At 39.4% G+C, this 223,739-nt stretch overlaps 2 protein-coding genes and 1 pseudogene across 102 annotated transcripts, besides 17 other annotated features; 1 reads left to right on the plus strand and 2 right to left on the minus strand.

Annotated features, from left to right (window-relative positions):
* On the minus strand, positions 15,494-16,313 carry RPL7P5 (ribosomal protein L7 pseudogene 5; annotated as a pseudogene).
* Positions 29,340-29,779: a silencer, noted in NCBI's record as "silent region_6870". NCBI's record gives its function as "represses an Ori minimal core promoter by ATAC-STARR-seq in GM12878 lymphoblastoid cells {active_cell/tissue: GM12878}" and the evidence as "EXISTENCE:reporter gene assay evidence [ECO:0000049][PMID:35858748]".
* Positions 29,340-30,466: a biological region, named in NCBI's record as "H3K27ac hESC enhancer GRCh37_chr15:100105511-100106486".
* Positions 29,491-30,466: an enhancer, noted in NCBI's record as "H3K27ac hESC enhancer chr15:100105511-100106486 (GRCh37/hg19 assembly coordinates)". NCBI's record gives its function as "activates a minimal SCP1, AML or CMV promoter by ChIP-STARR-seq in primed H9 embryonic stem cells {active_cell/tissue: H9 hESC(primed)}" and the evidence as "EXISTENCE:reporter gene assay evidence [ECO:0000049][PMID:30033119]".
* On the plus strand, positions 29,602-180,673 carry MEF2A (myocyte enhancer factor 2A). Of its 82 annotated transcripts, none has more exons than NM_001400031.1 (13): positions 30,169-30,289; positions 33,126-33,164; positions 62,615-62,696; positions 97,163-97,358; positions 109,746-109,949; positions 135,508-135,639; positions 138,578-138,797; positions 139,584-139,643; positions 154,426-154,613; positions 167,547-167,570; positions 170,914-171,040; positions 174,819-174,945; positions 176,575-180,673. In NM_001400031.1, exons 4-13 carry the CDS (start codon positions 97,305-97,307, stop codon positions 176,954-176,956), a joined length of 1,518 nt encoding a protein of 505 aa, NP_001386960.1. In that variant the 5' UTR covers positions 30,169-30,289; positions 33,126-33,164; positions 62,615-62,696; positions 97,163-97,304; the 3' UTR covers positions 176,957-180,673. The 82 variants fall into 82 exon arrangements, with proteins under 82 accessions (NP_001386978.1, NP_001386986.1, NP_001386993.1 ...); NM_001352615.4 differs by lacking the exons at positions 33,126-33,164; positions 167,547-167,570 and adding exons at positions 66,126-66,294; positions 85,058-85,265; NM_001400063.1 differs by lacking the exons at positions 33,126-33,164; positions 167,547-167,570 and adding exons at positions 66,126-66,294; positions 85,076-85,265.
* Positions 30,467-31,440: an enhancer, noted in NCBI's record as "H3K27ac hESC enhancer chr15:100106487-100107460 (GRCh37/hg19 assembly coordinates)". NCBI's record gives its function as "activates a minimal SCP1, AML or CMV promoter by ChIP-STARR-seq in naive H9 embryonic stem cells {active_cell/tissue: H9 hESC(naive)}" and the evidence as "EXISTENCE:reporter gene assay evidence [ECO:0000049][PMID:30033119]".
* Positions 30,620-30,669: a silencer, noted in NCBI's record as "silent region_6871". NCBI's record gives its function as "represses an Ori minimal core promoter by ATAC-STARR-seq in GM12878 lymphoblastoid cells {active_cell/tissue: GM12878}" and the evidence as "EXISTENCE:reporter gene assay evidence [ECO:0000049][PMID:35858748]".
* Positions 43,312-43,812: an enhancer, noted in NCBI's record as "H3K27ac hESC enhancer chr15:100119332-100119832 (GRCh37/hg19 assembly coordinates)". NCBI's record gives its function as "activates a minimal SCP1, AML or CMV promoter by ChIP-STARR-seq in naive H9 embryonic stem cells {active_cell/tissue: H9 hESC(naive)}" and the evidence as "EXISTENCE:reporter gene assay evidence [ECO:0000049][PMID:30033119]".
* Positions 43,813-44,313: an enhancer, noted in NCBI's record as "H3K27ac hESC enhancer chr15:100119833-100120333 (GRCh37/hg19 assembly coordinates)". NCBI's record gives its function as "activates a minimal SCP1, AML or CMV promoter by ChIP-STARR-seq in naive H9 embryonic stem cells {active_cell/tissue: H9 hESC(naive)}" and the evidence as "EXISTENCE:reporter gene assay evidence [ECO:0000049][PMID:30033119]".
* Positions 79,339-79,388: an enhancer, noted in NCBI's record as "active region_10161". NCBI's record gives its function as "activates an Ori minimal core promoter by ATAC-STARR-seq in GM12878 lymphoblastoid cells {active_cell/tissue: GM12878}" and the evidence as "EXISTENCE:reporter gene assay evidence [ECO:0000049][PMID:35858748]".
* Positions 93,216-93,866: an enhancer, noted in NCBI's record as "OCT4-NANOG-H3K27ac hESC enhancer chr15:100169236-100169886 (GRCh37/hg19 assembly coordinates)". NCBI's record gives its function as "activates a minimal SCP1, AML or CMV promoter by ChIP-STARR-seq in naive H9 embryonic stem cells {active_cell/tissue: H9 hESC(naive)}" and the evidence as "EXISTENCE:reporter gene assay evidence [ECO:0000049][PMID:30033119]".
* Positions 115,475-115,675: a silencer, noted in NCBI's record as "peak2449 fragment used in MPRA reporter construct". NCBI's record gives its function as "represses an SCP1 promoter by STARR-seq MPRAs in K562 erythroleukemia cells {active_cell/tissue: K562}" and the evidence as "EXISTENCE:reporter gene assay evidence [ECO:0000049][PMID:32103011]".
* LYSMD4 (LysM domain containing 4) lies at positions 179,882-197,629 on the minus strand. Of its 20 annotated transcripts, NM_152449.4 has the most exons (6): positions 197,530-197,622; positions 197,114-197,213; positions 195,903-196,192; positions 195,543-195,607; positions 195,358-195,383; positions 191,590-193,916 (listed from the first exon to the last, which is right to left on the minus strand). In NM_152449.4, exons 3-6 carry the CDS (start codon positions 196,094-196,096, stop codon positions 193,308-193,310), a joined length of 894 nt encoding a protein of 297 aa, NP_689662.2. In that variant the 5' UTR covers positions 196,097-196,192; positions 197,114-197,213; positions 197,530-197,622; the 3' UTR covers positions 191,590-193,307. The 20 variants fall into 20 exon arrangements, 17 of the variants coding, with proteins under 17 accessions (XP_011519547.1, XP_011519544.1, XP_047288123.1 ...); NM_001284419.2 differs by lacking the exon at positions 197,114-197,213 and having other exon boundaries at positions 195,543-195,592; NM_001284422.2 differs by lacking the exon at positions 195,543-195,607.
* Positions 181,994-182,103: a silencer, noted in NCBI's record as "silent region_6872". NCBI's record gives its function as "represses an Ori minimal core promoter by ATAC-STARR-seq in GM12878 lymphoblastoid cells {active_cell/tissue: GM12878}" and the evidence as "EXISTENCE:reporter gene assay evidence [ECO:0000049][PMID:35858748]".
* Positions 183,715-183,764: an enhancer, noted in NCBI's record as "active region_10162". NCBI's record gives its function as "activates an Ori minimal core promoter by ATAC-STARR-seq in GM12878 lymphoblastoid cells {active_cell/tissue: GM12878}" and the evidence as "EXISTENCE:reporter gene assay evidence [ECO:0000049][PMID:35858748]".
* Positions 183,785-183,834: an enhancer, noted in NCBI's record as "active region_10163". NCBI's record gives its function as "activates an Ori minimal core promoter by ATAC-STARR-seq in GM12878 lymphoblastoid cells {active_cell/tissue: GM12878}" and the evidence as "EXISTENCE:reporter gene assay evidence [ECO:0000049][PMID:35858748]".
* Positions 190,114-190,614: an enhancer, noted in NCBI's record as "H3K4me1 hESC enhancer chr15:100266134-100266634 (GRCh37/hg19 assembly coordinates)". NCBI's record gives its function as "activates a minimal SCP1, AML or CMV promoter by ChIP-STARR-seq in naive and primed H9 embryonic stem cells {active_cell/tissue: H9 hESC(naive and primed)}" and the evidence as "EXISTENCE:reporter gene assay evidence [ECO:0000049][PMID:30033119]".
* Positions 190,615-191,115: an enhancer, noted in NCBI's record as "H3K4me1 hESC enhancer chr15:100266635-100267135 (GRCh37/hg19 assembly coordinates)". NCBI's record gives its function as "activates a minimal SCP1, AML or CMV promoter by ChIP-STARR-seq in primed H9 embryonic stem cells {active_cell/tissue: H9 hESC(primed)}" and the evidence as "EXISTENCE:reporter gene assay evidence [ECO:0000049][PMID:30033119]".
* Positions 197,072-197,181: a silencer, noted in NCBI's record as "silent region_6873". NCBI's record gives its function as "represses an Ori minimal core promoter by ATAC-STARR-seq in GM12878 lymphoblastoid cells {active_cell/tissue: GM12878}" and the evidence as "EXISTENCE:reporter gene assay evidence [ECO:0000049][PMID:35858748]".
* Positions 197,222-197,951: a silencer, noted in NCBI's record as "silent region_6874". NCBI's record gives its function as "represses an Ori minimal core promoter by ATAC-STARR-seq in GM12878 lymphoblastoid cells {active_cell/tissue: GM12878}" and the evidence as "EXISTENCE:reporter gene assay evidence [ECO:0000049][PMID:35858748]".

Raw genomic sequence — 223,739 nt, forward strand, 5'->3', positions numbered from 1 at the left:
ATGTTTTTATGCTGCAGATCCTCTGGCCATCTTGTGAAACCTATGGATTACTTTTGAGAATGTTTGGAAATGCACAAGGTAAAATACAGAGGACTACAGTGGAAATCATTATAGTGGATGTAGTTATTAGAATATTTTTCTAAGTGAATTTGTGCCATAGTAATAGATGTGTTTCTTAATTAATGCATTGAATAACAAGACCTAATAGTGGGTCTAATGAGTTCTGTAATTTTCAAGCAGTAATAAGCATAAGCATTATTTTGAGATATTTACAACAAGGTAATGTAATTTAAATATATCACTACTTCCCATTGCTGACAACGTCAGGGTACTATTGATGTTACTGTGGTTTGTTGCCAACATACATTACAGAAGGCAATGCTAAATTTCAGTCATAGGTTAATAAAAATAAACATCCAATTGCTCTTTCACCCAAGATCAAAGACCCCTGAATTCTGTCCACAGACCCCTGAGAAGTCCGTGGGTCCAGGATAAGAACCCCTATTAATGAATGGAAACTGGAGTGCCTGGGAGTTGTGAGTCTTACACAATTGGCTAAGCTTGTGAACTGACAATGATTTTGTCTGAATCTACCTTGGGAATGTGAGATGCCATGAGGATAATTTTGGCGTGGGTTGGGGGGATAGCATTTACAAGACAACTGGGAGTGTCCTTCATGCCAAGATGGGTCTCCCTACTGTGGTTCCCCACCAAGCAAGTTTGCCCCCACTGCTGAGGAGTCCACCTGTCAAATGGCTTCTTGCCCAACTCCCAGCCTGAAGCTCAAGATTCATCACTCAAAACTGACAAATTGGGCAGGTCTGATGTTTATTTTTGCCTCTGGTCCTTTGGCCAGGCCACACACTCTTGGATTTCTGAATATGCAGTTCTGTTCCTAACCAGTGTGTCCCAACCAGAAAGTCACTGTAATTTTTGGTTTTGTTCCCAATCTCCCTCCAAATGTCATTAGTCATATCCTCCTTCCCATTTCTGCCTTGAATAGGCAGTCATTATGATGAAGCCAGGCTTGTTTCAGAATTCCATGAGAACCACAGTGTCAGGCTGTGACAACTCTGGGGCTGGAAATGGAAAAGGCTGTGATCTGGGGTTGGCTGGCACCGTCCCCGTGAGTCATTATGGAAACACTGTCCCCGGATTCTGCTGAGAGGACTGGGTTGCTGGTGAGTCCATCTGTCAGATGAGATCCTGACCCCCTGACACCTTAAAACGTTCCATAATATGTGGGATGTTGGGCCTTCTGTCTGGTATCCTGGCTACATTAAAATTTGGGTTGTTTTATTCTATTTTTGGTTCCCTTGCAGTTTCCAATGTGTTAAAAAACAAAATACAATTTTTTTCAGATTACAAAAATAATACATATTCATTGTACAGAAATTGAAAAAGGCAGAAAAACATACAGAAGGAAATTCTACCACCCAGAGATAAGGATTTTTTAAAATGTTGCATTTGCTTTCAGATGCTATTTAGATTATAGTTTATAAAATACTTTTGTAAGCTGTGTGCTTTTTAAAACTCTAACAGTATAGCTCACACAGTCTGCCTTATAAAAAGCACAAATTCTATCATTTTTTTCTCTGGAGGAGGCCTTATATAAGACCATCTAGTCTAACACACTCTTTGTAAAAATGAGGCAACTGTGATCCCAAGAGGGTAAGTAACTTGCTCAGGGCTCCCCAGCGTATGAGCCACAGAGTCAGGAATGGGAGTATGGATCTTGTCTCAGCATCCTGCTGCCTCGTGACCTGCCCATGTGCTGTCAGTGTACATCTTCAGACAAGAGCTGAAAGCACTCCGGCCTCTCTGCCTCTTGACCCGGAGGAAATGTAGATGAGTTCCCAGGCTTACTGAATAGGACATTTGCCCCTGCTTTAGACCTTGAGTTAGGGAACTATTTAACATCTTTGAAATTTTCATTCCCTAGGGGAAAGCTTAAAATTTGAGGAAAAACAAAAGGCTCTTTCCCATGCAAAAATTATTTTTGGTTATCATTTGGAAAAGAAAAATAGGCATTACTAACAACTTAATGACTTCACTAATATACCTGCCTTTAAACTTAAGAATAGTTATTTAATAAAGTTTATAAACTCTACTAAAGTACGTACACAATAGTATGTATATTTTATAATATGTGTATTTCCAGGAAATGTGAATTCACCCCAGAAAGTAAGGAGGCTGCCTGTATGGTATGGGATGGGATGGGATGGGATGGGATGGGATGGGATGGTATTAGTATGGGATGGTATGGTATGGGATGGGATGGGATGGGATAGTATTAGTATGGGATGGGATGGTATGGTATGGGATGGGATGGCATTAGTATGGGATGGTATGGTATGGTATGGGATGGCCTAGTAACCGTATGGTATGGCCTGGCATAGTATGGCATGGCATGTTAAGGTAATGGCATGCTATGGTATGATAATGGTATGGTGTGGTGTGGTATGGCATGGGATGGTATGGGATGGTAATGGTATGGTATGGTATAGTGTATAGTATAGTCTGGTGTATAGTGTAGTGTTGTTATATTGATAGTATAGCATAGTATAATATAGTAAAATGACTGTAATTCAGATTTAGGTGGTCTTGGATTTAAATCCTATCTCAGCACCTACCTGGTTGTGTAATCTTGGAAACTGAGCCTCTTTGAGCTTTATTTCATTATCTGTAAAATGAAAATAGTAATAGCAGTTATCCCAAGATATAGATACAATAAATAAAACAATGCATTCCCATTTCCTTTTTAGAAGAAAGTAAAGAAAAGGTAAGAAACGAATTTATGAACTGGTGATTGTAATATTTCTGAATTGTTGATTATGACAATTGCCTACTGCTCATCAGTATTACTGTGCCAAACAGCTGTGATGAGAGGAGCAGGGATAAGGCCTCCCCCTAAGTATGGGTGCCAATTCCAAAAGAAGGAACTGCTGAGAGCCACACTGCCACCCCAACTGGTGAATATTTCACTCTTTACGATCGTCTCCTTCTATAATTTTTAATAAAATAAAAATCAAATCTATAAAAATTACAAAATCAAATATTTCAATTAAATTGAAATATTGGGTAACAGATAATAATCAATTTTTCAGAATACACAAGGACATGAACAACAGGATGTGTTAACTTCAAGGACAAATAATAGGGTCAGACTTCAAGTAGAACATGGTTGAGTAAATCAACATCTTTCACCTTGTCCTCCAGAGAATCCTACAAAAGCAGCAAGGAGAATGAAAAACACCCTACATACTCCACTTTCAGTGAAATCAAGATAGCTAGATATTATATGCAGACTCTAAAATTTGTGCAAGGAATGTCAAGGCGGCTGATATTAAGCAAAAGCTATAAGAAGAATATAAAGAAAAAGGTTCAGAGAGCAGCTAGATGGCCCAGGGTGGGGGTGGGGGTAGCAGAGTTGAAAGTGCCAATAAAAATAGGTAAGAGGCTCTACTCGACGTGTACATATGTGTCTCCTGTTTTCAGTTAAAAAAAAGCAAGAAGTATAGTAAGCAAAGCTGGGCAGCAGAAACACTCTTGGATGGGTCATATGATACAAAAAAGCAAAAAAGGTGGAGCTGCTCAAAGAATCACAAAGATGCGCCTTATCTGCAAGAAACAGTCTGTCTCTGTGGCAGAGCAGAGAAGAAGAAATTCTGTGAGTTGTAAAATTTAGAAGGTTATATTGTCTCCAGTCCACCTCTCCATACCACTCCCCTGCCGGAAACCTTTTGATCCGGGGAAACCCAAGTCATTCAAGATGAATAATTTTTAAAATGAACTACCCAAACACAAATTTAAAGATACCTGCTTTTATATCTTGCTGAAAAAATCAGCAAGATTTGCCAAGAAATAAAGAATACTTATCAGAAAAATGTTGTCATCATGAAACCAGTAAAATGTTGCTTAATATGTTGCCATGAAATTTAAAGATTATTGAAGAAATTTCCTCTAAAAGTAAAACTACAAGGCAAAAATTAATATTAAAAAGCAAAAATATCGGCCGGGGCACGGTGGCTCACACTGTAATCCTAGCAATTTGGGAGGCCGACGCAGGTGGATCACCTGAGGTCAGGAGTTTGAGACCAGCCTGACCAACATGGTGAAACCCCATCTACTAAAAATACGAAAAAAAAAAAATTAGCCGGGCATAGTGATGGGCACCTGTAATCCCAGCTACCTGGGAGGCTGAGGCAGGGGAATCGATTGAACCTGGGAGGCGGAGGTTGCAGTGAGCAGAGATCATGCCATTGCACTCCAGCCTGGAAGCGAAACTCCATCTCAAAAAAAAAAAATCTATCTATCTATCTATCTATCTATCTATCTATCTATCTATCATCTATCTATCTATCATCTATCTATCATCTATCTATCATCTATCTATCTATCTATCTATCATCTATCCATCATCTATCTATCATCTATCTATCTATCATCTGTCTATCATCTATCTATCGTCTATCTATCTATCATCTATCTAATCTATCATCTATCTATCTATCATCTATCTATCATCTATCTATCTATCTGTCTATCATCTATCTATCTATCATCTATCTATCATCTATCTATCTATACACATATATCAGGGAAGAGATGATAGAATAATAGGAAGAAACAAATCACGTGCTTGAAGAACTTGGGAAAGAAATAGAATAACATAGCAAAAGGACCATAGAATTAAGACAAAATTGACAAGAACATAAAAGAGAAGACACAGTATTGACAAAAAAGAGTAAAAGTGAAAACAATGAACAGATGAAATGGAAGTAAAGAAAGTTTTTCAAAAGATGAAAGAGAAAATGTTAGATGTAGAAGACAGGCAAAGGATATCTAACACATACAGACAAACTTCAGAAAACCAAGAGATGGTTGAACATAGCATATACCTAACTATAGTTCCAAGGCTTAAACAAATGTGGGGATTAGCATGACAGATCAGAAAATGTGTCCCATAATCTGCTGAGATGTTAGAAATGATACAATTCCAGAATAGAAAAGAGAAGGGAGGTAAAGGTGGAAGGTAGAATATGCTCACTAATTGACCCCTTTGTAGTTGCAGAAATCAAAGGATATCACTTAAGGTTGAACATCAAGTAAAAGATTTATGGGCATATTAAATTGTACAAAGATAAACATAAGAAAGATAACACTGACTAAAATTAGATGATGAAGGAAAGGAAAAGGTAGGGAAGGAGGAGGAAATATGCTAATTTCATTATTGCTCATAATAGGGACCTGACAGATATAGTCCAAAGTAGAGAACTAAGAGCATGATAGGAAGTTATCATTACAAAGGTAAACATCAAACATGCAAACCTGCCTAATTTGCAGAAGAAACTTGCACAAAAATAAAATGAGAGAATAAGGTAAGTAGTGAATGACTTTAATAGATAAAGTAAGCATAATATAAAATAATATGACAGTAGTGAGATCACACATATCTGTTATATCGATCACTGTAAAGCAGCTTAGCTTACCTATAAAAAAAGAGTTTCAGGTTGAATTACAAAACTAAACCCAATTCTATTTTTTTTTTTTTTTTTGAGACAGAGTCTCACTCTGTTGCCCAGGCTGGAGTGCAGTGGCACGATCTAGGCTCACTGCAACCTCCGCCTCCTGGGTTCAAGCGATTCTCATGCCTCAGCCTCTTGAGTAGCTGGGATTACGGGCACGCACCACCACAGCCGGATAATTTTTTGTATTTTTAGTAGAGACGGGGTTTTGCCATATTGCCCAGGCTGGTTTTGAACTCCTGAGCTCAGGCAGTCCACCCGCTTCAGCCTCCCAAAGTGCTGGGATTACAGGTGTGAGCCACCGAGCCCAGCCCAACTCTATTTTTGTGTACAGAAAGAGTGAGAGCAAAAGTTAAAAAGAGAAGTTTTCCTGCTGGCCTCTGATGGAGTAGCAGGCACAGACATAATGTCCCACCATCAACAATTAGAAAACTGGACCAAATATTTCAAACAATGGTTTTCTAACATCAGACACTGGACAGCACAGGACTGTGATCTCTCGGAGAAGGAAAATAAACGAGGTGAGCCCGACGATTGTCCCAGTCTGTCTGGAGACAGTTTCTAGACCACTGGGGCAAACGGAGGACACAGACTGAGCCCAGTGGCGTCGCTGAGCTAACGAGATGGAGTTTTCAGTTAAGGACATTCTTAGGAGAAATCTGGGAAAACAGCCACTCATACATTTCCAGTAGGAGTGTAAATTGGTACAAATCTTTATGGTGGCCAATTTGCCAATACCTGGCAAACTGATTTTTGAGTTAGTAATCTCATGTCTGGGAATTTATCTTACAGATATACATGCACAGGTGCAAGATGACATATATACAAAGTTACAGCAGCATTGTAATTTGTATTTGTATGAGAAAATTTTTGGAAGAATGTGAATGTCTGTTAATACGAAGCTGGCTAAACATGTAACACATTGATACAATGGAATAGTAGGTATCAAAAAGTGCCAATATATACAACAATCCTAATAAAATGTTAGCACCTCAAATCCATCAGTTAATTAAAAGCAATATATTACCCTAACTAAGGATAGGATTTGTTCCAATTAAAGGAGGAAAAAAAATGATTCTCCTGAGAGACACAGAGAACTCAGTTGACAAAATTCATGTTCATTCCAGCTCAAATCAGAAGGAAATTTTTCCTTCTAAAATCAGATGGAAAGTTTTATTAACTTGGTTAAAGGTATGTGATATTTAGTAGTGCTTTTCTCCAATGTTTCTAGTTTTCATCTTCCCAAGCACAATGTGTGGTATTAGAAAGATTGACCATCCATTGCGGAAAAAAAAAAAAAATTGAATTAGGCCCCTGTTTTGTGCTACAATTAAAAACTAGTTCTAGATAAAGAACAGAACTAGTCAATAATCGGGAGAAGGTGCAGGAAAATATGCTTATAACTTCTGATGGTATTACAAGCAAGATTCACACTCAACAATCCATGCCAAAAATGATGAATATAGTTGCCTGCATAAAAATGTATTCCTCTGTACCATAAGAGAATGTATTCAAAAGTTAAAATATAAGGATAAGACTGTGGAGAGGGGAGGAGTGGGGAGAGAATGGGGGGAGTGGGAAGAGAATGGGGGGAGTGGGGAGATTGTTGGTCAAAGATTACAAGGTTTCAGTTGCACAGGATAAATACTTTTTGGAGTTCTATCACAGAGCAGGGTGACTGTAGTTAATAAGAATGTCTTGCATGTTCCCAAATTGCTCAATTTCAAATGTCTCATCACAAAAAATGATAAGTAAGTGAGGTGATATGTTTATTTGCTTGATTTAATCATTCCACATTGTATACCTATATCAAAACATTACATTATACCCCATACATATATATAATTATGATCCATCAATTAAAAATAATATTAAAAATAGGAATAGCCTGAGTGAGAATATTTCAACAGAAATATTTTTGACCCTGTCTCAAAAAAAAAGGAAAATTGATACTTTGTTAATATGCAGGATTGGTGAAGGTGAGGGGAAATAGTTACTCTTTTTCACTGTTGGTAGAAAAAGGATTGCCGTCTAGACCAACCCTATCTGACAGGACTTTCTTTGATAATGGAAATGTCCTCTCTGCGCTCCTGAACAGGACAGCCACTAGCAATGCGGCTAGTGAGTACTTGAAATAGGGCCAGTGTGACTGAGGAACTGAATTTTAAATTTCACTTCATTAATTCAAATTTAGATAGACAGGCTGGGCACAGTGGCTCACCCCTATACTCCCAGCACTTTGGGAGGCCAGGGCCAGTGGATCACCTGAGGTCAGGAGTTCGGGACTAGCCTGGCCAACACGGTAAACCTCGTCTCTACTAAAGACAGAAAAATTAGCCAGGCATGGTGGTATGCGCCTGTAATCCCAGTTACTTGGGGGGCTGAGGCAGGAGAACCACTTGAACCCGGGAGGCAGAGGTTGCGGTGAGCTGAGGTCATGCCACTGTACTCCAGCCTGGGTGATAAGGCATGACTGTCTAAAAACAAACAAACAAAAAAAGCCACTTTTTTTTGATAGACAAATAGGGCAAGTGGCGAACCATCTTGACACTGCAGCTCTAGCGTTTATAAAGAACTCTTCTTAAAGATAAAAATAGTAAAAAGATAAATAGCAGACAAACTAGCCATGAATGTGAACATGCAAATCACAGAAAACATGCAAATGGCCAATAAAAGAGTAACAAATATTGAACCCCCTCCTTTTTAATGAGGCAAATTTTAACACAATAAGATACCTTTTTTTGGTAAAAATTTGTGAGTTTGGCCTGGCACCGTGGCTCACACCTGTAATTACAGCATTTTGAGAGGCCAAGGCAGGAAGATTGCTTGAGGCCAGGGGTTCGAGACCAGCCTGGACAACACAGCGAGATCCCCATCTCTACAAAAAATTACCAGAATTAGCTGGGTGTGGTGGCACATGCCTGTGGTCCCAGCTACTTGGGAGGCAGAGGCAGGAGGATCACTTGAGTACAGGAGGTTGAGGCCTCAGTGAGCTAGGATCATGCCACTGCACTCCAGCCTAGGCAACAGAGTAAGACCCTCTCTCAAAAAAATTGAGAGTTTGTTAATATGCAGGGTTGGTTAAGGAGAGAGGAAACAGTTACTCTCTTTCACTCTTGGTAGAACTATATATTGACATGACCTTTTTGATGGGCAGTTTTGCAGTATCTATTAAAACTTTAAATGTGTGTAGCCTTAATCTAGCAATTACCATTTTTATGGATCTCAATAAATTCATTATAAAATTCACCTAGAATAGAAAAAAATGAGAGAAAACAAGAAATTTTTTCAAAAAGAAAAATAATGTGAGAAGTAGGCTTTTGCCTCACCAGAAATCTCTTCCCTAGAGAAATATTAAATACAAGCACAGAGGCATAGATTAGATGTTAATTTTTTAAAAAACAGGTAAGTTCAGGTTTTGATGATGTGATGATATTATAGGGCAACCAGAACACTCACACACCACTGGAGAGAATGTTTATTGGTACAACTACCTTGGAAAACTATTTGGCAGTATCTACAAAAACTGAACATATGTGCATGCTAACGATATGTTAAAAAGAAATGCATAGCTATTTGCACCAAAAGACACACAAGGCCAGGCGCAGTGGTTCACACCTGTAATCCCAACGCTTTGGGAGGCTGAGGCAGATGGATCACTTGAGCCCAGGAGTTCAAGACCAGCCTGGGCAACGTGACAAAACCCCGTTTCTACAAAAAAATACAGAAATCTAGCCAGGTGGCACAGGTCTGTAGTCCCAGCTACTTGGGAGGCTGAGCTGGGAGGATTGGTTGAGCCCTGGGAGGTCGAGGGTTGAGGCTACAGTGAGCCATGATCACACCACTGCACTCCAGCCTGGGCAACAGAGCAAGACCCTGTCTCAAAACAACAAAAAAGTCATACACAAGAACATTGACAGCAGCACCATAGCAACATTCAGAATGGCCTCAACTGGAAATGCCCCAATTGTCCATCAGTAGTGTTATGGGTTTATAAATTATAATCTGTTCATGCACCAGAAAGCTCTACAATAATGACAGAGTGAACTGTTGCTACATGCAATCATATAAATAAATTTCACAAATGTTATGTTGAGTACAAAAGCAAGACAGAAGAGTACATTTCAAATTATTGCAATTACATACATGTTATAAACAAGCAAAGGTAATGTATGGTGGTAGTAGTCAGGATAATGGTAAACTTGAAGGGAAGGGAGAGTGACTGTGAGTGATGGGCATCCTGGCAGGGGTTAGTCCCCTTAGTGTCTGGTCCCTGGTTCCTTCATGGAAGTGGGGCCTGTTTTTCACTGGTCCATCTCACACAGGATGCTACATCAGCAGTCAAGATTTATTTCTCCCTGCTTCCCTTACTCCTGAGACCCATGCATTGAGAAATAGGAGCTTAATCTTTTCTGGCTGGAGGCTTCCTTGCTTAATTTTAGTAAGTGAGGCTGAATTGGAAACCCTAGCAACTGAAACCATTTGTTGTCTGGTAAGCAGGTCCTTGAATGGAGATTTTAGCTGGTACTTGAATCAATGTGTTAATCATTAAAGGGTTCAGAACTGTGCCTGGCACATTTTAAGCACATATATGTTTGCTTTGATTTGTATTATGCCTTTTTACATATCCAAGCTTAACATGTATCTCCCTTTTCTCATCTCCAAGGCAAAAAATCATATGCAGAAATTTTAGAAATCCCTATACACACCTAGGTTCCATAACATTTACTTTCTCCATCCCATCATTTTTTTAAAAGTTTATTTTGATTACGAAGTTTCAAAGGTACAAAAAAGTACAGAAAATAATATGACATATAACTACAGAGCCTCTACTTCCCAGATGTGACAGATGTTGATCTTCTGCTGTTTCTTTCAGATCTTTGTGTGTGTGTTTTCAAGTAAGCAGAAATAGCTGAGTCCTCCCCTCTGTTCCTCTTTCCTCTCAGGGAATTTCTCTCTCTTGAAGTTAATATTTGCCATCTGACTTTTACTCTAAATGCATCTATTAAGCGATATAGAGTCCCAATTTAATTATTTAAACTATTAATTAAAAGTTGAAATAATATACAATCCTGATGATCAGTTTTTTAAACATGTCTTTAGCAAGCAAAGAAAAAAGCTTCTTGAAACAAAGAAATGTCCATTCAAGGGGGATTTGGTGGGGTAAAGGAGTCCTATTCACACTCAGTAAAGTTTCTGCCTTGTACATAAACCCACTTTCTGTAGAAATAACTACTGGACCATAGCCCATCTACCAACTCATCTCAAAATTTTAAGCACTGGCATCATCTACCACACAACCCACAACATATGCTGCATGGAATGTCCGACAGCTGAATGATCAAGGTATCCACTTCTGGTCTACAGCATTTATGGGTGGCACCTGCTAGTGGCTGCTGGCCTGCTTGCCTGAGGCCAGGGACAGCTGTGACCTATAGGTGAGGCCCCTGTGGTTATCCAAATCCTTTCTTGCCCTTTGGATAGCTGGCCCTGGGTTCTTTTTTGTGACTTACCCAGGAGTTTGTAGCGGCTATGCTGACAGGTGCTCTAGCACCTGTTGGACCAAAGACTGGGCTGTTGCATGTCACCTGACATTAGACGTGATGAGTTGCCCAGGTCCTAAAGCTTCTTCTGCAACAAGGATTTCTGTCTCCCTGGAGTGGCTCTTCTGATTCAGCCATTACCTCCAGCCCCTATAGAGACACCTCTAGGGCTTGTGAATGCCCTGGCAGCCGCACAAGATCTGATCATTGCCTTGATAAGCATTTCTTGGGGAGCTCCCTGTGCAAGGCCTGCAGTAGTTTCATGAGAATTGCATGAACCCTGCTGCCTGAAACGACAGAAACATGTATCTCCAGCACATAGGTATCTGGGAGTACTAAGGAAATTCAAACAAGGGGAGATTTATGCTAGCACTTTCACAACTGCCACCTTGGAAGTGGCCCTTGATGAGCTGGTCCTATTGTCCCCCATCTCCCATCAGCCACAGCTGCCAAGATAACAAAATATGAGTTCTGCTCCAACATCTCTGGGGTGTGAGCCCTTCAGGGGACTCACACCAATTGCCTTGCAGATGATCTTTCTGTCTCAGCCGAGCCGTGCATTAGGTAATTTGGGGGTGGGCGGCTGTCTCCTGGCCTGGAACCTGGCTCCAAGGCGTCCACTCAGGCATTCCTAGATTGCTTTAGGAGCTCACACCTTCCAAGGTGGTTTTTGGATTCTCTGGGGTCTCATTTGGGTGTGTCTTTCTCCAGCTGTTTTTTGAAGGCAATAGCCTATTCTCCTGGTATTTCCTGCTTCTTTTCATTATCCCATAAAAAATTACCTTTCCTGGATGCCGTCTTATTAAGGCTTTATTGTTTTCTTTATTGGTACTTTTATTGGTAGCAGAATAGTTGATATGTGATACCATAAGAATTTTAGGGCAGGGCGTGGTGGCTCGTGCCTGAACTCTCAGCATTTTGGGAGGCTGAGGCAAGCAGATCACTTGAGGTCAGGAGTTTGAGACCAGCCTGACCAACATGGTGAAACCCTGTCTGTACTAAAAATACAAAAATTAGCCATGTGTAGTGGTGTATGCCTGTAATCCCAGCTACTCAGGAGGCTGAGGCAGGAGAAACGCTTGAACCCAGGAGAGGGAGGTTGCAATGAGCTAAGATCACACTACTGCACTCCAGCCTGGGTGACAGAGCAAGATTCTGTCTCAAAATAAATAAATAAATAAAAGAATTTTAGAGCTAAAAGTACTATTTAGTTCCAGAATTATTAATCTAATTTCAGAGCGAATGGGATTCTGGAGGCCCAGAGATAATGTGAAACTAAATGCAGTGTTTTCTGTGCATTTCAGTGGAAAAGGTCCGAAGGCCTTTCATCAGGTTCTTAGGAGTTCCTTGAGATAGATGATAGATAGACAGATGGATAGATGGATGCTAGGAACCATTGACCTATCGTATTCATTCACTGCATTGCATTCACGAACCTATATTGCATTCAACCAATATCAGACACTGGAGCCAGCCACTAACAAAGCAGACACAGCTCTACCCTCGTGTAGCTAAGAATCTGGTGGGGTGAAACAACAAACAAACAAGCACACACGACTAATGAATTGCAGGTAGTAATGAGTGCTGCAAAGGAAGCAGAGTGAAAGGATAAGGGATGGGGAGGACCTGTTTGGAAGTGTGAACAGGGGAAGTCCTGTCCACACTGAGACCTGAAAGATGTTTAGGAGTGGCCCCGAAAAGCCAGGAGAAAAGCATTCTAGTCAAAGAGAACAGCAAACGCACAGGCCTTGAGAAAGGAATGAAACTCGAGGATTGGAGAGGTAGAGGGGCCCGATGGCAAAGGGAGGGAGAGTGGGGCTGGATGGGACGGGAGGGGCGGGACCATGCAGCGGGTACCATGTAGGAAGCCACCATCAGCAGCCTGGGGTTTTTACAAAATGCAGTGAAAGCCATGTTAGGGGATTGGGCGGGGGAGTGAGGTGATGGTGCTCGTGTTTCAGCAATATCCCATGGCTATCGATGGGGAATAGGAATAAGGGACACGGGCCAAGAGTAAGCAGTCCAGGCGAGAGACAGTGGTGACCTGGCCTAGAGCAGTGGAAGAGAAGACGGGAAAAAGAAGGTAGAATCTGGATGTATTTCAGAGGTGAAACTGATGAGACTTGCCCACGGGTTAGACGTAGGGAAGAGAAAGGGAAGAATCAGGATAATGGCTGCGTTTGCAGATTGAACAACTGGCTGAATAGTGTGCTGCTTCCTGAGATGTGGAAACCTGGGGAGGAGAGTCACGGTTGGTTTAAGAGGTAAAGTCAAGTTCAGATTTGAACATATTAAGACTGAGAAGAGGCTGAGGTATAAAATGGTCACACTGAGCAAGAGGGGAGCAAGCTTATCAAGGAAATGTAGTCAGATTGCCTCAGGCATTGGGTGCCCATTTAAGATTTTTTTTCCTTTCCTTTTTTTTTTTTTTTTTTTGAGACAGAGACTTGATCTGTCGCCCAGGCTGGATTGCAGTGGTGCAATCTCAGCTCACTGCAACCTCCGCCTCCTGGGTTCAAGCAATTCTCTCACCTCAGCCTCCTGAGTAGCTGAAATTACAGGTGTTCACCACCACACTGGCTAATTCTTGTATTTTTAGTAGAGATGGGGTTTCACCATGTTTGCCAAGGTGGTCTCGAACTCCTGACCTCAAGTGATCTGCCTGCTTTGGCCTCCCAAAGTGCTGGGATTACAGATTACAGGCATGAGCCACTGTATCTGGCCCCACTTAAGGTTTAAAATCATGAATTAAACGCCGAACTGTGTCCAGCCATGTTCAGCTACTTAGGTGCAGTCCTCAAGAGGGCAGGTGAAGAGTTCATCACAATGTTGCAGTGTTACCAGCTCATGATTTTGAAGGCAGAGAGAGGGCCAAGAGAATTGAGGCTACTCGTCAGGTGCAACTACAGCGATTGTGGTGGAGACGGCAATGCATTCATCCAAATCCATTTTCCTCTCCTTCCTTCCTACATTTCCCTGATTTTCTTGCAGGCAGGTGTGGCCCTGGGACTGGTTCTAACCAGTGGAATGGGAACAGAAGTCTTGAGGGCCGCTCCTAAGCTTGGCCCATTAAAACCTTCCAGATGTGTCTTTCCATGCTCTTGTCCCCGTTGAGCTGTTTTGGTGACCTCTGGGGGAACCATAGAAGCTGCTGTTGAAGACGGCACAGTTGCAGTCAGTTTGTGTTGCTGGGGCCTGTGTGAGACCACTCCACCACCACACTCATATTCAACTTACCCTGACACCTGTGAGCTAGATTATGTGAGCTAGAAATTAATTCCTCTTATCTTGCGCCATTACACATTTTGGTACATTTGTTACTAAAGCCATGTCTGCCCCAACTAGTACAGTGACAGGTCATGTCAGAGGGTGAAGAAGGAGTGGAAACTGATGAGTCAGAGGGCCACATGGGGGCCCATATCTTCCACTGAAACCTCAGAGAGCTGAGTGGCTCACCTAGAGAAACTAGGGCAGTGGTTCGCAACCATGGCTGCACGTTAAATCACCTGAGGACCCTTAGAAAACCCTGAGGCCCAGACCGCCCAGAAGACCAATCAAATCCGAAGACCAGGGGAAAGAGTGAGGCCCAGACATTTTTTAAAGCTCCCCAGTTGATTCCAATGCGCAAAGTGGAGAACTACAAAACTAGGATGAATACCAACGGAACCAGATTCAAGGATCTTTGTCCAGTGGGGTTTCACAGCCATTTTATGATGAATAGGGCACTTATAGGAGCCTTATAGCTGAGTAAGGGAACACTGCATCCAAGCCATAGCAGACACCAACAAGGAAGTGGCTGTGCTTAAGATCCAGAGCGGACTGGAGATCTCAGGGGATGCCAATTGGTTACAGAGAATGACCGTGAACCAGCACCTCCCTCCCTCCACTCCAGTACAGCTCAGGAGCAGACTAAAAAGGCAGAGAGTCTTTTTGTTTTCTTTTGTTTTGTTTTTCTTGGAGAAAGAGTCTCACTCTGTCCCCAGGCTAAAGTGCAGTGGCATGATCTTGGCTCACTGCAACCTCTGCCTCCCAGGATTCGAGCGATTCACATGCCTCAACCCCCTGAGTAGCTGGGATTACAGGCACCCGCCACCATGCCCAGCTAATTTTTGTATTTTTACTGGAGACGGCGTTTCACCATGTTGGCCAGGCTGGTCTTGAACTCCTGACCTCAAGTGATCTGCCCGCCTTGGCCTCCCAAAGTGCAGGGATTACAGGTATGAGCCACCACATCCAGCCAGATTCTTGAATTAGATGGGATTCAATTTGAAATAACCCACTTTGCCGCCAGTTGGCTGAGATTTACATTATCTGCTTCTATCAGGAGGAATAAAAGTGTCACATTGAGACATTGGGTTGTATGGCTTCAGAAATAAGTACCTGCTCACCTGCATTTTAATCATGAGCATTTTGTTTTATTTTATTTTTTTCAATTTAAAAGCAGGCACTGTTTATTAATTGACCAGATTAGAAAAAATCCTGGTAGACACCTTAGTTCATTCTCCTAAGAAGCCTATTGATCCGGTCTTCCCTGTTGCCAGCATCTCCACCTTCTACAAAATAGGTGGTCTTTTTCTTCATTTTACCTCATGGAGAGGATAATTTGAAGAGCCGCAGGAAGTTATTAGCTTCTTTTAAGTGTTTTCCAACAGTATAGATCTCATGAATCAGATCCTCCATGCAGGCGATGCCATATTTACCAAGAGATCGAGCAATCAACGTGTTATCTGCCAAGGCAATTCGCTTCTTACTGATTTTGCCATAACCAGGCTTGTAGATTTTTACTGACTTCAGGCTTGGTTACCCCCATGCAATATGTGGTTCTACGATCCTCAACATGTTAATTGAAGTCTTGTTGTGCTTAACAAAGATTCCACTGAAGATTTGACAAAGGCAAAGAAGCTACAACACCTTTCAGACCTTTGGGCTCACATCATTGATACCTCTGTTCCTGATGACAAACGCCAATTTGGGTTCTGCAGGTACTTAGAAGTTGTCAGCTTTTCTTGCCATCCAAGCCATTTGAATTTCAGTTCTGTATATATGTCTGTATTTCCTGTGACAATGCTTCGTTTTTTCGTAGATAAGCTTCCTCCTTGCCTTTCAAAGCATCTTTTAGGCAAAATTCTTTCTCAGGTGCTCGATGTTCAGCTCTGCAAAATTCCTTTGCTTTTTCTTAAGGGTTTGGGCACAGCAGGAACCTTCTTCTCTTTGATACCTCCAGGGTTCCAGTGGACAAGAGTGCATTTTGTTTTAAAACAGCCTCTGTTGTCATCTCTAGGACTCACTGTAATGGTGGAGATTTCAGGCCCTGGTCCATCCACATGAAAGAGATTTTTTGTGGCAATCGGTACTCAAAGCACTGGTCCAGTTCATGCCCTGATCCTTTCTTGGATGTTACCCAAGTTTTTGGCCCTGGTTAGCTAGCTTACAGGCAGAATTCAGTGCAAACTCATCCCCTCAGCTGGCAGGTACCTCAAGGAGTCTATACCTGTGTCCATGTCTGAATCATCTTTATTTCCTTCATCAAATTAACCGCAAATGTTTTTTGCTTATTGTAGACATTCAAAAATACTAACAGATTAAAGGATAATAGTAACCATAATAATAATAATAATGATGATAATAACAAGACATGTTCCACTCATACTTTTTTTTTTTTTTTTTTTTTTTTGAGATGGAGTCTCGCTCTGTTGTCCAGGCTGGAGTGCAGTGGTACAATCTCGGCTCAATGCAACCTCTGCTTCCCGGGTTCAAGTGATTCTCCTGCCTCAGCCTCCCGAGTAGCTGGGATTACAGGTGTGCACCACCATGACCGACTAATTTTTGTATTTTTAGTGGGGACAGGGTTTCACCATGTTGGTCAGGCTGATCTCGAATTCCTGACCTCATGATCCACCCACCTCAGCCTCACAAAGTGCTGGGATTACAGGTGTGAGCCACCATTCCCTGGCCCCGATTATACTTATTCAATGGCATTGCTCATACTTGAGGGCTCCTCCATGTGCCATTTTTACTGTAAATAAATTTCGCTATAACTTTAAAGAAAAGTGTTTAATTGTCTCTTTAATTCCTTCGTCTTTTACATAGCCTTTTTTACATTCTGATGTTTTCTAAATTTTCTTTTATAACATTCATATGTTTGCATTTGTATAAGTAAAAAGGAATATAAAGAAAAATATTTCAAATAATCCATACTCTTACCACCCTGATGACATCTGTCAAAAATTTTTTAAAGTGCATGCATATGTACATGGTTAGAATGTTTGAACAGCACATGAGAGTATGAAATGCTAGGAGAAAGCTGCCTGGGACACTCACATTTACCCTGCCCTCAGCTCCTTTCCCCATAGCAATGATGTAAGTGACTATTATTCCTTTCAGAAAGTGAAATGTCTATGTGAAGATGCAATTTAATATATATATATGTACATAGACTGACAGATACAGACAAAGACATATACAGATAGATAATTGTAATTTACATAGAAAGAAGCCTATCATTCTTAGTGTTCTCCAACTTGCTTTTTTCAAGGAATGTGTCTTAGAGATTATTCCATATCAACACATATGGACTCACCTCGTTTTTTAACAGCAGCAGAATATTCTATAGCGTGACTATGATGTAGTTTATATGACAGTTTTCTCCTGGACTTTTAAAAGTTTTCAGATTCTTGCCATTATGAACAATGCTGCAACCAATATCCTTGCAGCCCTATCTCGGCAAATTTTTGTGGGTAAATTTTTATATGCTAAATTTGAGTTGGTGTTTAAAATATCTCAAGAACTAATATATATGATTTGAATAGTAAAAACTGCACATTCTGGCCATCAGAGAGCTGTAGCCCTGAGGTTAACTATCCTGAGAGGAAGAGAAAGAGTGATTTGCCTTTTTCTACATCTCCGAGTTCTAGAGTCAACGTGAGCAGAGGCAAACAGTCAAAGAAAGCTACCCACTTTTCTTTACTTTTAAAGTCAACACCCAACCTATCAGTGATGTTTCTGTCCCTGGGTGACCAGAAATGGCCCAGGAACTTGTGAATTCCAAGCAGTTTGTCTCAACCTCAAGCTCACTCACTGCATCTGCCATTTTGTCTAAGCAAGGAGGGGATCAAGGCAAAAGAAGATGAAGGAATGGCTGTTGTGAAACCTGCTGCTGTCTCATACCCAGCCTGAGACAGCCTGAGAATGCACATTGGAAAACTGGTTAGCATTTACTCTTTAACAGAAAATGTGGAATATAAACACGTGCCCACCAAGCCAAAAGGGTCTTCCAGTTTCCCTTCTTGGAGGAAGAGATTTGTCTAGAAGAAGGATTTTTCATCCTTGGCACTGTTGACATGTTGTGCTGGATGGTTCTTTGTTGTCCATGGGGAAGTGCTGTTCTGTGCATTGGAGGATGCTTAGCAGTGTCTCTGGCCTCTACCGACTAGATGCCTGTAGCACCCACTCCCCACCTCACCCACAGTTGTCTCCAAACGTTATCAGATGTCTCTCTTGTTAAAAACCACTGGTCTAGGAGCACACGCACACATATGCACATGTATTTGTGTCATATATTTATAGTAGGTAAATAGTATTCTCTTATATGGTTGTACTATAAATTATTTACCCAGTCTCACTTTGATAGGTATTTATTCCTTTTTTGAATTATTTTGTACTATAAACAATTCCGCAAGGAATATATTCTGCAAAGGACAATTCTTAGATGTGGAATTGCTGGGTCAAGGCTAAGCACATTTGACATTGTGATAGATATTAACTAAATTGCTTTCCGAGGAGAATGCACCAATATTCACTCTTGCTAACAATGTATGAGAATGCCTGTTTCTATACGCCCTTGCCAACTCAGCATGTTAACAAACCTTTTCATGTTTTTTAATCTGAAAGGTGAAAAATGGGGTTTTTCTGTCACAGCTCTGCCTCTGTGTTCAGTTCTAGAACAGGTAGTCTAAAGGGAAGTTGCTCAAAAATGTACCCTCATAGAGATCCAAAGCCCAGGACAGAGAATTCTGGAGAAGAATTCTGATAAAGCACTTCAGTTTCTTTTTTCTTTTTCTAGGTTAGGCCAAATCCAACTTATCTAAGCTGCTGGAAATTGCAAATGATTCTCAACGAGAGACCCAGCCCCTTGAAACTGTGTGCTTAATTCACACGACATGCCAGAGCGTGATTTCTGGAAAGGCTTTTTGCATTCCTGTAGATCCATATGTGATAAATACTTTTATCATTTTCTGTGGCGTTCACCATCATGGTGCTGAGAGGTGCTGTCTGCTTTCATCTACGTGCTGAATTACAGATATACATGATCAAATAAAGTCAAGACAAGAATCAAACCTCATAAAAATCTTGCCTACAGCATGTACCCAAAAAAATCAGTCATGCCAAGGCTATGCAGGCCAAGTGAAGCCAGAAGTTGTGCAATTACCCAGAAGAGGTTGAAATTTCTGACAAAAACAGGGACCTTATTGAAAATGTAAGCATAAAATGAATCCTCATTAAAAGAGAAAAAAAAGCTGCTTCAATACTTTGCTAATGTGAACACTGAAAGTCATAATTTCTGACCTCCAGTATGTACTTCATCTGTGAAGCCCACAGTGAAATAGATTTTCCATTCCCCAATTTTCTGGGTTGGTCACTTTGGCTCTTAACTTAAAACAAGTTTTTGAATCAGACCAGAGTGTTCCACACTTTGCAGTTGCCTGATTGAAGACAAAGATCTATTCTTTCACTCAGGACTCATATATTGGAAGCCTACTATGTGTCAGGTCCTTAGCTAGACTCTGGGGAAGGTACTAACGAGGAAGACACCACGGCTGCTGGCCTGACCTCACAACAGAGAAGATCTGAGAAGAGAGGCTGGGGACTAGCAGAATAGAGGAGTTTGCTGGTGTGTGCAGTGGCCCCCACGCCTACCAGTAGGAGCTCTTGGGGTTTATCATAGTCCAGTCCAGTCTGAAATCAAGTGACCAGTGCAAAGGGCTCTTGGCTACTGTCAGGAAAGTAATTAGAGTGTAGTTCTGATCACCTCCTGTTTACTCTCTTGGTGAAGGAGGGATCCCTTGCTCTAATTAATATGAGATGGCCAAATACAAGACACTTGACACTGGGTAGGTGAGGTTGGCACCAGTCTATTAGTCACATATCCTCACAGCCTTGGGGAGGAGGATACCGCGCACCATGTGGAGCCACATTGGGGTTACACTCGGGGCAGAGGGAAACAGCAGGGGCCGTGGGAATCAGGCCTTGTAGTAACAAGAGGGTGAGGTGTCCCCAGGTTCCTGCAGGAGGATGTCATTGGCTTGTTTTGATAATTTTACAGGCTGGCAGTGACATGGAACCTATTAGGTTTAGGTCCAGATGGTGTGCAGCTGGTCTGGCTGATAGGGGAACTAGCTGGGTGAAGAATCTTTCCTGCTGGGTGGGGGCCATATCTGGTGAGAGAAAGCAGGGGGACTCAGGGTGAGACCTTTTGGATCTCATGAGGGTCAAAGACGGTCAAGGCAGCAGCACATGATATTTCAGGCCTTACAAGATAGTCTGTTACATTTCTTACTGACAATTTTCCTTCTCTATCTCTATCTCTTCAATAGTAGCCCAGGATTATCTTTGAGGATATGGACCAAATTTCTGCCAACTACAGCCTGAATACAAGCATACAATCAACACTTGCTGAACAACTGTTGTGATACTGATTTTCTTTTTGTCTGTCTGACGTACAGGCTCCCTTCTTCTGGTAATAGCATCCCAATTTGGGGAAAATAGCTCCCCTCACTTTCAGTCCATGTGCCCCTGAGGTTTTGATGAGTCTGAATCCCCTTCCAGGACTCCAGGGGTGGGAGAGCCACTCAGACATGCCCAATCAGAGTACTCCATCACCCTGGCCATGGTGATTGGTTAAGAGAGACATGTGACCTGGGCCAGGCTCAACTCTGGGACTTTGCTAATAAGAATGTAAAATAAAGCTCTTTTTTGATGGAGATCGTTAAGCTGGAAACTATAAGACCAGAGTTGAGGCCGGGAGTGGTGGCTCACACCTGTAATCCCAGCTCTTTGGGAGGCCGAGGTGGGCAGATCATGAGGGTCAAGAGATCAAGACGATCCTGGCCAACATGGTGAAACCCCGGCTCTACTAAAAATACAAAAATTAGCTGGGTGTGGTGGCACATGCCTCTAGTCCCAGCTACTCGGGAGGCTGAGGCAGGAGAATCACTGGAACCTGGGAGTTGGAGGTTGCAGTAAGCTGAGATCGCACCACTGCACTCCAGCCTGGTGACAGAGCGAGACTCCGACAAAAAATAACAACAACAACAACAAAAAAAAAACCCAGAGTTGTTGCAGGACCAGCTGTAAAGAGGGCCTGCATGGGAGTGAAGGTGACACAGAGGGGCACCGAATGTGGTGGTGGTGTTGGGGGACAGGATCTGAATGGATGATGTCATTTCAGCTTCTAATCCAGCAATGCTGGGATTGTAAATATCCCTGAACCTTTCAGTCAAACAAATGAATACATTCTTTCTCTTTTACTTTTTGGCTTAAGTTGGTTTGACTTGGGTTCCTGTTACTTGCAGCTGAAAAGCTAACAGACAGCCAGGGCCAGGTGCAGTGGCTCATGCCCATAATCCCAGTACTTTGGGAGGCCGAGGTGGGGGGATCACTTGAGGTCAGGAGTTCGAGACCAGCCTGGCCAACATGGTGAAACACTGTCTCTATTAAAAATACAAAAATTTGGGTGTGGTGGCGCACGCCTAATCCCAGCTACTCAGGAGGCTGAGGCAGGAGAATTGCTTGAACCCAGGGGGCGGAGGATGCAGTGAGCCAAGATGGAGCCACTGCACTCCAGCCTAGGGGACAGAGCGAGACTTTGTCTCAAAAAACAAAACAAAACAAAACAAACAAACAAAGACCTACTAGACAGCCAGAAGTAGAGTCACTTGTCCCTTTTGAACAGGAAGGGAGCAGTTTGTACTAACCCTGCTAACGATTTAATCTACTACTTATTCCTGATTACCCTCCTTAGGTAACAACAATGCAACAACCTTCCAGTGGTTTAAAAACCACCCCCTGCCCCCTAACCTTGCTCCAGCCGCACGTGTGCTCTTTCTGTTCTTTCAACAAAATAACCTCTGTCCCACCTGGGGAACTTTGCTATTTCCTCTGCCTGAGATACTCTTCTCCAGGTCTTAATCTGGCCACTCGGCTTAAATGTCATTGCCTCAGAGAAGCCTTTCCTGAACTCATAGCTAAGGCATTGGCCCAATTACTCTATCTCATGATTATTTTCATCATAGCTCTTATTACCATCTGACATTTTCTTGTTGGTGCATTTTTTATTGTCTGTCTACCCCCAAGACTACAAGCTTCATGAGAACATCGATCTTCCAGGGAAGATCGATGGAATTACTTCCTGGAAATACCAGGGCCTGAATAGTGCCTGGCTCACAGCAGGGGCTCAGAAGTTTGTGGAAGAAATCAATGAACCACATATGTAACTATTATTTATGTTGGTACATGTAGCTTATGGAAGCACTTTAAATAACCTTGAGTAAGATAATCTTACTCAAGATTATCATCTTTTATGATAACCTTTTATCATCATCTTTTATATGGAGGAAAATTGAGGTTTGGAGAGGTTGAGCAACGTGCCCAACATAACACATGTAGGAAATGGTGGAGATGTGATTTAAACAAAGGAACTTTTGACTCGAAAATATGTGGTCTTGCCATTTCAGTCACTCCCAGATTTGTCTCCAATCTCAACATTCGAAAATTCTTACAGATATAAATCCTTGCTAGATCATGAGTTGCAATCTGGAACTGATTTGTGTTCTCTCTGTAGCCATCACAGAGAACTGACCGTTCTCTCTGTACAAGATCTTTGGGGACATCCAGACCCAGAATTGGTCTAAATGGACATCTTAATAGGCATGGTAGAGTCTGATAATGCCTGGAATGCATTTCAAAAGAGATTACTGAGGGGTGACTAAAGGGTTCTTGGTAGGAGAGGTCAAGCCTTTAAAAGAAATGTTGAGACAAAAATACACAGGCAAAGAGGACAGTAGAGAGAGATCATGATGGTTATATATGCAAGGGTCGAAGTGGGTGGGATATCGGGAGATGTGTGAAATGCAGTCTGTCTTTGGATAGAATATAAAACATGAAAAGAAAATAAACTCAAGGTTTGAAATTCCTGTAATTGACATGTGAATATATTGTTGGTTGTGGAGAGAATCACAAAGTCTGAATAAACTCTGTACAGGAGAAAAAATACAATATAACAAAATGACAACATATAATAGAAATTGAAAGACTTATTTGAAGTTCAATTGTGTAAAACATCCAGCTGTCAAAGATTCAATTTCTTATATTTTAAAAGTTTGTTTAATCTTTAGGTGGACTTCTACATGCAAGAATATAAACTGAGCAAAGAAAAGCTCTTTTATCTGCTTCTTTGAGAACCTGAATTCATCCTTTTCATCATCAGCCATTCAAGAATAAAAGCCCATGTGATATTAAAATAAGAAAAGTGAAAACGCCCCTTTCAATACCTGAAAAGGGTGTAATGGGCCACATTATACATGTGTATGTGTCAGTTTCTGGTGTTTCGGAATAGCCACATGGTGGACATGGAACCCTACGGCTTTGTGTAATAATTGCAAACATTTTATTATTTTCTGTGATTTTCCCCCTCAATTCAGAGCACTGATCACCTTAACACATTCATACTTATAAACATTTTCCAATGGTCTTAATATTGCCCAAACTGAAGTTGAATTTACCATTGTAAAGCATCGTAAAAATACTTTATACTGGATATATTAACTCCATATGACGGTTAAAATTGGGGAATTGAGTAAAGCATAGAATAACTAAAATATTTTATCACTTAATTTTTTATCCTGAAATAATGTTAGACTTACCAAAAGTTTTAAAAATGCTGCAGAAAATTCATTGAATTCTTCCATAAGGATAGTATGATTATCAAAATCAGGAAACTAACATTGATATAACACTATTATATATACTCATAGAATACAGACCTTACTCAAATTTCACCAGTTTTCCCATTTCTGTCTCTTTTCTGCACCAGGATCCAATCCAGAATCCCATTTTGCCTTTAGTAATCAGGTCTCCTTGATTTCCTCCAGTTTGCAACAGGTCCTCAGTCTTTTCTTGTCTTTCATAGTCTGGACACTTTTAACGAGCATTGGTCAGTTATTTTGTAAAATATCTCCGCAATTGCAGTTTGTCTGATGTTTTCTTATGGTTAAATTCAGGTTATACATTTTTAGCAAGAATACCAAAGAAGTGAGATGCCCGTCTCATTGCTTCATATGGTGGGGTACATGACGTTGATATACTTTGTTACTGATGATGCTAGCCTTGTTCACTTGCTTAAGGTGGTGTCTGCTGGGTTTCTCTACTATAAAGTTACTATTTTTCTCCTTGTAATTAATAAATATCTTGTAGGAGACTACTTTGAGACTATGTAAATGTCCTGTTTCTCATCATCCTTTCACCCACTGTGACAATTATTAACAGTGGTGTCTGCCTAATGATGGCTTTGCATTGTCCTTATTCCTTGTACATTTTTTAGTTGGAATTCTTTGGTCAGGAAGATCTGTACCATCTCTCCCATTTATTTATTCACTTAATTATTTATTTGTATCAGTACGGGCTCATGGATATTTATTTTATTCCTTTGACATGCCCCCATCATTTTTTGAGCACTTCCTTGTTTTCTGGTACCATAAGTTCATCTTGCTTTTTTCTTGCCCCAGTCCTGAAATCAACCATTTCTCTAAGGAGCCACAGTTCCTTAGCCATAGTTTATTGTAAAACGGCACTTATTACAGATCTGGGTGTTTATCGTAGAACTTGCAATAGAAAACGAGTGTACAATTTTCTCTCTCTGGCACACAGACATTAGGGATCTTAAAGCTGAAGAACTTTCCATGAACAGAACAAAGCAGATTCTGTTTTTATCTCTAGGTTTAATTAATAGTGTAGAATTTTGATTTTCTGAAATAGTTACAAGTCACTAGATCCTCGATGTAACAAGTAAGACATAGTTCTCTTATATGTGGCATTTCTCAGCAAGATACAAGTCTTTATAGAAAGTTAAATTTGGAGGGAGAATTTACTACTAATTTGGGGTAACAGATTAAAAACCTTCAATTTTTAATTATTTATACTCATACAAGATCGATATATAGAAATACGTATTAGATTTTTTTTTTAGATACTTTGCTTGGGTCACACCATACTTAAAAAGTATCAACTTTGTGTACAAGTATTGGAGACAGAAGATTGAACATGGCATAGTCCCTGTCTTCAAGTGGCTCACAAAACTCCTTCGAGGCTCATTTTACCCCAATCACTTATTTGCTCTAGTTTTCCCTGGTTCGGGTAAACTGACTTTTTTCCTCTGTGAATCCATTCTTTTCCCTGACCACCTCCCTCTGGTCATTCTTCTACTCCATAAGTCATTTCCGTTTTTCTTCAGCCCATATACCTCAACTTCAAAAATCTGCTTAGATTTTTCCTGCTGGCCGGGCACGGTGGCTCACGCCTGTAATCCCAGCACTCTGGGAGGCCGAGGCAGACGTATCACCTGATGTCAGGAGTTCGAGACCAGCCTGGCCAACATGGCGAAACACTGTCTCTAATAAAAATATAAAAATTAGCTGGGCGTGGTGGCGGGTGCCTGTAATCCCAGCTACTCTGGAGGCTGAGGCAGGAGAATTGCTTGAACCCCGGAGGCAGGGGTTGCAGTGAGCCAAGATCACGTGATGCACTCCAGCCTGGGGACAGAGTGAGACTCCATCTCAAAAAAAAAAAATTTTTTTTTTCCTCCTCCAAGAAGTCCCCTGCTAACATGTCCAGTCTCATCTAGTTGTATCTTTCTCCAGCTCCTGAGGCTAAGGAGATATTGTCCCACAGGCATCTCAAATTCAACACAAGCATAACGGAACTCATCCTATTTCTTTCTGTCCAGCCCCAGCTCCTTCCATCTTGTCTTCCTCCAGGGTTCCCCACTTAAATAATGCTGCTACTGTCCACCCAGGAGCCTGAACAACAAACCTGGTGGGGACAACTGGGATTTCTTGACCCCCCCTAAGCCCTGGTTCAAAGGTCAGCAAGCCAGTGAGTTGTGACTTCTAAACAGCTTTCTATTTTGCCCCTGCTTTCTCATTTGTATCAGGAAACTGCCTTCATTCAGGTCCTCTTTCTTATCTCAGGTAGCATCGGCATCAAATAGGTCCCCTGAGAAGTAGACTCCCAAAGATTCTGGTGAAGGTAGAGTGTTTGGAAGGTGATCCCAGGAAGTGAGAGAGGGGAAAGGAGAAGAGGTAACAGAAGTGTGCAAATGGGTAGGTCACCACTGCTGTCAATGGGTGCCCAATCTACTGGGACATCCCATCCCTCCACAAGAGACTTGGGGGAGCATGCCTCAGAAATGTCTTCCTGAGTTTTGAGGAAGCTGGGATATTTATCTACGAAGACCAGCCCTCTAAGCTAGAGCATGCTCTCAAACACAGACACACAGGAAGTCATCAGCATGTGTGGGAACTTTGTGAAGATCTTTGGAGATGAGGGCGGGAGGGGGTCTGACAACATCAGTACCTCCTAACTGGTTGTTTTGCCTCCAGGCTTGCTCTCCCCACCAACCACTACTCCCTAAGTAGTCTTTCTAAAATGCCAAATAGCTCAAGCTCCTCACCTGCTTAAAATCTGTCAGGGGTTCAGAATAAAATCCAAATGGCTTGATCTTGACATGTTAATGATCTGCGCCATCTCATTCCCAGCTACTCTTTTAGCTGCTTCCCAGTACTCAATGCAGACTCCAGGCACACTGTGCTAGCTGTCGGGTCTCAGAGCCACACTCGAGGTCCCCGCACACAGCGCTCCCTCTGCCTAAGGTCTGCTCATAAATATTTAAGAAACATTTATTTGATTTTCTAGGACATTCCAGGCATTGTGCTAGACACAGTGAATACAATAAAGAATAAGTTACAGTTTTAGTCTTCAAGGAGCTCACTCTCTAAAGGGAGGAAACAGACATACAAAAAGAAATACACTATTCGTTGAGTAAAACCCCATATTAGAGAAAATGATGCCTAAGTGGAGACTTGATGGATTGACTTGATGCAGAGTTTACCCTGCAGACAGGAGGAAACGGGCTGGTGTGTACAGAGAAGCTTCTCAAATTTCTGAATGGAGAAAGTGGGGTGTCAGGAAGAAGAGGTGAGGGAGAAGCTGGCCAAGTCGTCAGGGGTTCCTTTGGCTTCTAGGCAGCTTGAGCATTATTCTTCTCATCAAGACACAGTGAGGGCCCTTTTTTCATCCTACCAGGAGGTTTTCCAGATTCACTGTGGGCATTATGTCCTCTAAGAAGCCTACCCTAATTCTTGTCCCTCCTTAGACACTCATCATCTGTGCTCTTCCTGCACTCTAGGAAACCCCTCATGATGGGTTGTGTTTTAAGGTGTATCCTCCCCACGGCCTGCCAGCCCCTTTGAAGAAAGGGCTGCTCTTTCTCACCTCTGTATCTCAGTGCCTGGCCCAGTGCACAGTCCCTGCAGCTCAGAAACATCTGGACCCCTGAGTGCCTTTAAGGAGGCCAGAGGGGAAAGACTGACAGATGCTGCTCCTCAGTTCCCTCCAAGCCAGTGGCACACGTAAGTGCTCGGCACAGGGTCTTTCTGAGCGCTCGAAGTTGCTAGAGACGCTAGACTTCAGGTATAGGTTTTCAACAGCTGAAACAGAGGCTGTGGCAATTTCCTAAAATTGGTTGCTTTTACTACAAATAACAGTGATTGTGCTCTGCTAATAGCTGTGCTCCACAATTCTTAAACTTAGCCTTCCACTTTTCCTTCTCTCCTTCCTTTCCTTCCTTCCTTCTTACCACTGCCTGCAATTCTCAGACAAGGGCTTTGACATGCAGAGTGGTGGGGAGAGAGGTGCTCTTTAAGGTGATGCAAACACTCTTTTCATTTCTGCTGTGGCTGGACTCATAGTTGAGTTCTCTGCTTGACATTTTGAGGGTAACAATAGCATTGGAATGGGTAAGGGCTGGGCAGTCTGAGCTGAGTCTTCTGTGCCTCAGGAGGCTCAATTTCTGGAAGGGTGGGAGCCGGAGTGGAGCAATAAGGGTGAAAACATCTTTTGGAACAGTCTGTTTTCATTGCCTCTTCTTCCAGGGTGACAGCAGGTGGCAAGGAGAGGGCCACTGATCACTGTGCCCCCACTCCAGACCCTAAGTTTTAAAGGATAAGTATTAAACTCTTCTCGTCCTCTTGGAGCAGAAGAGCCAAATCCAGCCGGCTCTGCAGCTTCTGGCAGGTTAAAAAGCATGCATTTCCACATGACTTGCTGATTTACACCACATTTTGACATGTTTTAAAAACCTCCCTGCAGTTCCTTTTGCTGGCTCCCCTGAACACTGGTGTTGTGGAGCTCTGAGCAGAGCTCCAGGTTTATTTTCTGGCGTCTGCTGTCTATGTGCCGCCTTTGTTTTGGGCTCTCCCCAGCACATTGCCCCGTTGTCCTTGAGGGAGGAAGCCAGCCAGTCTCTGGCTTCCTTTGTAACTTCCCAGTTCCTCCACTCACAGCCTCTGCTCATCTGCTCACCCACCCCAACCACTTTGTTTTAAGTGCTGCGGGATTGAATTTCTCATCTTCAAATGCAAACAACCATTTGGCTTCGTGTCCATTACACAGGCACCTCTGGGGGCACATGCAGGCACTGTGGCCCCGAAAAACTCTTCAGAGGTGAGCGGCTTTCAGGATGAGAGGGCCAACAATGGCTCATCTCCTAAAGACCTCGATAAACATAATCAGTAGCCCCAGAAAACACAACAGCTGTCCCAAGCCTATCCCCTTTGCACCTATCTCAGAAAAGGCAACATGCAGAGTGGTCAGGAGTTCAAGTCCTCAGGGCCCTACTCTGAAGCTGTGACCCTGACAGGTCACTTTAGCGCTCAGCTTCCCTTTCCTCATCTGTAAAATGGGAATAGAAACTGAATCTGCTTCATGGGGCCTTGTAAGTATTACATAAGCTGTCATATGCAAAATGTCCATCACATAGTTCACCGCCCCAGGCATCCTAGAAACTATTAAGTCACGATAAGGAGGTTGCTACTGTCCTGGGACCTGGGGAGCTCGGCTGTCCAGTCCGAAAGGGCCTTCTCGCCCTCGAGACCCCTTCAAGTCCCTTTCTCTCCGGGCCCGGGTCCCAGAGTCCCCTTGTGCTTGCTCCTGAGGGTGACCTGCCCGTGCCCCGGGGCGAGCACAGGTGCGGCCCTGGCCACAATGCGGGCGTGGCGAGCCGACACCCGGGGAGGCCAAGGGCGCCTCGAGGGAGGGAGGGAGGAGGCTGACCCGGGCGTCCCGAAGGACCCGCCCGGCCCCGGACTCCGGGCGGCAGCCGGCCTCGCGCCCCGCCCCCGCCCCGGGAGCCCCGCCCAGTCCCGTCGCGCCGCGCCGCCCCACCGCCCGGGTTGGCTGCCCTGGAGGCCACGCGCGGCGATTTGCCACGCGCCGCGTCACCGGGCCGCTCCCGGCCTGGGCTCCCGGGGGCTGGTCAGGGAGGTGGCGGCGGCTGAGCGGCGGAGCGGGGGCGGCAGGGCGCGACGCCGCCGGGCCGCCCCGCCCTGGGAGGCGCCCGGGCCCTCATCAAGTGACCAGTATCCCTTCCAGGGGAACACGGTCCTTCAGAGGAAAGCGAGCTCCAACCCGCGGCCCCGGCGCCAAGCCGCCGTCATCTTCTTCCTGTGCCAGGTGATCGTCTCCTCACCCACCCGGAAAAACATAGTCCGCCCCCACGTCCTTGTGGAATAGCGCCCGCTTCCAAGCACCGTGACTCTCTTTGCCCTACCCTTGTCTTTCCCATTCCAATTACTCTAGAACCCACCGAGAGGATAATTCAGTCCTGAAAAGAAACTGATGGGGAGAAGCGAGGAAGGGAACCCAGGAGGGAGGGGAGGCAGGGCTGCGGAGGGACACCGAGGCGGCGGAGGTAGTGCGCACGCGCAGCACAGAACGAGTTCCGGTCTGGCCGAGGCTTGTCTCCTAAAAATAGCCCCGGTGTGGGGATCCGTGCGCGGATGTCCCGGCGAGTCCCGGGCTGAAAGAGGCGGCTCCGGGCGGCGCGAAGCGCTGGTGGCGGGCCCGGGCTGCGGCGTGTGCGCGCCCGCCAGCTGCTCCGGAGATACGGTGAGGGCCGCGGGCAGCGGGGCTCAGTCCGCGACGCCGGTAGTGCTGGAGGGGGGCGGCGTCTCGCTTAGGGGACCGAGTAGGGGTTGGGGTGGAGGTGCTGGGGCGGGGGACGGCGCGGCCGAGAGGGTCGCCCGGGGGGCTCCGGGGACCCCTGGACGAGGCCGTGTCCGGCTTGGAGGGGGCCAGGGTCGCGTTCGCGCATTGGCGGGGCGGGTAGGGTGCTGGGAGGCGGGTAGGGTGCTGGGAGGCGGCGAGGGGTGGTCGGGTCGGGGTCGGCGCTGAGGAGCTAGGCGCCCGGGGAGGTGGGGGCGGGGTGCCCTGAGGGCGGGCCGGTGGGGCTGGATGGGGCTCGGCTGGGCGGGCCGAGGGGAGCTCAGTCGCGCGGGCTGGTGGCGAGCAGCCTCCCCGGGCGCGCACCCCTTGGGGCCGGGGGGCGGTGGTGGACGTCGCCTCCTTGAAAGTTGAAGGAGTTCTCGGGAGACCCCGGAGAAGGTGCGCTCTGAGGGCCCTTTCCTTCCCCTTTTCCCTCCAAGCCCGGGGGTCTCCCCGAAGGGATTAGCCCCAAGTGCGGGGGGCCTTCTGCCCTGTTGGACTTGAAGAAGTTCCCCCACTTCTGCTTTGGGAGAAGATTGGTCTAACGGGGTGGAACGCTTAGGTACGAATTCTGTGAGTGTGTAGATGTCAGTGGCGGGGTCGGTGTTTGGGGCGGACACCTGCGGTTGCGGACGCCCGATCGTGCGGGGAGACGTCGCGGGGACAGAGGGGCTGCACAGGGAACCGCTGGCTGAACCCCTGCCATCCGGCTAGATCCCAGCTCGCAGAAAATATTTTTTGTGTTAGAAACTTTGCTTTTTGGCTCGATTTCATGCCTTTGAGCTGTGAGGGTTAAAGTAAGTGAGATAGTGCAAACAAGTTTGGAAAAGGTGAGCAATCCTGAATAAGAAAACAGTTTTTCTTTAAAAGTGTAACTATAGAATTGTTGCTCACATCCGAAATAGATTCCGGAGCTGTGAAGCGAGCCTCCTGTTATGGTCCAGCAGGGAACCGTGTGTAGCTTGAATATAACATAGTGTTAACCTGCGTTTTAGTTTACAGTGAGATTGGGATTCCAATAAATGCCCTATTAGAAAGGCCTGCTGTGATGTGTTAACAATAGCATATGTATTTTTAAACAAACATTGTCTTAACATTTTTTCGGGTTTTTAGCACAGTATGTTTCCCATGTGTCTTGTATCATCTATTACTATATGAAGAGGAGGTTCTCTAAAGCTGTAATTAGGTGTACATTACCCAAGAGTACTTTCCCTTTAAGAATCCAGCTGTGTTGTTTTGGCAACTGCTAAGTACTCTAGTTGTCAGTTTTAGAATCTGTGTTACCTTGGCAGTTCTTGAACAGTCTGTGGAAAAGGTAAACAAAATAGTTCTTTTTTAAACATACAAAAATGACATTTCTTTTAATATGAATTTAGGAAGTGAGGATAAAAATGACTGCATTGTGCCTTTATGGCTTTTGTATGTACTGTGTGTGTGTGTGTGTGTGTGTGTGTGTGTGTGTGTATTTTTGGAGAGCTCAGTCTCCATTTCTTTTTCTGTAAATTACAACTTTTGTTTTAGGGAATCAAGAGTTTTCACTAAAGCAGATGCTGATTTAGATTAGTTTATATTAAATGTCATAAACACACACCTGTATATCATAAAACATTAAGATCAGTATTTGTTATATATGGTGACACATTGACAATAGAATCACCTTTATTTTAATTCTCAGTGAGCATTGTTGCAAAAAGTTGTGATAATGGTGTTACAATAATCAAAAGTACTCTGAAGAGCTAAAACTGGTGATTTGAATGTTTGTAGACTCTAGATTAACAGTTTTGTTGAAGAGTGTGGTTCCAGTAGCTACTTAGTGAAAACAGTGACTGTGAAGTAATGGTGACCTCTCTAAACGCAATTATTTGCTTACCTATTTCCTTTAATTCACACTATGGTTATATATAAAATTGTGGTTTGATTTCATATTAGAACAAAAGTGTTAAAATTACACTTTACTTGCCTTCAAAAGTTTTTTAAAAAATTAAATTCTGGGGGGTGTTCAGTGGAAGGAAAATAGCTTATTGACACCCAGAAATAATTGTAATGTCACCATGTTGAATTATGGTTTGAGAATAATTTCCTTCTGTATTCTTAGAGTTTGTTTTCATATGGGTATGTGTGACAAGGATTTTTTTTTGTAAATGCAGTTGGAAATAATCTCTTAAAAAGGTTGAGTTGTTTCAAATGGTGATGTTATGTTTTTCAAAGCAATTTCGTTACAATTTGCCTTTTCCATCATGCATTGTGGGTTAATATTAATTTTATTAATATTCCAGCAATAGCAGTGTCATCCATTAATTGGCTACCAAAAAGAGGAATATTGAATTATATTCTGAGGGTGGTTAAGAAATTATGGAAATGTTTATTAGAATATGATTTTGGAGTTTGAAATAGTCTAGCTAAATCTTTTCAGTAGATTTGTGTTCTGATTTAGGAGGAAGAAGCCATGAACAAATTTGTTACTGAAAAATAGCATGCTTGTCAGTTTGGAAAACCATCTTTTTTCCTCCCTTTGCTGCTTTTAGTCTGGCAAGAAGAATGTAGTGTAATATACGATGATGATGGGCCTGGATTTGGGGGCATTTCTAATTTCACATATTCTGTGTTGTCATCAGACCATACCCCGGTTACTCATGGTACATATGAATGTTTCAAAGTCTAGCTGAAGTTTTCTTTTATGCGATGACACTATGAGAAAACCATTTGTGGACCAAAAATGATCACTATTTCTTTTTTCTAGATAAGAAAGAAAATCTGTGGATTCTTAGTAAATGGAGAAGTGAGTGCCTTCTCTCCTAATGTTTAAATAATAAGTGTAAATATGGAAATCAGATCACCCTTTAAGCTGGATAACCTCGTGCAAGAGAATGCTTTTAACATATGCTGATTTGCAAGCCCCAGTAAAGGAAGGCTGCTTGACTCTGTAGTCAGATCTTGATTCAGATCCAGCTCCACTGCTGACAGAGTTGAGATATCTCCTGTAAAATGAGATAGAATTACACTACCTGCCCCGTGTTGGAATTAAATGAGATAGCGAGTGTAAAAGTTCTAACACACTGCGTGAAGCTTCATGTGCGAAAATGCGTATTGCCTGATCTCCCTGCATCCCTTCTGGCTTTTGTTTCTTCTTTCCTCTGAAGATTATGTAGGTACCCTGCCCAGTACCCATACGTTTAGTGTTTGTGACCAAAAGGATTTCGTATAATGTATCAATAGAGAATGCTTAATGTGTTTGTTTTGGATAAAATATCCCAGCATCTTAAATTCATTGTCAGATTATACATAAAACGCTTAATTGGCTGTTTTAAAACATTAGAATTTTGATCTTCAACCATAGTTTGTTTCTAATCTCCATAATCTCCCCAAATATTTTTCTAAAGATTCAAGTTAAATATAAATAGTTTCCCAATCTTCAGTGAATTCTGTCTTTTAGGGATTGACTGTGGGAGTGGTCTCTAAGATATAGTATTTGAAATTTAAAGTTAGAAGAATACTTCTGTAATCTACCTTGAATAGGTATTTTAAAATAGCTTAATTTCTGAAGAAAAGTTTTTAAATATTTTAATATTGAAGGTTATTTTAATATTTTAAAGTAACTTTAGTTAATCTGTAATTTTTAAAATACTTTGATTTGGTGTGAAATTAATGATTTTCTCGTGTATAGTTTATCTGTGTGCCTTATAATAAATGGACCTTGTGTCCAGTTTATTATAATTAAGAGTGTAAATCCATTTGTTAATTAGTAAATCTTACACATAGCACACGATATAGGTTGGTACTTATTTAATAAGTACTAAATTTTTATATAGATGCTTTATACTTTAATAATATTTATATTTACAGAATTTAATTGATATTTACTGAATTTAATATTTTAATTATTAATTATCTTAGTCGAGATGAAATCATAAGCATATGAGTTAAAAATATTAGCTCCTTTGTGAGGTGGAATACCATATTTAAACATTGGTGTATGAAGGCAGGTAATTTACTTCATCATTATTTTAACAAGTGATGTTGATAAAAGCCAGAGGAACAAACATGGGTGAAAAACATATTAATTAATCAAACTTCTAGTAAATACCAACCCGGGCATGTCTTTTTATGGTTGTCTTGAATTAATACTAATTTTACTTCCTTACACAAAAATACAAACTTCAAAAACAAAATAAACAAGAAAACATGAAAACATAAAAAGGAAACAAAGCAAAAACAAAACAAAAACCTTTAATATATGGACTTAAAAAAATTCTCACCATTATTAAAATTATATGCTTGAGAAAGGTTTTCAGTAGTGGTCAGTAAGTTTATACTGCATGAGCTGGACATTTTTACTTTGTTACTTGCGTGACCAGCAGCATGCATGTGCAGGTTGACGTGGATTCATTTGAGGCATGATTTGTGACACTTGGAACAAAGGGCTGCTTCCCATTCGACCTGGTAAAAGAAATTGTAACTTTTGGGCTTAATAAAACAAGCGGCTCTTGCATTGACTAATACTATATTTGCCTGTTTCACCTCTCGTCCTCATCCTTAGCTGTCCATCTTCTACATAGAAATTGGAATTATATTTCTAAAATTCAGATCTATATGTCATTTCTTCTTAAAGAAAAAAAAAAAAACAACTTTTGAAGGCGTATGAGATCAATAGAGTGGCAGTAATGTAAGGGATAGAAGATTGGCCTGTAAAATCAGACTTCCTGGCTGGGCGCGGTGGCTCATGCCTGTAATTCCAGAACTTTGGGAGGTGGAGGCGGGCAGATCACCTGAGGTCGGGAGTTTGAGACCAACCTGGCCAACGTGGTGAAACCCCGTTTCCACTAAAAATACAAAAATTAGCCGGGCATAGTGGCTCACACCTGTTATCCCGCCACTCTGGAGGCTTAGGCACGAGAATCGCTTGAACCCAGGAGGCAGAGGTTGCAGTGAGCCGAGATCGTGCCACTGCACTCCAGCCTGGGTGATAGAATGAGACTCCATCTCCAAAAAAAAAAAAACAACAACAACAACAACAGACTTCCCATCCTAAGTTAAAATACCCACTGTTCTTACTGTGTTCTTATTTAGTTACTTGCACTTTGTGTTCTTCAGCAAGTTCTTATGATTTTTGAGGCTTAGTGTATAAAATAGTAATTATAACATTATTTCATACAGTTTTTGAGAGGATTAAATGAGGTGTGTATTATAAAGTGCAGTGCCTGGTATATAACCTGCATTAATTTTCCTCCTACCATTACTATCGTTACTACTACTGCTATTGCTGTTAGTCATGGCTCACTTTATAATATGATTCCATCGTGTCTTTTGAGGCTCATTTTCAGCCATCACCTTTCAGTTTCTATGCCCTAGTCAAAGCCAGCTATTAGCGCTAATCTGAAAAGGCCATATGTTTTCATACTGATGACTACTACTTTTATTTTCCCAGCCCAGACTTCTCTTGAGTTTGATATTCACTTGGAAGTCTAGTTGGAATCTCAAGTATAATATAAATGATGTGGGTAAAATATAGCTATTTTTCCCTCTTCCCCCAACCTTCTTCCTACCCCTAAACCCTGGTGTCTCTGCTGGCATTCCCCATATCCATAAATGGCAGTACCCAAGCCAAAAACTTAAGATATTATTCTTGATTCTTTCCATTTCTCTTAAGTCCAATCCATCCCCACGTCCTGTTGCACCTTCACAATTTGCCTTGAGCAGTCCACTGCTCTTAGTCTTCGTTGCCACCTCTTTATTTGAAGCCATCATTCTCTTGCATGAAGTACTGCAGTAATTTTCTAAGTGGGCTGCTTCTTTTTCTTCTTGCTCCATAGAAGTTTTTTTTTTTTTTTTTTTCTTCACACAGCAGCCTGAGAATTATTTTAAGAGCCTATATTGGATCATATCATTTCTCTGCTTAAAATCTTCTGGTGACTTCCCATTCCTCTCAAAATCAAGTCCTCCATTCTGTGGCCTAAATGGCCCTGAATGAGCTTTCTCCTTCTCATCATTCTTCCCCTCATTCATCACATGTCAGCCACGAAGGCCTCTCAGTGTTTCTTAAACCCTCTGCACCCTTTTTTCTTCTAGGGCCTTTTGCACTTTCTGTACTCCCTCCTTGGGATATTCTTCAAATGTCTGGCTTGGCTAAACACTTTGGAGTTTGGCCCAAATCTCACTTCTCACTCAGAGGCCTAATCTGACCATCCTATTTAATATTGCAGTCTGTCATTTTACTCTCTTACACAGATTATTTCCTTCAAGACAATTGTAATTTGTGTATACCTGGTTTGTTTAGTTATTGCTTATTTATGGTATTTGTCCATTACCTGAATGTAAACTCCATAAAGGCAGAGGCCTTGTTCATCTTACTCTTAGCTGTATCCCCAGGCATTAGCATGCCGCCTGGCATTTGGAAGATAGTAAATATTTGATGCTTCTGTATCTTTGTTCCTGTTTTTTGCCAATGATTGGAATGCTGTCTTGCACACATAGTTATAGTTATTGAACTACTTATCCTTTAAGTCTTAGCTCAGATGTCATCTGTGATACCAGTTTTAATCTCCTAGACAAAAGTTTTTTGCTCTTGCTCTTGTGTGCTTCTAAAGCCCATGATACATGCACTATTTGTAGAGTAAATCCCATGTTAGGTATTTAGAATATTATTTGATTATTTGAATATAATTGATGTCACTGTCTTCTATTAGGCTGAATTGCTATGTCAAGGACCAGCTGGCTCTTTTGTGTGCTCAGTATCTACCAACCAACCTATTATAGTAGATATAGTGAATTCTCAGTAAATGTTGAATTGAGTAGAAGTTGTCCTAATCGGCCGGGCGCGGTGGCTCACGCCTGTAATCCCAGCACTTTGGGAGGCCGAGGCGGGCGATTCACGAGGTCAGGAGATCGAGACCATCCTGGCTAACACAGTGAAACCCCATCTCTACTAAAAATACAAAAAATTAGCCGGGCGTGGTGGTGGGCACCAGTAGTCCCAGCTATGCGGGAGGCTGAGGCAGGAGAATGGCGTGAACCCTGGGAGGCGGAGCCTGCAGTGAGCCAAGATCGCGCCACTGCACTCCAGCCTGGGCAACAGCGAGACTCCGTCTCAAAAAAAAAAAAAAAAAAAAAGAAGTTGTCCTAATCAACGGAAATAACCAACCACAGACCAGTTTTCCCAAATCACACTTTAAAAATCATAAAGGTACTTTCCAAATTATAATCTTACTTTATGTGTTTTCTATTAACATACGGTCATTATTCTAAGGGCAGGAATTTGAGAGCTGTGGAGCACAAGGGGCATTTCCTCAGATTCTATTTTGCTTTCTTGCTGGGCACTGAGTAGCCATCTTGTCTGAGGGAAGTATTTCCAGTTTGAAATGCATATCTCTGTTGTTCATTACTAACCAACATCCCTTCTGGCCCTATTACTTCCCTCTAGCTTATCCAACTAATTTCATATGTTTATAGAAAAGCTCCAAGTTGAGGGGGGAACCTTATGGAAATTAACACAGTATACATGAAATACATTACTAATTCAGCTGTATTGCTAATGAAAATACATCAAAGAACTTTTGTAGCCAACATTAGGAACCCAGTCACCATTTGTAATAGTGAAAGTCATTCCCCATTCTAAATAGCTGACTTACAAATAGGCTTTTGGAACATATCCCATTTGTAAATTGGGGATTCCTTTGGCAAAATGTTTATTTTGATACTGAAAACCTTTTTATTAATGGTGTTAAACCTAATTGATGGTATGGATTACGAAGAGAAAGGGAGAGAAGAATCTAGGAGTTAAGGTTTTGTTTTTGTTTTCTTTCAGAAATGGCTTAATTTCCACAAAGTACAGTTTTAGGGTTGACAGATTTTTTTTTTTAAATTTATTTCGGAAAAAAATCAAACCTAGAGAAAAGTTACAAGAATAGTACAATGAACTCCCATTTATATCTGCCGCAGATTCACCAGTTGTTACCATGTACCACATTTGCTTTGTCGTTCTTGCTCTCTTTTTATATTTGCAGAGTGGGTACAAAGTCTGGAAACAGAGATTATTATTTTATTTACAGATTGAAACTCCTTGATTACATCTTCTGCCTAGAGCAGCTATTACCAGCCTTTTTGGCACCAGGGACCAGTTTCGTGGAAGACAATTTTTCCATGAATGGTGGGGGGAGGGGATGGTTTCAAAATGATTCAAGCACATTACATTTATTGTACACTTTATTTTCCATTATTATTACATTGTAATATGTGATGAAATACTTATACAACTCACCATAATGTAGAATCAGTGGGAGCCCAGAGCTTGTTTTCCTGCTACTAGAGGGTCCCATCTTGGGGTGATGGGAGACAGTGACTGATGATCTCATCAGGCATTAGATTCTCATAAGGAGTGCACAACCTAGATCCTTTGCATGTGTGGTTCACAGTGGGGTTTGTGCTTCTGTGATAATTAAGTGTTGCCGTTGATCTGACAGGAGGTGGAGCTCAGGTGGTAATGCAAGCGACGGGGAGCGGCTGTAAATACAGATGAAGGTTCACTCACTGGCATGCCGCTCATCTCTTGCTGTGTGGCCCCATTCCTAACAGGCCATGGACTGGTACTGATCTATGGCCCCGGGGTGGGGACCTCTGGTCTAGAATATGTCAAAGATGCAAGTTTATTTAGTTAAAGTCAGTGGCAAAACATCACAGGTATGATTAAATTCAGGTTATATACAGGGATAGATGGAAATGCTATGTTAATGCACTGTGTACATTTCTAACAAGGAAACCTGACATGTTATTATCATTAACATATCAGGCATTGTTATATAATATCAAGAATCCACTGTGTAGATCTTTTTCCTCATCTCCTTTTTTTCTCTTTTTTGTTCTCTTCCTATTAAAATTATTTTTATTGTTGAACCATTTGAGAGGAGGTTGCACACATCAAGTTCCCTTACCCCTAAATACTTCAACTGATATCTCCTAATAAGGGCATATTCTTACATTAGTATGGGGGATTCAAGAAATTTAATATTGATCTTATTGTTTAATGTACAGTTCATGTTGAAATTTTTCCCATAGTGTCAATAATATCCTTTAATATTTTTCCCATTCCAATATTATACAATGCATTTTAATTATATCCCTTGTATTGTTTAATCTGAAACAGTTCTTCAGCCTTTTTAATTTTTGGGTTTTGTAGAGTACAGACCCTTTGTTTTGTAGGATGTCCATCAGTTTGGATTTGTCCAGGTGCTTCTTTGTAATTAGATTCAGGTTTTGCATTTTTGGCAAAAATCCCATGTAAGTGATGGTATATCCTCAGTGCATCACATCATGAGGCAGTACGGTGTCATTTTGACCATGTTGTTGATGTTTATTTGGACCACTTAGTTAAGGTTTTACCTGCTAGTTTTCTCTATTACAAAAGGTATCATAGTCCCCTTTGTTATTACTGAATAATCTGTTGGAGACACTTGGAGACTGAAAATTTCCTCCTCCAAACGCTTACAGAATGGTTTTAGCATTCATTGATTACTCTTGCCTGAATCACTTACTACACAGAATTGCAAAATAGTGTTTTTCTAACCATCGTTCCCTCTCCATTTATTAGTGGGCATTCTAGTCTGTTTTAAAGAAGACCTTGTCCTATTCATTTTGATATCAATATGATATAATGGATTCTTTTTTATTAAGTAGGTTGTTTTCTATTACCTGCCAGTATTCATTTTGATGTTCCAAATTAACCCACATTTGGTTAGTGGAAACTTCTTCACATTAACTCATTGGTTGTTTTAACATGCCCCCATCATTTGTTGAGCACTTTCTTGCATTCGGGACCAGTAAGATATTCCAGGCTCATCTTATGGTCATCTCCTGCTGTTGTCCTGGAATCAGTCATTACATTATTTCAAGTTTTCCTTTATTGGGTAAGAGTATTTAGAAACCAGAAACCAGGCAGCAGGTATGCTATTGATATTGGAGTTTCATTGTTTTAGAGCCTTTTGGCTTATTAACCTGAGAAATTTTGAATTTATGCTGATTCCTCGGGCAGTAGTTTGTAATTTATCTTTATAGTCCCAAAACTCCTAGGAGAAACTGTTTTCTTTGAAAGTGTTAACAATTTAAATAACTACTTTCACCGAATTCTTAATAATTCTACAGTGGTTGGGTCTTGTTTTCCAAAACATTTTAAAACAGGAGTGTGAATCCTGTTTTATATCTTTTACTTACTCAGTGAGTATGTTCATAGTGTCTTGAGCGTGGTTGATTTGTCTCGAACAAGGTTGTTGTTTATAATTATAATAATGACCCAACATTATTTTTATTACTTTCATATGATAATGAACTATTCCTGTATTTGTTATAATATTTTAGTTAATTTTGTGGAAACCTTTCTTTTAAGTGAAGTGTTGATTTTATATATTTTGTTTTTAATAACTGTTATTCTAGAAGAAACATAAACTTTAGTTTTTTTGTTTTTTTTTTTTTGAGACGGAATCTTACTCTGTCACCCAGGCTGGAGTACAGTGGCGCAATCTTGGCTCACTGCAAGCTCCGCCTCCCAGGTTCACGCCATTCTCCTGCCTCAGCCTCCTGAGTAGCTGGGACTACAGGCGCCTGCCACCGCGCCCGGCTAATTTTTTTTCTTTGTATTTTTTAGTAGAGACGGGGTTTCACCCTGTTAGCTAGGATGGTCTTGATCTCCTGACCTCATGATCCACCCACCTCGGCCTCCCAAAGTGCTGGGATTACAGGCGTGAGCCACCACGCCTGGCCATAAACTTTAGTTTTTAACTTAAAAATTTTAAAAGCCTAATTCCTGAAATTAAAGTATATAATTAATGAACATCAAAATGCCTAATGTTGGCGTTGCTGTTATACTGTTTCGTTCATTAGCAAGTAAAATAACCTTTCTGGGCATCACTTTAATTATACAATGATATGATAGCTAGATCCTTTTTAACTCTGTGTTACACACTGTATATGTAATTAATGTTAAATTGTTTATGAAAGTGAAATTAAGTGCTATAAAGCATAGTGGAAGGAATATTATGCTTCTGATCCAGGAGTTATTGAGTTCAAATTCTTTGTAACTATTGTGTTACTTTGGCTTATATATTTTGTTTTTAATAACTATTATTCTAGAAGAAACATAAAGATTTATTTCACAGTTTGAAATAACTGGTAACAACTGGTAACTTCATTACTTTATTCAGTCCACTGGGCTAGGTGCTGCAAGGCTTGGCTTTCACGGTCAGGGGGGAGTATGGACATAGACGATTTGTGCTTGATTTTGATGTGTAATAGATGTGTACGATGCAGAGTACACATCTGCAAGGGTAATTAACCTAGTTTCAGGAATGCCAGGAAAATAAGCTTTAATGTTGGACAGCTATATAACCATAATGTAAATGCCAAAACCAGGAAAGTAATACTGGTATGATACTGTTTACCTTTTCACTATGAAAACCTTCTTTTGAATTTAATCAGTTTTTCTTCTAATGGTGTTTATCTGTTCTAAGTTCTAAGTTTCAATCCATAATCCCACATTGCATTTATTTGTTGTGTTTCTTTAGTCTCCTGAAATCTGTGATATTAACTCATTTTTTTTGTTGTCTTTATGATCTTGATGCTTTTTTGAAGAGTACTGGTCGTTACTTTGTAGAATGTCTTTCAATTTGGGTTTCTCTGATGCTTTCTTATGATTAATGTGGGATTATACATTTTTGGCAATATACCGAAGTAATGGTATCATATCAGGAGGTATGTTTATATCAGGGGCTACAGGATGTCACTGTCTTATTACTAATGACGTTAATCTTGTTCACTTAATTAAGGTAATATCTGCTGATCTCTCCTCTGTAAAGTCATAGTGTAGTTGATAAATATTTTGGGGGAGATACTTTGAGATTATGCTAATTTCTGTTTTTTCTTCCAACTTTCATCCATTCACTTCAGCATTCATTGCTGGAACTTATCTGTGATACCTACTACTGTAGTATTAACCTCATGGTGATTTTGTGATTTCCTTGTTCCTTTCTCATTTATTAAAATTCTTCAGTGAAGAAGTGTCCCTTCTCCCTCGTTTATTTATTCATTCATTTATATCAGTATGGACTTAGAGGTTTTTATTTTCTAGGTTGCAATCTGATGCTGTTGCTTATGTTACTGCTCAGATCGTTCTGCTTTGGCATTGAGAGCTCTGTCCGGTTGGTTCCTTGTCCTTTTTACATTCTCCCTTCAGCTTGAAAGCTCTTCTTCACTTTCTGGTACTGAAAAGTTTCTGAGAAACTTCAGGCTCATCTTGCATTTTACCAGCTCCAACCCTGTAATCATCTTCTTTCCCACAAAGCCCTGGCTCCTTGTTTTGGGGGATAGCATTTAGAAACCGAGATCTGGGTACTAGGACTGCCGCTCATTGCTACTGGGGAGTCTTTTTCCTTCTCAGCAGACAGAGCTAAGAAATACGTGTGTATACGAACCCACACATTTACTCACATCCACAGTCAATTCTGCTATAACGCAGCATATTTATTCCCCAAAATCACTATGTATGCATAATCATGCAATGAAAGCCACAGGGTTCGTGTGATCAATGAAGTTAGAGAAATAGCATTCAAAAACTTTATCACTGACACAGTAAAAGAAAGGATTGGAACTTAAACCTGATTAAAACAGTGGCATGGTTTTAGACATGTTAAATCATTAAGGAATATATAAGTACATGATAAATGTGTTACTTTACCATGAAAAAGGCATGAAGTTTGCTTATGTGAGTGTCCTAAGGTGTGTGGCTTTTGAGTTACTGTGAAATGGTGGAAGGAGAGTTGTCAGATGAAACCTAACACCAGATGTGGATAGATGGGGCTCATAACACATGACCTGTGGTAGCTCATTTTCATTTGAATCACTTCTTTCTTGGGTGCCTTGCAATTTAGTCTTCATTTCTGTACTAATGTTGTATTTTTTCCCATTTCTTGTCTGAATTTAGCCACCTTTTAAATTGCTCTTTGTATTTTGTCCATTTAGTTTTTAGATTTCTGATTCACGGTAGTTTTCATATCATCAAATGCTTGTTTGAATGTATTTAATTCTGTTTAGAGTATTGGCTTATAGTTTTTTTTTCTGCTTTAGGGTTTTTTTTTTCGGTCAGTGGAGGGTGGGGCAGGGTTCCTTGCTGGATATGTACCACATTCTCTTTCTTAATTTTCTGGACTTTATTTTTCTTTTGTCCTTTTTTTTGAGACAGAGTCTCACTCTGTCACCCAGGCTGGAATGCAGTGGCGTGATCTCAGCTCAGTGCAACCTCTGCCTCCCAGTTTCAAGCGATTCTTGTGCTTCAGCCTCCCAAGTAGCTGGGATTACAGGCACGTGCCACCATGCCTGGCTAATTTTTTGTATTTTTAGTAGAGACGGGGTTTTGCCATGTTGGCCAGCCTGGTCTCGGACTCCCGGCCTCAAGTGATCCACTTGCCTCAACCTCCCAAAGTGCTGGGATTACAGGCGTGAGTCACTGTGCCCAGCCTTGTTCATTTTTATAGTATTGAGTGTTTTATAGTATTCCTAGTTTATTGATTCCCTCTTTTGTCAGTATAGAGTAGTCCTGTTACTTCAGTGATTTTCATTTGTTTCAATGGTTGGAGAAGAGTTGTGGGACTTGCAATTTTATGAGTCTTTTAAGGTCTTGTAGGACCTTAACTATTCCCTTTTCTTTTTCCTTTTACCTTACAGTTACTGAAGAACAGTTTCCTCTCCCTTTTGCCCATTTTTGCCTGCTGCCAGAAGCTGTGTGTTTCGGTGCGCCTCTTTATGTGGCCCTTTAAATCAAGAGAATTTTGAAATTCCTTCCCTGTAGTCTGTGTTCTAATCTCTCCAGACACTTCTCCACTATTTTCAGATTTTAGGGTGGGTTTAATATTTCTGATGATCTTTCCAGATGATCCTTAGGTCCCATTGCTAGCCTCTTGCCACAAAGCTTTGGGGTTTCGGATGGATGAGAGTTTGGGGGATCAGTCAAAGAGTTGGGGTGAATGACAGTTTGAGGGATCAATGGCTGGGATTTGGTGACTTCCCCCGCCCCCCTCACAGTTTTGCATTGTCAACATTCTTTGTCTTCAGGCTGTGCTGTGTGGTTTGGAATAGAATTTCCTTTTCCTTTCTTGTTTTTTCACATGGTTTAGGGATAGTATTTGAGTGCATAGATACACTTGCACCACTGTGGCAAGTCTTTACTTTGAGAGGGGTGAGGAAAACCCATTGACTTATCCTGCCCGTGCTAATAAAGCTTTTAGTTATGAAAAGACATAGGCAGTCAACTTCCACTGGTAAGCTAGAGTCTCCGGAAGGTATTGTGGAGGAGGAGAAATAAACTACATTTAAATGCCCTTACTTCATTCTGATAACTTGCAAATACTGGTTCTGGGTTATTGCAAGTCTTACTGCTTTTTCTGAAAAGCAAGGTTATTCAGAGGTTTGTGTCTATAATATAAATAGGAAATGGCTTGGTTTTATTATATGAAGGAGTTATAGGCCTGTATTTGACCAAGGGCCTCCTTTGGTACTTTTTATTCCAATGTCAATCTAACATAAGATGTTTTCTGAAAAGGTAACTTCTAAACTTGTGAATTGGTTTGGTAGATGTTAGCTTTTTGAAAATTAAACTTCATTACCTCTTTATATATTTATTCTACTTTTGGTTTTCTTGGTTTTATTTTATGGTTTTGACAGTTGTTCCTTTCTTCCAATAAATGGTAGGTATGATGTTATTCCTTGACTCTACACTTGTTATTGTGTTTAGTAAGATGGCACTAAATCTGTTAGGTAGCTTAATTAGTTCTCTTTTATGCCTTTTATCTATTTTTTTAACATGAGAGATTTAACATAAAGTTGGAATTGTGTAGAAGTTCTTTATGCTTGGTTTTCCTCTATAAATTAGTTGCTTAAAATATTTATTACTTGTGAACATTTCTTTCCTTAGAGTTAGTAAGTAGTCTGTCAGTATTTTCTGTTGGAGTAAGAAATAGACTTAACTTCATTAGTCATTATACATTTCTTTTTGTAAAAATATCAACCAGAATTAAAGGGCATATTGGCTTTTAACATCAGAATTCCATCATAATATAAATTAAAATCTTTTGCTATTAATGACACAGCTTTGGAGTTATCCACATGGCTTTCAAATGTTTAGAGGCAGTCGGTCTCTATGCCCATGTGTCTGTCATTGGGACTTCATTTATGAGCTTTCTTTTTTTTTTTTCATAGTTTCCACAAGTCTTAATGACTTCTCAGACTCATTATACCTTCATTTCCTCATTTGAGTGATCATTTGCCAAAACTCTTTCTTTTTATTGACCTCCCGTGTTTTTCTTTCAACTGGTGAATATGGATCATCCCCATACAATGGCCTAGGTTCTGCTTCCCCCAAACCCTTCCTCTTTTGGACTCTGTCCCTTATCTGTTTCTCACTGTTTTAGTGATTATTTCTATATTGTTGATTCTGAAATGGAAACATATATAAGATATAGCTCTTTGCTTCTAGGAGGTAATGGTTTAGGCAGGGTAAAATCCCATTAATTACTAAGTGATGTGTAAATCTTACACATGATAATGGATTAGGGAGTTCAGGAGAGGAAGAGTTTGGAGGTGTTCAGGGAATGCTTCACGGAAGGATTGACATTTGAACTGGATATCAAGTTTTATTGTCAGAGTTGTGGAAAAAATACACCACATAGAACAGTTTGAGCAAAAGAGCCAAAACAGAAAAAGAAGAGCTGCTTGTTGGACACAGTTTGGCTAGATTGGAGGGTTTTTCAGAAAAAGAGATGGTAAAGTGGGAAAGAGAGCTCGAGACCAGTTTTTAATGCCGCTGGAATGTTCAACAGTTTAAATTTTGTTCTTCAGGTAAAAGAAAAAAAAGAGCCATTGACAGTTTGTAATCGTGGAAGTGACCAAAGCCTTCTTTAATATGCCCATATAAGATAATGAAGATAATGTATATGTCCTTTCTTATTATTAACATTAATAATGATTAATAAAGCTTGGTGCCTTAAAGAATAATGCTGAAGATACTTTTTTAGAAAGCATAGTGATAGGCTCATTCTTTGATTGTTTGAAGGGAATTGGTAGGAATACACAGCTTTCGAGTGGAAGATGGGGGTAAAGATTGTCCTTTCGTCATTCTTCCTTGTATCCCGCTTTCTTCTTGATTTCCTTTCCCAGGCCAGACTGTGCTGTCCTTGAAAACTGGATTCCTTCTCATTAGTAGTTTTTCTCTTTTAAAATCCGATAGTATTTTTTCTGCCTTACTGTATTTTTCATATTTGACCTTATACTAAGGTAATAGATGTATACACACTGCATTGAAGGCTTTTCTGCTTGTCTTATTTCTTCTTGTATTCTCTTGATGTAGCATCTCAGTGAAAATGTGGTATGTAAATGAATCCTTTACATTGCTGTCTTACAAATGACTCAGGATTTTACGCTTTGCAAAGTCGCTATTCATCTAGCATTTGGACTGAGCTGAGCTTTCGACATATGGCTTTAAAGTCATCTCTGTAGCTCTGCTGGTCTAGATAAGTAGTTGTCAGCCTTTTTCTTCTGTGAGATACAGTAGGTAAAATTTTGACATGCATGATGCACTCCCTTGACTTTTATAGCAGAGAGGTCTAGTATTACAGTAATTTATAATTGCCACAACTATCCTGGGATATGTTGTAGATAGAACAGTTACTAGGTAATGTGCAATTCTTAGGGCAGTAGCTATAAATCACCCCAGTTCTCTTCCACGGAAGAAGGGATATCATAGTGTAAGCAAAGGGGATGTTATGAGGATAGTCTGAAATAAACTCATTTTTCTTTTAAGATTCAAACTAATACTTTAGGAGTGTCACGTTACTTGTAAGAGAACTCCCAAGTTGTTATGTTCATCTGTCAAGTTAGCTTTAAGACCTTTTGGAATTTTTATTTTCCGTTAGTTCAGGTGCTTTTTGTTCGTTTTAAATAGATAGAACCCTATTTCGATATAGATTAGATTGGTAGTTGGTATTATACTGCTGGATTCTATTTCATTTCTCTGAGCTTTAGAGTTTGCATTCCTCAAATGTCCTCTGAGGCTTCTTCCAGTTCAGAACTTTAGGAAGTTGGTGAATATCATGAATAGAGCATCCAAACTTTTTCTACATTCTGGTTAAAAGCCTTATTAATATGGAAACCTGTTTGATAGACTTCGACACTTTACTAGATTGTTTAACCAAAGTCATGCATATTTGGCCATTATGTGAAGTACAAAAGATTACATTTTAAAGTGTTCCTATTTTTAAAGTTTGTGTTTGTGTGTGCTTCTTGTTACAGGTGTTTGGGTGGTTGAGGACTGTAAAAGTGATGGATTCCAGTCACCATATGCCTGAGAAGGAATACTGGGAATATTAGCTTGTACCATGATACTGAAGAGTAGGGCAAATAGAAACTTAGCATTTGGGAAGTCACATCCTCAATCTGAAGAATTAAAATTCTAATGAATTTGTAATTGATAATATGTATTAATAAATATTAGCCTTAATATTTATTACAGGCTAATATTAAGTTTAATGTGGAAACTTTCAGTATGGTTACTGATTATAGATTTGAGGTGGTAGTAGTGATAACTTATTTGGGAAAATACAATAGGTACAGTCATGAGTCACTTAATGACAGGGATATGTTCTGAGAAATGCATCATTAGCCAATTTTGTTACTTTGTGAACATCATAGAGTGCACAGTATTTACACAAACTTAGATGGCACAGTCTACTACACACCTAGGCTATATTTGGTATAGCCTATTGCTCCTAGTCTACAAACCTTTACAGCATGTTACTCTGCTGAATAGTGTAGGCATTTGTAACATAGTAGTGCGTATTCGTGTATCTAAACATATCTAAACGTGGAAAGGGTACAGTAAAAATATGGTATAAAAGATAAAAAATGGTAGACTTAATATAGCACAGCTCCATTATAATCTTATGTGACCACCGTCATTTATGTGGTTCATTACTGACTGAAATGTTGCTATGCAATGACTGGGGAATGTCAGCCAATATGTGGATCACTATGGAGAAGATGTTAGATACCCCAAGGCAGTGATACAGAAAATCTGAAGACACTCTTAGGTTTTTTATTGTAAGAACAGAAGCTAGAAATGAACACATAGATTCATGTGAAAACTTGTGTACAAATGCTCATAGCAGCATTAGTCATAATAGGTAAAAAGTTGAAATCACCCAAATGACCATCAGTTGATGAAAGAATACATAATAGGTTGTATTTCCACACAAGGGAATATTATTCAGCAATAAAAAGGAATGAAGTGTAGATATGTGCTGCAACAGGGATGAATCTTGAAAACATGTTAAGTGAAAGAAGCCAGCCACAAAAGACCACATATTGTGTAATTCCATTTGTATGAAATTTCTGGAATAGGCAAATGTATAGAGACAGAAAGTAGGTGTCCCACTGCCTGAGACTGAGCCATAGGGGGCTGGGGTAGGCATAGGGAATGGGGAGTGAGTCCTAATTAGTACTGGGGTTCTTTTAAAGGGTGATGAAAATGTTATGGAATTAGATAGTGGTGAGGGTTGCACATACCTGAGGGTATCAAAACATTCAAGTGTATGCTTTAAATGGGTGAATTGTATGTAAATTATATCTCAATAAAGCTACTTTCTTTTTTATTTTTTCAGAAAAGAACGGAAGCTGTTTGAACAGATGTTTTGGGCCTTTGGGTAGTTGAGTGGATGTAGATGGAGGTGGAAGGGCATGGGGGGGATAATGGGTATTTCTTGGCATTACTGTGTTATCACATTGTCACACAAATGCTACCTTCTCCATCCACTAGCTAAGAATGTAATAAGTTGTGTTTTAGTGGAGATTGTATAAAAACCTATCTTTTTAACCTACCTAGCACTTGGGCTGGAATTGTGCTTTATTCTAGTTGACAGGATTAATCTTACCATTCTCTTATCTGTATTTTTTAATATTAAATTCAGATGCTTTCCTATTTTCAGGGTTAAGGTTATACAAAATTGTGTTCTGCCCATCTGTCTATCCTACACCCTCCTTTGCTGTTTGTTCATCCCTATTCAAGTTTGTGTCATTTTTCTTTTTTACCTCCTGTAATTGGAACAATCTCGTTTCGTGAGTGTGTATAATCACTTTCTTCCTTAAATGCTTGCTTGTGTGAAATTTTACTGACTTAAAGATATTGTTTCCTGTGAATTAGTATCTATTTATATGTTTTGAAATAAATCTGTTCTTTTAAGACCTTATTAGTTTTTTTAAAAAATTATAGTATTCAGCTATTTAATGATTCTAAATATATTCCAAAACTTCTAATTTGGCTTTTACTGTAATATTTGCCTTTCTGATGTCTTGGACGCAGTGACGACTTTTCAATAAGAATGTCATTAAGAAATTAGTCGTGTGTACCACAGTAAATACTTGGTACTTAAGGAGTTTTTAGTGTATGCCAGTCACTGTGCTGAGCACATTACATGCTTACTTAATTCTCACAACTGAACTTACGAGGTATAGATATTACACCATTTATAGATGAGGAAACAGACTCAAACAGTAATGCTGATTGTTCTTGGTGTTAACTTTGTGAAATCACAAAAATCTTTTAAATTATAGCTTTCCAGTGTTGAGGAGTGGCTTTCATAATGTATGAATTGTGGATCTTTTTGTGTTCTTCGGTGGTATCTTAAAAATTTGTAGGTTTTTTTCCTAAATGGAATCATGCAATAGGTATTCTCTAGTGTCTGGCTTTTGTCCCTCAGCAAAATGTTTTCGTGATTCATCTGTGTTTGTATCTGTCAGTAGTTTGTTCCATTTTTCTGTTGACTAGTGTTCCTTTTATGTTTAAACTACAATTTTGCTGTTTGCCTTTCATGGACTTTTGGTAGTATTATGAATAAAGTTGCTATGAAGATTTGAGTACATGCCTTTGTATGGACATATGCTTTCATTTTTCTTGGGTGAATATTATACCAAAGAGTGGGATTTCTGGGTCACATGGTATATGTATCTTTTATTTCATAAGAAACTGTGCAACTGTTTTCCAAAGTAGTTGTATGATTTTACAGTCCCATCAGTAGTAAATGAGAGTTCCAGTTTCTCCATATCTTCACCAACACTTTGCATTGTGAGCCTTTTTAAGTTGAGACATTTTAGTGGATATTTACTTGTATATCCATATCGTTTTAATCTCCACTTCTTTGATGACTAATGATTCTAAATGCTTTTCATTTACTGAGTGGCTCTTCATACATCTTTTTAAGTTTAATGTTCACATCTTTTGCCCATTTTTAATAGGGTTATTTGCCTTCTTATTACTCAGCTGTAAGACATCTTTATATATTCTACATAGAAGTCTTTTTTTCATTTTCTCCATTATGTTGTGAATATTTTTATCCCTTAATGGTATCTTTCAAAGAGCAGAAGGTTTCAATTTTGATGAAGTGCTGTTTGTCAGTTTTCTCCCTTATGGATACCTGCTTTTTTGGTGTCCTGTCTGATAAATGTTTGCCTTACATGGGGCAGTGGGATTTTTGTCTCAAACTATAAAACTTTGAGAAGTTTTATAGTTTAGCTTTTATTTATAAGTCTACAGTTCATTTTGAGTTAACTTCTGTGAATGTTATGAGGTAATGTCAAGGTTCAAGTATCATTTGTTGATAAGGTTTTTCTTTTCCCCTTGAATTACCTTGACATCTTTGTTGAAGATCAAATGACCGTATTTGTGTAGATTTATTTCTGGATTCTCTGTTATGTTCCATTGATGTATGTATTTTGTTATTACAAGAGCACACTGTATTAAATAGTCTTAAAATCAGGTAGTGTAAATCCTTCAACTTTTTTTTTTTTAAATTATACTTTAAGTTCTGGGGTACATGTGCAGAACGTGGTGGTTTGTTACATAGGTATACATATGCCATGGTGGTTTGCTGCACCCATCAACCCATCATCTGCATTAGGTATTTCTCATAATGCTATCCCTCCCCTTGTCCCCCACCCCATGACAGGCCCCGGTGTGTGATGTTCCCCTCCCTGTGTCCATGTGTTCTTACTGTTCAGCTCCCACTTATGAGTGAGAACATGTGGTGTTTGGTTTTCTGCTCTTGTGTTAGTTTGCTGAGAATGATGGTTTCCAGCTTCATCCATGTCCCTGCAAAGGACATGAACTCATCCTTTTTTTATGGCTGCCTTTGTTTCTTTTAAAAATTGTTCTGGCTGTATTATAAATTTTTAGTTTTTTTGTCAATCTTTACAAAAATGCTTTCTGAGATTTTGACTTAGATTGTGTTGAATCTATAGATCATTTTAGGGAGAATCAGTATCACAACAGTATTAACTGAGTGTTCAGCTCCATGAACATGGTATATAATTATTTTTGTATGCCTTCCTTAATTTCTTTCAGCAGTATTTTCTAGTATTCAGAATGTTAGTCTTGCACATGTTGTTAAATTTGTCTTTAAATATTTTCTGCTTTTGAAACTAATATAACATATTTTTACAAAACTTAATTTTACATTTTCATTACAAATATGTAGAAATACAGTTGATGTTTAATAGTGATCTTGTATCCTATACCCTTGCAAACTCCACTTCTTAGTTCCAGTTACTTTATTGTAGTTTTTTTTTGTTTTTTACTGTGTGTGATGTTTGTGAATAGAACCTGTTTTAATTCTTCCTTTCCAATCTGGATGCCTTTTCTTTTTCTTACATTATTCCACTGCTTAGGACCTTCAGTAAAATAGCAATTAAAAATGGTGAGAGTGGACATTCTTGTTTTGTTCCAGTCTTAGAGGGGGCAATTAGTCTTTTACCATTAAGTATGATCTTAGCTGTAGGTTTTCTGTGGATGCTCTTTATAGGTTGAGGAAGTTGCCTTCTTTTTTAGTTTGCTGAGGTGTTTTGTTTTGTTTTGTTTTGAGACAGGGTCTCCTCTGTTGCCCAGGCTGTTGTACAGTGGCACCGTCATGGCTCACTGCAGCCTCGACTGCCTGGGCTCAAGCAATCCTCCTGCCTCAGCCTCCTAAGTATTTGGGACCACAGGCGTGTGCCACCACACTCAGCTAATTTTTTTTTGTTGTTTTTTTCTTTTCTTTTCTTTTTTTGAGAAGGAGTCTCACTGTTGCCCAGGCTGGAGTGCAGTGGCACGATCTTGGCTCACTGCAACCTCTGCTTCCTGGGTTCAAGCAATTCTCCTTCCTCAGCCTCCCGAGTAGCTGGGACTACAGGCACACACCACCATGCCCAGCTAATTTTTGTTTCATATTTTAGCAGACTCAAGGTTTCACCCTGTTGCCCAGGCTGGTCTCGAACTCCTGAGCTCAGGCAATCTGGCCATCTCACCCTCCCAAAGTGCTAGGATTACAGGTGTGAGCCACTGCACCTGGCCTTAATTTTTGTATTTTTTTGTAGAGATGGGGTTTCTCTATGTTGCCCAGGCTGTTCTCAAACCCTGGCCTCAGGCAGTTTTCTTGCCTCAGCCTCCCAAAGTGCTGGAGTTATAGCCGTGAGCCACTGCACCTGGCCAGTTTGCTGAGTTTTTGTTTTTGTTTTTTTTTTTAAATTTTTTCCTGAATGGGTGTTTTGTTATTTCTCTATGTCTATTGGAATTAATCACATGGGTTTTTTTGGCATGTTAATGTAGTGAATTACATTGATTTTTGAATACTGAACCAACCTTGTATTCCTGAGACAAACCCCATCTGTACTGATATTTTCTTTACATATTTTGCTGGATTTGACCTGCTAATATTTTGTTAAGAATGTTTGCCTCTATACCCAAGTGACACTGGTATGAAGTTTCTTTTACTTGTGGTCCTCTTGCCTCATTTTGGTATCAGGGTTATTTATACTGGCCTCCTTAAATGTGTTAGAAAGTGTGTCCTCTCCTTCTGTTTCCTGAAGAGATTGTGTACAGCTGATATTAAATCTTTAGATGATTGAAGAATTCACTAGTGAAACCATCTTGGTTTGGAGTTTTCTTTGTGGAAAGCTTTTAAATTACGAATTTAGTTTATTCGATACAGAATTATTTAGACTTTTCTTTCTGTGTCAGTTTTGATAGTCTGCATGTTCTAAGAAATTTTGTCTACTTAAGTTGTCAGTTTTATTGGCATAAAATCACCCTTAGTATACTTTTAATGTTTGCAGCATTTGTGGTGATGTCCTTTCTTTTATTTCTGATGTTGGTAATTTGTGTCTTTTTTCTTGACCAGCCTAACTAGAAGTTCTTTTCAAATAACCAACTTTAATTGATTTTATCTAGTTTGTCCCACATCTCTGTTACCATTTTCTACTTTTGTTATTCCCTTACCTCTACTTTTAGTTTAATATGCTCCTTTTTTCTAGTGTCTTAGGGTGGAAGTTTGGAACGCTGTTAAACCATTATTTTTTCTTCTAAAATACGCACTTAAAAGCTGTAAATTTCCAAGTACGTATCTTTAGCTTTACCCTATATAATCTAATCATGTTTTTGCCATTTAGTTCAATGTATTTTTAAAATTTTAAATGATTTATTTGATCCATGAGTTATTTAGAAATCTTAATTTCCAAATGTTTGGAAAATGTCCCAAAATAGAAATGTCCCCCCCCAAAAAAGTGTCCTTTTTGTAACTGATCTTTAATTCTTTTGTGGTCAGAAAACAGTTTCTATGTCATTTCAGTTCTTATAAATTCATGTGTCTTGTTTTATGGTCCAGCATATGTTCTTTGTTGTTGATTGTACCAAGACACATGTACATTTTCATGTTTGTTCTTATGTGGTTGGTTGTAGTATTCAGTTAAACCAAGGTGGTTTATAGTGTTGTTCAGGTCTTATACATCTTCACTGATTTTCCATCTACTCATTTTACCAGTTAGTGTGAAGGAAGTATTTAAATCTCCAGCTGTAATTGTAGATATCTATTTCTCCTTTTAGTTCTGTCAGTGTTTGCTTTATGTGTTTTGGAACTTTATCATTGGCTGCATAAATGTTTAGAATTATTTTGTAGTTTTGATAATTTGAGACTGTAAGCATTATGAAACGTATTCCTTCTCCTAAAATCTTCTTTGTCTGATATTAATATAGGCACTGCTGCTTTTAGGATTAATGTTTATATGATATATCCTTTTCTATTTTATGTTTCCTATCTGTGTTAATTTAAAGTGATATCTTATAGACAACATATATATAGTTGGGTCTTGTTTTTTTACTTAATCTGACAATCTCTACTTTTAATCTAGTATGACAGTCTCTACTGTTTAATTGAGGTTTGTAGATAATATATATTTACTGTAATTATTGATATAGTTAGATTTAAGTGTACCATCTTGCCATCTTTGTTTTCTACTTGTCCTATTTTGTGTTTTATTTTCCTCTTTTTATACCTTTTTTGGATTACATATTTTAAAAATATGCATTCCATTTAATCTACTTTCTTGGTTGATTAGTTTTATTTTATGTATTTGGTAGTTGCCGTAGGGTTTTACAACATGAATCTTGAACTTATCGCAATCCACCTTCATCACTTTAGAAATAATGTAAGATCCTTACTGTAGTGCACTTCCAGTTTCCTTCCCTTCATTCTTTTTGCTATTGTCATTGATTTTATTCTACATGTTATTACCATACATTATTACTACTTTTGCTTTAGATAATCAAATATCTTCTTAAAACTTAAATGTCTTATAATTTGTCACGTTTACCATTTGTTACTCTTTCCTTGTGTAGAGCTAGGTTTCTATCTGCTCTTTTAAAAAATTTCATAGACTATATCTTAGAGCAGTTTTAGCTTTACAGAAAAATTGAACAGAAAGTACAGAGTTCATATATACTACCCCAATCCCACCCTTTGCAGGTTCCCTCTTGTATTGGTGTGGTACATTTGTTACAACTGAGGGCTGATACATTATTCTTAGCTGAGTCCATAGTTCACATTAGGGCTCACTCTGTGATGTACAGTTCTACCATTTTTCTGCTTCTTAAAACTCTTCCTTCAGTGTTTCTTGGATTGCAGGCCTCCTGGTAACAGATTGTCTCAGCTTTTGTTTGTTTGAAATGTCTTTATTTCCCCTTTATCGGTGAAGAATATTTCTGCTTTATATAGATTTTAGCTTACAGAGTTTTTTTTTGTCCTTTCTAGCACTTTACAGATGTAATTCCTTTGTTGTAAACTTGTTGCATTACTCTTGACAAGGAGTCTGGTAATTATTATCTTTGTTCCTCTGTGTGTAATGTGTCTTTCCACTTCTTTGGCTTCTTGTAAGATTTTCTCTATATGACTGGATTTCTATTATGTGCCTTGGTGTGGTTTCTTTGTGCTTAATCTGCTTTATGTATGTTGAGTTTCTTGAATATGTGTGTTCAGTTTTCCTCAAATTTGGACCTTTTTCTGGCCCTATTTCGTCATGTATTTTTTGTTTCTCCTTCCTTCTGCAGTTCCAATTACATTATGTTTAGGTTGCCCTTGATCTTCTCACAGGTTCTTCATAATCTGTTTTTGTTTTGTTTTGCTCTTTTTGATGTTTTTACATCTTCAATTTTGTCATCTTCTTTTCTGCAGTTTGATCTACTGTTAATTCCATCCAGTTACTTTTTTGAGATACTGCACTTTTTATGTTTAGAAAATGCATTTTATTCTTTTAAAAATCATTTTCTTTTTTGTTCCTTTAAAAAAATCGTTTAATATATTTATAATATTTTGAAGTTTATGCCTTTAAAGACACCCTGTCTTGCTTCTGGGCTTCTTTCTTTTATCGGATTTCCCCCCTGGTGGTGTGGGTCACACATTTCTTCATTTTCTTACATTTAGTAAGTTTTGATTGACTCCTGGACATTCATCACACTGTTGTCTGGATTTTGTTGATTTCCTCTGAAGAGATTTTAATTTTGTTTTGGCAGACTGATAAATTTCTTGCAGACGTGTATGAACCTTTTGAGCTTGCTTTTACACTTTGTTCTGGCAGATCTAGTGTAGCCTTTACTGTAGGACTAGGTTAGCACGCGGCGGTGCTGCTGCTGCATTTTCTACTGATTGCCCAGGTTTCTCTGGGTGGAACTTGAACATTCTGCAGTCTTATGTAATCTTTGGGAACTTTTTTTTTATTATACTGCTTCCTGATCATTGTTCTTTGCCTGGCCTTGTGAATTTCACTTTATTCATGCACACATTCAATGAAAAACTATAGAGCTGTGTTGTTACATGTGGTATCCATTAGCCATATGTGGCTCTTGAGTGTTTGAATTATGGTTATTCTGAATTTAAATGTGCTGTATGTGCAAAACACACTGTGTTAGTCTGTTTGCATTGCTGTAAGGGAATAACTTAGACTGGATAATTTATAAAGAAAAGAGGCTTATTTTGACTCATAGTTCTGCAGACGTACAAGAAGCATACTGCTGGCATCTGCTTCCAGATGAGTGTGTCAGGAATGTTACAGTCATGGTGAAAGGGAAAAGGGGAGCAAGCTTGTCACATGGTAAGAGGAGAAGCAGGAGAGAGTGGGTGGGGGGAGGTACTACACTCTTGAACAACCAGATCTTGCGTGAACTCAGAGTGAGAACTCACTACCAAGAGGAGGGCACCAAGTCGTTCATGAGACATCTGCTCCCATGACCCAAACACCTCTCACCAAGTCCCACCTCCAACATTAGGGGTTACATTTCAACATGAGATATGGGTGGGGACAGATATCCAAATCATATCACACACACTGAATGTTAGGGATGTAGGTTGGAAAAACATATATGAAAATCTCACTTTTTAAATATCAGTTACATCCTGAAGTGATAATATTATGAGTGTATTGGGTGGTATACAATATTGTATTAAAATTAATTTCACCTTCTTTTTCCTTTACAGTGTAGTTACTAGAAAATTAAAACTTACATTTTAGGTTCATAATATGTTTCTTTTGGGCAGTGCTGCTCTAGAATCCCTCTGCAGATTTCAGGAGCACTTTCTCTCCTGAGTACCATCCTTTTTGCTAATCTGTCGCACAAATTCCCATTACCTCAGACTTCCTGAATTTTTATCTGTCTCTTGTACTCCGTGAGTCTCCGTATTCTTCTTGGCTTCCCTTTTCTGCACTGTCGTCCTGACTGTGCATCCAAGCATTTGTAGAGACACTTTCCCTTTTTCCAGGCCTCACAGTGCGGGGCTGTTCATTGTCTGATGTTTTAAAATTGTAGTTTTATATATTTTATCAGTTTTCTAGTTTAGTTCAATGGGAGAGCATGTCCGATACCAGTTACTACATCATGCCTGGTAGCAAATATCTTAAGGCATGAGGAGTTGGGTGCCCATATGAGTTCACCCTTATTTGGAATTAAAAATACCCGTTGCAACTAATCCTAAATTTTGATTACAAGTGAAATTCATAATTTTGTGAGTTTCATTTTGGATTGACTTTGGAACTGTTTTCATGTAGAAACTTTTGTTTTCTTTGACACTGCATTATGCTCAGTACAGAAGCATCCAGTGAAATTTTGATAGTTTTTGAATGTAAGGTAGTTCAAATAGTTTGAACACTGATTGAAGTCATTTCATTTAACCATTCCTACTAGTATGGAAAATTGGAAGCTGAGTTAAGTTGTACCGTGGTATAAAACATGATATTCAACATTTAAATGTCCTTGATAATGCTTCAAAGGTCTTGTTTCTTTCAGGAGTACCTTCTATTAAAAAAGATGTTTTGTTTTGTTTTTAATCACCTATTTGAGATAGGTAAAAAACAAATTATTTTTTTTTTGTACTCTTTCACACACCACTCACCACAGGATACGTTGCCTTCGGTCACCAAAACGTGTGTGAGGGTTTCCCACTTACCAAGTAGTTCTCCAGTGGACACCAGCTGGATTTCCTATAATTCAGTTCAATTCTGATACTATCTACCTGGAGATGGCATCATATCCTACAGGTTGAGGGCTCAGCCTGACAAGACTGACCCACTTCAGATGCCAACTACAAGTCCCTGGTTGTGATCAGTACTTCTGATCAATTGGCTGTAAATCAGGGGTTCTCACTACCCCTTCTTCTGGTTTGATTAATTTGCTAGAGCAGCTCACAGAACTCAGGGAAACACTTTACTTATGTTTACCCATTTATCATGAAGGATATAGATGAATGACCAGATGGAAGAGATGCATAGGGCAAGGTGTATAGAAAGGGGCACAGAGCTTCCATCCTCTATCTGGTTGTGCTACCGTCTAGGAACCTCCACGTGTTCAGCAATCTGGAAGCACTCCAAACCCTGTCCTTTCTTTCTTTTTTTTTTTTTTTTTTTTTGAAGGGTTTGTTACCTAGGCATGATTGATTACATACATCATTGACCGTTGGTAATCAACTCAACCTTCAGTCTCTCTCCCCTCCCCAGAGGTTGGGAGTTGGGGCTGAAAACATCAACCCTCTGTTCATGCCTAGGTCTTTCTGATGACCAGCACACGTATTGAAGCTACCTAGGGCCCCCTAGTCACTAGTCATTTCACTGGCATGCAAGAGACACTTGCCACTCCAGCAGAAACCAAATATGTATTTCTTATTACATCACATTATTTCTATCTGTGTGATTTGTGTGATATTGTATAATTTTTAGTTCTGGTAATTGTCATATAGAAACTCTAAATATATTTTAAAGGGTGTTATGAAATTATCAGTAATTGTAAATACTTCAAAGCAGGTGTCTGTCTACATGTTCATGGTCTCTATCATATATAGGTATTGATGTACAACGTATATCTGAACCTGCTCAAATGTACTGGTCCTCTGAGACTGAATTTGCTTTGCTGTCTTGAATCTATTGCTATAGTAGGCATTCATTTTTTTTCCACCTCTTTATTCACCAAAAGCATTTACTGAATTGTGGTTATGTATAGCAGTTAAAAGCATTCCTGGATTCTAATCCTGGCTTCACCACTTTACTAGCTGAATACCTTGGGAAGTTGCTTCTTTAGTATTTGCGTTCCCTCTTGAGAATAGTAATGGGGTAATAATGAGGTTGTTGTTGGCATTACATCAGGTAATGACATGTAAAGCAATTAGTATGCTGATTAGCATATGATAAATACTCAAGTATTACTGCTGCTCTTGTAGTTGTTGTTATTATGTTAGGCTTTCCCTGGATGCATTGTCTATAGTTTTAATCTCCTTCCTCTGGCAGTACTTCCTTCCCTGCTTAATTTTTTTTTCTCATTAAGGACTTTTCCACCAACCTACCACCTATATTATATATTCCTTATTCACCTTGTACTATAGGTCTCCCCACTAGAATGTAAGCTCTATGAAGTCAGGAATAGGGATAGGGATTGATTCCTAGCACCTAGAAAAGTGCCTGGAATATGTTGGATGCTTAGTAAAAATTTTCCAAATGAATTATATTGAATCCTGGGCCAGATATTGAGTAGATATTGGGGATATAAAAAGAACAAAGTACAAAGTTCCTTCTTTTAAAAAAGCATATGGTATAATAGAGGAGACTCATACTTGTACAACTAACTACAATAATTTTACCCCCTGGGAGTGATGGTGATAGTTAAGGTGTACTGAAGATGGCGTCACAGAACGCGTCATTGAAGTGTACGTTTGATCTATATAAGAGACACAGGGGAAAGTTATTTCCAGGTGGAGGTAAAAACAAAGTTAAAGAGCTTAACAGTCTCAGCAATGGCTTGTTGTCTAGGTTAACAGTGTGTGTCAACGGGTAGTCGAGGGAGATAGGGATAGCAATTAGAGGACCAGGCTGTCTCCCTTTTAGGTGGGTGGAAGCAACGGGATTTGAAGGCTCAGTGTATGAAATTTGATGATAACTGACTCAGCACTAACATTCTAGTTTAGTTTTTTTTTTTAAAGAGCGTGTCTCATTACAGATTATTGTAAAATAACTATAAAAACTTGATTTTTTACAGTATTGTCTTTTAGAAACTACTTGAAAACTAGGTACAACATACATCATCAGTAACAGTACATTTATATAATTGAGGAATGCATTTTGAGATGAGAATATGTACTGTGATGTGTAACTATCAAATTTGTGTTTAATCACTTGTTTGCCATGGGCCAAATAGCTAAATTTTGGCTTTACTTTGAATGATTGTATTTTAGAAGTTGGTAATGCAACTAAATTTGAGGAATTTTTTTCTGCATTTTAGTACCATTAGATTAAAAGCTGAAATTGGTGTTTTAAAGTAAGCTCCTTTTACCTTTGCAAAAAAAAAAAACTTGTTTATGTGTTTTTATGTCTTTTACAGTTTGGGTTTTTAATACTTAATTTGTTAGTATAAAAAGAATACTTGGCAGTTTGTGTTTTTCCCGCCCCCAGAGGAGGTGTCCGTTTCCAAATAGAAACAAAATCAGGGTCATAATAATTAATACTGCTGAATCAGATTCAAAAGATTGGTGTTTCTGTGGATAAATTACCATTTTCATTTGATGAAATGGATTTACTTGGGGATTGGTTGAATCACCGGATCATGCAATTCTAAATTATTGTGTTAGCATTATAATTGATCCTGGCCAATAGGAGCGAGGAGAGAGATAGCTTTCCTTTTTCTACCTGAATGTCCTGCTCTATCTTCAAGCAAGAATGTAGCAGGGCTGGATTATTGTTTGTGCACCTAATCCATTGAGCAGTGTTCACTAGTTGTTGCGAGAAGTCAGGGACCCCAAACGGAGGGACTGGCTGAAGCCATGGCAGAAGAACGTGGATTGTGAAGATTTCATGGACATTTGTTAGTTCCCCAAATTAATACTTTTGTAATTTCTTATGCCTGTCTTTACTTCAGTCTCTTAATCCTGTCAGCTGAGGAGGATTATATCATCTCAGGACCCTGTAATAATTGCATTAACTGCACAAATTATACAGCATGTGTGTTTGAGCAGTATGAAATGTGGGCACCTTGAAAAAAAGAACAGGATAACAGCAATGTTTAGGCAGCAAGAGAGATAACCTTAAACTCTGACTGCCGGTGAGCCGGGTGGAACAGAGCCATATTTCTCTTCTTTCAAAAGCAAATGGGAGAAATATCGCTGAATTCTTTTTCTCAGCATGGAACATCCCTGAGAAAGAGAATGCGCACCTGGGGGTGGGTCTCTGAACTGGCCCCCCGGGTGTGGTCGTCTCTTATGGTCAAGACTGCAGAGGTGAAATAGACTCCAGTCTCCCATAGCGCTCCCAGGCTCATTAGGAAGAGGAAATTCCCGCCTAATAAATTTTGGTCAGAGACCAGTTGATCTCAAAACCCTGTCTCCTGATAAGATGTTATCAGTGACAATGGTGCCCGAAACTTCATTAGCAATTTTAATTTCACCTCGGTCCTGTGGTCCTGTGGTCCTGTGATCTCGTGATCTCGCCCTGCCTCCACTTGCCTTGTCATATTCTATTACCTTGTAAAGTACTTGATGTCTGTGACCCACACCTATTCGCACACTCCCTCCCCTTTTGAAACTCCCTAATAAAAACTTGCTGGTTTTTGTGGCTTGGGGGGCATCACGGAACCTACCGACATGTGATGTCTCCCCTGGACGCCCAGCTTTAAAATTTCTCTCTTTTGTACTCTGTCCCTTTATTTCTCAAGCTGGCCGACGCTTAAGGAAAATAGAAAAGAACCTACATGAATATTGGGGCAGATTCCCCGATAACTAGTGTTCCTTTATTAATGTGAATCATAGACAGCCATCAGTCTTCTATTCATTTTTGTAGTTTTGTGTTAATTTCATTGTTCCCTTTAAAATATAGCTAGCTAGTGAAAATTACAAATATACACATTGTATTGAAATACAGGTATATTTTATGGTGATAACAATTATTTCACAATTTTCTTGATGAAAACAATATGGTGAACATTTTAAACTATTTAAAACAAGTTTAGTTTATTGAAACTAGTAAGTTCAATAGGCTATACGCACAGTACAGATAAATATAAAGCATAACATGATACAGAGGATAGGAAAATGGGACCTAGGAAACCAATTTTTGAATCTCGCGATGCAAAGAATATTACTGAACATTTGAGTAATACTTCCTGAAGAAAAAGGATTCGTAATAGTAGAGATACTCAGTTGGCTGACGTTTTGTTTTATTCCAAATAAATGACTTTTTAAAATTTAATTTTCATTTAACAGTATTTGTGGAGCTTTCTGCTAGGAATGGTGTTGAGTGCTAGAATTTTGTATAATGTATATTTAATTCAGCTTTGGAGTCAAGAACAATAATGCATCTCAAATTTTTTTCTTTTTTAAGGAATTGCATTTTGTGAAAAAAGAACAAGAATTTTCTGCAAGGATCATATCTAAGTGCACTTTTTGCTGATACTTCATTTCTAGTAAGACATTTTTTCTTTTCTATGTTAAGTAGATACAATGGAAATGTATTTTAAAAATCAGGCTGTTCTTGTGAGATTGAATGGCAGTTATTTTAGAGGTTTTCTTGGGGGCGAGGGGGGCTTAATTTAGACCCAGTTGAGGAAATTTGTAAAATTCGGTTGAAATGCGTAATATTGTGTAGTGGCAGTTTCTCTTATATTTTGTCTGACGCTGCTGAAATCATCTCATATTTTTTCATCTTTCACACTTCTTCCATATTCTCTATCAGTTAACCTCTATTTGAAGAAAGAAGAAAAAAAATTAAGTAGGTAGTTGGTAGTTACTGAGACAGTTAATAGGATGAAGGGAGAGTTGGGGGACATGAGTTACATGAGCTGAGGAAAGATTTTCAAGTGAAAGATGACATGCATGTCTAGCCATATCTCATGAAGCATGGGAAAGGTCAAATAGAAAAAGCAAATTTTAGGGGATCTTTTAAAAATGTGGACATTTTTAATGACTTGGAATTTACTGCCTTAAATTAATGGGTTCATATTTGCAAAGCTCAGGAGGAGACTATTTTGATTAAAAAACTTACATTGGCCTAGGTTAACATTCACAGTATCTCAGTAAGATGTGTAGTCCTCAAAAGTTTTCATATGTGTAGTCCTCAAAAGTTTTCATGAGTGAAACCTTACCTGAATTCCACCTTCTACTTAAAATGGAAAAGAAGTGAATTATATTAATGCTAGAATATTTTAAAATAAGTAATTTTGAAAAATGTTAGGGGATATTCTGCAGTGTGTTATAATAAGTTAACATTAGCATTTTAAATATTAGATATCATTGATCCAGGCTGATGATTATGTCAGTAAAAATCTTGGAAAAGGTATCTTAAAAATTTTTATTTTGCCCATTTCAGGAATACTTTTGCTACTTAACATAGGTCTAAATTTTTTTTCTTGAATGATTAAATAGTAGAAAGAAATCACATTTTACAAACTTAGAAAAATGAGTTCTTTGTTGAAGTATGATATTCTGACATCAGTTTCATATGGTTATATATTTTTCTTGTTATAACTTGACTGAAGAACAGCCCATTTAATGATTGATAATCTTTAGTTTAGGAGACTAGGAGAAAAAGGCCTGTTTATCCAACTGATGCAAAGTACCTTCAGTTTAAAACTTGTGTATGTGTAGGTGGGATGGGAACAGTGGAGTTTAATTCTCATTTTAAAATATAAACCTTGGTTAGTCTTCTGTAAATCTTTTTCTTTTCTCATCATTACAGTTGGCCCTCTCTACCCATAGGTTCCTCATCTGTGGATCAACCAACTGTGGATTAAAAAATACCCTATACTTCAAAACAATAAAAAATAATACACCAATAAAAAATTTTACATTGCATTAGATATTATAAATATTCTAGAGATGATTCAAAATATAGGAGGATTTATGTAGGTTGTATGCAAATACTGCACCATTTTTATATAAGAGACTTGAGTGTCCTAGGATTTTGGTATCCATGGAGGATCCTGGAACCAATTTCCCACTCCACAGATACTAAGCAAGGATTTTACTTAAATTTCTCACCTGTTTGTTTTGTTCATTAACTGCTGGAAACTGAGTGATATGAGCTAAAGCACTCATGCCCTTAGCTGAGAACTCTGTACTTTCTCTGAACCTCAGTGATGGCTGTGGGTATAACTTCAGATGTTATATTTTGAGTCATGTTTAGATTTTAGGGAATTCTCTATGCTGCTTCCTCTACTAGTCTCTAAGGATGTAGACAGTGTCTTATCCTTCATGACGGGCCTTCTATGGTTCTATGGGTTGTGCCTGAGTTAATAACTACTTGTTTAGGAGTTACTCTTGAGTGTTTAGATTGGAAATGTCCTTTCTTTTTGAATAGATTCGTATGTTAACTGGCGAAGCTCAGATTAGAGATTTTCTTTACAATTCTGCTGCAGTAGAAATTGAAGGTTTGTCATAGGGATTAGACAGAATTTCTCCTGGCTTTCCTTCATGTCTTGGAACTTCTTTGGACTACTACATTGAGGTCAGTGATCCATTTTGAATTAATTTTTGTATATGGTGTGAGGTAAGGGTTGAAGTTTATTTCTTTGAATATAGATATCATATTGTTCCAGCAGTTTTTTTGAAAACATTATATTTTCCCCTGTTGAATTATCATGGCACCATTGTTGAACATTAATTGGCCATTATGTGTGGGTCTGTTTCAGGACTCTGTTCTGCTGATCTATATATCCTTATGACAGTGCTTCACTGTCTTGATTACTGAAGCTTTTATAGTAAATCTTAAAATCTGGTAATGTAAATCCTCTAAGTTTGTTCTTCTGTTTCAAAGTTGTTTCTTCTATTCTGGATCCTTTTTATTTCTTTCTATGTAGTTTAGAATCAGCTTCTTAATTTCTACAAAAAAAGCCTAACAGGATCTTGATTATGAATGTTTTTACCCTAGAGATCAATTTGGGAGAATTGACCTCTTAAGGATATTGAATCTTATTAATGCGTGAGCTTGGTACCTCTATTCATTTAAGTCATCTTTACTTTTTCTCAGCAGTGTCTTGTAGTTTTCAGTGCAGTGGTCTGACACATAGTTTGTTAAATTCATCTCTAATTATTTTAACTTTGTTATTATAAATGGGAATTTAAAAGAATATCAGTTTCCAATTGATTGATGCTAGTCTACAGAGATAGAATTGATTTTTATATAAAACTTTATAATTTGTAATATTGCTAAATTAATTATTAGTGCTAGTGGCTTTTTTGTAGATTTCTTCAAATCATCTGTGTAGATCATTATCTTCTCTGTGAATAAAGACTATCTTATTTCCTCCATTTAAATTTATGCACCTTTTATTACTTTTGCTTGCTCTATTAGACTGGTTAGTAGTCCCAGTGCAATGTTGAATAGAAGTGGTGAGAACTAACATCCTTGCCTTGCTTCTGATCTTAGGTGGAAAACTTTGAGTTTTTCACCAGGTCTTGGTCAGAGTTTTTTTTTTTTTTTTTTTCGTTTTCACGAGTAGGTGTTGAATTTTGGCCAAATGTTTTTTCTGCATCTATTAATATGGTCACCTACCTCCCCTCCTGTTTGTCTGTGCATATGGTCAGTTACATTGATTGATTTTAAATATTGAACCAACCATTCATGTATTCTTAGGATAATTATCACTTGGTCATGATGTGTTATACTTTTTGTGTATTGCTGGATTCACTTGCTAAAATTGCGTTGACTCTTTTAAAAAGTCTACATTCATAGAAGGCATTGGATTGTAGTTTTTGTCTGTTTTGTGTGTGTGTGTGTGTGTGTGTGTGTGTGTGTGTGTGTGTGTGTGTGTGTCAGGGTAATGCTGGTCTCAGAATGAGTTAAAATTTCTTGTTCTTGAAGAATTTGCATAGAATTGATGTTATTTCTTCTTTAGGTGTTTGGTAGAATTCACCAATGAAGACCTCTGGACCTGGAGGTTCTTTGTGGGAAGGTTTTAAACTGTTACCAGCGGTGAATCTGCATGGGTCTACGGCAACCTCAGTTCTTGCCCTCTCAGAAGAAAGAATTCAACTGAGGGGTATAAGGCAGAAGGAGAGACCGAGGCAAGTTTTAGAGCAGGAGTGAAAGTTTATTAAAAAGCTTTAGAGCAGGAATGAAAGGAAGTAAAGAACACTTGGAAGAGGGCCAAGTGGGCAGCGTGAGAGATCAGTGCGTGGTTTGACCTTTGACTCAGGGTTTTATATGTTGGCATACTTCTGGGGTCTTGTGTCCCTTCTGCCCTGATTCTTCCCTTGGGGTGGGCTGTCTGCATTCACAGTGGCCTAGCACTTGGGAGGGGAGCCTGTGCAGTGTGTTTACTGAAGTCGTATGTATGCTTCCTTGAGGTATTCTTCCCTTAACAGTCCAATGTCCCTAGGAAGTCATATACCAGTTAAACGCTACCATTTTGCCTCTTAATGCGCATGCTGGAGCCCATATGTCCAACTCCTGAGATGTTATAGGGAAGCGGCTGATCACCAGCTTCAGGTGTTTTCTATCTGTTGGGAGACTGCCTTTCACTGGCTTGGGCCGCGACCAATTATCATTTTAGAGAGACAGTTTAACAACTGCCTGACCGTCACCTGGTGGTTGCCTGACATTCCTGGGGTGTGTGTGTGTGTGTGTGTGTGTGTGTGTGTGTGTGTGTGTGTGTAGGGGTGGGGAGCTTTTTGTGTGTGTGTGTGGGGGGGTGGGGGTGGGGAGCTTTTCGTGTGTGTGTGTGTGTGTGTGTGTGTGTGTGTGTGTGTGTGTGTAGGGGTGGGGAGCTTTTCCTGCCCTGCTCATGTCTGACTAGCTACCTACTGTAACAAAACTATGAATTTGGTTTCCTTAACTGATACAGGGCTATTTGGATTTATGTTAATTCTTGTTAAATAAGCTTTAGTTGTTTGTTTTTCAAGGAATTTGTCTATTTTATGTAAGTTGTCTAATTTATTGGCACGAAGTTGTATTTTAGAATCCCTATTCTTTTACATTTGAAGAATCTGTAGTGATATTCCCTCTTTCGTTGCTGATATTTGCAAACTTCCTTCTTTTTCTAAAAGAGTATTTAATCTTTTAATTTTCCTTTGTTTGCATCCTACAATGTTAGTAATGTTGTGTGTTCATTTACATGGAGTTCAGAGTATTTTAAAATTTCCATTGTGATTTTTTTTCCTTGACCCACGTCATTTTCAAATATTTGGTTAATTTTCCAGATTTCTTTCTCTTACAGGTTTCTAATTTAATTCTACTGTTGTCCAAGAACATACTTTGTGTGATGTAAGTTCTTGTCAACTTGTGGAGATTTATTATAAGACACAGTTGTGGTGGTCTGTGTTAGTAAAATTTTTTTTTTTTTTTTTCAAAGACAGTCTCACTCTGTTACCAAGGCTGGAGTGCAGTGGCGTGATCTTGCCTCACTACAACCTCCACCTCCTGGCTACAAGCAATCCTGTGACCTCAGCCTCCTGATTAGCTGGGACTGTAGGCATGCAGCCATCACACCTGGCTGATTTTGTGTGTGTGTGTGTGTGTGTGTGTGTGTGTGTGTTTGGTAGAGATGGGGTTTTGCCATGTTGGCCAGGCTGGTCTCGAACTGCTGACCTCAAGTGATCTGTCTGCCTTAGCCTCCCAAAGTGCTGGGATTACAGGTGTGAGCCACCATGCCCAGCCAGTGTTAGTAAATGTTTTGTGTGTACTTAAGAAGAATGTGTTGAGTGGAGTTTTCTAAAAATGTTAACTAGGTCACATTGGTTGATAGTGTTCTTTTAAGACTTCTGTGTCCCTTTTGATTTTCTGTTTGTTTCAATAATTTCTGAAAGAGAAGTGTTCAATATTCAACTTCAATTGTGGATTTATTTTTCCTTTTACTGGTTCATGTGTTTGGAGGCTCTGTTACTAGGTGCATGCGTAATAAGGGTTTTTATGTTTTCTTGATGAATTAGGTCTTTGTCACTATTAAATTTTGTGAAATAGTTTGTGAAATAGTTTGCATAGTTTCTGACAAAAAGTCTGCTGTTCTTACCTTTTGTTCCCAGTATGTAAGTTTTCTATTTTCTTTGGCTACTCTTAAGACTTTATTACTAGGTTTTAGTCATTTGATTATGATGGGCCTTGTATGGTTTTCTTTGCAATAATGCTGCCTAGATTTTTTAGTTTATTGTTTAAAACCAAATTTGGAAATGTTTCACCACTATTTCTTCAAATATCCCACTTACTCCAGGTTTTTGTTTTTGTTTCCCCTGTAATTTTAGTTATATATTTGAAATATTGTCTCTCTTGGCACTGATACTGCTTTTGTTTTTCATTCTTTTCTTTCTGTCTGTGCTTTATTGGTTGGTTAACAGTACCATGCCTTCAAGTTCACTGATCTTTTCTTCTGCATTGAATAATCCCATCCAGGGTGTTTTTAATTTCTGAAAATCATTTTTCATTTCTGGAAGTTTTATTTCTTCCATTATTCTCTTCATGTTCTTATTTTTCTTTGTCTTCTGTAACATACTAAGTTTATTTATAATCTTTTTTTAATGCCCTTGTCAGTTCTGTTAACTTTATCATTTTTGAATCTCTTCATATTGATTGACTTTTATTATATGGGCCACATTTTTTTGCCTCTTCTCATTCCCTATAATGTTTGGATGCTGGATGTTGTGGTTTGACATTGTTGGGCTTAGGGGTTTTGTTTTTTTTTTTTGGTATCTTCTATATAGTGTTGGACTTTGTTTTTGTACGTGTATAAGTTAGTATCAGCTGAATCTTTTTGTTTAAGCTTGTCAGTGTTGGTCCAGAGAAGCCTTTTCCGTGGGGTTAATTTACTGCCCATTAAGGTTATATCCTTTTGAGGGCTATACTCCATGCTCTTCTGAGGATTATTCTCAATTCAAAGTAATCCCAAACAATATTCCAAAAATTTTGTTAGTTTATCTGCTTTTGTTGGAGACAGAGTCTTGCTCTGTCGCTCATCCTGGAGTACAGTGGTGTGAGCTCTGCTCACTGCAACCTCCACCTCCCAGGTTCAAGCTGTTCTCTTGCCTCATCCTCCCAAGCAGCTGGGACTACAGTCACGCATCACCACACCCAGCTATTTTTTTTGTATTTTTAGTAGCGACGGGGTTTTGCCATGCTGGCCAGGCTGGTCTCGAACTCCTGGCCTCAAGTGATCTGGCTGCTTCAGTCTCCCAAAGTGCTGGAATTATAGGTGTGAGCTGCTGCGTCCTGCCTCTCTTCCACTTTTAAAGATGTGTTCACTTTGAGCCAACCCAGATAATCCAAATTAATTTACCTATTTTAAGGACAAATGATTACCAACTTTAATTCCATCTGCAACCTTAATTCTCCTTTTCCATGTAATGTAACATATTCACAGGTTCTGGCAATTTAGGATGTGGTTTTCTTTCCTGCATAATTATTCTGCCTATCACAACTTCCAAAGTTGAACTATATTGTGCAAGGTGGACATCCAAGCTACCAACAATGTTGAAAGCTTAGATTTGTTCAACACATTTACAGACGTTACATTCTTCTTTATGCCTGAAAGGTAGACCTTATACATAAAGCATGAACAAGTAAATTGGTATGCTTTTTTGTAGGATTCTTGGCTCAGGGCCCAAGGAGCTTTACAGTACTTTTTAGATTTTAGATTTAAAAAAAAAAAAAAAGGGGCTGGGTGCAGTGGCTCGTGTCTGTAATGCCAGCACCTTGGGAGGCCAAAGGTGGGTGGATCACCTGAGCCTAGGAGTTCAAGACCAGCTTGGGCAACACAGCAAAACCCTGTCTCTACAAAAAATACAAAATTAGCCAGGCATGGTGACGCATGCCTGTAGTCGCAGCCACTCAGCAGGCTTAGGCAGGAGGATCACTTGAGACCGGGAGGCAGAGGTTGCAGTGAGCCGAGATCATGCCCTGTGTTGGATTTTAAAGGAAATTTTGTGGCCCAAGAATAGCTAAAGTAGTCTTGAAAGAAGATCAGAGTGGAAGAACTTTCTCTATTAAAAACTTATATAAATCTACAGTCACTGATTTCATGAAATAAAGCCACAAGGATAAACAAAAGAAATTAAATGCCTGGAAAAGGGTTCACATGTACACGGACACTTGCTTTATGACAAAACGCACACTTTAGTAGGGAAAGAATTAGTCAATAAATCGTCCTGGAACAAGTGATAATCTGTATGGAAAGAAATGACTTATGTTCCATACCATATGCAAACATCAGTTTAAGAATGATTCGTATATTTCAACATGAAAGACAAAACTGAAACTTTTGGAAGCTAATATAGATGAACAGGTTCATGCTCTTTGGCCAGGAAAATATTTCTTAAAAAAAAAATCAAAACGGCAAGTATTAAAAAATTGATAATTTTGACTACCTTAAAATTAAGAAATTTTGTTCTTGCAAAGTCACCATTAAGAAAAGAGAGGCAAGTCAGAGTAGAGAAGATATCTGCAGTACCTTTAACAGACAAAAGACATGTATCAGAATATTCAAAGCGCTTCTACAAATCAATGTGACAGAGACAATCCAATAGAAAAATGGGCAAGAGACATGAAAAATACTTCACAAAAGAAATTCAGATATTTAAGAAACGTGGAAAAAAAAGTGCTTAACCTTATTAATAATCTGGGAAATGCGAATTAAAAAAAACTAGGCTCCACCATATGCCCACTAGAATGGCTGAAATTTTAAAAAGGGATTTATAGTACAAGTTTTTGAGAGGATGTTAGGTTATGGGAACTCAGCCACTTTAAGAAACATCTTGACATTTACATACCCTGTGATGCATTAATTTCTTTTCATGGGTATACACTTGAGTAATACATGTACATGTGTGTGGAGGGATGTGTTAAAGAACGTTGGTAGCTGTTTGTAATAGCCTCACACTCAATATGATGTTCATCATAGTTGGCTACATAAATAAACTCATGATACATTCATACAGTGGAGTACTTTACAGCTGTAAAAATGGAATAACTATAGCTATGGATAAATATCACAAGATGTTTCTCAAATGAAGCCAGAAATCACACATTATGTGTGATTCCACGTATATAAAGTAAAAACAAAACATGCAAAAATAAAACAGGTAAAATAAGCTATGATGATTAGGGATATGTGCTTATGCCATGAAACGGAAAATGAATAACAGCAACAACAACCACAAAAGAGAGTTGCTACCACAATAATCAGGAAAATTGTTGACTTCTAGGTGTGGTGGAGGAGGGATTTAATGATTGTTGAATAGTGGGTGATTTTAGGAGTGCTCATATTCTCTTAGATCTGAATTGTAACTTGAGTTTGTAATCAGTCCTTGAATTGTGAATTTTTGTTTTATGTATTTTTACATCTCTGATATATACTCAAAATCATATTTGACTGAATAAATATTGATAAGGTTAGACTTAGAGCACATTTATCAGGTTTGATTCAGATGATATGAGGTTAAAAGGTTTTAATATATTTGATATTTGAATCATGATGTAGAGAACCGAGATTATTTCTAGTAATGATAATTCATCTTTTTGTATGATTTAATTATTTGTAAAACATTTTTTCCCCCAGTAGTTATGACATCCTGAGAAGTATTTGAGATAGGCATAAGTATCTGCATTTTACAAATGAGGGAGCATTAATTATGAGAGTGAGTTGTTGGTGGTAGAGGATTAGAATCTCATTTTCATTTCTATGCCTTGCCTTGCTGTATCCTTTATTTCTCTTTTGTGTCCCATGTGAAGACAGGACGTTGTTCTTTATGTTGGTGTAATTAATCTGAGGATGAAAGAGCATGGATGGAGGGGCTCTCCTCTTAACAGGGCAGTTTACAAAGTCTCCTTTCTAATGATTTTCGTAATACTATGCTTATCTCTAAGGAGTTCAAGGTGCCCTGTGATTATATCATCAGTTCTTATAATTTCCTGTAGGAGTTTTGAGCCATAGTCTTGCTGTGCTTTGTAGAAATGAATTGAGGTAGTAGAAGACATGAATCACCGAAAATCAAATTATAATTCATTGATACATTTGATATTTTATAGACTGGTCATCCAGATAAAAATTTTGAAGTTAGTAGTTTGGATGATTTACCATGATCAACTAATGGTTTATGTAGTTTTAAAATAATCATATGTCCTGTTTAAGGAAGCCCAACTTAAAAAAACTTTGAACTTCAGCAGTTAAGTGAAGGGAGTGATTATTGACATTACAAAAAAAAATTACTTACAGCTTTAATCAAATTTAGTTAATTTCACTGTGAATGTAAGGTACTTGCACTATATTTGCTATTCATTGTATAAAACATGTTGCATATTTCACTAATAGTAACAGGCTGTAAACAGTTTACCCTTAAGCTTCTTTTATTTTTCAACATTCAGCTTTGAATGTCTCTAATCTAAAAACACTGTGTGGAAGCATACAAAAATATATAACTTGTTATTAATCAGAGAAATCCAAATTAAAATAGAAAGATGCCATCTTTCAAACCATGTTTTAGATTTTTAGATGATTTCTCCCCTCCTCCCATCCTGTTTTTGTTTTGGTGTATTGACTATTTTACCTAAAACATAAGAAGTAAACACATGATAAAAAGTAATACTTTGGGCGAGCGTGGTGGCTCACGCCTGTAATGTCAGCATTTTGGGAGGCCGAGGTGGGTGGATCACCTGAGGTCAGGAGTTTGAGACCCAGCCTGGCCAACATGGTGAAACCCCATCTCTACTAAAAATACAAAAAGTTAGCTGGGCGTGATGGCAGGCGTCTGTAATCCCAGCTACATGGGAGGCTGAGGCAGGGTAATCACTTGAACCCGAGATGTGGAGGTTGCAGTGAGTTGAGATCGTGCCATTGGACTCCAGCCTGGGTAATAAGAGTGAAACTCCGTCTCAAAAAAAAAAAAGAAGGTGCTATTTTGTTGTTCTGATTTTAGGCAAAGGTACCAGTATTCAGTATTTCAGTTGTCTTAACTTTTCTAACAAGTAGATAGTTTAGAGGTATCATAGCTAGACCACAGCTAGTCTTTGCAAAGTTGGAAAAGGCCCCTCTGATTTTAAGTAAATAGTGGCTTCTGCTACAGTTAAGGTGCTAGACAGTGGAAGACAAGTTGGCTTTCAGACCCCACCTGCTCACTCTTGGCCCCAGGCCCATGTGCATGGCATGACATTGTTCATAATGGCTTTGGGTCATAGTGATTTCTTGCTCTCTTCTAGTTAGTAAGGGATTATTTTTCTCAATGCTGTGTGTATTTTTGTATGTTTATTGATCTTATTTCTTGAATCAGATGTTAGTATTTTTGAATTTTACCTAAAAATGTATAATAACCTAATTTAATTCAGAACTTCATAAAATTAGTGTGAGTATTTGTAGGGTATGTTCTGCCTTTATGAAAGTTACATAAAGCCAAACTGCACTTTCAGGTAATGACCATAAGTCTATGAGATTTATATTCAAAGTACAGTTTATGTTTTTGTTATCGAATCCTTTCTTTATGGCTGTGATTGTGTTTGTACGACATAATGTTGTATTTTAAAAACATATGATAATATAGCATGTACAATTGAGGCTCAAATGGAATACCTTAGTCATTTTCCATAAAATAATAGCTTATGATAGTCTCAGGCTAATTTAGAATTTGAATTTTGCCTGGATTTAATTGTAAACATTAATTAAAACATCTTAGTTTAGTGGGAACAAAGAAAAATTATCTTATATTAAAAGTAATTAGAAAATAATTCCATAAGGGTAAAGAATCTGCCATTGTGTTACAAATTATAGAATAATTCTCCTCAAGCTTGACAAAGAGAGTATACAGTATGAGTGGGTTTTTATTTATATATTTTATAAGAAAATATATGGCATCATTTTTGTGTGTGGAATGTAGTTGCCTTGTCTTATATTAAAACTGGGATTAAAATTAATTGGCATTTCTTGATTCTGGTTTTTCACCATCTTTTAGCAAAGTAGACAGCCACTTGGGTTTCTTACTTAGATCAATTTTTTTTCATTCTAGTGGATACTATTTAGAGGACCCAGGGTATCATATTTAAATACAGTAAAAATTTTAAATTAACCATCTTTTATATTACTGGAAGCATTTGAAATCAAGAATCGTATAGAGCACTGGCAGTGAACAATCCAAAAATGAAATTATGAAAATTATATTTATAGTATTATCAAAATAATACAGTTCTTAGGAATAAATTTCACAAAAGACACAGAGCACCTGTACACTGAAAACTACAAAGTATCATTGACAGAAATTAAAGAAGACCTAAATAAATGCAAAGACGGTACCATCTTTATTGATTGGCAGATTTAATCTTGTTAAGATTATAGTCATCCCAAATTAATCAACATATTTAACACAATTCCTATCAAAGTCCAGCTGGTCTCCCCCGCCCCCCCCCCCCCCCACCCCCCCCCGAAATTGACAAACTGATCCTAAAACTCATACGGAAATTGAAGATACTTAGAATAGCCAAAACAATCTTTAAAAAGGATAAAGTTGGAGGCCTCCCACTTTTGAATTTGAGAATTTACTACAAAGCTACTGTAACCTAGACAGTATGTTACTGGCATAAGGATAAACAGATCAATGGGACAGAATTAAGAGTCTAGAAATAAACCCATGCATTTATGGCCAATTGATTTTTTTTAATTATTATTTTTTTTCACAATGATGCCAAGACAGTTCAATGGAGGGAAATAGCCTTTTTAACAAATGGTGTTCAGACCTCTAACACTATATACAAGAATTGGCTCAAAGTGGATCAAGTACTTAATGTAAGAGCTAAAACTATATAGGCTAAGTCTTCATGATCCTGAATTTGGCAATGGTTTCTTAGAAATAACATCAGAAGTAGAAATAACCAAAGAGGAAATAGGTAAATTGGACTTCAGCAAAATTAAAAACATTTTGCTTCTAGGGACACTATCAAGGAAATGAGGCCGGGTGCGTTGGCTCATGCCTATAATCCCAGCACTTCGGGAGGCCGAGGTGGGTGGATCACTTGAGGTCAGGAGTTCGAGACCAACTTGGCCAACATGGTGAAACCCCATCCCTACTAAAAATACAGAAATTAGCCAGGCGTGATGGCAGGGACTTGTAATCCCAGCTACTCAGGAGGCTGAGACAGGAGCATCACTTGAACCTGGGAGGTGGAGGTTGCAGTGAGCTGAGAATGTGCCACTGGACTCCAGCCTGGATGACAGAACGAGACTCTGTCTCAAAAACAAAACAAAACAAAACTTGATGAGTGGGAGAAGGTATTTACAGATCATATATTTGTAAGTGTTAGTATCCAGAATATATGAACTCTTACATCGCAACAATGAAAAGACAGTAACCCAACTTCAAAAAGGATTTTCTCCGAAGAAGATAAATAAATGACCAATAGGCACATGAAAAGATGCTTAATGTTATAGTTGTTAGGGAAATGCAGAATTAAAACCACAGCAAGATACCACTTCACACCCACCATGATGGCATAATAAAAAAAGACAGAAAATAAGTGTTGGAGAGAATGTGGAGAAATTAGTATCCTCATACTTTGCTGGTGGTAATGTGAAATGCTTCAGACTCCTTAGAGAGTAGTCTGGCAGTTCCTCCAAAAGTTAAATGTTGTTACCATATGACCCAGCAGTTCTGCTCCTAGCGATATATCTGGTAGAATTGAAAGTATATGTCTGCACAAAAACTTGTACACCGTTATTCATAGCAGCATTATTTATAATAGTCAAAGTGGAATCAACTCAGATGTCTATCACCTGATGAATGGGTAAATGAAATGTGGTGTATCCATACAGTACAATATTATTCAGCCAAAAAAGGATGAAGTACTGATTAATGTTATAACCCAGATGAACCTTGAAAACATCATGTTAAGTGAGAGAAGCCAGACACAGAAAGCTACAGATTGTATAATTGTATATTTCCAGAATAGGCAAATTCCATAGAGACAGAAAGTAGATGAGTATTTGCTGGGGACTAGGGAGAGGAAGGAGTGGGGAATGCCTGCTAATGAGTATCAAATTTCTTTTTGGGATGATAAAAATGTTCTATAATTAGATAGTGGTAATAGTTGCACTGCTTTGTGAATACGATTTTTAGAAAAACACCGGGCCGGGGGCAGTGGCTCACACCTGTAATCCTAGCACTTTGGGAGGCCGAGATGGGTGGATCATGAGGTCAGGAGATCGAGACTATCCTGGCTAACAGGGTGAAACCCTGTTTCTACTAAAAACTACAAAAAAATTAGCTGGGCGCGGTGGTGGGCGTCTGTAGACCCAGCTACTTGAGAGGCTGAGGCAGGAGAATGGCATGAACCCGGGAGGCGGAGCTTGCAGTAAGCCGAGATCACACCACTCACTCCAGTCTGGATGACAGAGTGAGACTCTGTCTCAAAAAAACAAACAAAACACTGAATTATTCACTTTTAAAAGGTGAGTTTTGCGGTATATGAATACCATTCACATACCATATTTAAACTCAATTTAAAAATCATATAGAATTGAAGACACCACCCTGAACAACACAGTGAGACCCCATTTCTTCAAAAAACTTTTTTTAAAAATTAGCAGAGTCAGGGCAAAGGAGAGGAGCTGAGATGAGAGGGTTCCTTGAGCCTAGGAGGTTGAACTATGATTGTGCTACTGCGTTCCAATCTGGGTAACTGAGTGGAAACCCTGTCTTTAAAAAATAAATAAAGGAAAACAGTGGTGTACTTCTAATAAACTGCTATCAAACCTGGATACTTTTGACAGTGAGGGGTCTTACTTAATAGTTACACCTGTCTCAGGTAAACCAGAATGTATGTTCTCCCTACTTTGGTGTGTTGAAACTATTTTTCCTTCAGAAATGTGAAGAATATAAAATTCTTCTCATATTCTTCTTTAGCAAGTGAAAAAAAAAAAAGGAAAAGACCAAGAAAGCCATGTAATTCAAGGAAACGGGAGAGAGAGATTTCTCTATGGAAATGAAGGCCATAAATGTGTGTATAAATTGCAGTGCGTAGATATAATGCAATCAGGACTTGATTCATTTGTATGATTTTGCTACTTCACTCTTGTACATAGCCAATCAGTGTTTGAATAAAGAGTGTAATATTGTAATATAATAAAACAGAGGCTGTGAACTAAAGACGTACATCATCGTAATCTGTGGAGCTTTTAAAAAGTACTCTTGCTTGGATATTAGTCTCAATTATGATTTGCTGGTTTTATTGTGGGGCTAGGGCAAGTTTGTGCATGCAGAGTATATGTTTTAGTTCCTCAGTTGAATCCGGTGTTCTTTTAAATTGAGAACCACTGCATTAGATCAGTGAGTTTTATTGATCCATTTATTGAACTATCTAGTTATTATTGTTTTATGCAACAATAGTAAACGGCAGTAGGAACTGAGAGAACCTCAATCTAAACAATACACACTTTAACAGTCCCCGCACCCACCCCTCCTAGGGCCATCCCTGTGGGTAATCTAGCAATTGTGATTCCTCTAAGTCTTTAATAATTGAGATTGAGAGGAGTCATTTATTTCTCTTTTTTTAAAGGTACCTTGAAGCAGGAGTAGTAGTGGGAAGTAAGAAGCTCAAGTTCCTTTGCAAATGCTTGCAACTACAGTATATCCCTGGAAGGCAGGGAAAGGTTATCAGCGTTGATAGCAGAGCAGGAGGGATTGGGAAATGGAGACCTTTGAGGAGGTCAGAACTCTTAAATTAGCTGATAAGTGCTCAAGGCATTTGTATTTTGACAGCCCATGGTAGCATCAGATAAATTGCCTTTTAACGGGGAACGTATTGACATGTAGTGGTCCTTCCACATGCTCTAGTTTCCCTTGTGCAGCCATACACAACTTAGTAGAAATTGTTTTAATATTCTACTACTGAAAAGTACCATAAACTCATGAAATTGGGGTTAGATGGCTCCTTGAAGGTTTTATCACATCAGTGGCATTTTTAACCACTATTTAAATAGTTCCGGTGGTGATAATGTACTGTTATGGAAAAAGACATGATATTAGGGCCAAAATTTCAACTCTGCCTCCTAGTGTGACTTTGGGTGAGTACTGATTGTTTTTACTCGCAGTTGCTTCATTTAGAAAGTGGAACAGATGCCATCTACCTCACAGGGTTATTGTTACTGTTACATGAGATAATATATATTAAGGTCTAACACAGCTACTGATAAATGTAGAAGATATTTAATAAATATTAAGTTACCTTCCCTTCTGCAGTTCAGTGAAGAATAACTTCTTTTTTTTTGGAGATGAGGTCTCACTATGTTGCTCAGGCTGGTCTTGAACTTCTGAGCTCAAGTGATCCCTCACCTCACCGTCCCAAAGTGCTGGGATCACAGGCGTGAGTCACCGCGCCAAGCCCAACAATAACTTATAACTCCAAAAAATTGGTTCTTAGAGAATGTCCAATAGCCTGGGATTGTGAAATCTCATACTTTGACTTTTGCTTTCATTTGTTAAGCAACTATGGTAGCAGCTGAGGTTATAGGAGTAAATACAACAGACTTGATCTTCTCCCTTGGTTACAGTTTGGTTGGGGGAAAAGAAATCAAACATTTAATTGTATAAGGAAGTAATTACAGTTGAGGTAAATGCCATAAGAGAGAAGTACAGTCTGTTAGGAAAGTGCATTAGAAATCCTAACATAGTTTGGATGTTAGGGAACATTTCCTTGAGGAAATAATGGTAATACTGAGACACAAAGGATGGGTAGGACTGTCAGTAAGGAGAAGGGCTTGGGATAAGAGCTACTGAGAGAGAGCAAGGTGGTAGTATGTATGAAAGCCCTGAAACAGAAAGGAGTTAGGAGCTTTCTAAGTACATAACAGCTTGTGTCAAGAAGCTTGCTGGGCAAGAGGAAGTGTGGCATGGAATGAGGAGTTCCATGAGTAGAGGAGTGACAGGATAAGGCAGAGCCTTACAGGCCATGTTAAAGGCTTGGGCTTTTAAGAACAGTGATAAGTGACATGATTATATTGGCACGTTAAAAGGTTGCTGTAATGAAAATGAGGAAATTGCACTGGAGGGAAATAAAAGTGCCTGCTGAGACCAGTTAGGGGGCTGTTGCAATGCTTAGGGTAAAGGTGAACAGTGGCTGGTACAGAAAAGGAACAGGCTTGGTGTGTTTGGTTTAAGAAAATGTTGGGTTTTGAGATACCTGTAGGGTATCTTAAGTTGAGTAGTTGAGAATGTGGTTGGATATAGCCAGTTAGGCTAGTGAGGTAGCTCTGGCTGAGGCCTTTGCAGTAGGCTGATAAGCTGAGTTTCTGGTATTTGTCTTTTATGCAGACTTAACAGCAACTTGAGTGCATGTGTTGTGAGTATTTTTATACTCATTATTTTACAGTTTTTAATATTAAGTAATGATTATCACTTAAGTAATGGGTATTGCATTATTTTACAGTTTTTAATATTAAGTAACGGTAATAATAATGGCCAACATTGAGCACATGTGCAGATTACTAGGCCAAATACTTCATATGTGTTATCTCTTAATCTTTACAAGTTTATGAGCTTTATTATTAGTCCAGTATTTTAAAGATTTGGCATCTGAAGCTTAGAGAAATTGAGTAACTTCTCAAGGCAACCCATGTAGTAAGAGGTGGAGCTGAGGTTTGAATGCAGGCGGGCATGCTGCAGACCCTGTCCTGTTAACCATGTTAACCACTACCGTATGCCACTTCTCTGTGAAATTTGAACCAACCAGACAAACCAAACAGAATGACTGAGGGACCATTTATTAGTGAACTTTTATGGAAGACCTGTGTATACTACACGTTGTACTATAGGTGATTTGATACAGTCTCTTATTTACATCAACATTCACATGGCCTGTGAAGTATGGTTTTTGCCTCATTTTAAAAATGAAGAAACTGTGGCTGAGCAAGTAAGTGACTTGGTCAAGATCACTAATAGCTATTTAGTGGAACTTGGATTCAAAATGGACTCTTCTGTGTTATACTACTTAAAAATAAAAACTGTGTTGACTTAAAAATAAGAAAATTTCGCTGGGGAACACAATTAGATTTAGTGGTTCCCATATATCAAGCCACAGTCAGACTAGTTCTTAAAAAAAAATTAGATCTCAATGTTTAAAATTATAGATTGAATTTAGAGAACAAACAGCTGAGAAAATTGAGATACTTAAAAATAAATAATAGGTATTTTACGTGTATACAAAGTAAAGACTTTATTAAAATTATTTTAGAAAAGATAAAATGAGAAAATATTTTCTAGGAAATGTGTATCCATTTTATAATATCTGCGAATAGGTTAGACAAAATTACAATATTGATGACTGGGTTTTTTTTGTCAATAGTTAATTGTTAGCATTTGTATAGGACTGCATCTTGATCTTGCTGTAATCACTCTGTCCTTTAAAATTTCTTCTGTTTCTTCCTTAGTTTTGAGAAGACAAATGGAAATTAAGTCAATGAGGTAACATATTATAATGCATCTTAAATATTGGCTTCTTTTAGCATCAGAGTTAAGACTCATCTTACCAGTACTTTCTACTGCCTACTAAAAATTAATAAGAGGCAATTAAGCATAGTATTAACAGTGTAGCTCCTTTGGGATCTGGTTTTTGGAATACTCTGTTTTCAGTAAGCCCTTTGCAGAGAGATTTAGTCTTAGGTATATACTAAAATAAATATATATATATATACACCCATCATGTGCCTTCCACTTTTTTACTGACAGTTGATGATGAGGGACATCTTTTGGGTACCGGATATCTGTAAAGTAATGTTATATTTGGTTTTCTTTCGGTCGATGGGTACACCATTGAGAGCTGTGGCCATGGGGCTTGTTATTACAGTAAGAAAAAGCCTATCTCCTGAGGCTAGCAGAACCTGTCTGAAACAGATAATTGGATTTTGATTGGTTGGCTGGATGTGAGAGCCTTTTTGAAGCAGTCTTATAAGGTGCTTTTGATTTTAGGAAGCCAAATCAACAAGTTACTCTTCCACTGTCTCCTGCCTTGTCTTTGTTACAGTCATTTATTTGTCTTTTTTCATGTGATTATGATCTGTGTATCTTACGAGAATTGCTTGCTCTTCTTTGAATGCTGTCTTCTGTCACCCAGCACTGCTGTTCAGCAGTTTTTGAGGACTTAACTCACACATCATCATTTCTTATAAAGACTGCCATACTGAGTTACCTATAGGATATCAGAAACAGTCAACTTCAGAACTGTATGAGAAGTTTCATTTTTAAGGCCATATATGTGTTTGGTTTTTTTTTTTTTGTATGGTCTGTATTTATTTGTAAGGTATCTTTGCTTTCTATTTCTAGCTTTCTGTATCATCTGGCATTTTGACTTAGATGATTTTGGTCTTCTTGACACTTTAGATATGTTATTAGTACAGTTTTTATGGCTAGAATAGAAAATATAAGATGAAATGACAGAGCAGAGAAAGAATATTTATGATTTGACATGAAAATGACCTACCTAAAACATTTTTGAATGATGTATAATCTCCTTGTCCTTTTGGGAACAGATTATAATCAGCTCTTAAATTATCAGCATGTATGTATCAGGATACTTTCTGCTGCAAGTAACAGAGGCTAATCAAAACAGGAAAGATTTTACCATCTCATATAATGAGAAGTACAGTAGGGTGGTTCCAGGGTTGGTTAACTCCAGTCACTCTTTCATCTTTTCTTTGTTATTTTCATTTTCTTCCACTCTTTCATTCTAAATTTTTTTTTGTTAAATTGCCCATAACTATTAGCATAGTCTCTAAGCAGTGTGTGGTTGACATAAACTGTGTTTATGCCTGTGGGGGAGAAGAAGCAGTAGTCATAGGCTTCTTTGCTCTGAATTGTTTCTAATGATTCTAGTGTATTTTCTGTTTCATCTTTTATTCTCGTAGTTGAACCCAAAGGAATATGAATTGTTGTCTAGATACCTAACAGTGTTTATTTGTAAATTACATGTAAACATTTAATGAAACAAACTTTAAAAAAGCACAGAAAATCAGTGTTTCTCTCTGTAGTCAGAAGCCCCACAGACAATAAAGCATCCTGTCAGTAAATCCATTGCACTTACTGTGATGTCCCTTGAGTTGTAAAACATACTAATCTTTGCTTAGCAGAAATTATAATCTTCAATTAATATTACATATTACATTTTTAGAAGTGCTTTATAGATATTAGAACCATGGAATGTTAGAGCTATGTTACCCTAAGAAGGATCGAGAATCACTTGTGTAGTATTTTGGCTGGAACAATCCTAAACTGAGGAATATTCTGTATAATGACTGGCTTATATTCTTGAAAATGTCAGTGTCACAAAAGAGAGAGGCCAAGAAACTGCTCTAGATTACAGGAGACTAAAGAGACTGACAACTAAATGTGATATATAATCCTGAATTGATCCTGTTACTGAAGAGGGTAAAAAATGCCCTAAAGAACATTATTGGGATAAGTTACAAAATTGCAATTATGGCCTGCGCTTTAAAGTACTGCGGCAATGTTATATTTATTGAATTTGATAACTGTGCAGTGGTTATCTTTATATTAGAGAATATTCTTCTTAGGAAATTTCGACTTTAAATATTGAGGTGTAAAGGGCGTGATATATGCAACTTACCCACAAGCGGTTCAGAATAATACATTTATTTATCTATGTTTATATAGATGTGTAGTACATATACACATAAACATATCCATGAGAGTGAGAAGAGAGAGAATGAAAGTTAATGAAAAATGTTAAAAATTGATGAATCTAGGTAATAGGCAGGCATTCTCTATACTGTTCTTGTAACTTTTCACTAAGTTTGAAATTATTTTTAAAATGCAAAGTTAAAGTTGTAAGTTAAAAAGTAAAATAAAAACAGTTTTTCTAAATGGTTGCAAATATGAGTATACTTGCTAAAGACAAGCTTTATGTTTTAAGGCATGTGTGAAATTTAAATTGTGAAAGGATAGGTATACTGGATCTAGGAAGATCTACATTCCAAAGTATGAGCAAATAGGAGGTGGCAGCACTTGAAGCTTGAAAGATTGTAACACCTCTGGCATGGCTATTGAGGATGGAAGGGGGAAGGAGGGAAAGAACCAGGCTGTGAGAGCGGTGGTGGATTTCTTTATGTCTCTAGGGTTTATAGTCAACGCTCCTTTGGCAGCAGTGAGATGAGGATTTCTGTGGTAGGGCTGGGCAAGTAGCAGCCAGACTCCTTACCTTGGGGAGAGCCCTGGATCTACAGTCCCTGGGCAAGGCTGCTGCATTGCGCCTCAGACTAGCTGCTCCGAAAACCAAGGCAGGGCTTTAGCTTCTCACCCCCTCATGAAGGCAGCAGAATACAGCGGTTGGAGTGCTGTTCTGGAATACCACAGACCTGAGTTGTCTTGGCTCCAGTATTTAGCATCTGCGACCTTGGCGGGGTGATATTTACTGCCTAGTCTTCAGTTATTTTTCAGATTTAAAATGGGGATAATAATAATGCCTGTCTTATAAAGAGGTTGTAAGAATTTAAAAAGTTATGTGTGAAGTGTATTGCTGTTGTTACTATGCAGCAGGGCCCTAGAAAACCTTTCTTTCTCCATTCAGCCAACTGATTACTCATTTTGTTTTCAGATCATAAATATTCACATCATAAATGTTAATGTGTTCTATACCATGATTGAAAATGTGTGTGTTAGTATTGTAGTAATACTGTCTTTTGGACCCCTTTCTTCAAAATATTTGCAAATGTGTGGTATTTTATTCTGGCCTCATGTGGTACATATAATGCATATAATTGGATTTTCCTGTTATAAAAAGTCACTTTTACTTAGAAATTGTCAGGTGCCAAAGGTTATACAGCTAGTTTAGTGACAGGTTTGGGGCTGGGATGTAGGTTTTCTCACTTGGCTTGCAGTAAACCTTCTCAGTCAGGTTGTGAAGAAAGAGTAACTGGAAATTGCACAAGATAGTAAAGTAGAAGCAACATTTCAGTAATGTTTAAAGTTTTCTGGCATTCAGGATGTTTTTCTTCTTAACCTTAAAAGCATCCATTAGTTCTTGTTTTGTAGTAACTTTTTTTCGTACCACGACAGTGGTGTGTATTTTAGAAAAAAGGAAAATAATTTTTTAAATTGCCTTTAAGTTATTATTTTAAATAACTTGAGTATATGCTGCTAGTCTTTTATCTGTGAACACAATATCTACAGAATTTTTTTCTTTGACTTTTATTTTTGGTTCAGGGGTATGTGTGTATGTTTGTTACATGAGTAAATTGCGTGTCACTGGGGTTTTGTGTGTGAATATTCATGTCACCCAAATAATAAGCACAGTAGGTGATAGTTTTTCAATCTTTACCCACCTCTTACGCTCCTCCCTCTAGTAGTCTCCAGTGTTTGTTGTTCTCAACTTTGTGTCTATATACACTCAATGTTTAGCTCTCACTGATAAACGAGAACAGTGGGATTTGGTTTCTGTTCCTGTGTTAATTCGCTTAGAATGATGGCCTCCAGCTGCCTCCGTGTTGCTGCAAAGGACATGATTTTGTTCTTTTTATGACTGTGTAGTGTTCCATGGTGTATATGCATCACGTTTTCTTTATCCATTCCACTGTTGTTGGATATCTAGGTTGATTCTGTGTCTTTGCTATCATGACTAGTGTTATGATAAAACGTACATGTGTCTTTTTGGTAGATTAGTTTATTTTCCTTTGGGTATATACCCAATAATGGAATTGCTGGGTCAAATGGTAGTTCTGTTTTAAGTTCTTTGAGAAATCTCCAAACTGCTGTGCACAGTGGCTAAACTAATTTACATTCTCAGCAACAATGTGTAAATATTCCCCTTGCTCTGTAACCTCACAAACATCTTTTTTTTTTTTTTTTTTGGGACATTGAGTCTCACTCTACCCCCCAGGCTGAAGTGCAGTGGTGTGATCTCGGTTCACTGCAACCTCCGCCTCCAGGTTCAAGTGATTCTCGTACCTCAGCCTCCCGAGTAGCTGGGATTACAGGCGCCTGCCACCATGCCTGGCTGATATTTATATTTTTAGTAGAGATGGAGTTTCACCATGTTGGCCAGGCTGGTCTCGAACTCTGGACCTCAGGTAATCTACCCTCCTCGGCCTCCCAAAGCGCTGGGATTACAGGCGTGAGCCACTGCGCCTGGCCAGCCTCACCGATGTCTATCTACAGAATATTTAATAACAAAACTAGAACTACATTTTTCCTACCCACAACAATACATTGTGAACATTTATTGTACAGTGTTCCACCTTTTTAATGGCTACAGTATTGTAGGGACAGGCCACCTCTGTAGGCTTCTATATTATTCCCCTGCCATATATTCACTCTTTTGATTGTGTTGGGATGAACATCCTTATTTGTATATTTTTCTCATTTTTTTTTTCTTAGACTAAATTCTTGAAAGTAGAATGGATTTTTCAGGGGAAGCTGAAATTCATTTCTTTTTGAAATACTAAATTTTTAAATGTTGCCCAAATTGTTTAAAAACTTTATATCTACAGGATGATTTGGGGGCCATTCATTTGCAACAGTAGTAAGTGTTTCTGTTCCTTGGGGCTGAGTTTGCTGTTTTCATTTTACATTTTGTCCCTTTACTATTGTCTATATGCCCAAGACTCCCAATGCTTATTTTTAGCCCTGATGTATGAGTCTTATGTCTAGTTTCCTATTTGACATTTTCACTTGTCCATGACCATCTCAAGTTTCGTATGTCCAAAATTAAATCCTTAAGTTCCATTCTTTTAAAAAAGTAATAGATCCTTAAAGATTTTCTTTTGATAGAGATGCCTGTTTATTTCTTAAAGGAGTTCAGTTGTTGATTGTACATAATCATTTTTATTCCAAAAATCATTTGCTAGTTTAAAAAAAATTTTAATGTGTAGTTGATTGGCCAGAGTCATCAAAATGGGGTGTTCTGATGAACTCAGTGATTGGTGTTAATAAGGACTCAGTTTAAAAAGTAAAGTTTACCCCCTGTTTAAAGTCCATGCTCTTAAAATATTTATTTACTTAAGCAACAAGTTTCTTTAAAACAGTAAACAAAATTGAGTTTAAAAGACTGTGAACATTTGTAATCAGTATTAGTATTAAATTGGTCTGAATATGAGTGCTAGATTCTATGATATCTTTTAAATTAAGACAGTAGAGCCCATATTGGGAATGTTTTTAAAAATCTGGTTCCTGATTTTTTAAAAACATGACACATTTTTTTCAGTTACCTGAGTATTCAGTTTAAAGTAATTTTTTCCTGCATTCCTGTTGCCTGAATAACAGATATAGGACTTGGGATTTAATTGGAGAGATTCTTTTTTCCCTCCTAGGAAAAGATAACATTAGTTTATGGGAGAAATGCCCATCTGTTTTCTAAAGGTAGATTTTAAATGTTGCCATTTTGAGTAAAACTCCTTTAGCTTTACCATATTGAAAAATCAGTACTTGCATGATTTAAAAAGTTAGTGGTTAGCTTGAATTAATAAAATCTGACTCCTGGAATTATTTGAAAGATATATGCATTTTTTTCAGTATTTGAATATTTTGAAATTGTACATAAATTTTTTGAAATTGTTTGAAATTTGTAAAACATACTTAACATAGAATTTACCACTTTAACCCTTTTAAAGTATATAGGTTAGTGGCATTAAATAAATAGACATTATTGCTGTACAGCCATCACCACCATCCTTCTTTAGGATGTTTTCTTTTCTTTTTTTTTTTCTTTTTTGAGATGGAGTCTCGCTCTGTCACCCAGGCTGGAGTGCAGTGGCGTGATCTTGGCTCACTGCAAGCTCCGCCTCCCGGGTTCATGCCATTCTCCTGCCTCAGCCTCCCTAGTAGCTGGGACTACAGGCGCCGCCACCATGCCCGGCTAATTTTTTTTTGTATTTTTAGTAGAGACGGGGTTTCACCGTGTTAGGATGGTCTCGATCTCCTGACCTCATGATCCACCCGCCTCGGCCTCCCAAAGTGTTGGGATTACAGGCGTGAGCCACCACGCCCGGCCCGGATGTTTTCATCTTCTCAAACTGAAACTCTGTACTCATTACACAGTGACACCCTCCTCTTGACCCTCCCTGCAACCCCTAGCAACTAACTACCATTCTACTCTATGTCTCTGAATTTGACTACTTTACGTACTTCATACCAATGGACTCATTAGTAGATTGGTCCTTTTGTGATTGGTTTATTTCCCTTACCTAATGTCTTCAAGGTTCATCTCTGTTGTAGCATGTGACAGGATTTCCTTCTTTTTTAATGCTGAATAATATTCTATTGTATGTATGTACCACCTTTTAGTTTATTCTCCCACAGGTGGACATTCAGGTTGCTTCCACCTTTTGACTATTGTGAATAATGCTTCTATGAACATTGGTGTACGGATATCTGAGTTCCTGCTTTAAGTTTTTTTGATTATATGTCTAAAAGTGGAATTCTTGGATCAGATGGCAATTCTATATTTAATTTTCTGAGCAAACGCCATACTGTTTTCCATAGCAGCTGTACTATTTTACATTCCCAAGAACAGTGCACAAGTGTTCCAGTTTTCCACACCCATGCTAGTGCTTGCTGTTCTGTTTCTTAATAGCCATTTGAATGGATGTGAAATGGCATCTCATTGTGGTTTTGACTTGCATTTCCTAATGATTAGTGATGTTGAGCATCTTTTCATAGGCTTATTGAACATTGGTTTATCTTCTTTGGTGCAATGTCTATTCAAGTCCTTTGCCCATTTTTAAATTGGGTTATGTTTTTGTTGAGTTTTTAAATATATTCTGGATATTAATCTTGTATCAAATATATGATCTGCCGTTTTTTTTTTTTTTTAATTGAGACGGGGTTTCGCCCTTGTTGCCCAGGCTGGAGTGCAATGGTGCGATCATGGCTCACTGCAATCTCCGCTTCCCGGGTTCAAGTGATTCTACTGCCTCAGCCTCCCAAGTAGCTGGGATTACAGGCATGCACCACCAACCCGGCTAATTTTTTGTATATAATAGAGATTGGGTTTCACTATGTTGGTCAGTCTGATCTTGAACTCCTGACCTCAGGTAATCCACCCACCTCGACCTCCCAAAGCGTTGGGATTACAGGCATGAGCATGGCGCCCGGCCGTGATCTGCAGTTATTATCTTTCATTTGGGGTTGCTGTTTTACTCTGTTGATAGTGCCGTTTGATGCACAGAAGTTTTTAATTTTGATAAAATGTAGTTTTTTTTGTTGTTGTTGTTGATGGTGCTTTTGGTGTTGTGACTAAGAAATTATTGCCAAATCCAACATCTTGAAGCTTTTGCTGTATGTTTTCTAAGAGTTTATAGTTTTAGCAGTTGGGTTTAAATCTTTGATCTATTGTGATTTAATTTTTGTATATGGTGTTAGATAAACATCCAACTTTATTCTTTTCCAGGTAGATATACCATTTTACCAGCATCATTTGTTGAAAAGACTGTCCCGCATTGAATGGTCTTAGCATCCTTTTTGAAAATCATTTGACCATATGTGAGGGTTTATTTGCGGGTTCTCTATTCTATTCCACTGGTCTTTATGTCTGTCTTTATGCCAGTACCACACTGTTTTGATTACTGTAGCATTATAGTAAATTTTGAAATCAGGTGTGAGTCCTTCAACTTTGTTCTTTTTCAAGATTATTTTGGCTATTTGGAGTCCCTTGAGATTTCATACGAGTTTTAGGGTGACCTTTTCTATTTCTGCAAAAATACCATTGGGATTTAGTAGAGATTGCATTGAGTTTGTAGATCCCTTTGTGCAGTATTGATATCTTAATAACATGATCTTGAATCTATTAATATAAAACATCTTTCCATTTGTTTATGTCTTTATTCTTTCATCAGTGTTTTTTAGTTTTTAGTGTGCAAGCTTTTCACCTTCACCTCCTTGTTTCATTTTCTAAGTTCAGACGATACCCAACTTACAGTGGTTTGACTTACGATTTTTCGACTTTACAGTGTTGTGAAAGTGTTGAATTAATTACATGAGGTAGTCAACACTTTATTTTAAAATAGCTTTGTATTAGATGGTTTTGCTGAACTAGACTAATGTAAGTGTTCTGAGCACGTTTAAGATAGGATAGGCTAAGCTGTGATGTTTGGTACGTTAGGTGTATTAAGTGCATTTTTGACTTAGGATATTTTCAATTTATGGTGGGTTTATAGGGATTTAACCCCATCGTAAGTCAAGTAGCATCTGTATTCTCTTTGATTCCATTGTAAATTGAATTTTCTTGTTTCATATTGTTCATTGTTAATGTATAGAATTGCAGCTGGTTTGTGTGTTGATTTTGTATTTTGCTACTTTACTAAATTTATTAGTTCTACCATTTCTTTTGTAGAATCTTTAAGAGTTTTCTACGTGTAAGATCATGCTTGCTCATGAAAGGATTCTAGGGGACAAAAGACATCATGTCATCTTAAAACAGATATTTATACTCCTTTTTTTCTAATTTGGATGCCTTTATTTCTTTTTCTTGTCTAATTGCTCTAGCTAGAGCTTCCATTACAGTGTTGAATAGAAGTGGTGAAAGTGGTCATCCGTATCTCATCCCTGATCTTAGTGGAAAGGCTTTCAGTCTTTGATCATTGAATATGAAGTTAGCTGTGGAATTTTTATATATAGTATTTATTATGATGAAGTAGTTTCCTTCTTTTCCTAGTTTGGTTGAGTGTTTTTATCATAAAGGGTGTTGTATTTTGTCAAATCCTTTTTCAGTACTAATTTAGATGATCATGTTTTTTTTCCCTCTTTATTCTCTTATGTGGTGTGTCACATTGATTTTAGTATGTTGAAACATCCTTGCGTTGCAGGAATAAATCCCACTTGATCACCATTATAATCCTTTTAATATTCGGTAGAATTCAGTTTGCTAGTATTTTATTGAGGGTTTTCGTGTCTATTCATAGGGTATATTGGTCTATAGTTTTCTTGTTGTATCTTTGATTTTGGTATTAGGGCAATAGGACCTCATAGAATGAGTTAGAAGATGTTCCTCTTCAGTTTTTTGGAAGAGTTTGAGGAGGATTGGTGTTAGTTCTTTAATTGTTTGGTAGAATTCATCAATGAAGCCATTGAGTCTAAAGCTTTTCTTTGTCAGGAGGTTTTTAATTACCAATTCAATCTCCTTACTAGTTATTGCTCTATTCAGCTCTTTTTTGTTTCTTTGCAATTCAGTCTTGGTAGTTCTAGAAGCCTTTTGTGTTTCTAGGAATTTGTCCATTTTATCTAGGTTATCCCAGTTGTTGGTATATAGCTGTTTATAAGTACCCTCTTACAGTCTCATTTATTTCTATAGAGTAAGTTGTAATGCCCCCACTTTCATTTCTGATTTTAGTAATTTTGAGTCTTCTCTTTTTCTTCCTAGTCAGTCTAGCTAAAGGTTTGTCAATTTTGTTAATCGTTTTGAAGAATCAACTTTTGGCTTCGTTGATTTTTTTTTTCCGTTGTTTTTCTGTTATCTATTTCATTTATCTCTGCTCTCAAATTTGTTATTTCCTGCTTTCTGCTAGCTTTGAGTTTTCCTTTGGGGGAAAATCACAGCATCTTAATTTTTATGGCTTTATATAGTATGTGTGTCTTTTAGCTTTATCATTCAAGGTTTTCTTGGCTATTCTTTAACCTTTGTATTTCCAAATGAATTTTAGAATCAGCTTATCAATTTCCACATACAATAAGAGAGAACCCGCTGATATGTTGATAGGGTTTGCATTCAGTCTGTACATGAATTTGGGGAGAATTAACATCTTTATAAAGTTGAAATTTCTGAAATTCTGCAAATATAGATTTGCTTATTATTTTCTACATTTTAAATTTCTCTCAGGATCAAGACAAGCAAAGTCATCTAACCGAAAGCGAAGATGACTGATGCATGTTGGAGATGTAAGCAGAGAGAATATGGCATAAAATAATCAACAAGGAATTGGGAAATGGAAGGTTTCTGGAAATGGAAGATTGTAATATGAAGGGAATATTTGAGGTTTAAGGTTCATGACCTTCATGAACTTAAAGTGAGATTAATTGGCTTGATTGGCATGCTAATTTTTTTTCACCTAGCCATATTTAGCTACATGGAAGCTGGTCTTCAGGGGTCAGATTTTGCAACAAAATGGAGGCAAGGGGTTGGAGCCAAAAGGAGGTGAGGGTGTGAATATGTAACTGGATAAGGAAGATAGTAAGGAACACGAAGTGGGTTAGGGCCAGTGAAAAAGTGGGAGTTTGAGATCAGCCTGGCCAACATGGTGAACCCCGCCTCTACTAAAAATACAAAAATTAGCTGAACATGATGATGGATGCCTATAGTCCCAGGTACTCGGGAGGCTGAGGCAGGAGAATCACTTGAACCCAGGAGGTAGAGGTTTCAGTGAGCCGAGATCACGCCACTGCACTCCAGCCTGGGCGACAGAGTGAGACTTTATCTCAAAAAAAAAAAAAAAAAAAAAAAAAAAAAAAGACTTGCTATAATTGTAGACTTGACTTAGTTTTTTTGGTGTTGGCTTTATATATAGGCATACCCTGTTTCTTAGCTGAAGTTTATTTAGGAAAAGTGTATTTTTACATCACAAAACTCAGTAGTCTAACAAACTGGTATATGTGAAAAGTCACAAATTATATTCCAAGTATAGTTTGTAGAATATTAGAATTACATTTAGGCATTTTGAAGCATGTAAAGGGAATGTGCATCTCTGATGTTGCTGGCAATAAGCTAGACATTACAATATTAGAAGCCTTTGAGCCATTGTCTTCCATGTGTGTTTGTGCTAAACATTTTTCTAATTGCCTTTCATATTTAGCCCTTATTTTTGCTTAGATTTGTAGAATGCACAAAAAAGTTGAGGAAGTGTTAAATTGTGGAGAAGGAAAAAAAGCCAGTGAGAAAGTAACTGCATATGAAGTCATGTAGTAAGCATTTTACATCCCTTAGCCATGGTAATTTACTATAAAAGGGGATTTTTTTGTGTGCTGAATTTTAAAAGAGAAATGATTGGGGATTATGGTTGATGTGTAACGTATTATAATTTTTCCCTACTTGAAATAATGGGAAATAAATTTCTGGTTATGGTTTTTGCACAGAATATCTGATTTTCAGGAGCAGATTCCTAACTGTAAGTGTTGTTAGGTACACTCAGATTTAGAACTGATATGTCTTCCTGGTGAATTGAACTTTTATTGTTTTGAAGTATCCTTCTATATCTATCCATGCAATCCATGTATATGTATCTAGTGTCTGCCTCCTGCATTCAAGTTTACTATGATAGCCACACAACTTTCTTTTGGTTTGTGTTTTACATGGTGTGTCTTTCACTATGCTTTTACTTTTTTTCTGTATCCCCATATTTAAGATGTGTCCTCTGTAATCATCATATAATTGGGATTTTTAAAAATCCACTTCTATTATCTTCTTTTAAAAATTGAGGTTTAGTTTAATCCTATTTAATGTAATTACTTACATATTTGGATTAAATCTGTCATCTCTGTTTGCTTTCTATTTGTCTTTCCTTTCTTGCCTTCTTTTGGGTTATTTATTAATCCATTTTTCCCCCTCTTAGCTGTTTGTGCTTTTACTGTTCTTGCCATAGTTACCCAAGAGATTACCACATGCATCCCTGACTTTAAGGTCTAAAGTAAATGAGCATTTTTTCTACTTCCTAATCAATGAAAGGATTTTAGGACACTTTTATTTCATTTTGCTATCCTCCCCTATTATGTACTATTACTGTTATGTATTGTAACATTTGAAATCCCACAAAGTATTATTGTTTAGTCAGTATTCCTTTATTCCTTTGGAGTTACTCAGTGAACCCTCTCAACCCTGTTCATTGCACTTCATCTTTTGTGCATATCCAAGCTGTATATAGGGTTCTTTTTTCTTTATACTTGAAAAGTCCCTTCAATATTTCCTGATAACAGACTCTGTTTGTTTGCCTTAAAGTTGCCTCTCTATTTTGCCTTCATTTCAGAAGGATTTTTTTTTTTTTTTTTGTCAGATACAAAATTTTGGTTTGGCATTTCCCCACCAGCATTTTGAAGATACCATTTCACTGTCTTCTGGCTTTTATTATTTGGGAAAAGTCAGCTAGCTATAACTCTTATTGTTGCTTCTTGAAGTTAATCTTTTTAAATTTTTCTGGCTGCTTTTAAGATCTCTCTGGCTGGCTGAACGCGGTGGCTCATGCCTGTAATCCCAACACTTTGGGAGGCCGAGGCGGGTGGATCATGAGGTCAGGAGATCGAGACCGTCCTGGTGTTAGGAATAACACTCAAAATCCTAAGGAAATTGAACACTCGAACAAAGGATTCTTAGCAAAGCAATTTACTTCTGCACAGAGGGGTGCCTCATTGGCCAGTCGCCATGAGAGCACACCTGAACAAAGGGGCACGAGAGCCTTTATTCCTGACGCAAGTCCTGCCCCTGTACCTTTTTCCCATTGTCTGGGGTCGGGTCGTACAATCTAAACTAATCCCGGTTGGCTAAACATTTGATTTTTTTTTAGATAAGGTGGGCATGTAAAAGAAAGCGGAGAGGAAAGGGGAAGGGGTGTCTGTAATGAGCTAGAAAGTTAGTCCTCTTTCCAAATAAGGAAAGGAATGTGAGCTGGTACTGATAACGCCTGGTACTGTGGCGTGCCTGGGCATCTAACAAAGGCAAAAGGAGAAAAAGGGAAAAAGGCCGGGGTGGGGGTACTATGAGTTAAAGAATAAAAGATTGATCATGTTATTTGAAGAGAAACTTCATTGTATCCCATCCTGGCTAACACAGTGAAACCCTGTCTCTACTAAAAATACAAAAAATTAGCCGGGCGTGGTGGCACGTGCCTGTAGCCCCAGCTACTTGGGAGGCTGAGGCAGGAGAATCGCTTGAACCGTGGAAGCGGAAGTTGCAGTGAGCCGAGATCACGCCACTGCACTCCAGCCTGGGTGACAGAGCAAGTCTCTGTCTCAAAAAAAAAAAATCTCTCTTTGGGGGTGGGGGACCTCCTTCTCCCTCCCCCACTCTTGCCCCCGTCCCTCTCTTCTCCCTCCCCTCTTTCTTTCCTTCTCCCCCTCTCTCCCCTTTGATGTTCCTAAGTGTGGTTTTCTTTGTATTTATTTTGCTTGAGGATTGATAGAGCTTCTTGAATCTGTGGCTCGATGTCTCATTGGTCAGTTTTGAAAGTTCTTAGCTATTATGTCTTCAGATATTTTTTTCTTGCCTATATGTTTTCTCCTCCCCTCTGAGACTCCAGTTACATGTACTTTGTATCCGTTTTCCATGTGCTGTAATTTCTCATTCTTTTCTATATTTCTCATTCTCTTTTTGTGCTTCAGTCTAGGTGTTTTATTGTTTCCTGTCTTCTGGGTTGATTCTTTCTTCAGCTGTGTCTAAAGTATTATTAAAACCATCCATCACTTCTTTTTCAAAATTGTATTTTTTGATTTCATGTTTTCCACTTTTTGTTTATGAAAATTCTTCATTTTACTTTTTAATTCCTTGAACATTTAACTTGTTTTAAACTTTTTTCTGATAACACCATTATCTGGATCTACTGTGAATCTGTTTCTATTGCCATTTTAAAAATCTTGGTTTCAGTTGGGTTTTGACCGGTTATATTTTGATTTCCAGACATTTATATGAAACGTGAAAAAATGTGAATTTCTAGATGATGTTATCTTTCTGCTGAGAATTACTTTTGCTACTGGTATGCAGCTAGGCCAATAAGAGTAGTTGGCCCGGATTGCCTTAATCGAATGAGGGATTGAGATGATTTAAAGCTGTGCTTCTCTTCCTGCGTGGGCTAGTCTGTTGCTAGTTCACCTTTATACCTAGAGTATAGTTCTTTGGAGTCTGTCCCTATGCCTGATGTGTTTGCCAGGGCTGCTCCTCCTTGGCAGACCCTAAATCCAAGTTTTGTATGTCCGCCCACAGGTCTCTTGAAAGCTCTGTTAACTTTCTCAGTCTCTCGGGCAGTAGTTTTGGAATCTACAGGCAGATGAGTCCAGAGACTGGTCTCACCTATTTCTTCCAGATCTCCGCCCTGCAGATTCTCTAGTTTTGAAAGTTCTCTAGTGTATAAAACAGATTATCTTGTGTTTTTCTTTTCTAGTTGTTCTCAAAGGAAGGTTGGTTTGAAGCAAACTACTCCACCATTGTCAAAAGCAAAAAATGCCCAAATATGTTCTGGAATTAAGAATTTTTTAGGTGATATAAGGTAGTACACTGTATCCATCTTACAGCCATTAAAATATCTTGCATGCCTTAGCGATACTGTCTCTGTAGTAAAATGTATTAATATTTCTCTTGCCTACTACAGTACAAGTGTTTATATTGGGAATTGGATACAATGTGATCTGTTAAAAGAAATATTCTACAACACAGCCTGTTTGATTGGGCCCCACGAGTGACTAGCCATCTTTCAGTTCCTCTAATGTTTCCTGTTCCCTTTTGTCATGGGGCTTTTGTACATGTTGTTCTCCCTGCCTAATATGTATATCTCATACTCGAGTTTGAGTATGAGACACATCCTCAGGGGAGCCTTTCCTGAACCATAAATTTAATTCAGATAAATGAACTTTCTAGTTTGGAATTATGCAAACTCATTTGCATTATGGTTTGATTAATGTCTTTTTCTTCTACTAGACTCTGAACTCTGCTAGATTAGGAATCATATCCTTTTTTTTTTTTCTGACCATGTTATCCTCTGTGCATAGTTCAGTGTTTGGAAGTACATTTATTAGAAGTAGGTGAACAATTAATAGGTTATCAGTTAATAGATGATCAACTACTGTTTGTATCAATGAAGAAATAAAATAATGAGGGAAGATAAATAAGAAATGCTGTGCTGATGTTAGTGCTGGAAATGATAAGAAACGAAAGGCTTATAGCTTTTGAGCAAAAGCCAGATTTAATCACACACTGGATTTGCACAGTACAATTGAAGTTTTATTGATACACATGTACAGTATTGAAAATACTTGCATAAAATTCCCATGGGAATGTATTATTATGACTGTTGTATTATAGCATTCATGCCCCCATCTCCTCGTATTTTTATTATGTAAGTCTGAAAGCACTAGGTTTTTAAAATGACACAGCCATCATTCAGAACATGACAAACTATATCATTTCCAGTCATCCTACTACACAGAATAAATGGAATAAAAAACGCTTGAAAGATTTTTTAAGTCTTGAAGGAAAGCAGACTTAAAATTTATACACACACACACGAAGGTGCTGTGGTTTATTCTACCAAGGGAAATTGATTTTCACTTCATCTGGAAGTGCAAACTGAATCTTGACTGATAAGGAGGTGTTCATTAAATGGCCAAAGGAATGTTTCATTTAAATGCATATTTTTACGAAAGTATATAGTGGCTTTGTGAATTGACAAATAGTGATTTGGCTGGAGGCTAGGGCAATTTGCAAGAATTTGAAAAGACAGATTGGGGCTATCCAGATTAGTTCATTGTTTGGTATGGAGGTCATCAGAAGTTTTTAAGGATATTCTGTGTTGTGAAGAACAGAAGTGCTGGAACCAGATTCCCTGAGTTTATAACCCCAAGCTCTGCCCCTTACTACGTGACCTTGGGCGTATTGCTTAATTTTTCTGTGTCTCAGTGTCTCTATTTATAAAATGGAGGTAATAATTATAGATTGCTATTAGGATTGAATGAGTTAAGACATGTCCATGCTTAGGAAAATGTCTAGTACATAGAAGAATCTCAGTAAGGCTTGGCTCTTGTTGCTATTATTGTATACATTGAGAAAACCTCAAACATTATTGTTGCATTAGTTTAACCAGAACTAGAGACACAAAGAGATTCAAGAGGTATTTTAGGGGTAAAGTTAACAAGACTTCAACTTATTTACTAATTTTGTATAACCAGAAATTTCAACTAATAATGCTGTGTGCAGTGTAAAAGCAAATTTGAAATTTGTATAACACTTACATGATTTGTAAACTTACAGATTTTAAATCTTCTAATTTGTGTTTTCTTTTAGATCTTGTAGAAAATTTCAGCTGTAGCCCTTGGACTAGAAGCTGAAATAACAGAAGCTGTGTACGATGCATTAGGGTATTGAAGAAAATTAACTTTTGAATTAAATATTTGGAATATAAGGAAATAAGGAAAGTTGACTGAAAATGGGGCGGAAGAAAATACAAATCACACGCATAATGGATGAAAGGAACCGACAGGTAAATGAAAATTTTAATTTATTTAATTGATATGAATATTCTTTTAAAAAAAGAACATAGGACAGAATGGTTGGGTTTTTCTTAAACTTAATTTTAAGTCTAAATATTTTTAGTTACAGACTAAATGAAAAATTCTAACAATCATAAAATTGTATCTTTTCATCATCTGCTTTAAAGAGACTTCCTTATTATAGATATATGTCACCAAAAATATAGATACTCAAAAGTAAAATCACCACAATCCCCACCATTACCAATCCATTGTATAGATTTCTCATAAGATATTTAGTCTTCTATGTATTTGATTATATATTTGACTGTTAGTCTTTTTTATATTGATTATTTTTAAGTTATCACATCTGTTTTTATAATTAGCTAAGTTAACTATAATTATCAGTGAATGTGTTCTAGTCAGTTAAATTTTCTGGTTAACCAATATGTAATGAGAATTTTTTATACTTATTGCAAATATTTTTAAATTTATATATGTACCTCAGTTTTAATTGATAAAATATATTGAAGTTATTTTATGGTACCAGTGTGGGTAAATCCTTACAGATTCAAGGTAATTATAATGATGCTGGTATATGAAGAGGCCAGAAGTTTTAAGTGTCTAATGTTGGCTTAACAAACTATGGTCCATGGGCTGGCCATCTGTTATTGTAAATAAAGTTTTATTAGAGCACTGTCATGCTCATTCATTTACATATTGTCTATGGCTGCTTTCGCATTATAACAACAGAATTGAGTAGTTGCCCCAGAAACTATATGGTCCATAAGCGTAAAATGTTTACTCTCTGACACTTTTAGAAAAAGTTTACCAACTCCTTAGTTCAGAAGAAAGAAGGAAAAATAATTTCATAGCATATTATAAAGGAACTACTGGAGAGATGCTATCTCTGGGAAAGTTGCGTATCAGGAGAAGTTTCAAGAACAAGTGGTTTCAGAAAGTTTACCAGGAACAGAACGAAACTGAAGATGTGTTCTGCAAATCTGAGTAGTAATTCACTGGAATATAGATATAATTGGAGATAAAACTCAACTGAGCAGCCTGTAAGGAAGTTGGTGGGAGAGATGAGGGTTGCCCATAGACTGAATTAAAGAGGAGGCCCTGGTTTCAACTCATGAAGATTGTTCAACAAAGACATAAGGCCCACACAGTATGATTCATTATGAAGGTTGGTACAATAGGGAAGATTGGTAAACTATCCATGCTATTATTCCAAAGGAATCATTCCAAGCAAGGCTGCAAATTATCTTCCCTTCACAATCTGAGGATTATGAAGTGTAGAGGAGGCATAGGGACCTGCTTCATGGATATATGCAGTATAAATATAAAATAGGGTTTATTGGGGAATAACATACAAGCAAAGAACTGGAGGACACATAAAATTTTCGAGCCCTTATTATTCCATAGATAGTCGTGTTTAAATTGGACATAGCTAAACTGGACCTACCTATGGAAGGGATTCACATTTGTAGAGAGAAAGAGCAGCTAGGAATGTGTAGGTGACGGTAATGGAACTTTCTGAGTTGAGGAAATGACCTTGTTGAAAAGATAGATACTGCCACTAAGCAACTAGAATGAGGCTGTTCTTACGTTGGACTTAGCTGCTGTGTCAGCTTCTTGCCTAGCTGCCAAATGGGGCAAGGACTATCTGAATTTCTGTCTCAGATAATTTTGGCAAAGATTGGAGAAAAGACATAAAAGAAATAATTGGACAGTTTATTTTTCAGGTTAAATTAGACACAGAAACAATTTGTCACAAACTAAAAGAGTATCTTTATTGATTTTAGAATTTGATTCTGATTTAAAAGTTTCATGTTTCTTCATGAAAGGGAGAAAAACTGTATCTTTGCAGAAGAAAAGAGATGTCATTTATTTGTCCAGATTCAGATATATACTATATCCCAAGAGACTGTGTTAGGTCCTGGAAACTCACTAAAAATATATAGCCTACATAGGAGATCTAAATATGTGGCAAATAGAAATAATATCAGATACTGGGAGAGTTTATAGAAGAAACCGCTAACTTCTGATGGAGTGGTTTAGGGACTATTGGTTGGAGGAGGTAGTAGCAAATAAGAGTTTTGAATTACAGGTGTGAACTAGCAAGATAAAAATCACACTTCATTATTGGAACAGTACACAAATAATCTTGCAGGTGGTGGAGGGGTGACAGTATCATAGACTTAAAGAGCTGCTTCACTTTACTTCCACTTAGAAGCCTCTGGTGAAACCTTATGTTTGTTCTTCCTTATCTAGAACACTTTTAAAAAAGTAAACCGTATTAAAGTATAAGATTAAGAAAAATTCAGAAATCCTAAGAGTGTGGTTCAGTGAATTTTTGCACAAAGAAGAAGACCGTGTAGCCAGCATATCCCAGAGCACCACCCGAGAGGCACTCTATCCTGTCTCCCAGTTGTTTCCCCCTGCCCCAAGGAAGGTCATTATCCTGACTTCTAACACTATAGATTAATTACACCTGTTGTTGAGTTTATATGAACAGTGTGTCTTCTTTCGCACAATATTACATTTGTGAAATTTATCAGTGGTATTGTTGCATGTAGATATATGTAAGTATATCTTGTACATTTTCATTGATGTATAATCTATTGTGTCAGTAGAATACAATTTATGTATTTACTTTTTTCTATTGTAAATGGACATTTGGATTGTTTTCTACTTTGGTACTATTATGAAGACTGTAATTTTGAATATTCTCGATAGTATACGTGAACACTTGGGTAAATAGGAGTGCGGTTGCTGAGTCATAAGGGTATGCATTTGGTTAGTAGTTGACGGAAGTTTTCTAAAGTAGTTCTACTGGTTTACACTCTGCTGGCAGAGTGTAAGAGTTCTAGCTGCTCCGGTCTTGAGCAATACTGGGTACTGTCCTTTTCATTTTAGTCATTCTGGTAGGTGAACAATAGTAATTTAATGTTAAGTTTCCATGATGTCTAATGAAGGTGCTCACTTTTTCATATTTTTATTGGCCATTTAGATATATATCTTCTGTGACTAGTCTGTTCACTTCATTTTGTTTTCTTCTAATGGGCTGCCTGCTTTTTTCTTATTAATATGCATTCTATATAATCAGGTGAGTGTTTTGTCCATGATATGCATTATAAATATTAGCTCTAAAACTATGGCTTGCCTTTTCACTTTCTTTTTTAAAAATTTTATTTTAGAGACAGGGTCTTGCTGTGATGCCCAGGCTGGAGTGCAGTGGTGCGATCATAGGTCACTGTAACTCAAACTTTTGGGCTCAAGTGATCCTCTCATCTTCACCTCTTGAGTAGGTTGGACTACGGGCATGTACCACTAGGGCCGACCCATTCTTTTATTTTTTTGTAGAGATGGTGTCTCGCCTAGACTGGTCAGGAACTCCTGGCCTTAAGTGATCCTCCTGCCTTGGCTTCCCAAAGCACTAGGATTACAGGCATGAGCCACCACACCAGGCCTACACTTTCTTAATGTTTTAAAAAATCAATAATATTTTAATGGTTTCCCATTTACCTTTTTTTCCCTTTCCTTTATGAGTAGTGCCTTTTGTGTCACGTTTAAGAAATCTTTACTTACCATAAGGCCATAAAGATATTCTTCTATGCTTTCTTCTGTAAGGACTCTTTTTTTTTAACCTTTCATGTTTTAGACCTGTTATCCATTTGGTGTTTATTTTTGTGTTTGGTTTGAGGTGTAGGGGTCAGGATTTGTTATTTTCCAGATGGATATTTAGTTGTCCCAGTACAATTTATTGCATAAAACCATCCTTTCCTCACTATATGACAGGGTTGCCTTTATCATGAGTCGAGTAACCATATGTGTGTGAAACTGTTTCTAAATTCTCTGTTTTGTTCCATTTGATTATTTGTATATCCTTGCTTAATTCTGCACTGTTTTAATTACTATAATTTGATATCTGGTGGTGTAGTTCTGCACCTTTTTTTTTTTTTTCTCAGAACCAGCTGACTATTCTTGCCCTTTTTCAGAATATCCAAATGAAACCAAGTGTCATTGTTCACTTAAGAAAACAAAAAACCTACTGGAATTTAGATATTTTTTTTCCACTGGATGTAGGGATCTATTTAGGGAGAATTGAAATCTTTACAGTGTCAAGTCTTGTAATCTATGAACATGTTTGTATTTCATTTGGTTTTCATTAATTCTCTCCATAATGGCTGATAGTTTTCAAAATAAGTCTTCTACATTTTTGTTATATTTATTAGTAGATATTTGATTTTCTAAAGCATTATTAACATTTCTTCTCAAATTTTATTTTCTGCATATTTGCTGCTAAGTATATAAAAGTATACTTAAGAATTGCTAGATGACATGGTAACTCTTAAGTTTAACATTTTGGGAAATGCCAGACTGCCAAAGTGGCTGCACCATTTTGCTTTCTGCCTGCCATGTGTCAGCATTCTAAGTTTTCCACATCCCAGCCAACACTTGTTATTGTCTGTCTTTTTTTTTTTTTCTGTGTAAGACGGAGTCTCGCTCTGTCGCCCAGGATGGAGTGCAGTGGCACGCTGTCGGCTCACTGCAAGCTCCGCCTCCCGGGTTCGTGCCATTCTTCTGCCTCAGCCTCCTGAGTAGCTGGGATTACAGGCGCCTGCCACCACGCCCGGCTAATTTTTTTGTATTTTTAGTAGAGACGGGGTTTCATGGTGTCAGCCAGGATGGTCTTGATCTCCTGACCTCGTGATCTGCCCGCCTCGGCCTCCCAAAGTGTTGGAATCACAGGCGTGAGCCACCGCCCCCAGCCCTGTCTTTTTTATTGTAGCCATCCTGATGGGTATAAACTGGTATCTTGTGGTTTTAGTTTGCATTTCTCTGATGGCTAATGATGTTGAACATCTTTTCATGTGCTTATTGGACATTTGTATATCTTCCTTGGAAAAATGTCTATTCAAATCCTTTGCATAATTTTTAATTGTTTTTTAGTTGTATGATCATTTTGAAAGCTGTTTTTATTGGTTGTAGAATTCTAGATTGGCAGTTTTATTCTCTTAGTACTTTGAAGCAGTTGTCTTCCAACTTCCATTCATTTCTGTTAAGAGGCCAGCTTTTGATCTTAAAAAAAATTTTTTTTTTAAAGATAATGTGTCTTTCTTTTCTTTTGTTGCTTTAAAGCCTTTTGCTTTTCCTTTGTTAATATACATTTTTACTGTGATGGACCCACAAGGGGCATGTGTCTTCAGATATTGCTTGTGTCCCATTTTTTTCCTTCTCTGGGATTCTAGTTACATATAACGGTTTTGTATCCCATACATTTCTTATGTATTTTGTCCTCCTGTATTTTTTACTCTTTTTTTCTCTGTACTTCAGTTTGAATGTTTTCTAGTTATTTTCTAGCAATCTATTTTCTAGTAAGCCTTTCTCCTGCTTTTTAAAATTAACTGATAAAACAGCCTAGTACGTTCTTAATTTCTGATAATATAGTTTCAATTCTAGAATTTTTTGATTTTTCATTTTTATGGAAATGGCCCATCTTGTCATCCATTTTCTCCATTTTTAAGCTTTTTTTTAAATATTAGCCATAGTTATCTTTAAGTTCATGTCTGTGAATAGCTATATCTGGATTACCTGTAAGTCCATATCTGATCCCTTTTTCTCTTTGTTCTCAATTATACGATGCAGTCTTTTGACATGTCTAGTGGTTTTTAATGAGCCTTCAGACCTTGTATGTGAAAGAGATTATAGAATCTTAGCATCTCCAGTCTTCCTGCTTTAGCAGCTTTCTGATGTCTTTAAAGAGGTATTTGTTGTATTTCATCCTGTTTTACTAGTTGATTTCAGTGGGTTCTTTGGTCTTCCAACAACTACTCCCTCTAACCTAAAAGCAGACATCCTCATATACTTAAAAAAAAGAAAGAAAGCAGTTTAAAAATAAAAGTTTTTTCCAAAGGTTCCAAAGGTAGAGTACAGAGAACGATACTTCAAGGTTTGCTATATTCATTATCCAGAAGTAACATATGTCAGTGCTGACACATTTGTTATATGTATTTTTATTTTTATTCATAAAGTGAAAAAAATTAGAGATTTACTGTCCTCTTTATAATTTTTCCTGGTCTCTTCCTACTTTCCTTCTCATAACCACTATCATGAATTTACATTGTGTTTTCTTTATATTTTTTAACAGGTATTATTTAATATTGTTTCAACATGGGTTTAAAGTTTTACATAGTGACGTTTTCATTTGCACTTGCTTTTTCACTCAGTGTAGTGTTTTGAGATCCATCTGCTCTCATTCAATACAGCTAGTTTTAGGAATAAATATTCTTAATTCATCAATACTTCTATCAAAGAACAACTATGTTGTTTCTAATTTTTTACTGTTATAAATGGTGTTGCAGTATACATCTGTTGACCTGTCTCATTATACATGGGTAAAAGTTGCTCTGTGATAGTTTCAGAAGGAATTGCTAGGCTGAGTATGTCCATCATCAGCTTTACCATGTTTTCAAGTTGCTTTCCAAAGTGATTGTACTAGCTACACTGCAGTAAGTTTGTATGATAATTCCTATTTGCCCATATACTTTGCCTTTCCTTCTTTCTGTCTTGTCTGCCTTTCTTTTCTATTTTTTCTGTCTTTGTCCCTTTTTAAATTTTATTTTATTCTTTTTTCTGGTCTTAGGAAAGTGAAATGCAACCTGTTTTTGTGGTTTGCTTATTTTGTGCTGGGTTGTTGGTTTTGGTTTTTTTCTCTTAGAAGTTCTTTACATATTCTGGATATTAATTCTGTATGTATTGTCTCTGTTTCAGATAGTATCTTTCAGTCTTTACCAAAACACTTTGTAAACACTTTTATGACGGGACTTACCATAGTGTTGTATATTGCCCTTATTTCAGTAGATTGTGAGCCTTTTTAAGTGTGTTAAGACTTGCTTTATTTCCTAAATCAAGATTGGTTTTTTTAAATGTTCCGAATGGAGTTGGGTAAATATGTATTCTTTGATTGTTGGATGCATGCATCTCCATATATCTTTCAGATAACTCTCATTGTTGTGTTCTAACCTTCCGTATTCTTTGTGACTTTTTGTTTTTTGTTCATTGAGACTTATCAATAATTGTATGTACCACAATGGTGGATTTGTCAATTTCTCTGTATATTTTATTGATTTAATAATACTGTTTTATACATTTTGGGACTATTTCGTTAGGCTTGCACATATTTAGAGGTGATGTACCTTCTTGGCAAATTTTGCAATACATATTGACCATCTTTATCCTCAGTAAGGCATGTTTGTCTTAAATCTACCTTACCTCACCTTGATATAGCTACATATTTCTTCCTTTCCTTTTCTTTTTTTCTTTTCCTTCCTTCCTCCCTCTCTCCCTCCTTCACTCCCTTTCTCCCCTCCCCTCTTTTCTTTCTTTTCTTTTTTTTTTTTTTTGAGACAGGGTCTTGCTCTGTCACCCAGGCCAGAGTGCATTGGCATGATCATGGCTCACTGCAGCCTTGACCTCCTGTGCTCAAGCAATCCTCCTGCTTCAGCCTCCAGAGTAACATGGGTATGCGCACCATGCCTGGCTAATTTTTGTACTTTTTGCAGAGGTGAGGTCTCACCATGTTGCCCAGACTGGTCTTGAACTCCTGAGCTCAAGTGATCCTCCCACCTGGCCCTCCCAAAGTGCTGGGATTATAGTGTGAGCCACGGCGCCCAGCCAGTGTTTTCTTGGAGGTCTGAAACTCTGTGTTATCTTTCAACCTTACTGTTTCCTTATGTTTTAGGTATGTCTTTTATAGATAGTATGAGAGGCTGCATATTGGTTTTTTATCTAGTTTGATCCATCTCTTAACCCACCAGTCTAGTTGATGTTTATTCCCTGTGATCTCGCACGTATTTGCACTAGTTTGCGTGATCCCAGTCGATCATATAAATGGGTTAGCGGGTCCCAGCCGTCGAAAAAGCCATAGTGTCCGCAAAGAACTCTGATTGCAGCTCCACACAGAGCCCCCCAGGGAAGAGGACATCGGAAGAAGATATTTCATCTACCTGGCAATCCACCAAACGTGGAGGTTCTGAGTAAGAATGGTTGAGAAGTCACCCTGCCAGAGGTTAGTCAGTTTCTACCTGATGTCTTCAACTCCTATCTCCAGCAGAGCTTTTGTACTGCCCAGGTTTCATTCTGGAGGGCGTCTGTCTGCATCAGCATGGCTGCCAGTTCTCTTGTGATGTAGCAGGCATTGAGTGTTCCAGGCAGCGGAGGTGAGAAGCACAAGCTGAACCCAAACTGCTGTTTTAAAAATTTGTCTTCTCGGCCGGGCGCGTTGGCTCACACCTGTAATCCCAGCACTTTGGGAGGCCGAGGCGGGCGGATCACGAGGTCAGGAGATCGAGACCATCCTGGCTAACACGGTGAAACCTGTCTCTACTAAAAAATACAAAAAATTAGCCAGGCGTGGTGGCAGGTGCCTGTAGTCCCAGCTACTCGGGAGGCTGAGGCAGGAGAACGGCATGAACTCGGGAGGCGGAGCTTGCAGTGAGTCGAGATCGTGCCACTTGCACTCCAGCCTGGGCGACAGAGTGAGACTCTGTCTTAAAAAATTTGTCTTCTCATAATCCCACTGGCCGATTTCTTCTCCAGGCTACAAGCCTCCACATCCCTGACCCCGTACATTTTCCAGCATACCCTCTGGGGTTTCTCACTTTTTCTTCATTATTCCTTTACAGATTTATTCAACAAATTTGTTTAGCACCGCCTCACTGCCACACAGTAGCTTTGTTTTAGAAGCTGAGCGTGCAGCATTGAACTTTTTTCAACTTATGTTCTACTCAGATGACTGGTTTTTTTTGTTTGTTTGTTTTTGTTTTTTCAGCAAGTAATGCTTGTTGGTTTTTTTGCCCCTAACAAGGGCTTGTAGGTGTTATACTTCCTGAGTTTTTTTATGTTTGAAAATGTTTATTGTCTTTATACTTGAAGTCTGACTTGGCTAGGTCTAACGTTCTAGGTATAGGCCCTATTTCTTTTCCCCAGAACATCGTAGAGATTTGGTCTTCTGACTTTGAATGTTGCCAGAATTCTAACACCAGACTGAGTTTTTTCCCTTCTTAAAAGTCACTCACTTCCTTCCTTGGTGTACATGGTATTCTTTCTTTGACCTTGACATTCAGTAACTTAATCTGAATATGCCATGAATTTGATTATTCCTTATCACTTTTTTGAGAGATTGTATGCCTTTCTGTATTTTATTTTTTAATAAATATTTTTCCTTTGCTAAATGCTCTGGGCTTTTTTGGTATCTTCATTATCTGTCAACAATACAAACAACTTTTTTCTATTCATTTTAGTTTTCTGTTTTGATTCTTTGATTTTCATTATTGTGCTAAAAATCTCTGTTATGATTTGATTTTTTTTCTCTTCTCATTCATTTCCGAGCCATACCAGCTCACATTTTAGATCTGTTATCTCTGACAGTTTTTGGCAATTATATTAAGTATGAGTTAACAGAAATAGCTTTCCTATAAAATTATTTTCTTTATTTATTTTGGTTTCACCTTCCCTGGCATTCTACATTTAGAACAAGATTCTTCACTTATTTCATGGGCTTCTGATACTTGTGAATCTTGTAGCACTAATCAGAGGATCCTCTCAGAGGACACTGCCACTTTTGTGAAGAACTCAGTGTGAATTCTCTGAATCCACTTTCATTTTCTTCTAAATTTCACCAAATCTGGCAGATGAAAATTTGTAGTTAGGGATTCTTACTTTCCTTGAAGAAAACCCAGTCTCTTTTTTAGTATTATGTATGTGTATGTATGTATGTGTCCATGTTTTTAGAGGAGTAGAGAGGAGTAAACATGACTTTATTCCATTTTGAATTTAAAACTAACTTTTGTGATTTCTTTTGAAGTTAATATAAAGAATTTACATCATTTTAATGTAATTGAAATCAGTTTAAAAATATTGTCTTAGAATAATAAAGTTGAGTCTTGAGTTTTAATTATGTAGTTAGTATTCTGTAGCCTAATTTTAGATTACGTTACCTCTTTCATGTCAAATTTATGAACTGAAACGTGGCTGTATTGTAAAATACTAATTAACACTCTACTAATTAGTTGGCTTTTACTGATTTTTCACTTTTAGATGTCTTAGAAAGCTAGTATGTAGAAGGAAAATCTCTGTATGACAACCAAAAACTTACTTTGAACTGAAAACACTAAAATCAAGGGAAAATGTACTCTTAACAGCTTGTTTTCTTGCTTTGTGACTTGTTATATTTTGTTATAATCTAATCTTCTAGGCATATACTCATGTCATAAGTGATAGTATTTTTCATTCCTTTCCTTATTGCTTTCCTCCATTGTATTCTATTTTGTTTTTGTTTGTTCCCAAATGTATTTGTAAAAACAAGTACATCAACAGATGCGGAGGTTTTTCTACTTGTAATTTCTGTTTTATATTGAGAATTTTTTTTTTTTTTTTTGAGATGGAGTCTCGCTCTGTCGCCCAGGCTGGAGTGCAGTGGTGCGATCTCGGCTCACTGCAAGCTCTGCCTCCAGTGTTCATGCCATTCTCCTGCCTCAGCCTGCCGAGTAGGTGGGACTACAGGCGCCCACCACCACGCCCGGCTAATTTTTTGTGTTTTTAGTAGAGACGGGGTTTCGTAGTGTTAGCCAAGATGGTCTCCATCTCCTGAGCTCGTGATTCGCCTGCCTCAGCCTCCCAAAGTGCTGGGATTACGGGCGTGAGCCACCGTGCCCTGCTGAGAATTTTAAAGTATCAAATATAGACCAGTATTCAAAGATGATTCATAAAAGGTGATTTGGGTATATGACACAATTTACATGTAAATATGTATCATGAACAGACTAGATGGTATTGGCTAGTTAAATTTTCTTGTTAAATGAATATTTAAAGAACCTTCTCAACTCTATTTTCATTCAGTTTACTAGCTAACAGAATATTTGAGCGGTCATATAATACGTGGAGTATTGTGCTTTGTGCACTTGACAAATACAGAGAAAACATAAGGTTTTGAGACTGTTAAAGAGATTAGATCTACATAAAATTAAGAGGGATTAAGGTGATTAAATGCTAAGATGAGTAGATGTTAAATGCATTTGGTGTTACTATAGGGAGAAAACAGATACTCTGCTTAAATTTAGTGAAAACCATTGAACTACTATACCACTGTTTAATTTTATCATGCTACATAGGAAATAGACTGAAAAAATACAGAAACATCATTGAATTGTACATGTGAAATGAATTTTGTTGTTGTTTTGCTTTTACATGTACGTATTGTATCTGTAATGAAAGAGGATATTAAAGTCATGCCCGTGAAAAAAATTTCTAGTGGTAGTAATTGCTTTTCATGATACTGGAGATCCTCTACTTCTTTAATAGCTACTGCAATAACTGATTTTAAGTCTAGGCCAGTAGTTAAAGTTTATAGGAAGAAAATCGTATGATAGGTATCCATGGGGAAAATTGCTGAACTTTATGTTGTTGCACAATTCCAAAGATTATTCAAAAGTATATTCTTACTGACCTTTCAAAAACTGTTTTTTAAACAGACTTTATGTTTTAGAGAAGTTTTAGGTTCACAACAGCATTGAGCAGAAAGTAAAGAGAGTTCCCTTGCATTCCTTTCCCATCCCGTATTAGAAGAAGAGGGATCAAGGGTAACTCTTGCTCACCCCAAGGAGGGTTGTTGGGTGGTATAATTTTTGTATGGCATGAGCTTCAGAGTATTTGAAGTTTTTGAAGGGGAGGGAAAGAAAAGTAGTGTCGAAGAGAGAATACAGAGCATAAAAAGACATCTCTTTTAGGGCCTTCAGTCAATATAAAGGGTGTAAATAAAAAAATTTTTTGGGGGGGTCTCTGTTAGAGAGGATTTCAGGTAACAGGTTTCAGTTAAAGAAAGAAACAGTTAAAGAAGAATTTGAGGACTTTGGGGAATTTGCTGATCCCAGACTGTGAATTTCAGTGGGTACAATAGAGAAGGGCTTGAGAGGGAGGAGAAATACTTCAGATTAGTGGATGTATTTAGTTGTTTAGGGATCAAAGTCTGGCTGATGCTACATTACCTGGCTGGGATTTGGGGTTTCTGATGGTAACAATTTTAACTGAATGATAAGGGAACACTGATCAACTGTTCCTTCTGTGGTGCTTCACCCTCTGTAGTGGAGTGGCAGCCAAGGATAAGGAAATACTTCCCCAGGAGACAGCTCTGTCGGAGAACTTGGCATATACAAAACAAATGTAGGACTGTAGCACAACAGGAGAGGGAAGGCTCATATGGAGGACAAAGCTGGGAACCTTTTCCATCTTTGAAATCTGGCTCAGTATTAAGAAGAAGATTCATCTTCAGATAGCCCATATTCAAGTACTACTAATGCTTTTAATAAAAATATACCTTTTTTATTGTTTAGGTCACTTTTACAAAGAGAAAGTTTGGATTAATGAAGAAAGCCTATGAACTTAGTGTGCTCTGTGACTGTGAAATAGCACTCATCATTTTCAACAGCTCTAACAAACTGTTTCAATATGCTAGCACTGATATGGACAAAGTTCTTCTCAAGTATACAGAATATAATGAACCTCATGAAAGCAGAACCAACTCGGATATTGTTGAGGTAACACATATCTAGTAATACGTGAATTGCAAGTAATACTGAAATATTTTGTTTAATAGCATTAACTGTCAGAATGACTTGTACATCTAAAACATAAATTAGGTGTATATGTATCTTTTCTCTAAATCATTTCTTAGAAGAGTGATTGCTGTATGGCGACTCACTTGTGTTATAAACATACTCTATTCATTCAGACAAAGTAAACTATGTTGTTTTACCATGTATACCAGCATAATCTTAACATTTCATCTATGATTACTTATTTTGTATGAGTTTTAAAATTAATATTGTAAGAGACTATCATTTTTGGACAGTATGAAGTTACAGTTTTGGTATGTCTTAATCATTTCATTATGTCATTGACAGCTCACAACTTTAAACACTTAAGAAAACAATGACAATTATGTAAATAATATTTGCTTTGTTAATAGTGTTTTAGTTGGGCAACAGGAGAAAGTCCTCATTTTCTTTGTTTATCTGCTGCCTATTTGATAGCTCTCATAGTTCTCCCAACCTAATTAAGTGAAAAAGAAAAGGATTTATTATTAGAATGATCTTCTCAGAAATAGTGTTTTACAATAAAACCTTCAAAATGGAAACCAGTATGCTTCCCCCTTTTTATCTTCTCTCTTTCAAGATCTTCCATAAGATAACTTTTCCATGTGTATTTCTAATCACATTTTAAATTAGCTTCATAGTTACTTTTGTCTCTTTTGTTTATATTTGGAGGTTTTATATTTATTCAGTGGAGGAATTTTTTATTACTTGAAAGATGCATATTTTGGCTTAGTTTGTAATAGAAAAGTATTAGGCATTTCTTTGGTGAAAGTACTGAAACCATGTGAGGATTATGTAGAACAATTGAAAAAGAACAAATGGAGTCCTAATCTAGATGGTATTTCTAATATTTAAAATTAAAGATAATTTAGCTGTTTTGTTGTATAGGAATCTAATTTATTTGCCTCCTCAAGTTGTTATTGTTCCGAAAATGCATTTTAAATTTCCCCTATACTTCTTTGCCTTAACTGTCCCTCTTCAGGCAGTGATTGATACCATTACTACACACATAAAAACTATTACTTGTATTTTAAAAACAGCTTTTGTTACTTTTTAGTCATTTTTTCAAATGAGAAGTAAAGGTATAGCATAATTACAGCTAGGACTCATCTCTGTTGCTTGACTTATCCATAGTTTTATTTATGGGGCTCACTGCTGTTAACCTCCCCTGAATTGTATATGAAATTTTTTATTTTGCTTTTGTTGATAACTTTGATTAAACTACATGGTTATATCTTTAGCTAAACCCCTTAATGCAGTTATATTTATGTCATTTATAAATTATATTATTTAGCAGTTATGTTATATGTTATCATTTATTTATAATACTGTATAGTAGACCTTTCCCCTATTACATGTCATGAATACATTTTGTATTGTAATATTGTAAATTAGGGTATCATTCAGGTAAGCTTTGTTAAGAGACTTCATAACTGGATTTCCTTGAAATGGAGAGTAACCCTGTTGTGTTTAAAATAGCTTCTTATCTTATAAATCTATATGTCTCATCAAAAGTTACACTGCCTCAACTCAAACCAATGGAGCTGACTTTGATAATGTCAGCAAATAAGTATTCTAGCTAATTTCATTATAGAGGCAACCACCTCCTTAACCCTAACTACACTGCTCTTTCATTGCAGCAGTTGTTATTCTTGGTCCGTGGAGGTTGAGGGTACTTCACACTGCCTAAAGCTTACTTCCCTAGAGAATACGGAGAATGTAGTCTGATTTAATCCTCATAGAATTTTCAGACTACCTCAATCTTCATCTCTGTTGTGGACAGCAAAGTGTAAGAGAGCAGATCCCAAACATTTTTTTAAGCAGTCTCCTATATTACAGTCTGTTTCAATATGAAGGAAAACTTTTGCGGCTCAATTACATATTGGGATTTTGATGTTTTCTTTTTAATTGCATTTCCTCAAAATAAGTTAAAATGAATCGTGTTAATAGTTCCTTGTGAAGTTCTAAATTATATAAATACAGTAGATAGAAGACACATTAGATTATTAGGGATTAATTTATTGTGGTAGGATAAATTACAAGGCTTAATTCACACTTCTTGTATATTAATGTCTTACTGAGTCAACTTTTATTAAGAGAGTGGTTGTTAAGCTTGTGAGATAGGCCTTTTTTCACATATGAAGATGATGCAGCCTACATCTTCACTAGTAGTGCAATTCACATACGAGTTCTTTTTGCCAGTAGTGTAATGGCTTACGCTAATGCATCTATACAGTTTGCTATGGTTCAAATTAAATTTACAGGATAACAGTAATGAAGTTACTTACATAGAGCTTCCTATGGGTCTTAGTTTTTACAAAGTACTTTACAGTTGCCTCATTGAAGGATATTTTTGGAATACCATTTTTTCCTTTTCACAGTTTCCTTTCAGGCAGTTGTATTGATGGGAAGCAGGCTTTTTGATGCCCATTTACTCATTTGACAAAGATTTGAGGGGGTTCTATGTGCTTTGCAAGTTGATCTTATTTAGAGATTCCTAATTCAGGCCAGAAGAATATTCTTCCTACCCATATTTTTATAAACCATTGAGGTATACTTTTACCAACTGAAGATTTTATGTATATTTATAAGAACTTTGAACAAGTTGGTGATAAGCTTCTGGACTCCTTAGCCATCTCATGTGGTTGAAAACATCAGGATAAAATAGAGGCATGAACAGTTATAAGTGATCTACTTTAGAGTGATTTCTAAAGTATATGACCAATATACTTAAGAGTTTGTGTCATTATGTAAGCAATAATGACACAAACTCTGAAAACAACAACTTCCATAAGGCCTATAACCTGACTCCACATATTTCCGTTTGCATATATGTTAGTCTTTAAAAAATCAGCAGGATTTTACTTTCCCTATATTACTGAAATATGCTTTGACAGAGTCTTGAGTATATTAACATGGCGTCTTCATTAGATGTGTTCCTCTTCTGTTGCATCCAATACACAAGCCCTTTGAGGATGTGCTGTGAGGATGTGCTGTCAGCCTCACCTGTGTAGTCTGTAGTACAGGACGCACGTGTATTAGGTCTGCGGAGTTAGATATAGTGTGTTTTGTGGGAGTACTGTAAGATTAATATAATGTATTAAAAGTAGTTGGTATTTGAATATTGTTGATTATAAATAGGTAGAAATGGTGCTCTTATTTTTCTGTGTTTCAATTTTATGTATAAACTTAAATCCATCTATCTTTGTTCTGCCTCATTTTATATTAATTATGTTTTTAAACTAGTTCTTAAATTTAAAATTTTAATCAATTTTTTAAACTTTGGTTAGAGTTGATAAAATTTAAAAAATTCTATACAGGTTTATTTTTTTAATTTGTACTTACATATTTTAAATTGCATTTAGGTATTTTAAATTAAGGTCTGCAGTGTCTTGAGGATGTATATATCCCCTACATTAAGAAAGCTGAATATATGATAAAGCAGACTTACACATTAGTAAATTAAGAGATTGCCATTAGGGTAAGATTCATAAGAGACTTCATAACTCAATTTCTCTGAAATGAAGAATATCATTGCTGTGTTTAAAATGTTTCCACACTGCTTTTCAGTAGTATATTTCTTACAAAACATGAGTTTTATAACTTTATTTCCCATATTTCATTAGGTGACATTCCACAAAGAATGTTGTCAAAAACACACATTTTATCTTTTCAAGTTATTAAGCATTGATACAAAAATAGGTGGCAGACTTTTGTTTGGTCCTATAAAATGTAGTAATTTAATTTAAATGTATGAAGAAAATGTTATAACTCCTTAGTTTTTCTTTTCAGTAAAATTAAGATTAAAAATTATGAACTATATTATATAATTTTACAGGAATACTAGGTATGTCCTAGAGTGTAGGAAACTACAGATGGAAATTACCAACACAAGCAGTTGCCATTGTTCATACACATGCATATGTGTGTAATTTGAATTTATACTAAATAAAAGCCTAGAGCCAATAGAGGCTTTGGGATTCTGCATCAAAAGAACAATTATGCTAAAAGGCAACAAATGATACCTAAAAAACACCTGAGAATACTTTTGTATCCATGTTTTTTCCTGTCATTTGGCAGAAATATTGAAAATACTAAATATTTCTGCTTATAATTTTTTAAAAATAGCCGTGACTTGGTAACATTCAGAAATCATTTGTATGGCAATTCAGATTATTGTGCTGTCATTTAAGGATGTAAATAAAAGGGTCATGGCCGTTTGTCTCTCTTGTTAATATCTGGTGCACTATTCCCAAAGAGAGGAGGTTTTCACCACAGGCATACTACGGTACTTAAAAAAAAAATTCTTCTCGCAGTATCTCATTTAAGCTTCATATTCAAGGTAAGCTTTTTCAGAAGCAAAAATTGGGATGCACATTAAAATGACTTGCCCAGAGTCATGTAGCAATGTAGTGGCAGAACCAGGATTAGGACCCAGGTCTGTGACATTAACCTTTCCCCTTGCTCCTTAGTTCACTGCATCCAGGGGAGCTCTGGAGCATTTTACCGTAAGTAGATAAGATTTTATACATACACCAATCATGTACGATCTATAGCAGTCACGAATAAGTTTTCCTCAGTAATGAACAGAAAACTAGTGAGGATAATAGCAGTAAGAATGATAGGTATTATTAAGCACTTAACATGGTCTAGTAAAGACTTCATTTGAATTATCTTATTGAATCCTTACTGTTGCCCTTATTTCACATTGAGGCAATGGAGACACAGTGATAAATTAAGTCAGATGTTGATAATTTGGATTCTGAAGAAAGAGAAAATCTGTTTGAGTCTTAAAAATCCCTTCCTATTTTCAAATTACAAAAGAATTTGGAAGTAACATCTGAAAGAAAGGAAGATAGGGAATCAGTATAAGATCCATCTATCAATTAGAAAATAAAAGCAGATGGTAGTGAAAGTGATTATACTTGAGAGTACCTTATTTAAAATCACTGGTCCTCACAATGTGTAGTGCCCTGACCAGCAGCAGCAGCAGCCCCAGAGGCTTCCTAGAAATGCAAGTTCTTGGTCCCACCTTAGACCTTCTGAATCTGCAGCTTTTGAGATGAAGCCAAAGCAGTCATGAATTAATTTGAATTAACTTGCCTTAAGTGCAGTTATAGACTAAAAGTTTCCAGTTAACAGTTTCTTGGGAGTGGTTATCCAGCTTTTTAAACATTTTTATCCCCAAGAATATCCCCTGAAATAATTTCAAACAAAGAGCAAGCACAAACTGTAATTTTTTAAACCCTCTAAAAAGTAATTCAAACTATGCAGTATTTGTGTGAATTGCACCTAAGGAATACATTTCTAATGGGTTACATTTCAGTTCGATTCCACATGGTTATAAGAGCTTGTGTGAGTGTGGTTTCTTTGAGGGGTGCTTCTTTGAGAGGTGTGGTGGGGATGAGTCGGAGGTGGAATCTGGCTCTTCAGATGAACAAAAAAGAAAGTTAAATGACCTATCTCCTGAGATCATCTAGTGCTTGACCTTACAAAAGTAGAAGCATGATTATGCTTGGATTTTCTGACAGTATCATGATATTCTCAAAGAGGCTTTTTGAGCCAGTCCTCTTTTCTCCCCATGTTATAGACGAGGAATGGAACAGACAGGGAGTATTTAAGAGGCTTGCCTAATGTTTTACAGGGCTGCAGTGGAGCATCAGGGAAAGGGAAAAAATAATGAGACATCTGAAGACAAGACAAAGCTTTCCTCCACCTCCAGTCCCCTGCCCTGCTCTTTTATTCCTAACAGAGCCTGAAGCAGCAGGATGATGATTCACAGGGTGAGGCACATAGTCCTCATGGCTCTCCTCCGCTTCCCACATGTCACTGCACCATCGCCTCACACAGCAGTCACCATAGCTCTTGTAATTTCAGTTTTACTACTTTTATTTTGCTGTGCATGTGAATATTATTTAATCATACAATTATTGGTTTTCATTTATGTGCTTTGTATAAGGGACTACACGTCTCTAAGTGTGGTTTTTCTTGAGGTCATATTATTCTCCATTAGAGGTTCATGTCATTGATACACAAATGAGAGTTCATGTGGGGAGGAAAAGATGATAGATATCACTTGTATATATAACTGAACTTTTTTCTGTAATACATTTCTTGTGATTATTGATGGATACCTCCCTATGTGTTCTTTTTATGTCATATGTGTCAGGGATTGAATATTTTATTAATAGTACTTACCATCAGATAAAGTGTTCCTTTTTCTCCAGAAGATATTTGATGCTTTGGTCAAATTTTTGACCAATAAGAAGAGGAGATAAAGAGGATGGAGATAAAGTTGCTCTAGAGGTGATGCTATCACCAGAGTTCTTTAAAGCAGCAGTCCCCAACCTTGTTGGCACCAGGGATGGGGGTTGGGGGTGGGAGGAATGTGGACAGGGAGATGGTTTTGAGATGAAATTGTTCCACCTCAGATCATCAGGCATTAGATTCTCATAAGGAATGGGCAGCCTAGATCCCTTGCTCGTGCAGTTCGCAGTAGGTTTCATTCTCTTACGAGAATCCAATGCTGCTGCTGATGTGACGGGAGGCAGAGCTCAGGCAGTAATGCTCACTTGCCCACCACTTACTTCCTGCTGTGCAACCTGGTTCCTAACAGGGTCTGTGGCCCCGGGGGTTAGGGACCCTTGCTTTAAAGGTTATGGTAGGTGGAAAACAAAGATGCTCTAGGTCAGAGGGGCAGCTTATATGGAAATTAGGAAATGAGACACTGCAGTTAGTGTACGAAGTTGAAATCAGCCAAGTGTCACTGTAGTATACTGTGAAGAGTGGAATAGCTAAGACCTGAGAAGTAAACCAGGTCCACATGAGCTATATAAGGCCCTTCACTTTATCCTGCAGGTTTGGATAGCCACTGAAAGAGCTGAATAAAATAGCTGCTTAGGTTTCTCCTTGCATTTCCCAAGCAGTAAGTTGTGTTAGAACTGCGTGGTAATTTTTTGAAGGGAGTTGAAGAAAAAGGAAAAGAGGTAAAAATATTGAATGTAATAGTTCTACATTTTAAATTTATTGTACTGATGTTTGTCGTACTATGTACCAGGCATTTTGCTAAACACTGGGAATATAGTGGTAACTGGCCCTATTGCTGCCTTTTTCCTAATAAGATGATATGCTGGCTATTTTATTATCTTATGGCAGAAGTGCTTTTGTTAGATACACTTCAATATCGACTTAAGACCCTTAGAATGCCAAGATTTTTATGTTTCTCATCAGATATTAATCATTAAGCATATAACTATTATAAGATAAGATATTATACTGCTATTCAAGCCAGAAGTTCATTTAGGGCAGAAGATACTAGGTGCTTCCCGTGTTTCTCAATGTTCTGTGTCAGCCTGTAAGGTGAGATGTATATAGTCTAAATGATCTTTCAGTTCTCTTATATATAGATGGGTAATGCGGACATGCAGTTTTGTGAAACCTGGCACTTCAAACACACAATTTAAAATTAAAGAGACAGCTGTATAGTTTTCATATTTATTTTGAAGTTATTTTTGTGGCTCTGTTCTCAGAGAGAGACTAGGGATCTAGATTCTACAGAAAGACACCTTCTTGCATAGATTAGTCATAACTCAACTTTTTAATTTACAATTATGCAATCAGTGCTGTACTGGTAAAAGAAATTCCAAATGATAGTATGAATTATATTTTAGAAAATGAGACATACCTTATAATTTTCTAGGTTTTTGTTTAGTTGGTTGATTTTCAAATTTCTAACGTGTTTCACTGATTGTGTATGCTAAGGGTATTTTATAAAGAAAATTTGATATGGGATTATGGTTTTTTCCTCAAATAATGTTTCTTGTAGTTCTCATTTTAATTCATTAGCAGTAAAACATGAGAAGGTAAACCTTCCATATTGTTTTTAAAATGTTAGTGATTTTTAAGACTTGGTAAATAGGCACTACATGCTTAAGCCTTCTAGAATAACCCAAAGCTTTATTATGCACGTTGGACTTTATCTCCTGTAACTCAGTGGAGAATATTTTTCTGTCATGCTTTGTTTTTATATAAATTTTCTTTTCAAATATCTGGTTTATTTTGTGGTAATTTCTGGGCTTAAGTGTTATTTCCAGAATGTATCTCGAAAACTTTAAAAATGTTTATGCTCTGAAAAAAGAACGTAGAAGTAGCAACTAGTATTTGTAGAGGAATTCAAGACATTAGCTTGCTTTTTTTGCGCCACCCACGTTCATATAGGATTATCCCATAATATTATATAATTAAAATATTTTTATTGTGGTTTTCCACATTTATGTAGTTGAATTAAGTTTTTAAAAATGGTTTCGTTACTTTGGTCTCTTATAAACCTATCAGTTTTGTGCTGTAGGACAGTATAAAATAATGTTTTAGATATTTTGTGAAAGTTATTTGATATTAGACTCTCAAATCCTACTTAATATGTCACTTATTAGTAAAGTAGATATCTGTATTTAATATTCTAACTAGCATATATTTGCTATATTATCCATTTATTTATTGAATGGTTAGTGTACTGGGTTACTAAGCTCAATGTTTAATAGGGCAGAGAGAACAGTATTAAAATTTTAAATCTTATTAAGTTTTGATGATCAGTTAAAATAATGTATGTGAAAGCATTTTGAGAACTATAGGTTGCTTCTGGATGCAGGCAACAGAAGACCTCACTGAAATTGGTCTTAAAAATAGGGGTATTGGGGGACAGAGCGAGGCTCCATCTCAAAAAATAAATAAATAAATAAATAAAAATAAATTAAAAAAAAAGGGGGGGGTATTGGTTATTTCATGTAAGAAAAATTCCAGCAGCATGGTAGAGATTTGGCTGTGTTCAAGCGGGCTCCAGGTCTCTGCCTTTGCCCATGCATCATTGTCTTCACACTGGCTTTTTCATGTCGATAAAATGGCAGTGGTAGCTCTAGGCCTTATATGTGAACACAGCATCATATAAAGCAGCACTATCTAATAGAATTTGTTCCATATTTGTGCTGTCCAATATAGTAGCCATTAACTATGTGTAGTTATTGAGTGTGTAGTGCAACTGAAAAACCTGAGTTTTTAATCTTTTTAAATTTTAATTTAACCACATGTGGCGATTGGTTACTATATTGTTGAGCATCTATCTAAAGTATCAGAGATCAGTTGTGTCCCAGAATCCACAGCAGATGTTCTAAAATTAATTCTAATTGTACTGTTTAAATCGCTTGCCTCTCCATCTCCCACTCTGAAAACACTAAACACAGTGGTAGAGAAAGGATAGAATATCCTGATTGGCTTATTGTAGCTAGATGTTACACCCCTGGGATTTACTACAAAACTAAAGTAATTCAGTGTGGTATTTGCATAGGGATAGGCATGTAGTTCAATAGAACAGAATAGAGAGCTCAGAAATGTACCCACATATACATGGTTAATTGATTTTTGACAAAAGAGCCAAGGTAAATCAATGAGAAAAGGACAGTCTTTTCAATAAATGGTGCTGGAAAACCTGGATATCCATATAGAAAAAAAATAAGCCTCAGTATTTACCTTACATCATATACAAAATGTTTATGGAATAGCGGCTTTGCATAGGGGAGTAATCAAAGGTAAGGAAGAGACAAATTGAATATAGTTGATAGATGGTCTTGAATACCCAGCTGTGGTATTTAATATTTGTCCTATAGGCATTGGGCAGCCTTTAGAGGGGTGTTTAAAAGTTTTAAGTAGTCAAGTCATTGTTACAGGAATTAATCTGGCAGCAGATTAGCAGTATTTTAAAAGAAGTGTGTAGCTTTTAAAACTAAACTAAATTATCTCACTTATTACTCATGATAGGCTTTAGTAATGTTGAGAATTATAGAAAGAGGAATGCAATTCCATTTGGTTTGAATGGAGAGGGGAGATTAAAGTGGGGGGTTAGGCCATGTTCTAAGGAATAGAATATATTGACACATCATGCTGTTTAAAAATTGATTTATAGAAAATTTGCATAATTGTAAAACATATATATTATTATAGAGAGAGAGAATTGACCTAATAATGCTGTGAAAAGTGGTTTGTGTGTTATAAAACAGTTAGGAAACTCTGATCTGGCTCTCTCTTTCATTTAACTGATGAGGAAGCCGCGTCCAAATTGAGCAAGAAAGACTGTAGATCCTTTGAGGCAAAGACTTCGCTAAGGAACATTAGTATTTTTCACAGTGCTCAGTAAAGATTCAGCACACAGCTTAATAATGACCTATAAAATGGAACTAAAGGTAGTGTTGTGTACTTCCGCATTCACTTAATCATAAATTAAGAGTATTTATGATACTCAGTTAAAACTTCATCAAATATTACAAAATCTAGTAGGGACAAAAATATAAAATATGTTTAAGTTGAAGGAACACTCAGTGTGTAGGAGGTGATTCTTTTTACTCTGTTAACACTGGAAATGATAACTTTATTTCCTTATCTCCCCATCCTCCACATCTACTAACATATATTACTTCCAGCCTTTAGAGAAGTAAATGTACTTAAAAAGATAAGTATAGAGGCCTCTGCTGTATTGCAGTGTATGCATTCTTGAATAATCTCATAAACCGCAAAACCTATGCAGCTTTGTATTCTGCACATGAACATAAATGATAATTGGAGGGATAGCTTGAAATGCTCAATGAGGCATCTTAGTAGCTAGTGGCCACTATGGTGGGTCCTGTAAATACACAAAATTACTTGAATAGAAATGCTGGCAGCACTTGAATTAGGATGGGCTAGTGCATCTTAGGACAATATGATATGATTTCCAGTGTGATAACTTCATGATTGGAGTATACATTCCCAGAGCTTTCAGTAACCTAATTAATCAGGTTAATACTGTAGTAGTACTGTCACATTACCTTGTATCTTTATAAATAATTGCTCCAGACATCCTTAACTATCATGTGAAATTGAATGCATATTTTAATTGCTTATTGAAATGTGGTAGGCATACCTGAGATTAACTTTTTTGCTCTTCTTTTAAATGAGATATAATTCGTATACCATAAAATTCACCAGTGTAGATTATGCAGTTCAGTGGTTCTTAGTCCATTCACAAGTTGGTACAACCATGAACGCTATCTAATTCTAGAACATTTTCATCAATCCGAAAAGAAACCCAGTACCCATTAGCAATCACTTACCAACTCCTCCTTCCCCTACATCCTGGCAACCACTAATGTACTTTCTGTGTCTATGGATTTACCTGTTCTGGGAATTTGATATAGATGGAGTCATGCAATATGTTCTTTTGTCCAGCTTTTTCACTTAGCATAATGTTTTCAAGGTCCATCCGTATGGTAGCTGTATCAGTCCTTCATTCTGTGACCAAATAGTATTCCATTTGCTACTGTGAAGTTTGTATACAAGTTTTGGTATGGGTATAAGTTTTCACTTCTCTTGGGTATCTAGTTAGTAGTAGAATTTCCTGGATTGTGTGGTAAGTTCTGTGTTTAACTTTTTGAGGAACTGCCAAACCCTGTCCTACATCTAACTTAAAAAAAAAAATAGCAAAAACATCAACTAAAACCAATAACTTTATGGATATTATTAGAAAATGGTTGATTTTTTTTAAAATTTTGATATTGTTGGGCTAGGTTATCTGGATCAACTCTTCTGTTGAAGACATCTAAAAACTAGATAAACTGTAAAAACAGAACAAAAAAACTTTTTTACGTTATCAAAGAGCTCAAGGAATATGCCAGGCCAAAATTTAAGAGAAGGTAAGAACATAAAGGTAAAAAAGTATTTAAAGTTCTAACCACCCTGAATCATTTGCCCATCTGGATAAAGCAGTTTGTAAAACTGAGATTTGGGTTCTGATAGATTTGGGTTCTGATAGATTCAGAATCAAGGGGAAAATGATCACTTCTAGGTTTATGAGCCTAATAGATACCCCCAAAACCCTTTAAACTGGGGCCTTAAGAAAAGAGGAAAATCCACTGCCTTCTCCTGCTCCCAAAGGATTCCAAGGAGAGTTATTTAGTACTGAGCAGATAGGGGAAAGAAGAGAACACGAAAAGAAAAATAGAACATATCTGACAGATTGTAAACCAAGTTACCAGCATTGTGTGGAATCGTAGTTCCAAGTCATATAATACCAGACATTCAAGAAAACTAGTGCCCTGTTAACTGGGGGAAGCAAATTTATATCCTTTTTGAAGAAAGTCACCTTATTCTGTGTATCAGAAATCTCTTTCAAATAACCTTTCAGAACTATAGAGCATCATACAAAGATGACCAAGCATACAAGAAAACAAGGCACAGTGAGGAAAACACAGCAGGATACAGCAGAAAATAGCTCTTATATATTTCAGATGACATTGTTATTATATGTAGATTATAGAACAGTTTCACTTTCTATGTTTTAAGAAATAAGCTTGAAAATATCAGTAGGAAACAGGAAGTTATATAGGAATTGACATAGCAGAGTTGAATGAAATACTTCAAGATGTGAAAAAATACGATGACCAAAACTAATTAATGCAGTAAACATGGTGGAAGTAGATTTTCCATAACCGCAGAGAGAATTTGTGAACCAAAGATAGAAGAAATTATCTAGAATTCAATGCAAATATTAAAAGGCAGAAAATATCAAGAAAGGTTTAAAGAAAAGGAGGATCATGTTTAGAAGTTCTAGCTTATGCTTAATTGGCATTGTAGAAGACGGAAACAGAGAATCGGGTAGAGGCAATATTTGATGAGATAATGACACAATTTTCTAGGATTGATGAAAGCCCACCATCCTTAGATTTAAGAAATTCAAATCCCATGCAGAGTAAATGTGTAAAAAAAAAAACAAACAAAAACTCTATATAGACATAGTGAAACTGTGCAGAAAACAAAGACAAGAAAGACGTAAAGAAACTATCCTCAAAAGAGTGCTATTTCCAAATAACAAATGAAATCTGGAGTCAATGAAATGATATCCTAAGTGTGCTGTTTAGGAAGGGAGTAGAATGCAACCTAGAGTTCTATACCCAGAGAAAATTTCGACAGGGAAAGCATAACACCTGTATATCAGTGTTACAATCAAACCATCTACTGCTTTGGAAGAAAGGGCCAAGACCAAGTCAGGCTGCCATGGTAAGCAGTCTTCATCGAATGACCAGATGATCTCTACAGTCTTCATGTGGACGATGATCTATGTCTAATTTATCAGTAAATATCAGCATCTAGTAGGGTGCTTTCGATAAATTTTGTTGAATGAAAGAAAAAAGGCAAATTAAGGTATTTATTCAGTAAACAAAAAGGGATAGTGAAGAACCAAGCTCCAGGACTTTTGAAGATAGACTTTCTTGTCTGTGGTGCACTGAGAATCAGCTCTATCTTAGTATTCATTTACGTGTGGAGATCTAGAACAGAGTTACATTCTTTCTGGTGACAAGCTGAGACTACCTGGCTGCTCAATATCCAGCTCCTGGGAGACAAGGGCCTCAAAACTGTTGGGATTGGGGGGTGGGGCAGGTAGGGAATCTTACTACCATTTGTTAGGATTTTTACCATCAAACCTAGGAGTAGCTTGGAACTGGGTAAGATCTTAGAATTTAGAGAAGCCATAGCCTGAACACCACACACTTCTCACTGAGGAAGATAGGGGTGATAAGATCATGGAGGAACTGGAGAGGAATATGAAGACAGTGCCTACAACCACCACATACACAGTAAACATTCTCTCTTCTCAGTGGTTGAAGTTGTTCCTGATTACAGCTCTCTTATCTGTTCTCCCTTTGATTTGCTGACTGATGGATGCAGTCCATTTAAGAAATGAGCATAGCATATTGGAAAGAGCACTAGACTTAGATTCTAGTCCCAGTTCTGTCACTTAACAGCTATGTGTTGAGGTGAGGTGAGGGAAGAGTACTTGGATCTCTGGATCTCTTTTAACTTTAATATTCTCCTCTATAAGGGTAGAAGATGAACTAGAGGATCACAACAGTACCATTTAGTTTTCCGTTCAGTGGCAATTTTGACATACTTTTTTGAGCATACATAATCTCAGAATCCTATGCCTCAAAACTTTGATTCATTGGACAGATTTCAAGAAAAATATAATTTAACAAATGTAATAAAGAAAAAATAGAAAAATTGAATAATCTTGTCAAGTTTTCCACAAAACTACAAGTCCAGATGGCTGCATAAGAAAATACTAGCAAATTTTTAAGAAGGAAGTAATTCCAGTATTTCACAAACCCTTCCAAAGAATAGTAAAAACAAAGAGCTTTCCTTTCCTCGTTATCTAAAATTAGCCTAACTTTGATAGCAAAACCAGCTAGGAGAGTTGCAAAGATAATAATCAGAAGCCAGTCTCACTGAACATAAATGTGAAAGTCTTCAGCAAAATATTAGTCTACTTCGTGTTCACATCTTTCTTATGGGAGACTTTTTTGTTTGTTTGTTTTTGAGATGGAGTTTCGCTCTTGTTGCCCAGGCTGGAGTGCAATGGCGTGATCTTGGCTCACCCCGACCTCCGCCTGGGAGACATTTTTATTTTCAGAATGACCCATTTTCTCTACTGTTTGGGCACAAAACTAGACTCTGTATTAGCCTCCCCTGTGGTTAGGAGTGGCCATGTGACTGACCTCTGACCAAGGAGATGTGAGTGAAAATGATGCAGGCTGCTTCCAGGTGTGACCAGTAAGATACTTCCCACATAATCTTCGTACTCTTTCTTCCCTGTTTGGCATCCCATGTGCTAAGAATGGGAACCCTGAGGTCCTATATGTGGAACCATAAGGTAAATGTCTTTGGGCTCTGAATCTCACACAGGGCTCACTGAGAATAAGAAACATCCTTCTTGGGCTTTGTATGAATAAGAAAGAAATAAACTTTCATTGTGTTAAGCCACTGAGATTTATGGATTTATTAAAGCATCTAGCATTACTTATACTAATACAGAGATTAAATCTAGTGATATGTAGAAGAGATAATATATTATGACTAAGTTGAATGTATCCTAGTAGAGTTATACCATATTCATAGATCAGAAGTCTCAAATTATATATATCTGTGCCACATAAGATAATCTCTGTAGAGTTGATGAAATATCAATCAGAATCCCAAGAAATACTTTTTGAAAGAACTTCAACAACTGATTCTAAAGTTCACAGAGAAAATAGAACAGAAGACACTGAAGAAGAACAAGGTGAGAGGGTTTGCACTGCAATATATTGAGACTAATTTTAAAGCTATAATAATGAACATACAGTGGCAGTGGCACAAATACCAAATGCCAAACGTACCAATGGAATAATAGCTCAGAAACAGGACCATGCATATTTAGATACTTAATATATGATAGAGTGGCAGAACAAACTCCTTAAGCAGTGGTATAGGGACAATTGGGTATCCATGTAGAAAACTCATGAAATTGGACTTACCTCAGATTTTATACAAAATTACCTCCAGGATGCTTATAGACCTAAATGTAAAAGGCAAAATTATAAAGCTATTTGCAGGATAATATAGGAGAATATCTTCATAATTTTGGAAAGGATTTCTTATATAAGGCATAAAAATCACTATCATATGGATAACTGGAAAGGAAAAAACTGATAAATTTGACTCCGTTTAAGAACTCTGCATCCAAAGATAAGCGTTTTTTTTTTTTTTTAATGCTACATAATGGGAAGATATTTTTACAATGTATAAAATTAGCCAAGGGCTTACATTGACTACTTATAAAATAATTACTATAAAAATAAATAATTAAAAGAACTACTATAAAACAATTATCAAAAGGCAGTAGAAAACTTAGCAAAGTACTTGAATAGGTGCCTCACAAAAGAGAACATCCATGTGGCCTATAGATATGAAATGTGCTTCATTTCATTAGTAGTTGGTATTGCAAATTAAATCCCACAGGTAGGAATGCATATTGATACAATTACTTTAAAAGACAGTTTGGCATTATCTAGTATAACTGAAGATCCACATGTTTTATGAACTAATACTTCTATTCCTAAGAATACATACCCAAGAGAAATGTGTGCACATTATGCAGTAGACTATCTACAGAAATGTCCACAGCAGCATTTTTATAGATTCAAAAGATTGAAGCCACTCCAATGTCTGTCTGTTGTAGAATGGATAAAGCTTTTTTTTCAAGCCATGTAATACAGTATTTAGTGAAAATGAGCCAGCTATAATTCTGTGTAACTCTATGGCGGAATCTCATAAACAGTGTTAATGCTGAATAGTGTACTGTGTGTGGTTCCATTTACATATCATTCACAAATAGGCATAGCTAAATTATATTTTTAGGGATATGTATATATGTGGTAAATGTATAAAGAAAATCCAGATAATTGTCATCACAGAGTTAGGATGGTATTAACTGTAAAGGTGGGAGGAGAGGGTTATGGGATGAAGGGAGATAGGGAGGGTTCTGGCCTTGGTCTATTTTTTTGACTTGATTGAAATGACTGATGTTCACTTTATAATTATTTGTTGAATTTTATATAAACTTGTACATACCTTACATATTTCACAATTTTTAAAAATTGTTTTTATGTGTTGTCAGAGTAGCTAGAAAGAATAGTATATGTTTCAAAATTGGAAATAATTATTTACAATGAGGAAAGACAACTTTTCTCATTTTTAAAATATCACAATAATCTAGTTTCAATTTCCTGAAACTTAAGACATGATTTCTTTTTTCCTCTTTTTTTTTTTTTTGAGACAGAGTCTTGTTCTGTCACCCAGGCTGGAGTGCAATGGCACCATCTCAGCTCACTGCAACCTCCACCTCCTGGGGTTAAAGCGATTCTCCTGCCTCATCCTCCTGAGTACCTGGAATTACAGGTGTCTGCCACTACGCCCAGCTAATTTTTTTGTATTTGGAGTAGAGACAGGGTTTCACCATGTTGGCCAGGCTGGTTTCAAACTCCTGACCTAAAGTGATCTGCCTGTCTCTGCCTCCCAAAGTGCTAGGATTACAGGCATGAGCCACCGCGCCCGGCCCAAGCCATGATTTCTTTATTTTACAAGCACTTGCTTATACTTATGCTAGATTTACTGACTACTTAGCCGGTGTTTATGGAGCATGTACTGCTCAGCTGTGTCATAGCAATGAGATTTAAGGTGGGTGGTCAAATTTTTTGTGGGTTTATTTAATTGATTTAAATCAGTTAACTCCTCATGCATTTAAAAACCATGCATTTATACCTTTTGAGTAGTTTTAATTCCATAGTTTCACTTGTAAGTGCTATGATTCTATTAGCTTGGAATGGAATTTGGCAATAATAAAGTTGAGCGTATGTTAATTTTTTTTTTCAGTTCTTGGTAGGCAGGAGTTAAAAGTGCAGGCATGGGCTCTAGCAGATACTCCAGCAGTATAGGCTCTTCGATCCAAAATGTAGTGTCATATGTCAAGATTCCAGAAAATGCAAGTCCCTTGGGATATTTATAAGTTCTTATTTAAGAGCCCATATGCTTTAAATATTTATTAAACATATTTAGAAAGATAATCCTGATTTATTTACTCTGTAAACAGATGCCAAAGATTATAGTAATATGCATTTGTGCACGTATATATATGCACACATTATATACGGAAATGGACTGCACTTTTAACTCCTGACTACCAAGAACTGAAAACACTTTTAACATATGCTCAACTGTATAATTGTCAAATTCCATTCCAAACAAATAGAATCACATATATATATTTAAAATTTTAGACAAGCTTATTTTCCATGGAAGTTTTTATGTATATAAAACTTTTTATATTTTATGTATAAAAGTTTTATATTTAACTATTTTTTATATATGTATAACATTTCCATGGAAAATGTGGCTAAAATTTTAAATATAGAATTTCTTGCTGAGTATTTAACATGAAAGAGCATAAGCTAAAAGAAACGCATTTTAAATGAGTTGCCCTGCCTAATTAGTAATTCATTTTGAAATAAATTTTTGTAAGTTTATTATGTAAAAGAAAACCTCAACATACTTAAAAAAAAGTTTATACAGTATTGTTTTTGTCCTCTCAAGTATCTTTTTTCTTTCTTTTTTCACCTCTTCCCTTAATCCTTTCCATCTCTAGTTTCACCAAGAGGTTTAGTATATAAACCAGAAAATGAGAGGCAGATGTACAGGGTCAGCCAAGTGGTAACATATACCCAGAATTCTGTAAATGTTTCCTTGAATTTGAAAGGTAAGGTTGTCAGTACTCTATAAGTAGAATGATAGGACGTATGACTTTAAAGATTTTTGTTGGGGTAGATACCATTGTTTCAATCAGTTATCTTTGACCAACAACAGTAATTAATCATCACTTCTAGGTTTGAGACTCTTTCTGGATTCTATGTTGTAGAGGTACTAGCCAGACTTATTTTGAGAAATATGTGACTTGGGTAAAGAGACTAATAATGTGTTACCTAAAGGATCACTAACAGTTTTCTTCCTCATGCTTCTTTGATTATAAGGGATAGAAACCCATTTAAAGTAGCTCCAACTAAAGAAAGAATTTGTTGAAAGAATGCAGACAGATAGCACTCAAAGGCAAGAGGCAGGAGTAGCTGGCTTCCTGAAGGCCGGACACCAGGAACTTCATATTAAGGGCTCCATGGTCTCTCATCTCTGCCACCAAGGCTGGTTTGCAAAATAACTCTCCTTGCAAGCACAACTGATAATCTTCATGTAGAAATGAATTGATTTAAAACAGGTGAGAAATTCAAAATGATATTGAGGGGAACTGAATTGGTAACAATTTATGGAACAGATAGAATGGAGAGAGAGAAAAGTGGAAAAAAGATATAAGAGTCTAGACATAAGATAGTGCAGGCTTGAGTGAGTATGGGGACAGTAGAAATGGAAATAATATATAAAATTTGGTATTCCATGTGAATGTAGAGAGAGAACAAAGGGAATAAGGTCGACTAGGTTGGTAAGTCCCAAGGAGAGACCGGTTTAATAAAAGATAATGAATTCTATGGCAGTTAAGTTGAAATAGAAATGTTAGTAAAATATCCAAATGAAAGTGTGCAGCAGGCAGTTGGGATTATAAATCTTCCAAGTTGCAGATTAGATTTGGATGAAGGCATAAACATTACTATCATAAAATTATAAAATGAACATATTAGAGATTTTATTTGAGTCATTAATGAATGAGGGAACAGTAAGATCATAAACAGAGGAGAACTCAAAAATATAACACATTTATAGTTAAAGAATGCAGAAGTAAATTTATAAATAGAAACAAAAGTGGCCAGTATCCACAGGGTGACAATCAATGGTATTCCACAGGAAACAATTTCTGGAAACAAGAATTATTTGCAGCTACTACAAGTTTTCTATAAGTTAACTAATGTCCATCTCTGCAGTGTTGTAAAATAGCCTCATCAAAGAAACGGAAGTGGATGTAACTAACCTAAATGGAGGTTCTAGCCAGGGCACTCACTAAGTTTCAGGCTTTCATTGTTTTTCCTTAAATTGGTATGGAAATTTTAAACTCAAGAGCCTTCCTACTACTGGAGTGTTTGGTCAGCAGTAGATAGAAAGAAAAACAAGCAATGGGGAAAGGATTCCCTATTTAATAAATGGTGTTGGAAAAACGAGCCAGCCATATGCAGAAAGCTGAAACTGGATCCCTTCCTTACACCTTATACAAAAATTAAGATGGGTTAAAGATTTAAACGTAAGACCTAAAGCCATAAAAACTCTAGAAGAAAATCTAAGTAGTACCGTTCAGGACATAGGCATGGGCAAAGATTTCATGACTAAAACATCAAAAACAATGGCAACAAAAGCCAAAATAGATAAATAGGATCTGATTAAACTAAAGAGCTTCTGCACAGCAAAAGAAACTTTATCATCAGAATGAACAGGCAGCCTACAGAATGGGAGAAAATTTTTGCGATCTATCCATCTGACAAAGGGTTAATATCCGGAATCTACAAAGAACTTAAATTTACAAAAAAAAAAAAAAAAAAAAAAAAGCCATCAAAAAGTGGGTGAAGGATATGAACAGACACTGCTCAAAAGAAGACATTTATGCAGCCAACAAACATATGAAAAAAAGCTCATCATCACTGGTCATTAGAGAAATGCAAATCAAAACCATCATGAGATACCATCTCAAGCCAGTTAGAATGGTGATCATTAAAAAGTCAGGAAACAACAGGTGCTAGAGAGGATGTGGAGAAATGGGAACACTTTTATACTGCTGGTGGGAGTGTAAATTAGTTCAACCATGGTGGAAGACAGTGTGGTGATTCCTCAAGGATCTAGAACTAGAAATACCATTTGACCCAGTAATGCCATTACTGAATATATACCCAAAGGATTATAAATCATTCTACTGTAAAGACACGTGCACACATACGTTTACTGCGGCACTGTTCACAATAGCAAAGACTGGGAATCAACCCAAATGCCCATCAGTGATAGACTGGATAAAGAAAATGTGGCACATATACACCATGGAATACTATGCAGCCATAAAAAAAAGAATGAGTTCATGTCCTTTGCAAGGACATGGTTGACACTGGAAACCATCATTCTCAGCAAACTAACACAAAAACAGAAAACTAAACACCGCATGTTCTCACTCATAAGTGGGAGTTGAACAATGACAACACATGGACACGGAGCGGAACATCACACACTGGGGCTTGTCAGGGAGTGGGGGGCTAGTCTAGGGATAGTGGTAGAAGTACGTAATGTAGATGATGGGTTGATAGGTGCAGCAAGCCACCATGGCACATGTATACCTGTGTAACAAACCTGCACGTTCTGCACATGTATCCCAGAACTTAAAGTATAATAATAATAATAATAATAATAATAATAATAAAAAGATCAGCAAAGAAAAAAAAGGAAGGCTTTTAAAGTTCCTCTTCTTTTAGGTAAAACTGGTTTAATTAATGCTAGACAACAAAGCAAAACCTTCTAAGTTTGATTTGGGCATTTACAACACAGAAATAGTGTGGATATGATGTAGGGATTCCTTTTCCCTAGAAATATTTTTAGGCAGTATGCCCTCCTCTCTTCCTCCACCAGCTTGAATTTCATTTTAGATCTTAATAGCTTCCGACAGAAAGGAAGGTTGTGGGATTTGCTGTTTTAGACAGTTAACATTCTTAATGCTGCAATATAAATAACAATTTATGAATTACCACAAGAAGATTTTGAAGATGAGTATTGAAAGGCCACAGGCCCTGTCTTGTCATATTTCATCGATACTTGATATTATAACGAATACAGATTAATCAAATATTTTTAGAAAATTTTAAAGAACAGCATACTACTTCTTCCTTTTAAAAACCAATACTTGCTCCAATAATAAGTTCTATCGAGGGTTACTAGGAATCTCTTCCTGAGTTTAGATCTGAAATCAGTGAGTTGGGTGGTTTCACACTCGTAAGTGGTAAAATAGTTTTGTTTTTTGGTTTTTGGTTTTTATTTATTTATTTATTTATTTGAGACAGAGTCTTGCTCTGTCGCCCAGGCTGGAGTGCAGTGGCACGATCTCGCTCACTGCAAGCTCCGCCTCCCGGGTTTACGCCATTCTCCTGCCTCAGCCTCCCGAGTAGCTGGGACTACAGGTGCCCGCCACCACGCCCAGCTAACTTTGTTTTTGTATTTTTAGTAGAGACGGGGTTTCACCGTGTTAGCAGGATGGTCTCAATCTCCTGACCTCGTGATCCGCCCGCCTCGGCCTCCCAAAGTGCTGGGATTACAGGCGTCAGCCACCGCGCCCGGCCGTAACATAGTTTTTTATAAAGGTGATTATATCAAGTGAACATGAGTCAAAAATTTTAAGTAATTAATTAGTGAGGGAGCCTGAAAAAAATGTTGCCTTTGTAAATTCAAAGATCAGACAAATGTATAAGCCCACCAAGAAGGCCAAATGAATTTGCTTCATAAATACAAAAACTGGCTCTTCCACAGTTGAGAGAGGAAGTCAGTTGAACTTCCACCAGGCGGGATTTGTTTGCACATCTACAAACACAAATTATTTGCATTACTCTCACTTTTCTACACATTATCTTCTGTTTACAGAGTTGGAAAATAGCTCAGAAACCAAGGTACAAACCCCCTAGAATCAGATAACTTGGCATGTGCTCTAAACAATACAGAGTTTTAAGAGATATTTAGTTTTTTGGGTTTCATTTAAAAATATTTCAGTATCCTTACATAACTAGCGTTGAAAGGTAAATATTAGCTAAGTTTATTACTTAAATCCTGCGTTTTGTACCATAAATGACAATGTGCAGAAAGTACCTGAATTGGCCCAAGTCAAAAAAAAAACTGTTAAAATAATAATGGAATTTAACTTTGTTGTGACATAAATAGAAAAATGATTGTTTCTAACAAGTGCTTAACTGACCCTCCAAAAATAAAATTACTGTCTTCTATAGACGTGTACTGATGAAAAATATAGGTGTGTTAATTTTAGGATTTTATTTAAGTAATATTGCCAATTGGGACCTTTAAATTAGTTTGGAACATGTATAGAACAGGGTGTATCATCGGCTTAAATTGATTAATAATTACTCATTAATATTGATCTTTATAGCAGCCTGTAATGTATGTTGTAGAAGACATTTCTTTAAGAAAAGCAACTAGGATAAGTCAACTTAAATGGGTACACACCATTGAAATTTGAAATTATTTTGGCACAATTGAGTTTTCTCCTTAAGTTTGTTGGAATGGCATTGAAAAACTCAATCACGTTATTTACAAGGAGTAAAATATCTTTGAAGTTTTATTTACTTTAGAATGGATTATAATGACTAGTAATAGCTATAGAGAGTACTCAGTGCTAGCACTCTTGATGCATTTTTCTACTTTTTCTTTATGAGGAATAAGCAGATCTCTCATAGTGGTGACCTTTCACACTGTGTTTTCCTCATTGAGCAAGTGTCTTTATTGTGGCTAACTTGTGTGTGAGAAAACTGAAGCTGGCCAGGATCGTATGTACCTGGGCCTGGCCTTCTTAATAGATTACGGCATTCCACTTGATAATACCAGTGGCACAGGAGAAACTTCTACTGTTGTGCTATTTGGTAATGTGAAGACAGAAAAAGTCTTTTTATGGTAGTTGGGTCCTCAAAACAACTCTTCATGGTTTAGTGATAAGGAGACACAAGTTGCCTATCAAACAGAGGTACATTAGCTTATTATCTACAAAGCTGATAGAGCCTCTTAAATTCTCTCATGGTGACAGAAACCCCATCTGAAGTGAAGGCTTGCAGAGCTGGAGATACCAGAGCACTTTCCTTCCTCATAAATACAAGTAGAGTTAACCCTACTCTTGTAGAATAAAAATTGCATGTAATTGTTGAACAAAAGCTGCCTTCTTTTTTCTCTGGCAATTAAAATGTGGTCAAAGAGATATATACTTGGTGATTGCCATTTGTGAAAATTTCAGTGATAAGCATTACAGCTTACTAAGAAGAGCAAGACTAATTAACTAGTCTTAAAATAGATGAAAATTGAGGGGAAATATCAGAGATTTAGGACTAGAATAAGTCAACAACTTTATGATAAGATCTGTGTGTAGGCACCTACTATATTTGTTCTGTTTCTAGTGCTGTGTAGGTTTTAAGAGTTCAATGTGTTCCAGTGTTCTGAGTGTCTACATTTTCACTCCTCATAGCTACTTGGAAAGATTTGGCAAGTAAACTTGCTACCATGGTTGGGGGAGGATAAATGCCTTTATCCTTTAGTGCTCCCAACAACAGGACCTTTTATGGCCAAGCACACATAAAAGTCCATGTGATTACTTAGGCTCATAGAGCCTAGTGCCATGGAGAAAATGTTGGAGAAATAGATGTTGTGTTTGCTATATGCACATGCCAAGTAATTTAATAAGCTAACGTATCTGTACTAATGATTGTTTATGATTCTTCATGAAAAATTTTTAAAAATCACATTGAATAAAGTGAATTTTAAAAATAATTTGACTTTGGAGAATCAAAAAAATTCTTGAATCTTAATGTACTGTGCTTATGTTCTACTTCATTCAAGAAAAAAGGAGTAAAATAAACATCCATAATTATTGCTAATCATATTTTAAAGGATACTAAGATCTGCTATGAAATAATCAAAAATATCTTTAGATCTAATTTAATCGTTTATTGATGAACTTCTCTGGGACTAGTTCAGTGATCAAGCTTTGTTTCCTAACTAAGCTCTGTTAGTTAGGCTTACTTAGAAATTTTAACTTCCTAATCCTTCTCTGCAGTTGGTCAGAAAATCAAGAAGTCTCAGCCATTTCAGTGTTGAACCCTGTAACTCTACTTTAAAATACGACCCACTAGGATTTTTTAAAAAAGAAGAAAGAAAGAAATAAGACATTCTGAAAGTAAAGGAATATTCCATATATCTTCAAGCTCTTGGTTTTTAATTTATCCTTTTAAGTACTGGACAAGTTATTTCATGATGAATTTAAGTTAAAAATAAAAATCAGAAAACCAACTGTTTTTTGCATTATACTAAGAAAAAAAAAGTCAGTATAATCCAGGAGATATTTTAATGGCACTCAAGAATATTCTCCAGAAAGGGCTGGGCACAGTGGCTCACGCCTGTAATCCCAGCACTTTGGGAGGCTGAGGTGGGTGGATCACGAGGTCAGGAGATCCAGACCATCCTGGCTAACATGGTGAAACCCCATCTCTACTAAAAATACAAAAAAAATTAGCCGGGCGTGGTGGCGGGCGCTTGTAGTCCCAGCTACTCGGGAGGCTGAGGCAGGAGAATGGCATGAACCCAGGAGGCGGAGCTTGCAGTGAGCCAACATCGTGCCACTGCACTCCATCCTGGGCGACAGAACGAGACTCCGTCTCAAAAAAGAAAAAAAAAAAGAAAAGACAGTTCTCCAGAAAGTCAAATCAGTGGATTAAATCAAACCATGAAATACACTCTGAATAACTTTTGAGTGCAAATTTTAAAAATATGTAAAGTCACTGATAATTTGTACATTCTACATAGGAGTCATTGCAGACATAAATAATTATCAAGTTTGTTGTATTTCAAAGTTATACAGGAAAGTGAATAATAGGAATGAAATTATTGGGATATTGTGCTGATTCTTTCTGTTGAGTAGGATAAAAACTCCGATAGGCAGAAAGGAAGAATACGTGAAGTTGCTGAAATGTTCAATTTATAAAGGTACGATAACTTCTCAAAGCATCATTTTTATAGATTTCTATCTTAGTTCTTTCATGCATTGGTTATATCATATAAATTGATCAGGCTTTAATCAGATTTGAGTTTTAACTGTGAGAGCAGTGAGTCATTTAGTATTTTGAGAAGTTTAGAAAGGAAGAATCCAAACAAATATTCCTTTTCTCTTAACATACAATGGGAGAATTAATTTTACTTATATTTAATGTTTATCTTATTTGAAGAAGTAAGTACATTTGTGATCATTTAGAAACCGTTTCAGTGGCTCTTGTATAATTCAGTTCATTCCGTCTGTGCTCTCTTAATAAATTTTACAGAAAAACTCATGGCAAGTTAGCATTATTTGTGTGTGAATTTTCCAATTGTATTTCAGACTTTAAGAAAGAAAGGCCTTAATGGTTGTGAGAGCCCTGATGCTGACGATTACTTTGAGCACAGTCCACTCTCGGAGGACAGATTCAGCAAACTAAATGAAGATAGTGATTTTATTTTCAAACGAGGCCCTGTAAGTACTTTTACTTTACCTCTACTTTTTATTTGTTGATCCTTTTTGTTAACTTCATTATTTAGGCTCTGAACAAGAAGGAACACAGAGGGTGCGACAGCCCAGACCCTGATACTTCATATGTGCTAACTCCACATACAGAAGAAAAATATAAAAAAATTAATGAGGAATTTGATAATATGATGCGGAATCATAAAATCGCAGTGAGTACTAAAGTATGGTTTGTGCTTTTATCTTGTGCATGAAGAGATTGACCAAACATCTTGTTGCTTATTTTTATAGTGGGTGATGACAACAATAAGTAGAAGGGAAGAAATGCATTTTATTAGTATTTTTTATAAAACTTCAAAATAAAATTGCTGAAATCTTATACATGTTCAGTATCTTAAATGTAGAAGTGAAGAGAAAACATGCCGATCCAGACTTTGCTACTTCTTACCCCAATACCTTTGGATAGGGCACCTAAACATTTTGAATTCTTTCTCCATCTATAGTGAGTTGGCTCTCATGATTTTTAAGGTATCTTCCAGCTCTAAAATTCTATGATTTATAGTATAGAGTATGTATAAAACTTTCCCTCTACTCCCATGACTTAAAAACATATGTGTTCTTAAATAGATCTTGAGAAAGCAAAATGTAAGGTAGTTAGGTTTGTTGCGAAACTTGTTTTTTTCCTAAATTATCTTCAATTATTTTGTATAGTTGCTATAATAGCAGAGCTAAGCTTACTGCTTTGCAGTTTGTAAATGTCCCCAAATCACTTAGCAACAATACCACCAGACTTTTGTTCTTTTCTTATGCTGTAGATACTAAGGAAGAGCAGCTTGGCTTAATTTTAATTTAGGGCAACAATGTTCTTAAACTGATTGCAAAACAAATAGTGACTTTACAGTTTCTGTATACTCATTCATCTAACCATAGTGAAAGAGTATTTTTCTTTGAGCTCATGCTCCTAGACTTGATAGTTTTTCAAAGAATTCTCACTGGAAGCTCCATTGGCAAGAGCTACTTAAAACAGTTATTCTGGATCTGATTTCCTAATTCTGTATATGTAGGTCAGCCGCCCTTGAACAAATTAGTTTCAATGCTGATATTTATTTTAGCATCAGAGTTAATTCTTTCAAAACTGTGCCCTAAAGTATGCATGATGGATCATTTCTTCAGAGTAGTCCTGTATTACAGGTTGGGTATTCCTTATTGGAAATGCTTGGGACTAGAAAGTGTTTCAGATTTGGGATTTTTTTCAAAATTTGGAATATTTGCATATGTATAGTATCTTGGGGATGGGACCCAAGTCTAAACATTAAATTTATTAATGTTTCATACATACCTTACATACTCATGGACTGAAGGAAGTTTTATACAATATTTTTCATAATTTTGTACATGAAACAAGGTTTGTGTACATGGAACCATCAGAAAGCAAAGATGTCTCTGTCTCAGCTACCCATGTCATAGGTCTTGGCTCCATGTGGAGCATCATTGGGAACCTGCTGTTAGCATGTGTAGCCTACACACGTGCCATTTTATTACCCTTTGTGGATGTGCTTGTGTGAGGGAATCTGGGTGTGCACAGAAAAGATATATTGAAGCTGATGGCAGACTGGAACGGTCCTTTTCCCCTTGGAGACACTGAATAAACTGTGTATTGTATGCCTGCATTTCCACATGTCAGGTTTGGAATTCTCTATGGCATCATGTTGGTGCTCAGAAAGTTTTGGATTTTGGATTTTCAGATTAGGGATGCTCAACCTGTATAAGAAGCCAGCTCACAAAAAAATAGCCTTAAGGAGTTACTTTTGGGCAAATACCATTATTATTCTTAAAAACAATACAGTAGCAAATAAAGGGATGTTGCTGACCTTGCAGTTAATGTTAAAGCTGCAAAGATATCGCACAAATAAAAGTGTTTTACTTTTGAAAAAAATTGTCATATACCCACTGTTTTTATATTTGTTGATGTATAATTTTTCTACATGAAATAAACTACTATTGAATAAAGTACAATAAAATATATTCTTCCAACTTTGAATTAGCAGTGTTACCTTATTTTTGTATGTTAGTCTTTTAAAATGAGGGCAGAGTAAAGTTGTTTTATTTTCTCCCACTTTAAATTGTAAAGAGCAACATATATTTATCGTGGTTAACAAGCATATTGTAAATGGTGTGTGGAGGAAATGCAAGATGAAAATAGAAAATAGAAAAAAGGGGATATGGAATAATTTGGAGGGAGGGAAGGTTAGCATTTATAATATTTGTAATTTAATCTTTATACAATTTAAAGAAGATACCAAAAACTTTATTACTTTTATTACTGGCTTGGTTAGTAGTTAATTTTGTTGTTTAGATTAGATTTCTTTGCATTTTCATTAAACTCAAATTGCATTGTTATGTATATAATTACTTTTTTTTTTTCTTAGTTTTGCCCTTTAGAAAGTTAGTCAATTAAATCAGAATGGGGAATATTTATGATTTATCAGATTTGACATATTAAGTTAATAATATGTGTACACACTTTTCTCCTTCCGTTATATTTGGGATCTCTCAGTAGAAATGTAATGTTATTAAGGTTTACATTGAAGTGCCAATTTATGCTTACTTGGTGACAGTGATATATTTTGTAATGTCTAAATATGACAACACTACTTGATTATCAGGTTTATCCTCTTAAATTTGTCTTTATGAATATTTGAAATATAGAATATAGACATTAGTATATATTAATGTATAAAGTTGAAATTGAAAAGGCTCATGTCAGTCATATTCATGTTCAAACATAATTCTAAAGAAAATAGCTTTAATCTGTAAATTGGTTAAGAACCTATCCCTATCCTCTACTTTTAGTAACTTGAGTTACCTTGCCAAATTAAAGTTCAAAAGTTACTTTGTAGATGAATACGAAACCAACAGTTTTTTCCTTCTTTTTCTTTATTTACAGCCTGGTCTGCCACCTCAGAACTTTTCAATGTCTGTCACAGTTCCAGTGACCAGCCCCAATGCTTTGTCCTACACTAACCCAGGGAGTTCACTGGTGTCCCCATCTTTGGCAGCCAGCTCAACGTTAACAGATTCAAGCATGCTCTCTCCACCTCAAACCACATTACATAGAAATGTGTCTCCTGGAGCTCCTCAGAGACCACCAAGTACTGGCAATGCAGGTATGTAGTGATACCTATTATGCTGGTTCTTTAATAAAGAGGGTGAAAAAATTCATTGCTAACATAAGCAGTTTCTTATTTTGCTATTCTTTTATTGCTTTGATGAGCAAGAATCACTGATACATAATTGGCCTCATTTTAAAGTATTTTTTTGAAAATCAATTGTGGGTGTAGCATTGTGTCATGCAAAGTAGAACAGTACTGAGAACCTGCCATTTATATGCTTTCCTTCTCATGGGAAAGCCATACTTTGACAGGCAGAAAATTTAGTTAGATATCAGAAGCAAGGATTTAAAGTAGAGTGTGAGCCATTCATGTTAGAAATATGGGTGATAGACTACCTGATTGGAGTTAGAGTATCTTTTACATCTCCTCCTGCCTGAATTACTTCATTAATTCAGCAAAATTTATGTTACATTTATTGTATTAGTCTATGAAATGCAGTGTCTCCTCTCTCTTAAGTCCTAGATTTAATTTAGTGATTTAATCATACTCCTTACACACTGCCCCCGTTTTTATCAGTATGTACTATTTTGGTATTGATGCAATACCACTATTTGGTATTGAAGGCGACATCAAGCTTGAAAGGTAAACTCATATATATGAGATATAATAACTACATCAGATTACATGTTAATGCCAACTTCAGACTGAGCTAGTTTTTATTTTTGTGTCTTTTTAGGATTAGAGTGAGAGTTATCTCTATTCAGTTCACGTTCAGTTAGGTAAAGAGAGCTAATTCATATTCATTCTCTGCCCTCTGTCTTCTCTCCGTAACGTTGTTAGGTGGGATGTTGAGCACTACAGACCTCACAGTGCCAAATGGAGCTGGAAGCAGTCCAGTGGGTGAGTGAATTCCTACTCTTCTGTTTTGTAGGTATCTATCCTATATGAGATCAAAGGAATGTTGTTCCTGAAATAAAGCTTTCTGGGAAATTTCCTTCTGAAGGGTACTTTCACTAATACATCAAGATAATTTCTTAAGGGGAGACTTTCTCTAACTTCCCTGCTTACCAAAGTTAGACTGTTACCAAACTACTCTATCTTACAACAGCATGAAATGTTTTCAGAGAGACTAGAATGAAAAGAAATGGTGGGTCTATCTACTTCTACAGATAGAAAGATAATTAACATATTTGTCTTGGCCGGGCGTCGTGGCTCACACCTGTAATCCCAGCACTTTGGGAGGACGAGGTGGGCAGATTGCCTGAGCTGAAGAGTTTGTGACCAGCCTGGGCAACACTGTGAAACCCTGTCTCTACTAAAATACAAAAAAATTTAGCTGGGCGTGGCAGTGTGCACCTGTAGTCCCAGCTATTCGGGAGGCCGAGGGAGGAGAATTGCTTGAATCCGGGAGGCGGTGGTTGCAGTGAGCTGAGATCGCATCACTGCACTCCAGCCTGGGCGATAGAGTGAGACTCCTTCTCAAAAAAAAAAAAATTATGGAGATGATTGAATGACTTAATAAAAATGATGAGGAAGAAATAAACAAACATCAATAAAGATATTATTAAGACAAGTTACAAAATATTTAATGACAAAGTAGGAATAAATGCCTAATTATATCTGCCACAGTATTAAATATTTTAATGGAATTAAACAGATAAGACCTATTGTGGAGTCTTACTTAACAGAAAACAATTAAATGTGGGAAAATACATAAAGGTTGTACCAGTTAAACACTAGGGCTGCTACTCTTGTATGTGTATTTCCAAATATTTATGGTTTTTTTTCAGCTCTTGTTTTAGTTGTTTGTATGCCTACATACTGTTTTTGTGTCCCTTTTTTTTTTTATTCCCCCAACAGAATAATAAGTTCAGGGCCCACCAAGAATTGTGAGAGCCTAATATGCTTCTCTCACATTGGGTTGACACCCCAAAAGGCTGGACTCTAGAAGTAAAGTAAACCAGAGATAAACAGTTCTTCTCAGTAGTGACATCTTACAGATGCATCATACAGTTTTGTTTTTTTTTTTTTGAGACGGAGTCTCGCTCTTGTCGCCCAGGCTGGAGTGCAGTGGCGCCATCTCCGCTCACTGCAAACTTCACCTCCCGGGTTCACGCCATTCTGCCTCAGCCTCCCGAGTAGCTGGGACTACAGGTGCCCGCCACCACGCCGGGCTAATTTTTTTGTATTTTTAGTAGAGACGGAGTTTCACCGTGTTAGCCAGGATGGTCTCAATCTCCCGACCTGGTGATCTGCCTGCCTTGACCTCCCAAAAGTTTGTTAAAATTAGATCGTAGTGATTAGAAATTAGATTTAGGGGTTCCAGAATGCCCGGAAAAGCAAATAGTCTCTGGAAGAATAAAATAAGCCTGGCCCACATGGCAAAACCCCATCTCTACTAAAAATACAAAAATTAGCCGGACGTGGTGGCAAGTGCCTGTAATCCCAGCTACTCAGGAGGCTGAGGCAGGAGCATCACTTGATCCCAGGAGGCGGAGGTTGCAGTGAGCCGAGATCATGCCACTGCACTCCAGCCTGTGCGACAAGAGCAAAACGCTGTCTCAAAAATAAATAAATAAATAAATAAATAAAATAAAACACCATCTCAGACCTTATTATTTCTAACTTGGCACATAAGCTGAACTAGGCACACACACAAATAAAGCAAATGAAAACTTGCAGAAATAAACAAACAATGGAATCAGCCTCCTGGGAACTCCAGAATTTGGAGTTACTAGGCACAGACTTTGACTTTAATATAACAGTGTTTACTGTGTTCAAGGGTATTTAAAAAACAAAAAGATTGAGAATTTTAGCAGAGAACTGAAATTTATTTAAAAAATGGAAATTTTAGAACAAAAAAACCCCGTAATGTTAAGAACTTAACAGATGGGCTTAAAAACAGATTGGACAAAGCAAATACAAGAATTAAGAAACTAAAAGATAAGATAGAAGAAAATTATCCAGAATTTTGGAGACACAAAGGGATGGAAAATTAAAAAGAAGACCCAGAGCATGCAATAAAAAGGACTAGCATACGTTAAATTGAAGTCCCAGGAAGCAAAGTCAGAGAAAATTGGGCAGAAGCAGTATTTGAAGAGATAATCACTGAGAATTTTCCAAAACTAACAACAACAAAAAAGCCACAAATTGGGAAGGCCTATAAAACTCAACGTGGAATACAGATAATGCTGTGCTTTATGAGAAATTTAAACCTTTATGAACAAAAGACTGGAGATGGTGAGCTAAACCTCCTTCTCAGGAAGTCAGAAAAGGACAGCAAATTAAACATAAAGTAGGTAGAACCAAATAACAAAGATACAAGCATTGAAATAGAAAATAGAAAATTTTCTATTTCAGGCATGGTGAAACAGATGATCTCATACGTGCTTTTGTGGTATTGTAAATCAGTAACAATCTTTCTGGAAAGGTTTTGGCAAGATGTTTCAGTGGTCATAAAAATACAAGTATTGATACTGAAATAGAAAAACAAATTGAATTAACAAAACAAATACTGATTATTTAAAAGACTAATAAAATGGAATGTTTTCACTAATATTCAATTCGAAATATTTTCTAATTTCCATTATATCTTTTTCTTTAACCCAACTTGTAAGTTATTTAGAATTATATTTCTTAATTTCAAATACATGGAGATTTTCCAGTTATCTTTGAGATATTATTTTCTAGCCAGATTGTTTTGTTACCAGAGAACTTACCTCTATATGATTAAGTTCTCTGAAATTTGCTGATACTTTTTTATAGGCCAGCATGTGCTCAATTTTTGTCTGTGTTGTGTACTGGAAAGGAATGTTTATTCTGTATTATAAGCATGGATTGCAAATTCTACTTGTTTTAAATACGTTTTATCTGTATATATGTCATAACTTACTGTATCAGCTCCAGTTTAGAAACTCGTGATAGGTCAGTTCCAGATAGTTTTGCGTTACCTTTAAACCATATCATTTTTACCAATATTGTCATTTTCAAATACGTAATTTGTTTATAGGCGAGTCTTCCATTTGCCTTGTTCGTATTTTAATTTTTGTTGCATCTTCTGCCTGCTTCCCTAAAATTGGAATACTTCAGGCCCATGTACTGCTAAAAGAAGAGGCATCCTTGAGACTTTTAAAGCACTGAACGAACTCAGGAAAGGCAAAGACTTCTTAAATAAGAAACCAAAGAAAGTCTAATGGAAAGACTGATTGATTTGCTTGTGTGAAAATTGGAAACTTTGTGAATCAAAAGCACTGTAAAGAGAGTAAAAAGGCAAGACAGAATGGGAGAATATATATAGTATGTATACAATCAATAGAGAGGTTTTTTTTTAAGAATACCTACAAATCAGTAAGAAAAAGAAAACTCGACTTTTGAAAATGTGCATGAGAACACATCACTTCACAAAAGAAATGTCTGATAAATGTGAAGAAATGCTCAGTCTCAGTAGTCATGGAAATGCAAAATTAAACCACAAAGAGAGAACACTGCACACCCACCAGAATTGCTAAGATGAAATAGATGGTATACCAAATATTGACAAAGCTATGAAAAAGCACAAACTCATACACTGGTAATGGGAGTACAAGTTGTTGCAACCATTTGGCATTATCTGCCTAAGCTGCAGATACGTGTATTGTGTGACCCAGCATTTTCACTCATCCTTATGTACTGTAGAGAAATGCATTTGTGCATCACGAGTACCAAGAGATATGTAAAAGAATGTGTACAACATTATGTTAAAGTCATTGTCTAGAAATAGTACAGATCTCTGTCAACAGTAGAATGGATAAATATAAGAGTACATTCATATGAAAGAATATTATACTGCAGTGAAAATGAAATCACAGCAGTTCTCAACATGGATGAATGTCACCAAACATTATGAATTAAAGAAGATAGATACATACTCAAGATTCTAACTATATAAAGTTTGAAAAGCAGGCCAAAAAAACTATAGTGTTTGGGATGCTTGTGTAGATAGATGGCAGAGCCATAAAGAAAAACCAAGAAATTACTGTAAAATTCACAATAGTGGTTACTTTGGGTAGGTGGGACTCTCGGAATATTTTAGGGGGCCCAATTATGGAAACTTCTGGGGTTCTGGCAGTATTCTTAATCTGAATGGTGGTTACGTGGATCTTCACTTTATGATAAATCCTTAACCTATACGTTTTTGTTTTGTACATTTTCTGTTTATGTGTTACATTAGCAAGAAAACAGTTTTGAAAATAAAAGAATACACTAGATATAATAATAAAGGAACTATAACAACAAATATAAAGGCACTTTTTAAATTATAAGAGAAAATAATGTACATTTTGTGGTATTTATACTATTCCAAAATTCAGAGAGAAAATGTATAGACACTCAACACTCACATTCATGCACAAACTAGAGGTAGCCTTTGAGTCTTTGGACATTGTTGTCTGCATGTGGCAGCTGGAACTCAGCACCCATCTTAAGATCATGAGACAAGTCAGTTTAAGATGACAGGTCAAAATGCCAAGGTTGATGAAGTGAAAAGCTGGTGGCCCTCAGTGTTGAGCTGCTGAAGCAGCTGAGTCTGGGACCACTCTTCCCCTAGTCTTTTTATGTGAGATAATACGTGTTGCTCATTCTCCAGAGGAAAAAAGCAAGATAAAATCCAAGCAACAGATAGGGGAATGTTTAGTAATGGGCATTTAATTGTACCAAAATACACAATTCAAAAAAGAAACCTAACTAGTATTTTAAAAACTGAAAAGGTTGTTCATCATTGGTAGTATTCATGAAATTCAAATTAAAATGACAAAAAAAAATACTACTCTTACTTACTAATTCCCAACTATTAGCACTTTTTATTGTGATATTCAGTGCTAATGAAGGCATGGTGAAACTGATGATCTCATGCATGCTTTTGTGGCATTGTAAATTAGTAACAATCTTTCTGGAAAGGTTTTGGCAAGAGGTTTTAGTTGTCATAAAAATGTTTATACCTCCAAGCCCACTAATCCCATTTTTGGGAATCTCTCCTGAAGAGGTAAGTTAGAATAAGCAAAGCTTCATTGCAACTTTATTTGTAGTAATGAATAATAGGAAGAAATCAACATATTCAACAATATGAAAATGAAGTAAATGAAATTTCAACTGAATTTCTTTTTAGTTGTGATTTAAAACGAGCAAAAAATATGAGCATGGAAAACAAAAAGGGAAAAATCCAAAGAGATTATAATACTTAAGATGGTGGGACTGTGTTTTTCACTCTTTTTCTAGTTTCAGTGATGCTGTATTAATACAGTTACCTCTACAGTCATAACATCTTTATTGTAGTAAATTAGAATATTTCTTTATTTATTACTTATAACTTGTTTTCCATTGTCATCTGTGCAAATAAAACTTGGCAGCTTTGTACATATTGTAATTTGTATAGATCTTTCATAGAGGTAATTTGCTTATTTGTTTATGATTTACTAGGTATATTTCTCTATGGGGAGTTTAATACTGGGTTTATACTATAGTTCAAATGACTTTGGGGACTTTTTACTTTGGGCACACTTTAAAATATCAAGCATAAAATAAAGTCAGATATCCAACAACTTCACTTTTTAAAAACACGTTGAGAAAGAGAAAAAACATATATGGTACTAGACATAGAAAGGCTCAAGATGCTCTTGGAATTATTTGGGGTTAAATGAAGGTAAAATAAGGGTTTGCATTGTAGCAGGCACATTGGCAGTTAAAAAGAAGAGATGGAAGAGGTGAAAGATATCATGAAGAAAGCTTGATTGCTCTGAAGGTGGGGATGGGATGGCGGAGGACAGCAGTAGTTGAAGTCTTTAGAACAAGCTGAGTTGAGATGACAGCAGCATGTCTGGGTGAAAGTGGCCACCAGATTATTGAATATGTACTGGAAATTAGGAAAGATAAAGCAGAAACCCAGTTTTCAGTCATTCACATGGAGGTGATAGTTGAAGTTGTATATGCTTCAGCATTCATGCTTCATGAAGATGCTGAAGTTTCTGAAAGAGAAGAAGATATGTTGCCTTTTGGGGGCTGCCCACATGGGATAGAGATGGGGAATACAGTATTCAGAAAGAAAAGAAGCAGACCCCATGAGCATTGCCTATTTTTGTTATAAATTTTTATTGGACAGGATCCATGTTGTCCATCTTACAAGACATTTCATTGAATCAAGTACACATGCATTCAATTATTTCAAAACCTGTGATCTTTATTATTTTATTTTATTTTAGACTAGTCAGGTGCAGTAGTGAGAAGGGGGTAAAGAGTAGAACAAGGAGTTGGATAAGTTGAGATAACTCACTGCCTTCGAACCAGCCCTGTAATCTTTTCTACTTTCAGAAACCTCAAACAGTTCTTTGTACAAATGACATAATTTTATAACTGTTAGAATGTATTTTTGTTTATTGAATAATCAGCTGAATGTCAAATTTTATGAAAATTTTGCCAAATATGATTGAACTTTGCTTTGGATGAGTTTTTCAGAATCCTTTGAAGTTTGCACATCAGTTGGACTTCTGAAATGAATTCATAGTGAAATATTAGTGACATCATTGTCTGCAGTTTAACCCTAGAAGAGTAGTATCTAAGGACACAGAGTACTTGCCAGCTACTTGAATGCATTATTTCAGCTGATGTGATTTATATTTTGAAATATGAGCCAGACTGATGGAATTGACTGACCTATCTTACAGCTATAGGACTGTAATTGAGATCAAGTTCTGTTAAGTTTCTGAAGGCATGGGTATGCGGTTTGCTCAAGAGCATTTTTTCACATTTGTGTTAGGATAGTAAATTACCTTGAAAACTGGAAACACATTTTAACAACATTAAATTGGATTTATTCATTTAGTGTAGATACTGTAGTTCCTAGGTTTGTAAACTGTGGCAAGATGAGTTATATACTGAAAGTATTTACCTCAAAAGTCTATCTGAAAAATATCTTCATTTTTGTAATAAAAATTGAGCTGGAGGTAAGAAGGTACATATTAGGGTATATATCACTGCACTCTACAAAATAACAAGTCGTGCATAGGAGATTCTCTTAGCTTCAGCCTGGCAAGTTACCAAACACTTACATCATCCTTTAATCATCATCTGCTACTGACTCCTGACTTTACATCAAGAAATACTGTGCTTTTAAGTCCCCTCTTACTCTTGAAATTTGGTTCTCATGAGTTACCATCATGTCATATCTATCTAAAGCACCATAGACTGCACATGGGAAAATAGTATTTGTGCTTCTTGATGATGTGTGGCTCTGAATTATATATTTTTGTCTTTGAGAGGAAATTCTACTTTCTTCTTCAGATTTGAGTATAAATCAAGTAAAGAAGAATCTTCTAAATAATATCAGAATCAGAACACATATTCATGCCATTGTATATTTAAAAAATTATTAATCTGACATTCTCATACTGTTAACGCAAAATGAAGTTTCTATTTAACCTTCCTATTTTTGAATAAAATTATTTAATAAACATTTTTAATTCTTCAACTGTCTGGCTTAGCGGTTACCTCTGTCCAAGTCATATATGATCTCTACTCGACAGGATGGCCTGGTGAAGTGGTTGTTTTTTAAACTGCACTGCTTTCTGAAGCTTAACAGGATGCAGGAAATTACTCTATGGGGTGTGGAAAGGATTTAATTCATACCCCTTCAAGATAATGAAAGCAGAATGCAGGAAATAACCTCATGAGGTTAACTGAAATACCAGTCCCCACAGCAAAATTAGATCATACATATGAATTAAAACTGAGTGGGTCACTTGGTAAACGTTTTGGAGGAAACAAGAGGAATTGGGTGAGGGTAAGGAAGAAAAAACCACACTAATCATCTGGAACTCAGAAATTCTTTTGTTTGTTTGAGACAGGATCTCACTCTGTTGCCCAGGCTGGACTACAGTGGCACGATCTCGGCTCACTGCAGCCTCCACCTCTGCGGCTCAGGCAATTCTTCTGCGTCAGCCTCCCTAGTAGCCAGGATTACAGACATGCACCACCATGCCCTGCTAATTTAGCATTTTTTTTTAGTGGGGTTTCGCCATGTTGGCCAGGCTGGTCTCCAACTCCTGACCTCAGGTGATCTACCCATCTCGGCCTCCCAAAGTGCTGGGATTATACTTGCGAGCCACCATGCCTGGGCCTTTTATTAAAAAAAAAAAAAAAAAAAATTATTTCAATAGTTTTGGGGGAACAAGTGGTGTTTTGTTGCATGGAAAAATTCTTTAGTGGTGATTTTGGAGTTCACCAGAGCAGTGTACCCTGTACCCAATATGTAGTCTTTTATGCCTCACTCCCTCCCAGCCTTCCTCCTTGAGTCCCCAAAGTCCATTGTATCATTCTTATGCCGTTGCATCCTCATAGCTTAGCTCCCACTTATAAGTGAAAACATGTGATGTTTGGTTTTCCATTCCTGAGTTACTTCTCTTAGAATAATGGTCTCCAGTTCCATCCAGGTTGCTGCAAATGCCATTATTTTGTTCCCTTTTATGGCTTAGTAGTATTCCATGGTGTACATATATGTATATATATATATTACGTTTTCTGTATCCACTTGTTGGTTGATGGGCATTTGGGCTGGTTCCATATTTTCGCAATTGCAAAATGTGCTGCTATAAACATGTGTGCGCAAGTGTCTTTCATATACTGACTTCTTTTCCTCTGACCCAGTAGTGGGATTGCTAGATCAAACCATAGTTCTACTTTTAGTTCTTTAAGCAATCTCTGTACTGTTTTCTTTAGTGGTTATACTAGTGTACATTCCCACCAGCAGTGTATGAGTGTTTGCTTTTCACCATATCCATGCCAACATCTATTATTTTTTGATTTTTTAAATATAGCTATTCTTGCAGGAGTAAGGTGGTATCTCATTGTGATTTTGATTTGCATTTCACTGATAATTAGTGATGTTGAGCATTTTTCGTATGTCTTTTGGCAATTTGTGTATCTGCTTTTGAGAATTGTCTATTCATGGCCTTTGCCCACTTTTTGATGGGATTGTTTTTTTCTTGCTGATTTGAGTTCCTTGTAGATTCTGGATATTAGTCCTTTGTCAGATGCATAGTTTGCGAAGATTTTCTCCCACTCTCTGGGTTGTCTGCTGATTATTTCTTTTGCTGTGCAGAAGGTTTTTAGTTTAATTAGGTCCCATCTATTTATTTTTGTCTTTGTCATATTTGCTTTTGGGTTCTTGATCATGAACCCTTTGTCTAAGCCAATGTCTAGAAGAGTTTTTCCAGTGTTCTAGAATTTTTGTGATTTCAGGTCTTATATTTAAGTCTTTGATTCATCTTGAATTGATTTTTGTGTAAGATGAGAAATGAGGATCCAGTTTCTTTCTTCTACATGTGGCTTGCCTATTATGCCAGCACCATTTGCTGAATAGGGTGTCTTTTCCCTACTTTATGTTTTTGTTTGCTTTGTTGAAGATCAGTTGGCTGTAAGTATTTGGCTTTACTTCTGGGTTTTCTATTCTGTTCCATTGGTCTGTGTGCCTGTATTTATGCCAGTACCTTGCTTTTCTGGTAACTATAGTCTTGTAGTATAGTTTGAAATGGAAATAATGTGATGCCTCCAGATTTGTTCTTTTTGCTTAGTCTTGCTTTGGCTATGCAGGCTCTTTTGGTTCCATAGGAATTTTAGGATTTTTTTCCCCCCTAGTTCTGTGAAGAATGATGGTGGTATTTTGATGGGAATTGCATTGAATTTGTAGATTGCTTTTGGCAGTATGGCCATTTTCACAATATTTATTCTACCCATCCGTGAGCATGAGATGTGTTTCCATTTGTTTGTGTCATCTGTGATTTCTTTCAGCAGTGGTTCATAGTTTTCCTTGTAGAAATTTTTCACCTCCTTGGTTAGTTATGTTCCTAAGTATTTTTTTTTTTTGCACCTGTTGCAAAAAGCGTTGAGTTCTTGATTTGATTCTCAGCTTGGTCATTGTTGGTGTATAGCAGTGCTGTTGATTTTGTGTCCTGAAACTTTACTGAATCCAGTAAAGATGTCATAGATGGCTTTTATTACTTTAAGATATGCCCCTTCTGTGCCAGTTTTGCTTATTGACTTGTGTATGTTAAACCATCCCTGCATCCCTAGTATGAAACCCACTTGATCATGGTGTATTATCTTTTGATATGCTGTTGGATTCGGTCACCTGTTATTTTGTTGAGGATTTCTGCACCTGTGCTCATCATGGGTATTGGTCTGTAGTTTACTTTTGTTATATCCTTTCCTGGTTTTGGTATTAGGGTGATACTGGCTTCATAGAATGATTTAGGAAGGATTCTTTCTTACTCTGTCATTTGGAATGGTAAAATAAGATTGGTACTAGTTCTTCTTTGAATGCTTGATAGAATTCGGCTCTGAATTCATCTGGTCTTGGACTTTTTTTTTATTAGCAGTTTTTAAAATTACTGTTTCAGTCTCGCTGCTTGTTATTGGTCCATGCAGAGTTTTTATTTCTTCCTCATTTAACCTAGGCGGGTTGTATATTTCCAGGAATTTATCCATCTCCTCTAGATTTTCTAGTATATTTTTCCACCCCTTTACTTTATGTGAGTCCTTACATGTTAGGTGAGTGTGTTGAAGACAGCAGATACTTGGTGGATTTTTAACCATTCTGCCATTCTGTATATTTTAAGTGGAACATTTAGGCCATTTATATTCAACGTTAATATTGAGATGTGAGGTACTATTTTATTAATCATTGTGTTAGTTGTTGCCTGAATACTTTTTTTTTCATTGTGCTGTTGTTTTATGGGCCCTGTGAGATTTATGATTTAAGGAGGGTGTATTTTCAGGTTTTGTTTCAAGATTTAGAACTCCTTTTAGCATTTCTTGGTTGTGCTGGCTTAGTAGTGGTGAATTCTCTCAGCATTTGTTTGTCTGAAAAAGACTCTCTCTTCTTCATTCATGAAGGTTAGTTTTGCTGGGTACAGAACTCTTGACCGGCAATTATTTTGTTTGAGGAAGCTAAAGATAGGACCCCAATCTCTTCTGGCTTGTAGGGTTTCTGGAGAGAAATCTGCTGTTAATCTGTTAAGTTTTCCTTTGTTGGTTACCTGATGCTTTTGCCTCTCAGCTCTTAAGATTCTTCCCTTTGTCTTCACTTTAGATAATCTGATTACTGTGTGCCTGGGTGACAATCTTTTTGCAATGAATTTCCCAGGTCTTTGAGCTTTTTGTATTTGGATTTCTAGATCTCTAGTGAGGCCAGGGAAGTTTTCCTCAATTATTTTCTCAAATATGTTTTCCAGACTTTTAGATTTCTCTTCTTCCTCAAGAACACCACTTATTCTTAGGTTTGGCTGTTTAGCGTAATCTCAAATTTTTTGGAGGCTTTGTTCATTTTTGTTTTTTGATTTTTTTTTTAATTTGTCTTTGTTCGATTGGATTAATTCTGTCACCTAGGCTGGAATGTGGTGGCGTGGTCTTGGCTCACTGCAACCTCTGCCTCCTGGGCTCACCTCAGCCTCCTTAGTTTCTGGGACTACAGGTGCACACCACCATGTCCTATTAATTTTTCTTTTTTTTTTTTTTTTTTTTTTTTTGTAGAGACGGGGTTTCACCATGTTGCCCAGGCTGGTTTTGAACTGGGCTCAAGCGATCTGCCCACCTCAGCCTCCCAAAGTTCTGGGATTACAGGCATCAGCTACCACATCTGACCCAGAGGCAAACCATTTTACGTCTCAGAATGCAGTCTTGTCAGGATGAGATTATTAGGACGAATTTTAGACCAGTGTTAAGCACACAGCAGACACTCAGTTTTTGTTAGTCCTTGCACGTGTATTAATACAGGGGTGTGTGGGTGTGTGTGTGTATTTGTAACACCTAGTGTCTGCTTATTTTTCGTGAATTCTGAAGTTTTCTTTTTGGCTTTATACTAGAATGAAAGGAGCAGAACAAATACAGCTACTTTTTCCTTCTGATGGTCCCTGAAGCTGTGGATTATCCAGGCTTATCTGCTCTGCCATTCCTCACTCACACCTTGTTCATTCGTGCTTTAACGTGTTTTTCTCACATTTATCCATAATGCCTGCCTTCTCTTTTCTTCTGTTCTTCTCTCATTTCAGACTGCTCAGTAGTTAATCCCACAAAGGCTTTCCTAATTAAGCTGATAGATTTGTTATCAGTGCTTTCTATTTCATTGTAAATTTTGTGTGGTTACCTCTAGTTTGCCCATATTGTGAGTATAATTTTGGTATATTCATGCCTATGTGATATGCCTGCTCTTGCTAACTAGATGAAAAGCTACTTGAAGACCTGTAGGCTTTTTATGGTTTCTCTACATATACCCTCCCAGGGGCACAGTACTGTATACATAATAGATATTTGAATTTTTTTAATTTCCAAATAGTAAAGGTACTTCTATGATTTCCAATTTTAGGCAGTTGCTAGTCTTAATGACATGTGAATGCTGAGTCCTCCCCAGAGAACTTAAGAGGCCTGTTTGGCTCATCAGGAACCTCTGGTTCACTATTCTGAATATTTTGTTCTTTGCCAGCTTTGTAATAAACACTTATCTTTTATTCTTCTCTGCTTTATTTGTGATTTACTTTGAAATTGAAATACCACACTGTAATCTCTGTTTTATAAATGCACATTATATGTTTCTGTACACTGGTTACTTATCTACTTTTTACTTGTCATTATCTCTGCTGTTGGACTGCAAGCTGGTGAATAATAGCTGTTTCTATTAGGATAGTATCAGTTGCAACTAACAGAAAACTACCTCAGGCTTAAATTGTATAGGGGATGTATTAACTTACATGTAACCGAAAGATCCAGAAGTGGTACAGACTACAAGCATGGTTTAATCAGGGATTTTACATCATTTGTTTGCTGTTCTCCTTTTTGTATCAGCTTTTTCCTCATTCTGGCCTTCTTCTGAGTCTCAAAATGACTTAATAAAATGCTGGCCGGACACGTTGGCTCATGCCTGTAATCCCAGCACTTTGGGAGGCCGAGGCGGGCAGATCATGAGGTCAGGAGATCAAGACCATCCTGGCTAACACGGTGAAACCCTGTCTCTGGTAATACCACAAAAAATTAGCCGGGCGTGGTGGCGGGCGCCTGTAGTCCCAGCTACTCAGGAGGCTGAGGCAGGAGAATGGCGTGAACCCAGGAGGTGGAGCTTGCAGTGAGCCGAGATCGCGCTGCTGCACTCCAGCCTGGGCAACAGGGCAAGTCTCCGTCTGAAAAGTAAATAAATAAATAAATAAAAATAAAATGCTTCCTCAGGCACAGTTTAGGGAATGTGAGAGCCTCCTGATAATCATGGAAGAGTTGTTTTACCCGGGTTCTGATTGGTCATTACCACATCCAGTCACTGTGGTGAGCGAGAATGACCTGAGTCAAATGCCTATCACTAAGTTCATCTGGGGGCTGGAGGGAGGGTTGCAGAGAGTCAGCCCCACCCAGTCCACGTGGTTGCTATACATGGGAAGAAGTAGAATGACTGACTACAGTATTCATGAAAACAGGATGGTTTCATACGTATTTTATATCTCAACTAGTACCCAAAAGTATTATATACATAGAGCATATATCACAATGTGCATTTTTCCTCATTTCATTAAGGGAGATGGAAGGTTCTGTTAGGGAAAGTTTAGGAATAAGATGATTAAAGTGAGATAAATCAGAAATATTTAATAAGGACCTCAGTGAAGCTGAAGAAACAGACTCAGTAGAAGTAGAGCCATAAGGAAGAAGTACGTGGTGAAAACGGGGCATTAGAAATGAGTGCTGAATAAGCTGCAGTTAAGAAGCTGCTCTGATACCTAGTTCACTACTCAGAACTTAGTGGTAGCAGTGCCTTTGCTCTCACAAGAGTGAATGAATAGGCTGGTCTCAGACATTTTTCTATAATACCTCCATTATTTTAGTCCCCAGTATGAGATGCCCTCTTAGAAATGTGGTCTTTTGCTTGTTTGTTTCTTTGAGACACAGTTTCACTCTGTCACCCACGCTGTAGTGCAGGGGCATGATCTCAGCTCACGGCAACCTCCGTCTCCCGGGTTCAAGTGATTCTCCTGCCTCAGCCTCCTGAGTAGCTGGGATCACAGGCGGGCGCCACCACATCCAGCTAATTTTTGTATTATTAGTAGAGACGGGGTTTCAACATGTTGGCCAAGCTGGTCTCAAACACCTGACCTCAAGTGATTCACCCTCCTCGGCATACCGAAGTGCTGGGATTACAGGCGTGAGCCACTGCACCTGGCCAGAAATGTGTTGTGTGTTAAATCTCTTTCAGCAGGTCCAAGGAGTAATGCTGTACAAGTATCATTAGTCTTAAGCTTTATATGTATTTCAGACTTTGCTTGTCTTCCTTTGCTTATTTTTAAGATATCCCAAGGTACTTCATTAGTTACCACAGGTTGAGTATCCCAAATACAAAATGCTCTAAAATCTGAAACATTTTGAGCACTGACGTGATTCTCAGAAGTGTCAATTGGAGGATTTTGGATTTTCAGGTTTAGGGATGCTCAGCCAATAAGTATACAAGTATTCCAAAATCAGAAACACTTCTGGTCCCAAGCATTTCGGACAAGGGATACTCAAACCTGTAGTGAGTTTTGTTATAAAATTTATTTGCAACTCAGACTGGGGAAAACTTGATTTGTTTGTGCCAAAGTATTTTAATAACTCTTCTCACTTTATTGAATGATATTTTTCCCCCCAGGGAATGGATTTGTAAACTCAAGAGCTTCTCCAAATTTGATTGGAGCTACTGGTGCAAATAGCTTAGGCAAAGTCATGCCTACAAAGTCTCCCCCTCCACCAGGTGGTGGTAATCTTGGAATGAACAGTAGGAAACCAGATCTTCGAGTTGTCATCCCCCCTTCAAGCAAGGGCATGATGCCTCCACTAGTAAGTTGAACCTTTCTTCAACTTCATTCTTTAAAACACATATTTTATACATAGTCAATCTGTAGCTTCCTTTGGAATTTTCTGTGCCACCGTAGAATCTACACCTATTCCTAATAAATATTTCCATTCAAAATTAGTATTTGAAGAGACAAGTCTATTTCAAATACACAAAAATCAGATTATGGAAATTTGCTTAACAGTTACTTAAAATTAAAGCTAAATACGAACGTGGTTGGAACTGGAGGTTATTGTGTTAAGTGAAATAAGCCAGGCATAGAAAGATAGATACTGCAAGGTCTCACTCATGTGGGACCTAAAAAAATTGGTCTTGTGGAGATAGAGAATAGAATGATAGCAGAGGCTGGGAAGGGTGTGTGGGTGGGAGACGGGATGAAGAGCGGTTGATTCGTGGGTAAAAACATACACTTAGATACAATAAATATACCCCTGTATTTGATAGGAGAGAAGGGTGACTATAGTTAGCAACATTGCAGATGGAGTATATTTCAGAGTAGCTAGAAAAGAGGACTTGAAATGTTCCCAACAAATAGAAAGGATAAATACTCAAGGTAATAGATGCCCCAAACACCCTGACCTGGATCATTACGCATTCTATGAATGTAACAAATATTCACATGTACCCCATTAATATGTAACACCTTTCGAATCAGGTTTTTTTTTTTTTTTTTGAGTCGTTTTAAGGAGTGAAATTTAGTAGCCAAGAAAGAAGGAAGGAAGGAAGGAGAAAACAGCTCCCTCCAACAGAGACAGAGGGAGGGGGGATTCAAACAAAGAGGAAACCCCTCGAATGAGTTTTTAAAAAGTAAAATACAGAGAGATTATTATGTTTAATTTTAATTTTACCAGGCTAGAAGCATTAACCATGACTTATTTATTCTCTGTACTTTGTATACTTTCATTAATCAATTAAACATGCTTTTCTGTGAGAGAAGCACTAAACTATTTGTTAGAAAATTCTACATACCAGGCAGGGTACAGTGGCTCACACCTGTAATCCCAGCACTTTGGGATGCCAGGGCGGGCGGATCACCTGAGGTCAGGAGTTCAAGACCAGCCTGGCCAACATGGTGAAACCCCATCTCTACTAAAAATACGAAAATTAGCCGGGCGTGGTGGCGCGTGCCTGTAATCCCAGCTACTCAGGAGGCTGAGGCAGGAGAATCGTTTGAACCCAAGAGGTGGAGGTTGCAGTGAGCCGAGATCACACCACTGCACTCCAGCCTGGGTGACAGAGCAAGACTCTGTCTCAAGAAAAAAAAAAGAAAAAATTCTGCATACCACAGAACTATTGTAGGATAGGGAAGAAAGCACACAAACTTGAGTGAGTTATTCTCCAATTAATTTTATTTGCTTATTCCTTCTCAAATAACCTATTTAACTGTATAAAGAATGCAGGTAGCCTCTATTCCACTCCTTGATGACGGCTTTAGGGTTCTAGTCTCATTTGTTTTTGAGTCTTAAGTCTGTTTGTAAAGAACAGGAGAATCTATTTATCGCCCTTAGCTTCCTGTAGAAAAAAAACTAGAATATATAATCAAGTTTTAAAACTTCTTAGTTTAGCAACTGTTTGACTACTACCATACTAAATGATATGCCAGGTGTTCTCTCTGCTGAGCAGTTGCTAAACTCACCATTAGAGTTTTTGCTAAGTGAAAGTGATGCTGTCAGGCTTAGATAATAATTCCACTTTGGTATAATGCTTTATAGATTCCATAGCACCTTCATGTGTATATTGTCTCATTTAATTCTCAATTAGCCTGTGTCATTGCAAGGTAGAGATGTGGAAACTGAGTTAAAGGTTATTACTTGTCCAAGATAGTTCAAAATAGAGCTAGGACCAAATCTCTAAGTCTTACAGTCCAGGTCAAAAAACAAGTACTTTTTTATCTGGTTATACAGAAATCTGGAAACAGTCACTCCCAGCCTCACAATTAAAAAAACTTGGATATACAGAAAGTTCATAGTTTTCCTTGAACTCATTATAGTGCTGAGATTTCACGGCAACCAACTGGCCCAGATACTCCAGAGTCAAAGACACTGTAAGGAGAGTTGACATTTGAGCATTAGACAAGACACAGATGGTAAGAGTTAAGCTAGGGTGATTGGTGAATTGCTGGAGGCCAGGTGTACACTGACAGAACTGTGTGAAACTCCTGGGGGCCGCAGTATAACACAGGGTGAGTCTGTGTTCTCTTGTATACTTTTTTACTCCGTGAATCCCATGGGGTGCTCAGAAGCTCCTGAAAAGGTCTCGCTGTGGTACACAACTGGGAGAGGGGAAGAGTAGCCACTACACTAGGGGCAAAAAGTTTTGCCAGGATCTTTTTGTCTTCTTTCTCTAATATGAAACAAAAGCTTTAATCTCTGAGAAGACGAACAACAAACATTATCACTCTTAGGGCACTGTTGAAATCCTGTTTAATGGAAAAGGCAAAATATCTCAACCAGTGGTGAAGGAACAGGAAGACATGCTCGGTATGGAGCGATGCCAGGAGAGTGGCAGGATGACTGAGAAGGCCACAGCCTGAGGCACAACAAGAGAGGGGATGACTTAAAGCTGAGAGTGGAGCAGGCACTAGGGGAAAACCTGGCATGCAGATCCCCACCCCCAGAGGGATATGAAGCTTGTGGTAGGTGCCCTGATGGTAACCAGAGCAACAGTAAGGCTCAAACCCAGTCCAGCTTCTAATGAAATTAACTCGATTCTTGCACTAATAGCTTAGCAGGAGGGAAAAACCTGTAGGTCTATTAGTAGGAATTACCCATGCTGAAATACAAAGAGAAAGAAGAGTGAAAACAAGACAAAATAAACAGAATTAAGTATCCAAGAGCTATGCACCATTATCAAATGGTATAACATATTTATAATTGGACTTCCAAAAAGAGAAGAGAGAACAGATTAGGAGTAATATTTTAAATAATAACCAGTACCAAGTAGGATAATTACTACTGCCAACACACACATGCACGCATGCACACACACACACAGATGTATGCACGCACACACACTCTCACTCCTAGACTGCTAAAAGCAAAAGATCAAGAGAAAAATCTTAGAGATACATTACAGAAAAACAAAGATAAGGATTAGTAACATACTTTTTTCTTCACAAACTAAACTATTCAAGCGAGAAAAAGGGAGTAACATTATTTAATGTGCTGAAATTTTTTAAAAATTCCTCACCCCAAAATTCTCTACCCACCAAAAATATCTTTGAGAAATGAAGATTTCCTCAAACAAAAGTCATGGGAATTTATTGCCAGCAGACCTGCTCTACAAGAAATGTTAAAGGAAGCCCTTCAGCAGGACTGTGATCCCAGCAAAAACTCGAGTCTACACAAAGAAATGAACAGTGGAAATGGAATAAATGAAGATAAAATAAGTAAACTCTGGTTTTCCCTGCATTTTATAAACGTTTTATTTTTAGAACAATTTTAGATTTATAGAAAGATTGCAAACATAGTACAGGAAGTTTTCATACACCCCACACATCATTTTTTCTATTAACATTAGTATGGTGTATTTGTCACAACTATTGAACCACTACTGATACGTTATTATTAACTGAAATTCGCAATTTATTCAGATTTACTTATTTTTAACCTTGTGTCTTTTTCTATTCTAGGATCCAATCCAGGATACCACATTATATTTAGCAATCATGTCTCTTTAGCCTCCTCTTGACTGTGAGAGTTTCTAAGACTTTCCTTGCTTTAATGACCTTGACAGTTTTGAGGAGTACTAGTCAGGTATTTTTATAGAATGTCTCTAGTTAAGATTTGTCTGATGTTTTTCTCATGCTTATACTGTGGTTGTTGGTTTGACTGAGGTAGGCCATAGAATTAAGATGCCGTTTTCATCACATCATATCAAGAGTGCCTACTACATTTATTATCCCTTATCTGATACTCAGGACCAGAAGTATTCCAGATTTCAGATTTTTTCAAGTTTTGGAATATTTCCCTTATACTAATAAGTAGAACATCCCAAATCCAAAAATCTGAAATCCAAAATGATCCAATGAGTACTACATGCGAGTGTCATGTTGGTGCTCAACAGGTTTTAGATCTTGGAGCATTTCAGATTTCAGATTTTCAGATTTGGGATGACCAACCTGTATCGTCATAACTATTGCTGATGTTCATTTGGTCACCTGGCTGATGTTTAACAGGTATTTACCAGGTTTCTTTTCTGTGAAGTTACTCTTTCTCCCGCTTTTCATACTGTAGCCTTTGGGTAGGAAATTACCATGTTCAGCCCACACTTTTAAGGAGTGGGGAGTTAAGGCTTCACTTTCTTAAGAGAAGGATATCTACATAAATTATTTGGAATTCTTCTGCACGGGAGATTTATCTCTTCTCTCTCATTTATTCAACCATTTATTTCTATCAATATGGACTCGTGGGCATTTATTTTAATACTTTGGTTTATAATACAATACCACGTTTTTCTGTTGCTTTGTTCTAGCTTCAGCTTTTGAGGGCTATCTACTTGATTCCTATGTCCCTTTGATATATCCTTATTTTTGTGGGTTTTTTTTTTTTCAGGGGGAGCAGGCGCTTTTTTATTTTCCGGCACTATAATATATTCTAGGCTTATCTTGTGTATTTTCTGCCCCAGTCCTAGAATCAGGCATTTCTCCAAGGAACATTATTTTTATGGAGAATGAAAGAAACCAAGATCCGAGTGCTTTCCCTCTTTTTAATTGCTCCAAAAGGTATCTGACTATGTAAGGCAAAAATAGTAACTGTATTTTGTTTCTGTAGCACATGTAAAAATAAAATATATGACAACAAAAGATGGGAGGGAGGAATTGACTCTACACATGATGTAAATATTATTTGAAGATGAACTCAAGGTAACTAAAGGTGTATATTATAAACCCTAGTGCAACTACAGAAGAAAATTTTAAAGAAGTATAAATAAGTCAGTAGAAGAGATAAAATAGAAATATAAAAAATGCTCTACTAAGTAGCCCAAGAAATGGGAGAAAAGAAGACAAAAAGCAAGATAATGGTAGCTTTTAATCCAGTCATATAAGTAATCACATTGAATGTGGTGAGAAAGCGTCAGTTAAAAGATTGTCAGATTTGTGTGTGTGTGTGTGTGTGTGTGTGTGTTTCTTAAAAAGCAATGTGGTGGCTCATGCCTGTAATCCCAGCACTTTGGGAGGCTGAGACAGGCAGATCACCTGAGGTCGAGAGTTCGAGACCAGCCTGACCAACATGGAGAAACCCTGTCTCTACTAAAAATACAGAATTAGCTGGGCATGGTAGCACACGTCTGTAATCCCAGCTACTTGGTAGGCTGAGGCAGGAGAATCACTTGAACCCGGGAGGCGGAGGTTGCAGTGAGCCAAGATCATGCTATTGCGCTCCAGCCTGGGCAACAAGAGTGAAACTCCGTCTCAAAAAAAAAAAAAAGAAAAATGCTGCTTACAAGAAATCCACTTTAAATATAAAGACATAGATAAAAGAAGGGAGAAAATTTACCATTGCAAACACCAAAAAGAAAGCTAAAGCAGACCTATTAATTTCAGACAATATAAGCTTCACAACAAGGAAGAGTATCAGCGATAAGGAGGGACGTGACATAGTCCACTTTCCAAGAAATAACTGTCTTTAATGTGTATGCACCTAACAGCAACCTTCAAAATACATAAAGTGAAGACTGATAGAACTAAAAGGTGAGTAGAAAAATCCACAATTGTAGTTGGAGACTTCTATATCCCTCTCAGTAACTGATAGAACAAGTAGGCAGAAAAATCAGTAAGGATCTAGATGATTTGAGCAACACTCGACCAACATGACCTAAGAGACATTTATAGAACACATCACTCGACAACAGCAGAACACACACTTTTCACAAGTGCACATGGAACATTCACCAAGATCACATCCTGTGCCAGGAAACAAACTGGCAAATTTCAGTGAATTGAAATCAGGCATATTATATTCTCTGGCCATAAGGAAATCAAACTAGAAATCAGTAACAGAAAGGTAGTAGGAAAATGGCCATATATTTAGACATTAAACAACATATTTTAACCCAAGGACCAGAGAAGAAATCTCAAAGGAAATTTAAAAATACATATAGCCAAATGAAAATGGAAATACAGCATCAAAATTTTGAGGCCCAACTAGAGTAGTGATGAGGTGAGATTTATAGCAACAAATGCCTATATTTGAAAAGAGGGATCCCAAATCAGTAATCTAAGCTCTTACCTTAAGAAACTCAAAAAAGAAGAGCAAACTTAACCCCAATCAAGCAGAAGAAAGGAAAATGTAAAGTGATACCAATTCTACACAGTCTCTTTCAGAAAAAATTAGGAGAGAACACTTTCCAACTTATTTTTTTAGGTCAGCATTACCCCGCTGCAAAACCAAAGTAAGCCAACACAAGAAAAAAAGTCTACAAATCCATATTCCTCATGAACTCTAGACACAAAAATCCTCAGTAAAAAGTAAGTAAATTGAGCAATATATAAAAAGGATAATACATCAAGACCAAGTTGGTTTTATCCCAGGAATGCAAGGCTGAGTCTACATTTGAAAATTCATTAGTATAATCAGTATATTAACAATTGAACATCTATTCATCATTTAAAAAAAAAAATCTCAATGAACTAGTAATAGAAAGGAACTTAATAAAGAGCATCTACAAAAAATATACAGCTAAAATACTTCATAAGGGGAAAGCATTCAGTCTTCTAGCATTTGGAGCTAGGTAATGATATTTTTTTTTCTCACCAGTCATATTTACCATGGTAGTAAAAGTCCTAGCCAGTACAGTTAGGCAAAAATAAATGAATAAAATGCATATATATCGGGAAGAGAGAAATTAAACTTCCTCTATTCATAGGAGATAGATTCTTTCATGTAGAAAAGTGTAAAGAAATTACAAAAAAAACTCCTCGGACCAATCAGTGAGTTTAGCAAGGTTGCAGGGTACAAAGTTAATATATAAAAATCGATTATATGCCAGCAGTGAACAATTGGAGTTTGAAATTTAAAAAAAAAAATGATAACACCCCAAATAAAGGAAGGAAAAGAAACATCTAGGTAAAATTCTGACAAAATATGTACAGTCTGTATGTTGAAGACTGCAAAACACTGATGAAAGAAATGAAAGAAGACCTAGATGAATAGATAGATACATCATGTTAATGGATTTCAAGACTCAGTATTGTCAAGATGTCATTTCTTCCCAGATTGATCTGTAGATTAAACACAATTTCAAAATCCCAGCAAGCTCTTTTGTAGTTACTAACAAGCTGATTCTAAAATATATAGGTAAAGACGAACTACAATAGCTAGAATGATTTTAAGAAGGAACAAAATTTTAAAAAAATACTACTACTACCCGATTTCAAGACCTACTACAAAGCTATAGTAATCCAGAAAGTGTGATATTGACAAAAGGATGGGCACATAGATCAGTGGACAAAACGGCTCAGAAAATTTACACCTATACGTATATATTCAGCTGGGTTTTTGGCAGAGGTAGTAAGGCAATTCAACAGAGAAAGGATGGTGGTTACAACGAATGGTGTTGAAACAATTCTACATCCATACACAAAACAAAAACAACCCAAAGTCTGAAAATAACTCAAACTTTATTAAAAAATTAACTAAAATTGGATTATAGACCCAAATTTAAAACAGGAAACTGAAATTTAGAGGAGAAAATCCAACACAAAAAGCAGGATCCATAAAGAAAAAACTGATGTATTGGAGGTTGAACTTAAGTTTTGCTCTGTGAAAGGCACTGTTCAGAGAGTATAGGACAACCTACAGATTAGAAGAAGGTATTTGCAAGTCACATATCCAATAAAGAGTTTGTATCCAGAATATTTTAAGAATTCTTAAAACCCAACAGTAAGAAAACATTTTTAAAAGGGCACAAGATCTGAACACATACTTCAAAAAGAAGATACATGGATGGCAAATAAGTGTATGAAAATATGCTCAATATTATCAGGCTTAGGGAATTGAAAATTAAAACCTAATGAGATATAACTGCACATCTAGTAAAATGGCTAAAATTTAAGAAAACGCAACGGCTGGGCGCGGTGGCTCACACCTGTAATCCCAGCACTTTGGGAGGCTGAGGCAGGCAGATAACCTGAGGTTGGGAGTTCGAGACCAGCCTGATCAACATGGAGAAACCCCATCTCTACTAAAAATACAAAATTAGCCAGGGGTGGTGGCGCATGCCTGTAATCCCAGCTACTCAGGAGGCTGAGGCAGGAGAATCGCTTGAACCCAGGAGGCAAAGGTTGCAGTGAGCCAAGATCATACCATTGCACTCCAGCCTGGGCAACAAGAGTGAAACTCTGTCTCAAAAAAAAAAACAAAAACGCAAAAACTAGAAATGCTGGTGAGGATGCAAAGCAGAAAATCTCTCCCATATCTTTGGAATGCAAAATGGTACAGCCACTTTGAAGAGTTGGTCAGTTCTTATGAATTTAAATATACACTTGCTGGCCAGGCAGGGTGGCTCATGCCTATAATCCCTGCACTTTGGGAGGCCAAGGCAGGAAGACTGCTTGAGCCCAGGAGTTCAAGACCAGCCTGGGCAACACAGCAAGACCCTGTCTTAAAAATTAAAAAAAAAAAAACAAAAAAAACTTGCTGTACAATCCGGTAATGCCACTCTTTGAGTATTTACGCACATGAATTGAAAACTATACTTATAAGAAACCCGTATCTTTCATAATTGTGAAACACTGAAACTAGCCTAGATGTCCTTCAACAGATGAATGGATAAACACACTGTACATCCATATAAAGAAATGCTACTCAGCAATAAACTGTTTATTCACCCAGCAATACAGATGAATCCTAAGTGAATTTTGCTAAGTAAAAGAAGCAGTAGTGTATGATTCCATTTATATTTCATTCTGGAAAATGCAAAACTCACTGGCTGCCATGGGTTGGGAGTGGAGAGAGGAGTTGACTATAAAGGGTTAATAGGGAATTTTTGAGGTGATGGAACTAATCTGTGTGATGCTGTTTTGTTAGATGCATGGGTCTGTGTTTGTTGAAACTCATGAAACTGTACCTACAAAGAGTGACTTTTACTAAATGCAATTTAGTAAAAAAAGATTCCGGGGGAGCCCAAGATGGAATGCATATTGTCACACATGAATATAACTTTATTACAGATAAGTAACATGATATTGAAGGGGTGAGGAAGCAAGAACCTGGTCTAAGTAACTTTGGAAACTTTTGACTGGATACTGTAAGGTTAGAGACCAACGAAATTGTAGCAAATCACTGTGCTCTAGATGGTAAATTCATCCCTCACATACACAAACACAAAGGGTTGAACATATAAATAAATATAAAATGTAAATAAACAAATGGACATTGTAGATAAAGGCAGCCAGGTTTCTCATGGTTGGAGGAGAAAGTTGCAGATAACCCAGGGGGTTGGGGGTGGGGTCTAGAATGAGCCTGTGTTTCAGGGTTATAGTTGAAGGATTCAGTAAGAGTTTATATGTGTGTGTGTGTGTGTGTGTGTGTGTGTGTGTATATATATATATATAATTTTTGTATTTTTAGTGGAGACTAATTTTTGTATTTTTAGTAGAGACGGGGTTTCGCCATGTTGGCCAGGCTGGTCTCAAACTCCTGAGCTCAACATCTGCCCGCCTCAGCCTCCCGAAGTGCTGGGATTACAGGCATGAGCCACTGTGCCCAGCCAGACACATACGTATATATGTGTGTATATATACACACACACACACACACACACACACATATGTACGTATGTGTCTGGCTGGGCACAGTGGCTCGTGCCTGTAATCCCAGCACTTCGGGAGGCTGAGGCGGGCAGATGTTGAGCTCAGGAGTTTGAGACCAGCCTGGCCAACATGGCGAAACCCCGTCTCTACTAAAAATACAAAAATTAGTCGAGTGTGGTAGGATGCCCCCATAGTCCCAGCTACTTGGGAGGCTGAGGTGAGAGGATCGCTTGAGCCCAGGAAGTCGAGGCTGCAGTGGCCTATGATTGTACCACTGCACTCCAGCCTGGCTGACACAGCGAGACCCTGTCACACACACACAAAAAAGGTACAGTTGTGTGTACATATGAATTAGTATACATCATATATTTCCTAGCTCTGTTTGCTGAGAGGTCTGTGAGGCAATAGCATCCAGTAACTGAACATACCTGGTGCTCAGATTTTAGTTTCAGAACACCATTTTCTAATACAAGGACTCAGGGCTGCTTGGAAAAAAATGGTTTGTTGTAGAGCTGGGGCAGGGAAACGGGATGAGCCGGGGTTGTCAGAGGTTAAGAAAGTGCGTATCAAAAGTCACGGGAGCTGGCCTTTCAAAAGAGTTTCCAGTGGCCAAAACTAGAACAATTTGAGTAACAAAATAACAATAGTATTGGATTATAGCCCAGGGAATAAAAAACATTGAGTCCATTACTGATATAAATAAATGATAGAATAAATAAGGGGAAAAAGGGACAACTCTTCCTTAGAAAATAACTAATTAATAAATGTAGAAAGAATGAGAGAGAGTAAATCAGCATTAGAACACCACAGTACAATGGTAATTGTTGCAGGCAAAGTCAGTGGATAAATGCTAACATAAGTGGGCAAAAAGTTTAAGTAAAAAGCTATTTTGCTTTGTCTCAGAATGTCTCTTCCCCAATATTCATTTCTTACAAAGGGAAAAATTAGAGAATTAGAAATAAGAGAATCCTGGAAAACACTGCCTTAACCGGAGGATCAAGGTTAACATCACCAGTAATGGGACATAAAGACAACATGTGCCTTCCAATATGACATGCTAAGAAAGCCATGTCTCTTTGTGGTATTCTTGCAAAAATCCATGCCCTTCTATCTGATTATGAATGAAAATCAGACCCAAATTGAGAGACATTCTATAAGATAACTGATCAGCACTCTTTCAAAACAAGTTGTCAAGGTCATGCAAAACAAGTTGTCAAGGTCATGAAAAGGAAAGACTGAGGAACTGTCACAGAGCAGAGGAGACGAAGGAGATGTGAGAACTAAAGGCTTGTGGGATCCAGGATCTGATCCTGGGTCAGGAAAAAGGACATCAGTTGAAAGACTGGTGAAATCCAAGTAAAGTCCAAAGCTTTAATTGGTGCTGTATTATTTTTATTAGTTTCGACAACTGCATTGTATTTCCTTGTGATGTTAACAATGTGGAAAGCTGAGTGAGATGTGAGGGAGCTCTCTTTGTAAATGCTGTCTAAAATTATTTCAGAATAAATAGTTTAAAATATATACATACATACATAACAAAGAAATACACCCCAAAAGGGAGCCAAGAAAAAATGGCATTTAGGATGGTCCCATAGCTCACCTTTCAGGTACTGGATATGCAATACTTGCTACTGTCTTTCAGAAATAAACTCTACAAAATGTCATGTAGGGTACAGAAATGTTTACAAGAATTGTTAGTAAACTGCCAATTTAGAGACAAACTCCATTTAAGCATTTTAGCAATTGCTTAATAAAGTTATGTCTGATTGTTAGGAGAGCATGAAGGATCTCCATGGAAAACTCAAAATGTGTCGTATGAACTATTTACACGCTTATTCCTGTATATTAAAGTGAAAACCATATGTTTTACACATACACAGCTATAATGTTAGACAGTATATTTTGGTGTGTACCTTGTGTTTGGAGATATGTAAAGATATCTATAACAAAACAGTTGAATAGCATCTTGCCCACATTGGAGATAGCAGTTGTAGATCAAGTGATTGTTTTTCAGAGTAAGTAATCGGTCCCACCTACTTTACACACACCATTTACAGAGAAACCTTCTTCCAGATTAGGGCTTCATGTATCAGTGGCACTTACAATGACACTTTTCACAGACTGACAGAGAAGCTTAACTTACTCAAGTAAAACAAGTAAAAACTGATTAGACTGTTTCTAGCATGTTAATATTTTCTAAATGTTATGGAGAAAAGGAGCAAAAATGTTTCTTTTTTTTTTTTTTTTTGGACGGAGTCTCACTCTGTCACCCAGGCTGGAGTGCAGTGGCGTGATCTCAGCTCACTGTAACCTCTGCCGCCCGGGTTCAAGCAATTCTCCTGCCTCAGTCTCCTGAGTAGCTGGGATTATAGGCACCTGCCACCGCACCTGGCTAATTTTTGTAGTTTTAGTAGAGACAAGGTTTCACCATCTTGGCCAGGCTGGTCTTGAACTCCTGACGTGAGCCACCGTGCCCAGCCTTATTTCTTTTCTTTACATGACTTATGAATTCATTTCTCCTTCAGTCTCATTTTCTTCAAATATGTGGTTTTTCTCCATTGAAGTCATTTTATTCACATGAAAATATATTTGCAAATGATAAACATATATAAAACTGGTATTTAAAACTCATGTATTTATTAACAAATGTTTGTGTTCCTGTTGTTTTATAACTGCTAGCTCCTGCGGGAAATAAAACATACAGCAGTTTCTTTCTGCCAAGAAGCAGAATTCAGTAGGAGATAGATAACATGTATCACCAGGTGGGGTAATAGTAGGGTGATTAAGATACAGAGTTACAAGTACAGAGTTGATATTCTCACAGTTCCAAATACAGATCGATAGCATGATGAGGAACCCCTTTTAAATACTGTTGCAGTAGCATGACTATGTATAAGAGGCCAGCATGAGAGCAGACCAAGTTGGGGTAGGAGGGTGTCTTTGAATACTGGCCCTAGAGAATTTAAAATAATTTTTCTAGTCTTTTGAAAACTCAACAAGTAGAGACAAGTAATTTATATTTCTATCTGTTGTGTATATAATCGTCTCTTTAGAGTTCCAGACAGCTGCTAGTGTCCAAATATGTTTTTTCTAAAGAAATATTTTGTTTGTGAGTACCAACAGTCTTAGTAACTCTCTTATCCCTCTTATGTGCTGAGTACAGTCGGAGGAAGAGGAATTGGAGTTGGTGAGTGTGGGTTTCTGCTTGAAGGAAGTTGAAAAAGATGTAGAAAGTACTAATTCTCTTACGTGTTGTTATCTAACCAATGTTCCCTTTGTTACACAAATTTTTTTAAACACTATTCAAACACTTTGAATAAAGCAATCTACTGGTACTACAGACTCTAGTTTTTCTATTTATAATTGTATGTGTTGACCCATTTTATTTGTTGGAGGGAACATTGGAATAGAGCCTTTAAAAACAGTAGCTGTCCATGAGCATAGGATACTTGTTAATTTTTTTTTTAAGGAAAGATACAAAATACCTTATATAGCTCTCCAAATTATTGAAATATTTTTAGAAAATGACTTCACCCTCGAAGTTCCTCAGATTGTAACACACGATGTTGTGTTGTTTCTCTTTCAAAAAGATTACATCATTTTTGGTGAGGTCACCTTTTTCAGCGTTGGAATTATTTCATCCTGCATGATACAGCCTGAACCACAAGGGGGTTCCCTGTTTACTAAAAGGAATGTCTGTAATTGAATGTGTATATAAGTTTACTTTTCTATCAGAAGGCGCTCTTTTCTTAAAAGCAACTATTGCCCTTTTTCCAAAACAAACGTTTTCTGTTGGCTTTTCCTCTAGAAAATAAACTTGACTAAAAGCAGCTTGCAGTTGATCTATTTCTTCTTTAGGAACTAAAACCAAAACCTCACAGGAGTCATCATATAATTTCAAAGTCAGCTGCTAATTAAAGGACTTTAAGGGGAATAAAAACTTGAAAATGTTTCTTAGCATGGACAAAGGTTAAGAGTGCATGAAAGCATGGGGGAGGAAGGCATCCGTTGGTTTTAATATTCCATGTTTATGCATGCTGGTGTGTTTTGCACAGTTTGTTTTCTTTTCAAAGAAGGTTATCTGTTCCCCTTAAAATACGAGATTGTTCTTTATTTAGCTTTGTGATCACTCACAGTTTTGGGTGTAGTTTTGTATTGGCCAACTGAAATATTCTAGTCAGCTGTAAATGTTTTGAATTATATTATGAATATCTTTTGGAGAAACACTTTACTTAATGATACCATAATGATCAGTAAATGAGAGTTTATAATTCAAGCTAAAATAATTCACCTTAGGTTAGACCTCACTGTTCAAGGAGTTGTGAATGCGTCCATGAATTATCTAGCACTATACTGCCCTCTTGTGGTTCTGAAAATCACTCACTCTTGTAGAACTCAGTGCCGTTGAGATGAGGAGCTTAGATGAGTGGAACTAGTGTTTGAAGTCTTCACTGCTTTTGAAGACATGCCAGGAGATTGCATGAAGATGATGCCATGGAGTAGGTAGGGTCCAGGCCAAACTATGTCATACTGTATTCTTTCACCTAGTGATTGGACTTATGAAGTTCCAGACTAAATATTAAAGAAGAAATTAAGTCCAAAGTAGATCTCTATCTCGAAAAGTCATTAAATTTATAAACTTGATGCTGAGACTAAAATATATTCCGAACTGGCATACATTGATTTTCCACATTCCTCAGAGTACATCTGTAATTACAGAACCTCAGAGATAAATATATTAGGTCCTTGAAGACTTTAAAATACATACCTAAAAACTTATAAACAGCCATTTATATTATTTAAAACTTAATCAATTAAAAATGCAGAACTTTATGTGCCAGAACCAAAATATAATCAGAAGCACAGTCCGTTACAACTTAGAAAGTTGTTCAGCTTGCCTTGAGCTCTAAAGTATAATTGTGGATGACTCTGATCCGAAGTGCAGAAGGACAGGTGCCCTGGGGCCTGCACTAAAGACTGTACTGTTAAGACCAGCGACAGATTCCTTTAGAAGCCGAGCAATACTAGAACAACTTGACTTCATGAAAGCTGCAGTAGACTAGGCTATGGATTAGAAGGAATAAAAATATGTATCTTTTTTCCCACCAGTTATATAGAAATTTGGGACAGAGGGTTTCTTAGGACAATAAGGATATTATCTTATATTTGTGTAGTACTTCAGTTATGAAAGCACTTCTGACATAGTAACCTCATTTGATTCTCACAGTAGCTGTGCAAGGCAGCCAGGACAAAGATTGCTATATCTTCTTTATTTGACAATGAAGAAGTTCAGAGAGGTCAAATTATTTTCCCAATGCCTAGGAAATGGTGAATCTGGGACAGAAACTCAGGCAATACATCCACATCCACATGATCTTTCTCACATCTTCTAACCTAGGTTAGAAAGTAGAAATTAAAAAGAAATAAACTGAGATCAGGATCCTCATCGAATGTTTGTAAGTGTCTACATCTAGCCAAAGGCCTTTTTGTCTGATGTACCCTTTTGAAAATTGTGATAGAGAAAATGGAATCACATTCTAACTCTTCATAATCTCAAAGGCACTGAATTATACTTTACTGATTTGGCTCAGACCCCCGAATGTCAGTTATCAGGCTGTAACATAATTTATAAAAAACAAATAGAGTTGTGCTGTGGCTTTCTTATGTGCTAGTGACACAGAGTCTGTTGTGTTCCTCTGATCTTTGATTTTCAAAAACCGTTACCTTAAGCCAGTTTGGCGAGAAACTGCTTCTGTCGTACTCCTACACGTTAAGGACAATGACTGTCTTAGACTAACTGGATTATTTAATAGTTGAATTTTTTTTATCCATTCCCAGCATGGATAGGATGCTACACAGATGCATCCAGTTGGCAAAAAGCATTTAATATTGCTCTTCCACTGCCCTGTCGGCAGTACTTGATTCAAAATTCTCTACTCAAAGCCTCTGCTACAGAAGGCCAGGGGACTATGAAGGGATACATGTCCGAATCTGTTGTTAAAAAATAGGTCAACTGCATGATTGGAGAGAAAGAAATAAGAATACAAGCTGCACCCAATAAGCCATGACTTCAAACCGTGTTAACACGTAAATAATACCGCAAAGAAAAGTAGTTTTGATTCCTATACTCATAGACGTACAATCCCTATATATACAGATGACCTTTGCCATCATCAGGTATTTAAAACCTACACATACTTCATTTAGGGGAGTCTGACAGTATTTGTAGTGGCATCAAGTCCTCATTTTGTGCAACAAATAGAAGTGCTAATGCCTGTAACAGAAGTTCCTATTTTAACGTGGGGTGTCTGACACTAATCAACTATTTTAAAAGAATTAATGTAAAAATAGGACCCTTCAAATTAAATATTTAGTTATTCTCACTAGTATTTTTGAAGTTTTCACATCATCAGTGCTTCAGAAAATGACATTCATATGAAACTGTGAAAAATGTCACTTAAATTGAAAGTGATTTTTAAGTCAACATAAATACCACATCAGAACACATTTTCTCTTTTTTGATCTCACAGAATACCCAGAGGATCAGTAGTTCTCAAGCCACTCAACCTCTTGCTACCCCAGTCGTGTCTGTGACAACCCCAAGCTTGCCTCCGCAAGGACTTGTGTACTCAGCAATGCCGACTGCCTACAACACTGGTGAGCCTGCTCTGGTGCCTTCCGTAGGTTTTACCGCTCTCTGTTTTGTGATCAACGTGTGCTTCTGTGATTTTTTTTAAGTATATTTATTGAAATAAACTATTTCCAGTTTTTTAGATTTAAATTAGGATGTATTTTTCAATGTGCTAGCCTTGAAAAAATTACAAACAAAATGGATAGTGTGGATAGTGCGATGAGTAAGTTATTCCGGCTTCTCCAGTGTGAACTTTCACTTAACCCCTGACACAAAGCCACGTGGATGATAGCAAAATGGTGACATGCATCAAGCCAAGAGGGGAGCAGCCTGTTGCTTGAGTATTGCTGATGTAGTTTCTCTTCATACAGTATCACGCTTTTCCAGGCTTTTAAAATAAGATGTTTGTCTTTATGCTGTGTTAACCTGCTTTGGGAAAGACATGAATCCCTTTGGACCTGAGACTTCAGGAGGTGGCCGACGTTTGGCTGTGTCGAACAGGCTGTTTTCCTCCCTGTAACCACTAGCTTGGTCCATGTCATGTGCACCTGAGGGGCAAAACAAGGGCTGTTCTGATTTCTCCTCGGAGCCAGTCACTCTGCCTTTGAGGGGAGCTTTTCCTTCATTTATGTTTATTTAGGCATTTCATCTTAAAATGCCCTAATTTGGGGTTGTATTAGGAAAGTTTAAGAATATTACAGTGATCGTAGGAGTGCTTTTAGCCAAGCAGACTGTATGGAGAATCGAGGGCAGCTGGTTTCATTTAAATTTACCAATCTAAGAAGGAGTGGAAAACACATGTGGTTTCGCTTTCTCATCAGCTGAGCCAAACACCTGATGCTTCAGAGGAAGACGGCAGTAGTTCAATTCTCCCTTGCCCATTACTCAGAGACTGCAATGCAGAGAAGTTATTATGATTCTCCTGAGTGTCATAAGTAGACTGTGGTAAAGATGGTCTGATTTTAGCCTTCAGGGTAAATGCTTTGGCACAGAACTTTGAAACTGCTGTCCGCAGCTACGTGAGGGGACAGAGCGTTGATAACATTTGATTGCCACTTGAATTCTAAGAAGTTCTTTTAAAACAGAATCAACAATAAAAGGTTTTATTGAAAAAAAAAAAGTCTCTTAGGAAATATCCATTACTTTTCCAACCGTTAGTATGAAAAATAATGCCCAAATTTGTCAACTGCATACTATCTTAGGGATTGTGAATCATAGCCTGTTATTAGTGCCTTGCACAGAACAAGGTTCCAGAGTAAAGCCAGGGATGAAGCATTCATAGAAATTCTGTTTCGACGCATTGATCACCTGCTCTGTGAGAGACTGTACTAGGGACATAGCTTTCTCCAAGTTTATTCCAAGTGAGGAGGCAGGACATACCTAAGTGGGTAACCGTGGAGGGGAAGTCCTGAATTGTTGTGATTGTGAATTTATACTCTGAGAATTGAGAAGGGAGGGCAAAGCTATACTGTTCAAAGGTGTATTGGCTGAGAAGAGGGAGCTTGAACTGGGTGTCAGATTATGGTTTACTGACCGTTTCATTACAGGTTTTTCAGTATACTTAGAAATTCCACTATACTTATTTTTAGAAATGCCATTGAATTGGGAATTTATTTTTTAAAAGTATAAAAGAAATTACCAAAGCATATAAAAATGGAGGCAGGCTCTCAAAATCATCAGTCGCTTAGCGTCAGTCTCATGCCACCTTTTGACCGACTTTATCTTTCTTCTCTTTCTCGTAACACTTACTCTGTTTGAAGTTTACCATGTTGTTTTTAACTTATTTCCACATCTATTCAGCAAATATTTATCAGGCAGCTGCTGTGTGGCAGGCACTGTGCCAGGCACTGGAAATGCAGGAGTGCAGTCAGCAGTGAAGCCTGGGGGGAAGGCACAAGACACACAGCTCTAGGGATAAGCTGCTGCAGTTGTGTCAAGGGCTGTGTCTCAGCTCGGACAGGAAGGAACATGCGTGACTCAGCCAGGCAGAGGAGGCAGAGTGCTCTTGGGAGAGGGTGTGCCTGTACAAAGGCTAGGAGTTTGCGGGCGGGACGGGGCTGAAGGAATGGGGACAGAGCGTGGGTGGTTAGAATTGAGACTAGAGAGGTAAGTAATGATTTGTAGACTATGTCAAGGATTTTGGAAACTGTCCGGAGAGCATTGGGGAGCCATAAAAAACTTTTGAAGTAGAGGAGTGCCATGACCATATTTGTTATTTTAAAAAGATGTCTTTGCTGTATATAGGGTTAAAAGGCAATGCCAGGAAGCCACATCAGAGGCTACTGTAGTGGTCCAAGCAATGGGTGCTGATAGCATAGACTAGAGAGGTGGCAGTAGAGATGGTGAGACCTGGGCAGGCTTGAGAGAGAGCAGATAGAATTGCTCAGACCTGGAAATTGATGTTGGGAGTGAGAGGGAAGGGAAGTAGCAAGGATAACACCCATGGGCTTCTGCACGAGCTGCTGGGTGCATGTTGGTGCCATGTACTAAGAGTACTTAAGGAGGAACAGGTTTGCAGGAAAGGATGGGCCATGTCAGATGTGTGGCGTTTGGAGTGGCGTCCAAATGGACATGGCACTAGGTCGTTTAAAAGATCTAGAGGTCGAAGGAGACTGTGGGCCGGAGGGAGCACTGGGGAAGGCGTCAGTGTGACGGGTCCTTGCCCCAGCCCATGGGAGTGTATAGAATGACAAGGGCAGAGTCAGGACAGCCCTGAGCACCAGCTGTGTCGCTTCAACTCCGTTCCTTTTTTAAAATGTTAATTCACTAGGAAGACCAATTTCTTTAAACACCTCTCTTGAGACATGAGAAAGAAGATAAAAGTAGAAGAGTTTTGCCACCTCTCTTTGGAACCAAGTGAGAAAGACAAGTGTTAATGATGAGCTGAAATAACTCCCCGTGTGAGTGATAACTAACGTCCTAAATCTTGGTCCCAGTGATTACGACTGAAGCATTCATATGATATGAGCTGGGTATACTCTAGGACACCGAGTTTTTTCATGAAGTTGAAACTCTTGCATGCTGTCAGGGAGTTTGCGACAGTCTAGGTACTTTAAACAAATGCGCTTACTAATTGTGTAATGATGTCACTGAGCTTGGCACCCCATGTAGGGATTCTGTCTTTCCTGTCCCCTATTCCCTGTCCCCCAACCCCTTGCTTCATTAAGACTTGCTGATTCAAACTCACTCTGGTTGAGGTTGAGTGTTTCTCTTTGTTCCAAAGGGTAGTGGCAGGCATATTTAAAGTAACAATTGTACAGAACACTCTTTAATGATGGCCTCTTATTTGAATCATCCCAGACAAAGAAATATTGCTAGATCCTGTAAATCTTCCAAGAAAAGATTTTGCGGATTTTAGACCCACATGTATGTTGTTTTGTTGTGAAGTATCTGGCTTCTCTCAATGTAGGAACTTTTTATTTTATTTTTTTTTGAGAGGAAGTCTGTTGCCCAGGCTGGATGGAGTGCAGTGGTGCTACCTCGGCTCACTGCAGCCTCTGCCTCCCGGGTTCAAGCAGTTCTCCTGCCTCAGCCTCCCAAGTAGCTGGGACTACAGGCATGCGCCACCACGCCTGGATAATTTTTGTATTTTTAGCAGATACGGGGTTTCACCATGTTGTCCAGGCTGGTCTCAAACTCCTGACCTCAAGTGATCCGCCCATCTTGGCCTCCCAAAGTGCTGGGATTACTGGCATGAGCCAGCATGGCTGGCCTCAATGTAGGAACTTTTGCAGTAGCTACGTAAAAAATAGATTCCGTATGGACCTTCCATCATATGCAGAGCCCTCTTGTCTTCCTTTGTAGATTATTCACTGACCAGCGCTGACCTGTCAGCCCTTCAAGGCTTCAACTCGCCAGGAATGCTGTCGCTGGGACAGGTGTCGGCCTGGCAGCAGCACCACCTAGGACAAGCAGCCCTCAGCTCTCTTGTGTGAGTAACTAGAAGTTTTCCCTGCATCTTTACTCCTGGCCTACACACTCTCTTTTCCTATCAGTGACAGCCTTTTGCTCTGTTGAGTTTCGTGTGAGGAATCCTGTAATGATTCCTTTTCAGGTAGATACAAGTGTCGGGAGAAAATATTTTCTTACATGGCTCTAGACAGTAGCTTGGATACTGACAAACTAGGCATTCCTTGAAGGGATTTGGGGAGCAAGGCTTCTCCCATAGGGACATCCTGAGGTAGAGAGACTCAACCAGGATCTGAAGGGGTCTGAAGGCACAGATACCACCCGCATGCACCATCCTTCTGCCCTCTGACCAGTGATGAAGCTGCCTACTGCACCCCTGCTCCCAAGCACCTGCCTCTGGCTGCACTGCTTGAAAGGCAGCCTGTAGGCATTCAGGCCTCCCTGCCACCCTTGCCATTGACTGCTTTGGTGAGTATCTGTAGACAAGAATAGGAAGACAAGCTGGAGCTTTTGCTTTCTCCCTGGGCCACAGGGAAGGAAAACTGGGGACAGGGTGTCTTATATATCAGTCAGGCTCCATAGGATTTGTGTGACTGATCCCAGCCCAATGCACACACCAAACCTCATTCACAAAGAGAATGTTCCGTATGGGCAGGGTGTAAGGATATAAGCAAAGAGGATTTACAGTGGCGCCCAGATGAGGCCAGACATCCCTGACAGCCGGGAGAAAGAACAGGGCTTTTGTGGAACCAGGATGACAGCAGACCCATGGAGCAGTTGGAGGAGAGTGTCCCAAGAGAGGGGACAACATAGCAGACCCAGCTGGCCTCCATGAAGACTGGCTGCCTTGCCTGTGCTCTGGGCAGTAGGAATACCCCAGGCCCCTAGCCTCTGCCCAGGAAGTCCCCAGAGAGCCTGAGCTCAGCAGTCCCTTTCCCTCATCCATTCTGAAGTAACTGCACAGTGAGGATTGTTGTCAGTGGTCTTCTTAGGAATTATGTCATGGAAAAAGCAGCAGAGTATCTCAGGGAAATTTGCCTACACAGGATTTGGCCCTCAGGCCTGTCCTGAGCATCCTAAATGAATGCACTAAAAATAGTCCTGGAAAAGCAAGTGGAAAGGGCTCAGAGCCCAGGCCCGGGGAACAGCCTGTTTGCGTCCTCCTCTACTGCTCTCAGCCAGCCCCTCATTTCCTCATCTGGAAAATGGGGATGGTGCGACTTGCACCTTAGAGGTGTTGCGAGGATGAGCGATGTTGTGCCCTGTCACAGGGCCAGAGCAGATGGGGAGCAGATGCTGAGGAAGAAGAGGCGGTGAGCAGATGAGGCTGCTGTTCCTCTGTCTTTCTGGTCCCTGCACAGCATTAAGACACTGACATTGTTTTGTATACTTTAGCTGCAAAAGTACCAACGTTGTGGGTAACAGAACCAAGTAACGTAAGGGCTCAACGGTACTGTTTTCTTTCCTCCTAGGAAGATGGGATTTCCTTTTGTGCCAAGCACTGAAGGAAACGACCCAAACCAGTCTTGGGGAACTCTGATAAGATTTCAGACTCTGGGCCCTTTTCCATCAGGCAGTGTCTCTACTGTATCATCCCAGTTTTGCAGAGGTACTTGCAAGCCATCTGACCTCTCTCTTTTTTTTCCTTCAGTGCTGGAGGGCAGTTATCTCAGGGTTCCAATTTATCCATTAATACCAACCAAAACATCAGCATCAAGTCCGAACCGATTTCACCTCCTCGGGATCGTATGACCCCATCGGGCTTCCAGCAGCAGCAGCAGCAGCAGCAGCAGCAGCAGCCGCCGCCACCACCGCAGCCCCAGCCACAACCCCCGCAGCCCCAGCCCCGACAGGAAATGGGGCGCTCCCCTGTGGACAGTCTGAGCAGCTCTAGTAGCTCCTATGATGGCAGTGATCGGGAGGATCCACGGGGCGACTTCCATTCTCCAATTGTGCTTGGCCGACCCCCAAACACTGAGGACAGAGAAAGCCCTTCTGTAAAGCGAATGAGGATGGACGCGTGGGTGACCTAAGGCTTCCAAGCTGATGTTTGTACTTTTGTGTTACTGCAGTGACCTGCCCTACATATCTAAATCGGTAAATAAGGACATGAGTTAAATATATTTATATGTACATACATATATATATCCCTTTACATATATATGTATGTGGGTGTGAGTGTGTATGTGTGGGTGTGTGTTACATACACAGAATCAGGCACTTACCTGCAAACTCCTTGTAGGTCTGCAGATGTGTGTCCCATGGCAGACAAAGCACCCTGTAGGCACAGACAAGTCTGGCACTTCCTTGGACTACTTGTTTCGTAAAGATAACCAGTTTTTGCAGAGAAACGTGTACCCATATATAATTCTCCCACACTAGCTTGCAGAAACCTAGAGGGCCCCCTACTTGTTTTATTTAACTGTGCAGTGACTGTAGTTACTTAAGAGAAAATGCTTTGTAGAACAGAGCAGTAGAAAAGCAGGAACCAAGAAAGCAATACTGTACATAAAATGTCATTTATATTTTCCAACCTGGCATGGGTGTCTGTTGCAAAGGGGTGCATGGGAAAGGGCTGTTGATATTAAAAACAAACAAAACAAAAAAGCCCCACACATAACTGTTTTGCACGTGCAAAAATGTATTGGGTCAAGAAGTGATCTTTAGCTAATAAAGAAAGAGAATAGAAAACACGCATGAGATATTCAGAAAATACTAGCCTAGAAATATAGAGCATTAACAAAGTAAAATTAATATATTAAGTTATAATTGGAATATGTCAGAAGTTTCTTTTTACATTCATATCTTAAAAATTAAAGAAACTGATTTTAGCTCATGTATATTTTATATGAAAGAAAACACCCTTATGAATTGATGACTATATATAAAATTATATTCACTACTTTTGAACACATTCTGCTATGAATTATTTATATAAGCCAAAGCTATATGTTGTAACTTTTTTTTAGAGAATAGCTTTATCTTGGTTTAACTCTTTAGTTTTATTTTAAGAGGGGAAAACAAAAATATCTTGCAAGCAGAACCTTGGAAAAAAAAAGCCATGAACACTTATTCTAAATGTAAATTAAAAGTTGAGCCAAACTCTTTGTGTATATAGCATCTTAAATATATTATCACCTTTGATGTAAGTACCTATGTATTGTATGGTCACCAGATTAAAAAGTATATTTTTGTGGATTGCCGCCAATCTGGGGGGAAAAGGCGAGGTCCTTTATTAAGTATTCACTGTTTAATATTTACTATTTTGTTAAATATACTGTACTTTGGATTTTAATTATTAGCCCAGTTTTTTCAGAGGATTGTATAAAGGGGTTTCTCCCCTCACTGGTGGTGAATGTGTGATGTTACATTGTAATCTTTGTGCTGTATGGGTTGAGCATCATTATATATTTTGTATGTGTACATAAATAGCAAAGTGGCAAAAAAAATTGGTGTTAAGTTCATCCTGCATAAGTATAAAATGTGTTGTAACAGATTTTGTAAGGCATTATTTAAAACTTGCCTTTTGTGAGGAAAAAATGTAGTAGAAAAAGCTGACCTAATTTAATTAATATTAGAGAAAATGGCAAAATAGTAGATGAGCACAAAGGTTTTATAAGTGGTAAATGATTAGGGGAAAATAATCATGGGGAAAGGGATCTTTTTTCCTTGACCCTCTGAAAACAGAACGATGCAGCTGGTTACAAAATCCTACCGTTATCAGCTCTTCTGCACATTGCAGTGATGCTTTGGTATGCGGGGAGAAACACTCTTAGGGTGCTGGTCCTTGGCATGACTCTTGCCATTCTAATTGGAATTAGTGCCACCCTCAGCTTGGATTTTGAACAAGGCCTTATTCTTTCAGGAAGACAACTAATGGATGATAGCAAGTTCATCCACTTACTGGGCTTGTGCCATGAGCAAAATTCAAAGTCCTGTATATCTTTCATTGTAGATTTTTAAATACTCCTTTTCCTAAAAAACTCAAGGGTTTAAAAATTGCTATTTTATATTTTAAATGATATTGAGCAGCTACCTACAATTTCTATGTACATTTTGTTCCCCCCCCCCCACCCCCCCCCCAAATTACGTTCCTTTTGACATTTTCCTCATCTGCTGTTTGTGACAAGTCATCAGCCAGATTTCCTGACTGACACATAGGTATGATCAGTGCAGGAGAGACCTGCGCACCACAGGCTGCAAACTGGAGGTTCTGTTCTCATGGCAGTTTGGGCAGTAACTTTTGAGAGAGGCCAAAAAAAGGAGGATGACATGCTGTCTCCTCTCTTCAGTATAGACATTAGGCTCTTATTCAGAAAGGATTTTTCTTTAAAAATGTACTTACTTTACTGAACTACTTACAGGCACATTTCTTCATAAGGCCACACCTAATCCAAACAAGACAGTCTCCCAACACTGAAGTTCCAAAATAATCCTTACCACTTTGTAAACCATTTATAGCTTTGAAAGTGTTAAGTGATTCCTTCGTTATTATTTATGCATGTTCATGAACTTCTGCTGTACATTGGAATAGGAGTTAACACATTCACATTTACTGTCTATTTTCTTGTGTGCCTTATGAGATGGCTTTTCTGACTGTATCTCAATAGTCTTTCTTTCTATGCAGGTTTATAATCAGTACAACTACTGTTTTCTAAAATACTACTACTCAAGGCTCGGAGTTTGTATTTAAATTACACTGACCAAGTAACAATGTATTCCATTTCAGGAACTGAATATTTGACTGTTAACCTTTTTCCCATACGTCCAGTGTGGCATGGAGCATATGGACTTGACAGACATCTCTCACCCAGACGCCCACGTGTGAACACACCCACATCCACATCTCTGGGTGGAAACCAGCCTAGAGAGGGGACGACGCTAATGGTGTTGCTTTAGAACCGTCTTTTCTTACCCTTTTAGACTCGTGTTTTGTATGAGACACCATTGCAAGAAAATTTTATCCCTCCAGAAGTATTTTATTACTAAAGAACAAAAGCAAAAAAAGCTTAAATTGCACTGGTTAAAGTACAGTTTCCAACAGCTGTCCTTCCTCAGTACTCTAATGGCCACTCCACCGCGAGTGGAAGTCACTGTTGTGTGTACACAGGTGGTCCCAATCAAAACTCCATCTTTTGAGCCCAATTATGTCCATTTTGTTATAGACTAAATCAGGGGTTTGTTCTACAAGAACAATACATGTTTTACCCTTTCCTTTAACTAGAAGGATAACTAGTAATGCATCAACATAATTTCTGTATTAACCATCATGCGCACAAGAAATACATAGTAAATAAGGAAGCTGAAAACTCCTGGCATTGGATCTTAAGCTAGATGATTAGAATGTGAAAAAGATTTTACAAATGTAAAACTTCTATTTCTCTGTAGAAACTTTCTTCACTTTGCTGTGCAAGAAGACACTGCTTTGCTATATTTAAAATGGCTTTTTTAAAAGAGATTTATGTATTTGGTAAATGTTTGTAGTCAACAGTTCACACAAGAAGCTGTACACGGTTTGATCATGTAAAACCGTTTGGCGGCACAAGCTGGACTTTGTTGCCATCCTTGAGATGAACCTTTTAAGAAAAATAAGTTAATCTCAATTTTTCCCTGAATGTGTTGTTTTTCTTCATTATACAATAAATATAATAGTGAACTTTTTATCAAATGGTGAAGACAATGCTAAAGGTTGTTGTAAACTGTTTGTCTCCCGCACTCACTCCAGTAAAGACGGACTGGCTCTTCCTGTGCGTCGAGACTCTGTCATGTTTGCCTGGGGACACAAGGCGCTGGCTTTGCCACCAGGCAGCCCCTTCCCCTAAAGCCCTCTCCTTTTTCATTCCTTTCACGAAGACCTTTTTCACCTGCAGGCTTCTTTCTCTGGGTTGAGACAGGGTCAAGGAAACCGTCCCAACGCCCCCACTGGCCTCCCCCTTGTCGGCTCCCGGGTCATCCCTGCTGGGCAGCCCTGGAGCCCATAGGAAGCAGTGGGCCACGCAGTCCCACCGGGGCCTAATCTGGCTGTTGCATGCACAGTGCTGTGGATGAGTGGAATCCATTCGGCCTCCAGTAACTGCTTCTCACAGGAAATACGCCAAAGCCTGTTAGAGGGGGTGGGTATGTTAGCTATCATTAGATTCTGGGTCTCTTTAAAGTCTAGGGTGTGAAATGATTAGTTTTGCCCAAAATACATACATGATGCTGAGCTAGATGCAGCAGAAGACAGATGTGCTGGCATGAATTGAGTTTTCAGAGTGTTAGGTGTACGTCCCAGTATGCTGGCAGGCACTTAATGGTCATCTCCCTTTGTCATAATTCAGCTAGAAAATGAAAAATCTTCAACTTTCAGTAGAAGATGTTCTCTCCTGATGTGCCTTCTAAGCCAGCTCCTAGCTAAGCAGATTCCTGGTGTTAAACTGAAAACTAAATTTTTGCGCTGGCTACGGTGGGGCTCTTATTAGCAGGTTTTGAAAGCTGGTTGAGTCCTGTGGCTAAAAATACTCTAATCACAGCTGCAGCTACTTAAAGTCAATTCATTACATTTTCCTGCTTGGCTCCCCTGGGTGCCTTGCTCTAGGCAGTATCCTGTTTTCAGGCCGATTCTGTGGCACCAGCCAAGATGATTTTCAGTCGGAGCCCTGTGCCAGCTGATTGGCTGCAGCCTGCTCGGTCGGTCGTCCGGTGCTCACAAGCAGCCCGAGGACCACTCGGTTGTAAAACTGAGAGGAAGAGGAGTGTTTCTTCCCATCTTCCACGGGGCCAGGAGGTTTCAGACGTTCCAGGTCAAGTGGGCTTGTGTCCTCATCCCGCAGAAAGTTGCTGAGCCCCGTCTGTGAGAGGTAAGCCCTGATCCCAGCTGTTGCAGGCTTTGGGCTGAGGACGAGCTCTTCCCAGGCAGCCCCAGCCCCAAATGCACATAGCTGGGGTGTAAAGCTTTGGTGCTCCTCATTTCATCAGTCTTGCTTCCCAGAGGACCCAGATTGACAGGGCATCTTACTCGGCTTAGACGCCAGGGCCTACACTCCAGTCACTTTCTTACAGATGCATGATGGGCCTGCTTTCTAGCTAACCAAAGCAAACGCAGCTGTGGAAGAAAGAAAGCAGTTGTACTGACTGGTTTCACTACACAGTCCCCCCTTTTTTTACTCTTAGTGTATACACTTCATTTTGAACTCACTTTTGACTTACAGAAAAGTTGGGAAAATAATGTGGTTTCCACATATCCCTCAGCGGGCTTTCCCTAATGCTAACATTTACATAACCATAGTACAAGTACGAGAACCCAGAAATTAATATTGACACAGCATTTTTAACTAAATACCTTACTTGAATCTCCCCATTTTTTCCACTCATGCCTGTTCTAGGATCCAATCCAGGATCCCACATTCCCTTTGTCACTTGTTACAGCTTTTCTTATATAACCTTTGACACTTTTGAATACTGATCGGTTATTTTGTCTAATACCGCTCGGTGTGGATGTGTCTAATGTGATGATTGGAAGGAAGTTGTGCATTTTGGCGGGAAAACCACAGAAATGGTATGTCCCTAATGCATCATGGGGTCCATGTTGGTGTCTTATTCCAGGCGATACTGACTTTGATCACTTGGTTCAGTGGTTTTTACAGGGTTTCTTCAATGTAAAAAGTTTCTCTCCCTTTGTAATTGATACATATATTGGGGGAGATACCTTGAGACTGCAGGGTTATATTTTCACCCACTAATTGTGCAGCGTCTATAGCTGTGGTAGCTGCCTGTTTTCTTCCACATTTATTCATTGGAATTCTGCTGCGAGGAACAGCTGTCCCTTCTCATTTCGTTACTCATTATGTCATTGTGGACTCGGATTTTATTTCTCCTGTGGGCTATAATCCTGTCATTATTTTGCTCCTCCACTTGTTCCAGCTTTGGCCATGAGGAGCTTGATCAGGTGGCCTTCCATGTGAAATCTGAGTCTGTCCACACCCTTAGCATGTCCTTTCTGGCACCACAGGTGCTCCACACTCATCTTGTGGTGTTGGGTCAACCACTTTTTCCACTATTCCTGGTTCCCTTTATTGGAGAATGGTATTTGGAAACCAGATCTGGGCAATAGATGTGCTTATTGTTACCAGGGTATCACCTCTTTCGGACTCTTTCTGCAGACACAACAAGGAAATACATGTAGTTATGCGCACACACACACACACACACACACACACACACATCCATCCATATTCCTAATTACCTAAACATGTCAAAAGCCATGGTTTACGCGAATGCTTTGGATTCATTTGTAACTTCTTTCTCCTGTGGTGGGGAACCCAGCTCTTATTATCTACAGTCCTTTTACTTATTGTTCAGTTCCAGTGTACACTTATTTTCAGAACTGCCCATACCCGTGTAGGGAACACACATTGACTGACTAGATGAGAGCATTTATGTGGTTTTGTGGTTTTTGCCTTTGGCCTTACACTATCCAGTCAAGACAGTGGTTTCCAGTTACTTGTAGTTCCCAGTCCCTTCAGTGTGGTTATCTTACTATTTGTAACATGGTTAGCTTCATCTGTTCGTGTTTTATTTCACTTTCGGCACCCTCCCCATCCTAGTTGGTTTTAATGATTTATTTTGAGGGGTGTATGAATAGTATCTGAAACATTACTGTGTTTCTAAGCTATACAAAAAGATGCTCAGAAAAGCATTCTCTCTTCACCCCTGCTAGCCTCTTCCTATCCCCGCCTCTCTCACCCGCCCCTAGAGACAACTAGTCTCTTTAGTTTCTGGTTTAAGCCTTCCTGTACTTGCACAAATAGGCAGCTTTGCTTTTTCCACTTAATAGTCTAGCTGGAAATCACTCCATAGAGTGATTAGTTCATAGACGTTTTCATCCATGGTGTGGATGTACCATGGTGCTAGGCATTTAGGCTGTTCCCAATATTCTGCAGTCGTCAATGAATAGCCCTACACATGCGTATATTTGTATTTTTAAAGATGTATCTTCAGGGTAGATTCCTAGAAGTGGGATTGCTGAGGGAGTTCACCTGTAGTTTTGCAAGGTATCGCCAAATTTGCCTCCAGAGATGTATCAATTTGCATTTCCTCCAGCGGTGTAGGAGGACATCCTTGCCAACAGAGTGCAGTCCTATTTTTTATTTTTACCAGTCTGAGAAGTGTATCTCAATGTTGTAATTTGCCTTTCTCTATTATGAGTGAGATTGAGCATTTTTTTCATATGTTTGAGAACATTTTAATATCTTTCAAGTGTGTGAATTTCTGTTCTTTTTCTCATTTTTCTATTAGATTTTTTATTTTCATCCTCCAACTTGTAAGGGTTACTTTTATATTAGGGATATTGACCCTTTGGTGTGTGTGCTATGAATAACTTTTTTGTGGTACTTTAGTCACGCAAAATTTTATTTTTATGGAGTCAAATTTATCAATCTCATTGCTTAAAGATTTTGAGTTACATTTGGAAATATTTTCCGTACACCAAGGTTAGAGAGGAAGTCACCCACGTACTCTTGTTCTAGTATGGTTTCATCTTTTACTTTTAGATTGCTGATGCATTTGGAGTTTGTTCTTGTATGTGGATCTAATTTTATGTGTTTACCAAAGGCTCTCTATGGCCAGGTGTGGTGGCTCACATCCATAATCCCAGCACTTTGGGAGGCTGAGGTGGGAGGATCACTTGAGCCCAGGAATTCGAGACCAGCCGGGCAGCACAGCAAGACCTCCTCTCTACAAAAAGAAAAATACACAAGTTTCAAGGCTCTCAACTTGTCCCAGTACCATTTATTAGAAAGATCATCTTTACTTCACTGAGTAAAGGGGCTAATTCTGGACTGTTTTCATTCCTCATGACCGTAAATTGTAAATGGCTCTCAACACTGCCCAGAGATGCAGCTGCAGCTTCCTGGCATGCCGGCTTCCTCCCTTTGAGACGTAACTATTTTACTGCATCTCCTCTCCTTTCACACCTCCAAGACCACTTCCTTCTCTTCTCAGCTGGTTACTTCCTCTCACATTTTCCATTGAGAAAATAGATGGAATCTGATGAGACCGACCTCACCTTCTCACGTGATATCCAGGAATCTTCCCTCCAGGCACTGTCGAGGGACCTTGGTGCCCTTATCTAAGTCCAAGCCTTCTGTGTTGCATCCTGGGTCTCATCATCTCCTTCTCAAGGTCTTCGCTTCTGTAACTGTCCCCTCTTTCTGGCAGCATCAATTTCTCCCTCTCTCCTAGATCTTTCCTGTCAGCACAAAAGCATGCTTTTCTATCACCCGTTTCAAAAACAAACCAAAATAGAACAAAACTACCACTGCCCCCTTTGTCTAAGACACTAAGGTTCATGTGAAGATCATGAGATCCCCTCTGGTTTACCTCGGGGTGCTAGACATATTTGATTCTTTTCTATATGTGATACAACCTGAAAAAGATGGGGAAGCATTGACCTGCAGGGGTATCAAGGATGAAGACAGGTGCTAAAGTCATCAGTGGAGGAAAGGAAGCGACCAGAAGATCTGTAGATGATGCAACAAGGAAATGGGGCAGGAACTGTGTTCTGACAATACGTGCTTCAAAGAAGCAGGAGGATTTAGGGAGGAGGGAGGAGCACTGATCTCAAAGTGCCCATAAGGAGCCAGGGTGACACTGCCACTGCCTGGATGACTGGTACATGGGCTATCCTTCCTTTCTAACTACTCAGCTGAGCTAAGACTCTCAGAAACAGGGAGCCTGGCACTTGACAGGGGGAATGCAGTCATGTTGATTGAACTAAGTCAACAACACACCTCCAGAGCAGCTGTTTCACAGTGCATGGAATTTAGTGGACTCCTTCCTAAGCCTTTCTAAGAAAAATCTGCCCCTTTTGGCTTCCTGTCCCATGATCCAGTCCAGGCTCACAAATCAGAGTCCACTGACAGGCCTGCTCCCCTGGCCCTGCCTCAGAACCAGTCTTGCCCCGTCATGCCACCATTTTGGCTGCCCCTCCCCTGACCCTGGCCTATGATATTCTGTTTCTGGCCATATTAGAATAACAGCAACCAGGTGTATTCTTTCACTTTAAAGAATCCAAGAAAATATGAGGCCTTGGACAACGGGCAGTGCAGGACAGTGATCTCTGAGAGACCAGAAATAAACCAGGTGAAACTGATGAGTGCCCCAGCTCACCGCCTGCAGGGTTTGCAAACCATAGGACAGAGCCAGGTGGTCTTGCCAAGTAGAGGAGATGGAGTTTGGAGTTCAGGGAGTCTGAGGCATCTAGAATTTGTGGGGGCACAGTACTGGGGAGGGGGAAGCTGGACAGAGATTCCCCCAAGTCTTTGGCTGGGTACTGGCCTGTACATGCATGTGAGAAAACCGCAGAGTCAAGGAAAAGAGCCAACAGAAAAAAGTAGGCGGGACAATTCCCAGAGCTTACCCAGGGCCAGGAATCATCTGTGTTCCCACCAGATAGATTATGAGGTGATTATTACCTAGTTTATTAATGCTGTGTGTGTTCGGTGGTGAGACCTCCTAAAGCACACAGCATTCGGAGAATCTTAAAAAGGCATCACCACAGGAGCAGGACTGAAAAAATCCTCAGAAGGCCTTGCCCCGGGAGCAGGGCCGAATGAGTGCTCACTACATGCTGCTCTACACCTGCCCTAACATAGCAGAAGAGTGAGCCTCAGAAGGACTGAACTCATTCCAAGTAACCATGCCCCAGGACAAAGCACAAACTATTTAAAGGAAGACAACAAAATCCAGCATCCAACAACATAAAATTCACCATGTCTAGCATCCAACAAAAAATTACCACACATGTAGAAAAACAAGAACATACAATCTATAATGGGAGGCAGATGGAGGGAGAGATCAACAAATGGACCCAGAATGACATAAATGACGGAATTAGCAGATAAGGATGTGAAACAGCTATTACAAATATCCTCCATGTGTCAGAATATACAAACACAATGATGAAATAGAAGATATTTAAAAGACTCCAACAGAACCTTTAGAGATTAAAAAGACCTGTAGTAAAAGATGCGTTGGGCCAGGCCCAACGGCTCATGCCTCTAATGCCAGCACTTTGGGAGGCTGGGGCGGGCGGATCACTTGAGGTCAGTTTGAGACCAGCCTGCGCAACATGACAAAAACCCGTCTCTATTAAAACACAGAAATCAGCCAGGCATGCTGGTGCACGCCTGTAATCCCAGCTGCTTGGAAAACTGAGGCAGGAGATTCGCTTGAGCCTGGGAGGCGGAGGTTGCAATGAGCCAAGATCACGCCAGTACACTCCAGCCTGGGTGACAGAGCAAGACTCTGTTTTGTTTTGTTTTTTTTTTAAAAAAAGGACGCACTGAATGGAATTACTATAGATTAGACAGATACTACAGAGGAAAACAGCAATAGAAACTATCCAAAATAAAACAGGAGACAATAAAAAAATGAATAAAATATAAATGAGCTATATAATTGGAGGGAAATAATGAGGAAAAAGTTTTCAAAGAAACAATGGCTAAAATTTGTCCAAATTAGATGAAACTATACAAACCCACAGATCCAAGAAACAATGAGCCCCAAACAGAAATATGAAGAAAGCCACACCGAGGCCCCTCAGAATCACACAGCCAGTTCTGCACCGCCTCCTGTTCTGGGCTTTCTTAGATTCTGCATTTGTCTGTTGAGCATCCCTTCATCACAGGGCCAATTGTATTAACTCTTTCTTATTGTGGTAACTGCTTCTTATCTTCTGTATTCTTGATGCTCTGGCTTTGTGGGCCTTGCTGACTGAGGAGAGACTGCTGTTCCCAGGACTAGCCTGTTTGCCTTGCCCTGCCTTCCCTTTCCCCCAGAAACACGACGAAGCCTCTGGCCTGAGCGTGCCCCTGGCTCCCTTCTGCCTCCTGACCAACACTGGTGCATCCCTATGGCCCTGTGGGGCCTGGTGTGCTCCCTTCTCTTGGGAATTACAAGTAGTAAAGCTTCTTGCGATGACACCAGGAAGAAGCAATGTCTCCATGCTGTCATGCATCGCCTGTATCAATTAAAATCCCATGAGTAAAAATCGAGACATCTCTTAAGGTCTCCACTCCTCCAACCAAGCCTCTCCAAAACTGTGACCAGCATTCTTCACTTCAGTGCTCATCAACTCGCTATTGCTCCAAGACTTTCCGTAGCTTCCCACTGTCCATCAAATCATGTCCAGATCACTTAAATGTGGAATTCAGCGTTGCCTAGAACCTAGCCTCAAACTAGTACTGCAGCATTTTCCCACAGCTCCGTTTACATTTCCTTCACGCCAGGCCACCAGACTATTCATAGTTCCCTGTCTACATAGTCCCCCGTTTCCAGCCTCTAGGCCTTCGCTCACACTGGACAGTCCTCTTTGAAAAGAACCATCCACTGCCATATTACTAAATCCCAGCCTTCTTTCAGATGTCGACTAAGGAAATGTCATCTCCTCCAGATGTTTTATTAGCCACTTGTCATATATTTCCCTCTGTGGGCCATCGTGTGTTCTACCGTATCTCTACTCTGGCATAGGTCTTTTTTAAAAATTATCATTATTTCTCCTGAGACAGGGTTTGGCTCCGATGCCCAGGCTGGAGTGCAGCAACACAATCTCAGCTCACTGTAACCTCCACCTCCCAGGCTCAAGCCATTCTCCCACCTCAGCCTCCCAAGTAGCCGGGACTACAGGCGCATGCTACTGTGCCTGGCTAATTTTTGTAATTTTTCATTACAGATGGGGTTTCACCATGTTCAGCCTAGGCTGGTCTCGAACTCCTGGGCTCAAGCAATCTGCCCACCTCAGCCTTCCAAAGTGCTGGGATTACAGGCGTGAGCCACTGCGCCCAGCCCTGGCATAGGTCATATCCCATTAGGTTATAAGCACCTTGAGGACAGGGGCCATGTCATGTTATCCCATCACCTCTTGGTATATAATTGGTGTTCTGGCAGGTTATGGATGAATAGATGGAAAGTAGCCCATGTTCCTTATTCAGGATAGTGAAATGGTGATGTACAACAACCCAGTGTTTTCCAAAGGTGTGAGAAAGTCTCCCCCAGGTGTGGTAAGGACTCCCTGCCTCCTCACTGGCACTGTGGTGGCAGTCTCTGTGCAAGTTTTGAGCAGGCATGGGAAGGGGTACAGGTCACAGGTTGGAGCTGCACTTCATCACCACACTGGTCCTTCCAGGGGCAGTGGGGTGTGACTGGCGGTGCAGGAGCAAGGAGGCTGCCCTTCCTCACAGCAGCTCCACTGCACCAGACTTGGAGAACAGGCAAGTTGGATGCTATCCACACTCTCCGAGCCCTGTTCCCCCGCCTGGCCTGAGACCAGCCATAACCTGTCTCTGGAAATAAGCTTGGAAGACCTGTCCCAAGGCCTTAAGTGCCGGGAAGGAAGCAGGTAAGGGAGGCTCCTTTCCTGACGGTCTCTGTTACTCAAAGGCAAGGTGTTGGGAAGAAAGCTGAGGCAGTGCTTGCATGTGCGACATAATGTCCTCTAGAATGTGTCTAGACTTCCTGGCTCCTTACTTCTAGCCCTCCTAGGCTCCTAGATCAATTGTATTTCCATTATCTCAAGTAGCAGAACATGTTCCTTGTAAATGCTAAACCATAACAGCTATAGATCATGTGTCTGCCCTTTTGACCTCCACATTCTCACCACCTGTTTCTTTGTTGGATTACCAATAAATAGCATGGGTTCCCAAAGCTCGGAGCCTTTGCGGCCTCCACGATCGCGATGGCCCCCTAGTCCCACTTTACTTCTCAAACTGTCTTTTTCTCAATCCTTTGACTCTGCTGGACTTCGTGGCCCCCACAACCTGGTGTTGGGTCTGATCACCCCAACACAAGGGGCCTGGTTCACTGGCTCAGAGGCTAAATCCAGTTGATTCTCCACCAAGAAAATGGGCAGGTAAATGCTGATTCTACAGTTACTGCGATTCAGGCAATGGATCTAACTTTTCTTATTGTGAGGCCAGTACCCCAAGTGGGCCAGTAGAAATTTTCTCTGCTGTCCCCTCCTGAAGTCCTGCCTTGGGAGACCTTAAGCATCCCCCATGTTCTGTGAGCCTGGATCATGCCACAGGTGCCCTACCCCAAGCCCACAGTGGACTGTCAAGCAGGTGGCAGAGCAGAAACGGATTAAGAGCACAGGCTCCCAAACACCCCCATTTACCAGCTGTGTGGTCGTAAGCAGCTTGCTTTTTCCATCTGTAAACTGGGGATAGAAGTGCCTGCGTCGTAGGGAGGTAGTGAGGGTAAAGTGGGTGAGCATATAAAGCTCTTAGAGCACTGTGGCATCCAGGAAGCACCATGGCTTATATGATTGTTGTTGCTCCTGGGGCTGCAGCCCAGTCTTCCCCAAAGAGGAAATGGTCATGGCTCGTTGGGCCTTTCCCACAGCTGAGCCCAGGCTTCCGCTGTCTCAAGTGGTTTTTTTTTTTTTTTTTTTTTTCCCGCCTGAGTCTCGCTTTATCTCCCAGATCTCGGCCCGATCTCGGCTCACTGCAACCTCTGCCTCCTGGGCTCAAGCCATTCCCGTGCCACAGCCTCCCAAGTAACCAGGACTACAGGCCCACATCACCAGGCCCAGCTAATTTTTGTATTTTTAGTAGAGAGGGGATTCCACCATATTGGCCAGGCTGGTCTCGAACTCCTAACCTCAAGTGATCCATCCGCCTCGGCCTTCCAAAGTGCTGGGACTACAGGCATGAGCCACTGTGCCTGGCCCCAAGTGGCTTTTAATTCCATGACTTCAGGCACATCTCCTCCCACCCCTCCCCTCCACACTCCCCCTACTGCAGCGCAGAAGGCCTTGCATGGCGGGGCCTTGACTGTCCTCCCAACATGCTCCTAGGCCGGGCCACACCTTCCTCACCTCTGCTGGGCAGTGGCGGTTCTGGGTGACCCTGAGGTGTCTGCCTAGTCCCTGCAGCTTTGTCTCTCCAGAGTAAAATTAAAGCATCATTTGCTTGACAATGGAGATTCCTTGGGCTTCAACATTCAGCACTATAGTTCAACCAAAAAGACTGGAGACTAGATAGCAAACCTATTTCTCTAAAATATTCCCTCCCCAAAGACACTGAAAACATAGCAAAATGTGGAATAGGAAGTATCGTGGTTATTTCTTATATACACCTAATAAAGCAATATTAAAGCCTGTATACAGATCAATCAGTGATCAATCATCCCTAGAGCACTGGTCACCACTTTGTCCTGCACCTGTCTGAGTAACCTCGGGCACAGTACAAGCCCCAAGTTGGTGGCCAGGTGCAGGGAACAGGCACAGTCCTCACTCCTGACAGACACCTCCATCTTCTCCAGCAGCATCCCACATCTTTTAACGCTAAATTATCAATCCCCAAATTTTAAAAGGTTGAGGCAGGTGCAGTGGCTCACGTCTGTAATCCTAGCACTTAGGGAGGCTGAGGTGGGCAGATTATCTGAGGTCAGGAGTTCGAAATCAGCCTGGCCAACATGGCTAAACCCCATCTCTACTAAAAATGCAAAAATCAGCCAGGCATGGTGATGTGTGATAGCAATCCCAGCTACTCAGGAGGCTGAGGCAGGAGAATCGCTTGAACCCGGGAGGTGGAGGTTGCAGTGAGCCCAGATCGCACCACTGCACTCCAGCCTGGGGGAAGGAGTGAGACTGTCTCCAAAAAAAAATTAAATAAAAAGGGGGAATCAATTTTCCTCCACAGAAGAAATAATTTTATTCCATTTGAGAAAAGTAAAGGATACATTCTTTGTCTGACAAAAGTGATTTTGTCATGGAACTCCAAGGCCTGCCTGGTGAAGTGACAGTGACAGATGTTAGAGGAACCTGTGGCCCTCAGTGACACAGAGAGCACAGACATTTGGCTGGGAAAGCACTTGCATGATCGAAACATTTCCTATTGCAGAGATTCAGAAGTTCTTTTTATCCTGAAGATCATTCTGGTTTCTAATTTAAGATTGAAGATGATTTAATTTGCTAATGGAACCCAGGCCAGCTGTTTTTTCACACAACTGAAAGGAGAGAAATCGGAAATCACTCTTACATGGTGAGACCTTTGATACTTTTCTCCAGGCCTCATGAGTCAAAGGCCATCACTGTCCCTCCACCGAGCATCTGGGCAGTGTCTGCCTCCTGTCCAGAACTCTTGGAGGCCGGGCCAGCAGCCATCTCAGCCCCTCCCACCCCTCCATGCCACAGGGCAGCACCAACTCCCAAGTAGTAGCAGGCTCTGTCCCGCAGTCCCCAGCCCATCCACAGCACCACTGCTGCCTTGGCAGCGAGAAGGGCTGGGAAAACTGCAAGCCCCTTCCTCCCTCAGGTGTTCTGATCGCCTTTTACAACAAGGGTCGCCTCTAGCCCCTCCATCAAGTCTTTGGTCCTGGAACATTGTGAGTTACATTGCATATAGTGTTATTCTAAGGGCATCACCCAGAGAAAAAGGACGAAGCGGCCTTCTCACTCTGGAGCTCCGAAGAACTGAGCCAGGGAAGCAGCAGGGGGAGCGCCCTGTGTTAGGTGTGCACAGGGGCTGCGGCTCTCAGCACAGGCCTGACGACCGCCCAGCTTCAGACGCCAACCATAGTGAGGCCTCAGTGACAGGCACTCATCCTCCCCTCCAAACACTGGCCAGCAAGAGCTCCTTCCAAGGAGGACAAGTGGGAGAATCCAGAGAGCCACGCTGTGGGACGGCTCCTGCGGAACTGGGCGCAGCCTGTGTGTGCTTGGCCTGGGAGATGCCTGTGTGTCACACTAAGCCACTCTAAAAGGACAGGAGTAGGACTGCCCTTTATTCAACAGTGCCGCAGTTTGGGTCCAGGGCTTTTTCAACTCTAGAAATGGCATTGCCTCAAAAAGGCTAACTGAGGGGGCCAATATGAAGTAGGCTTGTTACAACTGTAACTGTCACTCTCTAAAACAGGGTGGCATGCCAAGCCTATTCCACAGCACCTTTGCCAGGCAGACAGAGAACACTCCTTCTCAGAGCCAATCCCCGCTCCACAGGAAGTGAGGATACAGCAAGAGCCAGGCAAGCCGCGCAGATGCCACTGGCTCTCACGCTGCAGGTCCCTCGACAGAGGCCATAAATCTTTCCCTCCGAGCACGTCCAACTTGGGGGTCCTCACAGTGCTGCTATGAACTGGCCAGTCCACTAAATGTCACAGGGAAATGGCTCTCTTGCTGCACCTCTCTGGATAGGGGCCGAGGTCGCTGCTGTTTTAGATCCTGCCAGCTTAGACTGGGTAAGGCCATGCCCAGGGCCAGTGCAATTGGGAATACTGCAGTGACTTCTGAAAAGTGTCCATCCTTCCCCGGAAGCAAAATGCAGCACCCCTAGGACATCGCCAGTGACAGCTGAGGCACATCAACAGCCAATTGCTAAAGCTGGGCCTAGTCTTTAAAAACAAAGCTTAGCTCCCCGCTTGGGTGGTCTGACTGAACTGGCTGTCTGCAGAAGTGACGGCTGGCACTGCAACTGCTAGTCTGGGGGCTTGCCCTGGAACTGTACCCATTGCCATCGAGCCATTGGGGATGACAGTTGTGTTCAAGCTATTAGGGGTCTCACCACTAGCTTGTATTTTAAAGTAGACCAAATAAAAGACAGGCAAGACAATACCAATCAGCAGCATGATGAAAACAGCATTCCACCACTGAATGCCACAATCTGCACCATCCATAGGCGTCTTCGGAGGTGCCGGGAGCAGTGGCTGATGGGAGGTGTCCATGCAGTAACTTTCATGTAGAAAGATTTCTGACTGCACTGCACGCTCAATATCCTGGTCAATCCCCTTAAAGAAGCCCATCAGTTGGCCGGCCTGGGCACCGGTGCCCGCGCCTGCTCTGTCTGCCTCTGGCAGTTCCACGGTCACTGTGGTCTCGGAAGACGGGCTCAGAAGGGGTTTCAGTTCTTTGTGGGTCTCCATCAGGATCCCATGGTTTCTCACTGGAATCTTAACAGATTTCAAAGCATATAAGTCTTGTTCTCTGATGAAGTTGTTGACTTTCTTGATATCTGCAACCTAGGAAGGCACGAAGATAAACATCATAAAATATGCGGAGCTCCTTAAAAATAACTTTCCAAAAAGTGGCTCTTAATCTTTCTGGGTGATGATTCAAGCCCACTTCACTGACGAATCTGATGAAGACTGGAAAACTGCAGCTGTACACAAAGTTAGTTTAGGCTGAAATTTTGTTTTTTTGGCTTTCACTCAACCTCAATATATAGTTTAGTAATCAGATATTCCTAAAGATTTACAGGTTTGAACAATTTAAGATCAGTTTTGAAAAACAGATCTTTCTTAAACTGTTTAAAGTGTGACTGCAACAAATCGCTTTGGGCGAAACCACCATGGCACTGAAAGGAATGTTGCAGCCTTTTCCACCTTTCACTTTTGAGGCAATAGTGCCCCCATCTGCCTGCCTTCCCCCTCATGCCAGAACTCAGTGGCTGCCAGATGTTAGCATTCACCAAACACACAGCCTCAGCCAGCTCTGCAGACACACTCAAAATCCAGTTTACCTGTAATAAAGTTGACAGATATGCCCTCGGCATTTTCTTTCCCAGAAACACTGTGGGGCATGTAAACTTATTAAATAAAAGTGACTTACAGTTACTGTACTTAACTGTCAGGAAAAAGGAATAATGCTGTGAGTTTTATCAAGTAACAAAGTTCATGACAAACTCCTCTCATAATCAAACACGAAGATTTAAGAAGCAGGGAGAATGTAAGTCAAAGGGTAACCCCTCCCTCAAACTAATGTTTGAAAACTTTCCAAAAGCATCAGAGATGAACTCCAAACTTTTAACACTTAAGTCCACTTAAACTAGAAAGTGAATACAGCCAACAGATCTCAATCAAATCAATCATTTCCATTATTATTCAGCAACTGCTGTTATTGTAACTGATTTGGGGTAGGGGACATTTTTAATTCACTATGTCCTGAATCTAATGCATGAGACCCTTGAGATCTTTCTGTCTCTGCCTTCAATAAATTAAGAGCAAATTTATTTACTTCAAATAGGAAAACTGATCACTTATCAAAGGCTTTATATATTCTTTACGGATTTAGACATCACCATACCAAGAAGCCTACTCCATCTATTCCGGTCTTTGTAGGACAGGCTTCATTTTTCAGCCCATGTTCTGTAAGCCACACAGTATGCCTGCAGAAGCTGCTTATCGGAGCCAAATATAATTGTCAGTACAATTTAAAGACCACTATGTGTCCCCGGAGACCAACCTGTTTATTTCCCTGAAAGACCGCAACACCCCACACAACATGTTTCAGACATTTGGACCTTGTTAGATAAGACACTTGTAGGAGAAAGAGATTTCTTAAATTAAGTAGCTTATATACCCCTAGAGAAGGCCATACAAATCTGTAGCACAGTGTTAGCAAAGTGAAACAGTTGCAATCTAGGAGAAAATGCAGCAATTCTAGAAATACTTTCCTACTTACTTTGCCATTGTTAATCACTCTGAATGCTGAAAACATAATTAGAGAAAAACAGGGTTATATAGATACACAGCATACAAAAGACCATGCAGTTCTAAACGAGAGAAGGTAAAACTTTACCAAAAGTCAAGTAAGCTACCACCAAGAAAGGTTCAGAAAAATAAGAGCAGCGAGAAAAGCAAGCATACCATAGAAATCCGGAATTAAATTCTGCCTGGTATCTCCAGCCCCATTAGGTCTAAAATAAAATGTGCTCGAAAGAAGAAAAAAGGTTTCAGAATTTCAGTGTGGAGAAAACAGGAAAAGGAGAAGTTCCCTGCAGAGAAAGAAATGCGCTAACCCTCCCTCTTTGGGGGCCAGGGTTGGGAACTAAAGGTACTCCCACCTGCATTCCAATTCTGGCTAAATAGGGGAGTCCTTGGCTGCTACAGCAGGCCTCTCCTGACGGCCTGGCAGGGTTAAGAAGGGCGGCAAGGGCACCCACCCTGCAGTGAGTTCCCCGTGTTCCTTGAAACGGAGCGGGGCAGGGCCCCTGAGGGGTGTCTTACTTTGCAGCCATACTGCAGCGCCAGCTTGTTGAGGCTGTCCTCCTGGGCCAGCTCCCGCTGCAGCAGCACCACGTCACCTGCTCCCGCCTGGGGAGGCTGGTGGACACCGCTCTTGTGGCGCTCCTTGCCCCGGGGCCGCAAAACCACACGGTGAGACTCTTCTTCAGAAGAGTCCCCCGAGTCCCCACTGCCATTCTTAAACATGTATACGTGGCTGGTCGGAGTCCCACACACAACAGCTGGGCCTTGGAAGGTCTTGGTTAACAATTCCTCGTGCCTCATTTTCTTCACTGAAAATCAAGCCGGAGGGTTAATTCCACAGAAGACATAATCATCCCTCCACCGCCTCGTTTAAAGAGAAGTGTCTTGTTAGAGAGTATTCCTTTTCCTAATCGCTGCAAATACTCAGCATACATCATCAACAGAAAAAAAAGAATGTGCTTATGCTGGCTGAGATGGAAGAAGATAGGCAGAATAAAAACCCTTTGTTTTTTCTAATCGCATACGTTTTGTGCAGAAAACGAACCCCGCCCCTGTTCCTCATCCATAGCTGTCTCCCCTAAACCCACATCTGTAAAGAAACAACTACTTTTGCTCTCAGAGTAGTAAGTTGAGATCCTTGCAATGGCAAGTAAGGGCTGCCGCCAGCCTCCGCGCACTCAGAATCTTCAACTCAGAAGCTTTGCACAATAATTTTGTATTCAATATTTTACACATTGCAAAGTATCTTCACTAAGAAGGTCAGCGCTAAGGACTCTTGCTCAGAACTGTGGGGCTAAACTGCTCTTACTTTGACACAGTTTAACTCACAGTATGTGGGGCAAGCTACGGGGAGAACTCATGCCTGTCAGCCGGAGAAAAGCGTCCAGTTTGCTCACGGGTCACTTTGCATTCATTACATCCCCATTGTCTGGTTTTTATTTTCCCCTTGAGTCAACAGCCAAAGCCGCAAGACCCCTGTTCCTCTCTCCAGATTGTTCGCGTGAGATTCCAGAAACGAAATCTCAAACACGCGGGCTGACAACTTCAGAAAAAGGTGGCTTCGGAGCCACAGGGGAGCAGCCCGTACGGGGACAGCCTGCGGCCCCAGCTCGACCCCCTACTCCCCGCCCACGCCTTCGAGGGTCACAGGCCCACACCCCGCTCCGCGCGCTCCTGAGCCTGCCCGGAGGCGGGAGGCGGCCGGCGGTCCTCGGGGGGTTGAGGGTCACCTGCAGGACCACGGCGGCAGCCCGGGGACGGGGCCAGCCTTCGCGTCCGAGCTCAGGGGCGGCGGCAGCAGCTCCAGGCCCGCTTCCCTCCAAGTCCCTTCTGCGAAAAGATGGGGCACCTCAACAAGAGCTGACAGGAAAATGGGGAGCGGCCCGGCCCCAGGGCTCCACGGCTCCACGGGCGGGGCCCTAACATTCCAGAGGGCAGAACCTCTGACCTCTGACCCCCAACCCTAGCCACCTGGGGCCAGCCCACGACAGTCGCGGTCACCGCCCCTCCAGCTGGAGCGTCCCCCTAGGAGCCCGGGGAGGGGCGGCCCGCCCGCGAACCCTCGAGCGAGGCCAGGTCGCCGTACCGCCATGAGCCCGCGCGGCTCCCTAGCCAGACCGCGGCCCCCTCGTCCAGGCCCCGGTACCTCAGCGCCCAGGCTCCGCCGCGACCGGCGACCGGCGACTCGCGACCCGCGACCCGCGACCCGCAGCTGCCACCGCGCCTGCGGATTGGCTACGAACATCAGCAGGGCCCCCCTGGGGGCGGGACTGGGGAGGCAGCCAATGAAGTCAGCGCTGGGCGGGCACTGGAGCGAGCCTGGCTGCGCGGAGAGCTCATCCCGGGACCACAGGGCCCGGGGCGGGGCTCGGGGCGGGGCTCGGGGCGGGGCTCGACAGGGTTCCACACCCCGGAAGTGGCCCTCGCCCCGCCCACCCGCCTACCAGGTCTACCCGCGCGGGCCCTGGCTTGTTTTCGCGTCTGTTCGGAGTAATAAGGCACCTCAGCTCCTCCCTCCCAAAGTGCTTGGCTTTCTGCTGAGCCGCAGCTTTCTCGCCCGTAAAGAGGCCTTTGACCCCACTTGTGGGTAATGATCTGTAGCTGTGACTCGGGGTGGATTCCAGTAGCGTGGGGTCCCCTGAGCCCTCCTGCGGGGAAGGGCTGGGCGCAGATGGGCGAGGGGTCTTTCTGCGGCGGGATCTGCGCTCCTGGGCCTTTGAGGGCCGCACCAGGGGAGGCATTGCCCCACCCCGAGAAGAAAACAGAAATCCACGAGTGTAAAACATGGATGCGGACAACAGGGACCAAGAAAACTTAAGTCGTGTTTATCAAATGTCAGGTGGCCGAGGATTTCTTAAGATGAAAAGTGGTGGAAGAATTCTCACACACTGGCCGGGCGCGGTGGCTCACGCCCGTAATCCCAGCACTTTGGGAGGCCGAGGCTGGTGGATCACGAGGTCAGGAGTTCGAGACCAGCCTGGCCAAGATGGTGAAACCCCGTCTCTACTAAAAAAATAAAAATAAAAAAAAATAAAAAAGTTAGCCGGGCATGGTGGCGGGCGCCTGTAATCCCAGCTACTCAGGAGGCTGAGACAGAGGATTGCTTGAACCCGGAGGCGGAGGTTGCAGTGAGCCGAGATCGTGCCACTGCACTCCAGCCTGGGCAACAGAGGGAGACTCCATCTCAAAAAAAAACAAAAACAAAAACCTCACACACTAAGGCACAAAGTTCAGAGCTTCTACTTAAAAAGGAAAACCAAAATTAAAAAGCAGATAACCTAGGGAAAATAAACTGAACACAACAAAGGATTAAAATCCTTCGCTGAGAGAGACTTCATATGAATAGGAAAGATGCTAAGACCTCAGCAGGTCTGAGGGAGACCTCAGAGAGACAGGAGCAGATAATTCAGCAAACAATGCAAATGGTCAACAGGTTGAAAATGTTTTTAACCCTCACTTGCAATCAGATTAAACAACAAAGCAAACATTAAAACAAGATCTCACAAACCTTTTCCCACTAATAGGATTTGACTGTGTCCACACCCAAAACTCATCTTGAATTGTAGCTCCCACAGTTTCCACCTGTTGTGGGAGGGACCTGGTGGGAGGTGATTGAATCATGGGAGCAGGTGTTTTCTGTGCTGTTCTCCAGATAGCGAATGAGTCTCACTAGATTTGATGGTTTTATAAAGGGAAGTTGCCCTGCACAAGTTCTTTTCTTCTATCTGCTGCCATGTGAGATGCACCTTTCACCTTCAGCCATTATTGTGAGGCCTCCCCAGCCAGGTGGAACTGTGAGTCCATTAAACCTCTTTCTTTTGCCCAGTCTCGGGTATGTGTTTATCAGCAGGATGAAAACGGACTAATACACCCACTTAAACTAAAAGTCAAATTGTTAATCTTCGTGGACAAAGCCCAAAATGGTCTGGACTCCAGGACTTACCCTCCCCTAACCCCCAGGGTTCTCAAGACTCTGGCCTTGGAATGAGAGTGACATCATCAGCTTCCCTGGTTCTGATGTTTTTGGACCTGCACTGAACCATATTATCTGCATCCCAGGGTCTCCAGCTTGCAGACCCACCTGTCCCGGGACTTTCAGTCTCCTTAATTGTGTGAGCCAAGTCTAATCTCCTCTCTCTCACTCACTCACTTTGTGTCTCTCTCTATAGGTAGAAATAGATATATAGATAGATAGACAGATATCTCCTATTGGTAGGTAGGTAGGTAGATAGATAGATAGATAGATAGATAGATAGATAGATAGATAGATTAGATAGCTCCTATCAGTTCTGTCTCTCTGGAGGACTTGACTCTGTATCTGTAGATAGGTAGATATCTCCTATCGGTTCTGTCTCTCTGGAGGACCTGACTCTGTATCTGTAGATAGATAGGTATCTCCTATTGGTTCTGTCTCTCTGGAGAACCTAATACAGGCTTCAAGGCTCCTTCTCTCAAGCTGCTTGCATTACTGGACTGTCTGAGCCTCAGGCCTCAAAGTAAGTCATCTTCTCAGTGAGTTCTCCCCTGTCCAGCGGGTATATGTAGGTGCTCCCTTAGTGCTCTGTGAGAACACGGTTTCTTCATAGTACTTCCTAGTTCATTTACTTGTCATTTATTGCCAGAATACTACTGTCCCCATACAACTTCCAAGGCCCAGCTGAGTGGCGGCGTCTAGAGGTGCTCATTCAATGTGGGCTCATTAGGAGAGCTGTTCTGATGACCTGACCCAGGATACGGGAAGGCAAACTAAAATTAAAAAGCATATTATCTGGGGAAAATAAATGCATCCCGACAAAGGATTAAAATCCTGAGTTGAGAGCACCAAAATCCAAATCCTAGTGTGTCTATTCCAGAGGCCTGGCTCTCAGCCACCAGCTGTACTTCGGGCCCAAGGCACCTGGCCATGGCCCGGTGGGTTTGGCAAATCCAGGAGTCAGAATTTCAAAGTGTGACTAATGGCAAGAAAAGTCACAACAGAATTTGTAAAGCTGGATTAGTATTGCTGCTTTCTGATCAGTTATGGTTGTTTCATTCATTCAGTGTGTCCAGTACAAAATAAATCCAGACTTAGGATAAAGTTTATTCCAAAAGATTATTGCAAGGTGGTGGGAGGGACTATTGCAATGGGGAGAACTTCTGACCATAAGCTCTGTAACATCTCAAGAGTTAGACAGAAAGTTCTCCTTTCACAGCGAAGTAACAAAGCTAGAAAGAGCACGGTATGGGGAAGCGGGATGAAAGGGTGGTGGGATCTGGTAGTAGATCAGAGAATGTTCTACCCTGGGGTCAGCCAAGTCTCAGGAAGAGCTTATGCTGGCTCAGGTTGTGGTGGAGTCAAGGTTTATTCAGTGGGCTAGGGGAAGAGAGAAGCCTAATCAAAGTTTGGTTAGCAAGCATTTTGTTCCAATTGATTACTGGGGTCAAGCAGTTTCACTAATTATTTATGAGATAAAAGGAATTTGGAGGGTCTGGGGCTGGCCTTGTCATAGGTAAACCAGGGTGGCATTTGTGGGTCTTACCTAAGTCATATGGAGAAGGGAGTTCTTTGTAGTAGGTGTTTTCCAGAAGACAAAGGGTGGAGGAATTTCTTAAACCCCACTGTTTTCCAGGAGCACAAGGTTTGGGTAGAGTTCAGCACTGTCAAGCTTATGTCTGTGGCACTCCTTCCGTGTGCTGGGGCACAGTGGCGGACAAAGCTATAAGGTCAACTTTGATTGGCTGTATAAGGCTGATAAGGCCTCATAGCCTTACAATTGCCAGAAGGAAGATGGAAAATCAAAGACATACACAGAAAAGGTCATTACAGATGGTGCAAGATCTTCCAAAGAAACAAGGTCATGCATGTGAGCAAAAATTATATAAACTTTGTAAAGGCAAAAGAATGGCTGTGTCCTTTCAAGGTCATATGAGGACTTGGCCGGCTGGACTGCCCAGGAATTAAGTGATTGTCAAGGCAGCAGTTCTCCAAGTGTGTTCTAGGGATCCCGGAGTCTGTGATGTCCAAACGATGTTCATAGTAATGCCAACATTATTTGCCTTTTGCATTTCACTTTCTCCTGATGTACAATAATTTAGCTAATGTTTATTGAGTCCTTACTGAGTACAACACCCGTGTGAGGTGGGAACTATTATAATCCTCAACTTACAGTTGGAAAAACTCACTAGGGGAGAAATTGCAAGTTTGCCACCTAATATCAATTCTCATCTTTTCCTTTAGAAAGAGAACCCCAACATTATTGGGGGCATCAGCATGCCAAGCCAAGACCACATATCAGCCCTCCTTGCAGTGGGTTGTACGCATGTGAATAAGTTCTAGACAATGAGGTCAAAGAAGAAAATGTGAGCGGGACTACTGAAGAAGTCCTTAAAAGGGGGAGATCTGGAAAAGCTCTGAAATGTGAGTGCCTTTTTTTTATTCTCCCTGCCTCTCTGCTGCCTGGAATAAAGATGTGATGGCCAGAGCACATGCAGTCATCTTGGACCATGAGGTGGAATCCATGTACTAAGTAAGGATGGCAGAGCAGAATGGTGGATGGGGTGTAAAAGAGAAATAAATGTCCTCATGTTTAAGATGCTGTTAGGATCTCTATCACTAGCAGCTGAATAAATTCCTAATTTATATGCTTATGCACAAAGATGAAGTTACTTGCTCAAGATGTCATAGCTAGTAAGTACAGGAGACAGGATAAAACCCCAGACTGTGGCTCCATAGCCCCAATCTTGTGAAAACTTCTGAGCAGAGCCCATTTTTGCTTTCACTGCTGACTCAGCCCCACCCAGGAAGCCTGTTCACCTGGTCAACATTTTCCCCAGAAACATCCCCAAGTTCTCTCCCCAGGCCTTGGCTTGACTGGCTGAGTTATAGTATCTCTGGCCTGAGTTTCCTGAGGCCAGATGAGAAGTGTTAAGAGTGACATGACTTGTCTACTGAAGTGTGCCAAGGTCATGTCCACCAAGGACTCCACTACTGTGGCCCCAAGAAAGCTGGGACTAAACCTGCACAAGCAGACATGCCGCCCAGGTGCCAAAGCTGTGTCACCTCATGCCTGTGCCCGACCTCCCTTGGAGCCCTAGCAAGGGTAGGGAGAGAAGAAAAGTAGCAGGTGCTCACTGAGTGGCTGGCTTTCACAAAATGTGTCAAAAATCCAGTGGGTGGAGAGCAGAGAACTGTGTTATCAAAGTCATTAGAATTTCTTAAGCTACAACTGCTCATTTTATAGAGAGGAATTTAAGACCCAGAGACGTGAGGGGACCTGCCTGAGGCTGCACAGCAGGTTAGCACGTTGGGAGATGAGGTGAGTCCAAAGCCAGCTCTGCATTCAGTGGCTGTGTGACCTTGACTGAGTCCTGTAAGCCTTCTGGACTTTGGTTTTCCACTGCCACTGTGTTGTTCCCTATGCTTGGGGTGACCATACATTCTTTCTGTCCAAAACAATCCCAGAGCATGCCTATCGTCACAGCACAATTATTAGAAACACTCCTTCCCTCCTCGTAGTGTCTGGACACACCCTACACCTCTCTGTGTGACAGTGATATGGTTTGGCTCTGTGTCCCCACCAAAATATCTTGTTGAATTGTCATTCCCAGTGTTGGGGAAGGGATCTGTTAGGAGGTGATTGGATCATGGGGGCGGATTTCCCCCATGCTCTTTTCATGATAGTGAGTGAGTTGTCATGAGATCTGGTGGTTTAAATGTGTGTGTGATGTTTTAAATATTCCCCTCACTCTCTCTCTCCTGCTGCCATATGAAGAAGGTGCTTGCTTCACCTTCTGCCATGTTTGTAAGTTTCCTGAGGCCTCCCAGTCATGCTTCCTGTTAAGCCTTCAGAACTGTGAGTCAATTATACCTCTTTTCTTCATAAATTACCCAGTCGAAGGTAGCTCTTTATAGCAGTGTAAGAACGGACTAATAGACAATTTGCCCATGGACTGTGTACCTGGCACCTGCTCCCCACGGACCCCCCAGCAGACTTTGCCAGTTCATTGCAGAGGCCCAGATGGCCGTCAGTATCCAAGACAGCCATGACCAATCAAGCAATATTGTCAGGGGAGGGGAAACTGATTTGCCATCCCTGCTCTGCAGTATCTAGTAGTCTGGATTTGGTTCCTTAAGTTGTGGGTTCTCTAATGACTCAGGAAAATCCACTGGTTATTGCCAGTGTGGAATTTGCATTTCCATGAAATAGAAAGAAGAAAACTTCCTGACTTCTGCTTGTTGTCAAGTGACTGTGAGAAGTGAAGCCCTTGGAAGAAACATGGCTATGAGTGTGAGAGCTCATAGCTCCAGAGATATTGCCAACTTCAGGAATTCATGAGAAAGTAGTAGAAAGAAGAAAACAGGAAATGTATTGCATTTGGTACGGCAAAAACAATTATTGAAAGTTTAACAGGCTTATGACAAATGGGGTAAAAATGTTTGCCATCTTTGATACATTGATATCCTTAATATATAAAAGGCATACAGATCTCAATAAAAAAGCACTTTATAGAAAAATAACCAAATGATGCAAAAATTCACTAAAGAAATACATATAGGAAAAAACTGTTAACTTTACAGATAGTCAAGTAAATGGAAATTCAAAAAACTACAAGATATTCATTGTCACCTACAGACTTGGAAAAAGTCGAACCTAAAAGGATGATAGCGAACTTGGCTGTGCACGTGGGGAAAGGAGTGTACTTACTCCTGGGCAGTCTCGTGGGAATGTAAATTTGGGATGTTTGTAGCATTATATAGTAGTAATTTTTTAAATGTTCATATTGTTTGATTCTGATCTCCTACATTTAGGAGTTTACCAAGGAAGCAATTTGGACATGTAAAAAGATTTAGCTACAGGACTGTTCTTAATGGTGAGAAATGGTGGAAAAACTAAAAATGTCCAAGAGTGGGTGATTAGGTTGAGTTCATTAAACTCATTTATTAAATGGAATCAAGTATGCTTATTTAAAATAATCTTGTAAAAATATAGTTATTGACATGGAAAGATTTTTAGGAACAAGAAATACTGTTTTAAAAATCTCTAGGTGATGGTTCATGCCTATAATCCCAGCACTTTGAGAGGCCAAGGTGGGCAGATGACAAGGTCAGGAGATTGAGACCATCCTGGCCAACGTAGTGAAACCCCATCTTTACTACAAATATAAAAATTAGCTGGGTGTGGTGGCCCGCACCTGTAATCCCAGCTACTCAGGAGGCTGAGGCAGGAGAATTGCTTGAACCTGGGAGGCAGAGGTTGCAGTGAGCCGAGATCACACCACTGCACTCCAGCAGAGTGACAGAGCGAGACTCCATCTTAAAAAAAAAAAAAAAAAATCTCTAAGTGGATTGAACCTATAATCCCAGCACTTTGAGAGGCCTAGGCAGGAGTTCGAGACCAGCCTGGGCAATATAATGAGAACTTATCTCTACCAAAAAAAAAAAAAAATTACAAAAACTAGTAAGGCATAGTGGTGTGCACCTGTAGTCCCAGCTGCTTGGGAGGTTGAGGTGAGAGGATTGCTTGAGCCCAGGAGGTTGAGGCTGCAGTGAGCTGTGATCAAGCCACTGCACTCTAGCCTGTGACGCCCTGTCTCAAAAAGAAAAAAAGAAATAAAAAAAATTTTAAATGAAAATAAAAATCTCTAGAAAAAAAGTGAGGAAGATAAATCCCACAGCATCACCTCACAGACATCCAGAGGGTTGTCAAGCTCATAATGTCTAGTCCCAGGTGACTTTCATTGCCTTATGTCTGTTCATTTGCATTGTTTAAATTGTCTCTATGGCACACGTTTACTCTTATTATAAAGAGGTGGCATACCATACCGTGGTTAAAACCACAGTTTCTGAAATCAGGCATTCAACATTCAACTTTGAATCCAGAGTCATCCTTTAGTACCTATGAGAAAATTCTGTGGTCCCTGCAAGCCCGAATTTTCTCATCTATGAAATGGGATCTGAGATGGTTGCTGCTTTGTGACAATGAAATGGGGTGATGCCTGTTGAGTGTCTGACAGGCCCCTAGCATACAGTAAGAACTCTGGGAATGTTAGCTATCATTATTATCAAGGGGAAACAATAAAAGCATAAAAGTTAATTTTTCATTAAACAAATGCATTCCTGCCTGCAATGAGCTGCACGTTCGTTTCCTCCTCAAATTCGTATGTTGAAATCCCAGCTCCCACAGTGATGATATTAAGTGGGGCCTCTGTGCTTGTGGTCTATGCTACTCAGAAGGCTGAGTCAGGAGGATCCCTGGAGCCCAGGAGTTGGAGGCTGCAGTGAGCTATGATGGCACCACTGCGCTCCAGCCTGGGTGACAGAGTAAGACCCTGTCTCAAAACAAAAAAAAAGTGGGGCCTTTGTGAGGTGATTAGGTTATAGGGGCAGACCCCTCAAGAATGGGATTAGTACCATTGTGAAAGGGACTCGAAAAAGCCCTCTAACCCTCTCTCTGCCTTGTGAGGATACAGTGAGAAGGTGGCTATCTGTTTGCACCCTGGAAGAGGGCCTAGCCGTGCTGGTACCCTGGTCTCAGACTGCCAGCCTCCAGAACTGAGAAACCAATGTCTGTTGCTTCTAAGCTACCCGGTCTATGGTACTTTGTTAGAGCAGCCTGGACTAAGGCACTGCCCCAACTTACCTGGCTGGAGGTAGTTTGCGAGGCTCTTCTGGGGCCCATATCTGCTCTGATCTGAAAACAGGTTTGTGGGGGTGAGTTTTAAGTCTGTCTACAGCTTTATTTGTGTCAGACTCAATGGTCCCCAGGGCCAGGGTGTGGGGAGGTGCCTGCAAACAGGAGGTTGATGAACTGGGCAAGCTGTCCTAGGCAGATGTCAGCTGGGGCCACCCTTCAAACCTATGTGAGACTCCACTTGGGAAGTCCAGAGCCCCACCCAAGCATCCTGGACTCCCCACGGGGCTCACCTTCCTGGGCTGACTTCCTCCTGACACCTTCCCTTCCTCAGAGCCTGGGCTGCTTGGTCACCTCCACCTTGTTGGGGAACTGAGTCTCCTTTATTGGTTTCACCAGAAAGACACAGCCACCAGACCTTTGTGTATACAGCAGGGTGTTTAGAGTTTTCATACTCACATCTTAATACCACCTCTCTTTTCCTCTCAGGAGCAAAAACTCAATTCCTAATCCTCCCCACTCCTCTACCTCCATTTTCCAATCCCCTTGGCTCTTTTTTTTTTCTTTTTTTTTGTGATGGGGTCTCACTCTGTCACCCAGGATGGAGTGTGGTGGTGCAATTTTGGCTCACTGCAACCTCTGCCTCCCGGGTTCAAGTGATTCTTGTGCCTCAGCCTCCCTAGTATCTGGGATTACAGGCACCTGCCACCATGCCCGGCTAATCTTTGTATTTTTAGTAGAGACGGGGTTTCACCATGATGACCAGGCTGGTCTCGAGCTCCTGACCTCAAGTGATCCTCCTGCCTTGGCTTCCCAAAGTGCTGGGATTACAGGTGTGAGCCACCACAACGGGCCCCCCTTGGCTCTTTCTATTGCCAACTTTTAAATTCGTCTCTGGCCTTCCTGGGCATACCTGGGAATTATGCCCAGCTCTGGAGGGCCTAACTCAACACTTCCATGGTCTCCATCTCTTCCCAGTCCCTCAGGATAGGGACAGGGGACATGCTTCTAATTACAGTGAGCCCTCTGAATCCAGGGGTCCCACATCTGTGGATCGAAAATGTAATTAGGCTGCGATGGTTGAATCTGTACTGAACACATCCAGACCTTTTTGGGGGGTCATTATTCCCTAAACAATACAGTCTAACAACTATTTACATAGCATTTACATTGTAGCAGGTATTCAAAATAATCTAGAGATGATTTAAAGTATATGGAAGGATGGGCATAGGTTATATGCAAATACTACACCATTTTATATCAGGTATTCATTTTGGTATTCGTGAGAGGCCCTAGAATCGATCTTCTGAGGCATAACTATACCCTTTGAAAAGCTGCCACTGGCTGATCGTGGTGGCTCACACCTGTAATCCCAGCACTTTGGGAGGCCGAGGTGGGCGGATCACGAGGTCAAGAGATCAAGACCATCCTGACAAACATGGTGAAACCCCCGTCTCTACTAAAAATACAAAAATTAGCCGGGCATGGTGGCATGCACCTGTAGTCCCAGCTACTCGGGAGGCTGAGGCAGGAGAATCACTTGAATCCAGGAGGCAGAGGTTGCAGTGAGCTGAGATTGCACCACTGCACTCCAGCCTGGCAACAGAGAGAGATTCTCTCTATCTCAAAAAAAAAAAAAAAAAAGAAAAGAAAAAAGAAAAAGAAAAGCTGCCACTCTTGGAGGAAATGTACAGCCTAACTGTTAAGGGCTGATATATGTCTCTCCCAAATTCATATGTGGAAGTACCAACCCCCAGTGCCTCAAAAGTGGAAGTAAGGTCTTTAAAGAGGTGATTAAATTAAAATGAGGCCTGTAAGGTGGGGACATAATCCAATCTGACTGTTGTCCTTATAAGAAGAGGAAATTTGGATCAGGCATGGTGGCTTCTGCCCATAATCCCACTGCTTTGGAAGGCCAAGGTTGGGGATCACTTGAGGCCAGGGGTTCGAGACCAACCTGGGCAGCTTAGCAAGACCCCTAACTACAAAAAAATTAAAAAAAATTTATCCAGGCATGATGGTGCACATCTGTAGTCCCAGGTATTTGGGAGGCTGAGATGGGAGGATCACTTGAGCCCAGGAGTTCCAGGCTGCAGGGACCTATGATCACACCACTGCCCTCCAGCCTGGGTGAAAGACTGAGACCCCATCCCTAAAAAAATTTTAAGTAAAAGAGAACATTTTGCCATGCAGTGAGACAGCAGGCATGTGAGCACATAGAGGGAAGGCTCTGTGAGGACACAGGAAGAAGGCAGCCACCTGCAAGCCAGAGAGAGAGGCCTCACCAGAAACCAACCCTGCTGACATGATCTTAGACTTCCAGCTGCCAGAACTGTGAGAAACTAAATTTCTGTTGTTTAAGACGCTCAATCCATGGTATTTGTTATGGCAGCCCAAGCAGACTAATAACACTGCCCAAGACTCTGTTGCTGGTGGAGTCAGAATTCGGAAAAATCCAACCCACTGATGGCAGCACAAAAATGCCACCCAGATGCCGAAAGGCGTCCCCTCCACCTCTCCCAGATGCGCCCCTGCTGGCCAGGATGGCAGATGTGACAGAGAGAAGGCTGTGTGCCAATGTCCTTCATGATCTCTCTCTGTAACACACACACACACACACACACACTACTTGCGTGAGATGGGCACGGAGGTCCCTGACCTATCTCCTTCAGACTTTACCAGCCTTGCCACAGTTGCTGTGCCATCTACTTTCAGGACAGTCTGGCTGGCTTTGTCAGGACTTTTCAGACGTGGTGACAAACACTGAAATCACGGGGCAGTGCTCAGTTCAGACTGTCCTACCAGTGCTAGTGAGAAGGTCTCTGTGCCTGGGTCTTCCTGAAGAGTGGCCTCTTGGGAACCGGCCCAGGGACCTTCCATATCACCTGCACATGGCTCAGGGGTCCTGGGTTTATTTTTAGGGTTTATACTTAAGGGCTCCCGTCTTTGAAATTGGAAATCATCTCCCCAGTTTGTGTGAATACAAATAGTGTAATTCCTAAATCACTCCATCGACATTCACTTTTTTTTTGTGGCTTTATTGAGATACATTTCACATACCATAAAATTCACTGTTCACATTCCCTTAGGAAAATTTTCTTCAGATTCACTTTTGAGCGAACTACACGTAGTGATTAATAATGGGGGCGAGGGGACACCATCCTAGTCTCTGGGCCAGGTGAGTTGGAGACCGGAACAGAGGGAAGCCACCGGGCCCTGTGCATCCAAATCTTGTCCCACAGGAGGGAAGTGGCAGGACATTGATGAATGAGTTTTCGGCTGTAGTCGTGTTAAGGGAAACACTTGGAACACGGATATTTTCTAGGCTTCGTTTAGATTTGATGTGTCCAGTCGATGCAGCTTTTGTCTCCTCCATGTGTGAATGCCTCAGTGGCACTGAGCAGCTAGCTTTGGGGTCGGAAAGCTAGGGTTTCCACTGGAATTCAGGGCAGGGAAAGCAACACCCCTTCCCCTCTCCCTTGGCAATGCTTACGACTGAGGGGGATGTCCTCAACGTAGTCAACGCTTTCATATTTTAAAATGAGAAATAAGGGACACACTTCCCGATTTCTTGAGCCATCTTAAGGACAAGTGCCCATGTTGGGGTTTGCCGTATGATTTAGCTGCTCCCAGCCAAGATACTTAGAGGTTTCGTCTCCATCTTTCCTTGTTGCAAGGCATCATCACTGTATGATCAGAACCTGAGCCAGAACAGATTAGATCCTAATGCATGCTGGGGAGCGGCCCATATACTGTCGGAGGGAGGTCCAACATCTCAGATTACTGACTCACATGAAAGCAGAAAGAGTGGAGAACTAGCCTTGGCTAGTTTTTAAAAGAGAGTATCTATACTGAAAAGAGAAGGAAGGGAGGGTGCGGCTAAGGGCCATTCTAAGGAAAAGACATGAAGATACTGACATCTGGGATTCCCTAATGATTGGCCCAGCCAGGTCACTTTAGAGCAGTGGTTCCTAACGGGGATGATTTTGCTCACAAAGGGACATTTGGGGATGTCTGAAGACACAGACTGGAGAGTGTGTGTGTGCAGTGTGTGTATGTGTGTGTTTGCGTGTGTGTGTGTGTAGTGTGTGTTTGTGTGTGTGTGTGTAGTGTGTGTAGTGTATGTGTGTTTGCATGTGTGTGTGTGTGTGTGTGTGTGTGCATGTGCTGCTGCTATCTGTGGATGCTGCTAAACATCCTACATTGCACAGGAATATCCCCATTCCCACCCCAAAAAACAATTGTCCACGCCACAATGTCAACAGAGCTAAGGCTGAGAAACCTGCCCTTCAGTGAACTTCAGCGTCTATAAGCCTGCCATGCACTTGACTATCCGAGCAGGCTTTTAATCATTTACCCTTGAACATGAGCAGACAATGATCAATTAGCAGACAATTGAAGAAAGCCCCTAACACGAATGATAGTGATCAGAACACACAGAAAAAAGGTAACTTGAGTGAAATAGATTATACAGGGAGAATAAAACGTGAGAGATAGATAGAGACAGAAAAAACAAACCTAAATACGTGAAATAAGAACAAGATGCTATTTAAAAAGTAGCAAAAAGTGGCTGGGGGCTGGGTGTGGTGGCTCACACCTGTAATCTCAGCACTTTGGGAGGCCAAGATGGGAGGATTGCTTGAAGCGAGGAGTTTGAGATCAGCCTGGTCAACCAGCCTGGTCTTTTCAAGATGCCATCTCAAGAAAAAAAGTAGCAAAAAAATAAGCAGACAAATAAGAACTTTTAAAAATGAAAAATATGATAGTAGAAATAACAAACACTAAACAGCTTAGAATATAAAGTTGAGAAAAATCTTCCAAAAAGTAAGGCAAAAAATCAGAGTGAAGACAGAAGAGAAGGTATGAGAAAATTAGGGGACCAGCCTAAGAAAATAGTAGGAGTTTTACAAAAAGAGGACAGGGAAAATGCAGGAGGAGAAATCATTGATAAGTATTTCAAGAGGCCGGGTGCAGTGGCTCATTCCTGTAATCTCAGTACTTTGGGAGGTGGGTGGATCACGAGGTCAGGAGTTCGAGACCAGGCTGACCAACATGGTGAAATCCCGGCTCTACTAAAAATACAAAAAAAATTAGCCAGGCGTGGTGGCGCATGCCTGTAATCCCAGCTACTCAGGAGGCTGAGGCAGGAGAATTGCTTGAATCCAGGAGGCGGAGGTTGCAGTGAGCCGAGATCGCGCCACTGCACTGCAGCCTGGGCGACAAAGCAAGACTCCATCTCAAAAAAAAAAAAAAAAAAAAAGTCAAGAAAATCCCCACAACAAGAACATGAGTATTCATTCTGAAGGGGTGAAGTAGACCCACACGCAGGCATATCATGGGGAAATTTTCAAGTACTGGTGACAAAGAGACTATTTCATAAGCTTCAGGAGAGCAATTAAAAAACCAGGCCACATTCAAATAATTGGAAATAAGAATGACTTCAGATTTCTCATGATCACACCAGAAGCCAGAAGACAATTGTCCCAGAAGACAATTGGGACATTGCCTTCGAACTTCAGAAAATTGGTTTTCAATCTGGAATTTTTATATCCAGACACACTGTCAATGAAATGAGAAGATGGAATAAAGGCATTTTTAGATATGCAGAATCCCCTAGAATTTGCCTTCCATATGCCTTTTCTTAGGATGCTACTGAAGGACGTGCTTCTTCAAAACAAAGGAATACAGCAAAAGGCATCCAGGACACAGAGTCCCACACAGGAAAAACAGTGGTGGTGAAGGGCGTGCACGAGGTGTGGGGGCACCCTGTCCAGACTGAGGCAAGTCAGGTAAAGTGTGTCTGAATATATTCAGATAGATTGACGGAGAGTTTAGAATTCAATTAGTTTGTTTATTTTATTTTATTTTATTTTATTTTATTTTATTTTATTTTATTTTTGAGACAGAGTCTCGCTCTGTCACCCAGGCTGGAGTGCGGTGGTGCGATCTCGGCTCACTGCAAGCTCCGCCTTCCGGGTTCACGCCATTCTCCTGCCTCAGCCTCCCGAGTAGCTGGGACTACAGGTGCCTGCCACCACGCCTGGCTAATTATTTGTATTTTTAGTGGAGACGGGGTTTCACCATGTTAGCCAGGATGGTCTTGATCTCCTGACCTCGTGATCTGCCCACCTCGGCCTCCCAAAGTGCTGGGATTACAGGTGTGAGCCACCGCGCCCGGCCAAGTAGCTCAATTATTGACAAAAACTGAAAACTACAAGTTTTTAGAAATCCAACAATTATGACTCCAGGAAAAGTAAAACGTAGTGTAGAATCTAAACTTAAGAGTGTTATACTACATGACTTGGTTGTAAAGAGTGCGCTGACCTAACCCAGTCTGAACACTACTTGAGGAGTGGGAAGGAGGGGTGTCTATGGTGTGGTGGGGTATGCAAGACCCTGCATTGCACACCTGGTACCCCAACTGCCTTATGTGGCAGCCAGTGGGCATGATATTTTATGAATTAAATTGTGTCCTCCTCGGAAAAGATACGTTGGAGTCCTAACCCCCAATACCTTAGACGTGACCTAATTTGGAGATAAGGTCTTTGTAGAGGTAACCACGTTGAGATCACTAGAGCAGGCCCTGACTCAGTGTGGCTGGTGTCCTTATAAGATCTGGACACAAAGACAGATACACAGGGAAGATGACAGAGAAGACGGCCATCTACAAGCCAAGGAGAGGGGCTGGAACAGATCTTTCTCTCACAGCCTTAGAAAGAACCAGTCCTGCCACCACCTTCATCTTGAACGTCCAGTATCCAGAACAGTGGGACAATACATTTCTGTTTAACCTGTCCAGTTTATGGTACTTTGTTATGGCAGCCCCAGAAAATTAATGCATGACTTGAGGGGGCAAAACCGAGCAGTTTTGTGTGTATGTACGTGTGTGTTTGTGTGTATGTGTGTGTGTAGGTGTGTGTGTGCACGCATGCGCTGCTGGTATCTGTGGATGCTGCTAAGCATCCCGCATTGCACAGGACCATGCCCATTCCTGCTAAACTGCTCACCTGCTAAACTGAGAAATCCGCAGGTGGTATCTGACGCTAGAAAATCAAGAGGAGCAGCAGAGGCAGTGACTGAGAGATAGAAAGGAAAATACGGAATAATTCGGATGAAAGAGTTGAATGGATTTTCCCCTAGGGGGAGGGAAATGGGACGACAGATGATTGCTATTGTTTTTAAAAAGCCTTATAGAATGTTTTAACTCCAAAACAGATGCTTGTATGCCTTTGATAAAAATGGAAATTTAAAAAAATTAAGGGAAGGATAGTAGGGAGGTGGGAGGAAGGGAGATGTGCTTTTTACAGCTGGTGCTTCCTGACTAGTAACTAGGGGGAAATGCTTGGGCTGAAGTGTACCCTTCTGAATGCTGAGCTCCTTAACAGAACCCAGGAGGGAGAAGCCTGGGAAAGCGTCAGGCCCCGGCCCAGGAGGACACTTCATTCTCGCAGGTCATAAAGGTTTCAAATGTTCAACCCCAGAACTGATATTGTCATGAAGGAATGAAGCCAAAGAGGTAGGTTTCTATTAGGGCAATCTGACCCAGCAAAGGGGGCTTGATGGAGGTTTCTGGTGCTAAGACAGAGGGAACTGTTTAACATCCCCTCCCCGGTAGCCCGCACCCTGGCACACTCTAAGTTGATGAACTTGGTCCCACCCACGGGCACACGGCCATGACTGTCTGGACAGAGGACAGTGCTTTCATTTGGGTGGTTCACTTCCAGGAAGTGTTTGTATTTGATCTCATGATAACCTAGAGAGGCCGGCTAGATGAGTTTTCTTCTCATTTTCAGACAAGGGAAGCAGGAGACAATGATGTCATAGAATAAACTTTGGGATGACACAGGTTGGGGTTCTTGGCTGCTGCCTACTTCCTTTGTGGCCTTGGCAAGTTGCTTAGCCTCTCTGAGCCTCAGTGTTCTCTGTTCCTCTTCTATGTCAAGTGATTCCCACTTCATAGACTGGTGGCCGGGATTACCTAAGACAAAGTATGTAAAGCCTGAAATCCAGTACGTCATAAGCACCAGTGGGTGTTCTCACTCCTCTTCTAGCAATAAGATGCTTATTTTATATGCAAAATAATGTATCTGTTGTCCTGACTCAGAGCATGATACCCCTAGGTGAAGTATGGCATCTTGACAAGCTAGGTACTTCGAACTGAAGGACATTGGAAGGGCCTCAGAAGTGAGACCTCCCTGACCTCCTTCTACCCTCCCATCTCTCCCAAAGCAGGTCGTAGAAACCAGAATTCCTCTTCCCCAAGGTGGGTCATAGAAACTGGAATCCTTCTCCCCCAAAGCAAGCCACAGAACCTAGAAAGGTCACTCTCTCCCTTCTCCCGTGAAGACCCTCATTCCAGAGGGGTCCTGGAATATATATCTGGGAGGACGCAATGCTACCCAGAGAGGCCAAGATGAATCTGGACAGACAGGCCTTGCAGGGTTCCCCCTTCAGCCTGTCACCATTAGATCACACTCTGTCCATTCTTCATCGAATCCAAGCATATAGACAGTTCTCCCTGGGTTTTGGGGTTGTGAAAGGAAAATAAAATCTCAGGACCCCAGTTCACTATGTCAAAGGGAAAAATGAAGCTGGAAGCTGAGTCAGGCAAGAAGCTGCCTTTCCTTTTGTTGCCCAGCAGACAGCGAAAGATGAAAAGGCCAGGCAGAGGCCAGCCATCTCCACAGGTGGCTGCCGTGTTTATCTTGTGTAAAGTGCCGACTTGCCGAGCGTTTGATGAATATATAATCAACTATGCCTATATCCCCTCCTCTTCACATGTAACATGTGGATTCAGTGACGTGACCGCACCCTCCCTCCTTCCCCTCCAACATGTGGATTCAGTGACGTGACCGCACCCTCCCTCCTTCCCCTCCAACATGTGGATTCAGTGACGTGACCGCACCCTCCCTCCTTCCCCTCCAACATGTGGATTCAGTGATGTGACCGAACCCTCCCTCCTTCCCCTCCTGCCTGCTTTTCCCATTTAAATACGGAAGCCCTCAAAATTCTCTTGGGGAAAAGTAGGGATCGCAGATTTTTTCCTGCGGTTTTGTGTTTCTTTTTCCCTGGTGCGTCCTTAACCTTCGCTAAATAAACCTCTAAATTGCTTGAGGCCTGTTTCAGAGACCTTTTGGTTTATAGACTCATTGCTGAGGCCTCCTGTATTACATAACACTATGAGTAAATACATTTGATAGGCATTTCTCTTGTTAACCTCTCTTTTGTTAGGAGTGCCAGCCATGACCATTGTGATGGTATCACATCTTTCTTCCCCTACACTGTGCTCCATTTCTTTTTACATTTTAATTTGAAAAACTATTTTATAATTTCTAAAAATAATAGAGATGGAGTCTTACTATATTGCCCAGGCTGGTCTTGAATTCCTGGGCTCAAGTGATCTTCCTGCCTTGGCCTCCCAAAGTGCTGGGATTATAGGTGTGAGCCACTGCACCCGACCCATTTCTTTTCTTTCTTTTTTTTCTTTTGATACAGAGTCTTGCTCTGTCGCCCAGGCTGGAGTGCAGTGGTGCAATCTCAGCTCACTGCAACCTCTGCTTCCCAGGTTCAAGCAATTCTCCTGCCTCAGTCTTCCCAGTAGCTGCGACTACAGGTGTGTGCCACTATGCCTGGCTAATTTTTGTATTTTTAGTAGAGGTCAGGTTTCACCATGTTAGCCAGGTTGGTCTTGAATTCCTGACCTCATGATCTGTCCGCCTCGGCCTCCCAAAGTGCTGGGATTACAGGCGTGAGCCACTGCACCCAGCCCATTTCTTATTTTTAAAATGTCTTCTAAGTTGCTTATCACTTTAAATAGCTTATCTAGGCTCTGGGATACAGCAGCCATTAAGACAGGCACAAAACACTTCTGCAGCTCATATTCCGGTATAGAGAAGACAGGGTTAAAAACTATTAGGTTGGTGCAAAAGTAGTTGAGGTTTTTGTAATTAAAAGTAATGGCAAAAACCACAACTACTTTTGCACCAAACTAAATAAGTAAGCAAAACAGTTGACATGGTAAAGTGATTCAGAATAATCCAATAGGGAGATAAGCAGATTTCTAAGGAGTGGGGTGATCGCTATTTATTATAAAATAGGAGAGTGAGGAAAGGATTTGTTCAGGCGACACTGGAATAAAAGGAAGTAAATATATGATGTCAATGGCAACGAATGCTATGCAGGAAGATAAAGCTGGTGGAGGGAGGAAGACTGCTGTATTCTAGAAGTCTGGGGAGAGATGGCATCTTACTATATTGCCCAGGCTGGTCTTGAACTCTTGGGCTCAAGCCATCCTCCTGCCTTGGCCTCCCAAAGTGTCAGGATTACAGGCGTGAGTGATAAGTGGCATTTGAATAAAGTGTTAGGATTACAGGCGTTACCAATGAGTGACATTTGAACAAAGATGGTGGGAATTAGTGGAGTGAGGCACATAGATTTCTTGTGGAAGGAAGTCCCGGCAGAGGAAGAAGGGGCTGAGGCTGTGAGCAAGTGCCTGGCCTGCAGAATGGCAGGGCCAGGGAGGTGCTGTCGTGGGGTCAGATGGCCAGCAGTGGGAGGTTGCGTGTGTACATATGTATGTGACAGACACAGGCACACCAGGACCTTTTGGGTTTTTCTGTCTTGCTTTTCTCACCCAACAGCTCTGCATGTCAATTCCTCTGTCTCATTCATGTTACAGCCACCTAATTGTAGTGGATGCTGGGGTGTGCCACACAGATCACCCCCTTAGAGAAGGAACTTGTTCCCCCAGTGCCAAGAGGGGCTCGACACACCCCAGTCCTTCCCTTGGGATTTCCCTCGGCCCAGGAAGCTGCCTTGCCTGTGGTGACTGTCCCGCCTGAGGACAGCCTGGATTCAATGCCTGCTCAGTACAGGGCTACATAGACACAAAGGGGCTCCTTTTGCCTCAGTTAGGGACACTTGAAGGCCATTCCAGCTCCAACTCTGCCTGGGGCTGAGCCTTTGATGCAAATGTCTAAACCTGCCTCCCTTATCCCAAGAGCATTCCCCTGTAAATGTCTTGCCAGAAGTCTCTATCTGAAGCCTGTCACCAGGAACCTGCCCTAGGGCAGTGGGTGCCAGGGGGTGTCTCAGGAAGCTGAGTCCAAAGTAAGAGTTTGGAGCTGGATGCGCTGCTGCCCAGCAATGCAAAGCCACTTCCTGGCAGGAGGTGGAACACCTGTCACCTCTGTGGTGCCCCTGGGATGCAATGGGCAACTCTCATGGGTCTTGGCTCTGGCTGTCATAACAAAACACTAGAGACCTGTGGCTTAAACAACAGATCTTTATTTCTGACAGTTCCAAAGCCTGAGAGTCCAAGATCAAGGTGCTGGATGATCTGGTGTCTAGTGAAAGCAAGCTTCCTAGTGAAGGCTTGCAGATGGCTGCCTTCCTGCTGTGTCCTCACCTTATGGAGAGAAACCATCTCTTTTGTGTCTTTTCTGATAAGGACGCTAATCCCAGCATGAGGCTCCACCCTCGTGACCTAATCACCTCCCAAAGGCCCCACCGCCTAACACCATCCCACTGGGCGTTAGGCTTCAACATATGCACTTAGAGAGGACACAGACATTCTGTCCATAGCAGGTGGGGTATTGGTGGAAAGAAATTCAGCAGCTGGTGCAGTATTTCAGGATCTGGGGAGCTGCAGATAAACTCGTAATTATAAGGATCGTAGAATCAAATGGCTATTTCAGAGGGCAAATGATGCATTAAAAAAGACAAAAGGTGAGGGTGATTACTCAGCTATAGAAGGCTCAGTGTGGAAGCCCGAGGGCCTCCTTGACAGCGCAGGCAGAGAATCTCATTTCACGCAGCTGATGGGAAGAAAAAATGGAGAATCAGGCCCTAGACTTAGTTACAGGAGAAGCAGAGCTGCCGAGAAGGTTGAATGCTCTTGGTCAACCTTAGTAAGCTTCCACCCTGAGTCATGGGGTGGGGAGAACTGGGTTGATACACCTGGAAACCCTAAAACCTCAGAACCTCCTGAGCCTCTGGGCCTGCAGTGGGCTAGCACTGACCCCTTGCTTGAAGACAATTGCAGATGCTTCTGCCTTGTGATTCTGTATGCACCTCCCTCACTCCTGGGGATCTGCCTCCTTCTCCTTGGACCACCTGACTAGTAACTAGGGTCCAGACTCAACATACCTCAGCTGGGGGAGTGTGAAGCCAATTAATTGACCCTCACAGAGAGGAGGTGGACGCTGCTGGTAAACCGTGGGGCAGGGAACAATGCCTTTGGTCCCCAGGTTATCCACAGAGGTGTCATTTGCCACTTCCCTAGCAGAGGCAGGCCTGGGCAGGGCATGATGACCAGGGGCTCAGACCCCTTTGCCATCTGCCTAGTGGAGGAGTTATTGAGGCCAAGGGGGAAACCAGAATGGGCTATAGAGGAGGAAAACCATATGCATCCACTGGGGCCTCGTGACCAGTGGCAGCTGTGGGGATTGGAGTTTGTCCCACTGGACTTCCCCTGTGAGTTTCTCCAGGACCGGAGACCAACCAGAATCTTAAAGGAGCTGTTCTCAGATCAGGCAAACTGGCCACAGGAATCACGTGGACCCTATTAACGTGATGGGTGGACAGTAGTGGAAGCTGCAGTGCCCTACACAGATCCCCCCAGCTCTAGGATTGCTGGTCACTGTGGCTCATAGCTGAGTCTCTCTTTGGGAATCACTGCCTGCTGCAGGGGCCACTTCACTCAAGGTTAAGACTCATCCTGGGGGCATCCACAGCCAATGACTGGCTAATGTATACATCCCAATGCCTGGCTCTTGAGCTCCACTCAGGACCACTCTGAAAGCCTGCTCAGCTCCAGTTCTCCATGGGTTGGTAACGCCTGTCTCAGAGGAGTGATGCCCAAAGCAGTTCCCAATAACCTCACTAGTCTCAATCTTAGAGTCTGTTTCTAGTGGAATTGAACCAGAGATGCTATTATTCAGGGTATGAATGAAACATAATTCATCCAACCATTTCCCCATCAGCAGCATTCACTTTGTTTCCTATTTTTTCCAATGTAAACATTGCTATAGTTAGCATCCATGCAGATATAGCCTGCTGTATTAGCCCATTCTCGCATTGCTGTAACGAAATACCTGAGACTGGGTAATTTATAAAAAGAGGTTTAATTGGCTCATGGTCCTGCAGGCTGTACAGGAAGCGTAGTGGCTTCTGCTTTGGGGGAGGCTTGGGAAGCTTCCAAACATGGCGGAAGGCAAAGAGGGAGCAGGCGTCTTGCATGGCAGGGACAGGACCAAGAGTCGGGGTAGGGGGAGGTGCCAAATTTTTACTGACCACATCTCATGAGAACTCATTCACTATCAGGAGGCCAGTACCAAGGAGATGGTGCTATAGACATGTAGTATTTTAAACAAGAGAAGCTTTATTATGAAGAATTATTGGCCGGGCGCAGTGGCTCATGCCTGTAGTCCCAGCACTTTGGGAGTCGGAAGCAGGTGGATCACCTGAGGTCAGGGGTTCGAAATCATCCCGGCCAACATGGTGAAACCCCATCTCTACTAAAAATACAAAATTAGCCGGGCATGGTGGCACATGTCTGTAATCCCAGCTGCTTGGGAGGCTGAGGCAGGAGAATCACTTGAACCTGGGAGGTGGAGGTTGCACTGAGCCGAAAGCATGCCATTGCACTCCAGCCTGGGCAACAAAAGCAAAACTCTGTCTCGAAAAAAAAAAATTATTAAGCAATGAGAAGAACATAACTACAAGGTACAATGGAAAGCTAAAAGGTATCTTAGGCCTGAGGAAGAGTGATTTAGGAAAGACAAACTTGGATACCTCCCCAGGGCTTGGGTTCAGGCCTTGGAGGTTGGAGAAGGTGCGATTGCTGTTCACTGGATGACACAGAAGGTCGTTGGTTTGCCCAGACCAGATGTGATGCACATTCACTAGGCCAGCAAGAAGTCCCTCTTCAGGGGGCAGTTGGACTGCAACTGGGCAGGTGTACAGAAGGCATTGGTGTGCTGCTGATGACAACTGGAATATGCATGTCCACATTGGGAGGGCTCTAGGAAGGGGGTTGCTAGGCTGGACTGGGATGGCAAGGTTGCCGAGGGCGCACACATTTTAGCCACATGGTAGGAACTATCACCAGTTGTCTTCACACATGCTCTGCTGACCAAGGGTGCAGCCTCCGGAACCAGCAGAAGCCCTCTTCCTCCTGCAATGTCACTCTATCGCCCTCTACCGATAAATTTTAACAATGTAGTCACTGTTCCGGAGAAATGCTTAAAGGAATCCCATTCATTAGCACAGAGCAAATATTGAAGAATGAATTTAAAGCTGAGAGGCAAGAAATTGATAAATATAACAGAATCTAGGAAATCATATTGGAAAAAGATTGTATAATTGAAAGTCATCTGCCTTCTTGTCCCTGGAGTAGTACAATGAGGCAGTAAATGTTCAGCACTACTGTTTAAATTTTAATTCTGTCATAACTGGACTGCTAATAGCTAACAGTTTAGTGCCAGTTACCTTTAAAAATGGTTTATAGGCATGAACCTATCAAATGCTCACTATAAGCTTTTGAGTTAAATACCGTTATTATGCACACCTGAGGAAACTGACACATACATTTTATTTACCATAAATTCCCATCAGACCAATAGCAACAATCTTTAAAACCACCTGCTAGTGAAGGTTTGAGGGAGAGATAGTGGTCTACCTGGATTAATGTCATGATAGTTTTGATAAAATTCAACCTCTGTACACTTATAAAAAATCTCAAAACTTAAGCATTGGTCCAGGGAGCAGTTATTGGTAAAGTTAAATTCATCACATCAAAGCCAATTAATTTTTTATTTTTTATTTTGAAAAATGAAAAGTAACTTGAGAGATTATTTGTACTTTATCGTCTCAAAGAAGTCGATATCTAAAAATCTAATCTTTCTGTGATAGTTATAATAGGGAAGTACCATTTTGTTTTTTGTTCGTTTTGGGAAGAGCTACGGGAACAGAGAACTGCAATCCCCATAGTAGAATGGTTGAGTTTTTGTTGGTATTTTGCTAACAGATATTTCTTGCTTTCAGTTCTATACAGAATAATAAATCATGAAGCTAGACTTTTTGTGTCATATGGTGAGGTAATACATTGAGGAAGAACACCTTGGGAAAAAAGGTTAATGTAAAAAAGAATTCTTTTTTCATTGTCTTTTATTCCTAAAGGATTATTAGAGCTTCATTCTTAGCATTGATCAGGGTATAAAGAAACCCTAATGTCATTTTATTTTCAAAAAGAAACCCCTCTTTTTGCCTAATGAGCCCAACCATATCTAACAGAAATGCTTCTGTGACATCAGTGGGCCTTCCTTGTCAAGAGGCCAGGGTCACCACAGCAGTGTCCATCTTCCTTGCCGAAAATGGAACAAAGAACGCGAGAAAGAATGATGGTATTCAGCTGATGGAGAAAGGCCAAAATGTCCCAACAAAGGTGATACCATTAAAAAACGGACAACAATGCTTGAACACTCAGAAAACTTCCTGACAAAGAAGGTCCTTTGGGAAAATTGTCTCTTTTTAGCATAGTATTTTTGCTATGAAAATGAAGAGATGACAGCTCTATTATTTAATCAACTTGGCCCAGATATTTAATTCTGAAGAAAAATCAATATTATACAAAAACAAATGTATTTTCAAATATGCACATGCTTATTTTCAAATATCTCAATCAAAAAAATAAAAGTTTATCAATAATCTTATTTAACCTAGATGAAGTAGATTTATAGCCTGAGAAGATTTCACATGGCTTATTAAGAGCTTACTTTTTTTTCTTTTTTCTTTTTTTTTCTTTTCCAGACAGGGGTTCACTCTGTTGTCCAGGCTGGAGCGCAGAGTTGGGATCATGGCTCACTGCAGCCTTGACCTCCTGGGCTCAGGTGATCCTTCCACCTCAGCCTCCTGAGTAGCTGGGACCACAGGCACCACCAAACTCATTTAATTTTTCTAGTTTTTGTAGAGATGGGACCTCGTCATGTTGCCCAGGCTGGTCTTGAACTCCTGGTCTCAAGCAATCCACTCACCTTGGCCTCCCAAAGTGCTGGCAAGCTCACATTTTTGTAATAATAAAAGTAATTCTGATAAAGATGCCTTGAAATAATGGATGTTCCAAAATGAATTTGCCTTATTTGGATTTGGAATGCAGTTTCATATTTATATTTTAAATTTGGATTCATCTGGTTACTGGAATTAAATATACAATTAAAAGGATCACAAAGCGCACTGATACCAGAAAGGCACTTTAATAACACCAGGGTGCATGGCCTGCCTCCTCCTTTCACTTACTGCTTGTGTCATCCTGTTCAAGTCATTTAACCCCAAGTGGTAAGCCTCAATTTGCTCTCTTATGAAATGCACGAAGTCGCTGTCTCTCTATACTTCAGGATTACCGTGAGAATAGAACCGGAACCATGTATGTGGCAGCAGTTTATGAACTGTGAGATATTAGTCTAATCATTCTCAGAGTCCTCGCCTCGGCTGTTTGTATGCCCCTCCCAAGTTTTCAGGAATGGACAAAACTAGCCCCCTCTCAAATCATGTGTGCAACAACCGATTGCATATTTCCCCAAGGGAACATTTAGCGCTGGGGATGTCTCCGAAACTATGTTAGACATGAGAGTCAACAGAGATGGCAGTAAGTCTTGGTGAGAAGGGCCTGGAACTTAGAATCAAAAGAAGGAGGAGAGAAACATGGAGCAGTCACTCACCAGCTACGTGGCTTTGGGCAATTTGCTTATTGCGCAGAGCGTCGGTTTCCATATTGGTAAAATTAAGATGATATTTGAACTCAGCACTTCATGTGGCTGTCGTGAGGATCCACTCTAGCAATGCAGGTAAAGGTGCCATCACATAGATATCAATTATAAAAATAATATTAACAGGCATAATTGTAGTTAAATTTCAATTCAGACATACTTTCTTTTGAATGTCTGGTAGGTCTGCTGTGTTGGTTGTATGTGGGTTTTCCTCCATATCCACTTTTTTGGACTTAATCTCACCATTTTTTACATGTAAACATATCACAATATTAATAACATTAATTAATTGAAGGTTAATTATATAAACTAAGTGAAATAAATCTTTAACCAGAAATAAGAAAATTTATTTGTATTTGAGTTACAGAACAATATCTGCTAAAAGGTTTAAATTAAATAATCTTTACTTATATGTTACTAAAATGTTTTGGAGGAAGCAAACTAAATTCTGCATGGCCAGGGAAATTATTTAAAAACCCTTTTAGTAAACTGAAAATAAAAAATTATCTCAAATCATAATTGACTTGATCAGAATAATTTTTTAAATGTTAATCTAAATTTTTTAAAATGTTAATCACAGATCATGACCTGTGATGAATTTTTTCTTTTCAGTTTGGGAACTAATATCTTCAAATTGTACTTGAATTGACTTAGAAATTATAGAAAATGCACTGATATTAACTCTTGGGATTTCAAACATATTTTTAGGATTTTCATTTTTCCTTGCAATTTTACAGCTGACTCTGATTTTGCTCTTCTTTTATGATTTTCAAGTATTACCTACAGCAAGCATGTAAAAACATTGTCTTTCTTTAAGCACATATGGTGAAAATCATTCAAGCAGATGGCTGTATACAGTCATTAGTAATAGAGGATTGAGTGTCAGCTCAGTTACTGCTGAAATGGAGTCCAGTTTAATAGCTCAAATGAGGACAAGAATTAAATTGGAAATTGCAGACTGAAATATTCTGCATTTGATC

This window comes from Homo sapiens, chromosome 15 (assembly GCF_000001405.40).
Source record: "Homo sapiens chromosome 15, GRCh38.p14 Primary Assembly".
NCBI classification, from domain to species: domain Eukaryota; kingdom Metazoa; phylum Chordata; class Mammalia; order Primates; family Hominidae; genus Homo; species Homo sapiens.

Excerpts from the sequence above, each read along its gene's own strand:
- MEF2A (NM_001400028.1), top strand. The coding sequence starts at position 97,305 with ATGGGGCGGAAGAAAATACAAATCACACGCATAATGGATGAAAGGAAC. Across the intron at positions 97,359-109,745 it reads TGGATGAAAGGAACCGACAG|GTCACTTTTACAAAGAGAAA; the intron begins GTAAATGAAAAT and ends TTTATTGTTTAG. Across the intron at positions 174,946-176,574 it reads GCAGCCCTCAGCTCTCTTGT|TGCTGGAGGGCAGTTATCTC; the intron begins GTGAGTAACTAG and ends TTTTTCCTTCAG.
- LYSMD4 (XM_017021930.3), bottom strand. The coding sequence starts at position 196,096 with ATGGCAGTGGGGACTCGGGGGACTCTTCTGAAGAAGAGTCTCACCGTG. Across the intron at positions 195,608-195,902 it reads CGCTGCAGTATGGCTGCAAA|CACATTTTATTTTAGACCTA; the intron begins GTAAGACACCCC and ends TCTTCTTTCGAG. Across the intron at positions 195,384-195,542 it reads TTTAATTCCGGATTTCTATG|CATTCAGAGTGATTAACAAT; the intron begins GTATGCTTGCTT and ends TTATGTTTTCAG.